Source organism: Chlamydotis macqueenii, chromosome 6 (genome assembly GCF_036417535.1).
Source record: "Chlamydotis macqueenii isolate bChlMac1 chromosome 6, bChlMac1.mat, whole genome shotgun sequence".
NCBI classification, from domain to species: Eukaryota; Metazoa; Chordata; class Aves; order Otidiformes; family Otididae; genus Chlamydotis; species Chlamydotis macqueenii.
This window is the reverse complement of record NC_141561.1, coordinates 30,586,695-30,851,153: the sequence shown is the minus strand read 5'-3', so window position 1 is coordinate 30,851,153 and position 264,459 is coordinate 30,586,695. Positions and strand designations below refer to the sequence as shown.

At 43.0% G+C, this 264,459-nt stretch overlaps 1 protein-coding gene across 2 annotated transcripts; it reads right to left on the bottom strand.

Annotated features, from left to right (window-relative positions):
- Positions 1 to 65,860: 65,860 nt before the first annotated feature.
- SATB2 (SATB homeobox 2) lies at positions 65,861 to 193,644 on the bottom strand. Of its 2 annotated transcripts, none has more exons than XM_086750980.1 (11): positions 193,559 to 193,644; positions 192,871 to 193,089; positions 173,190 to 173,366; positions 136,583 to 136,709; positions 134,308 to 134,431; positions 129,405 to 129,507; positions 116,248 to 116,720; positions 104,682 to 104,894; positions 99,748 to 99,903; positions 88,425 to 88,622; positions 65,861 to 66,316 (listed from the first exon to the last, which is right to left on the bottom strand). In XM_086750980.1, exons 2-11 carry the CDS (start codon positions 193,037 to 193,039, stop codon positions 65,861 to 65,863), a joined length of 2,196 nt encoding a protein of 731 aa, XP_086607106.1. In that variant the 5' UTR covers positions 193,040 to 193,089; positions 193,559 to 193,644. The 2 variants fall into 2 exon arrangements, with proteins under 2 accessions (XP_086607106.1, XP_086607105.1); XM_086750979.1 differs by lacking the exon at positions 193,559 to 193,644 and adding an exon at positions 193,285 to 193,327.
- Positions 193,645 to 264,459: the final 70,815 nt, after the last annotated feature.

Below are 264,459 nucleotides of genomic sequence, written 5' to 3'. Positions count from 1 at the left end.
TTCACTGAAATCGAAATCTATTACTTCTCCTGCAAACCTTGTAGCAAGGCACTCCGGGGAGTGTTTATACACATCAGTGTTGGCTGTCCTTTACCACCAGTGATAATCCTTGAGCTCTGCTTATATGAAACGCTATAAAGGCACAGCAAAGGTACGTAGCCTCTGTCTCTGCTGACCTCACCACCTGTACAAAAAAAGGCAGTGTCTCAGTGAACATAACAGCAAACAAAAGAAACATATAAAGCTGACTGAACAGCTCAGCAGGAAAAAAAGAAAAAAAAAAAGAAAAAAGAAAAAAAAGTTATTTTGTAACCCTTAACAAGCTCATAGCAACCAGATGACATACTAATTTACTGGCTGCTGTACACTGTGCAGTCCCTGAAACTAGAGTAAACAGTGTATCGCAGGAACGATATTTGGCCATTCATTTTCTCACCAAACAATTCTGAGTTACAAATGTAGAGGCTGTTCTGTTTTTTCAAACTATATTCCCCAAGAAATACCAGCAATAATAAAAGAAAAGAAAACAAAAAACTCCAATATTGCTAGTTCCCAACTTTTCGTATGCTCAAAGGTTTGATTTGGCACTTATGCTCCCAGTGCCAGCTGATTGGTTAAGTTTGTCCCCCTGTCCCTGATTTTCTTTGTATCTTTTCAATCATGCAGCATCTTCCTCTTGGAAGCTGGGGACCCCATGAAGCCAGAACTGTTGCCACTAACATCCACTCCCTATTCAAAGACACTTCCAGCTTGAAGGAGCTTATTTGTTAATGCTACATTTATTTTATGCTAAATATCCTTCTTCCAGAGTCCCTGTCACTTACTTATTAGTATTTGGGAAAAGTGTAACAGACAGTCAGTGTCACTTCGTTTAAAACTTAGAGATATCATACATTGCACAGGCTTTGCTACTTCTCAGTTCAAGAGATAGAAGTTTCCCAATTAACACACTTTTCTGAAAGTAAAATACTTGGGGCTTTAAAGTACTGAATTCTCCTCAAATTTCCATAAAAATTAAATACATATTTCCCACCTTACACTTTCTTGCCTTCACACAGATGCATGGATCACTTTCCCCCTCTATCTGCTTAATAACTCCATACAAAGCCAGCTTTCAACCTTCTGGAGAGATTTCTCCTCCAAACATCACTGCAGTTCTCACCATACAGAGAAGCAACAGATTCACATCCATCATCTTAGACACATTCACTGTAGTGCTGGATAGAGCAGTGCTGTCACCTCATAGAGACTTGCACTAGCTACTTCTCATGCCCATGTCCACTACACAGCCTCCTCAAGTTCTCTTTCAGCATTTAATAATCATCAGCTTCTTCCATCATCTGAACAGCTGCCCCAAAATGCTTCAAGCTTTCCTGTTTCCAAGCTGACAATTTTTTACCCTCTTGTCCTCCTCACTCAGCTCTTCACAGTAGGCCCCCCCTTTGCCATCAGCAGAACTCCAGATCACACACACAGACCCTTCTCCAGGCACCAGTGTGAGCCATAGGAGGACTTCAGATCTGTTTTCGAGAGAGCATTTAGGAGCTTGTCTTTTGCAATCAAAAGCCAGCCTCCTGATAAAAAAAGAGAGCTTGGATTAGACAGGAGTAAGAATATCCGTTTAAAAAGCCTTGGTTTTGTCTCATCTTGCTATAGCCCTCATCATCAATACATCTCTCAGGCTTCTCAAAACACAGCTCTGGGCCACCTTGAGACAAGAAATAAGTACATCCTTGTTTTCACACAGCTGTTAACAAGCCCACAACAACCACATACTAACAGCAGCGATGCCCAGGAGCTCTGCAGACCTGCTGGCAAAAAGCAGGAAGCCAGCTCTGCCTCTACCAGATCTCTCCATACTAGAGACCACCTTATTTAAAGATCAAAGAAATTTTAAGGTTAAAACAGCCAGGTTTTGTTGAGCAATTTCTTGGTTTTGAGAAGAAGTGGCAAAGAATAAACTTATTTACAGTAGTTTGTTGAGGAATTTAAATTACATCTGGCCCTTAGCCAAGTTCAATAATTAGAGAGCACTACATTTCCTTGTCCTTGTCTGTACGTTACAGCGAGAAGAAAGCCAACAGGACAGGCACCATGTAGAAACTCCCTGAACCCATATTCTCCTTGTGAGCCTCAAAAGAGTTCCCCCATCCCAGCAGGGCATCTGCCCCTGGCAAGTTTGTGCTAAATAGCTTGAAAATAAAGAGAGTAACACCTTCACTTGCTCTGCCCAGTGCACAAAAGCTTTTTTATGCTTCACTTGCCTGGAGCACCCAGACAGAAGAAGCAGGTCTGACTCAAGCAGAGAGCAAACCAGACACCTCGTGCACAGCTTCTCTGGTTCATAGAGGTTTTCATCTCTTCTGCAAACTCACAGAAGAAAGGCTGCAAAGAGACAGTACAAAAATCAGCTTGTGTCTGCTTCACAGAGGACTCAAGCCTCTTGCTACATGCAATGAAGCACTTCTATGCCCAAATGACTACCTCTATTTTTCTGCAAAAGTACTCCTTTTCATATTACACGTGTAAAACTACAGCATAGTTTCTCCTTTAATGCAGTACAGCCTTCCAGGTTCTCCAGCCTCATCCAGAGCACAAAAAACCCAAGCCTTCTTCTTTCCCAATGGAGCACTACTGAGATCCAGAACATACAATGAATAAATAAACAAACAAACACACTTATAGCAAAACTACTTGCTCCCTCAGACATCTCTACTTCTGTACCCATTTTGTTTAGATCTTGGTGTCAACAGACTTTGGGTTTAGTCAGATTCTGACTGCTGCTTTCAGTTTCCAGTCTGCTGCTTCAGTTCAGAAAAATAACTTGTCACAGAGGGTAAAAAGGCCAGAACCTCATTTTCCCTTCATAGCATCATGTTTGGCCACACAATACTCATGAGATCTGAACTGAATTACATTACACCCTGAGTCCATTTTCATCAGATAGTAGTGTGGCATACCCCTTGATGCTGGGTGGTTATTATTTGAATATATACCAAAGAGACATAATTTGAAAAGTATAATGTGAAATAATTCTTATAAGTCATCTGCTAAAAAAAAAAAAATGGATGACTAAAAGTGCCTGAGAATTTAGTCAATTTAAGCAACTTTGTCAATTTGTCAAAAAAGGAGAAAATTGCTGGAAATACCAAAATTTTTCAGTTTTCAGTTTCGAAGCAGCATTTTCCTTTGAGATAGACCTTTGAAAGAAACTATCTGGGCTTGATCTGAGGAACTGGAGTCCCAAAAAAAAAAAAAAATCCACTATGAGCCTCCCAGGATAGTTAGCAGTCCACCCAGTACAACAAGCTTGTGGAGTCAGGCTCACATGCTGTTGAGTTGTTCTCCACTGCACACAGAGGATAGGTCCTCCTCTCCCCAGGGGTGACAGCTGCCCCAGCTCCCTGCAGGTGTGCTGGTGGCATAGAGCAGAAGTAACATTTGCCTTGAAGGAAAAGGCACCAGAAGGGGCCAGGTGAGTCCATCTCAGAGGCAGGCAGTTTCTTTTGTGAGAAGAAACATACCTGCTTTTTTCTTTGCCAGACTGGCCATTTCCTGAAATGGTTTAAGACCTTTTTATTTGCCTTTGTGGCAAAAGGACACAAATGCAGGTCTGAGAAGGAAACCTGAAAAGCTGTTAGATTCCTCAGTGCACTTGCTCCCCTGGCCCCTTGCGCTTTGCTCACAAACCCAGTTGAGCACGGAGAGCCCCTGCTCTGGGCCAGGCTGGGGACAGATAAAGCAACTTGACTTTCTGTCCAGGCGCTTGAACAGCAAGAGACAAATGTGAGCAGGAAACCAAATTTTTATCTGGTAAAAAATATTTTAAAACCTTCCTCAAAATAAAAACAAGAACTGTTAGAAGATTATTCCCCCCATCCTCCAGGAGGGGAAATATGGGAAAAAAGGCTGAAATGAGTTTAATTTTAAGAGATCCCAAATTAATTTTTCAGTTTGTCGCACAGGCTGCCAGTCAGTCCAGGCTGACAGTGTCCTCAAGCCAGGGTGAACAGACTGCCAGGGGCCAGGGACAGAGGTAGGGAAAAAGCTACTTGCAAACCACATTCCCCAGCACCTTGCCAAAAATTGCATGGGTCTCAAGAGGAGGGCAGTCACACAGGTTGCCAAGAACAGATTTGTCTAGCAGTGTGGTTGGTTCATTTCAAGAATCAGCAGAAATGATGAAGTCCTACAAACTGTCAAATCAGCTTTTACCCCCGAAAAAAAGATGTGCTGGTTTTTCACCAGCTCTAGTTGTATGATAGAACTGATCAGATGGTGGAGTGGTCATTGTTACCATGGGCACTTACTTCTGCGATATTACTCAGGAAACACAGTACAGACTAGTGGGACGAGCGCTGGAGACTTTGTCCCATATACTGTTATACACCTAGAGTGCTAACACATGAATACTTCAGGAGCAGGATAACACCAGTTCCTGCAGAGAGAATGTGGGCAGAGATCCCACAAGTCATGCCTAAAGAAGAGCTGATTAGGGATGCCAAGTTTTGTCCATGTGTAAATTTACAGTTGGTGGCATTTCCACTGTAAGTGCCATTGTCAAGATTTTAGGATTGGATTGAAGAAAAAAAAAAAAGCATTTGACTGAAACTTGCCATTCAACTTATCATCATCAGAGTAAAATACCATACTGTACCAAGAATGAAAAGAGAGAGAGAGAGAGAAAACAACAACATTTAGCAGGTTTTAAAATTATGCAGATATTTTTAATGGCTTTGGAGTATTCAGACACTCACTCATATGTCAGAAAACAGATTTGATTTATAGGAATGACATTTGGCAGAGCAATTAATCCATACTATGTTCTAATCATATTTGGTACTACGAGAGGAAAAAAAAGTCAAACTTAGGTTTAAAGCTGACTATGCCAGGAATTATTTTCAAAGAAGGCTCAGAAGGGTTTTTGGTAAGCTCAAGGACAAAAATCTGGTCTTTTATTCCATCTCCACTCTACCACCCAACATGAGACCGAAGACTATGTCCCATTTTCCAGTTGAAAATCAACAATTTTTGCCTCCACTGGAAATGAAATGGGAGTCTGGACTGCTGCAGTTGCTAAGCAGATAAACTCTCCCCCCCACATTATTCCTCAGCCCCAGTGAGATTGTCTAAAGGAAATCTTGAGAAGGAAACAATGGACAGTTCATAAAAAAACCTCAAGGTTTCATCAGGCAGAGCAGCGATTTGTCTTTGCATGAATGCCCTTTGGTCTGATTTGTTTTTCCTGGAATGAAACTTCCATTGGTGTCCATTTTGTCCATCTCAGAAACATTTATTGGGAGAGAAATGTTCAGCTCCCCATCTGGCTCTGCTTAGATCTCCACTGCCAGAGAATTTACACTTGGCTATGGGGGCTCTTATGCCACAGAGAGCAGTGCTGCTGCTGCTCAGGCACCTGCGGCAGCTTCCACTACAGCAGAGGCCCAGGCCCAAGGGGTCCCACTCTGCAGCTTCCCTCCTGGGTGCAGAGTGAGATCCTCCTGTCTGAGGCTCTGGGACCCTGTGCCCTCAAAAGGGGTGTCCTGCTGAGACCTGATCAGCTCACCTGGGAAGGCATGGCCAGATTGCTCACTTGCCCAGCAGCTGTCCTTGCTCCTCTAGGTATACCCATGCCTGCTGACACCTTCCATGTGCTGTGCTGGTTTTGTATAAGCATAAGCCTCTATTTCTTTTATTCCCATTTGAATCCCTGATGTTGAATTCTGCAGAGAAGAAAAACAACCCTGTGTTTCTCATCCAGTGTGACAGACACGACTATTAAGAAAAGCTTCTCTGACAAATCCATTATAGAATACAAGAGCGAGCACTACATAGTAGTTTTCACTTACAGACTTTGCAGAAGCTGTGAGTTAGCTGACGTAGTAACTGCACCATGTCTAACAGAGCACTAGTGCCAGTTTGCTAGGAGAAATCTCTCTTAAAGCCTATTTTGTCTCAAATCTCTCAAAATTAAATCTGACAGCTGTTCCACAACATACCGATGTTAGATCTGTACTTGAGATTGTACCATGGACTACTCTCCACTTGTGATTGGGCATTCATCACCAAATTAAAAAAAAAAATCTAACAATTTGATTTTCCTGTTGTTGCTTTTTTTAAAAAAATATATATATATAATTTTTAAAACAAGACCTCCTACCTCCACTAACTCTTCTTCACACTCTATCTCCAGAAACTCCTGATTAATTTATTCACAGATGAAAACATATTCATCTACACTCCTTCTAGGGTAGCTTTAAAAATCCAAGGTTATACTTTAAGAGAAATAAATAATTATTTTAGCAGATTGGTTTTAACACCTGCTATGAAGATTGCAAAACCATTCACATTCTACCTATAACTCAATTTTCTCACACCCATAACTCAGAAAATATTTGCCTCTGGGTTTAATAGCTTCCATGTTCTTTTCTGTCTGAAGATGTATCGTTAAACATTATTACTACTGGAGGTATGGTTGGGCAATGTCTTTCAGCCATATTTGAATTAAAAGGAGAAGAAAAATTCTGACCAGATGCACTATTTTTGGAAAATGAATACAAAAAAAACACCTGGCCTGAGCTAGCCTCTACTGAAAATTATACCCCTAGGAAAGAGTAAGGTAGGACAGAAAAGTTCAAAGACATTTTGGGCCTGGTACAGGGGCCACTAACTCTTTTTCTCGCAGCCAAACAAGACCTCAGCCCTTTGCAGGTTTGTGCCAGCTCCACCACTTAGCTGTACTGGCCCAGCAGGCCAAAGAGTGCTTGGAGCAGTCTGATTAGTGGGTCTGTAGCTCTTTCGGGGAAAGCAGTATAGCTCAGCATCCATCAAAAATAATTCACACACAAAACCATTAATCTTGTGTCTTGTCATTCCTGCCACAAACATGACAGCACTGTGCAACGATTTTTCCTTGCTGGCACATACAGATCTCTGCCACAAATGCTGCTTTTGCAGCATGAGCTGCTGGGCTGGGTGAAGCCGAATGGAGGGGTGATAACGGAACCTCTCCACCCTTTAAACTCAGTACAGCCCTCTCTCTCAAATGAGCTCTATGCAGGCAGAACGTCCTACCTACAGGGATTCCCATGGATGTTAATGGGGAGTTTCTCTCAGACACACACATATGAGGTTTCTCACTGCCATACCTGAGCAACTTGTACATTTTGCTTTGGTAAATCTACCCTCAAAACTCTCCTGTGCTGTCTCCTGCCTGCTAGAGAAGGAAGAAGGGGTACTCCTCAGGCCTCCCAGGCTCTGTCTCATGCCAGCTGGGGGGCAAGAGCACCCATGCAAGCACCCCAAGGCTGCCACCTTTGGGAGGCTGGTCCAGCCTGAAGCAGTGCTGCTGTCTTCATGGTGCACAGACTGATGGTTGTATGTCCAGTCTTCTATTGTCTTTCCGCTGGAAAAATTCCTGCCTCTCCAGATGTTGCTCTCCCAGTGTCAAGGGCAGTCCTGCATTCGCTTTGTCCCTTTGCCGGCAGCCAGCCTTTATTTAAGCACTGACTTTGATCTCAGCGCGGTGCTGTGAGCCACTCCACTTTCACTGCGTGAAGCCAGCTGGAGGATGGGCTACCCAAGGCATGAATTCACAGATTACTTTTAGCTCAAATAGTCTGACACAAAAAAACCCCACAAAATAAAATTATGGAATAATAACCAAATGTGGCATTTGAAGTCCCCTGCCTTTTCCAGAGGAGCATCTCAGGCTGTTGCACTCCCACAGAAGTTACTCAGATAAAATTGGAACAGATAAAGATCCCAGACGTAGCAATATTTAATGTGCAAGCATGAGGCCTGATCCAGTGCTCAGCTAAGAGAAAGATACCTGTTTGCTTCCCTAGGCCATAGTAGCATGCTTTTGCCAGAACATGAAGTCTGATTTACACATTATCACATATAACATGATATTTTCCTATGAAAACTTTCCATTATACCTGCCTGAAGCCTTATCTTCTAGATTTACTACTAATCAGTGCTTTTTCCTCTGCACTGACAGAGACAGTCAGTGTCTGAGGAGTCGTTATTTCTCATACAACTACATAAAACTGTTAAGTGTTTCAGGTTTGATGTTACAACTGCTCGCTGTCACCTTGGTATCTGCTGCTGCCAGTTATTTCCTCCACAAACTCTCTGTCAGAGCACTTACGTTTTTGCTGGAAGGCTTTCAAGTTCTCTTTGCAAGTTGAAATCCACATCACACACAGGCATGCACACTCTGCTTTAAATATCATAAACAAATGATACCAGAAGCCTTTTCAAAGTATTTTAAAGAGCACTTCTCTTTCACAGGGTAATGTATATGGATTTTTCTGAGGATGTTTTATGCATTGTTTTTGGTTGGCTTTTTACTTTTTTTAATAATAGGAAATAGGTGTTTCCTCAGTGCCTGAATTTTGAAATCTGGAGTGTGGGCTCTTCAGTAGATGTGGCAGCATGTGGGTATTCTCTCTTGTTTTTAGAACTCAAGTTGCTATAACAACCCATGGCACCTGTTCAACCCACTACCTAAGCCGCCTTTTTTTTTTTTTTCTTTTTTTTCTTTCTTTCCTTTTGGGTCTCCTATTCTTCAGAAGTCAAGTGCTTTGCTTTTTATTTTTATTTAAGGAGCTAGCTTATACTCCTATGTCTATATGCAGAATGAGCTGAAAGAAGACAAAATCTGTACTGAAAAGATTACAGCTTTTGGAGACTATCTGGCTGAGTGGGACGGGTTCAGGGCTGGGCCTTGTTCCTGCCGAAGTGAAGATTCACTGGTTCCTGCTGTGAGCCTGAAATTCACTGCCCCTGCTCGTGAAAGTGGGGGTTTCTCTGTTGAATGACAGACAAGTGATGGACACTACCAAGGAGCCACTGACAGAGCAAGAGTCAATAGACGGACAATTGTATAACTGGCTCTGTATAAATATTATGTTTCCTCCTTATCAACTGCTTTTTTTTTTTCTCTTCTGGAGAAAATTTTGATTTTTATTGAAATGGATTTTTTCCAGCTTGGAGGAATAAAAGAGAGATTTTTTTTCATTCATACCGGAGCAGCAGTGCCACATAGGCACTGGGGTTTGGATATCACACCCTCCTGTGTGGGTTAGCTTCATCATACAGCACTGCCTGTAAAAAAGAGGAGCTTGTCACTGGTAGGGTCCCTGGCTGCAGTGCCTCATGGAAGGTCTAGACCAGCTACCAAGTCCTACGCACAGAAGAGAACAGGAATATATCTACAGTTCCCATGAAGTAGACAGGACACTGGCTTCAATGGGAATATTTCTGGTTTAGGATGAAATGTTTTACCTGTGAGTTTGTAAAAACACTTAGGATTTTCTATCCATATAAATAACATTCATCAAAACATCAGTTTTCCACCAAAAAAAAAATTGCTTTTCATAAAAACTTTTGCATTTTCTCATCAGCCCAGCTCCGATACGCTGGTACTGTCACTGTCAATCAGCAGATAGCAGCACTGGGCATACGCCGGCCTGTCCAGCCCTCATAGTAATGGCTCATCAGAAACCGGGAAAGGAGATGACATTTCTTAAGCAACCTCAGTCCAAGCGTGTTGAGTGTCTCAGAAGTGATGGAGCACTGTTCACAATAATCTGCAGAACAACTGACTCTCCCATACGTAATTCTGCACACAGATAACTTGTAAATGAAATGAGGACAGCTGCTCTGTCCTGACCCAAATACACCTCTGAATTCACATCTCCAAACCAAGGCACTGCTGAGGAATGCTCTCAGAGCCACAGAAGAGGAAACAAGGCTCATTGTAGGTAGGATTTGCAGGCTTTTATCTGCCACATGAGCTCTGCAGGAAGCTGACACTGGGAAGCCAGGCTCCTTGTTGTCTCGTGCAGCTGCCCTTGCCTGCAAAGAAGCTCTCCAGCAAAGACAGCTCATACAGCTAGCAAGAGCCCGGTGTGCTAGAGTGATGTAGCACGTGCTTTAACCTTGGCCACTCCCTGCCCCTTGTACACCAGATACTGAAGGCAAGAGCTCACAGGGAATAGCTAGCAGGCTCAGCAGTGAGCAGTGCTAAGCCATGCAGGTGGAAGACAGTGGCTGGATCAGAAGGAGCAGTCCTGAGGGACAGGAGATGTCTCAGAGCCATCCCAGGGACCGGGAGCATGGAAAGCCTCTAGAGAGGTCTGTCTTCCCGCAGTCTTTCCTTTCTCCTGTGCCACTACTAAACCTAATCTTTATCTTCACTTGCACCTAGACACAGAGCAATATCCATACCTACTAAGGAGAGCCAGATGTAGGCAAGGTGTCCTTCACCTCACATAAGGACTTTCAGGGCTAATCATAAGTAATCCAGTGCCATGAAGTCTCCCATGAGGGGCAAGCAACCTGGTTTCCCATTTGTCTCGGGAAGCACAAGATAATTTTGTCTGAAATCACACCTTTCTCCTTCAAAGCTTCTGTGTATATTTGGTAACTTTTACATATGTCATTTCTGTATGACAGCCACAGCTCCCACCTGGAGTTTTGCAACATTGTCCACATGTTACCTTTCCTGCAGGATATAAATGTGTTACTGATACTATTTTTGCACTACAGAGAGAAAACGAGAGGAAAAGAAAGCAGAAGGAATGAAGTTACATGCCAGCTGCCAAACTGGGTCTCACCTTGAGCTGTAGAAAAGAGAATGCAGAAGAGCCAACCTTTCCCCTTTACCTTGCAAATGCACAGAGACAGGGTCTCTCTCTCTGAGCACAGGGATGAACACCATCCTGCACTGCCAGCAATCCTGTTGCTGGTCAGGCTCCTGAGGAGATATGTCTGAATTGTCCCACCTCACCTCCAGAACGCTAACACTGGCTTCTGAGACTGAGCAACTACGGTCCAGTGACACTTGTGCGGTGCTGAGGAACATGGCAGGTCTCAAACTGGTGCAGGAGAAACTAGGACCAGGCCACCTTGCCATCAAAGAACTAGTCACATTCAGCATCTTCACCACTTGGGCTGCTGTGATCCTCCTACGCTCTGCCATGAGAGATAGATAGACAGGCAGACAGACAGACTGCATTTCCTCGTGAGAAATTACGTGGGTTGTTTTTAATTTCTCCCAAACACTTTCTGATGAGAGCTGTCAACACAGCTACCCCTCAGATAGCCTCTGGTTCCCCAGGACAAGCGCCCTGCAAGAGGAAGTTTTGCTGTGGAGCTCGGGCAGCTCAGGGAGAGGTGCCCTACGAGGCTGAGGGCACTGCCAAGGTGGGAGCATGAAAATCAGTGTGAGACAGGCAGCAGCACTGAGAGTGGACCTTCATTCATCAACAGTCATCAACAGCCTTGGCACTAGCAGAGCCTCCTGCTTCTTTCCTGTAGGCAAAAAAATATGTGGGCACCCTCACTTTGATTCCAGCAGGATCTCTGTAGAAGTGGTGGGAAAGAAGTGGAGAAGCACAGAAGCAATTGTAGCTATTGTAGAGATCATGTAATCCAAAGTAAAAGTGGGAAGGGTGACCCCAGGGAATACTGTGGGCAGGAGCCACATTTAAGAACCTATACAATGTGCCAGCTCCAGATCAAGCGCCAAAGAGTGACTGCAGATGGATTTATCCCACAAATATTTCCTAGTGACTCTAGGTATCACAGTGCAGCACACGAATCCTGACCTTTGGAGATGGCCAGTACTTCCGAGTAGAACAAAACTGGGTTAAGAACGGAAACAATTTCCAACATGCATATGTTTGGTTCTACTCTATAGGATGATGACTCCCTTTTAATCTCCTTCAGTCTTACCATGGATTGAGGTAATCAGCATAAATTAGCCTCGCTGTACTAGATTAAATCAACTGAGGATCTGGTGTTCAGTATAAAGAACGTGTGATAAACCATTACGATACTCCCAAAGACTGGTTATTGGAAAGGCAGGAATCTCAAGATTAATGTAATGAAAAACACAGACACACATATATTTTTTCCTGCATTTATGTGACTTGCACTCTGAGAAATGCTAGTGTGACCAAAAGATAACATCTGAATATTTTAAATTGACAAATTATTTCTACTCTACTTTACCAAGAGCTTTTCTTACTGATTTGGGCAGGAAAGAGGCCATGCAGGCATGTCTTCATTCAGCAACTTTCTCTAAATTCCAGGATTAATACTATGAATGAAGCCTGAGCAGGAGATAATATAGCTAGAGTCAGACTTTATTGTAACTTAACGATCTGATCACAGTAACATGATCTGACACAGATCCTTCATTCCTGAGTGTACGTTATAAACAAATGAAATAAAGACTTCTTTCATTATAGACGTGGCAGTTTTGATCACAGATGACTTAAGTTCCTTATGAGAAGTCCAGTAAACAATGTTTTGACATCTACATTTTTAAGCTTTACTTCAAACTTTAATACTAGATTTTCATCCCTATTCTGCCAGAGTTGCAATCCAAACAAGTCTACCAATCTTCTGGTCATATCTCCCCATTGATACTTAGAAATCATAGATCTAAAATGACAGCTCTCCATCTTTTATTATGCTGAACTAAAATCCTTTTGACAAACATCCTGATCAGTACGGCTCTTCTTTAAATTAGGATCCAGAACTGGAGCTCAAATCCACTGGGTATCTCAGGAGGTCACAGTACTGTTTTGAGTGCTTTAGAGTAGGGTTCAGTGGCATTAAAACGTGGACTTTTCCATATGTGTAATCAGCATTGACAGCTTGTTAAGTAATTTTCCTGCAACCCAGCAAGGTGAACATAAGAGATTGCCTGTGTTCCTTGGGCAGGTTGGGACCAAACGCAGACCAAGAGATGTTTAAAAATATTTTCATTAGGCAGCATTTCCAGCTGTACCACTAAACACTGTTCAAAACGGAAAGTAATTCTCTTCCTGGCACCATTTCAGAAGATTTAAAATGCATCATTCTAATTACTGCCTGACAAATAATCCTGGAATGCTAGCTGGGAAGTTTGCAGTGCAGACAACAGATATATTATCATCACACTGGTATATAGAAGCTTTAATGATGTCTAATATCTCTAGGTTATAAATGACTGAAAGCATCCTTTGCCACTGGCAGAGCACAGCCCTCTAGCACACAAACTGAAGGTTCAAATGTTAGTGTGACACAGCTAGAAGCCCAAGGTCATTTTGTGGTAAAACAGTCTAGAAGAGTTGCCAAATCTGCCTTCAGACAACTCTAGATCACTTTGGATAGTGATTTTCTTTGGTCCTTTCATAAATTCATAGAATACCTCCACATTAAATTAACTCTTTGCAGTTCTGTTTTTGTTGCAGAGGACAGCCTAATCTCAGGAAGATGGGAGTTTCCTTTGTCAAGCCCACACATAGATCTGTATCTGTTTCTAGCAGTAGAGCTCAATTCAAACTTCTTCAGAGGCCTAAATACTTAATTATATTCCCTCTCCCCAGGTTCCTGGCAGCGACTGGGATCTTCATGTTCCAAAATACCAACAGGAACTTTGTCCTCCTCATACACACAGCCCTGCTGTGGCAGTTCGGGGGATGCAGAGACTTCACTGGGCTGTGGATGTGCCTGCTTTGGCTGTTGTTTGAGGAAGCTCCCATGACAACTTTTCTAAGCATTGCCTGTCATTTGTATGAGGTGCACTGAACATGCAGAGTTGTTCTAAAGCCAAAGCCTAAGTGAGTGATTCACATGATTCACATGTTAAGAGATCAAAAAAAGTTTAGGGCGGGAAGAGCAGCCATTAGGAGAGGTAAAAAAGTAAAGACAGATTAAAGTTCCCCACACCCGTGCAATGCCTATACAATCACAAACTGAACTGAATAATGTAACTGAAAATTTTACTAGCTGCCATTTGTAAACACCTCTGGCAGTAACTTCTTATCACCCAAGCTAGCAATGTGGACTGATTTCATGGTATTCCATTAATTTAAGCCTCCCCCTTCTCCTTCTTTTTTTTTTCCTTCTAAGAAATAGCGATTTGACATAAACATCTTTGTTTGGCATATCACTAGGAGATCTGCTGCTAATTATACTGCTGAACCCAGATGCTGGTGGAGGAAATTAATCTACGTCCTGTGTAGTTTGTTGGGCTTGTTTTAGTAGGTTTGCCAAATATTTAGTGAAACCCTCATATGACTTTTATTATCTGGAGATAGATATTAAAGGGCCAAATACTGTTCTTATTCTCACTGGTGTAAATCTAGACAGTTCCATGGAGGGAATTAAATATAGTTACATGACTGTGGATTTACATGACGTTAGTCTAGATTTACAGTACTGTAAATCCTCACCAGTGGAACCAGGAAGCTAAACCCAAATACTCCATGATGTAAACCTGGGCTCTTCTTTTAGCTGAAAAGCACAGTTTTGATTCTGCACAAAATGCCAGTATTCAACATGTATTTTGCTACATTGGCATACAGAAATCACTTTTATTTTGCAAGTCTGCCTACAGAAAACACCTATGGAATAATTGGCATCAAAACTATTCTCTTCAGAAAAGCCAAAATGTTTCATTACAAATCAATTCAAGCTATGAGCTGCACCAGGGGCCAAAAAGCCTCATTTGTCTGCTTGGCTCACCTGAATTTCCCACAACACTCCATAACATATCACCAGCCAAGGAAGGCTGCTGGTGGCAGAAGCTGTCTGTGCGGGCAGGGCACCCCAGGGCGAATGCCAGCCTTGGACATACAGACTGCGGACCCAAAGTCCCAGGAGGCACTAAGAGCTCACTTGGGCCTGAGGGAAGCTCACACTCTCCCAAAGCAAAGCATTTCAGTTCCACTAGGAAATATGGTCCAAACAAACAAAAAAGAAAATACATGTTTCAGCTGCAGAAAAATTGACTATTTCTCTGTAGAAAACATTGGGTTTTGCTAATTTCCCTTTTCCCCACCCATTTTTACAACATAATATTTTCCTGTTGCAAAACTGGGAGGTGGGGAGCCATCAAAATAACTGGTATTTCCCACACAGAAAACAAATGTAAGCTTTCGGCTCTAAGCTTTAAACTAACTAAAAACCAACTAAACAAAAAAAACCCCAACAACCTTTAAACCAAAAATCCCCAAAGTCAGTGTTCCCCAAATAGAAGCAAATCTATGTCGTGAAAAGTCTATTTTCTATGAGAAACAAAACTGACAGAAAATTTCCCACCCTGCCCACAGACAAAACTGAGTAAGCCAGAAGAGCATCCCTGTGTGCCAGCTGACATTAAAGGCAGTAGTACCATTTAAGCAGTACAGACCTAAAGACAGGAAATTTCCTAGGGAAAAAAATAAAAACCCCGCTGAGAGACGATAACCTCTGGTACAATGAATGGCTGTTAACCCCGGCTGGTCACCATTTGCAGGAAATGCCATAGCCCTCAACGAGGGTGATGATTTTAGAAAGAAAACAGATATTTATAAAGTAATAATATAAATTTTTAATTTACCTAGATTATGTAGTTTCATCTATGGCATTTACAGTGCATCATTAATTGTAGTTACCCTGTTGGAAAGCCACTTTTCAGAGAAGCACCAGGTCCTATAATTACGAGCATGAAACAGGCTGCTGCTACCAGAAGGGGTGGAGGGAAGGAAGCTTTGCAGCAAGACCCCTGTCAGTAAGACACAATTTCCCATTCGTGGAACAGGCTGCGGAGCCCAACTCACAAGTTAAGAGATCCTCGGGGATCCATGTAGATCAAAGTAATTTACAGGAGCCTGAGGCTAGCTGTACAAACTGAGCAAAGTCCACTTCTCAGCCTGACAGTAATTGGGTGGGACAGATTTTAGGCAAAACAAGTTCCTGCTTTGTGCAGTACTTGGAAGGCCTCCACGGTTTGTTTCTACCCAGGTACAGTAAGCACCAGCAGAGCAAGTTCTCTGTTGAGGAGATCTTCTTTTACTGCAGATTTGAAGACACTGCCATCAAATAAGTCACTTCAGAACACTTATTGTCTCTCTTACATCCTTTTGCTCCGATATGCTCCGTGGAGCTGTTTGCCACCTCAGTTTGCTCTGCATTTTGCCCAGATTACACAAGTTTGATTTTCAAGTATCTTTTCCAAGCCAAGAGGGGCAGAAATAATATGCTACATTAGCAGACAGGTGAAGTATCTTCCCATGAGCAGCAAATGCTTATCCTTTTTGACAGATGTGTCTGGAGCAGCAGAGGGTACATTCACCTTTAGTGTGGGTTTGGAGAGCTCCAGAGCTTTGTGTACTTTTTTGGGCTAAGGCAAACACAACATAATTTGCCCTTCTGCAGCATGGTTCCAACTCAAGAATTTGCAAAGCAAAACAATGCTAACAAAGAAAGTGTGAAGGAAATTTGAGTATTCATTATTTGCATGGCAATATTTTCTACATGCTTTTTGGACACTAGAGTAAAAATGGGACCTTAGACTTGCATTGTTCTGCTAGAAGCTCAGCTACACATCACAGCTCCCCAGTCAGCACTACCCAGAAACTGGAGTTCAACCTTGCTTTCCTGAGGAAGGCTTTCAACTAACACCTCGGGCTGCAGCTGCTCACAAGATAAACCCTTCTCCCCACACAGGGATCTGAGGGACAGAGGTTTCGACCATAACACCTCCAAAGACAGTGGTAAGAGCACAGAAAGCCCAGGCTATTCTAATATATACCCCATACATTCACCAATGGAGTCAGGGTATGGAGGATGCAGTTTACAAACCAGTCCAGTTACCAGTCTAAAGGGAAAGAAGGAACTGGAGACAGCACAACCTCTCCCTTCTAAACTGCAACAGGGTTTCCAGAATCACAGAAATCACAGCAGAAATGTGGTTGCCATACATTTAAGAAACTTACTTCAGGTGGGCAACCTGCTCTGACAGATTTTGCCTTAACATGCCAAACTGTACTTGCTAACACTTCACATCAAAAAGCAGGTGCACACATACATGCGCAAGCAGCAAACCAGGACTCCAAGCTCTGATCCAGTTGGAGCTCGATCCAAGGAAGCATGGGACACTGCCAGGGTTCGAACATGAGGCTTGGCTCCGGAAAGGATGGGAACCACTAGACGACACACTTCTTTGGCACAGGTGGAGCCCAACCCCAGAGATCTGGAAGACAACCAAGTACAGCCGACATTCAACGCAGCTTCACACAAGCGTCCTCCTGTAACCTTCTAGCTTTACAACCATTTGCACAGTGAAACGGCAGTAGCAAACTGCAAAATGAAGAAGAGTAATACTTTCAGAAATCAGTGTGATATATGGCCCTGTAGAATAATTCTTCATACAGGTAAATGTTGTCCAATTATTCTTGTGGTATACTTCTGATTGTCATTCAGTCCACAATGAATGCTATCAGTGTAGTAAGCTAATAGAATTTAAATGTTAACTAAGATTATTGATAATGCTCTGTATCTACTCCACTATAATCTCTGCCTAGAGATTGTGGCATTCATAATAGCTAGCAATAAAATATTTTTGTCCATAAAGAAGGAAGATAACCACTGCATGTATACTTTCCTTAAAAGTACTCAATGACTTAAAATTTCTAAATATACAATGCTTGTTCCAACTAATATGGCATTATTGTTTCATAAAGAGTTCATTGCACTGTCCTTTTAGTTACAAATTCTGTTTTTTCAAGGACAACCTAATACAGAGTCATTTAAATTGCTGGCATTTATATCTCTAATAAACTGTAACCCGATAATCAGGGTCTATAAAGGATTATTTTTTCTCTTACATTATCACGGAGTAGCCGTAAAAGTACAAAATCCACAGAACCATGTGTACATAGTCCTAATGACAAACGCAGGGCTTCATCCTTCTGGCCTCTGCAAAACCCAACAGGCTGGGCCTCCGAACAAAAAGACTAAAACAGTTGTTCCCCTCAAATATTTACTCATACTTCCTCCTTTCTCAAACCAGATGCCAAGCTCCTGCTGCCTCTTCACTTTCAAGAGTATTTGTCTCTTTGCTTTAATTCTCATGCTCTGTATGGGCAGAAGTGCCTGGTGCAGATCGCACCCGCTGCCACATTTACACCAGGAAAGGACTGGGAGAAGAACTGCTGCTTCTGTTTTACGAGTGCTTTGGGCGTTGGCATTTACCTATGCAAAGCAGCTCTTCTACTTCCTCCTCAAGACATATTTTATTTACTAATTTATTATGCCTTTGTTTTACTTAGGGTGGACAGAAACACCCTGTTTAGATTCACTTTTATACAGAAATTCAGCAGTAGCAGGGGAACTACAGTTCCCTGTGCTAATACTACGAGAACATAAGAATGGCCTCACCGAGTCTAACCTGTGCCTCTGCCAGACCAGGAATCCTTCTGCAAACACAAATTTAAATGCCATAATTTCTACATCAGGCAGATGAAAACCTGCTTGTACAATTTGGTGTGTCTACCTCATTTCCACTTAGCCTGAGTGTCAGCCATCAACCCCATTTTCCCCACACCTCTATAAGCTTCTCCTTTCTTCGATGCTTCCCTTTCTGTTGGCTCAATTCAAGCTATAAGATTAATTTATAACAGGAGGAAGATATTGGGAGGATAATAGATTGCCACCTCTGCAAGGTGGCAGCTGCATCAAAGATTTCAGGGAGAGGCTGGACCTGGTCAAGGCACATTGTGGGCACTGGGGACAGCTGCAGTCCTGGGTACCTTTGCTACAAAACATTCTCCAGACTCAAGGGCTCTGGGATCCACAGCCATCGAGACAGCCAACAGCTAAAGCCTCTTTCATTACCATTTTTGTTAACAATGGTTTTCTCATTTTTCCACAGCAATGCCAACAAGCATTAATTCTGTTTCCTCTTTGTATCATTTGATGCCGATATATCTCTACTCAGTCGTGATTTTCTCTGGCACCCAGAAAGGTATGGCAAACTCAGCTCCATGGACTACATGCAGTCATTTATACCAGTGCAAAGCAGGTGGAAATTGCTTCAGGATCAGGATGGCATTCACTACCTGCTTGCTGCACAGCAGGCAAGCACAGCCTTCAGCCAGATGCAGTGCAATGGGATTCCAGTCTCAGGCCTTTAAAGGCTGCAGCTCTGCTCTGTCCCGTTCCCTTGCCAGTGGGGCTGTGTATAAACTTTTCAGCAAGGCACATTTATTGAAACTCTGAAAGAATCAAGGATTCATTAAATGCCCTATCAGATGTAAAATACATTTTGCATGGTCCTGCAAAGGAAATTTCTGCAATAAGGTTAAAAGAAGTCACTGCCAAATATTTCAGAGGAATAATGTTTATAGATTGAGACTGTTTCCCTTCTCCCTGTTGGAGCTACAGCCATACAGTCAGTGTAAGCAAGCAGAATCAGGTTCTGGCTAATTTTAAACTACTGCATTGCTGAACCACTAACGAGGTGCGGCAAGTGGATGGAAAAGCTATTAGTAGCAAACAAATAATTTTGGCTACCTGGGAGTTAGGAACTCAGGAAGGAGACAAAAATGGAGAAAAGACATCAAGCACAACCAATCACATTAAATGGATCAGAGTTCAGGAATGCAAAAGCTTGTCATATCCTTTTAATTATAAGGGTAAGTTTAGGAATAAAAGACAGAATTACAGCTGAAAAAACACCTCACTTAAAGACCAAGTAAATAGTTATACATCCTGCATCCTTCCAAAAGAAACATTTCTAAAGTGGAATATATACATAAAATACCATCAGAAACTCAGTAACAATTTTTTTTCAACTTCTGACCCACAGAGAATTCCCTTTCTAAGAATATTCTCCAGGTGTGAAGAGTTGCTTTGTAAACACATTATGATTTTACAAAGGCTGTGTGTTCTGTGTGTTGGAGCAGAAGCGTTCTCTAGTCAAGCAAAAAAGCAAGACCAAACTCCCCAGGTACAGTCATCCTGTCCCCAAGCACAGCATCTCTCCGTGGGCCTTCAGAGATGGACTAAGCAACATGGCACATCATACATCCTCCAGTAATATCAGGCCTGTTATTTAGCCTTCACCTTTCCAAGTTCTGGGTCGCATTTCTGCTCATGCTGTTATCAACAGACACTAGTGAAAAGCCCTCTTCTCCACAACTTGACTCCCTCATTTCCTGGGCTGCCCAGGCAGCCATAATGTAAAGGTTACCCAGCTAACACCCGAGTCACAAGCCCTTCTACTGCAGCTTTGGATCTTCAGTGCTATTCTGAAGTTTCTTTCGATCCTCAGAGTTTTGTAATTTTAAAGTCTGGCCTCAAGGGGGAGATGCCAGAGTTAAGGATCTTCATTGCATGTGCACATTGTAATAGTCTTAAAATTCTGGTAGTCCCAAATTGCATTGCCAAGATAATCCTTCTCCTACAATTTCCCTTAGCCTTTAAGCTGTGCTTTCAGTGACAACTCAGTGACCTTCTGCCAGCTGGAACCTGACCATTGCTCCTGAAATAAAATTTGCATCAGTGAGTTTGTCCCAGTCAATTCCACAAGCCAAATCTGAAACTCATCCTTTTCAATGGAAACTCAGAACTGATCCTGTTGGCTGTATCAGATCTTTGCATCAAGCACACACAGATTACAGGAATGCCAAATGCTTTGCAGGACTGTATTCTTGGTTTCCAAACATTTGCAGTGCATCTTTACAGACACAGCTAAAGTAGTAATCTTCTGCACAATTTTCCTGTTTGGATAAAAGTACAGCTATTTGGTATCCTGCTTTCAGCAGCACGGACAACAATCCCAACTGGTCTCAGCTAAATTGACCTAAACTCTCTGCTTCTTGTGGCTGGTTCCCCATGGCACATTTGGCTTTCTCATCAGGATAAGCTTGGTGCCATGCACTTCATGCCATCTATCCCACAGGGCAACACATTTACAAACCAGAAAATATTTGCAGCATTCATTTCATCAGGGTGCGTTGACATACTCCACATCTCTAATGACAGATCGTGCACCACCAGGCTCCTGTGATGAGCCTGAGATAATATAGAAGAGCCTTGGCTCAAGCTAAGGTCAAAAGCCTACAGTTTTCAGATAAATCCACCAAAGTGGGACACATTAGGTCAGCAATGCTTTGAGAATATTGCTGCACCTAATTTTGTTACTGAATATGAGAAGGAGTACAGACACTTGTAGTTTCTGGGCATGCAGGAAGGCAGGTGTGCAGGTGATGGACCAAGGTGGACCAGTGCATAACAAAGCCTTACACATATTCAGGAGCTCTGGTTCAAGCACAACATCCCCACACCATGAGAATACATTCAAGACACAAGGTGGACACTGCTGGGTCAGCCATCAGCCTATCTCAGACCTCATGGCACTTAGGTGGGATTCAGTGACAGAAAATTCTGACAGTTGAGGCCGAGTTTGGTTGAAGCCTGATCTCATCCTTTAACAGAATCTGGACTTTATCTTGTCCATTTACTATGGCAAAGACGTACTCCTTCCCTTCAAGCTATGGCCACATGGAAAGACCAGCTGTCAAACATCCTTTCCAAGGGAAAAGGGGGTTCTTCTCAAGTGTCTTAAAGTTATGGGTAAACCTGTTTCCTCCTGCACATTCATCTAAAGTTCCTTTCCCTTAAATGTAAATCTGTGCTGTAACTATGGCTCGTATTCTTATGCAACTTTTCTCAGGTATCCATAAGCAAATACTTGAAGCACTTGCATGTTTGTGCTCTAAACTCAGTCTGGCTTGCCTAGGTTTCACATTTTATAAAAAGCTGAGCATTGTATCTAGCCCTGGGATAACACACAAATTTGGTGGAGATTGGCAGGTAAATCAGAGGGGTAATATTTGGTGCTTTTCCACAGCTCCCTACAGAACAGACAGGTTTTCTCTAAATAAAACAAAAAGTGAAACGGTCCATGCTGCTGGCAGCAGCAGACACCACTGGAGATGCCCTCCCTTTCCCCCTCAGACAGCAGTGGTGGGGAGCTGCGCCGCAGTAGGGTAAGGCCAGCACTGGTAGGAAGGCAGCCTCTGCCCAGCAGGTCTCATGCTGCTCCCAGCCCATGTGTATGTGTATGTGCATGCTCGCTGCACGCGTGACACGCTGCTGCGTGTGCTGCATCTCTTGGTGCCCAATACACATGGTGAGGACTGGTAAAGCAGCTGAGCAAAGGGAAGTCTCAGTACAGTATCACTTGTCCATTCAAGCTCCCCACAGATATTAATGGGATAGATGAAATAAGTGATCCGGCTTTTACTGGCTCGAAGTGGAGCTTGAAGGTAATATATATGGACAATAAAATCTCTAACTCTAAAGTAGACTTACAAAGCAACAGATAATTTGGTCGAACAACGCCAAGTTATCAGACATTTGCAAACCATAAGCTCACCTAAAGGCACAAAGAACTCAAGAAAGTATCAAAAAAGTTAAACAGGGAAAGAGGGAGAATAAAATAAATTCCCCTAATGTACCACAAATATCAACCAGCACACACTACCTACAAACCATATGTTTTTCCCATCTGTTCTGTTATCTTCAACTAAATTTATAGTATTTGGGCTATCAGAAGAATTGTCAAGCCTGAGCTGGGCAGGATTATAAAACCTAGGTGTTATTACACTTTAAAAGGCATTTTCCCCTCCCCCTACCACACCAGGCACAAGATTATACATTTCTCTTGCTGCCTCCTGGCTCTGCTACTATAGAAGATGCTATGCTTGCTCTCAGCCACAGTAAGTTGTAGGACATCCCCAGCCCCCCAGCAAAAGAATAGTTCCTCTGGTTTTCCCCTCTTTTCCCCATCCTTCTTTCTAAGTAGGTCAAAGAGAGGTGTTGAAGCTGCAGGGCAGCTTCCTGCAGTGCTGTGAACCAGTGAAGCCCATGTAAGTCAGCAGGGAGCTGCTAGTTCTGCCTCAGTGATGGCCAGCTCTCCTGGACATGGCTCCAAGAGCTTGACTTCACCAGCTCCTGGGCCAGAGTTTCAAATTGGAACCAGCTGGGGTTGTAGATCAATGCTCTGTTCATGTAATAGTAATGCAGGAAAAGGACCAGGCCAGGAGAATAATGGTGTGCCTCAAAACATGCAAGAACTAGAAGTCTCCTTGTGAAGGAAGCAATGAGGAACTATAAGTGATCACTAGCACCATAAAATGAAAAAGGTGTCTTCCATTCCTGCTGTCCAGCTGCATAAGCTAGAGACCACCTGGGCTGCATGGAACCTCCTTCCACAGACTGTATGCCACCACCACAGAGGAATCCAAGAGCTTTTAGGTGGTCTGAGAAAAAGCACTTTTAAACACAGCCTAGATGACTCAGTCTACTCCTTCACTGCTAATCCTACAACCAGTCTTTTAGGAAGAGCTTAGCAGGCTGGGTATATAAGTTCCTTAAAAATATAGCCCTAGTTTTGGGGGCCACATTTCTAAGAGATGTTTCTCCATTGTGTGCTTCCACCCATGGCATGCTAGCTCTCTCCTGCCTGTGCAGCAACAGTGCTTTTAAGAGTGTGCACACACAGAGGGAAACTGCTTGGAAAAACCCAACCCTGATTGTCAAGTCAAATAACAGCCCTTCACACTGAACTCTACCCCCTTTGTGCACAACTCTTTAGTTTGTGCATTGCTTGCAGTAGCTGTCTACCTCTCAGCACCTCCATCCAGTAAGCAAAGTGACTCATTCAGCTCCAAAAGCCTCCTAGGAAGTCCACAAATAAGTACAGCGGGGAAGATTCCTGTTTGGTTTTTCACTTGCAAAGGATTACAGTAAACATAACAATTTTCCGCACAGAAGGTCTTTAAACAGTGTGCAGAATTCCAATAGGTGTCTCATTAATGCCAAGTCATAGACCAAATGGTGCCGCACTCCTGCTGTCTGGTCCACCTGCCTGTTGCCAAGTGGTTCTCTCCAGCGTTGCCTCAACCTGCTGACTGCCAGGTGATGGTCTCCTGCTACCCCCACCCCTGCTGCGGAATCGGTGCTGCCTCCAGGATGTTCTCTCATTTACTTAAAGACCTGATTTCTGAAACGTGCTAAAGCTCAGTGTCAATCCCTGGGAGAGTCCAGCTCCCCCTTTGCCCTTAAACAGTGCATACAGAGGACATGCTGGCACAGCACCATCTCCCTTCTGCTTTCCAGGGCGGATGGCAGATTGCAATGCAATTTTCCTCCCAGTCCCTCTGTTTTCATGACTTTCTCCTGCCATAATCAGCAGTCATTCCTAAGCCTGACACTTTCACAGAAGAGGCAGATGAGTTCAGAAAAGAGTGAGAAGTGCTATTTCACGCTTATAAATGTGGATGCACAGGACAGGATTGTAGGTACCAATTCAAACTGGGCAATTATTTTTTTTCCCCCCCAAGATTTTTTCAGTAAAGGGAAGGACTTGCATCAGGGACTCCCATGTACAGGAAAGTAGGAGCAGGCTAGAATCAGTCCTCTCCCTGTCCTTCTCATAATATTCAAGCAAGTCCAGGCCAAGTGGAACACCAAAGACCGTAGAGTGCCCTGGAGAGTGGTAATTAGGGCAGGCAGCCACCGTGGGTACAAATCCCAGTCCAAGGCAGTAATTTCCCTGGCTTTACTACAAATAAAATTGTGTTAACAATGGAGTTTGGGGTTCAGTGATCGAGCAAAAATATTAAAAAAAAAAATTTTACAATAAACAGAGGCAGACCTTCTTAAGAGTCCTCTTGGTGAAAAAATGTTTATCATTAACTCTTTCAGAAAAATCATCTAAGTTTAAAAAAAAATAAAGGAAACCACTCTTCCAAAACATTAAATCCTTCCTTTTTTCTTTTTCTATACAGAATATAAAAAACCCCACATCAATTAATAAATTTAAGTTTGTAAGCTTGAGTCCTCACTGCAGAAAAAGCATTCATTTCTACATTACAAATGCCCCAAATCAAAATGCTTTCTGAAGTGCAAAGCAGGTTTTTTTTTTGGATACAGGTATAGCTACATGGATATAATACAAAATATTTCAACCCTTATAGCCAAAACTATTCATCAAATTTGATCCAAATTAATAGTTGGCTTTGATTGCTCCAAAATTGCATTTGGGGCAAATGTAACCCATCAAGTAAATATAATTAATCCATTTTTTAAGGCAAATTGTTTGTCTTTCAATAGTTTTATATTGAAGACTGCATTCAATGCTGTGTAACAAACATATTAAGTTTACAAAAACTGTTCCATTCTTCAAATCTTCCTAAAAATCTCGTTAGCAAGGTTGGGTCCTTTGTCCCTAGACTTATCCCCTGTAATAACTCCAAATACAAGTCCAAACTCCATTCTTTGTAATGTCTATGTAGGGCTGATGACAGGCAGTCACACAGCTGAGAGAAGATTTGCCTAAGAAAGGAAGAACTCTGCTCATCTTGATCCAAGGAAGAGTGCAGAGGGTTACCAAATACACCTTCACTTTTGTAAATCAAAGAAATCCAATCTGGAACTGAAAATATTAATTCGGGAGCCCTACAATACCATTTGGAGAAAGTCACTTCTAGAGTACAGCAGGCTATGGAAGCCACCCGTGTTTGCAGCAAATCAAAAAAACTTTTATTCCAAAGTTAATCCAGGATTTCAGAAGTTCTTTTGTATATAAGACATGAAAGAGATCATTGTACAGGATAAGAGAAGATACAATTTTGCGTAAGGGAAAAAAAAAGCAGGCTTGCCACACCAGGATTTAGGAGCAGGTCCACTGCTCATTTGTTCATCTACATGTTCAGGAATGTGCATACATACACGTGCAATGCACACATGCAGATGTACTAACTCACTCTCTTCATCTGAAATCTGCTTCATCTCACAATTACTGTCCCTCAGTAAAGCAACGTGCTGCTGATGTCACAAGGCAGGACAGTTGGTCTGTGATCAACCAACCAGCCAGAAAGAACAACACCACTGGGGATGCAGAGTTTTGCCTTTTCCCACATTGAATGGGGCATTAACTTCAAAGTCTATGATCCCTTAAATCTTTAACAATAATTAATAGGAGAAAGATGACTAATATTTGTGTTTGCCCTTAAACCTGCTCTTGGGGGAGAGAATAGAAGCTCAAAGAAAGTGACATTTTGTGCAAGAAAAGTCAACAATATTAGTTATTCTTGAATTGGTTTGTCTTAACTCCGGTGTTAATGCTTTACTTAGCCTTGTGCTCCCAAGTGGATTGCATTTAGCACTTCAGTTCCTAGAGCATGAAATACTTTACTGCATAGGTCTCCCTGTGCTAACTAGAGCAACCTCAGGGCTGCAGCAACGTCTGCCATTTGCCATGGGCTACTGTAGCCCTGAGGAACTGTCACAGACTAAAGAAAATCAGCTCTTATCATCCAGTCCTGGATCCCAGGCCTTGAACTTGTGGCCTCCAGAATACCTCCAGAGCCAGGGTATGGGACTCCGCAGGGAACCAACACATCAGGTGGGTTGACTCTTTCCTAGCCGAAGGGAAGACTCAATTATATAATCTCTAGGTGTTAGCTTCAACATTGACCTCCGTGAGTCAATATTTCACTTCAGAAGGTGTTTTCTTCAGACACAATTAGTGTGACCGATTTTTTTTTTTTCTCCAGTCATGTGTCCTTCTATTCTGACAAGCAAATTTGCAATATGATTTTAAGAGGACTCCATGTCCACATCATTTCCAATGTGCCACCTCAGGGAAAACTGTTAAAAATTAGAAAGCTGTTCTTTCACACCAGCCAGAGGCCTAATGGGCAAAGCCAGGTTTCTTCCATCCTGCATGTAATAGCCATATCAAGAGAGGCTGCACAAACAGAGAGAGAATTTAGAGAGATGAAACTAGTAGAAAAGATAAACTCTTCAGCTGTAATGCGTCGGCTTTAAACAACTCATGGAAAGAAAACTGGTAAAGTTGACAATTTTTTTCATAAGCTTTCACTGCAGATGCACACAAGGCCATTTTAAGATGCCTCCATGTTCACCAGATACTGGCACTGCTTTGTGCATGCCAGTACGCTAAGCCAGGTCAGCAGACCCCAAGCATTGCTCACTCCTGAGCCAGGTACAGCAGGCAGTGAGAATTTGTTCAAGTCCTCTGCAGAAACCATGGGGAAGATGGGCAATACAAGAACACCCTGCAGTAAGAAGATTTTCCTGTATCCAGCTCTGCTGAGTGCTCTGCACCAACAGCACAATCCACCCCAAAACAAAGCCACTGCAAAAAAGGAGAGCCTGGGCCAAAAAGTATGGAGCTAGTCCTGGCAAACTTGCTACCACATTCAAGAACAGAATGAGCCTCAGGACCCAGAAAATGGCCAGATCAGTAAACTATCCCTGAATCCAGCCCAGATTTTAAGTATCTGCATTTCCTTTGGAATTCTGAAGCCTACAAATTTATTGTTATTCTTGCCTTGGTTTAGATGTCACTTTATACCAGGCTGCCATTCAAAAACTATTTAAGTGAATGTAGGAAAAGAAAAATTTGATTAGATTTTGTCTGATCACTTCAGATTCCTACCAATCAACAATGGAGCAAAACAGAGACAGAAAACGAATGTCCCTTATTTCAGGAGAGCTCACTGCAAGGGCTTGATCCAAATGCCACTAAGCTAAATGGGGGTCCTTGGATTAGGTTCTTAACAAGTTTCAGATGCTCAGTCATTTCCATCAGTCATTTGCAGAGATGGGAATGAACTTCAAAGGGTTTGATGTAGAACTGAACTTCCAAGACTTTGGATCTGAACATCCTGGGACTCGTAGGTATGTTTCCAATCATCTGCAGATGCAGCCTGCAATGAAAGGAAAAAGACCCATAAAGGTTCTGTATTTTGCAGACAGAAAGGTCAAAAAGTGTTTTGTTTGCAGGAGATGGTCAGTTCATTCTCCCACTGATTCTTATCAAACTCTCTCACAAGCCAGCTGTGAACCACAAAAACGGGAGCCAAACTACTGGAATTTAATGGCTCATTCTCCAAAATGTATTGGCTCATAAACATATACTGTGTTCTCATTCAGTACTAATTTCCTTCAACAATAAACTTATTGTGACTTGTATTCCCACTTCAAAGAGAGTTTTTATGTGGCAAATGGGAGGGGCATAAGTGGGAGTTTTCCTCTGGTGAATGAAACAAAGATACAGTAAGGTGAAGAAAAAAGCTCAGTAATTATCTTCCATAGGGTGTAAGGCCATAAAATAGCAGTGCCTCAAATTATTTGCAGACATGTCCACATTTGAGAGAAATAAAATCTTTCAGAGGATAACACACCTGTGCCATGGGTAATTGACCTCACTTGCAAATTAGAACTGGCCCAACAGATGTTTATTCCACCACACACAGACAGCAAAAGCAGTAGGAAAGGCTTTGCTTCTTTGCAGAAGAGGGAAATGATTAAACCCACCATAAACCTGTACAAATCAGCTTTGCCTGTACCTCTTCCTACAGTGGCTGCTTCAGCACAGAGAGCTGATCATCCCTTGGCAGGATAAGCACAGATGTGAGCCAGCCCAGAGGCTGCCTGGGGGGTAGGCAAGGCTCAGAAAGCACAAGAAAGTAAACCTGCATCTATGGGAAGGTGCCAAAGGCCAGGGCCATGCAGGGAGAGCAGCTTTGAGGTGTACAGGGAAGAGACAGGTATGTGGAAGAGGGCTCCAGCATACCTGAGAGACCCCATCAAGCCTCAGCACAGAGCCCTGGCAGCAAAGCTGCTACAGTGAGTGCTGAAGGAGGACCAGCCCACCCCAGAATCAGAACAACTTGGACCCAGCAGCCTGAGCTTAAGGCAAACTAGAACTCGGGCATTTTTGAACCAGTGTCCAGGGTTTTCCAGTAGGGTTTACAACCCCATCTCAGCATGCCTGGCTGGACTAGCCCTGCCATAGCCCCACAAGACTGCAAGACACTTTAGGATGGATTCCTAAAGGCGCCTGGGGCCTCACTCCCATTGATTTAGCTCAAAAAAACCCAACATGAGTGTCTGTGAGGAGCTGGCTCTAGCATCTCCCCTTTCTCTTGTTCTTCTGTCCTTAGCAAAAGCATTTTGCTTTCCTTTCTCTTCCTAAGCAGACCCAGATTCCTTCCATGGCACCACTTGGTTCAATGCAACTACCCCGGAGTACAATGTCTCCCCAACATTACCAAAGACTGTACTCTGGAAGAGCAAGCCAACAGAAGAGCTGTTTGTGGGATCCTGGAAGGGACAAGGTCAACCTGACTTCCACCCTGTGTGTCACAGCTGCCTGGAAAAATGCTGACTAAAACAGTTTTTCTTGAAAAAGATCAATATAATTTTGTTCAAACCAAAATGTTTGGGGAAACATGTCGATTATGATAAAACTGTAATGGTGAAAAATAGTTCAAACATTCCATTGCAATCATATCACGTAGTTAATGCCACAGTAAATATTTACATTGACCCTTCATAGCCATGCATTTCATATTTAATATGACTATTACATTTAACATTAAATCTAACAGAACAATTTCTAGGGTAATAATCAAAATTTCTCTGAATTTGCTTCACATAAGATGATGGTATTTTCATTTTTCATTTAAATTACAAATGAATTTTAATTTTTAAACACTTAGACTTCCTGCCAGCCAGGAACTTTGGCTCCTTACCGCCAACAGGCCAAGGTCAGAGTAGTTCACTGGAATTGCTGGTACACCTCCAGCCTCTTGAGCCTGTGAGAGTAACTAGGAGATAGTCCACCAAACAAATTATCATGGAGCAAAGCTGACTGCTTCAGCACGGAGCAAACATGCTCAGCACACCAGAAGTGAAGAGTCAAAGACAGCACTACCGGCCAGAGCCTGCTCCTAATACACCTCTCCATCTGCCAAATGGCCTCTCATCACGTGTAGGCAATTGGAGACTTGTGTTTGACCATAGCAATTTTTTCATATTTTTTTGCAGTTTGTCAGTCAGTCCCTTAAGATACTACTGTTCCCTTCTACCTGCAGAACACTCAGTAATCTCCACCTTGCATGTGTCACATACATTTACACGTTTTTAATAACAACCCCTTTTTACCCAAGTGCACTGGTACACATCACGTCAAGCACCATGTTAAGTCACCGCCTCAACAGCATGGCCCAGGGGCCAGGAGTGTGGTGGCAGCTAGAAAGACACCATCTCTGAAGTGTGTTAGATCTACCATGTACAATGCACGTTTAATCTGAATTCATTTGTTGTGCTTGCTCTGCAGCTGAAGTGCCTACTTACAACCTTGAACTCTTGAGGTAGGGAGCTTCTTGCTGTGCCCCACAGCTACATAAATGTGTCATTTGAGATGTCTGCCTAAAGAAAAGGTTTCAAATTTTTTTTTTTTGCACAGCTGCCATCTACCTTTCTTAAGCATGGCATTCATTTAAGTATCAATCTATCTAAAGTATATATGTATCTCTATATCTATCTATATATAAAGTACATATATCCATTATCATCATTTATCCCAGCAAAATACTTCCAGAATTTTGCATCTGTTTCCAGCCTTAATGGTGGACACACATGTAAAGATGTTTGATCAGAGGCACTAAAAGCATGTTTATATACTTCAAGAGTAGTCACTGAAACCAGCCACATTCTCTTTCCTAAGAACCCATCACACTTTCTTCCTCTTCCTTGCCTTCTAGTTGACTTCAAGCAATTAATTTTCTGAAATGCTAAGTGCATTTTCCTCCACCATTCAAATCCACATGTGGTACCTGGTGTTACCAGCCTCATTTTCCTACCAGAGATGCTCTAACTGACCCTGCTTTGCACAAGAAGGTTGGACTAGATGGTCTCAAGAGGTTCCTTCCAGCCTCAACTGTTTCCCATCACAACAAAACCAAACCAGTGTGGGAGAAAAATCCAAACAATAAAAATAGTTCCTTCCAAAAGAACAAACTGTTCTTCCTACTTCATTCACACCCTGCTACTGCACTCTTTTCCAGAATACCCTTCAATATTTCATACAGTCAAAACTTGATGCATATCTATCAGCTGGATGCAACTGGGAGTCTTGCCAAAATATTTAGCAGGAATCTTGCAATATTTGTCAAACACCTTACAGCACCAATTGTGAGTCAGATGAAGGCAGGAGAATTTTAACTTGCATTTGTTTAAAACACACACTGGTAAGCTGTCCCAGTTAATGGAGGAGGGGAGTGCTTAAAATGGAAGCCCAGTGCACCTGAAAAACCAGAAATCAGGGAAGCATTTGAGGGGCTTTTACTCTAAAGTCTCATAAATGTTAAGACCCTGTTCTGGTGCACCTGAACTTTAGTTTACCAATAGCTGGTCTTGAGAATATTGATATTATCAACTGAGAATGTTTTTTTAACATTATAATGTAAAACAAATAGCTTTGCCTTATAGCTGTAATTTTTGTGTATTGCACACAAGTATGTATTATAAAATATTTCCTCTGGATTAGGAAACCTAAGACAAAGTAGGTTGAAAAAAGATGTAGTTATTTTCCTGTATTTGCAGAGTAATCTAAGCAGCTTCTTTTCTCCTCTTGCTTCACCAAAGGACTGTGACTATGCTGTGATCCCACAAATCTGGTATCCTAGAGGAGATTCCTGACCAAATCACATATACACAATGGTTTGGAGAAATCACAAATCTGCTTTGGTCACACTGAAGGCTGTCAACTGCCTTCCAGATTTTTCCAAATCCTACTTTCATTGTCTGTAGTGACATTTTATTCAGAAGAGGAATGAAAAGCATACTTTTCGGTTTACCTGTTTTACTGCACAAACACCTCTATGCTGCCTTAGACACTTTTTAAAACAAGAAGTCACCCACAAGCAGTAGGGATGCAGAGGAAGGTATCCGTACTGCTTGTGGATGCAGTTAGGATGTCAGTTTATCAAGGGAATTTGTCTGCAATAGTCTTCACTGACCATGAAATACTGTACTATTTTGCTTTCTATCTGCACTTCCTACGAATCATGACGATCTACAAGGAACTGAGGCATAATGCTTATAATGTTATTATCCCAAGTTTTATATTTTCTTAGAAAGTTAGAAATAAGCAAATTGAAAGCCTCGAAACAACTGGTATTTGAACTAGTTCCTCAGTCCAAAAAACACATATGGCCCATTTTCTCCATTAGCAATAATGGGAGAACTGAGTTAACTTAGAATCATCATTCTAATCAAGAATTTCCCTATAAGTGTTCACAATCTTTTGCTGCTGAGAACAGAGCATCTGTTTTCAGCACAAATGGGTTAATAGCACTACCCAGCTGACCTGCAGTCCACACTACAGAATTTCTATGGTTTCTATTCCTCCTTGCTGGTCTCAAAAGCTGACATACCAATGCTATGAGAGCTGCAGGGACTGTCCTCTTCTATGCTCATTCCCTCTGCATGCAGTTGGCAAAATGGATGCTACTGCATATTTAATGGAGTCACATAGCCCACGGATTATCTTCTAGCATCACACCCCAGGTACATCACAGGAATTGGCAACTATTAGCAGCAGGGGTGGAGCAGCTCCTAACTGAAATGGCTCCCTCCAGAACAAGGGTACTGAGCCAGGGAATGGATCTAGCCTGTTTTCTCCCTGAATTACTGTAGTCCTTAGGGGGTAAATGCCACTCCCTACCAACTCAACTCACTGCATCTTTGCCCGACAACTCTGCTACACCTGTACTTCCCACATGATTGTGGCCACCCACTCTCCCTGCTGGCATACAGCTGCTCATACCCCCCTGCCAGCACCCACAGGCATTTGTGACCACAGCCCTGAGGCACAATAGCAGCGATCTGGGACAGTGCATTAACACAGATGGCAGAAGGAGAACCTTAGGGTGCAGCTGATGTGGCTTCATCCAGCATTCCCTTGGTGAATGGAGCTGCTCTGTGCTGGGCTTTTTCTTGCTCTCACTCACCTTGTACAACAATGTTCATGTTTTGCTTTCCCCTAGGAAGGTGCATGTCACCATTTGTGTAAGTTGGAACAAAGGCTTTTGCACCCCTGTTCTGGCAGCCCACCCTAGCCTGACATGGTTATGCACTCCACACTTCTCTTGTTGCTGGTCCCCTATGGCTTTGACCTTACGGTTATTCCTGTGCCATTGAGATGGGTTGGCTTGAGCAGAGCAGCAGCAAGAGTTCCTAAATCTGGCAAAGGAAAAGGGGAAGACTTAAAGGAGATGCTACCAATACTTTTACCAGCCCTCTGGACTGAAGACAGTAAAGCATGCAATCAGGGCACTTCGCAAGGTAAGCAACAGCTTACCCTCATCAGCTCCAGTGCAGGGGGCACAGCCTTCCACCAGCAGCAATGGCTGTATTCAACTTACCCTGCTGCTGCTGTCTGTGCTCCCATGTGCTACCACTGTGTTAAGAAGCTGTAGCTAATGGGGGCAGGTACATCCATGCTCTTTCCTTCAGTTGCAGCACAGAAATATCCTGAGGTGCCCCGTGCCTCAGTTTCTCTGTAAATACAGCCCATCTGTAATAGTTCTTACATATACCATACTTACAGCTGAAAGGTGTTGAGATAGCAGGAAACGGGAGGTGTAGTACAGCAGTGACATGTTCTATAGCGGACCCAGGAGCTCCAGGGTAAAGGTACGAACTACCGCTGACTGACAGAACTAGCTTATATCTTCAGTCCTAATGATTAAGATTACTGAAAAAAGGTGTGGTAGTAATAGAACAACTTCACTTTCTAACACACTTGCTGCTTCTGCAGAAAGCTTTATCTAGCATTAATGTCAACAATATGAGAAATAAGTGTTCTTTCTGGGAAAAGTCAAGGAGCAAAAGCAACTTGTGTCTCTGCCACTTAAGAAAAGACATGCTGTCTGTAGGAGAGAGGAGAGCTTGTTGTACCATTAAGTGAACATTTATTTTCTACATCTTTAAACTCTGGCACACTATATCAGAAGACACCCCAGCCTACCTGGGTCTCTCATGTCAAGTACGCAGCTTCCTAGTTAATGAGTTACTTAATAGCTCATAAAGTGTCCCCTAAGCTCTCCTCAAACTATAACCAATCTCAAGCAGCAAACCAAGCATTGATCACATTTACAGATGCTTTTCATATCAAATGTCAGAAAGCAGAAGAAAGACTGTGCTAAGATCCAATAAATAAATTCTTGATACTGTTTGTTAGGAAGTGGGGAAGATGGGCATCCTGTCTGCATGTTAGGGGACAGGTCCTTCTAGATTACTCTTTCATTTGGTCACTAAAACGTGGAGAAACAGTAAAACTGTGTAACCATCCCATAACACTTCAGCTCAAGCTTTACATCAGGATCCTTCTACTGAGCCAAACTAAAACACAGTTCCTATTTTCCTGGACATTAGGCACAGGCATTGGCAGCTGACACAGACCGCAGCAGGAGATGAGCATGGCAGAAGCAAAGCTTAGTTTCCTCCAGATCAAAGGGCACAATCCATTGGCACCATAACCCCAGCTAAAGTGTCTGGATGGACTTTGAAATACACCAGAAAACATGAAAGCTTGCAAATTAACTTTTATGTTACATCTCACTCAGCTGGTGTAGAGTGCATTAAATGCTACCATGGAGTGTGTCATAGAGCATACTCAATGGAGGACATTTAATGTTAACATTTGTACTTACAGGGTCACTGGCAATAGCAAGTGGTTATTTAAGTGACTGGTGACTGAAGCCTCTAGCACAAAGGTTACTATTTCCTTTTGTATTTGTGGTTACATCCTACTACTAATACATTTTTTTTCTTCAAACAAAAATCCTCACTAAGAAATCTATTAAGACTAGATTTTTCTGATCAATAGTAGAATATAGTGCAGTAACAAACTACTAAAAATGAATTAATAAAAATTTGAAACTATCTAGCATATACTCTAGGGGGTTACCATTCTATCCTAAAGAGTTTTATTCCAGGAGAGATTTGGTGTAAATTAGTATTTTGCATGTAGTGAGTTATTGATATGCAATGTATGCCTAAGCTAGTATACCCAGTAATGAATTAAATCTTAGCAGGGAGTATAGCACACTTATTGAAAGAAGGTTTTCCAGACAACTATGATCTCAATGGTTACATTAGATTTATAAAACACTTAACGAGTCAACATTTCCTCATGGTGCATCCTTGCTATATTTCATAGATTTAGCACCACATACAAAGCATATATTACAAGTGATGCGTGCTCATGTGCAAGTAGCTTATATGTAAACATACGCACTATACCTGTGCTTGCATGCACACACTTTGCAGTATTCACTGTTCCTTAACTTTCTGAAGATCTATGAGCTGTTTTAAAAAGATAACTAAATAACTTTTTCAGGAATAATCTCTCCTTCACCCCAGCTTTCTGGAGAATTTGTTGATATTTTTTGATAATTTTTCCTGCCAAGCCATAAGATGCACACCTTTAAGGTAGTATTAAGGTAGCTTTTGTCATCTTCCTTTTTTTCCACAAGAACAAGCTTCATTGACCCAAGAACCTTCAAAGCAGTATCACTTCACCCACGTTAGTACGCATGGCTGCGCTGCTTGTGCTGCAGAGATGGCCTCCAGGGCTAGGCATTTCAGCATAGTGCCAGCGATGACATCACCCCCCAGTGATCCTTCACAAGAACCTCATAGGTTTGGATTGGGCTGACCAGATCTGGATGAGTGCTGGTGTGTGGTCAGGCAGTGCTTTCCAAGACCAAGGCAGAATACTGTCCCACTGCAGGCTCACGGGAGAACAGCATCCTGTGTCTCTGCAAATGGGGCCCTGGAGCCTGAGTGCACCCACTTGAAGAAACACGTGCCTCTGGTACAGCTCCCAGGAGCCACTTTTTGCTGCTTCTGCATGGGACTGTTTTAAACACTCACACCTTTAAGTTCCTTTTACCCTTGTGGCAACGTGGATTGTCTAGAGGGAACTAGCTACTTCTTGACCTCTGATCCTGCATCTGTAACTGCCTGTGCTTTATACCCACACCAACCCAGGCCAAGCTGTGGCTGTGCAGGCCCCTGGGAGGCTTTACTCCCAGTCCCACATGGCTGAAGAGTGGAAGGGGTAACTGAGCTGGAGGAGGTCTACAGAACTTCACCATGCAGGGTGGCATTTGCCAAGGAAAGAAGCAGGTTGACTTCAAAAGCATCACGATGCATTTAACCAAGCTGACAGAATGGGAAGAAGGAATAAGAAAACAAACTCAAGGGAAATTGCATTTGATCTGGAAATTATTAATATTTGAAACAATAAAGACAGATCCCCTGAATACTATTTGCATAGAATCCCTCCTCAGAGCCAAACCACACTTTAAAGGACTTCATCTCAAAAGAGCACTGCCGAATTGAAACAGAACTACTACCATGACTAGAGGGTTGTGGTGCCAAAAGACGTCAGATTGAACACAAAACAGAATTTTCATTCTTTTGTGTACTCCATAAATATTAACAACTTGACACCCCATAATGAAGGCAAAATGCACTTAAGCACGGGCAGAAAAACCAAACTAGCCAACCATTCTTCTTTTAGGATTACAATTGGAAATTAGTTGTTGAGGTCAGAGTTTTCCAGCATCACTGTAGGTTGGGATTAACTCCATGGACATTGTGAGTGCACAAGAGGAGAATCTGGCCTTGCCTGGTCCAAGAGGATTGCAAATACCATGAAACAGCCACCGCATCCTTCCAGCCCTTTGCTGGATGGAAGCAGCTGTCAAATCCTTAAGTCAGCCAGCCGGCCTCAGCCAGCACTCAAGGCCAACAAGAAGAGGAGAGAGGTGCAGGGCACAGCTACAGCACATAGCAGGCCTGCTGAGGACCCATCCTGAAGCAACCTAACACCTGCTCTGGCCAAGAGGCACAGCATCACCCCCTCACATCCACTGGATGTACTAACAGTTCGCAAGTCACACAACAGAGAAGAAACTTCAGTGGCTGGGCAAGAAGTGATAGGAAGACCATAGCGGCCAGGATTGCTGCAATGCATTGCTTTGATTTATCTCAGTTGAGCATTTGCCTACCAATTCTCACGATTTTGACTTATCTGATAGAAGGATCTGTATGCCTTTAGGAAAAAAGAAGTGATTGCACCCAATCTCATAATTTAAATCAGAACAAAAGGTTTTTGTGTTGTTCCCTGTGCCCATCAACAAAGGTAGAGCATTATCCTCTAGGTAAAAGCTGAACTTCCACATCCTAAGCAGGGGTAAGCATGAAGGTAGACTCCAGTCACTCTGTTTCAGTTTGACTTGGAATATCCACAAAGTGCGGGATGTTCTAAATTCTGGGTTTTGCTCCAAGCATCTCTCACCAAAACTCTTCTATATATCCCAGGGAGAGAGCTGAGGAGGGCAGGAAATTGCCTCTCTGTGTGAAAAGTGGCGGGAAATAAAAATAGGGAAAGATTTGTTTTAATTATTGCCCCCCCCCTATCCCTAGACCAGCAAAGGCTTTTGCAAATGCTATCAGGAAAGACATATTTATAAATATTTAGGTTATTGCCCAACAGAATGGAAGTCAGCTCTAGCACTGAGAAGGGCACAAGTCACTAAAATACAGCTCTTGCTGCTCCTCTTAAAAATAAAACAAATTTTTAAAAGTAGAAGATTGCTACCATCACATGTACCAGTGCCTTCATGTATTTTCTTTCACCATTTTTAAAGATAAATTCAGGAACTGAAATGAGAATTAAAGGGGTAATGGGGCATCTGGCAATAAGAGTATTCCCCAATCAATCACAAATATTTCAACTTTTGACTCCTTCAGGCTTTGCAAGTCCCCAGAGAGTCTTTTGAATGCCTGTCCTTTGCTTACCACAGAGTTTCGCTTGCTGTTGTCTGAGGCAGGAGCAAACGAACCTCGCTGAAGGCTCTAGACACCAAGATAAATAATAGCTTGACTCAAGGAAAGCTCCTTTTTGATAGTCAGGGTATGCCTGAATGCTTTCTCTGCAAGCTTCTGTTGCAGGGATCGGGGCCTGCCTGAGCTCAGGGTTGTTACACTTCCACATCTTCCTCCAGCAAAGGGGGAAGGCACTGAGAAGTCTGTTACTTAAACAGCTTCTTTACGATTTATTATTGTATTGGAACAGGGAAGTCTTAGGTACATTTCTGAACCTCAAACTATGTGTTAGAAACACTCAGGAGAGACAGTCCCAACCTCAAAGAAACACAGAAGACAAAGAACCCTGTTGTTTCTAGCATTAGATCAAGTCTGTTTAAAGTCTAGGGAATGCAGCAAGTAGCTCTGTGGGGAGATATTTCAGCAACGAGTCCCTAGAAATTACTTGGGGCACGAGTTACTGCCATTGTTCTGGTTCTTTCTTTAGCATAACCTTGGAAACACTGACTTTACCCATACCAACAAACAAAGCCCACAGGAGCATGTTCTGTACAAGTCTCAGACCCTCCTGAAAGGAACTCAGCACTGCCTGGAAAGTCCTACCATCTTCTACTGAGACAAGTTGTATTTTCGTGCTCTGGTAAATACAAATTGTGGGTGTACCTCCCTCAAGGAAGGCTTAGAGCTCTCCAATGCTCCTAATCTCTAAATCGTTTAGGTAATTTCATTTGCCTTTGTTGATAAATCAGGAATGTATTTTGCAGAATCATTTACTGATTGCCCATTTCATTCCTTTTGAAGTATTCCCAGAAAGGTGAGGAAAGGACAGGGATGTTTTGTTCTATATTGTCTTTCCTCCACCTGCAACCATTAAGATATTGGCTTTAGGTGTTGTTCAAGTTTCCTCTTCCATTGAAAAAGGGTAATTACCCTCTCTCTGCCTCTGGCTGCCCACCACAATCCTTCCTACTCCCCTAACAGCTGCTTTCAGGAGGATGTGCAGGAGCAGCTGCAGTAGGAGCATACAGGGGACCAGTGACCCTGACAGGGGTAACTCACACCAGTACATCTAGAAGAGGCACACAAACAACCTCTTGCACCATCACCCTTTTAGAAGTCCTGCCATAACAACACTCTGAGCTCCCGCTCCCCCAGTTGCCTACACAACAGTCTTTGATCAATTGTGTAAAGTGCTTCACCAGGCCAACGTACATTTAAAACAGACATCCCCCTGCAAAAAAAAAAACACCCCCAAACCACATATAAAAAAAATAGTAGAGGATTTTGCCAAGGTTGCACAGCTACTTTTCTGCCCAGCCAGCAACACGTTCAGGTTAGTAGCTTTTATCGTAATCCCAGTCACTGGAGTCCAGCAGCCTGTCCTACCAAGCAGGTGCTAGTGCCCTTCCCAGGGGTCAGAATTACTCGATCTAACTTTTATGTAAAGTACATAAGAACAATATAAACACATTTATATAAAAGACAAATGCATGTTTTTAAATTAGCTCGTTCCACAAACATAGGCTATTGAACAGTCCCATCTGCACATGGGGAAGGCAGCAATGGCAAGGTGTGTGCGTAGGAGAGGGAAAGGATGAAGCAAGGAGGAAAAAACAGGAACAACTAGCTGAGTGCAATGTGAGGATGCAGGAAGGAGGAAAGAGGACAGACCCTCTTGACAAGGCTGATCAACAGATAGGGCTGACCTGTATCACTGCTGCTGAAGCTAGTGTGAAACAGAAAGGCAATTCCAGCGCTGTAGGCAAGATCCTGCAATCCCACTACCAAGCTTCACTCCTCAGGGGCTTTCTGCAAACTACTGGGCCTAGGCAAGCCTAGCATTCACATGGGAGTGTCTAGCAGCACTGTGACTGCCACAGTAGCATTTCACCGGGAACGAATGGAGGCCTGAAAAAGTGGAAAAAGAAAAAGCAGCCTGTTATTCTTGGGAAGGAAAAAAAAAAACAAAAACAAACAAACAAACAAAAAAAACCCCAACCAAAACCAACAAATCAGCAATCTTGGTCCACCTCACTGCCATCTGCTGACATGCAAGTGGCCTGGCTGGAGAAGGGCAAAGATTTACGGTAGCACTTAGAGTGGCCAGACCCCAAACTTGTTGGGCAGCACTAGCTAGGGGCAGAGTCCCCAGCACCACTTCATGAGTTTAACTCACACATCTCATTTGAAAGAGGCTTTTTGAAACATGCTAAAGCCCAGGCTGAAAGTTTAGAGCTCCCAAGGCGACACCCTTGACTCTGACCAACCAAGATGGCAGGTGCTCAAGGGCAGCAGGCCTATGCCAGCACAGGAAATGCCTTCTCAGAAAGGAAAGCTGCATCAAGAGGGAATCCGTAAGTACTCAGTGCCTGGTTTTGGTCAGGAGCAAAAGCCACCGGGGGATCTCCTCGGGTCTGTGTGCAATGCTCTATAGTTTAATGATATATATCCTTGTATCATTAAACCTGAGACACCTCTGCTGCCTGCTTAGTTGCAGGCACTATCTGAGCACTTCCTTGGCAAACCTATGGTGTTACGTACCCAGATATTGGAAATTCAATGGACATTGGTCACTTAAGTCCCATAGCACCCAGCTCACTAGCACATTCTCAATTTCTATGCATGTGCTTATGATGACTGAATACCACTGTTTTGCATTATGAGTGTCCCTGAAAAGGATGTGTTAAATATGCTTCCCTTGAACCGGCCTTAGACAACCCCAGCTTTTTACCAAAGGAAATTGGAGTAAATAATTTTTTTTTTTAAATTACAAAATCTTGTATACAGACATATTGTCAAATTATTCTGTTAAGCCTTTTGATATGTACTAAAACCAACACTTTTTTAATAAATACAATTTTGCTAGCTTAATTTAAACCAGCGATGAAAACAAAGAATTTAATTGCAGTGCAGTTAATGATTCCAATAAAAAACCTAGCTGTTTACATGTTTGAGACAGACTTTTCCTGGCCCCTTTCAGCTGTCCATACAATACATTGTTAAGTTAACACTTAATAACACCAGATTAATGTGTAACAGAGAGAGGGTGTATTGCAGCCTCTTTTGCTCTATTTAGCAAGTTCGATTAAATTCTGGTTTTCTCCCTTAGAAGATCATAAATATACCAGTGTTCACCTTTGAGAATGAAAGTCTAAAGTGCAACTTTATATAAGCAATCCCTTGGCAAGTAATTTGTGACCCTCAATTTGAAATCACATTAAAAGTACCTGTTCTGCTAAATAGGGGATCTGAGGTCAAATGGAGCACGAAGCAAAAGAGCACATTAGTTGCCCACTTCTCCCCCTCCCCAAGCCTGTGAACTTAACCAAGAGCCAGGCTGGTCCCACGCAAATACTGCTGACTATGAACTGAAGAAATGCTACCTGCAAGCCTTGGTTTTCTGCTGAGTATTGCTGTACAGACAGGCAATTTGGGGAATCTGTCTCTCGCCAGCTTGTGGAGATGTCCAGTTGTTGTGGTTTTGTTTAGTATGGGGGGGCCTAAGGTGGCAGCTTCTGTAGGAAACTGCTAGAAGTTGCTTCCCTTTGTTCAGTGGACTCAGCTGGGCCTACAGCAGACCCGCTGCTGGCCAAGGCCGAGCCGATTGGTAGCAGAATGTTCCACGATAACGCCTCCGCGATAATGTAATAATGTATTTAAGAAGGGGGGAAACAGTAAAAAAAAAAAAAAAAAAAAAAAAAAAGACGAGAGAAGAGAAGACGTGAAGGAGCTGAGCAGGGGCAGAGAGGAGGCAGGCCTCGCCCTCTGGCGTCCCACTGGACCCGACTTGGCCCAGCCTGGCTGCAAGAAGTGGAGAGGAGATGAGATGTGAAAATATCCTGAGAGGCGTCTGCCAGCCTGTTATGAAGAACTTTTCTTGTGAGAGGAACAGCTACAGACGCCAAGGTCAGTGAAGAAGGAGGGGGAGGAGTAATGCAGCTCCTGGCCAAGATTCCCCTGCAGCCTGTGGTGATGACCATGGTGAAGCAGGTTGTCCCCCTGCAGCCCACGGAGGCCCACAGAGGAGCAGAGATTCACCTGCAGCCTGGGGAGGACCCCACGCCGGAGCAGGTGGAGGCCTGAAGGAGGCTGTGGTCTGTGGAGGGCCCGCTGGGACAGCTGTTCTGGAGGGACTGCACCCCATGGAAGAGATGACCCACGCCAGAGCAGTTTCATGAGGGACTGTGGCCCGTGGGAGGGACCCCACAAAGGAGCAGGGGAGGAATGTGAGGAGTTCTTCCCCCAACAATGAAGCAGTGGTGTAAAACAACACGTGATGGACTGACTGTAACCCCCATTCCCTCTTTCCCACTGTGCTGCTTGCGGGGGTGGGGGGTGTGTGTGTAGTAGAGATAATGTTAAGCTTGGGAAGAGGGAGGGGTGGGAGGAGGCTATCTTGTTCTCGGTCTCATTCTCCTGCTAGTTTTAGTAATAAATGAATAGTTTTCCCCAAGTCAAGTCTGTTTTGCCTGTAACAGTGACTTTAATGATTTCTTCCCGTCCTTATCTCAGACCTTGAGCCGTTTTTCTTATATGGTCTCCCCCTATTCTCTTGGAGGGTGGGGGGAGTGAGAGAGAGACTGCGTAACCTGGTCCCGATCGGGGCTGAACTATGACACCAGTGACTTTATGAAATTCTTATACTACAAGAACACTCAGATGTAGTGAAACTGCTACGAGTTGCTAAGGGCTACAGCACACACACACATGCCAGTCAATGGGCAACTCTAACATGGAGTAACATACTAACAACCTCCCCCTTCTCCACATAGGAAGGGCGCAGCAGAAAACTCCAAAACAGAGTTTGAAGCAATGATTTTGTAAAACATCTGCAAAGGAGACCACAACTCAGGCTTCTGGGGACGTACAAGGACTCTTAACACAGGAAGGAAGGTCTTGCCTTTGTGACAGAACTATCTTTGTTGAACAGCAGCCCAAGGGCCTGCACAGGGAGCCAGGTGCCCATTGAGAAGACGAACAGAGCAACCCAGGACTATCTGTGCTGGACGGAATGCAGGGGCACATCCATCAATTACACACAGAGCTAGACCATATCAGCAAGTCAGATACAGGGTTGTAGGTGGGACCTCACCAAATTCTCCGGTATTTGTCACTGTCCTTTTAACCATCTCCTCAGGCTGTGTTGTTCCCGCAACTCCTTCCCAAACCAGAAAAGCTGTAAGAGCTGAATACTGCCACATCTGCACTAAGGGCTACTGCACTGCAGGTGTGTCCCCCAGCCACTGTGCTCACCCAGAAATCACACTGCAGCCTATTAGGACCACTCTGCTCTGAGCAAGTGAAGGTGCCTCCCTGGTTCAGTGGAAGCTTTTTACTAAAGTAATCTGGGACCAGCTATGACTTCAGGTTCCCAGCTTTATATGAGTCTGCAGGGATAAGAACAGTTTACATTTTAGTACAATCTAAACATGACTTCTCCTGGTGACTTGTTGATGTGCTCAGTCCCAAAGATTTAAAGCCTGTGTTACATGAACAGGAAAATCAAGTCTCCAAATAAGCAAATGTAGGAGGAGAAAATACATTCTGGCTAGGACTTCAGCAGGAATATGGTTCTCTTGTTAATAGCTAGTGAAACACCTTCAAATATATTACAGAACTATGAACAAATCCACAAATACGTCTAGGTTTGAGTGTCTGGGGGTGTGTGTGGGTTTGTGCGCATCTTAACTCCTGCACTGGGGTCCAAACTCTTTCAAAGGACTTCTTGTTGCAAAGCACTTAGTGCCTCAAATTCTTACCTGAACTCCCACAGGACACAGGCACCTTCAGATATGAACTTCAGTTCAGGTCCAGCTCTAACATGTATACATTTTTACCAGTTGTTCAAGGTATAATGTAATAAATTATAGCAATTCAGCAGCAATTGAGCATGTACTTTTACACAATATTCTAATACACACAAATGAAGAGATAATTTCTAGCTACATCTTTTCTTTCTAAATCACAAACATTTGTGATATGCTCTGAGTCAGGTGAATTGATACAGCTGCAACATTACCAGAGCCTTCCTGCTCGTACTAAGGCTGGGCCAGAGGAACCTGAAACTTCCCTATCTTAGGAAGAGCATGGAAAGCCTCTCTGCACTTTACTTCCAATTGGCTGTACTATAAATGCCAAGTACAACTGAGCATCCACTGATGTACAGCTACCCCAAAGCACAGGAATATATAACAGTTCTAGGCCCGATTCTCTACCATCAAGTTACACTTAGCAAAGATAGGGAATGTCTGCAATTCAGTTCAGGGCAGATAGCTACCCAAGATCGCTGGGGACCTGAAGCAGTGCTGCCACACCAGCAGGGAGTTCTGCTCAGGCTAATTAGTTGGTCTACAAAGAACTAAGACAGCTCAGCTGCTCCCAGGGTGAGCACCCTCTTGTAGCTAGCTCCAGCTAGCTGCTCTGTGCATCTGTTCAAACGCCAGGCTCCCAGCTTGACTGCAGGTCATCTGGACTGTAACTAGCATGCACAAAGCAAAAACATGGAGAAGGCAAGCTTTTCATGACAACCATGTGTTCTCCCTTCAGAGGGCTTTACCAGCTATACTGGTTTTGGCTGGTATATTTTCTTCATAGCAGCTTATATCATGCTGTGCTTTTGGATTTGTGATGAAAACAGTGTTTACACTGCATGCATGATGGCCCTGGTTACTCAGCCTTCCTGAATACAGGCCTGCTGCAGCTAACCTGTCCCAGCTAGAGCATCTCAAAGGATTTGTTTGCCTGAGAGATTTCCTGGTGTCCTCAAGATGACATTTAAGCTTTCCTCCCCTTTGCATGTGCTACCAGTAAAAGTCATCTCCACTTTCCTATACATGCAGCACTTAGACTGAGATCCAGCTCTCTACAAACTAGTGTACACAGCACAATTTCACAGGGATGCTGTAGATTTAATAAGACACTGATTATACCCAATTGCAGAAGACATCCAGCAACAATACTGATATGGGGTGGATCACAGGGCTGCAAAGTTGCAGACACATTCCATAATCAATTGGCACTTAACATTACAGCTTGCTGGCACACAGGATCTCTCAAATGCATAACTGGGAGCTTTAATTAAAGGACTACCCACAGCTTTGTAACGAGCTAAAGACCCAGGGCCTGCAACAACTGAAAAGAGATGAGGTTTGTCACGTTCTTATTACCCTCAGATACACTACGAGCAATGATCACATGCTAATTATAGGTCTCTTGCAACAATACACTGGGCAGTTTTCCAGACTAATATCTCCAACTGCAATCAGAGCAGCTTATCAGACTCTGTTAACTTTGTCCCTGATGCAGATGTTTCCACACCTTGCCTTCTTGGCAAGGTCTTGGGAACTACAATATAAAATATTTCAGGCACCTAATAAGTCCTATAATGGGATACACTGATGAAGCTGTTGTTCCTCCTAGATGTCCATGTCAAGGCACCACACCCAGAGCAAATTTCATCTTGTGTAGGCAAAATGAGCAGCTGTACCCATCTTAGTAGTGCAAATAGACAACAGCTAATCACATTGGCCAGAGCACCTGCATTTGGGGTGAGGAGAGCTTAAATCCAGATGGGTCATGTTCCCAGCTGCAAGGACACTCATAAAACTTGTGGCTGCCAACTTTTGACAATTGCATGGAAAGGACTTGTGGAGAAGGGACTGAAAGGCAGTGGAAGCTGTAACAGCTGCAGAGGCTGGTGACTGGAGCATTCCCTGATGTACGTGGAAAACATAAGAATCACTTCTTTTGGCCTGAGCTCTGGCCCCTTCCTAGTTGATAGTCTCATGAAAGAGGTCATTGTCAACAACAGCATTAGCCACTTGAAATACACACCTTGCATGTATGTTGTTTTTCCCAACTCATTTGTTCTTCTCCAGCTATTTTTGGTTCCACTGCCTACGTACCCAGTAAGGTCATATAAGAGCAGGAAGGTAGAGATTCATCCTTTAAGAGATTAGTGCATTTTTCCCTATCTCTGTACTCACTCTCCTCCCAATATTTTTCCAAGGCTGGAAATGCACCATGCAAAGTACTCAATAGCAGCAGAAAAACATTGGACAATCACACTATTTGAGCTGAGCTCTGCTTGCGGAAAACCAAATCATGCTTCTTGCCATGGCATCTTCAGGAAGGTGGCAAGATGGGGCAATGCCAGGCTGGTGGCCAATTGCAACAGCCCTGAGTCGTCTTTTCTTTTCCTCAGTTCTAACATGGCAGCATTGCTGGCACTAGGCATGAAAGAGCTTTGTGTGAGGTCAGAAAGCTTTCTGTGTTTTGTAAGTTAGCTTGATTTCTCACAAGGGAATGTGCAAAAGTCCCTTCTAATGGCTGTTGAGCATCCAGAGCTAACAAAGTAATGGCTTTCAGACTGTTTATTGCTCTCTGCCACCCCAAAACATAGACATGTTTTGCTAACAATAATAGTTTATCATGTTTAGAGGTGTGTTTGCAGTTCATTGTATTATCTCATATAAGCTAAAAGGTGCTATTTGCTGTGGACCTGGAAGGTGTCTCTGAAAGCATTTTTGTTCAGTTCCCTTTCCAGATAGTAGAAATCCTAAATTCTTTAACGTGTCAGAGGAAGAGAGACTAAATCCTAATATATAAAAAAGTCTATACATGTATTTACCAATGGAAATTATATATTAACAGCTGCTAATTACACAAATATAGCTGAATAGATAATTCTGAGGCTTTTCTCTCTTTTCTTGGTTTTCAGCTTAGTCCATACAACCCTAAGCACTTGTCTGCTGTTTCTAAAAGGACCCACAAAAGATCCTCTCAGAAAAGCAAAATGTGTCAAATTTCAGTCAGGATCCACAGCTCTCCAGAAAAGGAGAAAAGCCCCTGCTCTGCATTAATAAAGAAGAGAGATGAGTCTATGTAATCAGGGCTCATATCACATATTACTATGTATGCTAAAACTACTGTTTATATTATAGTTGTACCAAGAGCCTGTAGCTCTGGCCACTGCACATTTGGAGGTATGTGGGTTTAGATTTTAAGCAGTTGTAGAACAAAGTTAATCTCACTCTGGAGCTAAAAAATTAATATAAGCAAGACTCTTTCATATCAGAAATCCTTCACATGTTTGTTATTACATGAATCCTCTAGAATATTTTTAGGAGAAATACTTGGCACAATAAAAAAGTTCCAATGTATTTTCTTCAGTTTTAAAAAAAAAGCAAGTTACAATCGCAAGGCTAGTGATGCAGTCATATCCCTGAATATAACCCGAGACTCAGACAAACTAGTAGTGGGAGGACCATTTATACTTAGTGACTAGATTGTTAGCGTGAAAACCTCAAGTGGGTTTTAAGTGTAGGGTTGACTGTCTTTGGTTTTTTATATCTGCTGATTCAGTTCTGACAATCAAAGGATGTTTTGTTCAATTTGACTAAGCAGGCTAAAATTTTTTGCGTATTTATTTCAGTTTTGTTTGCCTTATCTCAATCCATTTAGCTGATAACTAGGCCTGGCAAGAAGTACTGTCACTTTCTTTAACAATCATATTCTCCAACTATGATCTCGCTCATTTTAGACACCCTTGAAACCAGACATGCACAAAACCAGATATACACAAAAAAAAGACCACAACTCTGTCCACTAAAAGGTAAAAATCCCCTGTGTGCCATGCAAAGCCAGCACTAAAGGCACTTGGTCCACGGGAGAGATTTTTATGCTTGTGTCAATTGCCAAATGCACTGCCAAACAGATAAATAATTTTGGAGTTTGTTTTGGAAGGGTTTGTTTGAGTGTCCATTAAATGACAAAACACTTCATACCATGTTTTCCTTCAAGCCTGGCTGTACGCCACATGTTGACCTTGCCCACAGTTATTGGTCACTATTAATCAGAAACAGCTCCTCTTCATTTTCCCCTTCCTTCAGAAAACCTTGCCCTTAACTGTTTTTGGTGCTGTTGTCAGAGGGCTAGTTAAAGAAATTAAGGACTAGGAGTTTTATCAAGTTTTTAAAGGTCTAACACTATTTTGAAAGTTCATAAGCAGTAAGAAGTTACATCATTTTTCTAACATAGTTCCTAACCATAAGTAGTGGAAATTTCAAAACACACTCAGCATTGGTCTTCTTTCTTTTCCCGCTGAATCAATAGTCAGACTTCTATTGACTAATGGGAACTGGATCTGGTTCAGTACTGTGCAAGCCTCACTCAAAGTAGAGGAATTAAGGCGCTGGATGAAACCGCGCTGGATGAAACCAGCAGCCTCTCCTGGATTTCAGAATTAAAAGCAACACAGGACTCCTCACCTTGCTCTTCTTTCCCCATTTATGATCAGCATTGCCTGGCCTTCTCAGATAGATCCACCTCTGCACAGCAAACAGACACAGTCAGGGGCTACAGAAGTCAGATTGTCTGCCAGAGCCCTCCTTCTCTCCAAAGGCTCTCTCACCTTCCTACACAGTATGAAAAAATAATAATAATAAGGCATTGTTTTGATAGAGACAAAATGGTTGTTCAAATAGTTCTGCTAATTTCACAAAGATGCATGATAATGTTTCACATATGGCTCTGTGCCTTTTAATAAAAGAAATTGAACACACATTTCAAGACACAAGTTTTGTTGATATGCTGCTGATAGTCCAGAGTAACCGTTTGCCTTGTGGTTTTAATTATTCTAAAGACAGCCCAGGGATCATTTACCCAGAGCTAATGGGTTTATGGGCTCCTTAAGAAGCATGGTAAGCCCACAGATGTGGCAGTGAATGGCATGGAGGTCAGAGCTACCACGGGGGCCTATGCTCTGGAGGATGAGAAGGTGGTAGGGAAGGGTTTATCCTGAAGCCTTGGACCTCTTAATTATTACATGGCTCTTAGGATAGCTGTGCTCTGTGTAAACATCCCTGTTTTCTCTGGAGGGGACTCTGATCTTGAGAGCACAGTCCGTAGACCCAAGAGCCAGTTCCTGGCTTCACAGCAGCATACACAGGATAAGGCTGGACCACTTGTGCCAGAAAGCAGACCCCGAGAGTCAAACTCCCTGTTCCTGCATTGAGGGACACTCCAAAGGGCCTGGTGCTTGTCCACAGCAGCCATCCTCACCTCTGCTAGCCAGTCTGCCATACAGTTAAAATACATCAGATCATCACAGTTGTTCTGCTGTCCTCGTGCAAGTGCCTACCTTGCCAACACCTCATGCCAGCCCTGGGTCTCTTTGAGCTACAATGGAAGCTGGGCAGCTGGAAAAGGACAGGCTGCAACTAGTTACACCAGCTAAAGTGTTAACACTTTGGCTGTGAAAATAGGTTTTGGTTGCCATTAAGTCCTGTGCCAGAACTAGACCAAGATGCTGACAATGCCATACCATCAACTGCATTAGGGAGTGTGGGGTAAAGGGCCTGTCACTCACATGTTTATTAACAGGGAACATGCCTGGGCCTCTCCAGAGCAAGGGGGACCACCCCTCCCCACGGCTGCAACTTCACAGTTGCAGTGCTTTTACCTCGATAGCAAGTTTGGAAGGTTTTAAACTACAGTAGGATATTTTAGGCCCAGCTCTGACTTAACACTCATCTAGCACAGAGTCACTGGTACTATTCCTTGATCACACCAGTAAAAGTTGGATAGAAATCTGAGCCCTTCTATACACAACATTAAGCATCCTTTCTTTTAGAACACTACCTGTTAATCATTCTAGACAACAACTCATATTTTAGGGATTAAACATAACCAACTTAGTCTATAAACCCTGAAAAAATATTGAAGAAAGATTATTTTATCCAGAACATGAGAAGTACAGGCAGAGAACGCAGGAAGCCCTAGGAGACAGAAGCCAACAGTATCTTAGGTTTCAGAGTTAACTACAGATTTAAAGTGCCTGAAAATGCAAAAGTTGATTCCTCCTGCACTGGGAGAGAGTAGGAGGCCAGTAGCTTTGCAGACATCAATACAACCACCCCTCTTGTCAGGGACAGAAGAACGACCCACCCTCCCAGTTGCAAAGAAATATTTGCATTTCACATGGACCTTAAGAAGGGATCAGGCCTGCCATATTAGAAGTTCCTCCTTCTTTGCAAGAGACCCTATCAATTTTGCAGAGGTTTTCAGCCCATTATCACATTACAGGTAGACAGGTGTCATAAAGCATTAGATCTAAGCAAGGCTGACAGCATAACTGCAGGCTAGCTCCAGGCTTGGCAGTCTGTGCAGCACCTGCAGGCGCAGGACCTGATTGTGCTCCATCAAGAGACAGGCTGGTGTAATCTGCTGTGAATCACTTTGAATTGCTGCCCTTAATTGACAGTGAACTCAAGAGCTGGTCTGCTATGTAGACAAAAGCCTCACAGTATCAGCACACATACATTCCTGCCAGGAACCTGCTTCCCCTCAGATGAGCAACATCTTGAGACCCACCTTTTTTTTTTTTCTTTTTTCTTTTTTTTTTTTAACCAGAGTAAGAGCTCTGTATTTTACTCTGCTCTTTCATTACTGCAGGCTCACCATCATCAAAAGAACGATATTTCTCCCGAGAATTGTTTCAGAGGTGGGGAGGGAGGGCAGTCAACATGCTGCTACCCTGGGGAAAGGGAGAGGGCACACACACTTCAGATAGGGTCATGAAAGCCTAGACCCCTGGAGAAGTGCACAACCAGCATCAAAGCGCTACCAGACAGCAACTCACTCCCACAAGGCTCTAGGGGTGAGATGGCAACTGTTACTCTCACTGGGGATATCAGCATCCTGACACATCATTCAGGTTTCACAGGAGTACATGGGGGAAAACACATCCGGACAATACAGACAGCAGAGGATAGAAGTCATGATTGTCATCCTTGCGCTCCACCATGAGCCTAATCCTGCTCCCTCCAAGCCTGCAAGTATTTGCTAGAGATTTAAATAGGCAGGTGTTGAAACTTCCTTGGCTAGGTGAGGAGGTACTGCTGTCTGAAGCCACCTCCTAAGCAAGCAAACTCTCACCTTCTTGTCTCCCAAGCTAAGCTGTAAGCTGGGCACCTCCTTTGGCTTCAAGGTTTGTTGTTCTCATTGATGTCAGAATTTTAACAGACTTATAAACCCAAAAATCTTATTTATGCTGTGCTGGAAGCATCAAGAAACCGAAACTGAAAGTGCTTAGACACCTAGCCCCTCTGCTGCCAACAGAGTATCTAGAGAGGACAGAAAAACAAAGGGGATTCAGACCTGAGACCCCCCCCTTAGAAGTCTCAGTTTTTAAATTAAAGTTCCAAAAATGTTTGCCAAAAGGATTAGGGGGCTACATTGAGACCACACTGGGGGAAGGGGATGCATTCTGGCTTGTTGAGCCAAGTCCCTTCTCTGCCACAGATGCAGTTGTTTACCTCCTGGTGAGAAGCCAGCTGAAAGAAAAGCCATAAAGAGATCACATGGCTGAAGGAGCAGTTTCCATGACCAGACAAACCGTTTTCTTTATTCTTTTAAAGTCCGCAGGGCCCAGACTACAGTACCTGACCAGACCGACAGCAGCTTGCTCAGAGCCACAGGATCTACCCAGTGCTGCATCCTGCACTGGCTTGGCCTCCCTCAGCATCCCCAGGGACCAGCCTAACCTCTTCAGCATTTGTTTAGCCCCGCATGCTTATTTCAAGGGCCGATTTGTAAGAGGGACCACCAGCAAACGTCAGATCTGGTTTAGGACTTGGTTTGAAGGCATTCAGATAGAAGAATAATTGCACAGGGATGTGGTTTACTCTGGAGAAATAAAGGCTGTGTTTAAATGTCTGAGATTCCTGGTGACTCTAATAATTGTAACCTCTGCCTCAATAAAATGCACAAATAATGTTATTGAAACATTTCCAATCAAAAGGTATTATTTTTGGTTTAAAACAGATGCAGTAATCAGTATTTAAAAGGAAGACGTCTGGGCGGGCTCACCTCTATTTCAAGAGAAGAGAAAACTACTGGAACATTGGTTTAGTCTCTCTTTCTCTCTTTTTTTTTTTTTAATAGCCTTCTTATTACAACATTATAACCTTCACACAGTTCCTCTGTTGCTTTTTCTAACTACCTGGAGAGTAGCTCTCCAATCACGCACTGAAGAGGTTTTATTACATTAAGGTGTGTTTAAGAGCTTGACCTGGTAAGCCACCACATCCCTAGAGAAGCACTATCTCTACCGTAGCTGAGCATCCCCAGTACCATACTGAGTCCACCCAACAGGCACCAGCATTGCTCCAAAGCATGGCTATTATACTAGTCTAGCAGGCAGCAAGTGAATTTAGGAACTGAAGAGCCCCATGCCCATTTGAAGTTGGAGGATCACAGGGCTATATGACACTGGCTTGTAGGTTCGAGACTGTATTTTCAGTGGCACCTTGGCACTTCCAAGGCACCTACTAGTAAGTCTCAGAAGGTATAAGTGCCCACCTGCAGCTTTAAGTGCTTAAAAATCAAGTGCCTGTAAATCTTCTGAAAAGAGAGCTCAAGAACCCCAGCACGCTTGGAATTTTGCCTTGAGCTCTCTGCTGACCTGCATTGCTTATATGAGCAAAGTCAGATGCATCTCACAGAAGTTGGCAGAAATTGGGACAGTGTTTCATGATTCATGTGCCTATAGGATTAGCTATAATTAGCGTCTTCAAGTAAGACAATAACTGTATCATACTATTGCACTCCATGGATGCAGTATCAGCACATATGGAAGACATTTATTACTATAAATATTCGGGCACTTGACGGTTATCCAAAAATATAAAATCAGGTTAACCATTCTATCCTACAATCCCTGGCAAGAGATTTGAACTCAGGTTTTTCTGGCTCAGCTTACAGTTTTGCATATATGATCACTTCTGCCAGCTGGCAGCACTAAAACCTTAGGCTGAAGTAGTTCTCCAGCAGCCAAATCTATCTGCGCAGTAACGTTACAGAGCTTAGCTTCTTGCAAGCCATATACTGCCTAAAGATATCTTCTGTGATATCTTTGAAAGTTAGTGTAGGACAGCTAGAAGAATCACTTTTCTTTTCCGAGTTAATCATCAACATCTTCCAGGGAAATAAACAACTGAGGCTACTGTCTTATTTCCAAAGGTTGCCTCATAATACAAGGGCAGCTATACTGTCCTCGCATGTATATGTGTAAAATTGTTTCCAAAAATATGCTGGAAGTATCTAAAAAATGTGTAGCTACCCATCAGTGCAAAGGCATGGGAGAAAAAACACTTAGCAACATCAGTACCAGTGGTTATTCCATTTCCAGTAACACAGCACACCATCCTTGGACTCATCAAGTCTCCCATAAATGCAATAAAATTCAATGGCCATTTTACAATCTCCTATTAGGTGCCACAAAAGCCACAAGACCCGTGTATTCCTCCCCAGCCCTGCTCTTCAAGGGAAGAACTACTGAGGTTTCAGGGCACACAAGTCCACAGTTTGCAAAGTTACAACAAATACAGGCCCACTCTCAATTCCTAGACTTTTCTCAGCCCACCTGCACCATCACCTGTGTTTATAAGATGAAGACACTTCTCAGACATCAAATATTCAGAGGCCTGACCATGCCTCAAGAGCCCAGTCTCAGCTCTGCATAACACACAGGTCTGGGGACAGGTCAGCTACTTTCACAGGACACAGTGCCAAAGCTAAAAAAAACCACAAAACAAAACAAAACCCTGATGGATCAGTGCCAGCCCAGTAAGGAGGCAGCCTGGGCAGCCCTGCAGTGAGCTTCTGCAACTGGGAGGCTGGCCCAGAGCCAGCCCAGGGCTCTGCAGGACCCACATGTAGCTAAAGCCTACAGCAGGAGCCAAGCTGGCTCTTTGCAGAGGCTCTGTGACACATCTGTGTCCCAGCCTTCAGTGCATCCCAGAGTGGACCTACTACCCAGGTTATTGCATCACCCATCAGCTTACAGGCAACTGACAGGAACCAGAAAAGCTGGTAGAATCTTGTTACAAAAGAAGATTACAAAAGAGGACAGCAACCAGTAGCTGAACACAGTGATACTAGTGCCTCTCTGGGATGGGAAAATCTCCCAGTCACATATAGCTGCTCAAGTGTTTGCCTTTATTTTATTTTATTTTTTTTTTCCCTGAGTAATGTCAAGCTGACATTCCTGAGGAACAAAACTTCCCCACACCACCACGATGCAGGTGCCAAGTAAATAAAATGCCCCATCTTTGGGCCACAATGCAAGAAGGTTTACATGTACAAGGTTTCTGCAGTACCTAACATAGGGCCTCATATTCTTTCACTTCAGTAGGGAATCTCAAGTAACTCAAACAACCTGTTCAAGGATGTTTCCCCTTCCTAGCCTTCATCTACTCCACAGCTTACAGACTCACTACCACCACCTCACACATTTGCTCAGGAAGCACCTAGGCAGCTCCTCCTCCTTACCCTGGCCACTTCCAGGATGAAACCACCAGTATGCTCCTCTTCTACAGCCATCCCTGCTCCTCCATCAGAAGGCTGTAGATAGCCCCCTCTCCCCTGCTTGCTGTGCCAGGTCAGCACATACCCATAGGCTGCAAAACTTCTTGCCCAGGAGACCACCTCTTTCTCTTACCTTGTGTGACACTGTCCTCCAGAATCCTTTAGCACCTGTTAATTAAAAGAAAGCCCTCTTAAGCCCTGGCAGCAAGGCAGTGGGCTGGGCTAGCCAAGTCCCCCTCATAAACACACCTTGAGGCATTTAAGCAAATGGCCCCATTCCACACACCCACCTGGGTCAGGTCCCAGGGCTGAGTGAACCTCTCTGGGCTGGTATCTGCTGCCTTAAAACACCTCTGCCTCACAGTTAAAGCAATGTGCCTTAAAACACCTCTGCCTCACACTTCAAGCAATGTGCCTTTTCCTGCACATCTTACCACTGTGTTTTGGGCAGCAGGGCCAAAATAACTGTGGCAATACATTGCAAGTTCCTTAGCTCAGTTTGGAAGGATGCATCACCAGCTGGATGTTGCAGTGGTTGGTATATCCATTTACGTGGCCATATGTGCAGTATACACTGTATTTCACCCCAAAGATGCATTTGCAAGACAATATGCTCTGTTTATCCATAGAACCTTAACTAACATTGCATCAGAAAAAAAGAAACAATTTGCAGAGGGTGAGTGCCTGTTAATCATAAGCTAAAGGGGAAAGGAAAAATTTTAAGTGAGATATAAAGGGAGGAAGTGACTCAGTGGGTGGGAGGGAGGAGACAAGCGTTCCAGACAGATGGGACATGAATAACTTTTCCATCTCCCTCTCTCTCTTCTCTCCCAAGTCTTGCAGGAACTGCTGTGTTGAAATAGTCAGTCATTAACTATTTGATGAGGTTTTAAAATCTGAACTGAATTCTCTGAATGTAACCAACTATTATTACAGAGTCTGCATCACAGCAATGCAAATGTTGGAGCCCTTTGGCAAGCCATAGTGGTGAAGGCAGGACAGAGCACTCTGTAGGAAAAGCCACTAAATGGCGTCAGCTGTTTAGCTCTGCACAGCCCTGGTAATGCTGAAGGAATCAGAGCAGTAGTGATTAGTGAGTCTGCAGACCAACTGTGACCAAGCAACAGGGCATCCATCCGCGCAGCTGGCAAAAAAAGCTGATGTTCAGATGCTGGTGGTGTTGCTCAGCCTGCTGGAGAAGCAGGCCCCAGTATGCTGTGGGCAAAGGTCACACTGGAGGAAACGACTGTGATCTTTCAAAAACCCTCATGCATTGGCTCTCCTCCTGCAGTGCAGTCACTGGGGCAGATTCTGCCACTTAACAGCACCTACCTTTTCAGAGGGCTGGGGCATAGGCCTTTGGTGCCAGTTCAAGGGCAGGATTCAGACAGTGAGTGCTAATAAGTTCCCCTGCTGCCTGTGGGGAACCTCTCCTGCTCAGTCCACCTTATGCTACACAAACAGGCTCTGAGAAAACCTGAATGAAGCATTTCCCTTCCTGGATGCCAAAGGCTAATTGACCAGCATGAGACCTGCTGAACTTGGTGGAACCAGGGTGGATATAATCACTCAAGAGAGCCAATAACCAATTAACTGAATGGCTTCAGCAGTTTCGAGGTCTGCCTCTTTATTCAAGAGCAAAACAAAGATCAATTTCTTAATAAGCTTTGTAATATCTGCTATTCCTTCCCTCTCATTATTATTATTAGCATTGCAGCAATGTTTTCTGCATGTGATGAAAGAGTAAGACAAGGGCTGGAATGGCCTGAGTGGTCGAGAAGGAGTGGGCAAAGTCTCAAGACAAAGAAACATATATTCATACATATACATATATAAAACAGGAAGGCTGTACAAGTCCTCCACAGCACAGGCCTAGCAAGTCATGAGGGGATTCTTATCACAAAGGGCCTACCCCTGCGGATCACTGTTACTTGTTTATCAGAGTTTATCTGACAGAGAGCAGGGACAGGTAATGCCTTCATCTGCCACTGCCACATCCACCAGAGCCTCGAGAGGTGTTCTCCTCAAATCCCATCATTGCATTGCCCTGCAGTTCCCCTATGTGTTTTGCTTTTGAAATTGCAGGTTCCTACTCTCTCTGCAGCTACATCACCAACTGAAATAATGTTCCCTTTGTCAGAAAGCCTCCAGCACTCCTTGTAGTTTTCTCTCCTGCAGTAAGGCAAGAAACAGCAGAGAAATATACAAATTCCCCTGTCTCCCAATTCCTCCTTTTCTCCTCCTCTGAAATCAGGGCCACTTGGAGATAATGATCTCATCCGTGAAGATACAAACAGCATCGTCTACATTTTTCAGCATCTCCCACATATACCATCACATGTTATCAGGCAGCCTTCTGGTGAAAACGCAGGTTTCCCTTTTGGATGCATGACTCCGCATGGCCCTGAGAAAGCCCCCTCCACAACAGCAAAATTGCCTTCAATTCTCTCCCGCGCATTTTAGCTGAGTGTTTTACCAGAGTGCACAACAGACAAAACGTTGCAGAAGACTTATCTGAAACAGAGACTGAGAGCTCAGAGGAAGGGGATGATGCTGGAAGCCTTTTTTTTAAGGAGCTGTAGCTGGATAATTGTCCAAGACAGACTGGCTTGTTGACTTTCTCACGGCAAAAGGCAGAGGGCTGTTTAATTGATTTTAGCCTGTAACTAAACATATACTTCTTTCAATATAATGAACAGCAATGCTACAATACTGCTCTCCTAATGTAAATTGATCCATTACAGATGAGTGTTTAGATCAATGTGTGATGTCCTGATTGGAAATAAAACTGTTTGCTCAAGATTGCTATGAAGACAATGGGCACTGATAGATGATATTTATGCGACAAGGAATAGCTCTTAAAAAGGAGATTGCCAAGACCATGTCCATCAATTATGAAACCAACATTCACCCAGCAGCCACACATGCATTTTTAAAGACAACAAGAAAGAGGAAAAGATCCCAAGGCCTTTGAGATAAAACACACAAGGCACTAGAACAGCAGAGGATTTCATCAAAGGCCAAGAGAGCTTCATGGCCATACACAGTACTGCACAGACAGAGGAGCAAAACCACCCACTAAAATGTCATGGGCCAAATCCTCCATGGTTTTAAATGGATCCAAGGCCTGAAGAAGCCCCTCCTTGCGAGTTTATAGCAGCAGACACTTTGCAGGTCTTTCACTTCTAGTGCTCCCTTGAGGGAGCACCACATGGCCCAGTTCAGCATGGAGGGCAAAGGACCATAAAACGTAAAACCCTTAATGGCACAGGCCTACTTACAGCGATTCTCTCTTTTCAGTGGGGACGGTCCCCAGCCAGGGCAAAGCTGAGGTCTCGGCAGGCTGACGCAGGTGGGCTTACCTGTCTCAGCTCCACAGTCCTGCTCGGTTTCCAACGTGGAAACTTAACTGTCAGATCCAGGCATGCTGGCAGGGGGTCCATGGCCACCTGGGCAGGGTAGCCAGCGCCTGTGGTCATGTAGGACTGAATACTGCTGTTATCCGACCACGTTACGCTGGGTTTAGTTTCCTGCTGATAGCGTTGGCTACTTCTTTGTTTCACTGCAGAAGGCAGCCGGCCTCGTCCAATAATTACACCATGGTTTGTGTCCTGTATGCTCGCAACCCATGTTTTGTCATCTCTGTGCGTTTAAAGCTAATGACTCCAGCTACCTTCCAAGTCAGTTGTGATTTATACATGTGTTTCTCTTGCTGGTAGCTATTCGTTGTGGCTTTCATTACCTCACTTGCATGGCGCATTTTGTCTTCTTCCTTGTGTGCTGAGGAAGTTTTCTAAGAGCTGGAGTACAGGCTTGCCTTTGCGCTGGATTGCATCCCAGCCATTCATTACTGGGGCAGCTGCAAGCACTTCTCTTTCTTCTAGGGACGAGCTTCGCCTTTGAAGCATGCTGCCAGGGCTCATCGGGGCTCTTGCTGGGACAGGGCTGCGCCTGCACCACCATGCAGTGCCTGGTGGCCTCATGCTAGGGGGATCCCCAAAACTTGGGCAGAGTGGACTCATATCTGCCCCAGGCACTTCCTCCGACGGCTGGGAGGGCCCAGCTACGCGGCCTCCACGGGTGAGTGACACAACTAAGATGGCCTCCAGGGGTGCTAAAATGGCCGCCACAAGCGACCGCCACAGCACCCCAGCAGTGCACTCACCCCACCCACCCTGGCTCCTCCCCATCATATTGGCTGGGACACCAGCAGCGCTGCTCCCGATTGGTTGAGCCTGCTGTCCATCTCAGCAGCACAGTGGCGGCATCTGCGGGCGCGGGTTGGTGTGAGGGGCTGCAGACACCCACGGGCCGGTTTGGGATTGTGGGAGCAGGGGGCTGAAGGCGGCTCGCACCTTGCTGTCAGTCCGGGCTCTAGAAGGCCTTACGTTGTCCTTAAATGATACTGGTGCAAGAGCAGGAGCATGTGGGCAGCTTTGGTGGCTCCAGAGCCAGGCAGACCCACCGAGACATGAGGTGCCACCAGAGGCGTCTGGTGACAAGGGTGAGACAGCGCAGCTTAGAGCTCGGGCCTGCAGCCCTGCACCGGACAGGCAAGCACTGGAAACAACAGGCTTGTCTGTCATTTCAGTACCAGCCAGCCACAGATGTCCGTGATGGGGCAGGGCCAAGCTGGCTTGGTGCACTGACACTGGGCTTGCAGGAGGCGTGGTTGCTGTCTATGAATATATTGGGTGATGGGTGGCCAGAGGTCAGGAGGGGACGCTGGGTGGGGGAAACTAAATGAAAGGACAATGTTGACACAGAACAAATGATGCTAAATGGCTTGTGAAAATAGATCCATTAAGGGAATGATGTTCTGCAACAGCTTTTAAATACAAGCAGAGGAGACTTGGTTGGTTAGTGAAACCAATGACTGGACCCTGTGGTGAAGGACTGTATTTGCTGGTCATGTCCTACTCCACTTGCCTTGCAAGAGTCCTCTTTGTGTCCGTGAGACTAATCTGCTGCATCTTGTCCTCCCCTGAGGGGTAGCACGTGCCAACTGTTTCTTCTGGTCATCTGTGATCATAAATAGCTGAGACTGATGAGTATAGTACACGGTAGAGATGGACCAAGGCTATGTGAGCAAGGAACAGTCTGTTAAGGCACGAAGGAACTGGTTCCTCTCCTCTCGAAGCCAAGGGCATGTGCTCCTACTGACCTGTTCAGATCTGGGACATGGAGAGGTCACCTCTCAAGTTTATTTGTAAGGAAGGTGTCTGGGGACGTTGTGGTGATTGCTGCTCTCAGGCACTGCCACTCACACTCAGGTTGCTCAGTAATTTCAACCCAGGAGTGGATGTCCCACGGCAGTGACAGTGCAGCTCTGTTGCTCTCAGCATCATGCTGGCTTATGCAACCTTGGATGATGTCCCTCCAGCAGCCTCTTTCTCACGCTTTCCATCCTGAAGGAAATCAATCCTTCAGAAAGCTGCAGATTGAAAGTTGTGCCCAGAGTTACTCAGAGACGAGATGCTGGCCAGTGGCACATTTAGTGTGGTGCTGTAACGGGAGCAGGTCTGGAAATCTCCCCACACCTACAGCATGGGGCCCTCAGAGCCACCGCTGTGGTCCTCCACAGGGCACACTGAGCCTTGGTCTCACTTTGGTAGCTGAGATCTGGCTCATTCTCACTGGCTGTTGCTTTCTTCAACACAGCTCTTGCCAGCAAAGGAGCTGACCTGGGTCTCAGCCAGGTAAACTCCTAGAAGGGGGATGCATGCCAGGCCCTGTCAGTGCCAGAGGCATGAATTACTTTCAAACATTGCCCCAGAACTACAAAATCCCCTTCTGTTACTCTTGCTCAAGTGTGAAAACACTGCATGAGACAAAGGAGAAATTATCTTCTCTGATCTTCCTTTGCCAATATCTTTCCTGTGTCTGGATCTCTGAGCTACCTTATGGAGCAAAAATGTCTGGTTTACTGCAATAGGGCTCTGGTTTTTTTTTTCTGAAGGCACCTGACCCCACCTCTTAAGCTGCAGCAGCCCTGTGTATACTGACCCAGATACCTTGCTATTCATGCTAGTTCCCATAATCCCTGCTCTTACAGCAGCCCTACAGTTCTCTTGGGCTTGGGAGGACCACTTAACCCACCATGGGCTTCTCCTGTACCTCATCTAATAAGAATTTGCTAGTGAATGCTACCTGCATTTCTGCTCTTGCAAATTACACTATTTATTAAGATTGGTTAAGAAAATAGTATCTCTTTTCTGAGAACATTTCACAGGAGATCTTCACCCCATGCCAAGGTATGCCATTTCTCATGGTTAAGAAGATGAGATTAAAAGCTACAATTATGTAGCATCTATGCAGAATAAAACTATGTAACTTAAACAGTGACAGGTAGTGTCTGTGAACATTCAAGGTTCACAAGCAGCAAATAGCCTTTTTATTAAAAAGCCTCTCTTCCTGTCATTATCTTGATGCACTCTCAAAAGGAGTACAAGGGGAAACTCCATCCTAGCCAAAGCAGATTTTTCCTTGAAATAGCCACAACCAGCCTCAGTGGAACACTAAGGCCTCAATTCAAGAAAATTCATTTGATCAGAACAGCTATTTAGAGGCGAACAAAATGTCCTTCAGTACCTGGGAAGAAGGCCTCTCACCCAGAAGAGAAAAGCCTAAAAAAAAATAACAAAACCAGGATGGAAAGGCCAAACAAATTCCCATCAGAATATGGTACAGATTTAGCAGGGAGAGAAACCACCATTCAGACAAACTACTGAGGGCAACATTCGATTTCCCAGCTCCTAAGGTCTTCAAATCAAGACCAGACTCCTTCTGAAGGATAAGTTACAGCACTCCTCTTGGGAGGAACTGGCTGTAGCTCCCGAAATGGTAACACAGGACAGAGAGGATCACTCTTGCTGTGAGCACGCGCTGCCTTGCAGGCAGAGGTGGCGGTTGCAGGGCCGGAGGGCGGTGTGCCTGGAGCGTGTGTAGGACCCCCGGCAGAGGTGAGCAGCAGCCACAGCTCTCCAAGCTCAGCATGTGAGCCTTGCCTTGCCTCCCGCCACATTTTTGCCCCGCTGGCTCCAGTGAACCACACCCACCAGTTGAGCAAGACCAGCATTTGGCCATCAGCAGCCAACAATTTTGGAAGGAGGGGAAAGCCTGCAGAAATCTGCACTTGAACACCTGCTGTCTCTCCCTCACCCATATCGTCTTTTTGACCGAGGTAGGGCTGACTCACTCACGGCAGGCTCTCTGGTTGGCAAGCTCTCTGCCATCTGCACCACAGCCAAGGAGCGGGCACACAGGTTTCCTGCCATGGCAGGGAGATGGGGCTTGCACACTCCTGACCTGACTGTGTGTGAGCAAAAAGATGTTGGCAGGGCCACTTCTTTCCATCCTTGCTTCTGTGAACTTTTCCAAAGGTTTCAAGGGTGGCCTGCATTTGCTGATCCCTGTTGGCTTTGTCACATTGCCTGCTGCCCAAGTCTCAGGCTGCCAGCATCTCTCCCCTGGATGACTTGGCTTGTGTTATTTTGTGTTAAAACCGGTATGTTTTTTTAATGGCTATAAATAAGTTAAAACTGCATCTTTAATTAATCACTGCACTTTATATTGTAAGCGGAGATTTTTTGTAATGACTAGTTTATGATTTTAAGATGCCATTTGCTCACTGTCAAATCTATCTAGCTTTTATCCCTCAATGTTTAACAGATTCAGGATAAAACCAAAATTTCATCAATGAAGGAGTCTAATCCATTTAGTCTAGAGCAAATAATTGGTTACTAAGTAAGTGGGAAGAGATTGAGTGGATACTTTTATCTAAGCAACAGTGAACTTCAGGCAATAAGACAGTATGTTCCTAATCTTAAAAACATTTTAAACTAATCTCAAAATGTTTATTTTTCACTCAGACAGGCTTGAAATTGGAAATACATATGTCTGGATGACTAACGCATGAACAACAAATAGGAACAGCAGCAGGTAAGGTATAGAGAAGTAGAAGCATTAATAGAAATATTTCTGCTATAGCAGCTATGAAACCATTTCCTTTATGGTTTGGAAGAAGAATCCATATGTTTATAAGATTTCCCCCCCCCCAATTAAAATACGCATGTGTATATGAGTGTGTCTCTCTCTAAATATTTAGTCACACTCACACAGAATGCAGGTATAAAATTGTCAGTGAAGTGAGAGCTGCTTCTCCTTTTGTTTTGTGTCCCACTGGCAGGCAGAGAAGGACACCCAACCCAACACTATCAGCACCTTCACAGCATCTACCCGGGGTGTGGGTGCAGTTTTGGAGGCCAGTTCATGCTCTCTGTCGCCTCTCGCGCCCAGGAAGACCAGTGGAACGCCAGCCTGGCCTGCTTGGTGCATCGGGACTGTGCCCGCGGTTCAGAGCAGAAGCAGCTCGCCAGCGCCAGGCTCCAGGTACTCTGAGTTACAGCCCTTTCCTTGTACAAACAGGAAACTCAAGTGACGAGCAGGTGGCTGGGTATCAAAATATGTGGTTATTTCCCCACTTCCCTCATCTTTTTTCTCAAAGAAGAGCATAGATATTTTATATAGAATGTGAATAAGCCATGAAAAGAGGAACTATTGCATTGGAACTACCAAAAATAAAAACCCAACCACTTTTTAAAAGCGCTCTACCTCAATTCCTAGACAACCCAAGTCTGACGTGCAGTATAGGATCTGTCTGCTAGGACTGAATCCAGGCACTCACCACTTTGTTAGCTTAAGAATTTTGAGCAATTTTTTCCATTTATCTGTATTTTCCCCAAAATCATTTCACACATTTCTCAGATACATCAATCCTTCCGGCATTCCTCTAGACACTCAGTAGGATGCCCTGCTATAAATATAATACAGCCTTTTATTATGTCCATTAACCATGGACATGTGTGCTCCAAAAGTTTCCTGACACGCAGTCATTTGTGGCTTTTTAATTATAAACAGAAAGTATCTAGCAGCAAAAGAAGACAGCAGACTGGAAGCGGATCTTTTTTGTGTGTGTTTTGAGTATGTTCTCCAACGGGCTGATGGTACACACACCCTCCTCCTGCTCCCGTGGGAGACTCTGCGTGCGCACATACGTGTACACAGCAGATCAGTCCCTGGTGATACAGATTTGGCAGCTGTGCCAACCGCAGGGGGCTTATGCAGGTTTTCAAACGCCAGTAACACTGATCAGCTCTTTTTTCAATATGCAAATATGCCCCCCTCCATTTCGCAGACCTTGTTTCACTTCAACTCAGCAGAAAAAAGGCCCAGTAAATTACTTGACAAATTAAGTCATATTTATTGAATGCGTTTTATTTCAACAACCAAAAAATTCTAACAGCCTAACAATGCACATAAGTTAAAAATTAATTATCACTTAGTGATAACAAAGATAAAGTTGATTTACATGGAAAAAAAGAACATTTACAATATGTTAATCCTTATTCACATTGTTGATACCGCAATAAAACACAATTTGTTTTTTTTATTTTTTATTTCACAAAAAAGGCGGAAAATTGTGCTTTGTTAAGAGGCACTACAAGAAAAGTTTCTTTCTCCAAATAGATATTATATGATGGATATTGAATAAATAGACATATATGCATTGTAATTCGCAAAGTTCTGGCAAGACCACAGGCTAAAATGCCCACAGATTCACTTAGAACCACTGCAAAATTGGCAGTGAAATTAAAAATAAAAAGGCAAGACTCAGCATTGAAAAAATACCTAATAAAATTTTTGGTTGAAGTGTAAAAGATACCAAATGTTGATGCCATCATCAGATGAACAACCTTACGTAGCTTGGCAGAACTCAGCTTCCTTTCAAATGTATGGAGTGATTTCAGCTACAGGATAAGAAGACAGTTTTGAAAGAGTAGCTCCGAGAAAAACATAAAGCAGCAACCACTGAAATGCTGATTAAAGCTGCAGCATACTACAGAAATAAAGGATGAAGAGCAAAAGGGGCATTAAGTAAGCAACCCACCATCATTTTGCAAAGGTATATGAAATTTATGCAGAGATACTCTTATGTTTCAAACATTACTTTTGAAAAAATCCCTTAAAAACTTCAGAGGTTACTGAGCAGCTAGAATTAGCTTGTATTGCAACGTCTTCTCCCTGTATATTGTCTGTTCTGAGTAAATATCTACACTTAGAGGTTTGTTTTTCAGTTTTAACTCCTACCTTTTATACCTTTCAAATATATAAATAGTATTAACAGTTATATTACATTGCCTGGTGTAGTAAACAGAAAATAACTTTCAAAGTGATATTGCATGAGGTTTTTGTCAAGGTTACATGAAAAAGCCCATGTGAAAAAAGAAAAAAGAAACCAGAAGCCCTGTTGGTACGGTTATGGTTGCGGTTTGAACAGGCGTCTGAAATGAATCCAGCTACAAGAGTAGCAAAGGTGAGGTCTTGTCTCAGAAATCATTGCACGGAAGTGAAAAGTAAATGCTACTCGGTGTCTTTTTTGTCACGATGCCTCAGAACGGGTGGATGCTATAGTAGATTGCAGCTCATGCCATTGAAGACTCAGTCAGTATTGGCTCTGCTTTATGTAACGTAGCTGCTAGCTCGGTCGCTGTGAAACCCTTCGACAAGGAGGCGGATGGGTGTGAAGGGCCTTGCGCGTCTGCAGCCCTCTGCAGCAGGGAGGCTGGAAAGCACCCAGGCCTCTGACGCTGTGCGCCGGAGGTGGGCTGCAGCCTGGGGGATCTGCGGCTGAAAACACTTCATTTCACTGGCACAACACGCGTGACACGGAGGAAGCCCAGCAAAAACAGAAACACGGGGGAGGCTGGCGAGAAGGGCGAACGGGAAGTCAGCAACGCAAACCCTCAGTCTGTCACCAATTTACCTGGACAGGATTGTTGGGCTGTGGCATTTTGTGTCCCAATGTAACTTTACACTTGTGTGTGTGTGTGTGTGTGTGTGTGTGTGTGTTTCACCTCAGTATAAACAAAAAGCAACAACAAGAAGCTTATAAATTTTAAGATCTGAAACAGAGAACAGGTAAATAAAATCCACAGTAAAATGTGGTTCATAGTATGAATTCCATACATCAAATCTCAACACATTATCCTCCTTCTCCTTCTACAAAGACCTCGTTAACAGACAAGTCTTCTATGCACTGAATTTCAGTTTTAGTCATTCTGAATCCCATGAAAATTCATCTGTTCACTATGGAAAGGACTGTCTGGAGAGTGGAACATGCTGCATCCTTTTAAGTGTGCATTGTGTTTAAAGTATTTTAACTTACTAGTTTTCTTTTTAAGGTGCCCTGATTTGTTTTTCCATTTTCTCTCTTTTTTTCCCCTTTTCTTTTTTTTGGCAGTGTTGATTTACGACTTTAAATACATACCTCAAAAATTACCCATCAAGTTGCCAGATAGGAAGCCATATACTAATAAAAAAAAAAATCAGGGATAAACATAGAAAATAAATAGGAATTCAAAAATAGTCACCACACCCTGAGAGCAGGCGGCAGTTTATCAAAAAGCCAAAGCAACTCATTGTGAAGTGGTTTTAATACATAAACAAGTCTCATCTTTAAAGAACTCATTTCACAGTCTATACTTTCAGGTTGTAAAGTTCCGTCCCATGCAATTTTAATATATATATATTTTATGTAAATATATATATATACACACAAAGTTGTGAATTTTCCTTCATTGATTTCATAGGACTTTCTCTTCCCATTTACTTGCTAGATGTCCCTTTCATAAGTGCAAGATTAATGAAGGCATAATCCTATGTGATTACAATGATTACTTCAGTCAAATGTAGGAAGTGTAACACCCGAGTGTCTGTGTCAAGGCGATGTCTGATCGGGCGATGCTGAATTCAATCGGTTTGCACATGGATCATGCGCAACAACAAACCAAAAGTAAAAAGAGGAAAAAATTAAAAATAAAAACAGAAAATCCTTGGATCAATGTATTGCTTTCTGCACTCCTATCTCACATTATCTCTGGTCGACGTCCGCTGGAGCCGCCTTGCTTTTATCGGGGTTCTCCTCCTCAGGCTCCACTTTGTACATTTCCTCAGAGCCCTCCTCGCTGTCGTTCTCCTCTGACTCTGTCAGCAGCTCCTCATCCTTGTACTCTGCCACGTCAACCACCGTTCCCAAATGCTCTTTTAGCTTCCCGTGGTGCTTTACGTGGTAACGTTGGTTCTGGAAGAATTTGATGATGGTGTGTTTGGGGAGATCCAGCTGAGCAGAGAGGGTGTGGATGGCTTCCTGATCAGGGTAGAGACCCACGTCGTGGATAAAGCTCTGAAGGATACCTAGAGCTTCCAAGGAGATCTTGGTACGGGATCTTGGCTTTTTGGCACAACTGTCCTCAGCGGGTGGAGGAGGAGCCTCCTCCCTCGGTGGGGAATTCTCCTTCGCAGGCTGGGACTGCTGTCTGTGCAGCACCTACGAGATCAAACAGACACAGACTTCATGTACACACTGACCCCCTTGGTGCTTGAGATAAGGGCACTTGTACAGGTCTTTACACAGGGTCTACTTGGGTTTTGGTGAAGAAAAGTACTAATTAATACTTATTTTCCACTACCTTTCTTACCTGTAAGACAGCTGCACCAGAAACTACAGACTGAAAGGAGAAAGCGATATAAGAGGCAAATGATATAAAATAAATATAAAACCACAAAATAAATAAGACATATACAAAATGTAGGCAATAAAAAGAAATATGAAATAGCCAAAATAAAAATGAAGTCAAAAGGCACTGTAGTCTCGTGGTCATGATGACTGGCCAGGTGTCCCGTCTCAGACAAGTCTTTCTCCCTCTTTGCTCCTCTTCTCCCCACTCCTCGTTTCCTCTTGTCTTTTAGGCTAGAGACTCTCGCTGTTTCTACAAGATGCCAAGTACCACAAAGGCCTAGTCATGTGTGGGATTGTCAGGTGCTACTTTATAATGAATAATGATTTGGCACTAAAATCCATCACAGCTGCTTTATGTAAAAAAAAAAAAAAAAGAAGTCCAGACATTTGTTACGATTTCCCTTCTAAGAAGAGTGATATTGTAGTCAGTTCAGTTGCTTTGCAGAGCTGGCTTTAATGTATCTCTTGAACAGATTTCTCTGTATTACATCTGTATTAATTTCACTAGTTGAGGAGTTCTGAGTTCAAATAATGATACCCTTCTATTCTGAGAAATCCTCTGGGCAAACACGGTTTTCAGTCTCGTAACAGATTTTCACCAGCAGTGTCTCCTTTTCAGCAAGTTTAAAGAAAGCATATGTAGCTCTTAATATTCCTAGCAGCCACTTAAAATGACTAAGGAAAGGCCTTGTGCAGCCCTTATTCCAGGGAAAAAATACCTGCTCTGAATTGTTAGCAATACAGAGGAGGTCCCTATGCTTTCTTCAAAACCAAATCTATACAGGAGAGATTACAGGCAAAAATCCCCTACAGGATTGAGGGCTCTATTTGCCCAGAGGTTTCTTCAGATGCAGAGAAATAATTATTAGAACTCAACGCTACAGAGCGAACAAAATCAATACGGATAAATATTTCCTTCCACAAATAGGAGGGAATTCTGGCTCTTCACCCGAAGAAGAAAACAGCTTTGCTGCAAACTGTAACATCCAGAAAACGAACCCTACATTAAAGCTCTCTGAAGGGAAAAAAAAATAAGGATAAAAAATGGAAATGTGTTGAGGACTTGCGTTGAATTTTACATGCGTGCGGAGCCCCCAGTAAAACGCTACACTACTCAAGTTACTACTGCAAGAGGGAAGTCCACTGTGGAATATCAGCCTGTCAATACATGCAAATAAATAAAAAGGCTCTGTGCCGAAGAGCCCTTTATTCATTCCCTTCATGTTGCTGTCATAGTAATTTGTAACATCAGTGATCTCCAAGCACATGAAAGTCCCCAGCTGCTGCCCATCGCAAATGTGTGGCTGAGGGGCCAAACCTGGAGGAGATGCTATGAAAACGAGCTGACCTGCAGCCTGGCCAAGGGATCCAAGGGATCGCCTTGCAGCCCCGCGGGATTTTGCTGCACCTGATACCAGGAGGTGGCACTCGGCCGGCCGAGAGGGGCTGCGCCTCCAGCTGCTCAGCACCAGTCCCAGAGGCAGGACCAGCGCCATGTCCCCAGCGCCTTGATAAGCAGCAGGCGCGTGCGAGGGCATGCACATGTGACATACAGCTGCACATCCCGCCGAGTGCAGCACAAGTCACTGCTGCTGCAGCCACGAAGCGAGGCTGGTGACAGTGACGGAAAGCACCTGAATAAGGAGGCAGCTCCACAATGTCAGCTAAAAGCAGGCGTCACCACTGGTGACAGGTAGGGCTCGTACACTCCTGGCAAGAGCCGCTGGTGGGCAGAAAGCACTGCAAATGTTTTTTGGTGCCAATAGATTCATTTTCCTCTCATGTAAATACTCAGGGTGTCACAGAAATGGAGCTAACCAAGGAGCTGGGGGAAAGAAGAAACTCAAATGGAAATGACAGATATTCTGGTTTATGTTTTATTACATCTCTTGCAATAAAAGAGCACAACGTTCCAATGAATTGAATTGCTCAGCTGCTCTTCGAGGATTTCTTTTTTGTCCATGGATTGTTTTCAAACAGAAGGACTGACATTTCCAAACAGAGGGGTTACAAACGCGGGTCGCATCCATGCCCACATCAGCAGGGACACTCAAAGCAGCAGAGCCGTGGTCACTGACATCAGCCGAGGACCCAGCCCCATAAACTTGTCACACAGCCCGCACCTACATTATCTCCCCTGTCGTACCCTCTGGTCCTTATCCCCTGACATTGTAAGGCCCAGAGATGCCAAGAAGAAAAGGATTTAACACTACACATAAACTGCCAGGGCATTTATGGACAGCATCATATGAAAACCCTCAAGTAGCATTGGTAATCAGAAGCTGAATTCAAGTAGCAGCTAACAGAGACAGAAACACATCCAGAAAGAGTGCAAATTGCTCAGTTCATTCTTAGAGTTGGAAGTGGGCTTTTTTTTCCCTTTTCAGTTGACAAATAGCATGAGAAATGATCCAGCCTGAAAAATGTTACAAGACTTCCAATCAAATATAATGACGAAAAAAATCCAACAATATAGGATCAGCAGCAGTAAAATGTTTAATTTGAAGGAGATGAAGAGATGCCTACAGCATCTATAAAGCAATCAACCAAAGAGAGGGCTGAGAGCGGGAGGGAAAGAATGATTTTACTTAACCCTTCCTTTTCTGGAGTGACCCCTCCATCCTCTCCGCAAGAGAAAACACATAACCCAGGGGTCATCAGTGTAAAATATTAGAAAAGGGTTGTATTTTATTTCACTTACCATTTTCCTAAGTAATACAAAAACCTAAGGCTACTCTTAAAACAGATAAACCTCATTATTTCACTAACTTCTGGGGACTTGCTCTGGATTTCCAGTGGCATTAACAAAGGATTTCAGTGACACAACATTGCCCATATGCAGAGAGATGGATAAGTGCACAGAATTTCCTTTAAGTTAAGGCTGTGATCAGTTTTAGATTTCCTTCCTGTGATATGAGCTATTTAGTACAAAGGAGCATGCTCTTCTATGGGAAACTGGTCAACTGTTGAGGCACATGATACAATACGAAATCTAAATTACCTTTTTGTTAAATATTTGCTTTGAACTACGTTTGTAAAACACGCTGGTTGATTTGGGCAATTTGCTTACTTCATGTCTGGCTCTGCACGCCACAGCCTCATACAGGAAACTGTCCATTTTTGGCAGTTCCAGATTTTCAGACTTTGGGTCGTTATTATACTCTTAAATCCAAGGTAAAATTTCCACAGGCTTCACGCACTGCTGTGGACACCCTGCCGTAACACTTTGGCTTTTGGGTCAGTGCTGCTCTGCTTCTGTACTGCAAAGAAGGAATCCCCATTGATCTTCTGTGATTGAAGTACAGGCTGCAGTGAGTTTTCCAGTGCAGGTAACTCCCACAAATGATGATGAGACCCACAGAACACCACACGTGTGGTGGGCTTCAGTGAGAAGGGATAAAAACAATGGCCACACTCAGCTTTCCTTCTCCCAAGAAAGCTGATGCTGGGCTCAGAAGGGTGCACATCCTGGCATAGGTGCACCATTCCCCTCTTTCCCATTCCCCTCTCCTCCCTCCGTGCCCTTCCCCACCCTCCCGGCCACGGGTGGGGCAGCCTCCTCCTCCTCCTCAGCCACCACCATCTGGAGCTGACTTCCCTTCCCCTCCCTCCCTCCTCACCGGCTCCCCATCTACTTTCAAATCAAATGTGAAGATATAGATTTCCTTCCATGCCCACAGGACTTATTTTTTCCATCCCTTCAAGAGATTTCATTTTTAAACTCTACAGGCATGGCTGCCTTCTTAGCGTTTCAGAACCGTACAGGTACAGAAGATGCTACTTTCTGAAGGTTCATTCAGGTAGACTGTAACCTCACAAACTTATTTTTTCAAACAAATTCACCAGCCCTGGTAGAAAACTTGCAAAACGACTATGATGGAAGTTGACTTTAACAGATAAAATGACTGGTCTTAAATGGCACTGTGCTGAAATATGATTTGAAGGCCACAATGAAAACCAGCTGGAAGCCATGTGTAAAATATAATAGTACATGCCTACAGGGAAGGAAGTGAGATATTGAATGATTACGTTTAGGAGGGTATAATGGAGTGTATCATTACGGAGCGATCAGGATTACTTGTAATAAGCTAAGGGTTTGTGGTCTTTCTAAAATCCAAAGCCAAGAATTATTGGGGGGAAGGGATCATTGCACTGTTTTACATGTATCCACTCCCCACATCTCAGGACGCTCCACCGGGAGAAACCTGACTTCAGCAGACTGGGACAGCTATGTTCCTACAGAAAAGAGAGGTGAGCGAACCCAATCTGAATGACAAACGTCATGCAATTGCTGTGTCTGCACTGTATTTAATTTTGGCTGGATTCACTATCCCACTGATGTTTGTTTCCATTTCCACCCCCTTTCTAGCTAGAACTAGACACGTGAAAACGGTGAGTTGCTAAGGGGAACCAAGCAGGATGCTTCAGCAGAGTATGCAACATGCACTCGGGCACCAACTGCAGTGAGGCACTGGCTGACAACGCTTGCTCCGTGAAATGCCACCCTTTGTTGCCTGAACAGCCATTGCAGCGTTTTAGAAACAGGAACTGCATTTCTACGTGAAAACCCCGAGCTCTTTTGTTTTCTAGTGTGGCCTCTGCTCTTCCCTTAGGATCAGTCATGTGAGCTGCCTTCTGATGGGTTTTGTTGAGATGATGAGGTGCCCCTTAATATGAGAAACACCAAAAATATTACATATTACAAGGGCAACAATGACTGCCCTTGTCGAATGGACATTCCTTTCCTTTGTGCACACAGAGCGAGCACTGACAGGTACCTCAAATGGCGTGCGTTAGCCAGTACCAGTTCTCATAACCCAAACCCACAAGACGCAAAGTTGAATGGACTGGCCTTCTCTCCTCCACAGTCAGAAGGGATTGCACTTTCTAGCTTTCCTTCACATTTACATTGCTCTTGTAGCCAGCCGTGACACTGTATCACATCAAGGACTTTTATGTCAAAGAAAGTAAATTTTCAGCCTGCCCAAGGAGCCCAAAATAAAAGCCAGAGAGAACGCCTGCACTTTGCAAGAAGTGGGTTCATTCCTGTGTTTGGTCCTTCTAACACCGATCATCTACTACAGCCCTTACAAGCACTCAAGCCTCGTCAGCAGGATTTACCACCAGTTTGACTCAATGCAAAAGCGGATTCACTACGTACCTCACGCAAGCAAGCCGGCTGGAAAAGCTCCTTCCCAATGACCAGCTAAAGTCAAAGGGAGGGCAGAGGACAAGCCAGAACAAGGTGTTCAGCTGCATTTTACTGAGACCTGTAGCTGGAATTTGCAATGCTCTGAAAGCTTAGAGCTCCCAGGCAGTGCCTAGCTATCATGTTAAGAGTTTACGTAAGAGACAACCTCCATCACCTTGCAAAGAAACCTTATACCTAGAAGGAAGCACTGTCTGTTCCTCTTAGGAGATCTTACAGGAATAATCTGCAGGAGATTATCTATTCAAACAAACAGCCTTACACTCGCTACCCCCAGTCTCTCACAGCTTAGCTTCCTATACAGAAATGTGCAAGGGGAGAACAGAGCAAGCTGCTGCCATAAACAGGCTTGCACCCAGACAGCCTCCCAGTCCGGGGCTCGCAGGGGTAAGAATATTAATTAGACGCAATCACTGTGCCAAGACACTTTACAGGTTTCCTAGGAATGTCTGTACAAGAAACTGAAGCAGAAGTTACAATTTGCACCTGTGTTCATTTCTTTCCTCTTAAAAATGTGGTTGTTAGACTACTTTTTTTTTTTTTTTTCCTTGCAAAAATATATTCATTTGGGTAAACACTGCAGCACCGGTCACGGCTCCAAATGAAGTATTTTCTTTGGGCTCATTCTCACAGTGGTGATTTCACACCTTGACACCGTAAAGCTGTGTTAAAGACTGTGGTTCAGTTTCCTTGCTTTTCTTGGATTATACAGTATCCTAAGGTCAAAACTCAGGAAAATCCAAACCTGTTATTAAAAAAGAAAAAGTATCTATGAAGTGATGACAAATTGCAGACTACAGGTGTTAGATTACATTTTGACTCCAGGCAGGTTTAATATACTTTAGTTTCCTTTTACAATTGCCCTTAGCAGGTACTGTTATCGGTAAGGGATTTAAAAAAATATATGGTACTCAATAAAAGAAGACCGTGTCAAAAGAAATCAATATGAGCGTGCAAAATGGTAGGAAGTCTGACATGGATAAATATGTTCACTTTCATCTAACTTCAGTCTGAGCTTCTTTTAATTTTGTAGCTCCAAAGCCAGCCGCACATCCCGTGCATTTTCCAATGCAGCTCAGTAATTGCTTCACAACAGCAACCACCATGATTAGAGATAACTGTAATACACGTTTGTGATACGATGTGCCTCGTCTCATGCAAGCCAGACCAAATTAGCCAACAGAGCTGGTGGCTACAGCAACTCGTAACCCAGCAGCTCTGGGTTACAGTCACACAGTAAAAAAGTCCCACGAATATTCAGGCCTTTCCTATCACCCTTCATCTGCTACTGACCACTACTGGAGCCAGACTAGTGGATCAGATAAACTCTGTGTCCTAAATCTCTCAGCTCTGAGGTACGAGTCATTCTCCCCATGCAAAAGGGGCGTCAGAGAGGAGTGAGGAGAGAAATGAGTTCCACGGGGAACCCAAAGCCAAAGGCAAGTTTGGTTTCCAGGACGGAATGTGAGCTGGTTGTAGTGATTCATGTCAACATCTTTGGAGCACACTCACCACATGCTTCCCTTTGCTTTAGGGCGGTCGCCTCGCTTACAGGCAGGAAATAGGCACTGATCTGAAAACATGGAAAGACACTGAACAAACACCCAGTATCTGAAATACTGGCCCCATCCTGCAATCCTTCTCCAGGAACAAACTGTCAAACATGGTCAAAAAGGTGACAAAAAAGACAATAGGAAAGAAGGAAAAAAAATCAAACCCAAAACTTGCAGTTGCACATCGCTTTTGCTACTCCATGCAAAGTGATAAGCAGAAGCATTAGCAAAACGCAATTAATCTTGACCTGAAGGCGGGGGAAGGTGTCTCCCGCCCCCACCCCAGCACACACTGCTCCCATTAATGCTAACAGGAGCTTAGCATGCATCAAAGAGCAAATACACCACAAAACATTTTTAAGAGCTATCATCACTGGAGATAAAATAAAAATTACAGCCTGATTACACCGCGCTGCTAAGAGGCTACATGTGCAGCGTAGCTCGCCGTGACAAGTGGAGATGACCAGATAACTTCTGGACAGGTCTGAGGTTACTGTAAAACATCCGTGTGGAGGACTCCTTCCTTGTCTTTGCTTTCCTTTCAAGAAGCTGTGGCACTGCTGTCTGCACAGTTGTTTGAAGAATGTTTACAAATCAGCTTGACAAAGAGAAAAAAAAATTCTGCCATCACTTGACCACAATCATGATCTTATTCTTCAGTAATGCGTGGTTTATTTCCCTTTCCTGATCTCTGTTAATAGACAGCACGTGCCTACACAATAGCCACTATTTTGTCTGTATAATGTTAAAAAAATAAATCACAAAACTGTGACAATGCAGAGCAGTGTCCCGGTGTTTCCTGGGGTAACGGCTCTCCCTTGAACGCTAACTCAAGTCTTCCCACAAAAGCGCAGGCACAACTTTCATTGCTGTGCAAGCGCCTGAGAACTGGCTGATTTTATGGGGTAGCATAAATGAGCTCACGCTGACGAACATTAGTGGATCAGCTCTGAATTTCCCATCTCCGGCTGGTTTAAGCCAGACCCTTAGGTTTACTGCATAGCAGCTGCGGCCAGCAGTGGATATCCCTTTCTCAAATACCTAGCTGCAGCCTGGGAGGCAACAACTCCTACTCAGCCCGCAGGTGGAGCTGGCACCTACCTACCCTATACATACGCAACAGGGCAGATTCGTTCCGGCTTCTGCTGGCACGAACCAGGGTGCTGGTGACAGAGAGGCCGATGCAGCCAGGAAGTGTTGCACAATGCCGCTGCAGACTCTCTCCTGAAGGCATTGGTGATGGATGGCTCCATTGTCTGAGGATGGGGCATGGCCAGCACAGCTGGCACGGGGGCTGGCGTGCTGCATCCCCTGGCAGGCAGGCAGGACTCTGCCGGCCTCGAAGAAGCCTCTATTGCCTGTAACCTGTGGTAGCAAGACAGCCTCCCCTGACAAGGGAAAAACCAACAGCCTCGTAAAGCTTCGCTCTGCCCTTCTGCATGGTGATGCTAACTGGAATCCCACTCAAGTGGAGTTTTCAACATCTATGTGCACATTGAGGGCCACAAGACCTTCCAGTTAACACATACCTCCTTCAAAAGAAGACCATGAGCTTTGTGGGCCTCTCACTTGCCTCTTTGGTGCTTTCTCCTGCAGCCCTACCAAGGCTCTCTGGGGTGCTATGGCATGCAGAACCCTGCTCAGCAGCTTCCAAACAGAGCCTGAGCTTGGTTGTGGCTGGAGGGAGGGTCTGTCAAAGATTTCGGATCGATTCTGAGCTTCCCTGTCCCAACCCTGCTAATCCTAATGAGGAGCTGGCTGAATGCCACAGGAACTAAGGAAGCAACAAAAGGCTTTTTGGTTTGCTTTTCTGCAGACAAAATACTTGTTTAATTAACACTACACATGTTCTCCTTTTCTTTTGAAAATCAGAAGAGTATTTGTGGGCAGTGTGAGCAAGATCTTCCCCGACAAGCCCCAACCTAGAGCCATGCTTAAGGTCAAGCTCTAAACCCCTAACTATGGTGGCACGAATGGCGCCACTATAATCATGTTGTTTTCCAGTTACTCAGATCAGGAGTAGGCACTGCATTATTTCAGGAAGGATATGTTTGGATTAGACACTGGATTTGGGGCGGGTGTGGGGGAGGGTAATTATTTGTCCCATCAAACTGTTTTAGGTCCTTACAGATGGCTATTTGGGGTTCCAGGAATACCCAACTGTACTGCTAATTTCTACAATGGGGGCAGTTAGAAGTCAGGAGAACCTGACTGTTATGGTTAGTGAAAATAGTAGATTTGTGCTGATAAAACACTACTCAGCATGTTTTTTTGCTTTCTAGACGTAACCACCAATGCACTTAATAACAGGACTTGAGCAAACTATACTGTGTGAATCAAACACATAAAAGTATAAATATTCCTTTTTTTAGAAAGCAAGTTTTAAAAAGTGCATTATAATCAACTACCATGGTAAAAAGCAAAATATCCAGCATTACCACACATGCAACTGGCATAATGTGCTTTATTATACCCTTAGCTTGAAGCTGGGTAAATAAAAATCAAATGACCAAAGTACAATCTCCTGCACAGATCAGGGCCCTGAGGACAGGAGGCCTCCGAGAATTAGAACTGAAATCCTTTGTCTTCCTGATTACCCTCTGGAAAAGGTGGGCATGTCCAGAAGACTGAGGAAGCTACGCTGGTGTTACCACTCTCCATGTCTCACTATGCTGACCTGTACATATTTCACAGATTCTGGATGCTAGAAGAAAAAGACTTTACAGAAAGTAAACAGCACCTGCAGTTTATATTCACAGTACTAGAAAGTATGCAGTTGGGGAAAAAAAGGGTATTTTGTTCATTTTTACTAAAATGGTTTAGTATACGGCCAGTGAGGCAGTGTTAGGACAAAGCAGAGGATGACGCTGTCACGGCCCTGGGCTCTGCCGCTGCCTGCTGTGGGGAGCTCTGGGGACCATTCAGCCCGTGGCTGGTTCCACACGTGTCATCGCAGGGATAAGCTCACACAAAACAAACCTGCAGCTCGCGTAGATCTGTGCACAAGGAGCCCCATGCTTCTGCTAGAAATTAAAAACGCCACTCTTTGCTTCATTAAGATTAGAATAGAGTGGCATCAAAGTATTGCCTAAATAAAGTCTACTTTGCCAAGCTGTTTGCCTGCGGCGGCTGGGGGGTGGATCTTCTGACATAGGCATTTTTTATTAAACAGCATATTCTGGTTGCTTTTATTCAGAACAACTTTTGCTCTTCAAATTCTTCCTATTTTCCTTTAAAGCATTATGTTGCTCTAAACTGCCACAACCCTTTTTTATTATTTTAACTGAAAATAATAATTTAAAAAGCACCAACATATTTTTTATTTCAGTATTTCAGAAATGTCAGCAACCCCTTAAACTCAGCTCAAGCACTCTATAGCCCTAGGCTGTACCACCCAAGGAACAGAAGCTCATAGCCATCTATCTACCCACTTACCTCCTTCACCAGTATATTTACAGAGGGTTATACTGATGGGAGCTCTGAAAGAATGAAATATAACACAGTTGATAAAAGGAGCTGGATGTGAATCTTTCCTATCTCAAAATCCAATAAAGCTTATGATTTTTATTGCATGTGGGAGTCCTTTAGTCTATGTAATGCTGATTAGCAGCTTGGCCAGTTAGTCTGATAAAATAGAAAGTACTTTGAATACAGTCTGGCCAGAGACACCTGGAGTGAAGTGTGCGTGTTGCAGCTCACGGCCCCAGGGGCATGCGTGTACCTTGGGATCTCCTCCTTGGTTCTGTCCATCTCATTCTGGTTTTGTTCCATTCTGTCCAGAAGGAGCAACTCTGAGCCTCTCTTATCCTTGAATCTTCCCAGAAAGGAGGCATCATCTCAAAACCATCCCCCCTCACCTTTCCTACAAGCACAAACCCAAAATATTCACACTCTGCTTCCGTCAGGGCTCTAGAATGGATTTAATGGGTCCCCAGCACAGCAACGCAGCATCCTTACTCCTGATCTCATTTAAACAAGGGAACACCAGGAATAACATTACTTCCAGTCAGCAATGCTTCCCTGGTGCTAATCAGGCCATTAAAAAGGCATAAGCAGTTTGTTTGACACAGAGAGACAAAGACAACCACAGAAATAAATCAAAACCGGGAAAAATTAGAGATTAAAAGTAATAATACTCCCTTCAGCAAACCACAGTCTGAATGCATGATAAGTGGCTAAAAGACACAATCACTGCAAGATCTAGAGACAAAAAAATGTCTCCTGACTGAATGAAATGTAAATTACACTCGCTCTGCTACAGAAGCATTTCCCTCACAGGGCAGTACTCGCTGCCATCGGGAAATCCAGACCCGTTTGCTGCAAACAAGAGCTGCCGCAGCTGACCCTCCCTGATCTCGCTTAAGGAAAACACACATGCTCAAAGTCAACAGTTGGAGGGAAAGGAAGAAAAACCCCAAACGCGGCAGACTTGCTGGAAGAGATTTCCATGCAGGTTCCCTCCCAAAATAAGCAGATGGTTTCCAGTTAGTCAGGGTCAGAAACTGCCCGTGTGGTTTCCTGCCTGCTTGCCTTTGTAGCTTATCTAGATCTCATCAAGATATGCAGTTGAAAAAAATTAGAATGGCTAAGTACAGAAATTAGGGAAACGAAATACAAACGAGCCTTGGTTTGCACTTGTGCAGATGAGCAGGGGAATCTGTGCCTGCGGGTGGGATGAACGGAGCGGTGCCAACCCCTCTGCCAGGGCTGCCGCGTCGGGCTGTGGCACATCCCATCTTAAGAGGCCGTCAGGTCTCGTTTGTGTCGCAGTGCCTGCCCGGGCACCAAAACCGTGCCTAACTCCATCCAAAACACCCCAGGAAACAGCTCAGCTGCTTCGAAAACACCGCTGACATCAGCTTACAGCCCTGCCTGCTTTAACTGCAGTGCTGGTGCTCGCCGGCTGGCCTGCTCCACGGCGCATCCCCGTCCACGCTCGCAGCCCTTGGAGGGGTGGCACGCACGCAGCGCATGTCTACGTGTTTTGCAAAGCTCCGGGCAGACAGTGGCTCTTGCAACGCTGCGCATGGGAGCAAAGCAAAAATCCAACCAGGAACGTATGCAAAAGCTACCAAATGGAAAGGGCATTCTCAAATTAAACCCTGAAACCCAGATGAGATCTGAGCAAAGGACAGTTTCACTTAAAGGAAATTCTCTGAGGTCAACCAGCAATTAACTGAAAGGTTCTGATTGAATACGCTATTGACTGCGCTCACATCAGACAGCTTCCTGTTTATTATACCTTATGGGCTGTCTAGGTGCCAAGACATTAAACTGTCAATAATCTATTAATACTAAACAGCTCCTCCCTCCTTACTCCCCCGTGCAAATACTCGTAGGCTAAGAAACTGCACCGAAAAGACGGAAATTTTTGAAGTGAGATGGAAATGAACTTTTTAGGGTATTTCTTTGCTTGGTTCCAGCTGAAAGCACAGCAACATTCATAAACAATATAACACGCAGTCTATAACTACATGGAAAAAATTGTGTTAAAAAAAATCAGACATGATTGAGACCATATCCTGAAATCTGGCTTTCTTTTCCAAGCCATCTTTAAACAGTCTAAGTTAAATTTAATTAACAATTTACAACAAGGAGAGAGAAGTTATTTAAAGAGAGGCCTACAGGTCCTTAACATTCAGCGTCTGGGAAACAGTTGTATATAAAAAAAAGTTTTAATGAATTTAATAGAGAAAAGCACTTTAATTAAATGCTGTCAAAGAGGATTGTATTAATGACTGCACACAAAGGAATTTAAAGCAAGCCAAGTATATTTAGCAAATAGGAAGTAGGCTTTCAGAGGCTGCAACTATTTATGTTTCTGCCATTGCAATGCATCTAGGAGATCGCGTTGCCAATTGAAAGCAGTTATGTTATTAGATATGATTTTATTTATTATGGATTATTAAAATTTCAAATGCTGCAGGGAATACATTTATTTCACTTCTAAAATGAAAGAACAAAGATATTTCCTGCTTGTTCAGTAAGTGGAAAAATAGAAGAGGAAATAAATAATAAATAATAATAATAACTTAGCACTTAACCAGTGAAGTGCTGTCCAGACAGATCTTTTTATGGGGCTTGTTGAGTCCTGGAATTTTAGCGTGTCTCTTTGTTCCTGCTACAACTGGATGGATACGCAGTTGCTACCACAGCGTCCCTCAACGCAGCACAGAAAGAGGAGCCAGCTCTTACTCCTCATGGGTAGAACACAACTGCTTGTTGTATCCTGCAGCAGCACAACCACTTCTGCGATGCTTTGCACGTTTCAAATCTAAAAATTACCAAAATCCCAAGAAGCAAAAAGAAATCTAGGTTGCCAAGCTTTTTGCAAGCAAGATTGAGAAGACCCAGGTTTTCCAGACCTAACCAAGAGACTTAGCCACACAATTCTCATAAAAGCCCCTGAGAACCACGGGGCTGCATTAAGCCTTTCTACAGAATGCGCTCGCCTTCCTCAACATCCATGGGATGGGACTTGTGGCAGGAAGGAAGGGGGCTCCTCACAATCCTTCCTGCCCACGTGCCTTGGATTAAAATGCAGCACATCAAATGGGCATGGCCTAATAAGAGCATAATGTAGAGGTCTGAACCATAAATTTGAGAACAAGGAACTATAAAATTCAAGGATGTCAACATTATTTTGTACTATGATGGTACAAACAGCATAAAACTAAATTTAATCCAAACTGGAAACCGAGGAATGTTTTTTGACACAAAGTTAATGAGATGGCTGGGTCTGCAATATCCAGGATACGTTCTGTGATTTACCACATCCTTTTTGCCATATGTAATGCTAAGAGTTTTGTAATAATTTTAGAGGTTTCAAACTTTTCAGTGCTCCACCAGAGGCACCTTACATGTGCTTGTATGCCTTGGTTTCTGAACACCAACTCCATTTTAAGTTAGGCATCACGATGTGAGTTAGTCCCAAATTACAGGGTTTAAAATGTATTTATTTGTACCTAAATATAAGATTTTTACCTTCTAATTTGAAGCATGAAGAATTGAGTAGAACCGGGGCGAAAGACATTGGAAAGGAGGCACAAGGGGACACCTACTTATTTTCACAATGTGAGTAGCATCATAAATGGTGAAGTTCAATTTTCTAAACATATTATCTGATTTTCGTTTAAGACTTTTATTAAAGTCATGTGTTATGTGTGTTGAGAATGTAGCCTTTGTTGTTCCACAGCTAGGGATCTTGCAAACAGCTTCGCTTTGTCTGTGCCAAGATATTTTGGAATATTCTTTGAAACACTGTAAGCATAGATGACTGTGAGAAAAAATATGTGCTACTGTACTTCTGGATACTTGGTGTGTGAGAATAGTGCTTACACACAAAAATATTTCCTGCTTGAATCTACAACTCCTGTAGAAGTCCATACAAACATGGAACAACATACACAGCATGCTAACCCTGAAAAATAGATATCCCTGCACAGATTACAGTCTCTGGGTATTTCCAATCATTCAGAAAAAAAAATAAGAAAAAACTAAAAGTCCACACCAATGAATTTCCAAAAAGACTGGCCTGGGGCAAGGAGACCGAGCTCCTGCTCTTTCAGAGCCTAACTCCCAGCACTGCCCAGAAGCCGCACGATTTCCTTGCAGGATGCAGTGCAACCCGGGAGGAAGAGCAGCTCGTTTGCTCGCACAAGCAGTGCAATGTGCTCTGGTAGCACAATACAATCTTGTTTTCCTCCCCATGTAATTTTTACAATTGCCTATCTGCACAGAAAGGCCAGCTGCAACGATCCAGGGCTCTAACTTTATCCTAAGGTTTCTGTAAGGAGCCTGAGAATGAAATGTCGCATACGGTCAGTAGCCTGTAAACATTCACGCATCTCTAGAGCCTGGTATTATCATTTATGTACAAATGCGAGGGACAGGGAGTACCAAGGGAGCATTAAAATGAAATATAAAAGAGCAATATTTTTAACTGCAAAAATTCTCAAACGTAAATAGAACAGAGGCTCATCTAGTGACTTTTCAGACTTCAAGATTTGCCTGCTGCCAGCCAGCAAGCTTCACAGGTTACGTGAATTTAAAGAGCTTTATTTAGTAATCTTGCTCTAGAAGTTTGCTCATCCTCAACCTACTACAACTCTTTACAATGCTAGCAAGCTTAGCATTTATGAGAGGGCCAGGACTGGAAGAAATAAGAGCTAAATCTGGTCAAATTGTGTGTGAAAGGTAAAAGGGTGAAATGACAGGCCAGAGCTACAGTGATGTCATTTGCTAAAAAGATGACCTGTCAGAGCAACATCAATGCGAACCACCACCCCACTGATTCCTGTCAAGTCTCCGCAGTGCTAAATCTGCACATTCAGATTTTAAGCGAAGTTTCTGCCTGGAGCATCCCCCCACGGGAGCCCGGGTAGCCTGAGCAGAGCTGCTGAGTAGAACTACCTCTGCCTCGAACAGGGCAGCACATCCTGCATGGCTCCAAGGACTGCCTTTACCTGTGCTGTGGGGTCAGCACCCTCACAGTCGTCTTTGTTATAAGAAGCTGGTGAAGAAAAACACCAGCCATGCTCTCAGGGATCCCTTGCTTAAGAGTCCAACCTCATTCCTGCCCTGTCCTCGATTGATACTAGATCAAATGAAAGCTGTCCCTGAGCAGGTGGCACTGAGGTGGTCTCACGGTTCCAGGAGTCGGAACAAATACGGAAAGGACATAGTACTTCGACAAGACTGAACTTGCCACCTCAGAAAAAACCCCACAAACTATCCACTTTACTTGATCTCCCATTTCCAAGGTTAAATGGAATAATACTAAACCTAAACTAATTTCAGAAGAGAAGCAGTTTTGCTTTAATTGCAAGTATGCTCCTCACTATCATTTCAAGGGGAATCGCAGGCTTGAAGTTAATAAAAATCAGCAGCACTTTTCAGCCACATTAGATACCCACACTAAACAGAAACAGCTGAGAAGGCGCAGTAGGCAGGTTTGGCTACAGCAGTCAAAGCTCAGCGGCTTTCCACTAAAATTGTGATAACTATCAATCACAAGAAGCTCTATCAGACACTTCAGAGTTGAATGTAAGGGGCTCGTTATCTGATACGTGCTCCTGTTGCCTTCGTCAAACCTCATGCAAGGCTCCTGAGCTACTGCGGCCCATCAGGAGAATGGTGTGCACCAAAAGGATGGAAAACCAAAGCAGACAGCCACAGCTTTTGTTCCAAAATGCAGTATGTCTGGCTGTAGGGCATGGGTACAGGAGCAGAATGAGAAAGCAGGTTAGAGGTGGAAGCCTTCTGAGAGTTTTGCACGTACTGCTTTCTTTGAAGAAAGAGAGTCCTTACCCCCACCCAAAAGCAGACACACACATCATAGAGATAAATGCAGAGTAAGTGGCATTTGCAATATGTATTGCCTTCAGCTTTAATACTGCACAGAAATAGAAGTTACATAGTTTGAGATTTTTTCAGTTGGTTTTGAATGATTCAGATAGAAAGGAGACACTGAAATTTACTGTTATTGTCTAATTTTTATAGGAGAAAGAATGGAACTTCAGATAACGTAACAACTGAGGAAGACAGATATTCTCCACTCACAAAATTCACAGATCTCATTCTGACATGCATTTCCCCTGTAGTTCTAAATCAAAGACAAAATAAACACTCTGGCTGCAACTCACACAAACCAAAGCTCTGAGCTTTTGGACTGGAATGAATAACCTGGGATATAAGTATCTCTATCCATCTGAGCTTGTTGAGTACAAGTTGTCTGACCAGTCTGGACCACCCCTGTCTGAGCAGACATCGCATCCAGTCACAGAATAAGGAGCTGGGGAAATAAAAAAGCAGTGGGTATCCATCTATGGTCTGTCTTCTGAGTGCAGAGAAATGGTTAAACTGCAGAACTATCAAGGTGCAACCACTAAGAATGAATCACAGAGCACATCAGCCCCACAAAAAACAATGTCTAGATAAAACAGTAAGGACCAAAGTCAGAGAGCTGGCGTGGTTTGGTAAAGTAGTTTTTGTCCAAGTCTCCCGGACAACTCAGTCCTGATATCCAGTATGCGAAAGCCCCTGCTGTAGCCCACACAAACATGGCAAAAACGCCCTGTGCACATCATCCTATAGATCACTAAGCACACTGTGTTCCCCTACGGAATAACGCAGTTCTGCTTCATTCATCATCTATGATTGCCTAAGCATTATTAATTAATATTTTTTTTTTAAGAAAAGAAATTTTAAATCTCACTGTTTTTTCCATCGGTATGCTATGCATTGTGTGACCCATGAACTCTAAGACATTGTTTAGAATCAGATATTTCATTAGGAAGCACTATTGTGGTGTTCATTCCCCCTTTTATTGCTTCTAGAAAGAGAATATGCAATTAGTTTCACTGGACTGCAATTGCCACTTGCCTTGACCCATTTTTACGAGGGCTCCATGTTCTGCTGTTTTGTATTTCATTGTCATTTCTAAAATATTTGTTCCCTTCCATCCCTCACAAAATGACAAAATTAGTATTTCATTTACTTCAGTGGTATGTTATTTTCTGCATATTTAAAGTGAGACCACAATGTTTGCAGTGAACACACAATACAAAAGAGCTTTCCTACAGCTTTCTGCTATGCCTTCTTTTATTTACTAATGTTCCTCCCTGATTTATGATCTGAACTATTACAAATTGCCAGTTTTGTCTAAATCAAAGCTTCTGAGAAAAAAAAAGGGTAGAGGGATGTCATTTTTAAAAACTGACAAAAGTAGCAGTGCATCAGAAAGCATGTGAAAACCATTCCTGTTTCTTGAACGTCAACATTTGACTGCTCTTAAATCAATATGTACCTACCAGCTTCAGCAGATCTATCTGTCAGCTTATGCAGAAAATGAAAGGCAGGGTTTCCCTGCTCTCTGAATAGCAGGTACTTTGCTGCAGTGGTGGCTCATTACCCCAGAGCTTATCCACCCCAACACTCCAGAGACAACAGCTTGATTCATCGTTCTCCCAACTGAGTCAGGTTCCTCTGCCCCAGCAATTAACAATGAATTAGCACTATATTAAAGTGCCAGGCAAGATGGTTATTCTCTGGAGTGATCACCTTGGACACAGCAGACGAATAGTGGGAGAAGGGAGAGAAATTAGATTACTGTGTCCCACCATGTCTGTAACAAACACGAAATCCCTGGCTGGCAACGGGAAGCATCTGTAGGCGCTTCTCAGCATTAACACTCCAGAAAGGTCCAATGCCAGCAAACAGCCCGGGAATGGTGTGATTTAGTGAGGGATGGAAAGTAAGGCAAGGTTCCTGAAGAGCAGGAAGCTAAAGACAGAAGCATGAGGACTGCTTGCTGCAAAGGAACTACTCTGCATGCAGTCTGTCCAACGTAAGAAGAGCCAGGCCAGGCCAGATCAAAGGTCCAGCCAGGACCCCACATGTGATGGTGGTGGCAGAGGATCAGACCAGGGCAAAAATACAATAATGCTTTTTGGCATACCCTCCCACCTTCTGGGGACCTGTGGCTCAGGCACCCCATCAATCAGAGGAGGTGTCCTTGTGGTACCCAGCTAGCAACAACCTCACAGGTCTTTTTCTTAGTCCTACAGCAGCACTTTGTGATGACACCACATTCACAGAAGGGGAGGGAGAAAGAGCCGCTTAGTGCACTCCTGAATTTCCTTAAAAAACAAGTGAGAGGCTGCGGTGAGCTCAGCCTGCATGCACAAACAACATGTAGGTGTAGCATGGATGCTCTGGAATCAGCATGTGAAGGAAAATCCGCACTCTGGCACGTCCATATGGTCACACGCGATGCTGCCAGAGAACACAGCCATGTCACACAGCTCCACAGGGCTCACATTTTATGACTCCTCAGCACAATAACAAATAAATCAAGTGTGCAGGGAGGAATTTCTTGTGCACTGAGCTTCCACTATAGACATTTTTCATTTCAGAAACAGGAAAATATTTGATTAAATGGATTAATATATGGCTGACAGGAAAAATCCAATGGAAGAGATTAAAAATGAAAATACTTCTTTTTAAAGCCCTGAACCTAAACAGTGAGGTACAGGCTAGTAATACTGAACAGAGAGCAAGAATCTGCCACAAAAGAAACAACAATCCCTTAAACATCAAAAGCCAAGTTCTGTCCTGATGTCTACAGCACTGTAACAACTGCCCCACTGCACACACCCTGCCATTACAGGACAGAAACCACAGCCAGCCTTGGGGAGATCCCTTCCTTGGGGAGATCCCCTCACTGAAGGTGTGCCCAACCCTGTAATCGACAAGTGAACTACATAAAACCCATCACAATGAAATCGTTGCCAGTTCCAAGAAGTCATACTGGGCAAAAGGCTGAAATTTATCTATCATCTGTTATCTTCTGACTGGTTATGCCTCTTGTGACAAGAGCCAGGATTTTCTTCCAAGTCCTTCAGTCTGACAGAGGGGTGTCCCCAACCCGGAGAGGCCTCAATCGTGGTGGCAGGGAGGTCTGGCTGCAGCGTGGGGCACCCTGTTTTCAGCCTCCCCCAGTCTCAAAGCTAGAGAAGCAGGAGTCTCAAGCATCAGATACAAGTTCCTGTACACATCAAATCCATCAAAGCAGAGAGAAAGATGGGGTGCGTGGAGAGAGAAAGCAGAGGTGTCTCCTGGCTGCTCTGGTGTTACAGTACTGCACCTGCTGTTATTCACAGTGCTGCTACTTGTACCTTCTTCAAAGGACTGTCATCTTGACATCAAGGCTGCAGGTAAGGGCTCGACTTACAGTGCACTTTTCACTAGCACAGCCCGCAAAGCAAAGTAGGTCCGTGACTGCAGCTCTTGGATGTTTCCACCCCCTGCTAAAATGCAGCCAGGCACCGCGGCAGACGTTCGGCACCCGCCACCACTTTGAGAAGCAAATGAGAGTTGCTTTCCCCCTTGACACTACAGAGGGAATTTCAGATAGGCAGAATGTAATTACTTGGCCTGGAGTTCAGCCAGGAGCGGGGCCCAGGACCCCTACCCTTATGTAAAGTGTCGCAAAATCTCCAATGACTGCAAGTGTGAGGACCTCAGCTTTATGTCTCTGGCTGCTGTCATTGATTCTTCATGGCTAATTACCTAATAGTGACCCTTGCAGCAAAGCCAAAAAACAAACCTTGCTGCTTGAAACGATTCAAGTCCCAGAGACCAAAAACTACACAAAAATTGCTCGGTGCAGGGTATCTTTTGACAGTAGGGAGCAGGTGGACAGCAAGCCTCCTCTGTCTTGCGCTGGTAGCGTGCCACTCAGAAACCTACTGGGGTTTTTGGATGGGCAAACATAGCTTTAAAACGCAGCACCCCCAAAACACAAGCCTACTGTATCAACTGTATACCAGGGTCTCCAGAGTTTTGCTGTATGTAGTTGCCAGCTGGTTCCATTTATTTTTCTTCATTTTTCATATTTTGACTGTAATAAATAATTAATTCATGGCTTTGTAACTTGCTGACAAATACAAATGCATCGCATTCCAATGCAGTGTAACGTGTCACTCACAGCAGCCAACCTGCACAATGTAGAAAAGTGACGTGCAGAAGGCTCTGGAAAGTAGGCTAATCATCAAGGTCACCCACAAGAGCTCAGGGAAACTTTTTCTCCAAACTGTCCCTTAGAGGATATTCCTACTTGCTGTGGGCACCAGAACCGGGTTAATACATTGTCATTTGAACACAGGTCTAGTTGTCTTCCCACATGTAAGCTCGGCCTTTTACCCTTTTGTAGCTCCTTGCCTCCAAGATCTCACAAACTTTTGGGAACCCAGAAGAGAAAACTTAGCAACATTAATTACTTAAAGCACTTCCCCTACTTCATAGCTCTGAGAACATGAACCCCAGGAAAAGTAATTTTTCTTCCAGGCAAAGACTGAATGGAAAGCAACAAGGAAGTTGGTAGCAGAAGAGACAAAGGAGACTGAACTAGGCAACAATTAATCTGGACGAGAGCAATGTCTTTCAGAAGGGGCAAGACTACAAGACAGAAAAACCTCCCACCTTTGGAAAAAAGGTGACCAGATAGTTGGCAGCAGTGCTAGCAACAGCAGAAGAAGAGCAGAGACAAAGAATAGAGGCTGAATGCCAAGGCTCACAGCAAGAGCAGCAAAGCAGTGCAAGCCACCATCAAACAACAACAGAGAGAGCAAAGGTGGGAGAAGAAACTGAGAGATTATCAGAGAGAAACGCAGTGCAGACGACTCTCTGAGAACAGTCATGCAACAGGATCAGGGGAATGGCACCAACTGCCAGTGGCAATCCAGAAGGATGGTCTGGTGTGGAAGGCGTTGCCTCCACTTTTTAGATGTAAAAAAAACATCTTCTGAGTCTCCCATGACCATCAGCAGATGTCTGGGTTTGTGACATGCATCATTAGTTATCAGGAAAACACATAAGGCTGATTTTCTGTTCCGACTGAAGCTGAAACTGCAAAGATGAAAACTTTTGTAGTATTTTAACTTCATTTTCCCTATGCATATTTGTATCTATTTACTTCTCATTCTATTAAGACCTGAGTCAAGGATAGAACAAAGGTGCACGAACAAAAAATTAATACTCATCACAAAGGTTGCAGAGAGGAGCAAAACAATTCTGAGGAGCCTGTGAAATGGAGGCCTGTTCTCCGCAAAATACTCACCATGGTCATTTTAGAAGTACTTCTAAGTTTCAGTGAATATATAAATACCACTTCTCCGTTTTACACTCTTCAAAATCCCTGTTACCCATGCATGGACAAACTTCCTCTCCTACCCTCCTACTTTTCCTGAAGTGTTATCTGGCTCCTTTGAACAAGCTGTAGTTGCCTGTTGGCCACCATTTGAGAGTGGGTATCAGGGGTGCTCAGGTGCTGTCAGGAGTGAGTGACCAAGTCCCCAGTCCTGCTCTGCTTCCTAAATAACTGCACACTTCTTGCTGTTGCGGAGGAACACATTTGTACTCCTCTAAATGTCAGCAGCTTTAGACAGCTGAATTGTGTTTCAGCCATAAAACAACTACTGACACCAAGGGAGCTCCATAAGGGAGCTGTGGCTTGCATGCAGCCCTATGGACAGACAAAAACTGGTGTGTCTCAACCTGCAAAGCAGAAGGAAGCTGGAACCAGTTCCTCCTCTCTACCTCTGACAGCTGTTCCCCCTCCCCGACACCCTGAGGAGGAAGTTAGCGCTCTGACCTGCACGGGCTCAGGAGTGAGCTGGACAACGTGCTGCATACGCTCACTGTGGTGATGTCTGGATTCTTCCTCATAGATCACGTCCCTCTCATGCTGGGGAAGGTTCAGGAAGCGGCGAATGGTGCAGAGGTTCTCCCAAAGGGTGCGGTTTTCCGGACTTGGGTTTTCTTTCCAGCGAAGCAGCTCACACAGCCAGCCCTGAAATGGTAGGGTCAGCAAATTAATTCACTGAGCAGCGAGGAACCAGATGTGAGTGGAAGGTCAGCCACACTTAAAGCTCTATGCTGCAAGTTTTGCTGGTCTCAACTCTGCAGAACCCCCCATACCCTCCGCTGCCCTTTGGTCTCAACGAATCCTTGATATATTTTATTTCCTGCAAGTTGGAGAAACAGAAACAACCAGCAGTGCTTAACAGTAACCAGAAACCACAGCATCTTGCCCTCTGTCATAATCATACCATGTTTAAAATGCTCAGATACAAATAATTTTCCTATAGAAAACCAGAGTTGAAATAAAGGTGCATCTCCACTTCCATTTCAGAGCCCCTTTAATTCTTCATCCAAGCAAGAGAAAAGGAGACACAACCCGTGAGACTAACAACCCTTATGCTAAGGGTTGCAGCTGCAGGACCAGAAATTCAACCACTACTGAAAACGTTTAGAAGAAGATACCATCAAGTAACGACCTCTAATCTGCTGTCAGTCTGTTGCATTGACTCCCCCAGCTCTTAACTCCACTACAATCTGACACCTTTAAATAATCAATTAGCCACTTAGAAGATGCAACCTGACAGAAGGGTTTATCATTTAGCAGGAAAGCAGCAAACAGGGTCCTGCAGAAGTTACTAGAGAAATCAAGACACTAGGTGGAGGTAATTCTAAACCCAACTACAGATGATAATAACAGTAGATTTTATTCCTGCTATGTTAAGGTTAGTTTGAAATGCCTTCAAAAAGTTACCACTGTGTGAAATCCTGTAGGACCCCTCCACAGGGGCTGAGAGCTCAGACCTCTGGCGGAAGAAGCACCAGTGCTTCAGGAAGAGGAAACCACTGTAAAACACAAGGCCAACCAGAGAGCACAATGGCAACAGATGTAAGGTGTGGACAGCCCTGCGTGTGTTGAGCACGTGTGGCGGCGACCCGGCATTCCCAGCGGGTTAACCAGGGACAGCGGCTCTTACTGCACCTGCCCGGGTCGGGGGGACACGACCAGCCCTGTCCTGCCTGCCAGCAGCCAGCCCTGCTCGGGGCTGGGGACAGCAACTCCCCTCCTGTGCCTGCACGCAGGAGACACAATGCAAATGACAGAATATGAGAAGATAATGCTGAGGATGCTGTCAACGCGCCTTACTGACTCCTGTCAAAATATTTTACCTAGCAGCTCTATAATCCATCATCTTTGAGCTACAACTCAGCATTCTGACACCATTTTGACAGGCACCTTACAATACCTAAAAGATAGCTTGATCAATGCTAAAAACGTTCAGTGCAGGAAGTAGCCCAAACTGTATTTTTCCGAACAGCAACCAGAGCAAGCTGAACAGCCAGGTTCATTACTGGCCCATGTGGGGTTTTTTTGGTGTTGCTTTTTTGTGTAACGACTTGTAAGCCATTGACAACTTCTACCGTGCACTCTAAACCCCGTATATAATATCATAAGCCGTTGTTTGTTTTACTCTCCGCTGTGTCTTCTGCCTTCACCCCCCCAAAAAAGGCAAGATTTGATTATCTCCGCTGCATCAGCCAAGACAGCAACACCAGCTGTTCTCATTGTGCAGCCTCTTCCTCACGGCCTACATGTTAATAACCTGATCATTCCATTTTCTCCTTCAACTGCCGGCTGCAGCACAGCGAAGAGACAAAAACCCAGGCCCATCTGCAGCAGCTGTAGGCACTGAACTGTGAAGCCACCAGGGATTTATAAACTAATCTGTAACACAACACTGCCTTGTTTTTACAAGTGAGAGGCCACATTTGTGCAGACCTGATCTTTTCTTGCAATAAACTAGGAGGGCTGGGGGGGTGTGCAAGGATGAAAACGAGATATCTAATCATCTACTTACAGAAAAAAAAATCTGTGTTATATTTTCAAAGTATTCTGACAGTTTTTCAGGTGATCTCTCAGCCAGGTGATGTCTGCATTTTAATGTGGTCTGGCCACATCCCTTGCCTTCAGTTCTCCTCTTTGCCTTTCATCTGCCCAGAAAGCCCCTAAAACTTTCACTCTTTTAGAGAAAAGAGAGGAATAAAATCTCGCAGCTCCATGGTGTTTTCTCAGGGGTTCCTCCATACAAAGGAAATAATTTTTGAAACGGAAAATAAACCATCTGCGGAAAAAATAAGCTCCCGTTTCTCCCTCTTTTCAGTGATCTGAGTAAGTCTCCAACTGAACTCTTTCAGATGTTTCAAGCAGGTATGTTTAACACCTCCCAAAGGATGCTGCAGCACGAAGCCAATCGTTTAACAGAAAATACCCACAAAACCCTGCATCTGGTGGAGCCGGAGCCCCGCGCGGGGCAGGCCCAGGGGAGGCCGGCTCCTGGGGCTCTCCCGAGGGCCGTGGGGCTCTGCGTGGTGCCTGGCTCCGAGGCAGCCCGGGGATGGCTTGGCAGGGCCACCTCCTCTTCCCAAAGTTGGACCTGCTAGCCCAATGGTGACTGCTGCACTTTGATTTATCTGTCCTGTTATAATCAGCGCTCATTACAATCACTTAGAGCAACACTACAGGCCTCATTATGGACTAGGCACTCGCTGCCATTAGTCTTTAAGAAGGATAGCGCTCAATTTGCCTGGCAACATGCGAGGTCTTGACCTTGGAGCTATTAGGGAAAAGATTAGACTGCAGTGTGACCATGTGTGCAGACATGAGCAAACCAAATTAATTTCTGGCAAAGGGAGGCAGCACCAAAGACCCCGCCATCCTGAGGACACCTGAGAACTTCTCCATTCCCCAAAGGAGATAAGCTAATGGCACGTTTAAAGGAGCCTGGTTCTGAAGGTGAAGCACATCCGTGGTATTTAGAGGGATATTAATCCAGTTTCCCCACAAAGTATTTGCTTGGCTGATCAGATTAAGGGATCTAGCCTTCAACAGCACACCCCCTCCACAGCAGGCCCCAAGAAATCTGTGATACTTCACAGCCTCAGACATATTGCACCATGTGTACCCAGCTGCTACAATAATTAGCTTATGAATGTATCAGCTGGTTCTGTGATTTTTATAAATAATAACTAACCTACAGAGCAGAAAGATTTTCATGAGCCTAATATTAGCAAGAAATTGCAAGGTGTGCCTAACTCTGAATTGTCATTGTGCTAAATGCCCTGTCTTCTCTCACGTTGCGCGGGACTGGATCTCCCCCAACGCCATTTATAAATATTTATTTTTGCAATGGCAATGGCAATGTATTTGCGGCAGCTTTCTTCACAACAGCCATCATTCGCTCACCCCCACACATACACAGGCGTACCCACTGTGTGCATGTGTACACTTATCTGCATCAAAGCTGTCCTTTCATTGCTCTTTTCCTATCCTCCCCTTTATTTATTCAAGCATTCATTCTCTCGCCCATCCGTTCAAGACCCTATCTATCCGTCTATAGGGCTGCTTATTAGGCGATAGCTTCGGCTAATACGTGAGAAAACACAGGGCTGCAGCTTACTCACACATTCTTTATGATGGCAAGTGACTGCCTTTCCCATGCACAGATGAAAAGCCTGCATTGGATTTTAAAAATTATTTATTTAAATAATCTTAGCACGCCATCCAAGAAAGTTTTGCAGTACCAGGCAAAAAAAAGAAAAAAAAAGTGTAAATGTCAAATAAAACAGTGACAGATGACAGTATTCTCTATTGAATAGCACCGTTTCTTCGTGCATGTTCAATGAGAACTCATGAATTATTAATAGGCAAAATCTCCTTTTTCTGTTAAAAATCTCAACTTCGGGGTTTTTGGTTGTAATTTTTTAAATTTTCTTTTATTTATTTCTTTGGGTCTGTGTATGTTACACAGAGCTTTCCGGGAGAATTACTTCACTTAAGAAATGTTAACATACAGAAATCTTGGAGCTACAGCCATTCACAGTGAATTTTCATCTCCAGCTACATTTATTGGCACGAAGAAGGAAAAGCGAAGGAGACGCTATCTCACCACCTTTTCCCCCACTCATCCACATCTGAGCTCACTGCATTACAAGTAAATCCAACTTCTGTGAATGTATCTGAAAATCTAACAAATAGCACATCCTTCCCCGGATCTGTGATACGCTGTGTTTCTGATCCTGCCTCCTCTGCACATCGCAAGTCTCGCTCCACCGCACAAACAGCCCCCTTGACGGCCACAGAGGTACCAGGAGAGTCTGACATGTGCCAGTCTCAGTATGGGTGGCAGAATCCGGCCCTTAATGTCAGCTTCTAAGGTTTTAAATGGGAATGTCTTCCATTAAAAATAAAGAGGAGGAAAACCAGCACAATTAAAGGATGCTTTTGGCTCTGCAGTCAGGCACACCCAGTGCTTGTGGTTACAAGGAATTCTGCTCAGAAGTTCCTTTATTTCACCCCAAAACTTCTAGAGGCATCGAGAACGCAGCCCAATTTAGCTCATTAGAGAGAGCTGCAGAGAAGTGCTGGCCTCTATTTTTGTTGTTCTCATGAGACAAGATAAACATTTTCTAAGCATTTTATTTGATAAAACAAATAATATCATATTAATGTCCTATTTTTAACCTCTCTCTCAGTCTCCTAATCAAATACATTTCCACATAGCTAAGCAAACAACAACAAAAATCTGCAGGAAGCCAGCCATTCCCATTGTGCTTTTATGCTGTTAAAGAAACAGCATACTTACTCCACCAAAGCATCAGCCTTGGTGCACTCAAACCCCCTTGAGGGACAGTTAGCTGGTGCAGCAAGCGCAAGCCGTATTCTCTGCCGCTTATCCCTGAGCCCTTTTTAGCAGCTCGACCCTTTCACTTTTGCTAGGCCTACCCTTGAGCAGGGGAGGCTGCTCTGGTAGCCAGAGGTACCTGACTGAAACACAGTCAGGTTTTCCAGAGCTCAACAAAGGTATGCACAAATATCCTGGTCCCCAAAACTGCTTCCTGCAGATCCGCTGACTTGCAGTTAGCCAAGGACCAAATTTCTGATTAAAGGACAAGTGGGCATCTGGGAAGAGTTCAGGCTCAGTTACGCTGGGGCTACAGGACAGCGCTTACACTTCCAGCAGCATCTTTACTGAGAGCCATCGCAGGAGGTGGCAGCTGGGTGTCCGTGGTGACTCAGTGACAGGCAGCCTGTCTGCTCAGGCTGGACCACGAGGCACTTCCAGCCTGGATAAAACTGCAATCAAACTGACCTTGTGCTTCCCTGTAGTTACACTGAAATTATTAATAATAATACAGTTAGTTTTCTACGCTGACATTTTCTGGGGTCTCCAGTGAAAGCATGAGTAGGCAAATGAAGAGTTTTCAGTAAGAGTGATTCAGGAATAAATTTCAAAAATAAATGTAAAAGGCCATTTCCTCACCCACATCATCAGTGCAGAAAATGTCAACATATGTGACAAAAGGAAAAAAAAAAACCAGCAATGATCGATGCAAGTCTTGAAAGATTAGGAAAGAAATGGTGCATTCCCCAGAGAAAGCTCCCTTTCTACACAGGATCACAGGAGTCCTCGGGACACACTTCCTCAGCCTCCCTTTCCTCCACTCAGTTTGGGACTCTGCAGTGTGAAATGAGCCAGAAAATATTCAGCTCTTGTTCCTTAGTCGCCAAACTCTCTTTCCATGAATCCAATAAGTGTCTATTAAAATAAATAAACCCCCTAATGGTTCAAGATAACCTAATCAAGAAAGCTGAAATGGATAAAAGACTAACTGTAACGGAGAGTTCTGTCATGGCTTCAATGAATTCTTGATGAGGGCCGGGGGAGTGGGACTGAACCTGAGAAGCTTTACTTGGAGCGTTTTGATACAGTTCAAGGTTAATCACCCAACAGACTGGATTTTCCCAAATGCTTGGTACTTTTCCTTCTCCAAAAATTAGAGGCAAAACTCAAGGCACTTTCATGAGGGCCAGTTTCTCACCACCCTTATAAAACACAAAACAAGACAAAAAAATCATTGAGGTACATGAGCCCTGACATGTCTTAGATTCATGGGAACACCACATCTGCTTACAGCTCTTGGCCTCAGAGGAAAGGAGGCTGTGCACTGAGGATATTTCCAGCATGCCAAGTTCCAACTAGCTTCTCCCCACACTGGAGACAAAGTGTGGGCTTGTGGTTAGGGCAAGCAGCCTGCCATCAGCTCCCAGGTCTGCCAAGGACTTCCTGAGCAAAGCCCCAGCTCCACAACTGTCCCTGCTTTGCTCAGCTGCCGAGAGCCTAACAGATGCTGCAGATGCTGTCCTGGATGGGGGTCACACTGTGACTGCATACAGAAGTGTATAAAAAAGAAGCTAACATCCAAAGGTATTTCAAAGAAACTTTAAGTTCGGACAAGGAGAGAAATGACTTTCTGTATTTCCTCCATATGTAACAAGAACACCAAAATATGCCTCAGCTGTAGGGCTTCACAGCATCATAAAGGCACTGAGATGCTAGAGCAGTAAGAAGCGCCCGATACACATACACTATATAGACTAGGCATCTTCACCACAAGCTCTTTTTTCTAGCTGTTGTTCATCATCACTGGAAGCTATTTAGTTTAAAGGCACAGAAAATACCTATTATAAGCTAAAAGGGGGAGAGAAGGCCTCTCCTCATCATATCAATGGAATACAAGGGCATATAAGTTGGGAAGAAAAGAGAAGGAATGAGAAAATAAGGGGTTTCTAGAGCTAACGCTGCCTCAGAGTGATGCTGCTCATCCCTCTCGCAGTAGCTCTATTTTCTTCTCTGCACATGGGTGGGAGGTGAGGGCCTGGGCAGGTGGCCATGGTGCTGAGACCCATCTAGCACAGGCTCCTACTGGGGGGCTAACACTCCCCTTGGCCAGTGAACAGGCTGCCAGACATCCTGGCAACGAGGCAGGGATCTCAGCGTGAAAAGGAAAAGTCAGAGGAAAGGCGAAGAACTGTCGTTGTGATTTCTGTTCACAGCCCTGCATTTCTCTTAACCTGAAGGGCCTCAACTGAAGGGGCTTTCTGTCCCTAGCCTCCACCCCCCACACCCCGGGTCAAATTTATTTTTTGTTTGTTCATTTTTAAATAGGGCAAAGATACGAACCAGAGACAGAGACAGACCAGAGCTTTGCCAACTTAACTTTTTTTTCAAATGTTGCTCTGTGGGGTCTCTCTTGCTTTACTGTGGTGCAACTGGAACAAGTTCCAGGCCCTTGAGGAAGAGTTTCAGTTTCCAGGGTTTACTTTTTGTTTTCACTGGACTGGTGAAGGTCAAACCCTTCCACTTGCCCTACCCGGGGCAGATCCCCAGCAGCACGTGCCCCACTTCCCCATGCTGCCTCAGCCTGATTAAGGAGAGTCTCTTGCCCTGGGAGACCTGTGGGAGTTCAGTCTACACGTTCATACAAATATTGCCATCCCTCAGACTGTCAACAAGGGCTCCAGCCAGCTATGCCCACTGTTTATTTTGATAGTGACTGTTTATTATGAACAGAACTACATTCCTAAACTCATTTTGCACAGACTAAGAAAAAAACTGAGCCCAGCACAGCCTGTGCTAGGACTCTCATTAGCAGAGGTCAGAGAGGCGATGCTGCTGCACAGTATTACAGAAGCGCTGGCATGTGGTCACAGGGGAAATGGTTTTCCTGAAGGTGGACTGCAGAGCAGTTGCAGAACTGGATGTAGAAGCCAGTTTTCACAACTGACAGTCCAAACCCGAAGTGACCCAAGGTCAAAGTTTCTGTCTGTCCCACTGCCCAGCTCTGGAGACACCCAGGCCACCCAAACCCCTCTGAAATGGCACACTGGAAACCCATCTCCTTGTGAATTAAATACAACCAGGAGAGCCCAAAGTGCAGGCTGGAAACCAAATCTTGGTGTTCTGGCCGCACTCAGAAACACTCCCAGTGTGATAATACAGGTCCCAGGTTCAGCCATTTCAAGGACAAAGGGCACTAGCAGGCAGGATCCCCAGAGAAGCGTGAGGTCCAGTGGGTGCATCGCTAACAGCTGGCAACTAAAATAGGATGACAGCTTTGGAGGCTGTGTTTGGAGGACACTGAGGCCCTCAGCTCCTGCTGCCTTCAAAAATACAAAGGGATGCACAGCACTTCACAAACCAGACTAAAAACGTCTAGATACAAGTTGCAAGGAATAAAATGCATATTAAGATAAGTAAGTGATTAACAAGTCAATGTCTAAAATGAATGGCTTGAGATCTTTATGAAGATGGATTCCCTTAAAGAAGTCTCACCACACTACGCTGGTACCTCTGTGAGGCCCTGTTCCTTGCATTTATGTTGACTTGTGAGCTCTGTGATTTGTAACCTCAGTTTCTAGCAATTGCCCTTCCCTTTAGTTGCTGAATTGAGACTCTGCCATGACTGAAGTATAAAGATGGCTACTTGTTAAATTAGAGGTCAATTAATTCCATCAGTAGATGATGCCACTTGCAATAACTGCTCTCAGTGGGTACCACTCTTCCTGTACGAAGACAGAAGATGAAATGAGGCCTCCATTGGCTCTGGATGCTCTCTTGGGTACATGACATACAGCCCTGTGTATAAAATGTCAAAACAGCCCTGTCGGAGATTCACTGGCTGCTAAAACTGTGAAGATCTCACAGCACCGTGGATTGCTGTTGACAGAACCACAGCGCCCAACATAACACATGCCTTGTTAGCAAACTGGAAGCCTCTCAGTAGTCTGGGGTGAGGGAATAATAGAGGAAGCCAATGCAACGCAAGCCAGGCCTGTGGAGAACAACAAGTGAACGAACCTTGGCGGAGAGTCCAAGCAAACCCTCAGACTAGCTCTTTCTTCCCCTCTTTCAAACTCTCTCTTCCGCAAACATGGGTGGTTTTCAATGAGTGCTTCCCACCATGAAACTCAGTTGCTGAAATCAGCAGCATCTTCACCAGAAGTACCCGCGACTGGCACAACTGACCTGGGAAAGCCCCACTACTGGTTTTCAGGCAAGCTAGACCTAAGGCAACACGCCGACCATCCCACCATGCCAGTGGCTCTCCCTTACACAAGCAGCTGTGTCCTTGCTTTTGGCACTCCTCCTGGAGTGCCACAGGGCACCCCAGCCAGCGGCGGGACCCCACAGGCATGCCAAGCCAGGCCAGGGGGCAGGCACACAGGTGGGCTTTGGGGCAAGGGGAAGCCCCGTACCGCTATGGCGCTTGGCTGCGGCTTCTCTGTCCCTGCTGTCCAGTGCCCCCATAAAGCACTTTCATGCTCCAGCAGAGCACTATGACATCTCAGCATGGCGAATGCTGGGTCATCCCAGGGAGCCAGTATTGCCTTGGCAGGGCTGTGAAACAAAAGAAACATCAGCCTTAGAAACGCTTCTTTATTCGCTGCTGCTGAAGAAACAAAACCTTTATGTGCAATAACTTTGCTTTAAACAATAACATTTGTGGATCCTGTTCTTAACACTTTGCATCTGGCTTTCAAAATTTGCCCTGTTCCTTTTCCACGTGAAAGACGACGGGGCTTATTTTTGTTTTGGTGCTGGTGTGCAATGCTGCCAGAGAAGCGCACTCAAGCTGGCACAGACCGAAGCTGGTGAGCCACCCAAATTATTGTTGGGTGGTTCAGTCCCTCTCTATTTCAAGAAGCCTCTGGGTATAATGACAGGAAGCTTGCAGGCAATTTTAAGCCAAACCTCAGAGAGGCTGGCATTCAGTCTGTGTTAAACACTCCTTATTAAAAGCTGTCCACTCTGGATTCTGGGTGGAACTTTGATATCTGCATGGAGTAAAGAACAAGGGGCACGTTTGCAAAATCAATTGTGCAGTTTTTATATTTACTGCACGTTTACCACATATGTCATTTATTACACAGTGGAAAACCGTTAAATGCACAGTAGTTGTGCCAAGTGGCATTATGCTTTTAACAGCTTTATTCGTTTAACAGCTCCAGTTCTCATTATATTTTGCCATGTGGTACATGAGATTTTTATGCATTTAACAGTTTAAGAGGGTTCCATGGTATTTTCCTTTTATGTATTTCATACTGTGCCTGGGATTTTGTTGGGGGGTAGAGGGGACTGTAACCCCGATACTCTGACAAGAGAAAGTAAAAGGCAGAGAAAATTAATGATTAAATGACGAAGGAGAAATGAATCAGACTTCCATGTGTCAGGGCACAAATACCTGTAACAAGGACAAGGCTCTCCCATGTGCTTTCATAGTCTTTGATGCTTCATTTATACACCTTTCAGCCTCTTATTTTGCATCTGCTTTAATGACTATGATGTTGTTTCTCTGCACAGAGGAAAAGAAAGCATGTATTTTGCAGAGTGCATGCATCTAGGTACTTCTGTCGCACTCTCTCATTGTCACAGACACATTTGTCCACTTCTGTGTGCGTATTGATGCCCTTTCCTCGCACAACCGAGTAATTTAATCCAGGATCAGAAGCAGCCTTTCTCACTGAGTAAACAACTCCTTCCAATGGTCTCCAATCCACTTGCTGCCCTTCCTACAAAAAATTCTGTCTGTCCTCCTTTTCACAAAATCCCTTCTGGTGCATTATATTTTTTTAAAGAGTTGGATGAAATTTTTAAATTAATGGATTCTCTTCAAGAATTTCACCCTGACCTAGGTTTGCCCACATGTATTTTTTACACCCAAGGTGGAAATTAATCCAGGAGAACTCACTGCAGTGTTCTCTCATGCCTTTCTGTAAAAATGATTGGATCTGATGTGAATTATTCACATGGCAATACCGTATGCAGCATATACAACACGCAAAAAAAAAGAAAACACCTGCCTAATATGTGGTTTCCCATTGCCTTCCCTAAGTTAATGACTTAAGAAAATAGTTTCTTTACCTGTCAAATGAGAAAGATATCATCATTTTGAAAGGTCCTTGACCCACTAGCATAGGTGTAAGTTATATACCACAAGCGGGAAAAGACATGCGTGTTTGTACAAAAGGGGAGAAAAAGCTTGGCTGTGAGCTGATCCTTTCCTCAGCCTGTTTTAAAAGGGAAAAGGAAACCACTTAAACAGCCAAAAGCCAAAAACACGACAGGTTCCCCAGAGATGAAGATTATTACTATTGTAGGAACAGATGTATTTTTATTGGTGGGAGGAGGAGATGGGTCTAGTTCCAAACCCAGAATTTGCTTTAAAAACAAAATCCCAAAAAGCCCCGCAACAATGAAATCCCCTCTGCCACTCACCTGACTTTTATTGGCAGCCACTTTGGCAAACAGAGCTTGAGATACCTTGGCCCTTTTCATCTCCTGTTGGATCTCGTCATAAATGGCAGCTGTGATGTTGACGTTGGCGCCGTCCGCCTTAATGGGGAGGTCTGTTGTTGGTGTCGAGGTTTTGGCCTACCAAGAGACCATGAAAATAATAATTAAAAAAGTGCTGCTTTCAGCCCAGCCATCTGTGCAGAAATTATCAAAGGATTTCAGTCAGCTGATGCCAAACTGCATTAGCTACAGAGGGACACTTCCTGTCCATTATTCTAATCAGGTTAATTGTGATTGGAAATAATTGCAGTGCATTCCTATAGGACCTGCGAGGCCCTGTCAACTCTCCCCCTCTCCCTCTCCCAGCATGTTTATTGAGCAGCTCAACAACACGACAGGTAGCCGGGGCACGCGGCTGCAGGCAGTTGCTGAAGTTGGCTTTGCCAGCCAGCTACTGCGGCAGAGGCACCAGCCTCTACCTTCTCCCCCCTCTCTAAAAGTGGCCTACACCTTGGAGGAAGAGGCAATTCTCCCAGAAAAAATGAGTAAATGGGTAGAGGTCTCTAAATAATAAATTATTACTCAATTTAATGCACTCCCTCAAGTCTCCCTCATCCTTTATTAAAACTATACGTATGTCATTTGAGTATGTATGGTTTCCCAGCCTTATCATCATTATGCTAGCCAGACAGTCACCTAATTTCACCTAGGAAATCAGTGGAAACGAAAAAAAAAAATCATTTCATAAAGCCGGGCTTTGGCATGCCTTTGATGTGCTGCCCTCATTCTCCTAAACTCATATTGAGATTCTGTGTATTCCACTGCACTCCTTTTAATTGAATGATTTCCCATCAGCTTCTGTGACAAATGAAGGACAATAACAGACGCTGCCAGTACTTTCCTGGGGCTGGACTACCCCTACAAGGCTTCTATCAATACAGTTCAGCAGGCTGCTACAAGACACTTATTTTAAAGCCCTCGGCCGTGGCGGTCCCCAGAACGCCCTGGCAGGTGAGGGAGCAAGGGAGGTGCGATGCTCACTGACCGCTCCTGGCACCAGCAGCCCCTTGGAGAGACAGAGCTCATCTGTTTTCCTCAGCTCAAAGAGCAGAGATACCAGGGCTGATCACTCTACCCCTTATACCTTTTAAGGGAAATATGTAGGTTACTGATATAAAAATCTGTTTTCTCTTGAGATGTAAAGGTCTTCGGAAACAAAGTGACCTAGGTGGCAAAGCTCACACTTCCCGATAGATCCAAACCTCCCGTAAACCCTGGTGACATTCAGGTATTTGGCCCAATTATAGAACTTTTCAACTGGCCCCTGGTTTTGTGCCAGAGTTGAAGCCTGCCAGAGTACATCTGATGTTAATTTTTAACCAGGCAGACATGCCCAAGTGCCTATTTGTTAATGGGAAGGTTAACTAGGCAAGACCAAACCTTCTGAACTTCTTCTGTTTTGCTGCCATCCAAACCTTCCTCTCTCTAACGTCTTTTTTGTACCAAAGACCACGTTTATAATGGAGCCAAAATCCTATCAAGACAACAATCTAGACTAATCGCTCTTCCTACCACTTCCAAAGCAAGCTTTAACCAACCTGTACCCTCCCCCTTCCCCCTCCCCAAGCTCAGCCGGCACTCCTTTGGGCTTGTTCTCTGCCTGTCATAGGCAAGACCCACGTAGAAAGGGCCTGAAATTTTCCTGCTCATACTAAGGCCGGCCCACTGCGTTGAGGCAGGGGCAACTGGACGGCAGCTGGGGCAGACTGCAGCCACCTGTGCCCTGAGAGGCCAGTGCTCAACCCACCACCATCCATAGGCCATGAACGCACGCAGGGTACAGCCCAACGGATGGACCAACAGGGACACCATGCTCGGAAATTCAGTGTTGACAGATGAGAGATTGGGCGATTGTGGTAAGAAAACAAGAGAGAGATCATGGGAAGGAAGAAGACTGTCCAAGTCTGTCAGGACTCATTTAATGAAGCTTAATTTTACCAAAGGCCCTGCAGTACTTTGATGGGTATAAAAAAAAGCCTTCCCAGTCGCTGGAGCTGTTGACTAGCGCAGCAGCCGAGGTCACCACGGCCTCAAAGGCTGTTACAGAGGCCTGAGACCCTGAGAACAAGAAAATTAGCACATAAAAGAAAGATTTAAAAATACAGCTCCATCTTGCATGGGTCACCTACACTGCTAGCTCCACAACCACATGTCAGAAAAAGGCCAGCCTTACACACCCTGAAAGCTGGGACATTTTTAATCATCGAAACAGGCAGGGCAACCAAAATATCACAGTCACTAAAATAAAGTACTTATTTTGTGTTACAGGCCTAGATTAAAAACTAGTCTTCACATTAAGGAGTTGGCCTTTATTGAAATGTCTTGTTGCAAACAGAGGGGAAAAAAGCAAAAGGAGTGTTTGCACCCACAGTGCCAGAGCGCTGCAACTCAGCAGCTACTGCTGGTCTTCCACGTGCACGTAATAACCCCAACAGCCCAGAGCCTCTGCCCCACAGCACTTGCACCCGTCTGCTGGATCAATCTGCTCAGGGAAGGTCCAGAGCAGGGGACACCCCGTGAGGGGGGCCCGAGACTGGCTCAGAGTTAGGGAGAGCTGAGCTGGGTTACTCTGTGTGCCCGCACACCTGCCTGCACCACTGCCCCAGAACCAGCACATCCACAGGTATCTGCCAGTTCTGCCCTCCTACCCAGTGCACTCAAGCATCATTCCCAGAAGTACTGCTGCAGGAGATCAGTATCTATGGAAACCACGTTTCCAAATGCCATTCCACCAACTTTTTCGGCACCCTAACGTAATTCCTGAAAGGACAGTACAGCTCCTACCACTCCTGCCCCAAAGCACCCTGCTCCAGTGTAGGTAATACACTTGCCTGGGGAGATGATGCTGCTGGGAATCGCCGCGCTGCATGCGAGGACGGCATTTGTCTCGTCAGAACTAATTCCGGGCATATGGGGAAGCACAGTAGCCGTGCTGCCTGCCTGGGAGCTGGGAAGCAGCCTCATTTGCAGAGGTGTCCAAGTTGTCAAAACAGCACCTGTGCTGACTGGTGCTGGCCCTCTGAGGGCTGGGGAAATGTTATCCAGCGGGCATGAGGCGAGCACTGGGTACACAAACCTTTGTGTGTTGCTTTTGCTGATTAAAAACCTCACAATATTCTAGTGGATTCTTCAAGCCAAAATAAGGCAAGAATGGGCTGCTTTATACTTCTAGAGTATGGTTTTCTAGAAATGCTGAGCTCTTAAAAAGGCAGGCAATATTTCCATTATTTTTATTATGTTCTAGCTGTGGTTAGAACATGGGAAAATATCATATTTTGACAGAGGAATGAGATGGGACAACAGATTCAATTTTTATTCTCACCGATTGCATCTAAACTCTCCATTTCCTTCTGTTATTTGATTCTAGTTGCAAAAACTATTGCAATAAATATGAGTAGGAATAAGCTAATTCTTTCATGAATAAATATAAATGCAGAAAGTGGATACACTACTTAAACATTGAAATAGTTCCCTTTACAATTTTATTTTTAGTGAAAGGTAACTAGAGATAAGAGGTATACGATGAGTTTCCCATGTAATAAAAATTCAGCATCAAATTTAGGTTGGCAGAATACACTTCCTTTCAGTGAAAACAGTTCTTGACATAGAATCATAGAATGGTTTGGGTTGGAAGGGACCTTTAAACGCCATCTAGTCCAACCCTTCTGCAAGGAGCAGGGACACCTTCAACTAGATCAGGTTGCTCAGAGCCCCACATCAAGTGTTGTGGTGAGGAACACCCAAACGCCCAGGTTAAACTGAACAAGCTCAAGAGTTTCTACAAAATCAACACCCTTTTCTTAAGAATGATCAGTCTGCATGTAAAATTACGCTCCCCTCAATGCTTACTTGTTTTTAGCAGCTGCGGCTACAGAATTCAATACGAGAAGCGCTCAGTATAAGCACGGCTAACACAGCCCGAGACTTTGCAGACTACGTGACTGTGAAAGAACCAAAGCAGGAGGGTTATAGAGGCCTGTTTACTAAAGATCAAGAGAAGTCCTACAACTGACCTGTCATGTCTGCACAGTCAGAAATTTCAAACTCAAGTTAAGCAAATGTCATGACAGGAGTTAATCATCATCTCTGTGCAAGCACCCTCGCTTTTTCAGAGTGTAGGTCTGGGACTGCAAGCAGCCTGGGAAAAGGGGGGACGACTATTACAGTGTAGAATGTGGATGCTCTTTCTTAGCGCAAAGGAACAACTTACCCAGGGAAGTGGGTGGCAACAGCACATTAATAAACATGTGCAGTTAAGTCAAATGAGATGACAGGTGGTTTGGAGTTACAAAGCATCATCTTCCTTTCCAGCACCCTGCCCATCTCTATGTTCTGCACTTCAAATAACTATTGTGTAAATCTCTAACTCAAGGACTGTGATTTCCTATACAGATTAAGAAGTGCACTGATTTCTAGCAATGTCTATGTAATTCACTGTCAACATCTGTTCACTACGTACTTTTTATTGCAACATATATGAAGCTCTCCACAAGCCCAGAAATTTCTTCTGTGTTCTGCAGAACATAATGAATGGATACAGATAAAATTTATGTACACTGTCTTTCTAGAATATATTCTGTAATAGCCATTTAGTGGACATATATCAACAGCCTGTAACGTAACGCCCACATGCACTCTTTCAGGCACTAATGTTACATACTTTTTTTCATTTATGGCATTGATTAAAACCAGAGTCAACATCACAATATCTTGCTGAAATCCACTAAATGTCTCTTAACAGCCAATATAAAACCTCACAAAACGATTTCCACAGCTCATCAGGCAAGGGGAAGGGTGGAGAGGAACTCCTTCTCTGGATTAATCCATACAACAGGTAACAAGGGATCGCATCTTACCTGTGGGGTTCTGGAAGAGCTTGGGCTGCTGGCAGCTGAAGACACCATGCTCACGTTGGGGTTCATACTTCTCTCTCTCTCATCCTGATAGATACGATCCCGCTCCGAGTCAGGCAAGTTGAGGAAATTCTGCATTGCCCTTAAGTTTACCAGGAGGGACTGGGAAGCTGTCCTAGGGTCTTCTTCTTTACGCAGGATCTCTGACAACAAGCCCTGGTTCAAAAAATTAAGAAGCCCAGTCATTAAATTTGTTTAGTGCTACCATTTGGGTTGCAATACTGAGAACCTCTCATGGGCTCTCCCAGAGGGGATATTTTGTAGAAAAGTGTTTGTCTTCAGGGGGCTGGAGTTTATTCTGGGACTGTCCTATTCTGGCACTGTAATAAGCTTCTGAGTATGCTGGATAGGAAGGTAGGTGCACGGAGTAGAAGAAATTGCAGTTACCACCAGGTGCTTGCTGCAAATATTTTAGGAGCTGTTAGATCTCTCCCTCTCTCTCTCTCTCTTTACTCGAAGCTGGGAACACTTGGCAATCCTATTCATCTTTGACAAATCTGCCAAGGTTGGTAAATTTAGTTTCGACATTTAAACAGTGCAGGAGGTTTATAAAGAAAAATGTTTGGCTGGTTTTTGATGCTACAGTCCGTTCATTTTGGTTTGGACTGTCATTTCTGAGAAGAGAAAAATGAAGCAATAATAAAGCCTTAGAAACTAGCTTTAGGGATTTAACCCATTCTTTCATGCCTCATCTTAAAATACCACAAGCTTCATATCGCAAGCATGAATTAACACCATCATAATCTAGTTTTTACAAAAGCCATTATTCCAGGAGGTAACCAGCACAGCACTTCCAAAAAAAAAAAAAAAAGGAGAAAAAGAGTTGGAGAGATGAGAATATCATTAAGAGGCTTAAACCTAATGATGGGATTAAATTTATGCATAACTGTACGCACTCAATAGTTCCACAGATTATCTAAAAGCTAAAGGCACAACACACAAACGTGGATCAGGGCCTACAGAAACTACCGGCACACGGCACGTGCCACCAGCTTCCTCCAGGCAGCCCCTTGCTCCCGACATGGCACAAACACGTACTTCACTCCAAAAAGCAGTAACAGCCATTTCCTGAACTATAGATGTTTAAATGTAGTAGTCTGCAAAGCAGCAGAGATGGGTCATTTCTGCCTATCGAGACGACTTATAACAGATCATACGAAACAGAAGTTGGAAGCTTGTTATTTTAAAAGGCTATCGTGCCAGTAATTTCCCTGAGCACTCCAATACCCCTCCCGCCTGCCATGACCCAGAGGCTCTCTGCACCGCCGCTCCCAGGAACGCTGGCCACCAAAGCCGTGTGAAATCCCAGTTGGAGCTCGGAGGGCTCACCTCAGCCTACTGCTGGGAGAGGAGGAACATTCAGCAACCACGTGCAAAGGGACACTGCAGTGCCCTGGACACGATTTAGCTGTCGCTGTTGACGCGAGCGTTTTGCAGCCACTTTACAGCCACGACCGAGGCAAGCTGTCTCATGAGCACAGACAAGGCTTACCCTTTCTTGTAAGAAAAATGTTACTAGAAAACAACCACACAGTCAAAACCCTGTAATATTCAGTCTTAGTTTATTCTCTTTTGTATCAGAGAGTCTCCTCCAAAAAGTTTTGCTAAAACACTGCCACTGTAGTTGGCCAATTAACCAAATGCCAACGTTTTTAGTATATATTGATCTTATTTACCAGAGTTCCTGGCAAAACCAACAGACCAGCAAACAACATATCGGTATCTGCTATTAAACATCTACATTAAAACACATACATGGAAGCTCTACTTCAGCAACATTTACACCAGATGTGCTCACAACAAGCTCCACACACAACCTGAAGGTGTGCTGTACACAGCTCCATCTTTTCAGCTCCTCATCTACACAGTCAAGCTAGGAGATTCCCAATTACATTTTCCTGCAATTATCAGAATAGTTATAAGAAGGACTGGAGCTGGGAATGGAGGCATGGCGGGACCCTTCAGCCAGAAATAGGATCAGAGAGAGAAGGCAACTGGTGAAAAAGATCTACACTGGGGAAAAGTTTGAAGAAGGTGCAGTGCTGGACTGACCCTGGGCTGGCCTCTGGTATTCTCTGCGATCTCAACACAACTGCATGCTCACACTTAGCTTACTCCTCAGGGTTTACAACCCCTCAGGGAAGCTAGGGACATTTTGAAAAGCTTTCCAAAGTTTGCAAGGCTCACAGGCTGAGGGAGATTAACCAAAAAGGGACATTACAGAAGCTTGAAGCCATGACGTGAATGATTCCAAGATCGATATATCAAGTCTCTATTATAATTTTCCCTTAAAGTCAGCAGAAAATTCTCCAAATGCAGTAAATAAATGAAATTTATTTACAGTTCCACACATTCTCTAAATTCTTAATTTCCTGGGTCTTTTAAAGGATAACTTTTTTTTTTTTTTTAAGAAAAGATCAGATTCAAAAATTAACAGGTTTATTTCAAAAGAAAGGTACTTGAAAGCCACTGGAGCTGACTCTAAGACAGCTTTTTCTCCCCCCATCTTAGCCTGGCTAAATTTATGGTCCAATTTCAAAAATGGAGAGCAGAAACATATGTGAAAGCACGCCAGCAATTACTTCGCAGTGCAGTCATTGACTCCCTATGTAAATCAGAGGCTTACAGGTAGCAGTGGCTTGGCCATGGCACTAGGAGCTATCTCACTGCTGGAGGTACTGACTCTTGTTCTTCGAGGCTCTGATTCATCACCAGAAACAGCTTATCATGGGGTAGATTCAGGGGTTTTGAATCCTGGCCTGCGCCTCTTGCCTCTATGAAAGTCTCATCTCTGCTGTCTGGACGTAGCACTATGCTGCACGGCTGCTCAATCACCAGGGTGGGCAGCCGCCGGGAGCATCGCCTGCTCTGGGGAGGGGGCTGTGCTCCTGTCCCCAGCGCCGTGACAGAGGCAGGGCCGAGCCCTGACCCCCCGTGCCCCACTCCAAGCTCACAGGTGGAAAACCTGGTTGCAAAGAGGGTTTTCCTGCAGCTCCTCCAAGCGCTTTGGCAGCATAGGAACCATGTAAACAGCAGGACAGATAATAAGAAAACTGACTCAGAGGGAAAAATCTCATGTCCTCCCGCAAGTGAAGATAAACAACGCTGGTACACACAGTGGCTAGACAGCTGAGTGATAGGGTAGGACAATAAAATAAAGTATCTTGAGAGCAATAATGTTTACAATAATATAATTCTGAGCTACTGAAGTATACACAACTAACCAGTGAGCAATATTATAAAAAATAAAGTGATATTAAATAATCTCTTCAGCATTTTTGTCACCTGCAACAAATTAGGCTTCCAATATGCAAAACATCTTCCTTCCAGAAAAACAAATGATCATGATTTCATTTAATTGTAATTTAATCAGGCATAATGTATTTTTTAAAGTGATATACACCAGGTGTGTGGTGAGGAAACTGGCCCAGCCAGACAAACCCTACTCTTTCTATTTTTGAGAAAACCCTAAAGCTAGCCAAGGACTGTTTTATTTCTGCAAATTATGTTTCTGCTGGAGGGGGTGAGAGAGGGAAACCCACAGCATTCGTATATTTGTTATAAAATTCCATTGGCTAAATTAGCTCATTCCGACTTACTTACATCTCACATATTTAGGAAAAAAAAAAGTAAAAAATTGGCAGTTTGCAGAGTAACCAACTCTGCAAACCTAAAAGATGATCTTCAGGGACTAGAAAGTCTCAGACTGATTTTAAGCAGCCAAATAGATCTCCTACACTGAACACAGCTCGCAGGATGCATTTTAGCACATGCAGCTCAACAATATCTTTGCTTTTCCACTCCTGTGCATCATTTTTAAACCAGGTGCTGAAGAGGCAACTGATTAAAAGTGTAACATTCCCACAGGCCATGCTTGCAGAAGAGGAATGTGTTCACCCCAAGACAAGGACTCTGCGCAGGCACAGTTTGGTTTGCCCTTGGAACTTGCACCATTTTTAAAATTACACACTGGATCCATAATTGACTTTAAAAAAAAAATAATAACCAGCAGTGGAGAAAGCAGCACATGTCCAATCAAAATAAAAAAGTCACTGGATCTATTTAAGGTAGGAGTAATTTTGAGAGTGTTTTTTCAAACTAGGGGAAATGTAGTCCTTCGAGCCAGCAAAGTCACTGTCGTGGGCCCTGCTTTGCACTCATTCTATGAAACCCTGCTTGTGAACTCATTTCTTTTATTTTTATTAACTATAGGACTTCCAGGACAAACAACCCAAGCCTCAGGCAAGAAATCTTTTTTTAAGCAACTTCTGAAAGACGAGGCAGTACAACGTAGAGGGAATGTTATTCAGACTGACTGCTGCATCCACAGGACCGGCCATCGAGGCCAACATGAAGGCCTGACCAAAGCCCACAGAAGGCGAGCAAAGCCGTTCTGCTTTCTTCCCAAAGGGCTTTGGCTCAGGCCTGGACAGGCTGCAAACCAGACCTCCATGGGACAGCAAACTGCACTACCAGTGACTGAACACAGGAATGTTTTGCAACCAGAGCTTTTCAAAAGCAATCTGGACGGGGGTAAGGAGGTCATGCTGGAGTGCGGCCCAGACACCAACGTCCTGGGGACAGAGGAGGACAACGTCCATCAGGCAGCAGGAGACTCGCGAGCACTGACCAGGACCCCACACGGGCCAGGTCCGATGACTCAGATGGGAGCTGTGCTCCCCCGCGTACAGACCTAAGCAATGCATCTACGGGAGCAGGCACTAAGGTTAAAAAGGTTCAAAACAGGCGTTGGACAATCAAAACACTGGCCAAGGCAAAAACTTAAACTCAACTAACGTGCTAAACCTCAGTTTTTATGTTCTTTATAAGGAGATTATATATACGAAGGACTAAAAAAGCATAATCGCTTTTTTTCTGACTTTTGGTGTATTTATGCCTCTCCATGCTTCAGCTATTGCCAAAAGCAATAGACAAAATGCTGAAATACTAGAAAAATATTGCTCCTGTAGTACTTAAAGCTCCAACTACTCTAAGCCCAGTACTTGTAACTGACAGTCTCAACAGAAAAGCTATTCTGCTTCCCATCAAGTATAGATGTGACTCCGATCAATAAATCCCTACATTTTCTGATTCTGAAATTCAACATCCGAATCTTAAAGATCAGTGATGTAAACCTGTCCCCACTCAGTATCCCAGTTCAGCGTGCGAGGCCAATTTCCAACACGGAGGGAGGCAGCACTCAGGGAACCCCTGGTTAGCTCCTTATTACCACTGAATACACTGGAATCTTACCTTCAGCTTACAACAACAGACTTGATTTTTCCAGGCTAAAATGACTGTTTGTATTTAAAATTGTCTGTTACTTGCAGTTGAAAGCTAGAGGAGGCAGGTCAGCCTGAGGAGCTCTGCAGCAGAAGCACTACCTTCTCATAACCCTTCAAGGGAATAAAGTGCCTCCACCTGCTATGCTTTTCTCACATCAAGGCAGGCTTTCACCATGACATCTCTCTGCCCTTCTGCACTGTCTCCAGGTCCCACCTTCAATATTGTCTTCCGAGCTGAATAAGATACATTCAACAATTCTAAAACTACTTCTCTTTGCCTCTAAGTATATAGCACTCAACAAGAACCTCTATATGAAGTACCTGTAGGCTTCTTAGGACTTAAGCTCATTTTCAAACGCTCACGGCTTTGTTTCCATTTTCTTGCATCTCTTCCTAATTCCAGCTAGGATATGAAGCAGAAGTGCTGGAAGTCTCTTAAAAATGCTTATCCTGGCAACACGTCCACTCCAATTTTGCTGAGTAAAATTGCTTTAGATAATCAGTGGAAATTTTTGAGTGGTGAGCCAAACCAAGCACCTTCATATCCATCCTCACAGCTTCCATAAGGCAAAATTGGTTTTGCACCCTGTTCCCTGACCAACTCTTCAGTCTCAGTGGGCAAAATGTGCAGTGCCATGTTCATGTCAGTTCATATGAGCTTCAGAACTTAAAGGACTTTGACTGGTTTTCCATCAGTGTGAACGAGAGACTAGCTGTCTCCCAGTACCCCTTAGTGTAGCTGAATGCATCACATCAGTCCCTCATTTAAGAGAAATCTCCTGATCTCTAGATTCACTGCCTACAGCCAGAGTACGAGCCTCTTTCTTACACTCGTTTAACTAATGCTAAAATACACACATCTCAGGAGAGAGCTGCTTAGGCACAAAGCATTTATAGGCTGATTTGAATAAAACTTATACAGGGTGCAACAATGACAATTTGATTTTTATTATTAAAAATGAAGTGTTTAAATCCTCAAAGAAAATGCCTTTATTACATTAGTTTAATAAAGCCTCTTTTTTATTATGGTATCTCTCTTTATGAGGGAAGACAGGACGTGCATGTGGAGCTGAATGTGGACGCATGGGGAAAAGAAGGGAGAGAAGGGAGAGAAATACCGACCACCTGCAGCCACAAAGTGCCACCATTTATATGACATACATGTCAAACCTTTATGCTGAAATATGCCGGAAAATGAGCAAGACGCACAGCTCGTGCACGCTCCGTATACCCACACATTTGCTCCCAAGGCTCAGGACTCCTGTGCATCAGCTGAGCAGGCAGCAGCCGCCTCCTACAAGCACACATTCTGAAAGCCTGACTCACATGCTACTTAAGATCTTTTCATTCAGCCTATTGAATACAATTAAGTTAATTGAAACTGAAATTTTGGGCAGTGCAAAACCCACTGTTGGAACAAATATCCCATGTACCAAAAATCTGCAATTTATTAAATTAAGCACTTCCCTTACAGACTGCCTTCTTTCCTGTGAGTACAACAGAACGCTGCTTGTGCCACATTACACACAAGAATAAAACAAGCAGGCAGCATGAAAGGGTTTCACGCAATAAGAGAGAGTTTTCTATGCGGAAAAAAAAAAAAACAAACCAACAAAAAATCCTCCCCACAACCAAAACCAGAACCCTTGCTAATTGAAAGTCTGTGCACAATGGGGCAGACACCATAGCAATGAATGCAGCATGACTGCCTCACTAGGTATCAGGCAGAGTTAGATCTGCTTGTCTTCCTCTCACTGAAGTTAAAGGGAATGCTATTTGCAAAAGGAATTCTGCCCAGGATTTGGCTCACAAGCAAGTAGAGGTGGAAGAGTTAGTTATTTCAACAAACCGTATTTCTAATCTTAAAGCCTCTTAAGAGGACTCTTTTTTGATCCCAGTTCAGTTTGGTGGAATTTTGCCGAAGAAAGCAGAATTAGACATAACTGTAAGGAATCACCACTCACCTCCCTCCTTGCCTGCCTACAAAGCCTTTCTTTGGAGCTTCTGCTCTCAGAGCCCCCAACCCTCTATAACCGACTGGCAACACCTTTGCATGCCGCAGAAGCATTATCTCCCCGTTCTTCTTTGCATGAGCCTGGACTTGCCCACGGTCGCACCAGAGGCTGGGGCACCACCCAGCATCGATCCTGCGTGTCCCTCTGCCGCAACCCACTGCTGCAGCCACGGTGTGACCGAATCCCTCAAACAAGGGGGACCAGTTTAGCTTATTTCATCATAAATTGCACTACATCTGAGACTGGCAGAGTTTCCTCCTCTCTGTGCTGTTACTTCCTTTAGTCCAAAGAGCCACAGTTAGGCACCAGCTAAGCGGGCAGCAGCTGAGCGGAGTAAGCGCTGCCTTCCTCTCCGCAGGCTGGAAAGCCAACGCTCTCACTCCGAGCCACTCAGGGCGGGAGGGAGGGAGCAGCACTCTTTGGGAAGAGAGTTAGAAGCAGCCTGAACATGCTTGGTGTTTTTACCCAGCTCTCTTTGTATCTGGCACCACAACTGTTTAATTCAAAAAGCCTCAGGTTCACGGATATTTCCAGTTTCTGAGGCTGTTCAGTAAAACAAGCACTGGCCACTCGCCCAAACATTTTACTAGTTTTGGCTATTGTGTCAAAACATTGGCAAAAAAAAAAAAAGATGCTTTAAAAAAAAAAAAGAAAGATATAAACAGAAACACTTATGCAGTCTATAGACTTAGCAGTCCACTGGGCACTCCTGAGAAAGAGAGCAGCAGTTCACTTGACTCGGTGCTTTCGACTGTCTGGACTCTTACAAACAGCCTGACCTATCGTCCTGATCGCAGCTCCATGAAGGGACACTCAGCAAGCAGGTAGAGGAGCAAGAGTACGTTCATTTTCCTTATGCAAAGCAGGATTCAAATTACCTGTTTTCCAGATAGGATTTTGAAGAGCACAGATCACTTCAGCACCTCCAGATTTGCTAAAAAACTTTACAGAGGAGGACTAGGTAAACGTTCACTTTGGAATCTTCTGTTTGAAAGAAATCCTCTTCACGGCTAACACAGCCTGGGCCAGCTCCTAGCCGCATATCTCGTGCAGCTCTCCCATGTGCACAGCAGGTATGAAGCTGCCTGATGTGTGGGAGTGGGACCTCAGTGGGAGTACTGTGCCCCAGGAAAGGCACAGGATTTGTCACAGAGCCTGAAGTTTTCATGTGTGCAGACAACAAGGCTACAGGTATAAGCAAATATTGCTGTCTTAAGCTATGCATTTCTAACTTTAAGAGGAAGATTTAGATGTTTCAGAAACCACGTAATTGCACCTCTCCTTCTTCTGACCCTCCTCATGTCCCCCTTCCCACACACACATGCATGCATACATGTGTCAGCCACTTATTCCGATGGATTTAGCCTAGTTTGGATCAAAGCCTCCTCTACTTCATTTAACAGATTTGCTCAGATGGAAGGTCTCAGGGGAGAAATAATGTTAGTAAGATGGGGTTTTTCAGCATTGAGTATGTAGGTCATTGGACTTTAAAATAAATTAGAGAATAGTTTATCTATTAAACAAGCCTCACAGTACATATTTCATGAAGTTATACTTAATTATAGGCTAATGTGCACCATGGAGCTACCACAAAGAAAGACTAAGCAGTGGTCCATAATCCAGCGATTAATACAATTATTAGCTGGCTGGCAGCTAATTATTTGCTACCATCATGACAAACAACAGACCCCCAGTTTCTAAGGCTGGCCCTTCCTGTGAAATGCAACAAACTCAAACATTTCCAGAGAGAAACGCACAACCCTCTGCACCTCCTGAGGAAAGTGTCCTTGGAGGCACTAGGGGGAATGCAAGGAGGTGAGAGTAGACTGGAACTTCCACTTCAAGTGCCTTTTACAGAGTTTGCTTCTTCACCAGGGGTGTGTGGGAACATCCCACATCTTCTACTGTGCAGCACAAGGCTGACTGTCTGAGCACCTCTTCTTAATACCTCAAACAGCCTCTGACGCGAGGGGAGCTTGATTGGAGTTGGAATTAAGAGCTGAGGACAGGGAAGCATAAATATGTACCTACAGTCTTTTGGTACAGTGATGGCTCCCAGGGACATGATGCACTATATGTAAGATCCCCTGCTCCTCTGTATTAAGGCTATGTAGACTAACGAAACACAGCTGTGAGATGAGCAAATCTTTTATGGATGTTTAAGACTTGTCTGTTCTGGAATCAGCATCATAGACTGTACAGTATATTGTATTACTTACAACGGAGGGCTAAGCAGTAGGTAATTTCTTTCCTTTTATAAAAAATTATGTCTGATATCTTGTAATGAAGCAATAAAAAAAAAAAAACAACATGAACTGGTTGGAGGACAGAGCATCACATCCCATTTCCCAGTGCAGCCCTGCCCAGGAAAGGTGGTTGGCATCTTCTCAAAGGACATCACCTCGGCACATCCACTCAGTGCTGCCCAGGTCTGTGTTCCCCATGAGCGAGCCCAGTCTGAATGGTTACACACCTAGTGTCCTCCGTCACACAGGGCATTTCAAAATGCTGTCAGGTGTGACTGCCCCGCAGTCACACTACCAGGAGCCACTGAAGTTGGGAAGAAACCACATTTTACCCAAAGACTTGTTTAGTGTCCTAAAACCACTAGATCTATGCCAGAACACCATGCAGGTGTAAAAAGAGAAAAAAAATCCCCACCTGCACCCTAGAACCCCAAACCGTAATGCAGCTGATTTGGTCCAGATTTCAGATTATCTATCAGGAGCGTCGTGCCACCTCTACCGCAGCTGCTATTAAACGCACGGGCAGACAAAATGCTGTGCCACTGCTAGGCAGAGGCCACAGTGGTCTCTCTCATGTGCCTGCCTTTTCCCTGCTGTCCTGGAAAGTCAAATACTATGTTTGGTCAGTAACATGCAAGGCTTGGGGTTTCCTAGATGCACAGAATCAAAACCTTGCCTCCTTTTAAATACTACAGCAGAACTGTTAACTTAACACACAAGTAGTATGACAGCTTTCTTGCTGGGGAATTAGTTTTTTGGTTTAATGGCAGACTTGGGCATTACCTACCCAGCTCTCCCAGTGTGGCTAAAGCAGAGCTTCACGTTCAGGGACAGTGGCAAAGCCCTCACCGGCAACGTTACGGCTGACCTCTCGCTCAAGTTCAGAATATGTCATTCTGTCAATACCATCTACCTTGATTATACCAGGCTTTATATACAACGGGTTACGATCCCAGAGGGATGAAAAGCTTTTCCAAATTAAAAGCAGCATTTTAAAGAGGAAATACTCATACATTCCTATGTAGTTTTCATTTGATATCCTCAAGGCTAACCCCAGAACACAAAGTCACGTTGATTGGAAGTGAATGTTTTTTCTGAGTGCAACCATCTTATGAATTTAATGGAAGGAGGGAAGTAATAAAAATGTGCTCCATACTTTAATTAGTTCCCTCATAACATGGCATTTCCAAAATGGCAGTGCCAAAGAAAATCATTAATCTAGGAGAACAGACAAAGGCACTGTATGGGGCAAGGGACAGACCTCCAGGAGACACGCATACACTCTTTTGCTGGTAAAGCTTACCTCAAAGACCAATTCCAATTGCACAAAAAAAAATTTGCACCAATAGTAAATATTAAGCCACTTTCCATTTCTTTAGTATCACAATTCAGAGACGATACTTTGTATGCCTTGTATGGCAGCAGGATAGACATAAATGGTCCGTCTTTCTGAACCCACATTCACCCTGGGTACTCCAGGTCCCAGACTTAAGCTGACACTACCATGCGATCATTTCAACACCTACATTTCACTAGGCCAGTGAGAAAACCTGTGTCAGATGTATGAAAGCAAACATGATCTGCTGCAAACGGCAGACATCTTTCCAGCAGTCAGTCTTTAGGCCTACGCACACTTGTCTTACACATTTCTTGTGGCAGTAACCTCCGGCACTAGCTGTGGCATCAGCTGTACCACGGGAAGGAAGTGACAGAAGCCCAAAGACACCTCTGACTCTCACTCTCTTGTTACCTCTTCCCGACCATGAGGCAGGGGCAGATGTGGAAGTTTATAACCACAGAGAGAAACTCAGGGAAGAACTCTCACAAGCAGAATTACTGCTAGAGTAGTTTGACCTCTTTCTATGGCACACCTCCTGCCTTGATCTGCAACAACCACATAGCCCCATGAGAGCCACAACTTTGCCCCCTCAGCACTTTTTGGTTATAGAATAGAAATTGATACCTGGGTGCGGTTGAATGCTACTCTTGCAAAGACAGCTTGAGACACACTGGCTCTCTTCAGCTCGTCTCTGACTTGCTGGTAAATATCTGGAGAGACTTCCACCGATGAATTTGATGGCTCTGGTTTAACAGCTCTAGGGATAGGTGGATGATTCAGGAACTGCTGGTTGATAGCTTGTGGGTGCTGGTGAGCCAAGAGCCGGCTGACAGCAATCTGTTGGTTTATCAGGTGGGCCATTGCTATCTGCTGCCTCACCAGTTGTGGACTGAGCTGAGGAGACAGGAGCCCAGGGTTTATCATTGTCTGCATCGTTGGCACTTGGTTTCGGATTGGAGTACTGTGATGAATTTGGCCATGAGGAGACTGTTCATTAGTTTTTCCCAAGGTTGCCAGCTGGTTGATATTTGGTAAGTGCATGGGACGTTGACCAAGAACACAATAGTCTGAAAGGTTTTCTCTTTCCACTCTTTCCACTGTTAAAAGAGAAAAATTAGTTTGCTGTCATTTCACTTTGCACTTACAAGAGGACTGTTAGGGTAAGAGTTACTGCAAGTGACTGTACACAACAGCATCTGCACTTGCATAAAAGCTTCACAGAAACATAAGCAAAAGCAGCACAAACTAAAAGCAACAATGATAATTAACATTCTTTTGGACTCTTCAGGCATCACCCACTGCTCAAGAAGCCTCCTTATCAAATTGGTAGCAGGTTCCTCTCCAGTCCCACTTCCTAAAGAAATGAGCTTGGATATTTCCACTCCCACTGTCACTAACTTTTGAATCTGTCACAGCAAATTGAGTAACTTTTAAAAGGGGTGAATGTTTCAGAACCACTGGCATCTAGGTGAAGGAAAGAAACGCAAATTAGTGTCCCCTCATACAAACTCAACGGAAACCAGAGCATTCCCTGTGCAGCTCAGGGAACAGCTTCTCATCACAAACTCAGCAACTATTAAATTATCCGACATAAACTCTACTGTGCGTTGTGTGTGGATAAAGTTAGCTGGTAACGTCAATTCACCTAGGTGCACTACAGCAGAATCATCCTGCTTGTGTGCAAGGATGCTACAAAACCATGCAATTCACACATAAGGAAATGTTAAAGCAATAGTTCCTATACACAAAGCCTCACCGCTATGAATCTGTCCAGAAACCTTAAAGCACCTCTGCGTGAATGCCCACTTCAAAGGAAGTGGCTTCACTCTCTTCAAAAAACCCCTTTGCTTAGCACAACAAAGACTCATGATCCCTAAGTGACATGATGCTACAAAAAATGAAACACTATGCACAAAATGCACATCTGTAATTTTATATACCGATACATATTGTCCCTTTAAAATACATTATGTCAGCAACATCACAGTATCTTTTAATGTAACTAAATGCACATATTACAAAACTAAACTTCCTCTGAAAGTAGTATTTGAAATAGGAAATGAACTTTCAGAAAGTTCAGAAATACAACTTACTTTGATAACTTTGAGTAATGAGAAGTCATTTTACAGTAGGTTGCTGATTCCACGAGCCTCACTACATGCAATTGGACAGGCATTTATATATCGATCTGACAGAAAAGTGCTCAGGGACACATACCATACAACTAGAAAACTACTACCTCATCCCTCTTGCTCTCAGCAAATAACAGGATTTATTTCATAAATGTCATACTACTATTATAACTTGTGTAACGACTAACAACTGTACAAGGCTTTGAACTCTTTTTTAAAACAAAATCTGTATAAAGCTTTGAAGCTCTACATGGTTCATACTCAGGATGACAGTTTACTGATGACTTTCTCTGTTTCCTCCTAAATAGGAAGACAGCTCTTTAGCTCTTTTCAGCTTCCAGAGTTCATCTCAGATGGAGAGGGTTGAATTCTCACTAGGGAGGAGGTCAGGCCCTGAACACACACACACACACACACACACACACACACACTTACTATCTTTAGAGTTGTTATTCTGGAACATCACAAGTACTGAATTTTACAACTAGGTGAATTAGCACTCAGGATTTTTTGTAAGAAATTTTAACTCACTTTTCCCATTCTTTTAAAGGAAACTTCTATAAAGTAACTGTTAAAAACACTTTTTAAAATAAAAATTAAGCATCTATAATTTTCCACAAAAGCCAATGTTTCAACTCAACTGATTTTCTAAATAAGTGCGTATTTGTGCAATATATTTCAACTATGCAATGCAATGCAACACGTGCAATACACAAACACTGCTGTCAGCAAACGACCACTTTGCTATGTTACTCACAGTCTGCTAGAGACACAACGCAGTATTTCAGTTTGCTAAAAATACTGAAAATTCCTATTCAAGTGTTGCTGCTCATCATGTCAGAAGGCCTCCCTGAAAATCAGATACAGAAGGCTCTATATCGCTATCCTCTAGGTTTAGCAACAGATATTTACTCTACGTGAACTACGAAATAGGAGCCGTGTTAACATCAGGGACGGATCCAGCATTGATACAGAGCTGTCACGTGTGGGCAGGGGAGCGGGGAAGGGGGCTGCTTTATCACAGCCCCAGGCCACCTTCTGCGACGCAGACGATTCAGAGCCCACGTGGCCATGCTAACTATTGCCTCCTCAGCCTCTCTGTGCTAAGCCTGCACCTGAGTAACTCCACTAAAGACATACAGCTGCCAGCAAAACCAAAGCAGTTATTCCAAAGGTGCAGCAGCTACTTGGCAATCAGGAATTAATCTGATGTAAATACAGCAAAGATGTGGGCTCAGTGTACACAAAATACTCGGAGCATCCTCCTAAAACAACATACAGTAAGAACTACTTTCGGTCTTCATTTACACCCCTGGAAATCTAGAGTCCTTCCACAGAAGCTTCAGAAGAGCTGAAATGAGTTCTGAACTATTTTGTAGTTCAATACACAGAGACTAAGTCACTGAAACCAACAAATTACTACTTGTTAGAACACAAAAACAGTAACAAAGTGTTTTTCAAAACTTGGTGAGAAATAAATATAAATAACATTCACTTTCTGGGCTGAACCACATTTGCCAAGTTTCCACCCACTCCTGACTTCAGTGCCAAGTTATAAACCCCTATAAAAATAAAGCTTAAGATGAAAAGGTTGCCAGGCTGTTAATCTCTGCAGCACTACTTGGAATTACAATTACACAGAGACATCACCTGACCTGCTTCCATAGGTGTATTTTTCCCTTATTATCAGTTTCCTTTTTCGATCGCGTTGAAGTATTCAGCCATGCATATACTCCCAATAAACAAACCAGATCCTAGTCACTTCAACCACTTCAATAATAAAAGGTTACCATTAACAGTTACGCTGGATGGAAAAAATGTGCATTACTCAACTCCTCAAGACTCTTTCCTTCTCTAACACATTGCCCATATCAGATTCACTGTTGTTCTTCGGTAACTATGGATTGGTAGGGCTCTGCAGTGCTGGACAGGAGCGAGCCTGAGACAACCCTGAGATGGAGACTGGCACTGTCCTGGGAGACAGGCCAGCTTGCCCAGAATGCTCTAAGAAAAAAGGTACACAGGAGTCACAAAGCTGCTGTGATACCAATGTTCTGCCTCAGATCTTGAAACAGGCTTTTTCCATCTGCATCCCCCATTTTTTCATGTTCCTACCCCATTACCATCTTTCCCTTATCCTTCCCTTATTTTCTATCACTCCACTCAAACTGGGGTTACATTTACAGCTCTTGTAGTCCTGTATGAACTATCTGGTACTTGAATATATTGGGCTACAAAGCAGTGAAGACAGAGCAGCAGGACCTTAAAAACTGGGAAGGAAGGGGCTCCATGGGTGTGTGCTGTCTACGGTCAAGTACTGCTGACAAACTTCCTCTGCTAGCGATGCCTGTGCTAGTTAAAAAAAAAAGCTGGTCCATGAGGCTGCTACCCACCTCCATCTGCAGTGTGACCACAGCAAAAGAAAGTGTTTCCCTTTTCTCCCTGCATTGTACTGCCTGGCATGTGATTCTGCAGTTCTTTGCTTGAAGAGCTTCTATAAACCAAGTGCAACGCTACTGCCGTGTTTCAGAGCCACCCACCCTTCTGAAGCCATACACTACGTAGGCAGACACAAGGTGTCTGGACAACAGGTACTATGCTAAGCTCAGCAAGCAGCTCTCACAGCACTCCAGCACAGCGTTGGCCCTTCATTTTCCTATACCCCACTACAACATGTCACTACCTCTCCAAGACAGTCAGAAACCAACACAGTCCTCAGAATGGGAGCAGCAAATTGTCATATTTCAATGTTCCTTTCTCTTCTTGTAATGATTACCACGTGTGTCAATGTATTTCAACTCCATACTGAGTCAGAAACTTCCTGGATACAGCACAAAAGGAATGTAGTGCACCCTTCCCCTGTGCGATGCTCTTAACATCTACCCCAATCTTCCTCGCACAGTCAAGCAGCTGACACAGTCCACAGCACAATAGCTTGGGGTGGTCCGCATGCAACTTTCCATTTGAAATAAAACCAGCTCAAAAGATTTAAAATAAGATTTATTTCTCCACCTTCCCTTCCCCTCACCCTTTATTTTCACTGAGTTGTTAATAGGAACATTCTGACAAACAGCCTGTGGGGCATTTAGGGCTTATGAGCAGCACTGAATTGACTGACGGCACCAGAAACCAAATCCCTGTGCACAATAACGGATGCGGCAGGCAGAGCAAAGCGTAACACATCTCCCAGCACTGCACTGCAGTGGGGACACAGAGGACGCGCCAGCACCCATGACCCAGCGAGTCCTGAACTGTTCAGTCCCACGGGCATCCAGGCACTTTGCCCCAGAGTAGGAAGAGGCTGCTAAGAATCGTTTTGTAATAAGTTACTAGCCGGCAGAATTGCCATGCTTCAATTGTGACAGGATGTCACCACCCAGGGCTGTTCTCCAGTGCTTCAGAATTTGCTTCTTTGTTTTATTTATTATTTAAAACCTGGTGATCACAAAAGCCATGACCAGCAGTGGTCATGGCCAGGCAGGGAGAGCTCTGTGAACTCTAGAGTGCCCTGCACTCAGTTTGAGATAGAAAGGTTCCCACAATTTCTCCTGGCTTCGCACCATCCTACTCACTGGAGCAAGACCTGAACTTTGGAGCTGTGCTTGGGGGACAAAGCTCTCTCCAGCACAGTACCACCCTACCCTCCGCCGCAGACAGGGCTGCTGCACTACACCGAAAGGGTGCCCTCTTGCTTATGCTACATAATTAGGAACTACCACTTTGTAAGTAACAGAACCACTCCAGAGCACAGAGGTGCTTTTAAAGTGGTAATTCTGTATCTTTTCATCTATAATTAGGATAATTACTTATTTCTTTTAATCACAGCCCACTTAACCACTTCAGTGCAAAGGGCTGGTCTGAGGAGTCTCATTTTCGTTCAACATCTAATCTTTGTATTTACCCAAAGTCTTTCACTGACTTCATTTGCTGTCTGATCTCTGCCTGGCCCATTTGTTCCAGCAGTCAGGACTGGAGAAAAAGCAGGCTGACTGGAGAGGCAGCCTTGATAAGAAGTTGTAACTTTTAAACCTTTCCCTTCCTCTACTCCTGCAGGATAGCTAATAACCTCAAAATAGCTATAGAGCACATACAGCAACTGTTTGGCTGCTGGCTGTGGGTAGCAAAGGCCTTTATCCAAGTCTAATGGAAAACAGACAGGAAAGGCCATTGTTTGTTCTTTGTTATGCTGCAAATTGTTCGGTTCCCACCAAAGTACAAATCACTATTTTTGCATTTAGAAGAACCATCATTAAAAGTGGGCCTTTGATCAGCATCAGTTTCAGGTGAGCTGAGCAGAGCGTGCTAGCATTGCTGACTCTCTCTGTGCAGGTGACGTTCTACTTCCCTGGTACTAAAGCCTAGATTCAAGTCAACCCTTGGGACACAGAGATGCTAACACGTTTTCTGTCAGTTCTGCTTAAACATTGCCAGTCATATTCTTCCGATGGGCTGTCCCTGGACTGCATTGCTTCCAAAGATCCTTGTCAGAAGAGAAGAATTTAACCCATGAACTTATTTTTGGGTTACTGTACAGGTTCAAGAGGGCACATAGAAGTACAAACTCAGTTCTTCATAATGATGATAACATCATTTGTAGACAGGACGTGCCAGATCCATGTGGCAGAGAAAAGCATTACATTGAAGGTGCTTTAGTGGCCACATGGTGTAATGCATGAATACTGGTCAGGTGAAATGGAAAAGGAGAAGCAAGGCAAACATCACCCAGAACTGTCTGACAGAAACACAGAGAGTACTGGTTTAGGCAGACTGATGGTCTCATTCAATACAAAAATGCCTCCCTTCCTGTCAAACTACTGTGGCAGAAGTTTGTCCTGCTATTTCTGTACTAACCTTCTGTGGGCACCTCAAGAGGGAGGTGCAAACCTCCCGGAATATCCAGTCAATTGTGCAATCCCTCCAGGAGATATGTACGCGTCTCTCCCTGACTCATAACATCATAACGGTGAAAGGAATGAGACAGAACACAAACATCATTAAGGCAGACATATAAACTCTTCAGATACTTCTGAGTGCACAGAATTCAGCTCTGCTCTCTATGTGTTCCATGAAATCTATATGATCACAGGCAGCCACATTGCAGCTTTCACACCAGCACAGCTCATGCCTGTACCTAAGCTTCAGATTTTCCTCTCCTTCCAATCTAATCCTTACTTTCTAAAAATGCCTTTCTTTTTGAGCTAACATGTTGTTGTTTTGCAGCACATAAAAATACTTTTTAAATATGAAGGAAAACTCATTCTGAGATTCTGTAGACTAAAAAAAAAAATAGCGCTCTCTTTCAAGAAAATAAGTAAGACTCAAAAGTGGCTGGACACTCAATCCCAGGCTCAGTGCACAACTGGTTCTCACTGAGAAAAGCACTGTGCTTGCAACAGGAGACAGTTTAAAACCGTAAAGTTGAGTGACATTATTTGAAAAGATTTGGTCAGCATCTCTTAGTTTAAAAAGGTATAAAGTTCCTTAATGGCAGGGGCAAGACACAGGAGAAGTGGCTAGGCAGTTTCTCTACAGAAAGATTTCCAGCCTCTATTGTACTGATACACGTTCCCTAAAGCAGCAATGGCTGCAGCTCCAGCCACATGCGCGTCCAAGAGATGGCATCCAGCTAAGTGGACATATCCTTCTGCCACAACACATGTTCTATTAAGAGTGAGAATCATTGCTCCAAAATAGCCATAACACATGAAAGACATTCTGCAAAGCTATATGCATTTACTTTAGACAAAAGTTAAGCTTCAGTAAAAAAAAAAAAAAGAGGGTTTTAATTCTCTTTGCAGAGAGGAATAGCCAAGAGGACCACAACTCATAAAGCTCCTGGAACACACTGCAGTGCATAAATTGTTTCTTAACAATATACAAACACAAATCCCCCACATGGCACTTAACATCAGGGACAATGCTGAAATACAAAATACTAACGTGGGTGTGAAAAACAGCAGTCAAAGAGTCTATAACTCTTGCTGAATCTTGACAACTTTAAATCTATATTTAAAGAGAGACGGCACTTATTCCTCATCACTAACGCAGACCAATGAACTACCCTCCTCATAAAATAGCAGTGTAGGCCACAGACCAAGAGGACATCTCTGAGTCAGAGATAATCTTCAGGTCATGCATGTCATCTAGATGCTGAGAAGCTTGCCTGTGAATTATGTTATTTTCTTTCCTTTTTCCTTAAGGAAGTGAGGAAAGTCCTATTTTTAGTGAAATAAATAGAGTCAGGAGTGTAAAAGTAAGCAAGGGAAAAATTACAGTAATGTTAAGAGCCACAGAGCTGACCTGAATGACCCTAACTGGTTTACTGCCAGAGCCGCAACTAATATCCAAACAAGACACAAAATGATCTCTTCTTTAAAAACTTAACATTTCTGCCTCAATCTGTTAGTTAAAAAGGCAAAGGGTCAAAATCTATACACGCATAAAACACATACATACATATAAATCCCTCTGTTTACCTAGAGAGAGGGAGAGAGAGAGATACACCCATATATGTATCGATAAATGGGATATTTTTCAAAGTCAAAAACATTGCTTGGGAAAGATCTGGTATACCTTTTCATGAGGCTTTCACAGCATCTGCTTCAGAGGAACAATTAAAAACTATTCCTCAAAGCACATAATGACCAATTTCCCCAGCCTTGCACTGGCATTATCACGGTGCTGCAACCCTAGGTTCCTTAAGCCTGGAAATAAGAAAGTTGGGAGCCCTTCTGAGTCCTGTTTCTAACCTCTTTCAACCTACAACAGCCTCCAGAACACATTGTAAGAAAAACAGATTGCCCTGTCTATCTCTTATGGGAAGTAAGCAAACATACTTTCAAGAATAAAACAGCACACAAACAACAAATCAGTAGTACTGGAAAAACCAAAGAGCAGCCAAAGCAGATTCTCAATTTAAGGACGCTAAGAAAGCTTTTTCTTACATTCCTGATCTGTTGAAATAGAAATAACTGAGCCCTCCTCCTTTAAACTGAAAAGCTTCATCATCCCACAAAAACTTCGAAATAGCCACAATCTCAAAATTCACATCCTCAGAAAGCTATATTTTGACAGCCACTGATGGCAGGAGCTAAGATTAAATGTTCTTAATACACAGACAAAGAAAATATGTCTTTTTAAGTTCACAATGTATTTATTTCTCCCCTCTGCCTTCCTAACTTCCTCCCACCAAGCTAAGTAGTGTCAACAGGCCAAAAGAAAAAATTCACACCAGTTAAGTGTTTCAGTTGTGAAAGAGTTTTGATACAGTGATAGTCCTCCTGACAAAAATAGAAAGCATGGCACTTGGAAGTGAAACATCTATTGAGAAACAGAGCTAAAAAATATTCAAAATGCTACGAACCCAAACCACTGGGCAATGCGTAGTTAACTGGTACAAGCTTTATCCCTTGGCACTGATCTGAGTTGCATGGCAAAGTTCTGAAATACTTCTCTCCATATAGATATAGGTTTTATATATATATATATTTACTTATATGTATAAGTAGTACATATACATAGTTACTTTAAAAGTCTTATTTTTATTTGTGTGTCTATTTGGTACCCCAGTTAAGAACCAATGCAAGTCTTTTAAATATTTACTCAAATCCTGAATTTTAACAACATTGAATACCTTCTCCCAGCTTCAGTAAGTTCAGCATCTAGAGAAGCCAGATGAGTGGTTCTCAGATTGAGAGGAGTAACCCCACAGGATGGGGCAGGAGAAGGACAGTTTGAGAACCACTGGACTAAGCCATTGCTGTATAGTTATCATCAATTAGTATGTGACCTATATTAAAAAGGGAGAACTCTGATTCTTCATTCAAATAGTTTTAAACACACTTAAAACTCGTCAAGTATGTGCAACTGTGTACTAAAACACCTTGGATCCCTCAGAAAGAAGAAAAACAAAAAGTAAATAAAAAGAGTTTTTAAAAGGCTTCACACAGTAATATTCATTCATTCATGGTGCCTATTCTGGACAAAATTACCGTACAAACTAGATAGCTTAATTACTGCCCCAAATAATTACAGACGTCCACGAGGGGAAGAGAAAGTTCACAGCAAGCTTTTTGTTTCCCAACTGCTGCACATTTTCCATTAGAACTGTTAAGGTAAGCTCTCCTTCAAATATATGCGTGTCTTCCAGGGAGATTGGGAAGAGTGGACATCCTGTTACAAACTCACTCATGTCTCCCATGTATCCCAAGCGGTAGGCTCAGAGCCAACTGGAGACAAAAAGGCTCCATCCTCACACCAGCCAGTTCCTGTGTCTGCCTGGATACGACCTCTCATGCCGCTGAGTAAACTGTGAATGTCTTAAAACCTTAAGGGGCTGGGGCGGGGTGGGAGAAAAAATTCAAGCAGAATTTTATTCTTGGTCGTCTTGACACAAGACAAAATTACCATGCTGAGCTGAACTGACTGAAAACTTTTTTTAAGTTACAAGCAAAAACAGTTTAGCTGTCTTTTCAGTGAGTTGGACAGAATGCACACTGAGAATGTTTACTTGAGATTTGATACAATCCCATTTGTGTACAGCTTTTACATCTGTTGCTAATGATACCAAATTATTGATTGTTCACTTTCTTATATTTATTTAAACATTAACTATATACTGGGCAACCTGATGCTTTTCTTTTCTTTTTTTCCAGAGAACTTTTTATTTTTGCCTGGCTTCAGTTGTAGTTACTTTGATCTTCCAGAGTGTACAATTATTTTACTGTTTATTTATTTCTATGAGAAAGGAAAAACGTTTGACCTAGGAGATCTATATGTGGCAATTTGTAACAGAATCACACAGCTTATGTTTAGGAAATCATGGTTTTGATTAAGAAGCAACCATTTAGTTCCCACTGTTTTATTAAAACAGACATTAGCAGATAATAGGAAACATATTTAACACTGTAGGCTGCATTTAGTTTGCAATGTCAATAAAGTTATTTTGAAGCCCCTTCCTATTTTGTGTTTACCACAGCTCATGTGAATTGTTTTTTGCTTTTACTTTCTAATAACCAACTTCAGTGCTGCCCACGGATATGGATGCTGGTCCCAAAGACTCTAAATTGTCATTTTACCCAGTCTATCCAGATTGCAACCCCCAAAAAAATGAATTGCTGCATTATCCATCCACCATCATTGAAAATCTAAGTCCTTTTTTAAAATTATTATTAAAGGAGTATGTGATGACTGAAGCATATAACTCAAGTCACTCATTTCACATACTGAGCTATCCTGTAGGAATATCTGGCTACAGAAAAGAAACAAAATGTCATGAAAACAGAGATCATGAGAAACTGAAACCACCCAAAGAAGTGCAGAAGTCTGTCTGTTTCCAGGGGGTTTAGATTACTGCCCTGAAGTTGTACAGCTGTTTATTCTCCATGCACCACTGTACCTGCCATAGACTCTTTGTTTTCTCTCCCACTCACACAGTTGATGAATCAATACTACTTGAACTGCTTTATAGCAGCTTGTGTTTACTTCACACATACCTTAACCTTCCTTTTTCTCCTCCTACTAACACACACACACACACACTTCCAAACAGCAATGACTGGCTATGCCTCTTTGAATAGCACAGAGTTATCTGGCAAACTCTTCAGGTTTGGATCCTTGACCTCGAGATTGAGGTCTCATTCTGCTTTTACTGCACTTAACAATTTAACTGTGCACTTACTAAGTAAAAAAAGTAGGAGCTTAAAGAATTCATTACTCTAAGAATGGTAGAAAGTGGAAGACAGCAGTGTGCTAGAAACACTCAGAAGCTGTAGTGGCATCTCTACAGCTAAGAACACTACAGTTAAGGGCTTCCAGTGCCTCTGCAATCGGCACCCTTGCCCAGTTTGGAAAAAAGAAGAAGAAAAAAAAAAGCCCGTCTGTGTTCTCCTAGAACAGCCAGTAAAAGTGAATGGTGATGACCTTGAAGCTGTTCGGTTCCTTTGATTGTTTTTTAACTGACAGGATATGTTAGAGCACTTTGAATAAAATTATTTTATTAAGAGACACCACTCAGAAGAAACACTTCTGAGTTACACAATGGCAATTCAGAGAGAGAAGAAACTATCGTTTATTTGGCATGAGGGTAACCACGTACTAAAATGTCCAATCAATATTTTTACTTCAAGCCTAAATCATCTTAGTAGGTGAAAAGCAACACCTCCATTTCCTCATCTGCATTGTTACCCCACTTCTGCCTGAACAGTCTTCCTTCTAGACACAAATAATTTTACCATAAAACATTCTTCTTTTTTTTTTTTTCCCCATAGTGAAAATTTAATCACCACACAGCCCAGGCCTGAGTATCTTGCAGGTATGCTCCACACAAGCCAGACATGCAGAGGAAAACCAGATGCCTCAGAGCTTGTTCTGATATTTTACGCAATTTTTTTCAGCAGATTCTTTACGGCATTATTATGCAGATTTCTAGTCTGTCCTGTGTAAACTAAACAAGCAACCTTTCATAGCTGGTGTATGCCAGCCTTTAAAGAGAAAAAGACAGCAGACTCTTTTTGAAAGATGCTAATCTTCATGTGACTAAAAATACAATGGCTTCTCGAGAAGGACAGGACATTGCCCTGTTTCTTCATAATGCTTGTGAATCCTGTTATGATTTTCCTGGCCACTGAAAGGATCACAGACAGAAACAACAAAAATAGCTTATGTCTTCTTTCAAACAATGAAGCTTCCCTTCAGTGATGTAACAGAGAGAAAAACTATGAAAAAACCTATCACAGGGTAAAGCTAATCTCCACGGCTGATGGATACTGGGGGAAAGAGGAGCCAATTGGTATTGTGGAAAAGCTTTTGACTACCCCCAAACTGCTGCTCAAAGCACGTGTGTGTTTTAAAACAACAAAAAAAAAAAACCAACAACCTACCAAAACAAATGGTCCAGTACACAGGCAAGTCCAAAGGAAAGATGAGTAAAAGAAGAAACTATACATGATGGATGACCACTTCGCGTACTATCAGAAGGTGATCAGACATTTCAGTGGTGAGAGTGGCATGAACTTAAGTAGAATAATTTTACTGCCTCAGGCACTCACTGCTAACCAACTAATACAATTTCATTGTAGAAAAAAATACAATTACTTATTTTCAACTTAACTTCAATGGGTGCACGACCTTGTTATTTAGCAACATCTCCTAACATCTCCTGATAATACCTAATCAGGTATTAAATCCTCTACTGGTATCCAGATTCCACACGATAAAACATGGCAGGAACATCAGTACATTTTGTGGTACTGAAAAAAGACAGCAAGGGCACACCTAACTTACAAAGACAGTTTTTTAGCTTTCATGAATAAAATGCAACTAAGGTAATTTACACAGCAATTTAACTTTTAAATCCTGAGATACTAGAACATTTAAAAAAAAAAAAGTTTTAGTTTAATTCAAAACACAGTTGATCTTTCAGCACAGCTAAATGGGATACTTTAAGCATGTTTTAAGTGGCCAGTGTTTTCATGCCAGTCTTGTTTGTAAAGTATCAGATTTAATTTCAAATGTGCTGTGACAGTGCCCTCTTTGTAGACAAATTCGCTAATATTATTATAGCTTATTATCTCTTTTACTTAAAGCAAATAATCTCAAACTGTCAGTAGAAGTTCAAGAACTTGGAAAGTCACAAAGAAATAAATTTACCTTTAATCTTCTTGTACTTTTTGTACCATCTCCCAAACTCCTGGCACTTGGTTGCTGACACATTGGCATAGTATGTGCTATTTACAATGGATGAAATCATACTCTGGAAGTACAGAAAGAAAGACAAAAAGTGTTTTAAAATATCTTGCACAATTAGAAATCTTTTCCAGGGAAAGTGAATGACATGCGAGTGCACAATGATCACCCATTTGTGACTTTAAAACCAAAAGAAGTATCTGTTGAGTACAACAATTTGGTTTTATTCTCCATTCTATATTCTCAGTCATAATTAAAAGTACAAAATAACAATTATTACTTTGCATAATAATGCAAAAAAGATGTAGTAAAAACCTAGACTGAGACCTGAAGCTCAGACTGGGGGGGCGGGGGCAGTTCGACTTTAATTCATACTTGCGATATCACAATATCTAAACTTTAGCTGCATGACAACAGGCAGTGCCATGCTGGGGAACACATGCTCACTGCACTGGGGTGAGAATAAGCGTGGTTTAGGAACTGGACCCTAAAGGTAAGATTAGATGCTCCAGCATGCATGATCCAAATAATGCTTTTCAGATGTCTCTGTTCTGCTTCCAAATGCAGCAAGACCACACAGCCAAGAACCGGAGAACATCCGTGCTACTTGCTGCAGAACAACAGTTAGGCAAATCAGTTAAATTAATATAATTTATAGAAACATGCGATTAGCCCTTGTGTGAAAAATCACCCAAAAGAGAAATTAACAGTGCCATTCAGAGTGAAGGGAACTACGCATATTACAACACAGAACAGCCAAAACCCACAAAAAAGCTCAACAAAACTGAAATATCACTTGCTTAACCACCATCTCTCTACTCTTTGTGAATTCCCTCTAAGCAACTCTTAGCATAAGTCAACTGAAGCAGAGAAGTGCAGAGGTGTTTCACAGCACCTGATACTCATGATAGTTTCTATCTGGGATGCTTCTGCCCACAGGGTTGGAAAGAGCCTGGTTTTTGCTAGTTCTTCCCTTCTATTTTTTTCCTCTCCTTTCATTCATTCTGCAGAGGCGGCTTTTTAACAACATTTTGCATTCCTTTTTACCCCTCTGAACTCCTCCACGGTCAAATCATTCCCAGCACATGTACATTTCCAGCAAGGTGATGCAATCTAAGACCACTAGCAGATGGGAGCCAATGCACCTTCTCCAGAAACCAGATTTTCCTTATGCCCTCCTTCTTCACCTACATCAAATCTCAGAAACAGCCCTGACACATTGTATGACCTTTCTGCACAGAGATGAGAAAGTGAGGATGATCTCCCCGCTCGAACAAGCTCTTTACCATAGGTTCAAGCTCTGGCCCACTGGCTCCTGCAGGCTCTCGTGCAAAACGGGATCTTGGCCATCTCTGGAAAGCGACAAAGCTTACACATTGGCTCACTCGATTTTAACAATGCTTTAAAAACAAAAACATCCCCTCACTCTTCCAGATTTATCCAGCCGTCTACCCAATTCACTGCACCATCACAAGACTCCAGTCGTTACTGAACTTTTGAGTTTTGGGAACTTAAAAAATGTGAGCAAAACCGAGAGACTAGAGATAACTGGGTGGTGCAGATTAGTTTCAATCTTCAACAGGTAACTTCACTTTCAGTAAAGAGGCTTTTCTGCCTTTTCATTTCAACTTTTCCACTCAAAGGTTGCCACGGTGCACTGCAGTACAGTCGGAGGAAGGCTATGAAGTAAGAGCCCTTTTAAGTGGCAGCTTCAATTTCTAAAACTGAGATTCAATTTTCTAATTAAAATCAATATTTTGAGATATAAACCTAGCATCGTGGCAGTCAGCAGCAATTCCCTTCCCATAAATCCTCGCTTGCTCTAAGTCATTTTAACAAGCAACAGCATTCGGAAAGCCTGACATGGAGACAGCCTCTGCTAAGGAAGGATTTTGACAAAGTTGAGCTGAGATAACCTGCTTTATTTTAAAAGTCACTTTAGTTAAATTTCCAGTCACTAAGGAAGGGTGGGCCAACTGTTCAGCTCTGTCTACGTAACAATTTGGTTTCCCCTCCCCCTCTTTTTTTTCTCCCAAATCCTCTAGTTCCACAATAAATCATAATTACTGAAATTGTAGGGCTATTAAATATCACAAAATATATTGACCCATTAACCTTTATTTGAGAAAGTAAAGCTTAAACTAAATAGTAAAATCAAACAGTAAATTTACCATTGGTGAAAAATCCCAGGAGAGATTCTCTTCAATTGCTCGACAGTTCAGCAGGGGAAGGAACCGTAACAACTTTCAAACTACATATCCTCACTATTAAATGGAAAGGAACCTTAGGGGTATTTCTGATAGGAATCTTCCTAAGTCTGCAGAAAGGACATATCCTTTCAGAAGAGAGTGGCAAAAAAGCCCTGACTAACTGCAAATTTCTAAATAATGTATATTATTCCTGAGAAAACCCTTAAAGAGGGAATGGCTTGTATGAAGTAGCAGATATGTTTGGTATGTGTGTGGCCATGACAGCCACGTGGAATGAAAACTACTTAAACCAGGAGCTAAGAGACGTCCACACAAAGAAAATCAGAAAATCTGGTGCAGTAAGTTCAAGGAGAAAAATATGGGACATGCCGACATCCCAAGAAATCTTGCTCCAGCAAAGAGAGAAAACTCATGGTCAGTGCTGAAATGAATTACACAATACACGGGAAAGACAGAGGTCTCTCTGCAAAGATGGAAATGATGAAATAATTGGATTTCTTTCTGCCACACACACACTCCCCCCACCTACCCTTCTTCCCCCCTGCTCGGTTAACTGGGATTTATTTGTTTGAAAAGGAGCTAAGGGTAGCTAAGCCGCAGCCACATAATACACCTAGCAGAAAAAAAACAGAACAATTTTAAATCAAAGTGAATGATTACATTTCCCATTAGTGTCAATCAGAATCCCCATCTGGGCTGCATGGAGAGCTTGGGCACTGAGAACCAGAGATGGAGCAGCGTTGCTGGTGGGAGCGAGAGCTCCCCGCTCTGCCCCTCTCCACTTCTGTACTTGAGGCACTGTGAACACATTAATAAACAGCAGCATTTACTCTGCAGTTTGACTCCTAAGAGACCACTCTGCAATTTGCTGCTGTCAATAATATATTAACCACAAGGGGGTTGTAATGACATTTCACATTTGGCACGATATTTTTTTAAAACTGATTTGGGAGAAGGAATTGTATTAGAGGCATATTCAGATGATGGTAATAGACAGTTCCTATACAACCTTCCATTGTATCTTCTGCATTTTGTGAGCCAAAATAAAAAAGACTGAAACTTCTAATGGCAATAATAACAATAATAATACAAGCTGCATTCTTGCAGTCCCAGTTCAAGGGTTAGTCACTACTCAAGGCCACTTACACCTGTGTTCAAAAGTAAGCAAGTTCAATTTTTTGAAGAAGGATCTCCTTTTAGCTTTGTCCACTAAATAATTACTATGGCAAGGATTTTGCTGCTACAGTCCTGCCATCAGTAATTTTGTAAATATATTTCAGACTGAGGCTATACAAGAAGTAAACCAACTGCAGCATTTCCACCTGGTATGCTTTGAAACTGATGTGGGAGGAAAAAGACCCAGACAACAAACGAATTCTGCATATGAAATGATTCATAGTTTAGTTATACTGGATATTGAAGAAGACTGGGCAGAGACAACCATATGCTGCAATCATCATTAGCTGACCAGATTCCACAGATAATTCTATTTAAAGAAATTACACTTAAACTGTGAAAAGAAAAATAATTTCATATTCAACGCACTTACACTCTGTGCATATCTAGAGTCACTGCTACTCCTTTAGTAAATAGGGCAAGTTACATGGTTTTTCCTTACACAGCCTTTCCATTCCTGGTGATTCTGCAGACCCAACACGGCTAAGGAAGATGAGGAATGTGATTCCTACCAATTGCAAAGACCTGAATTCTGTTCTGTATCTCACCTCTGTGCTTTCCCTGGAGTTATAACCCAAACACAGTGAGGCAAACTTGTGCTGGTTATACATGGAAAGAATTTTCTTGGTTCCTGGAGGCTTTGGATCACGAATTGCAGGACGAGCATACAGTGCAATGCAGGACAGGCAATCACGGGAGAAAAAACGTTGGATACAGGCTAGCAAAGCAACAGATTTGTAGCAAGCAGGAATTACTGATGTTTTGACTCTATGATTCTAATAAAGTTTTTAGGAGGCAATGTATTTGTGACTCCTGGCAAATTTACTTGTTCTGGGTGCTGAACTGTTTTTCTGTTTTTTTTCCTGAGAGGCAAGGAGAACTCAGTTATTAAAACTGTATTAATCTCTTGTTATGACAATCTGAAGTACAAATAGAACTCATGATATCTGTAGGAACCTGTCTTAGTGCCTTAGACAAGACGTCACTGCTGTTTATAAAGCAGTCATGGAGAATGAGACTGAGGTTTTGTTCTTTTTTTAACATAATTACATACACATTTTTTTCTTGCTGTTTCATAGAAATTGGGGCACAACTGTTAAAAGAGCACACTTTTTATCATAGCTGGAGGCTGATGAGAGCTACCTACAGGTCAGTGAGGGAGGCAGGCCTCTGCTAGCAGGAAGAAGCAACTCTAATCTTGCATTTGAGGATCATTAGTCCTATTGCAAAACATTCAGAATGCAGAATTTGCATCTCTCTGAACCACAGGATAAAAATCAACCAATTCATTCATAACTTCCGCTTGGCAACTCGCTAAGAAAACATGGTGTAAAGATAGTCTTTTTTGTATTAGAATTTCTCCTTTCTAAAGAAAACAACAAATTTATTTTACATTTACGGAATTGTTTAGTCTAAGCGGAAAAATATAAGCTTTAGATAATGTAAATCTGGCTTTCCCTAAGCCTGTTAAAAACACTGACCTGTGAGAGAGGGCATTCTTTGGCTAATGTGCTCTGATTCATCTCTTTGAGCAGTTCCTTTAAGGCATTGCGAACTGTGGCGTGGTTCCACTGCTCTGCTGGCAAGTCTTCCAACTTTGAACAACTGTTAAAACAGAAAGCAAAAAGTAGATAGAATCACCACCTTCATAATGCTTACTCTTTGCATACAAGTGCTGTAGACCTTTAAGCAGGGAGCACGACCTTGGAGTTCCCAATCAAGGTGTTTCTCCTCTCTTTCCCCTCCCCACCAAGTCCGACTCTCAAAAGAGTTGTAGTTTAACTAAAAGAGTGACAGTACATGGCAGGAATAGCAGCTAATCCTACTATGATATTACATGCATGCATAACCATTCCCTCTGGGGCCTGGTGGAGAGCAAAGAAACTGCGTAAAGCAACTCCCAGAAATGGCTGGATAAAGCCATCCTCTCCAGACAAAGATGCTCCTGCTGGGATAGAAAAATAAACATATATGCCACATGGTCACTAAGAAAGTCACTAAACAGTAAGGGCCCACATTGTGTGGAGGCAAGGCTTTGAGCAGTGAGTCTGAAAAATTAATTTTATTTTATTTTATACCAGTTCTTATACTGCCCTCATCACTGAAGTATCCAAGAGCCTTTCGGAAACACATTAAGCCATATGCCCAACATCTGTCACATGTAGTTCATCCTCACTTTCATTCTACAAGAACTGCGTATGTAGTGAAGCTTTTGTCGTCACGCGACTTGTGCCTCTCTTAATTTAACAAGCTTATGGTCTGTGTCTACGTACATGGGGACAGATCCGAGAAGGATATCAGAAAGCTGGGAGAAGCTTGTCATTGCTATTCATGCCTGAGAAACTTAATGCATGCTCGCCGATCAGCTTCTGAGGTGATTCTGCCTTCTGCCTATACAGCCCAGCTTTACCCTCTGAGTTGAAAGTTCAGCTGTGCTTGGGAAGTTCAAGTAGTCAATGACCATCTTTATCTCAAAGTCACGGGCTATCTTTTATTTACATGGCATCCAGGAATTCAACTACTTTGAAGATAAAGAATGAGACCTTGATCTTGGGTTGATACCCTCTGGTAACGCAGACGTGACAACAGGCTAGATGCACTCCTGGTAGCTCATACTTCTGGGGAAATGAGTTACTGCACTCCAATTTTATAGCAGCTACAAGTTCTAGATGCTCTTTTACAACCATGCTGCAGAGATGAAGCCTAGCTGAGAAATGGTAATAGTATATAAAACCAAGGAAATGCTTGTTAGTGGGAACTGGAAACCCCAAGCATGATCAGAGATATAATCTCCCTGCTGTTTGGGAGGTTATTGTCAGCAAGGCATGAATTACTTCCAAATTCCAAACGGAACTGCCCAGTTGGAGGGTATGTACCTGCCACTAAAGGACAAAGGCACACATCCCAATGGACCCTTCTTCTCTTCAAGTCAAGCTTCAAAGAACTGTGGGGAAATTATTCCAGGCTGCCTTGTTATTTTTGCCTCTTTCTCTGACATGTCCTGGCCATAGAGCTACAACAGACTGTGCAATGTAGGCTTACCAGCAGGTCCAGGGTACACCATGCACTGCCAGGGATCTGCCACAACTCCCTATGCAGACATCAGTAACTATTTGAGGACTCTTTTGAAGGCCAACAGATAGAAAGTGGGAGAAAAAGTGGGAGAGAAGGAAGGGGGGGCAAGTAAGTGTACAAGTGTCAGGAGCTTTTGTTTTCTAATCATAACTAGCATTCAGGGAAGGAAAATATTTTCCAAATGCCAAATGGAGCTGCAGTAACACATCCCTTGCTTGTATTCTTGCCTTTTCACTGGGAAGACCACTGGAGAAAAAAAGGGAAGTCAACAAGCTTCCCTCCTCCCCCATCTCAGCAACTATCAGTAGAAGACCTGGATTCTCACAATGCAGCCCCTGGAAAAAGTCAAGGAGTTTATTTTTTTGATACAGTAAGGCCTCAAGCATCCATTAAACCAGAGATCATGGTAAGGTCTGCCTTTAAAGGTCCCATATCTTCACTTGATTGAGTTTCTGCCCCTCCACTCTCTGCCACCATACTGCTACTTCAAAAAACATACAAAATCAGTTGGAATGTGCACCAAAAAGCTGCCAGGTGACCCACTCTTCTCTTCGTTTTTATTTTCATTTCATCAAAAGACCAGAAATTAATGAAGACAGGATGTGCTAATCTCTGTAGTAACGCTGTAATCGACAGAGCAGCCCAGAGAATAGAGACAGACAGATGTTCAGAAACACCCACCTTTGTAATTGGATTTTCAATGTCACAACATGATAGACATCTTGTAGCATGTCGGCTACTGTCGCATCTGGTGCATCAGTCACATAGCTGAGAGGGAGGGGATTCCACCTCCCAAGCTTGATTATTCCTGAAAAGAAAACAAAAAATTCATACTTTATATTTTATCGGCCATTCACTAAACCCTTGATAAGCTTGTTTATTCACGAGATAGAAGATCTGCCCTGAGGTTTATGGCAGTCTTGCTCAAAAAGATATACTGTACTGACTCCTGAAACAAGCAATGGAGAAGAGTAGGAATAGATTTTAAATTCTTAGTACAGAATTGCTGACGTGTTCCTGGCTCTTAAATTACTTCAAGGAAGCAGTGAAAGCTTCCTCCCTTCACATCTTTCATCATCCCACTAAAGCCTAGTTCTCTAAGTTACAATAAGCTTTAAATACTCTACAGCCCTGATTTTTCAGTTTACAAAACCCTTCAGTAAATAAATGCATTGGTTTTGATTTGAACAGGAAAATTCCTATGTGTGGGCTTTCAGCACACAAGTTACAAGCTAAGCATGCTAGAATTCTCAGTGTGGATGGATGGCACTGGAAATCCAAGAAGTAGGAAGAATTCACTCCCAGCTACAAGTTGCACTATGCAGACAGTTGCTTTTCTTTGTGAAAAAAAAAACCAAAAAAAAAAAAAAACAACTGCAAGCTGCTGACCACAGATCCAAAATAGCATTTTGGGGGTGGAGTGGAATGCTGTAAGTCCTATTTCTACTTCTGTTCATTCTTTAATAGGGATCATCACCTCTTCTGAATAAGCTTGTCACAAAGACTGTAAACTTGGATGGTAAACCATTGGTGCAGAGGTATTATTTCTGTTTAGACAATTGCAGAGGGCCCACCCACACCAAAAACAATGACTAATACCCAGGAATTACTTCCAGGAAGACACCAAACAAAGAAAGCCATAGTGCCATCTTACATGAGAGAAAAGCAGTTCAGCCTTGTTCTGCACTATTGCAACTACTGCTTTTATGTCCTCCTCCACCATGTTCCCGTTACTCCACTATTCTACTCACATAACTTTTCTCAGCACAGCCCTAGAAGACACCAATCTCCTTTTCTCCCACCTAAACTTAGGCCTTTTGAGGTCTGCTTATATATTTTTTGATTTTCAAAAAGACCATCTGTAAACTCTACTGCCAGAAATACACTAAAAGATGAGAAAACTGCTTCCTTAACAGGAGCTCCAAGAACGCTCTTTGAGTATCTGGAAGGATGCTGTGATGCCAAGAAACTTCAGCTCTCTCCTCCTCACTTTCTGCTCCCAGTTCTTCACCAGCTCTGGAAGTAATCAAACTGATATAAACGGCAAAGGCCTTTTATCCTGATCTCCCCAGTATGACCATAAAAGAAAGAGCAAAACAAAGCTTCTTGCGCAGAGACAATGACAGAACACAATTCTTATAAGCCTATGAAATACCTGCTATGGAATATTTTTTTTCCCCATTCCTACACAGGTTGAAGAGGAAATAATTTTAGTACAACTCTTTTTCTGTAGCACTTAAATTTGCATTTACTAATGACATACTGCTTTGCAAGGTATTCTATCGCCACATACTGAAAGAAGCTCAAAGACACCTAGTTCATCCTCAGTGGCACAAAATTTCACTGTAACATGCTGGTACAGACAGGCTAATATTTCAAGAGCGGATTAGAAAGCTTTCGGCAAGGGAGATCTGGTCCAAATGAAACAAAAAGTTAGTAAATGTTGCCTGATATCCAATGCTTGAAAATGGGACATAAACAGAACAAAAACATTTAAATGATGCACTGTTTCAGTATTAAGATTTAACAATCTGGTGCTGAATATGCTGCAGTATAAATAGTGCCTGGACTCAGATCCAGTAGAGTAACACACAGCACTCATTCACAGCACCGTATGTCTCCAGTGCTGGCTCCTTGAGTCATATTCCACTTGCCAAGAAAAGCTGTTTTTCTTAAGGGGATAGTTTACTTAATGTTATCTCTGATGACAACAAGAAATACATATAGTACAGCATATATTAGTCATGAAATGAGCATCAAGGGTCCACTGAGTGAAATACATGCTGGGAAAACACAGTTTAGCTGCTGACTTCCTTCACTCCCGTCTGCTATATAATAATTTAAAGCAAAATCACCTAAAAATCCAGAAATCTATACCAGCTTCACAGAACACTTGGCTTCCTATGTTTAACCATGCCAAGTTTTCATGTAATTGAAAAAATAAGCATCATATGTGCCCCATAAGTCACATCTAAATTGGTAATATTTTACAAGAGGTTTTATTTTTCATTCAATTAAGGAAAGCACTCTGAGAGCACACCATCTGCAACTGCTCAGACCTGGCAATGCCGGCGAGAGACAAAGAAATGGTTGAGGGTCACTGACGTTACCAAAGGTGTCCCCAAACGAAGAAAGTTTAAAAGAGAAAAACCACCGCAGAGCCACAGTGCACCATGGGAAACGCTATGCAAATTGCTGTACAGGAAATGTCTGCTACTACTGGAAGTTAGGAAGATTTTATTTTTTTTAATCCTTCTCTACAACTGGAGAGGAAATTGTTTTGGCTGGATTTAGACAAACACAGGTGTTACCATAATTCTGGGTGCCTCTGCACGTTAACACCTGCTGCGAGTCCTTTACTCTCTGTTACAGCACTGCTGATGTACACCCTATTTTTTCAGCCGGTGTGATACGATGTGTGAATTTTTTTTTTTCCAGAGCACATTAAACTGGTCCAAACGATAGCCAGAAGCCACGGTTTCCATCCAGCTCCTCAGCAGACTTCACAGGTGGTTTATTTCATGGCACCGACACTGTACTTCAGGCAACTCTTGGGCCACATTTGGGAAAATGATGCCAGCTTGTTGAGAAAACTTATTCTTTGCATGCTAGAAGACATCCTGGGTGACTGCTCAGTAAAATCTGAGTGGACCAAAATTTTCCTCCTAAACAGGTCCCTTCTCATCCAGGACTGGGTGTCTCTAGTGTAAGAGCAACCCTAGGATGAGAATCGCCTGGTAGTAAGGAATCACTTCCACATACACGTTTTCTATGGTTCCTCCCATTGACTCCAAATGGTACAGCTCAGGCCTTTAACAAAATCACTTTCACTGGCCTTACTGAGCTTTCGTCCTACCACAACTGAGACTTCGGAGCGGGGACAAGAATGAGCGAATGTCACTGTGTTATTAATGAATATACTACTGCTCCAAGCATATCGCTTCTCTGTCAGCTCCAGACCTTCTCAAAATTATGTGTGGATAATGTGCAGCAGATCGGACTGCTCATGAAATCCAAAAGCACATCTTTCATGAATTCACAGAACTCTTTCGTTAACAACTCTGGTTCTCTTTCCTGGATCAACAATCCTTTGAGACTCTCTTCCTGTTAGAGTTTTTTGAAAGGAGAGTTCAACAGATTTTAAAGCTTGTGCACACTCAAGAAATAGCTGTACACTAGAACAGCTCTCAAGAACTCATCTAGAAATAGCTGAATGCAGCGCAGGCCAGTTAGTCAATTAAAGATAATAAACAGACCAAAAAATTTTCTCAAAAGATGTTTTTTTCCAAACATATTTCAGGAGAGATTCTCTATCCATGCTATGTGTTGGTTCTTGAATGGCATGCCCTTCCACAGACAGGTCTTTTATTAAGTTTAAGCTTCAACTTCATCAAAATGCAGATACGGAAAACAGACAGAGCAACGTAGTAAAAAATTTCGTAACTCTCTTTACCCACAAGAACACCAGAACACATTAGCGGCAAACTTGTGTGAGCTGGAGTGTTGGGTGCATACGCAACAACCCCTGCAAGTCACTGGTGTTGCTCCACTTAGGCCAACGACGTGCCACCCTGCCAGAGGGCTTTCTATCTAGCTTCATTTAAAATGCAGCTCCTTTGGAGAAGAAAGTGGTAACTACACAAGTCAGAGCAGAACAACACGCTGAACAGACAACTCGTGGTTGACCCCTACACCTAGCAGAACCTGTCACAGGATTTTTATGCCCTTTATTTTACAGTATCACCTGAAAGAGCGACGCATCCAAAGCACTGGGATTATTCCTGGGACTTCACCTTAGCGAGACACGAGCTGAATGGATGCAAGCTTGAGGCTAAAGCAGACTTCTAGAATATCTATGTTAATCAGGAGCATAACAACAACAAAAGGCAAAAAGCTGCTTTCCTAGAGAAATACAGCTAAGCTGGCAAACTGTCTTCATTATTATGTAACTTATGCTGTCCCGGAAGATTATTTACCTACATGGGCTAGAAACCTCATTTGTCTTTGCAAGCTGAAAGACAGCCATACCGTATACTCATTCTAAGAATGTCACATCTGGGGTTTAGAAAATACATATATATATATATACATACACACATCACAGTCTAGCTTTGACTTGGTCATGAACAGAATGAGGTCTGGGTCCTGCATCTCCTAGTCACCTGCACAGTTAACTTTTTATCTGCGTAGTCCCACAGGAATTCCTAGGCCATCTCACGGACACTTCAGTACATCACTATTTTAAAACCAAACTTTTAAAGTGCAGCATTTTCCAGATTCCTTTTTGCAACTAAACAGAACAAAGGACCAGAACATGCCTCGCACCATCACTGGCTCCCTTCACGAACTATCCCCTGCTCCTACCATGGTCAAAGTCCCAATTTCACCTTCCACAAATTATGAGCAAACCCAAGTTACATCTCAAATGCATACCTGTAGGTAGGTCACACAGGATTAATGTAACTTATTTAAAATGCTAGTCTGCTAGGGTTAAAATTAAGTCACATTTTGAAGGACATTTTGGAAGTTCCTATGAGCACCACCACCCCTACCTCAAGATTTTTCTGGAGACAGCTACAAAATGAATAATGAGTAATAATTGCCAAAATATGGATAGAGAGGGAAAGAGAAGGAATTTTGTGTTCTTTGGCTAAAGAGGAAAAGAAGAATAGTAGAGAATACTGATTCCTTACCAAACATTGTTAGGAAAAGCACTTGTCAACACTAAAGAGACAAACCATTTGAATCTCTGATGCACAACACCAAAATCTCTCATTTTCTACAGCATAAGCAAATGTAACCTGCTGAGACTCAAACAGAGGGAGGTGTTAAAGCAGGCAATTGCTCTCCTTGTGGAATAACAGACACAGTCAGGCTAGGAACTGGAGAACTGCAAAGCTTGCTTCTCACGCTACAGCTCCGTGTCCAGTAATGCCGGGCCAGCCTGTTGCAGGCTGTGGCAGTAAAAGTTACATCCGGCGCGGGCAAGAACATGTGCCTGTACAGCCAGAGACAGCAAACACCAGGGCGTTTACATGGGTGGCAGAAAGGCTGAGGGAATAGGTAGTGCCCAACCCAGCATGAGATGTATCGGGCTTTATTTACCCCTTTCAAAGATTTTGAGCAAATCTGATTCTGCAGAGTAATACTGGGCCAGAGCCATGCCTCAGGGGGCTGTGGCCGTTCAGAGCTGTAGTAGCAGGCCTGGCGCTCACCTCCCTGCCTCACAGGATCACAGCCGGGGAGTGTCCCACCGCAAACACAAGGCCGGGCCAAGAACGCAACTGTCGTGTGTGCTGTGAGCCCAATCAAACAGCTTTGTTTAAACATCTTCCTTTTTAACAGCAGCTCTTACCATCACAAGAAGAACCTGGGAGAAACTGCAGATTGGCTTTAGCACCCAAACGCTTCTGATTCCTTTTACAACACCAAATGAAAGACCCCAATGACACACTCAGTAAAACCCCTGCTCCGGGCCCACCAAGGCAGTTCTCTATCAGCCACGACTGGCAGGGCGCCTACAAGATGGGCAGGCTCTTCTGACCTTGATTGCGTCTGTTTATCCTCTTCAGAGGCATCTTGTTCCTATGCTATAGCATGTAATTTTCCTTTGTTCAGCTGTGCTTTGTTACAGAAATTTTAAACTGCCTGTCCCATGTAATAAGTACATAGAATTATTTGCCCATAAATCCATTTGCAGGAAATCACTACCCTGCAGTACATAATAACTCAGCCTGTGTTTCTAACCTGTGCCCTGGCTGCAGTATATCATCAAACTGTAACAACATAAAGGCATAATTTGTAGTTATTATTGTTAATCCAGCAAAGGAAATGACTTTTCAAGCAGAAAGGAGAAAAAAATACAACGGGGACAATTAAAAAAAAAACCTGATTATATTAATTTTTTAATTATATTATTGAGCTGCCTTTTCTCGCTCTTATGGCAATTTAAAAAAATTACTGCCTTTGCCCATCACTATAAGGGTGCCCACATTATTCTACTGAATTTCAATCAGTGACATATTAGGGTAATAGATGGGAAAGATAATCAGCATAATCCTCCCCTGCACTTCTAAAGCACCTTTCACCAGAGGATCCCAAAGCACTTTAAAAACATTAATTAATTAAGCTTCGTAACATCCCTGTGAGGTAGATTGTATTATGCCAATTGACATATCGGTAATTTAGTGACTGAAAGCACACGATGAACGTAATCCTATGTTTATGCCAATACAAAAGAATCCCCCTCCTTCCTCATTTCGGTCTATAATAAATAATTCAGTGAGAGAACAGGAATAAACCATGTGATTACACTGTGATGTACACACCCACAAACCAACAGGAACACCCAGACTCCCTGAACAGGCGCTGCACCCCAGCTCAGGAGACTTGTGCAACTTCAGGGCTGTGCACAAAAGGGTGACCTTCACCCACCGGCAAAGCACAGCCGGCCACCCGAAACCCTGGCACCCGTGTACTGCTGTTGCTGGAAGTCTTTGCTATCGCTGTTTTAAAATGCTGTCATAAACTACGTGCACCACCGGTGATTTACAGAATGAAATTCTGCAGGGCAGCAACGCACCTGTGAGCTGGTCAGTTTAAACACCCATCTCCAGCCTTTCTGGCTTGCACATCTGTATCAATGCTCACACTTTAATACAGATTATGCATTTATATTATATTATATATGTTATTTATATTATTATATATTAAAATGTTGATAAAAATATGGATGTAACTGTCAATAGAAAGACTGTTAGTGCTACAGGGTTTAATTGCTGAACTTCAGTGTACTTTCACAGATGAAAAATGGCTTTGATATATTAAACTGGGTTTGAGTTTTTAATTTATTGAACGATAGCATTGCCCACTCCTTCCTTCCAGCATGACTGTACTCAAGTATTTCACGTAAACAACATACAACAAACAGTTTGATGCCTTGTAATTCTACATATCGGGTTTACATTGTACTGTAGAAAGATTGTGCCTCACGTAATAGATGCTGCTTCACATTTGGGAAACGTTATGTGAGGACCCTGACCTTTATTAGATTAATTTAATATGGGCACTAAGTTACTAGACTAAATTAATAAAGATCTTCTTAAGAAAAAAAAAAAAAAAAAAAGAGGGGGAGAGAGAGAGAGAACAGAATGAACCCACAAATTAAATAAAATTTTCTGAAGCTTGTTATTTTGGAAGTCTTTATTTAATTTTCCAACCCCCTATTCTGTTTGAAAACACAGCCAATAACTGGTAAGGAAACAGGAAAAAAAAATGTTGATGTTATTTACTTCAGGGGATTATTTTTAAAACTGTTATATGATAGAACATGAATACTACAAATAAATACAAGGGTGAGGAAGCAAAAGAGCTACAAAATATTTTTTTTTAAGTATTTTTTACCTTTTTCTATATTACTTTAAAAACTATTACCCTCATTGAGGAAAACCACATTTAGCCCTACATAACATCTCTGTTTTGGCATTTTTGGGATAAGTCTGCACTGATCTTGGACAGCAAGGAGTAACACAGGAATAAAGAAAGATAAGTCCTCTTCTTCTCTCTTTTGTCTGAAAAGGAGAACCACTTCTATAAGCATCATTTCCATGGCGTGAAAATGAAGTCTTTCCAGTCATGGAAACTCATGACAGAAAGGCTCCTGCATCCAGGACATCAGGCAGCTCTCAGCAGCTGCCCCTTCATAACCCCGCCAGACTGGAGCCCGGTGTCAGGCTCCACCAGGCTGTCCTCTCCTCACAGACCATCACACCAGGCGGTGTTATTCTATAGCCCCAATGCCCATAGGGTTGCAGCATCTTCTCCATCACTATCATCATCTCACATAAAGCCCAAAGCATGGCACTCTCCCCATTTTTGCATGAAATTCCTGTCTTCTGGGCAACCTCTGCTCTTACGGCAAGATCGTTCCCAGCCCAATCCTGGGAATGCCTGAGCTTGGCTCAGCTGCACAGGAGCAAAGGCTGTGCCTCCTCCCAGGGACCAGTGGCTGCTGAACGCCAGACCAGGCGTGTCACAACTCAGCCTATTCCCTCATCAAAAAGCTTCCTTAGCTGGTCCAATGCCTGGAGGTTTGCTTTGCCATCTTAAAAGCATGGCTGTCATTTTGCTTTGGACAGCAGTTGCCTCTCTTTGAGACCCAGGCTCCCTGGCAAGACTGGCTGCTTCTCTGCCATTCCCCCGCCTGGCGCTGGGACCACAGCTCCTCTATCTATAACTTAGTGCCTTCCGGAGAGCCAACATAGGCAGATACTGCTTGTGGGGACCTGTAACGTGCTTCCACCTCAGCCTTATAGGCTGAAAATTAAGGTTTTAGTGTATTTGCCTCATTTGCTAAGAAACATGAACGAAAGTGTACTCAACAGGTGGTGCTTTTCTCCACTGCACCCTTCCTGAACAGCCACAAACGACGCCTGGATCATCTCATCCCAAATTCTGGGCTTGGTGACTGTATTTTCACCTCATGACCTACAAAGGGCTGCACATGAGTAAAAGGACCAGAACGTTACACAAACATTTACTTTCCAATCTCCTTTGTCAGCTTCCTGCCAGCCCAACACCACTGACACAACCCACCTCATGACACCTCCAGCAAGGAGAACAAGGCATCCGAGAGGACAGCCTTTGGTCCCCACCCTCCAGAAGCCTTTCGTAGATTTTATATTGTGACATTTTTGAATGGAGAAGAGCCTAAGAGGCAGAAGATGTTTTCCTTCTTTGGGGAAAAACCCATATGTGTTTTTAAAAAGATGTCAGTGCCCCAAACTCCTTCAATTCACCCACCTTCAATGCTTGCCTATAAGCTTCACATAGAAAGACAGCCCACTGAGCAGGAAAAAAGCACGATAACATGGCATTGCAACTGAATACGTAAAATGCATTTGAAAGGTTATAAAAGCGCACTGCTAATAGGACATTGTAGAGGCTAATAGGCTTAGAATTAAGCCTACAGACATTGTTTAGCCTTGTACGAATCTGAATATCCTGCCCACTCGCTACAGAGAGCGCAGAAAGCCTGGCTCAGACTGCAGACATACAGTAGCCAACTATCGTTGTGTTGAGTCAAGTACAAGTAGATTTGACAATTCACGGGTCCCAAGTTCAAAGAAAAATAAGGACACATAGCACACCGTGCTGCACAAATCAACCCCTAAACTGAATGCAGATTCATATTTTGGCCTATGTAGTTTAACAGCCTAATCTCTTTAGTTTAAGATATGTGTCTTTTGGCGTTTTCCTCACACTATATAAAGACTAGCAGAACATTTTTTTCACTAAATTACTACTTTTGGCTTGCCTTCTGTCATTTCTTTCCTCCCACCAGACATTCAGTTCTTGACTTCCATGAAAAAAACCAACATGAACAACTGAAGAACTAATAGCACAGCATCTAACTAGCAGGACAGAAAAGCATGTTATTGCTGAGGAAAGAGAGGGGCTGAGGACTTAGCTGAAAACCCCCAATGACGACTGCTTCCACTAATTCAACATGAACACAGTATGTGAAGAGATGGCTGCTGTTCCCCGTGCAATTTGACTCAGAAGTCCTTTGCTCTCTGCAGCTGCATTATTGTAAGGGCATACCCAGATCCATATAAGACAAACAATGTCCATAGGTCTGACCCTAGTATCTTTAACGACATTCAGTTAACAACTAGATTGACAACACAGCAGTTATCAAAGGAGGTAAAACTTGTATTCTAGCATTTTTATATTAAAAAACTATAAGGAAGCAAACTTATCCATATGTAAATGTGCACGCACACATATATTTAAGAACATGCACTAGACTAAAGACTGAAGGTTTGTTGATCTTTAGGCTCGGGTCTCCCTCGTAGCTCACAGACAGGTAACGGGCAAAGGATCAAACCTTACCCTTTCCTTACAAATTGATCTACTAGAGAGAGAGAATAGTATCTTTAAGGTTGCAATGCTTATTTTCAAAATATATTTTAATAATTGCAGTCTCTAATTTGGGCACTATCGTAAATCCAGATACATTTGACTAAATTCAATACAAATTTTTCCTTCATTGACACTCATTTCAGTTGATAACCCGATTCTCAGGTTCCTCATCTCCCTCTTTTCTTCCAAGGAAAAGCAAAACTATTCTGCATTTCTGACAAGTCTAAATAAAGCTTTGCTGGTTACTGAACTATGCTATATTTCCTATCAACAGAAAACAAAGGAGAAAAAAAATAGATTGTAGTTCACCACTAGAGATGATGACTCAGAGCAAGCAGGAACTGTTACCACTCATGTACCGTTGAGGAGCCCACATTATGCTGAGATGAACCCAGATTTGTTTTCCTAGCCTACATCTTCCTAGAACTGAACCTATTTCCTTACAAAGTCACCAGATCCTTTTTGGATTCTGTTAGCATTTTCATCTTCACGTTAGTCAGTTTGTGAACGAAAGACTGAAAAGACAGAAAGAACTTTTTTTTTTTTTAATTTGAATAATAATTTTCTATGCACATGACAAAGACTGGAAAGAGTTAATCACCTTTTGAATCTGGAGGTTTGCTGAACACACATGTCATGCTTTGAAGCATTTCCAGAAGTTTACTGCTTCATAGCAGCCGTAGAGCTGCTATGAAGAAAATTGACTATATCCCAGCCAAAACCAGTGCAGGAGTGTAATGGACACCATTAGACATGGCAAGACTCAATAAAGTCTCGAGCACTGGTGGCACTGCAAACACCCTCACGAGATGGTGGAAGCTTCAGTACCTCCTGAGACTCATCCTCCAGTAAGTAGCTCACAGTGCTTCACAACCCACTACAATCCAGCTGGAAGGCAACACACCTGCACTCTCAAGCCTCTTTTTCTTTGTGTTATTGCAGACACCTTAAGAGATAGGTTATCACAACAGTCCCAGCGATGTCTCTTCTGGTGAAATAAACTTGTTTTATACCAACACTCCTGTACTGAAACACTTTCCGTACCAGAAGCCTATTCCTCCAGACCTGAGTGCTCTCACCACTTCTGTCTCTCTCTTGAACTATGTCTGATGTTCAAACTTAAAGAGCTAAAAAATCCCCCATGTTGATATTTTAAGAAACAAGGGAGAAAAGACTGTAATTTCTAATCATCTCCCAAAGCCGCAGGTGTCTTGGCCCACATATGCATGGCTTCTACACGACTGTAAGCAGAAAGGGAATCCAGAGGCCCGATCACAGTTCTGGGGAATAGTGTTAAATACTGGCAAATCTCTGGAAGCTACCAAAGATGCATTTCACCACAAGGGACAATCTACACTGCTGTACATTCTCCTCTGTACCACAAATACACAGCAATTGACTGGGGATTTCAACTAACGACATCATAGTGAAGGAGATAATAAGATATAAATAATGGCACTTCCCAAAGTCTTATGTAGAAGGATGAAGACCCAGCATGTACATGCATTCCCTATAGAACAGGCAGAACGACTCTCCAATAATCCAGATGTATCCTCCTCTCCTTACTCACACAGGGAACCTCAGCACTGAGAAAGCACTACCAGCACAGCAATCCCAACACAAAGTGGCGGCTTTGTAGGGTTCATCGTTTTCACAATCTGATTGATTACAAAGGTCACCGTGGAGGAAAAGCCTCAACTGGGTTTCTGCCAATGCAGTCATTTCCCACAGCTGATAACTATTCCCTGCTCTTGGCACTCACGCAGGTAGTGGGACATGAGACACAGATACAGTGGGTATCTGTGTCTTAATGAAAGTCTATTTTACTGCCCCAAAGTCTGTTGTTCATTTGGAAACATGGAGTATTGGTTGTTTCATACTGCTGGTCTTAAGATGGGTATAAACTGCAAAGAAATAAAAACTTTCTGAGTAAGTAGGAACTTTACTACTGAAGAATTACCCCAAGAGTCCAAGATGCCCAAAATACTAAAATAATTCAGACTTCAAAACCACTTGAAATTTCTTCTTTTTCTAAGCAGTTAAAAAAAAAAAAAGAAGGAAACGAAAAAGAGTACATAGAGTAAAGAGGTGACGCAGCACACCCACTACATGGGATGCTCCAGCACTTCTTCAGGTCTGTGGCTCTCTACTTTAGTAGAGGCAGTTCACCTTTTCTGCCTTGTTGATCAGGAGCACTTTAGGTGAGGACCAAACACCCATCCTAATGCATGGCCACGTGGAAAAATCCACTGCCTCAGAAATTCCTTTCTTTTTCCACACCACGTTTGAATTTGTGGTGGGTGAAAATCCAGTCAGAGGAGCCTATCAGCATTGAAACAGCTCTCTCGTTCCCCAGCTGATAACCCTGGTCTACAGTTTATCACAGAATAACTCACTTGAAGAGCTCATGCTCATGCTCACGGTCCCAGTCAGTGTGACCAAGCACCACTGTGGTGTAGTTGTAAAAGGTCAAAGCCTATCATTAAAATTGTAATCTAGGATAATAGTCTTAAATATTAGATAAAATGGATAAATTATGGATTACTCTCTAAGACTTCGTAAGGAATTGCTTCCTTTACATACATTGTTCTAGACTAAACATGTTGTGCTCCTGAAATTAGAGTTCTTCAATCAAGTCATGCTGAAAATGAAATTCTACCTAATCTTCAAAATCAGAAGTAATTTTATTCCTAGTGGCCCAAAACACCGGCCTTTCTGTTACTTCCTTTACCTACTCTGAGGTGAAATGCTTTTCGTTGCATGCCCAAAGAAAGGAATTGAAAATCTGGAGGCTCCTCATCTGGAAATGTCTGAAGAACACCGGTAACTTATAGATACTAAGATAACAGTTTATGATGGAAATACCCTGTCTTTAGGCTGTGCTAACATAAGCTCTCTCAAACAGTAATGAAACAGAGGTACCAGTTTCAAGACATTAAAGACTTAAGCCAGCTTTTATCCAGGTATGTAGTGTACGAAAGGCTTCATATTCCATTAGCTGTGTCATGTGCCTGCGTGTGCCCTGTTTAAATAAGAGGAATGTCCCCTCTGAAGCATCTTTTAGTAACTTTCATATAGAACGAAGAAATTAGCAAATATAACAAAATGTCACAACTAAAATTTTAGAGCGATCTCGGTAGAACTCCAAAATTATGCTATCATGTGTGAGGTGTTTTCTGACAGTGCAGGAAAGGGAATCTGCAGCACCTTATCTCCTGAGAGACAGGTAGACTTGACAGGCTGATGTGCAAGAACGATGCACACTCTCCCTCAGCCTCAGTGAGACAGCAGAACCCCACACCAGCAACTGCCCCAGCCAGAAAATGGTCTCGACCTTGTGGCCAGTCCTTTAGTCTCCTTCTGTACAAAGAAGATAGTTTTAATTTTTACAAATAGATGAATAGGTTTTTTCTTTCAGACTCATCACACTCCATAAGATGCTTTCAGCCTTGTCTGAGAATCCCTCATGGCAAGTGGCTCTGCTGGCTAGTGCCTGCTCACCCACCCACTCAGGGCCACATCACTGTCACCTTCCTCCTCCTGCCCACGCCACGCTGCTCTCCTCTCTGAATGATGGCCAGTCTCCTCCTAGCTCTACAGGAATCAATCTCCAGACCACAAACCTCTAATATCCCCTCCTCCTATCCCGCAAGGCAACGACTTACACTCTGTTTAGCTTGAGTCATGACTCTTCTTCCCATCTTCTTCCCATGCGTGTCACACAAATTTAGAAAGAAGAGGAAGAGGAGATCACTAGAAGCTGTCATGGGTCTAGTCTACTGGGACAAGCAAGGGATGACTGCTCCACAACAGCGGTGCCTAAGGGTGCCCGGCACCAGGCACACTTACTCAGCCTTTACAGAGCAGAGCAGCCTGGAGAAGACAAAGACGCCAGTGAAGCTACCCTTGTAGACGAGAAAGGAACACGGCAGGCAGGCATGGGGATCTCTGCCCAGTCACATTCGCACCTCAGCATTAGCTTTCTCCACTGCGCACATATGGGCTACAGATTTAACTGGCCGGCTGCACAGACCCACCTCTCCCTGCAGCCAAGGAGAAAAAAAGATTTCATTTTTCCACTAAAACAACCCACTTCACTGCCAGAGCAAATCTTTTTTCATATATTCTCTTCTGGATCAGTTTTCATGTATACATTATTAAATATTCAATGGAATAACTATTTCTAAATTACACGTATAATACCTTTTAAGTGGCTGCAAATATTACATGCATAGCCACATACCGGGAGAGAACAGAGCAGTCAGTTTAAATCATGCTCCCCTTACTGATTTTCACAGCAAAAGTAGTAAAGTATTTGTAGGGAGCTGATACAATAAAACACAAAGTGACTTTCAATTAAAAGGAAAAAATAAACCACTTACTTTAAGGGACTACCCCTTTCCCCCCTTCCTGCATATAAAGATAGGAGTATCTGCATTAACTCCAGACACCGTACAGTTCACATAAATGTTTGTATGTAAATTCAGACACAGGTTGGTATACCAACACAGCATGTTGGTGTAACTAAGAAATGAAAAAGACAAAAAAAGATTTTGAAAAATCAGGGTTTCTTTCAGTTCTTTCTCCTAGTAATACCAGAAAATTCTTTGTATTTCATCCTGAGGTTTGACCATTAGCAGTCATTCTTGACAATATTTAGATGAGAAGCCTTCAACTATACAAAGCTGGTAAAATCATTATTTCTATTACAGAAAATTATCTTCAATTCTTTTGTTCATCAAATCACCACCAAAAGATGACATTAATTCTGAATATTCCCTGTGCCACACAGATCAGCAGATTGTGGAAGTAACAGATATTTTGCTTCAGAGAATAAAAATCAGGGGAGAAAAAGAGGGGAAATCAGTTCATAAAACCACAACCTGCGTAACTGGTTTTGCTTAAATGAAAAACAAATCAACTGATCACTCCCTGGCAGATGAAATATTACATTCAAACAGAATGTAAGAATTTTTTTCTTTAATTATTTAGCCCTATCCTTACTCTCTCTCTATTCCTTTTTTTTATTTAAAAACTTGTTTTTTAAAGCAGATAAATTTTGAAGGAGAAATTCTGTCTCAAACTAGAAGAAGCTGAAAAAGTAGAATATGAAAACCAGATTATCTCGAAACGACATTTTTAAATCTCACGCCCATGCCTTCTCTGCTGTTTAACTTTCTCTCCCAGCAAAACTATTCAATGAATTCCACAAGACTACTAATACGTTTGTTTAATCCCCCAGCCCCAGCCCTGCACCGACAGCTTTTACGTGGATTTGTTAATTGTCGGAGCAGCAGCGCAGCCCTGGTGGGTGAGTTTCCCAGGTGAGAGCTGAGCCCTCCTGAATTCAAGTTCATCACTCACCACATTGCTAATGAGACAAGTGCAGCCCAACATGAGGTTAATTGTCAGAAGCAATAATCTAAATTAAACTGGCCAACATTCAAGTAAAAGGTACCATTTAAAATATCCTTTTCAAATGAAAGCAATCTCAGGAGTTTATTTGCCTACTCAGTACAGAATTCCAAGTTTTAAAAAAACCTTTCCTCCTCCCCTCTAAGGAATCAAAGTAATTATTTTTAATACAGTGACATATGTTAGACAAAAGTATTAAGGAGGGGGCTTCATTCCACTCCAAGTCTCCACGGAATTTTCCCTTATGTGATCACACATCTGAGCTCAGATTTTAACCCAACCAATGAAGATTTTTAAAATAATGGCTATTAGTTGATGAGAAATCCTTTCACGAATAATCCTGAAACACGGAAGATGTGGTGTGATGTTCCCAGCACTGAGACGTGTAATTAAAACAATACGGGGAATTAAAAAAAAAAAAAAAAAAAGCGAGAGTTCACAAAAACATTTGAGAAATGGCTCAAGTCAGCTCTAAGCTCACTTAGTTTTGGCTGGGACTCCATGCTCACGACAGCTTCAGCCTGCCAAAACAAATACAACCACCCGCCTCTTCCCGATGCTTTCACCCAGGGAGGGACCTGCTCCTTTGCCTTCCCCCGCGACGATAATGACATGCCTGCTAGGATTTGATTGGGGTTCACATCCCTGCCTGCTTCTGAAACAATTATTATTTTGTTAATTGTGAGAAGAAAAGGACTTAAGTGGCATCTCGGACTGACATAATAACCAATAGCTTCCAGATAATTATTACGTGCTGTAATTAAAATAATGCACATCATTTAGGTGAAAAGTTTAAAAATACCTTGGGGGAAAGTAGTTCAGGATATAATTCCACATAGGGAATCTGTATAATTTTGGTTGTAACCGCAGAGGAAAAATGTAGAAGTTAAGATAGAAATTATTCACTTACCATGCCGAGTTAGTATAAAAAAGTGTGTTCATCTAATAAGAATGAATGCTGTGGGTGTAGTTACAACGTTTTATGCATATGTCCACCCATAAGGAATGACTGCAACATGCATGGAAAAGCAGTTTTCAATTAATCTTTTTTATATTTTAAAAATTATTTTATTCTTTGTCATTTTTATGAAGGTAAGAAAAGCTGGTAAGTGGATACAAAGCTCCCTTTCAAAGCAGTCAGTCATCTATACCTAATCTCTGCACTAGTGACAATCAGAACACCCGGGTTTTCAAAAGCCTTTGCCTTGAACATGAGATCATTTTAACTCAGGTAATGCAGTGAAAAACCTCGCAACTGAATAATGATAAACCGAACAAGAAAGAGTAATGCTCCACAAAACACTAGGAAAGACAGTGGATTCAAGTAAGTAATATTAAATTAGAAAAAACTTGGCTCAGCTTTTAATGATATTCCACAAGAAGTGCCTTTCTTTTTCTAACACAGAGTTGATCTCTTGAATCACTACAAATGCCTTAGTCCAAGAGGTGGCTGGCAAACACAGTGGCATGAAAAGCATCTTGAATTAGACTTGACCAGTTCCAGAGGAGAATGCTGACTTAAGCTAGTTATAAACATTTTTACATTTTTCTTTTCTTTTTTTTTTTTTTTTTTAAATTCCCATTTGGGAAGCTGCTGGTCCCTCTCCCAAGCATATCAAATTCAATCCGCAACGCAGAAGCTTTGTTACATTCCATTCCATTCCTTGGATGCATTGGACAGTATACTGCCTACTCAAGAACCCAAGGGGAACGTACAAAACGACACTCTGAATGCACTAAAATGAACTCTGGAAGTTCAACAGAGGCACATATTTACCTTCGTTCACCAGCACAACAAACTGCAGCAAGCTGTACTAGTAGACACCCAAAGATGACTTCTTGAAGACAAATATGCAGTGGTAAAACTGAGAAGACTCAAGAGTTCCTGAACTCTGATGTACGTATTATTCCTCAGCTACTGCTGTGCTCTTGCTGCTCGATTATTAACGTGGACACAAAAGCAAAACAGCAGATGGTCAATTCGTAGACTGGCAATGTTGGCATAATCAATGCAGAGTCATTGATCTGTGCCCAATTCAGCCAACCAGAGGCTGACTGATCAAAACTGAGGTCAACTGAGTAAAGACCAAAGGTGCTTGGAGAACACCTAAAGAAAGGACTTCACTCACTGGGTCAACTGAGTAAGGCTCTTCATGGTCCAAGCTAATGTATTTACAAAAAACATTTTTCATTTCTCTTCATTTGTAGTGGTTTGATCTCTTCTTCCTTTTAAATCTGAATTTCTCTTTCAGATGTGGGAAGAGGGCATGTTAGTCTTCACTTCTCCCCAAACATTATCAAAGGGCCATAACATAGTCCCACTTAAAAACTGTAAGGAAATACTCTAATGAATAACTATTATAGATGTAAAGATATAAACCGCCTGTTTTCAGCATTAAAAGCAAAAAAAATATTTCCAAGTAGCTTTTCTAATTCGACTAAAACTACGCTAGGCAGCATCTGGTTTATCAGTAGTTTCTGAAATGTACTCTTCATCCTTCCATTGGAGATTTGAAGAACAGAGGCGTTAAGTAGTCAGGACACAGGGAAAAAAATAAAGCAAGCAACATAAAACAGCCTTGGGTTTTTTCTTTTTTTTTGCAAATGAAGAAACGTACCATAGAAGTCTCCTACCTGCCTGACACTCTGCACGTCCAGAAGGCAAGGAGCAAAAGGCCCATTAGACAGCTGCAGGACTCCCATCTGGAAGAATCCTCATGTTTCCTGTCCCACTCCAAAGGCACTGATCCCAGCACGGCAAGCTATCAAGCAGCTACTTGAGCCAGAGTGGTCAGGCTAAAGTTACGTATTTCTGTCAATTCAAGCCCAAACTGTACATGCTTATTCAGTCTTCTTACAGCGTTAACAACCCAGGCATGCAGGACGATGACCACCTTTGCAGGGCTAAGCTGCCATTTACCACTGGTTAGAATTAAATCAAAGCAGAAAGACAGATTTGGAAAACCTAGAGCACTTTCAAAAATTACGCTCTGCTCCAAGACCTAACACAGTAATAGACTCTCACAGGAATAGCTATTTCCCTGGCAAGATAGTGCAATAGTGCAATTACTGCCATTTAATTAATTTATATTCTCAAAATCTGTCTCCTTACAATTTCTACGTATTTCGCTTTAACATGGAGATAGGATTTTCTGCCCCGGTTTGCCATAGCAACCCCTGCAACAAATGGCAGTTGTCTATACAAAGAGGGGGCTCTTTGAGCACGCAAGCACGGTTTGGTATGGTTTGTTTTAAAGCAGGTCAGAGTACAATGGTCTTTTTCTACCGTGCGGGATTGAACACCAAGAAATCTCACTTCAAGGGCTGCCACGCTCCTCTGCAAAATGAAATGACTCTGCTGCAAAGTCTGGATGTAATTACAGATATGAAAGGATGGCTGTGAAAGTTTGCTTGCATCTTCCTCTCCCTCCTATACCATAGATGTATTTGCCATACAGCTGTTAACATCCCGAACAAGTAACATGCAGACTTAACATTTCCTTTCATTTTATTTTAAGTGTTAGTATACAGTGGTGGCTGTTAAAGCACGTTTACCAGTAAAGAACGAGACCTTTGTCTGTTTCTATTGCAGGCAGAGCTCTCCCCTGCCTGCCTATGCAGCCCTGGGGAAAAGCTATCCCAGGAAGCCTTGACCTCCGGCCCAACAAGGACACTTAGTAGGACTAAGGGTAATCCCAACTCCTCCTTGCTCATTCAGTTTCTTGAGCTGTTTGAAGCAATCATTACCAACTCAGCTATATTTTGTGGTCATATTATAAAATGAATCATTGTTCAAGAGTCCAAGATTGCCAAACTCATTTTATGTGTGGTTTAGAGTAGAGTCACTGGTTGCTCAGACCCCTCAGAGTTGTACTCCCTCCAGCCTAGTCGCAGCAGGGAAAGCACTCGTCCTTGGCACTACTCCAAATGTAGGATGGTGTAATAGAGCAGAATTTGGCCTCTAGTACTCGTTCTCACAAGCTCCCCAAGAGCTAGCCAAGACTGTTTCAGCCACTTCCTTCTGAGGAGCTTTTACCTCAGAGAGTTTGTAGCTTTTGTGCAGTCTTAACACGAAGACTTCTGGGAATTGAAATATCTACCACTCCTTTTGAAGTACCTCGGTTACACCCTCCCAAGCGTAGCTTCTCACTGCATGTTCTATAGGCACAGCTTCTGTTCTAAGAGAGTCTGTGGAATATTTGATGTTGGGATTTGGTAGAAGTGAATGAATGCTCCATTATTCACCCTGGTGGTACAGCAGTGGTTGCTCTGAAGTTTTACAATGCGGTGTATTGCTGTAATGACATCACATGACATCATAAATCTCCCACGATTTCTAAAGCTTGTGATGAATGTTCCTACATAATCACCTCGTTAATAAATTTTTTTAAAAGTTAATCAAAGAGCAATCTTGTGCACTCGCGCACTACTTAAAAGTCTACAGACAAGCACTAACCACCTTATGCTTTAAAAACAACACTCTACCTTAAGTTCCAAAGAAAAGGCGGCACCACCCTGATTTACGGATGCAGTTAGACAGGGAACCCTGCTTTTACATTAAAACCTCACAAAGAAAGCTCCTCTGCAAAAATACATGAATCTTGATTTCAAGTAATATTTCTAACAAGTTCTCTGAAAACAAAAAGTTACTGTATTTCTCATATTACATCCAAGTGTTTATGATATTTCAACCACAAATAGCTCAAATTAACAAATATTTTCCCCTTCTTTTAAAACCTTCCTACATAAACATACGTACTAGTCAAGCTAAAGACTAGTCAGCCCTTGTCAAAAAGGTGGATATTTGCCATCCCCACCTTCAGTCAAACACAGACACACACGACAAAAGCAACAACACAGCCTACTGTAAGGCTCTTCATCTCAGGCTTCTCATGCCTTCCTACTCTCTGCAGCTTTCTCCTTCCGCTGGAGAAAAGTACTGGAAACCAGGTCAAATCTTACATATATTAAAACAAACATTCCTGCCCACTTTCAGACTCAGAGCTGCCATGCTTCTATCCTCTGAGGACACAAGTCATCTTTCTCCATGAGTCTGCAAGAGGCAGGAGGATTCCTGTGGGTAATTTCTATTTTGTTGTCCCAGTCTAAGTCACTATGTCTCAGGTATTCACGTAAGCAAGCAAGAACCTAAGCCCAAGCTTCTACAATGTATGATAAAAAATAATTAAGTTACTCTGAAGATCATTAAACAAAAAATATCGCGCAAATGGATGGCTTTCATATAAGGAAAAATGTTCTGTAGTAATATGGCTTTGGCCTATCCCTCCTGTAGCTACATAACTCACTACAGAATAGCTGTATTTAGTTTGTTCTCCTGTATCAGGACACAGCTGAAAAATGATGTGGATGGAAAACCCCAAACAAGCTCTCTGCAAACGATCAACACTAGTTACCAATCCTACAGCAAAACGTATCTGAAGCTGTGTTACTTATGCTCCCAACCTGCCTCCCAACAGATTATTTACTTCTTCACATAAAACAAGTTTGAAATGTAGCTTGAGATATGACTGGAAATAAAAATCATGTTTCAACCTCTGTCCTCAATTGCACCAGTGGAAATTTAAAACTCCACTGACTTCAGAAGCATTTGACTTTATTTTCACTGCTGTAACTTAAAACATGGCTTGTAAAGAATCCCTTATTGAAGCTACAGCACCAACAATTGTGAACACTAAGAGCATTGTGTATGTTGATTTTGGACTCTACATCACACAGCCTGTTTAACTTTAGCATTTCACTTAGCCTTTACACTGAGACAAACCTTCCTCATTCCATTTTTGCCCTTACTACAGTAGTGCTAGATCACTGCATTTCAGTTCCCATCATTGCAAGGAATATTTGACTTTGAGATACGCACCTTACTCTTAAGAGGTCAGGAAATTATCTCTACTACTACTAGCTTTTTCAGCTGTGTTCTTAACTCTTCCTGCTGAGGAAGCAAAGCCCCAAATGAAATTGTCAGCCCAGGCTCCTCCCAGCCCATAAAGCCACATTCAGTGTGTAGTTCCCGCTTTGGCAGCTCTCTTCCTTTCCCATGTCTCTCTTCGTAGGACACCTGATGGAAAGCACTGCTTTTCCATAACCTTTGCTGAACTCCGTTAGCTCCCTTCAGTCACTTTCAGCCCCAGTTTCTGTCAATCCCTACACTGTTCTGCCAGAACAGCAGTAAGATGCTAAATAGTATATGTAGTTCAGGGAAATATCTAATTTGCTATTTTTGCAAGTTCAAATTGCTGTGCTGCTGATAGTAGGAATGGGTAACAAGATATTACTCAGTACTGAAATCCTCTTTTTCCTGGGAAGAATTAGAAAACATATGAACTGTCCTATAATATTCAGTGGTTTGCTGAGCATGACTATGGTCCAGCCACATGCCATAGTGTATATATAGCCTTACAAGTTTATAACATACTGAGGTTTCTGCTTAATTTAAATCTGCTACTGAACTCTAATATCTAGTTCTCTCATTTCCCCATCTCCACACATCCCCAGCCGGCACTCACTGCCAAAGGCTCAGAAGTAACGAAAGGGCCACAGGAGGCTCGGGGCGTGTTTGAAAGCGATACAGACCCACGTACCATCACACTGCCACATGCCTGCACACCCGCAAAGCAATGTGCTTCAGAGAGCAGTATCGTATCCCAAAGTTACTGATCAGCTGCTTTTTGTTCCCAGCAAGTTAAAAATGCCTGGATTCTTTTCTATTCCATGTTCTCATGTCAAAGAAAGGATCATCCTCACAACCTTCTGATGGAATCCTCTAAGACTTTCTTTTTTATCTCTACAAATTATATTTTTAAAGAGAAGCTGAAACTTCTGTCATCAAGAGCCCCAGAAGTACAGGGAAGAAAATGAAAATGTCAAGAATTAACAATGCTAGGTATTATACTCCCACACAGGGTTAATTTTGTTCTAGAATAGCAGAAGTCTGCCCTACCCATCACATGAGCTACTATACTTCTATTAGCGTTCTGGCACCTCCTTCTGTACAAGCATAGCCCTTTTTCTATAAAGCACATCATATAAAAGACTTAATCCAGCAAGCACGGAAATAAGGGGCTTTTTTTGCTTCCAGATTTAAACTTGTCACTCCTTCGATCAGGCAGCAGCATGTTCCGCTTAAATACTACATCACACAACTAGGTGGATGTAAAAAGACATTCAGTAGGTGTATGAGATCAGGGGAGGCCAGGACCAGCCTTCCTCTACAAAGAAGTTGCTACAACACAAGATCTGGCTCAACGGATCCACCCCAAAATTAGAACATATTCCGTCTTTCCTCCTGTGAAGCTACAAACTGCACCTCGCAGCTGCTCTGCGAAAATAACTGCAGGTTTTGTAAAAGACAAATGCTATGTTGATATAAGAAGTTATTTTGTCATAAACCAATTACATTTTGTATCTAAAACTATGTGGACTAGGAACTGCCTATCTACTACCCAACATGCATGCCACAGCTACAGCTGCATTGCCCCAAATGCAAATGTAGCTCTGCATCTTGCTGTCCAGCACGTAGGATGGTTTTAATAGTCCCAAATACGGTTCAATTAACAGCAGCTTGCACCCATACCCAGTTCCTGGATACATAGCCAGATAAAATCTAGACAAAACGCTAACCACTCAAAAGAAAACAAAGTACACACTGTCTATTAATTGCATGGGAGTTAGCACTGCCATCATGTAATCCTTGGTGAAAATATGATTTTTTTTTTTTTAATTTATTGCGATCTGTTAAAAGTCATTCCATTTAAACAGCATTGCACAATTTCCAGACAACTGAATCTGTGAAAAAAGCCTTATGGCTTTGTGTCAGGTCTTTCCACATTATTATGGCGCAAAGGCTACATAAATTTATCTCTTTCTAATTCTGGATTTTTTAAAATATCAAGACACTGTTTGTTTTTTTTTCTATCTGCACCTAAGATTTCTCCATCTCCCTCATATTTACATGCAAAACTAGAGTTTATGTAGAAGAGACACAGATAAAAAAGAGAATAACTCAGTAGAACTGAAGATGTTTGATGCTAATTTTGTTTTGTAACAGCCCCTGCTTCAACAAAATCCACATCGCAACCCCAGGGCACCACAGTGCCACATCAGTACTACAGCTGTACCTGCAAATTCATCCCAACGTCGCTTCAGCAAAAAGGGGAAGAAGAGTGGGACAGGGGAGTTGCTGTACCTCAGCGAGGCTGAGTGGTGCTTACTACACTACCAAAAAAAACCCAAACCCAACCCCACACTGCTGTCCCTCACAGAGACAAGACATCACTGTTACCAACAGTGTAGAAACACTGGGTCTCTTGGCTGTCTCACTTCTTTTTTGCTTTCTCCCTCCCCACACACTCAAAATTGTAAAGTACAAAAGTCCTTACAAAATGAAAATTTACTAATGCAGAGCTACAGAAAGATAAAGGGAGAAACCCTCACATTTTTAAGATAATAAAAGTATTTCTTAACCTTGTTATTAAAATAACTTTTGGTTATTAGCCATAAATAGGGGTTTTTTAAAATATAATGCACATTTCACCATAAATGCTGCACTCAAACAAGACCATGAAAATTCTTTACCTAAAAATTATTACTCTTCTATTTGCTTTTATGAAGTCACATACTACTCTTTTGGCCCCATTCTAAAAAGAATCATAAATGCATACATACACGGGGATTTAGACAATTTGGCACTGCTCTTTCAGTAGCTAGGAATAACAATCAGCTTAACAGAAGCAGCTTTGTATCAGTAAACTTCATAATAAAAGTACTTCTGGATAAATAAAGAACGTCTCTATTATACAATACCAAACTAATCCTTGTGATAAATTTATTAATTAAACCCGCAAAAGGTCAGTAGGCTATTAATTTGTTCCTTTATGAACAATATACTTGCACTAAATAATGTACTAGGGTTGAATCTAATCTGCTTAAATAGACATTCAGTAACGTTTGAACAGCCTTGGCACCAGCAATGACACCGTTCAGTACCAAGTGGTGAATTTCCTATAAACCATTTCAAACTTTCAGTGACAGAATAAAATTCCATGAGGAGTAGTTACAAAAGACAAATCTTTAATAATTACCAGTTTCTACTAAATTCTACCATAAGGGTAATATTAAATTCTTAAAGTAATACATCGCTTTCTACTGGTAAAGACCCAGCTGGAGAATACCTTTGTGTTGTGCCGTATGGGCGGAAGGGGGATTTGTTCCAGATTCCTCCAGAAGTCCCCAGGAGGGATGGAAACCCTAACTCTGCAGCACCACGGCATCACCTCAGGTTATAGTCACTAATGGGGCCAAGGCAGAACCCACATTTCCCTTCACACCAGGGAAGTGCCCACCTCCAGTACACTGTCCTAGACATCAATCGTACTTCCTCACTGGAAACCAGACTTGTAATCCTCCACCTGTGCACTCTAGTCTAGACTGGGGCATCTCTTACATAGCTGGAAGCTACCAGTTTACATAGAACAAGTCACCTTTTCCTGAGATAAAACATGCTTTTGAAATCAACAAGTGTTTCCTCTGTGAACAAAAGAGAAGTTATATGTTTGATCCCAGAGGCAGATCCCACGGCTTCTACAAATGCATATAAAACCTATTTCCTTTGGAACAGATTCATTCTGTTCTGCACAGAGTTTTATTTTATTGGTGGGGCTGTTTTTTGTTGATTTGGGTTTCTTCGTTTCATGGCAATTAGTTGTAAAACACCTTAAGATGCATTGCTAGAACGACCGCTCGACAAAGAGCACTTTGTTTCTTATTCTAAAATATTCAGACACTCAACACAAACAAATGGTGTCTGTAATAAAAATACTGCCATATATCTTCATTTGTACTAGAACAAATCAGTTTTATTTGTTCATTCTGCATTTTAGTGTCATAGGTCTCTTAGAAAAGATAATTTATAATTCCTTATGCAATTAGATATGAAATTAAGTCATCTTACTCTGCAGAAGAATTTATAATAAAGAGACCAGGTTCAACCAGTTCCACTGAAAATATTTTGATAGCATCAAAAAAGACAGCATAAAAAACTTTAGTGTTTTAACAAATTAACACATGCCTTTTGGGCAAAGTACTGTACATGCTGTTAATCTTTTAATTAGGTTCTCAATTTCACATACACTGTTATGGTAGGGGAGATTTTTAGTGATCGGAAAATGCAAATGCATGGTGTTGCTATGCTCTTTTAGCAGAGATATCAGAAAAAATATAAAGAACCAGCATCTGTAGCCCTCTATTTAAAAGTTCCACAATAAAATACTAATAAATCTTTGTGAATACTACCAAGAAAATACCTTTATTTTAAGCAAATACAGCTTTCAGATTGAGAAGAAAAAAAAAGACCTATTCTCCATGCTCAAGCCACAGAACAAGAAAGTTTTATGTTCATAATGCATGTAGTTTTTAGATCCATCATCAACATTTAAAAATATGTAATTGATGCTATCTATGGATGCATAAATAGTAATGTTTGAAACATATTCTACGGTAGCATTTCACAAAATGCCAATTTTCTCATGCTGACTGTTGCACAATTCTGCCTAAACATCTCCTTCCAGGATCTTGAAAAGATTTAGTATTATCTATATAGCTCGTTAAATGATACATTCTTTTCCTCAAGCATTTGGTCCATTCTCAGTTTCAACACAAGATAAACACTCTTCCCCCCATAGACTATTTCACAGGTTCTATAGCTGGTGCCGAAAAAAAAACCTACTCAGAAAGGCAGACAAATTGCCATCAGTTAACGATCCCTATGCCAGGGGACATTTTTAGCATGGACTTGTCGCTGCGAAAGAAGGAACTATCTACTAGCTATCCCACATAATGATTTCTGTTAGAAAAAGGAAAAAGGCCAAAATGTGGCTAAGCAGCAAATATATTATAAAAACAAAGTATGAAAGCAATTTAGCTAAGAATCCTGACTGGCATACGCATTCTCCTCCTAGCTTGCTTGTTTGAATTTAACTCTTTATTGGTAACTGTGGGAACAGTCAGGTGAAGTCAAAGATGCTGCACACAGAAAACTGGGGAGTGAAAACAGAATAAAATACAGACCCCAGATTCCAGGTTTACTATAGCTTTATTGTTTAATTGAGAGCTCCTTCATCCTAGAAGAATTATTTTTCTTTTGAAATAAAGTTGAAAGCAGAATTGCCCATAAATACCCAGTGGAAAGTACCGCAGCCTCATCTCATCCAGCTTGATGCAATGCCTCTTTTGATCATACCTGTATAAACATATTTTTTTAATGCTGTTTGGATAAATCAAAGGTATTTACTGGCCAAAAGGAAGACAGAGTATGAGCGATTCTCCATAAGCCCTGCACCAGTAGAGAGATGAAGAGACACCCACGCCAAATAACCAAGTAGCTCAGTGGACAGGAGGAGAACGTACACAACCACTTCTCTCAACCACAGCTTGAACTTGACCCTTCATTAATACTTCCCGAGTTTCCAGTGAGCAGGACGGTAGCCAAAGGGAGGTCACAAATGGCATTGTCTTTTTCTCACCCTTTTCCATTCTGTAAACATAGCCATTCAATCTGCAGACCCCCGATGACAAACAGTGCAGGAGGGCAGATTGTCCTTGTAAAATTCAACCAGTATGAAAAGGCACAAACATCAAACACAGTTGCTGATTGGCAGGTTCATTTATATTCCAGGAAAGGCCAGGAGGATTAAAGCTGGGTCCTTTCTACGATGCTCACGCACTGCAGTGAGAAACCCTCCAAACTAACCCTTTGCTGTCAATGCCACAAGGATCTTTCCTAAAGAGACAACCAGACACAGAACAGGGGTCAGTGTCAGCGTGTTTGCCCTCTCCCTTTTTTTTTTTTTTTCAAACCAGTAAATGCTTTCCATTTATGCTCTTTACATTTTCTCCCCTGACTTTGTTAGGCTTTCAGTTTCAAAACAAACTACTTTTCATGCTTAGCTTGTCGATGCGGTTAAAGGGGACTGAGAAGTACAGCCTTACACCACAAGCTTGCAAGGGACCCTGCAGTCACCACCGTCGCTCTCCACATGCTCAAACCAATTCCCCTTCACACGCAACAGCGAGATCCAGACCTGGGCACTGATGATAAGGGAACTTCAGACAGACCAGCCAGCAGAAAAAGCTCTGCTTTCTTTCCAGCAGCACATCCATTACAAATGCTGCACAGGGGAACCCCCGCCCAAGGCAAACCCTAGAAGTTGAGACGTTGCTTCCCAATAAGCAGAAGCCAATCTGGGGGGATGAGCCCTGCCTCTGCTAGGTTACAGGAAAGAAGCGGCTGGAGGTGGGGAGGGCAGATGGAGCAAGGCAATCTGCAGCAGGGGCAAAAGGCATCTCATCATGCCACAGGGTGAAAATGCTGCTTCCCTTATCTAGAGCAGGGACTGGAAAAATCTCAGCAGACAAGAATGTCTAAAAAGAAAAAAAAAAAAAAAAAAAAAAGAAAAAAAGGCAAGAAAGCTACCCTAACTTGCGTTAACCACCACCAGGCTTTGTTCTCCTCACACACTACTGAATGTTTAAATATTTAGCTTGTTAGCTAACAGGCTGCTAACTGCACCTCATTTTCCTTCTCTGGACAGGGGAAGACCTAGTCTAACCTAATTTATTTCCATTTTTAAATAGAGCACTGTTTCGTTATCAGATTTATGCAAGAAAAATACAACAAAATTTTATTTTGAAGTAAAATTAATAAAGACCATTTCGCAATTTTCCCCCAAAATACCAGTGGTTCATGGGCTTGTGGGCTTAGCTGAGAGATTGGGAAGGGGGCCAAGAAAAATCAGAATTTATTATACCATGGTCTAAGTTTTTAATTGAGTACACACAGGCCTTTTGGAGTGAACTTGATTTTTATTTTACCCTAAACTACTATGAGGGTGCTGTGACACAAAAAAGCCTGTGGCTCAATTTCCCCAGCATTTCTTCATTGGTTTATAAAACTGGCAGAATACACTTATTTCCTTGAAGAGCGTGAAGGCTGAAGGAACTTCTGTCCCAGTGTTACCTTTTTACACACAGCCTGCAGCACAAAGTGAATGGAAAGCGCTGAACAACACAGCCCTCATCAAAAAGAAGCACCCCTTGCTGTTATGGCCTTAGCTATATTTCTCAGAAACAAAGCAGGAGAGGGAGGAACAAAAGGTTTAATGATTTCTACCCATAGCACAGCCCGAGTTTGATCCATCATGACTGTGGAACAAACGACACACGTCGCTGCAACAAGTCCACTAGAGCCCCGAGCCCTCACCAAAACATGATGTGTTTCAAAGCCTCAAACTCCCATCGCAGGTCCCTTGCGTCTCAGAGACAGGCAGGGAAGGAAGAGAAGGGGTTTCACCGGGACAGCTGAAGCCCGCTCTGTCCAGTCTGCTCCCTCCCTTCACCCCTGCCTCTACTCCTGCTTACAAGCAGTGCTGTGCCCAGTCACACACCACAGAGGAGACAGAAAGCGGCTCAGAAGTGCTGAGCTGTTCAGGGCTACCTTTGGTTACCCTCCTTTAAGCTGTTCAAACACTAATAAATTACCCATTTACTTATACTACCCACCTGTTTGCCATCTAGAAAAATAGATTATTATTTGTAGAAGGTTTTGTTCCATCACAAGAATCCTGTAAATAATATATTGGGATCAGAAAGCCAACACCACATGGCAACTTTTACACACACCAGCACAGGGTGGGGGCCTGGGGGGAAGAAAAGGAGAGAGAGACGCTTCCTGACCGGTGGTTAGATGTTAAGAACTTTCACAGCAAGCTTATCAAAGAATCAAGTATTCACTAGAGTTCATGCTGTTGGGATAATGAGATTACTTAAAATACTACTATAGAGGAAGAATGGGGGTGAAAAGTAACCTGAAAGGTTGGTTTATTAATTTAATTTTGACCTTTTGTTTCCATATATATTATACTTTTATATAAAATATATATATTTGTATGTATGTATATGTATAAAATATGTGTGTCTATATTTTAGATTAAACTATAAATACCTCTGCATTTATATATTAAAAATATATATTCCATTTTATATATATATATAAATATGACATCCTAACGTTTTTTTGTATGTCACATTTTCCACAAAACAACCTCCACACACTAATGTTGGTAAACTCTATAAACATAAGCAGCCTCAATCCCTACCTCTTCTTTTATTTTTTACATAAGATTTCTTAAGAATCCCAAGCAACGTTTAAAGAGAAATCTGGGGCTTTAATTGAAACAGCATGAGACACCAAATCTTTAACAACAGTGTCTTTCAAACCTGGTGTCCATTATGCACTGAAATGCCTATCAAAAAAAAACAAAGAAGGAAGAGGTTTTCAGCGTTCTCATTAAGCTCTGACTTTCTCTCGTGGTTCCTGTAATTGAGTTTCACTTACATTTGTCATGAAGTTTTGTGGGGTAGACAAAACAGTGATTTACTGGTAAATGTCTGTACACAGGGAGGGAAATAAATATTTGAGAAGTACTCAGCCCACTTTCTTCAAACATTAGGGAGAAAGACAAAGAATACAACTCAAGCAATGTACAATTCAAGAAGGAGCAGCTTTTACAAGGAAAACTTTGATCTGGACGGCTGAGTATCGCTGCAAGAAATCCAGTCTGCTTAGCAATCCCAGACAAGTTGTCATGAGATTTGTCATTTGAGTTGTATCCCTCCCATGTTATTACTGTTAAATGGTTTGATTTGGGCCTTTTACAATTTCACCTGCAAAACTGGAGACAAGAAAGAAGAGTTTACCCATAAAAAGTGTCTCCAACAGAAGCAAGGGGGGCAAAAGGGGATTACTAAAAGTAAGGAGCTGTTAATCATAGATGGAGTAAGACCAAACTGCTGAAAAGAGCTCCGAAGAGGGCCGGGATGGTTTATTTTGTTTGTTTTGTGGTGGGGTTTTGTTTGTCTGAAGACACATTGGTTTAGCAAGGTGATCATACTCTGTAGCAAAAGAGTTTGAGCTGAAAGAAACAGAGCAACTCTACAGGGACTGGCAACTGTGTTAGGTAAGACCACTCCGTACAAACAAAAAAGCGGCAGCAAACAGTGACAGAGCCAGGAAATGACCCAGCATTTATTTTGTGGATTCCTATATTGCCTTGTTATTTAAGTCATTATATCACCTGTGTCTCTCCTATTCATTAAAGCCAGTATAACACTGACTAGAAAGTCTTTAATCAGATAACAGGGAGCCATGGCTCAGACATAAAACTGACGCTGGGCACTTGGCTAAGGAGTCAGAAGATCTCAGATTATAGCACCCTTGTAATTTATTGCACATTATTCACAGGAGAAATCTGAACCCAGGGTTCCTCTCATTTTTCCCATCCTGCTACCTTGCACTTGTGTTAAAAATAGCATACCTGGTCTTCCCAGCTGCAGCAAACTTAGCCGTATACATCAAGCACGGTTTAGCAGGGTTTCACTACATTTTTATTGTACCTTTTTTGATACAGAAATATAAACCAGCTTGTGTGTGTTCAACACAGCCCCCAGCTGGTATGTTCTGCCTTTACCTGACATTCAATTGGAAGATATCGTGGTCCTGGAGACAGCACAGACAGGAATATTTCACCGGATCTTTCCCTACTAATCACCCACTCAGGTCCTTTTCAGTTGCCCCAGAGCTCTACCCTCTTGGACCAGCTTAGGCAAATCCATTTTGTCATCACTATTTACACCTTTCAAATGTTTGTACATATGGTTATAATCCCATAAGCAGCAAGATGGTCATACCGGCCTCACAAAGGCTAGCCGGAGTGAAAGAGCCCAGCATTCAGGCTGACACATTCTGAAACACAACAGCCTGGGGTTTGGACTGATAAGCTAAACGTCACCATATCAAACAGATTGGTCTTTGCTTTGAAATACTACTTAAATTCAGGCTACAAGAGTAAGAGGCCTCCAATTAACAGCAGAGAGCAAGGCTGAGCTCACATATTTAGACCCCTGAGGGAAATGAGCACACTTGCAGTCTGGATTCCCTCCTGCCCTGGCCACATGCACTATGGATCCAGAGGAGAACCCTTACCTGTCTGTGCCTTCGTTTCCTTGCTATACAGTCTGGAGAGCCACCTTTACTGCTGCAGCTCACTGCAGGGACAGTTCCACTAGTGCCCTAGAGCGCCATGCTCTGCAGAAGCACCAAGGCCAAGCCAAGCCTGTCTTAGAACTTCCCATAGCTGCAAGCAACATCAGAACCTCAGAACCTCACAGGCAAGGCAGCTGGAGGACAGCTGGTCCTGAGATACACCTCTGGGTGTCATGCCATTAGGGCAGAGGTACCCCATTCAGCTCCTCTGATACACTGTCAGCAACAAAATTCTCCTCTTCCCAAAACACTCCAGTCGTGCAAAGCTGACAGGGCCAACGCTGCCTGACCTCAGCTCACTAAGTCATGATCCCCACAAAGCATCACTCCCCTCCATGCCCGGCTACTACAGTTCCACATGGCAAGGCAAGATACTTAAATCTTTCCTACTTTCCTCATTCTTGTCTTACAACTTCCTCACTGAGCACTGCCAGCCTCTCCTTCCAGCCTTCCACTCCAAGCAGGCACATCCAGCTTTCTGCAGTCAGCACACAGCACCAGAAGAAACCAGGCAGCATGAAGAGGGGCCTCCAAGCATTAACACAGGCACTGTCTCTTGCAATGGCTCTGCTCCTGGCAATACATTGCTTAAGAAGCAGGGCTTGGCAATCTCTACAGTGACAGGGATGGGAAAGATCTAATGTTTCTCTCGCTCTGTGTTAACTTCCCTCCACTGTTTTCTCACCCCTCCTTCTGCTCCACTTGGCATCTCAGCACCATTTCACTCTTCTGTACACCCCTTTCCTTGTGGTGGCCACACACAGCAGCTAACCCAAGCAACTACTTCACCAGCGCCCAGCTAAAGCTGCCTACAAACAGCAGTCAGGACAGGCACTCCACACCACCCTGCCAACACACCGAGCAGAAGCACCTGGGAGGAGAAGGTAAACTCCATTTTGATGGCACATTCAGCTTTCCAAGCTTTTGCAGACAATGTACAAGAGTTCTGTGTATGCGCTCACAACAGCTAACAAGGAACTGGTCAAAAGAAAAAAAAAACTATACATATATCCACAAGAAATCATACTATTTTCTTTTCCATATGGATTCTAAGAAAGTAGTAGTTGCTAAAAGCATCTAACTAGCACTGCTCTTCCTCCACTCCACACTAGAGGAGGGAATCAGCTTTCCCAGCAGGTCCTGAAGCTGCAGGACTGCACACAGGGTACTCCACACTGCAGCTACCTTCATACTACTTTGGCCCCAGCACCCAGCACTATATACTGTATGTAACCCCTACCCATTCCCTTCTCTTGCATAGCCCAGTTAGAATACTCCACCCACAGGAAAAAAAAAAAAAAATTGCATCAGGGCATGTAAATTTTATCGAACTACACATAAAACAGGTGCTCCTTTAAAGCTTGACTCTTTTCCTCTCCGGAAGGCACATGTAGCAGGTTCCCTAGTGTCAGGTGCAGACTCAAGTGATGAAAGAAAAATACATAAATGTTTATTAAACCTTTGTTGCCATTCACACCACCAACTTTCACACCTCAGTGCCAAGCTGTTAACGAATTCCTATGCTGTTCCAGAAAACTTTTCACAGCTCCTGTCAGAAAAAGGAAGTTTCACGAGGGCAGCACTCGCTGGAAAAGTCTCTGCTCTCGCCACCATCAACAAAAAATGTTCACAACCAGCTGTCTGTGGAATAAATGTGTCCTGCCTAAACTGTGTGGGAATACAGAGCTTCTTCCAGTGAGACATGGGGCCACCTTCATGTATACCTCCTGATACACAGTTCTCTCAAGATTATTTATGCTAAGACTTTACCTAACGACCAGGACTGAAAATTAGCCATGATAAGACCATGAGCTGGTACGTGAGGCTCCAGGCCAGGTGGCAGCTGCGTCTGCAGGCTACAGCTCATATGTTCGGACACAGCGTCACCTCCTTAGGAAGCCCTGCAGCTCTAGGCTGCTGCCCAGGCAGGCAGCCCCACGACGGGGCCCCTTTGGGCACACAGATCCCTTGAGGAGGCAATGTGCCACCTTCCCCTCTGTGCCACGTTTCCTTTCTGACACCCAGACTCTTCCACGCTGCCGTACAGCTGGCAAGCGTGAGGCCAGGCTCTACATGCAGGGCACACACCACCTGCTCGAGCCTCAGCAGGTCTGTGGAAATGGCGTGGTGATCTGCAGCGAAGGCGATGTGAAACTGCACAGCAATCCTCTCTGCTGCCACAACTCCTCTTTTCCCCCACAACCAGCTCTTTTATCTGCCACTGGAGACCCTGTTCTAAAAGGAACAGGCAAAGGCAAGAGGTTTCCCACAAGACAAAGTGAACGGTGCTGCTCCTCTCAGAGTCATACAAAAGAAGAAGTGGGGGGGCAAATTGAAACACCTTCCCAACTCAAAAGGTGACAATTATTACACGATACATTACAGCTTAAACAGCCTTTACAAACACAAAGGCTTTGAAAAGCTCACATTTACTTTGTCCCTGGAGGACATGGGGACACCTACTCATGTCAGTGTCGTGCACAGCATGTTGCTCAAAGCTTTACCATTTTGAAAAATGCACCTGAGGATCTTCAACTTCTCATGCAGATCCTGTAATTCAGCTGATCATAAAGCATAAAGAAGAACTAAGTGACTATTTATCAATGTATATTGCTAAATGAAATCAATCTCAAGCACTAGAACAGAATCAGACCTTTGCTACAATTGGAATGAATAAAGCAAATAGCTTTATTTGTTGTCCTCTTTTTAATATCAGAAAATTGTGTTCCCAAATAAATCCTTATGTCAGCAATTTAGCAGCATGCTTCTGTCAACCCCAGTTGACAGATTATAGTCCAATATTCTATAAATTTTCTCATTAAACTAAACAATCTCAGAGATCTATTAGTACCCTGTCTCTGCCTGTACCTCATCTCTCAGCTTGCAGACAGCTAGCACAGAAGCAAGATACTACAGAACATGCTGCGTACTTCAGCTTCGTATCTTAAAACCAGCATGACCTGCAGTATTTGCCCAGGATGTGTAAAAGACTGGAGAACTGGTCCTTCAGTATGACGCTAAATAAACTGACCAAGTAAGAGATTTCTTAGCTGACAGATCTTTAAGGTAGTTTCTGTTGTTTCTAAATATCATACCATCTGACATTTTTCTAGTGGAAGGTAATTGCTGCCTTAAAGAGAAAAATGCCAAAGTCCTTTCTTTTAGACTAATTACAACAATTAACTTTTATTTTCAAGAGGAGTTATTCAAGCAACACATCAAGCGACAGATTAGTATCTGAACCTGCTCGTTGTCAAAGCCTGGAGTTTAAAAATGCAGTGGCCGTTTCCTCCCTGCACAGTGACTAATTTCCTTTGTGAGTCAATCTGCCTCTCCTTCTATTCTCACAACAGAGAGATGCTGCAAAAGCAAGGTTCCCCCCAGTGAGATGCTCAGGCAGTGTGGATCACTGCACTGAATGGCATGCCTCCTTGGAGCAGGTTTCTTGCAAACCCCACTCCCTGTTGTAAGTGCCAAGAATCAAATCTTGGCCACCCAATGCAGCATGTTCCACATGTTAGCTCGCAACACGTTGAGCAACTGTGTTAACTGAGATGGATAGCGCTGTCAAACAGGAAGCTGGCTCACCAGGATGGAAACAGTGGGACATGCTGACCTTTTACATTCAGAAAAAAAAGCATCCCTAAAATGACATGAAATGTTTCATATTAAAAAACAAAATCACTACCTTCTCGCGGAGCTTTTATTATCATATTGTGTAAATAAACACATGTGCATGAGCTCTGCCTGTATGCAGAACCCGAGCCTCTCTCACAGAGCAGAGGCTGACAGAGGAAATGAATCATTATCACTCTGTTTGGAAAGAAGTTTGTACAAGGAATGCTGTGTTATTAACCACTGCCTGGAACTCCTGGATTCAACACCACCACTGCTCCCTCTGTTCGCACATTCAAATACCTAGCTGTACAAAATAACTAAAACCAACAGACAAAATAAAAATCCTCAGGCAAAGCTTCTATTAAACTACTTCAAATGTGCACAGATTTATTGATGACATGGAGACAGAACTGAAACTTACAGGCTTCTCATTCAAAAAAATAAGGACTGAAATAATCTGCTTAGTATAAAAAAGCCTCTTGAAATGCAAAGTTCATTTTGGAAAGATTCTTCCCAACCCACCACCTCCTGCCCATCTCCCTCAAGATTAGGATTGTAGGTTTGGTTTTTTGAAGCTGATATTTTGGGTAGAGAGGGGAAAGCTTTGTTTATTTTAAGATTTCAGTGCTACTGGAGAATTATCTGTAAGTGGAAGGGACTGTAAAGCTTTACAAAGGGCTTTGCAGCAATATAATAGGTAAGTGAAAACAGAGAAATCAGCCTGCACATTTAGCACTATAACTATTGGTCATAAAGAGAGCCTGTGTGTGTATGTATATATATATATATATACAAAAAACCATTACATACAATGTATAATTTTAAAAATTAAAGACTGTAATATGCTGTTCAAAATGGCCCTGATACAAAGAGGAATACTAGATACCATCTAGCTCTACACCTAGAGGTTCTATCCAGCTCTTCCAAGCCGAATTCCTCAAAGCAGCAACCTGGCTCGTGGTACAGAACAAATGTGATCAGTATGCTGACTGATCATTATCACCGTATTTCACACTTCAGTAAGATCCAGCTAATGCTTTCTAGGCAGGCTAACAAGGTAGGGCTTGTTGTACACCTAGTTTAAGATTAAGCAATCAACACAACGGATATAACCACTTCCAAGATTTGCCACCAACTTTGCTTTCCCCTTACATCGAACAACCTCAGGTGCTGTCTTCTGCCAGAGCAGAGAAGGGGGAAAATAACTTTATTGAATACCTTGTGCCTGAGCTGCAGAACTGTGGGAATACCCCAGAGCCAGGAGCGCTGTCTCCACCAGCTGGCTAAAGAGCACATCTTTGCGAACCAGAACGAACTCAGCATGCTCTTCTCGATTATCGTATTCAAGAGAGGCGTCCGACTGCTCCACCACACAAAAGACTGGAATCATCAAACCTAGATGAAAAAAACAACAAAAAAAACCAACAAAGCATCAGTAAGAGAGGAACAAGAAGTGTGTCATACATCTCTGATTAAAGTTGTAAATTAAAACACCTCCTAGAAGGCTCATCTTAAGTGGAAATCTGCCCTTCTTCCCCGTGGGATAGCTTTTGTTTTCTTTCCAAGGGAAATACTGAAGTCTCATCACTTTACTCATTTAAAAACCACACTAAAAGCTCTAGAGAATACAATTCAGGAACAGAATCACAGTCAGCATGAGGATGAACAAGATTTCCTAATAAGACCTTTTCAACATTCCAGAAGTTTTCTACATTTCAATTAATGTTCCTGTTCTTTCAGGTCAGAGCTTCTCCACATTCAGCCATATGAAAACCTGACACGCAAATGCCGTTTCTGCTTCTCTCCACACAGTGAATGTATGGATAAATCAGCAGAAGCTAGTTCCATAGGCAGTTCTTGTCTGGGATAGGCTTATTTGCACATTTTCTGACCATGGTCAGTCTTCTCACTGCGCAAGGAAAATACCCTTGCATTGCCTTTGCTGAAAATGATAACCTTGCGTTGGCAGCTGATGGTCGCGCAGACCCAGAGAGACCAGTGACTGTTCTCCCACTGCATGTATGAAGAGAGTGAGAACAGCTCTCTTCGAAAGAGGATCAAGGATGAGGAGGAATCACAGAAGTGGAAAACTCAGGGGGTGGTCTGGATTCAATTTTGTTCTGCTTTATTGTAAATTTGCTTTTGTGGTTACAGGATCAAGTAATCTATGGCAATAAATTGTAGTGCGTGAACTTAAAGGGATTCAGTACTACAGACAGTAAAGAAAGAAGCCAATTTGCAGAAGATGGCCCTGTAGCACTCAAAGCATGTGCACAGAGGGACGATGGGACCGATGGAAAACCCACGGAACTGCACGGCCATTTCCATCACCTGCTACAGGCCAGGCTGCAGCCAGGGGGTGGCAAAGGAAAAACCATTACAGAAATTTCCCAGTCACAGAAATTTATTAATTGGTTGCATACAATTTGTTTGCCCCTAGATAAACGAGGAAATATTGGGGTAGAGACAAATCTCAGCCCAAAGCCGCTCAAATAGTGCCAGAAAGTTCACCTCTGACTCCTGTTCTTCAGAATGCAATATAACCATTTCCCGTAGATAACAACTATGAAAAAGAAGTGAGTATATGTATGAAAGACCAGACACAAATCACTGTATTCCTGAACGGGGCACTTCACTAAGGGAAAAAGAGAAGAAAGCCACATTTCAGTTCTTCTTCCATACAAAGTCAGTTAAATATCTTCAAGATCTTCTACTATCAGTAGCTTCAGTACCTACAAACCAATAGTTACATATCCCTTCAGAGGAGTCACCCTGCCCTGAAATAGATACAGTCACACCAGTAACAACTGCTAAGGGACTTAAATTCTCCTTGTCTTGAATTTGCAGACTTAATTTACTTTAAAACACATTTTAGACACGCAATTCTCACTCAGTGACCTATCTGGCATGGAGTGGCTCCTAACCTGACATATTAACTGCAGGCCAGCTGCAGCAGCTACAAACCACAATATCTAGTTGATGTCTCATAGTTCTTTGTTTCAAAATACATCCTGAAGTAATGTCTAAGTAGGTTACAGCAGCACATTGATGCTGCTCCCTTTTCAGTGCTTGATTCTGGGTTAAACTGATGCATTTTGCAAGTTCAAGCAGCCAAATTCTAACACACAGTGTTAAAAAAAAAAACAAACCCACAACAATCCTCAGTAAAAAAAGAATCTCTAGGTGATTTCCTGAAAAGATAGTGCAAGGCTGATCCTGTTCCTCTGAAATCAAAGACAAAATTTCTATACCTATCAAAGTTAAAAATTGAATTCTATTTGTTTGTCAATCATTTAACTAGTTAAAATCATAAGTGACAAACCTCCCCTCCTGTGGAACATACAGTCCATCATAGCACTTTTGATGGCTGTTAATGTCTTAACAGAAGATTTAGATACTTGGCCAAATGCCGAGGCTGTGGTATCAGTTGTGTAAATTACATTTTAGCAAGACAGAAGAAGTAGGTGAACACAAACTGATCGAGGGGTGCCACAGCATCTTTTATCCTCCTGCTGGATGCTTTCCTTGTCACAGAACAGTCCTTCTACCTTTTCAGCACAGAACTTGCAGCTATTCTCCACACTCATTGTTTACTGTCTCAGTGCAAACAGGATCTCAAATGCTAGAGCTGATGCTGTACATGACATCACTTTATGGATGGCACAAAGAACCCACAGGACTCTCGCCCACAATGACCTTCTTGCCTCTTCCTGCCATCCATGTTTATAGGGATCCTGCTGCAGAAAAGGCTTTTGCAAAAACACCTCTAAACTCAGTGACCCAGCGTAACTGATGATAAGCTGCTATTAGTACCTTAAAAACAGAGAGCAAAGGGCAGGTTACCACATCTGCCATTGCTAACCCATTCTCATGCTTCTCGCTGTAGTGTCTGGCATCTTTAATACCAATCCTGTTCTACTAAAAAACAACAGTAATCCAACTTATTTCCAAGTAAATCTAACTCCAAAGAAGTTCCATCTGCTTTGCCCTCTATTTTGCACTGAAGAACTAAGCTATAATGTCACCAATGGATTTATTGCCTCAAACTTCTCTGTTTCCTGATGTTACCTGAAAATAAATTAATATACTTTCAGTATGTCGGAATCAGAAGAAAAAACATCTGCAGCCAAAAGTCACCCTGCTCTTTACACATTGACATACACCATGCCTTGCTCCTAGATGCATATATTACACCTTCAACTCACTACAGGGTCCTTACAGAAGAACAATGCTAGCTAGTCACTGCTCATTGTCATTCCAGTTGAAGAACTTAGAGCGAGACTCGGAGAGCAGGAGACCAAGCATCCATAATGAAGTCTTGCATGCAGCGCTATAGGAGCGCAAGACAGCCTTACTCACAAATCCCGGAACTCCTCAGCCTTTCCCTAACGCTCTATCAGCCAGAACTACTGTCACCCTCCCTCTCCCATGCATGTGCACAAAAACAGCTTAGATCCCTTCTGCACTGAACTTCTGCGCATTCGCTCTCCCAGCTTTAGAGAGACTCCGCAGTGAATGGTGCCATACAGCTCAGGGCAGATGCCATACGGCACTGATTTTCACACACGGAGAAAACAAGGGGTAATCTGAGGGCTAAAAAGGAAACAGTTTGTTTCCTTAAAGGATGAACACAACACTGGAATGTACACAAAAAAAAATTAAGAGTGATCACAAATTATACAAAATACTTTCTCCTTGATATTAATTCACTTAACTGACTTATAAGCAGCTCTTCTGTGTTTCTCACACAGCTTTGACCCCATATAGATAGCATCTGCATAAAATGCTAGGGAAGCATAAAACAAGACCTGCGTGAAGGCTTTTGTAAGGACATCCATACACAGCAAGAATTCCTTCTAATCCACAGAAGAGAACAGGGGAAAACTGTTCCCACTGTCACCCAGAACAGAATGGTTAGCAGTGACTGGTACTTTTGTGTAACCTATATTTTTAAAATGAATCAGAGATGGGATTTAAGCTCTGCTGTTGCTTTCACAGAAAAGTTGCCATGGACAGAGAAGACTTTGTAAACATAGCTGCATTTTTTGCTGAGACTCTTCTAAGGAGGAGAGAAATTAAGAAGAAATTAAATATCTACTGAAGAGACCTGTGTCCAAACGCACATTTTCTCCTCCTTGCCCATTTCCATCTATTGTTTGATTTCCCTGGGGAGCGATCCATTCTTGAAAATGAAGCAAAGAGAAACAGGTATTTCATTCAAGAAGTGAAAACTCTGGACACTCTACTGCATAAAACATATGTCTTTACAAAAAAAAAACCCTGAGGCCAGTCAAAAGTATTATCAAACTGCTGCCTGGAAAATGTTTTCAGTTGTAAGACTTGCAAGTAAAAGCTGTAAATTTCTGATTACCCACTAGAAGGACAAGATAGAGGAAATATTAAGAACTTCGGCACCGTTTCTTTTGTTCACTTGCAAATGACACTTTGTCCAGTGCATGTCTTAAAGCAAGTAATAAATGTGATACTACCAGCACTGAACTTCTGTGCATTGTCCACTGCCACATAACTGTCACAGGCTTGGCACCTAAAGCAAAAAAGAGAAGGATACAGAAAGCTGAGGAGGAGGAGGTTAAACCATTTCAGCCACTCACCTCTCCAGCCAGTAAACAGGGAGCAGCACTTGCATGTCCTAATAAGCATCATATGAAGATCAACCAATAAGAAGAGGCACCAATAAAATTCGTGTCTTTTTAAATTAAAATCTGTTTCCATCAGCACAAGTTTCGAGCCTCCGTCTAGGTGTTATTTAATTTAATCTAATTTGAACAATTTCCAAACATCAGCTTGATTAATTTCAAGCACGGTGTTACGGAAAGATTTACTGTACAGGGGTTGTCTAGCAGGGAATTAATAAAGAAGGCAGTTCTTAGCCCTGAGTAACATGAGGTTTTAAGACTTCCCAGATTTCTAGTGGGAATACTTCACAGCACAAGCATGTTTTCTTCTGGGAGTGAAACCCACCAAAATTATTAAAAACTGAGATCAAATGGTGGTGTCAAACCCAAAGGAAATCATTCTACAGTGGAGAGATTTTTATCAAATGAAGAAAGTGGAAAATAAAGTTTTTGTTGTTGCTGCTGTGCTTTGGGTTTTTAGGTTTTGTTTGTTGGTTGTTTTTTGGGGTTTTTTTGTTTCGTTTTTTAAACAGCACACAGACACACATGCAGAGTGATCTCCCTCAAAGACAAAGCAAATATCTATGATTGGGAGTTCAGAAACCAGAACATTTATTTGAAAATTCATGAAGTACTGAAAACTCTTCATTTACTGTATGCAGAAAACGTTTTCCCTAATAGAGACTGTAAGGGGGGGTCCCTCTCTAAGCTCGTCTTTCTAATACAGCGGAAGGAGGCGGGAAATCTAGTAATGGCAAGAGCAGAATCCACAAATGTTTATTCCCACACACACCTCAGAACACTGAATTACAAGCAACTTCAGTTGGACTTTTATGTGTCTCCTTACCCTGTGACGGAGACTAGGAAGCTCAATTAGCAAAGCATGGGTCTTGAGAAAATTATCTAGATTAATATTCTATATATTTAACAATAAAGTATGCTTCCATAACTGGCAATAACTACAGGAAACAACCAAACTACAAGCATTTCCTAAACTTAATCTGCTGTTTTTTCTTTAGGTTAGAGCCCTTCACCCAGCAAAGGCAGTAAATGGAAAGCACTCCATTTATTTATTTCTCTTTGCGCTGCAATAGAGCTGACCTTACATACACCGATTTGGTATTTAACTCTCTTTCCCTTTCTTTTAAACAAATTTGAAAAATCAACCTAAATTGAGAAAACTGTTTTAAAAGGCAGAAATCAGCATCCATGTGGCACAGGAGAGATTTGCCAGTTCTCCTCCTCACATCCTGCAGCTCTAATTGAAAAGGCAGAAACCAATTAAGTTTGACAGCTTTCAGTTGTTCAGAAATACCTGAATTTCTGCATCAAAGATGGTCATCCCACATCATAGTGCAACATAAATCCGTAATTTCTATTCTGAAAAACTTAACGCCATCACCAAGAAAAAAAAAAGAAGGGGGGGGGAGTGAAGCTTCAAAGCTTCAGTGTGCCACTTCATTAAAATGGTGTAAACTGCAAATCTTAAAGTCATTGGAAATGAAAACCCAGTGCGTACGCTAATAATCAGGTTTCCATCCACGACTCAACTAGCTGAACAAACACAGAATCACAGAATCATTTAGTTTGGAAAAGACCTTTAAGATCACATACGAGAGCAGATCAATTCTTAACAAGAAAAGATAAACTGCATTCCAAACCTTTTTTTTCTAAGAGGAAGGACACTACATAGTATTTGAGAAAAGAGGGGGTTTGTTCTGTTCTCAACATCATTTTTATTTAATTCACAGAGCAGCTGTAGGTGGTGGTGACGCGAGATCTTCCCCCAAAAATCCTGCCGAGTCCAACTGAGGGCTGCAGATACGATACGCAACAACACGCATACATGACTACTCACACTCAAGAAGGATCAGGCTTGAAGCAGATCCCAGGTTCAGCCCATGCCTGCGCAATTCAGTGATAAGGTGGAAGAGACAGAGCTGAACATTTCAGCCAGGGTTAGTCATGTCCATTAAGGCTCACTTTCAAGCTACCCCATAAATTAAAAATATAATTAAATCAGACAGAATATAAGCTGTTGGCACTTAACTTATTTACTATAAATGCTCGGTTTGGGTAAATGGACTGTGTTTCAGCCTTTTACGTATCGAGCACCAGCTTACAACAGTCTCATTATGAGGCGGAGAATTCTTCCACTGTAAATCTTTTTTAATGGGGACTGGAGGAATGACTTTGCAGTTGTTTGTCACTAACCACTCGGAACCACGTGAAGAAAGCTGTGCATGCACAGTGACAGGCGGCCAGCGGGAAAGCTCCATGTCAAATACGGGAGACCGTATCAGCATCTTTGCAACTGTACAATCCTATGCAAAACAAAAGTGCCAAGCACCTCACTGCCACAAAAGGTTTTGTTTAAAAACAGGGACCTTACTTTCTGCTAATTCTCTGCTCTCCAATGTGTTCTAGACAAAACATGAGATATCTAACCTTGCATACAACCCGTAATGCGATGCTGTTAAACTCCTACTCTTTGTGGGTTTATAAGCCTGTCACAAATTGGTAAAGAAGAGCCCAGTCCACAGATTATTTTAATACAACGTTTGCCAAAGAAACAAAATCATATTAAATAACATTATATTGTAGAATTTTTCTTCTTAGGAGGGCCAGAGGAAGTAAAAGTAAGGACAATATATTTGTCCTCCTCCTCCTCAGTTATTTTTTCTGGCTTTACATATCCAATAAATCTGTAGGCAGGAAATGCATTTTTGCATATTATATTTTAGCCAACAGTGAATGCAAACCACAAGATATTATTTACATCCATCTTCAGCTTCCAGTCCTTTCTGTGGCTTCAGTCTCCCAAGCACCACAACTATCCCAGATCTCAGGAAATCTTATAAAGAAGTCACTAACGTCTCTGTAGACGTCCCCTGCTTCTGACAGCTTAAGTAGCCAAAGAATCCTTCTAGCTGAAATAACAGCTTTACTGTTTAACACGAAATATGCCAGGCCACTATCCCACCACAGAAACATATTATGAAACTCGTAAGTTGATTTGATAATGCTTAAGTTTCTCGAAAAAAGGGTCTAAAAGAAAAGTCGTATTCAGAGCTTGTGCTGAGATGAACAAGAAACAAGAAACAGAGAGGAAACGAAGTATTTACCTCTAGCGCAGCCTCTCCTGCTGCATGTCTGGGACAGAAGCGTTACTCACGGCAGATGAAGCCTTTTATTAGTCAAAGTGGATCAGCTGCTTCTGGTAACTAAACCCCTTTGCTAAACTAGTTGCACTAACTCAACCCAGACTTGGAATCTGTCACACTGGCTGGGTTCAGAGGGCAAGAGAGGGAGCAGCCACGGGGGCTCTGTGCCACCAGGTTAGCCACACACAGCCACGTGCAAGGGCAGCCAGGAGGCAGAAGCAATTAATCAGGAGAATAAAGCACTTTCAACTCTCCACCTAAACGAGTGATAAGGGAGAGCAACGACAACCCAGACCTCAAAATACAGTTCTGAGGGAGCCTGACTCAGAAGGCAGCACAAACAGCTCTCCCTGTTGCTCTAGCAGAAAGCTCAGCATCACCTGCCAGCCAGACCCCTAGACGTGCAGAGTGCCTGCGGCGGTACCAGCGCCACGCACTCAGCCAGAACCACACGCAGGCTTTCCAGTTCATAGAATAGGCTCACAGAACCACTTAGGTTGGAAAAGACCCTTAAGATCATGGAGTCCAAACATTCATATCAAAAGGCAAAGGTGAAGACACTATGGCCACATTTTTCCTAAACAGAACAGCTCAGCTGTTTCAACTTGTTTCCCAGTTAAAAAAGAAGAAAAAATACCCCCCGGCAGTACTTTATAATATGAACTAATGGAAAATAGACTAATTTCACTCAAAACCAGTGAAGGAAACGCTTTTAAATTAAACTGACGTTTTTTAAAAAAATCATCTTAAGCCATTAATTTCCTATAAGTTTTAGGTTTTGGTTTCTATTACTTTAAAACAAGTATAGGGTTCGGGAGGGGATTTTGGTTTGGGGGACTGCTTTCTGTTGTTTTTCTCTCAACCACGTATACAAAACTCGCCTAAGGGGCTAAGACTTTCTATGCCAAGTTCCACCCAGAATTAATTTTAATGACCAACATTTTTAAACCCTGAAAACTGGAACCACTAATAAGCCCTTAACTTTGGTGGTGCTAGCAGATGCCACCATATTATGTAATTTTTAAAGCAAAAAACCATCTTCCAGCAAAAGCATTTTAACGAAGGTCTATTAACTAGTCTCCTGGTACTGGGATAAGCCGCCTGGAATGTAACAGAAAAGCTTTTGTAGCTGGTTTGAGGTTTTATTTCTGGAGAAGAGCTGCATACTATGCTCAGGCCTGTTTTGGGATCTCCACTGGGACCCACCAGCAAGCTCTTTTCTCCTTCGTGTCCCTTCCTCTGTGAACCACCCCCTGGCAAGAAAAAGAAGAAATCATATCACCCCTCCTTCATGTTACCAGTGAAATAGCTAACAGAGAACCTAATGTAACTACTGCACTTACATCTCTGTCTTCAAGCTCAACTGCAGGCTCCAGCTGTAAGATAAGCTGAATGGATCCATAATTGTTTATCGTTGCCACCTTCCCTCTTGTCTTTTAGATACCGGCAGCACTAGAAAACCTCATTTCTAAGTGACAATGTCAACAGATATGGCAGAACTGGTTATGGGCAAAAGTTACAAGTACACACGCAATAGGATAAGTCACATCAAACACTGTCGGAGAATAAATGTCATCAAACTCAATGGTTACCGACCCAGTCCTTCATCCTGCTACACTTTCAGCAAGGGGTCCACTACCGCTACGGCAACATCATTACTAGATGGTATTTTTCTGGTATAAGGAGACCACAGAAATCTCCATCAGATCTCCACTGGGAAAACGAACGGAGAAGAGAACCACAACTCAAAAAGCGTAGCAGCCACTCTGTCATTCCATCCTCCAGAAAGAAGCTAACTTCCTCTTCTGTCTCCCTTTTCACCAGTCAATATGCAGAGAGTTTTCAGACAGCCTGCACCCACAGCCCATTACAGGTCAGGAACTGGCATCTGGGGTTTGGCCTTTACTTCCACACCCCACGCCCCTGCAGAGACAGAGGAACTTCTGAGTGGCATTCTCTCGTATCCCTTCTTTTTCGATGACAGAAGATCAAGAGCTGTGGGGGAAGCACTCCACATTTTCACAAAAACGAGATCACACATTTGATGATGACTATCCATTCAAATATTACTCTTTCAGGAACATTCACTTCTATCAGACAGCAGGTCACATTAATCTAACAGTTTTTAATAACTACTACATCTTCATCAAACAAGTCATGAGGTCGAGGAAGAACAGGTAGCAGGTCACCCTCTTTCTCAGGTATACACAGTACACTTACTTTGTTCATCCAGTTAGTGATATTCTGGGGAGAGCGTGGAAAGGACTACCTACAGGCTGACCTGTTAAGAGTCAGCGATCCATGCTTTTGAGGCTCAACAGGCTGAATTGCTACAACATGACATACACGGAGCTACACTGAGGAATCAGATACTTCTGCTAGTGCAAATGCATGTGCTCACCGAGAGGTGTTAGCCAAAGAAAGCAGATTACATCTGCTCTCCAAAGGCTGAACTGGCTGCCGGTTCACTTTCGGATGCCATTCCAAATGTTGATTTATAAAGCTGTATGGTATACAACCAGAGTCAAAGCTACCGTAGAGAGGATCTCTCTTTCCACGTACGGTACTTCTGCTTACAGCTGTAGGACTCAGCTTCTGACAAAATAGAGAGCCAGGTTCCCCTTGGCCTCAGGCCTTCAACTATAGTGAGGTCCCTTTTCAAGAGGAGCACAGCTGCAGCGCTGCCCAGCACAGGGCCTTTCTGTCTGTAGAGTTTTAATCAGAAGACTGAGATGGTGAGGTAGCTAAAGGGCCATGGATGAGTCGGTCCCAGGTAGCAATGGCTTAAGAGACAGAGTACTCTTACCGGCATACAAATCCACAGATTTGAAGAGAAAAAAAAACTGGAAAAAAAAAACATAAAGTAGCACACCTTTTTATTTTGAAGGAGAAAAAAGGTTTTTTTAACTACTTTCTACCTGTCCAAGGCATTCTCTGAGCTCATCTATTTGGCAGGTCAGTATGACATTGTGATCCTATTAATATAATCAGGAAGGCTCGAACCAATGACAGAAACATTACATTCATTATTACGCCAAACCCAGACACTCAGATAATGCCTAACTTGAGCTTTACTGTCAAGCAGTACGCCTACTTACTGCATACTTGCTCACAGGAGCCTATATGAAGTCTACCATCCAGACTTCTAGCTTGAGCAACATACTCGACTTAAAAAAAGGAAAAAAAAAAAAAAAAAAAAGCCCACACTTCTGTTACCCTGCGTTTTCTCTAAGTCTAAAAATTGGTAGAGTGTATGACAGGTCCACCTCATTTTTCTTAATGATGTTTTTATTATTCTTTCACTCAATTAAAACAGAAATGGATATTGCATCTTCTGACTGTATAATTGTTATTGTAATCTGTTTTCGATCACTGCTCGGGAAATGGGTCCAAAACAACATAAACTATCCACAGCCTCAGAATACAAGTCATTTTCTTTTACTACGATACTTAAAGAGACATCTATCATGTTGCTCTGCTAGTATGTTTGTATTATGGCAAAAAAGTTATTTGTAAGTTGGGAAAAGACATTATGAAAATCACCTTTTACTCCAAAGTACTGTATAACTCATAATTTATAACTACATTTCTTAATAACCATTCAAAATAATAAGGCTGGAAATTGTGCACATCTAATTTTAATATATAAATAATGGAAATGCATATAAACCAAAATATGCTCAAAATATGAATTTATATTACTCTCAAAAAATAGTCTGGTTATAGTTTTGAAAATTACATGCTTCATTTCCAATATATGCCTGTCAGCTAAATTTATGACAAAACACTCTCTGTGAGTTTAGATTACCAGGTTGGTAAATACTTCTATGTGAGTCTCCTCACTTATCTGAAGTTTTTGTCCAAATGCAGACAAAGGCAGCAACTTCTAGAGAGTGAAGTGTCGGCAATGCACAAGCAAAGACAGAGTAATCTGCCGTTTCTCAACATTATACAAATAGAACAGAACATCGGGGAGAGAGAGAGAGAGAAAGTAACCTTGTGGCTGCATGCAGCAATACAAATCATGGGGTCTGATGCAAGAAACTCCCCTTGTGACATTTCTTGCCAGATTTTGTACTTTTGAAAAGATCTGCTGTCAATAGAGTGTCTTCATCTCCGCGCGTGTCTTTGGGGAACAAATATGGAGGGAGCATATTTAAGCAGGTGACATTTCTACTGCACTCTGAAAATGCAGTGGGCGTATGGTTACCTCAAGAGATGCCACAGCTTCGTATAAAATACAGTCTGACAGGTTATTTTTATTAGTCTTTTTCTAAGCTTTTTTACCTTGCTGACTTTGCTACTAACAAGGTGCACTTGTGCTCAGACTGTTTAATACTGCACATCTGTCTGACACAAGGACATCAGTCAGAGGAAAATGACTGACAGTTTTTACTATTAGCTAGGTAATTTGCTACTTAGTAAGCAAGTCACATGCTTAAACTCTTATCTAGAGCTATCTGTCTCTTTGCTTCAAGTTCCTTCTGTTCCCTTCATACAGCCTCTACAAATAAGGACAACCTTCTCTTTTTCCTAACATCGCTGCATGTAACATCAATAATTATTCAGCATTTGCCAGGAAATTTAAAATACATCTAGTGTTCAAACATGAGATCTCTGCCGTAGCATCCAGCTTACCACACGAGCAACGCAGGGCTCACACTTCATCTTTTAAGCAATCCTTTAAACTCTTTGTGTAGCCTTATTCCAAGTAGAAATGCCCCCCGAAAGGAGGTTTTACGTAAGTCCTCAGATAGCGGCAACATCAATCTTCACATCTTTAAAAATCAGAGTAAGAACTACGCTTTTTAAACAAACAAACAAACCCTTTCAAACATTGTCTACAAGGGTTTCACAATGTCAGCAGCCTTAAATTGCTAACAGACAAATGCTGACATCTTGGTGTATTTGTAAATCTTCAGGGGATACCAGCAGAGCAAGTACAGGTATTCAGAAAGAAAAAACAACTTAAAATACTAGTTTATGCTTTTAAAAGAGTCCTCTAAAATAAAGGAAATAAAATTGGAAATATGAAATATTTTGCCCTTACTTATATTTGGATCAATGCAAATGAAGTCAGGGACAGAGTACACACAACTGCTGCCGTACGTGCTTTTTCTATAAAGTGCAGGAACTCTGGAAAAAAAAAATCCCAACTATAGAACTGCAACAATATGGACAACATGACTTGCTGGCTGAGAACATATCACACATTAAAGCAGTCAACACTTGTGAACGGCCACAAGAACCTCAGCTAGAGGAGCTAACAATTCCCCTTGAACTAAACGGCAAAGCGTATCTTCCGTCTTTCATACCACCGATCGATGTAAACTGATTTGTATGTAACCCCACGGCAGAAACGTCGCTGATGAGTGTTCTGCAACAAGTGCAAAGCTTGTTGGAGGGCAATTTTTTTTAGTATGGCTAGAGGCTAGAAAACATTTCTCAAAAGCCATCAAATACTCAGCTGCCTTTTGTCGGTTGTGACGATTTCCTACATCTGCATTAGTGACACATGCCATCACGGGGACCAACGCACCTGACCCGGGACGTTTCATACAGTACGAACCAATTACTACACGACAATTTTTTCAGCGCTCGAAAGGGCATCAGTTCCTCGTTCAACACAGCAGGCTGGTTTCAAAACCCCTCTGAGTTTCAAAAGGAGAGCACACTTGTTCAGTAGTTACAGAGTCTGAATCAGGCACAGGTTATCTTGAACAAACCCCCATCATATCAATTCAAAGGGACTTCGTAATACTTTACACCTTGAAAAACTGGGCCTTTAATCCTAAAACAGAGCAGTAGTTACTAATTTAACTAAATTATGAGGGATGGTAATTAAAGGCCTGACTTATCTATGCCTTGCAATTTGGGATTCGAAATAAAATCTTCCTAAGTTTTACAGATTTTCAGTTATTTTAGGAAGGTTAAAAATAAGATTTAAAAGCAGGTTGGGGACTGCTCAATCATAAAAATAAGAATTTTCCTAAACAGGTCACACAGCTGTTTGGCGAATATAAATACACGCCTGCAGTAAAACTGTCTTCCTTTTACAACATCATAGATGCTATATCGTCTTCTGTGTCAATGCAACTGACAAAAATCTTACTGGTCCAAGTATTTTACTTAAGCTCCAAATCACCATTCTGGCCCTTTTCCTGCCCATTCCACACAGACAGCTTGAAGGAGAACAGCAATAACAGAAACTGTAAAAATAAATATTCAGACTAGCATCTCCAGGAAGAGTAGTAAACTCAAACACTTTTAAAGGTATTTTAAAGTAAGTGATACCACCTGAAAGTCCGTGCTACAAATGAGAAACATTAAATATGACATAGCTGTCTGTTGAAATAACGACTTGATTACAATTACATTACACCACTTTTTTTTCTACTTTTAAAGCAAGATAAAATATTCAGTACAGTAAAATAATTTAAACACAATATAAACAGTCCCAAAAATTAAGTATTTAGGAAAGGAATCTTTAAACCACACCTTTAAATGTTTATTCATAACAATAAACGTTTAATACTGTTTTTCCTCCTTCGATGTCCAAATCCTTTATCTAAATTCTGAGTGAAAAATATGTTGCCGTTTTATTTCTTGAAAATATGTTTCCTCACTAGAATCTTTACGGTTTTTAATATGACTTTGCCATTTTCTTCAGGCATAAAAACAATTCTGGGGAGTCACTGACAGCATCACCTTAACAGGAGTTTTCAAACAATCACCTTATAAATAATTGACGGTTAATATATTCTGTTCTATCCCAGTGAAACTAAGAAAAGGCAGCACCCAATCTATAAAGGGGGCGGGGGGCAGAATTAACACTGACTTTTTCCAAAGATGTTGGTTTCTCTTTCCTTCCTTTGTTTCATTATGAGAATAATAGCATCTAGTTAACTAATGCGGCCATGGGTATTGGGTGGGGAGGATGCAGGGAGACGACTTCCAAACACTCAAAAATTGCTGGGGGGGGGGGGGGCGGAATCTTACTACAGCTAACCTTAAATCTTGAATTCAAAATTGTTGGTGGCTTTCTGCAGATGCAACTTAAAGAGTCCCAAAATTACTCTAAACATGAAATTATGCCTAGGTCTCAGAATGGGTGGATACCTTATTTTCTGTTTAATGTGTATGTTCAATTGCACGGATATTTTAACCAACTGTGTCTTTATTTTAATAACAGACCAAGTACTGAAAACACATAAAGACAGACTATTTTTCTACCTCAGCAAAAATGTGGCTGATACACTACATGACCCTCCAGGAGTGACTGCTCTGTTTATTCTACGTACATGACATAACCTGATTGGAAAAGGGGGGTGGGGAGTGGAAATCAGCAAAAAGACCAGAAACTCATTTTTAACCATTGATCGTGAATAAGAAATCACTGTCTTGCTTTTCTTACTGTTCCTGTTAAATTAGAGGTCTCTTCCTCATTACCTATCAGAAATGTGTAAAATCCAAGAATTTCCATTTCCTCATACACACTACTGAATTATATCAAAGTACAAGGCAACATTTCCCAAGTATTCTGCAACAGAAAACCCATAAAATATATTCACATACTGCTGGTTCCTGAACTAACAGGAATGAACGGCTTTCATGCTTCTGCATCTCTATGTGTTTAATTCTTTCAAAGAGCTGCATACCTCTTTGAGGCAGCAGGAAGATATTCTTCATCTAATACTATCTAAAACTTAACCTTTCACTCACTCAGTTCACATGGACAAGTGAAACATGCTTCCTTACTCGAGTCAGGATGCCATTTAGAGCTTAACGTTAACTAACTGTTTAGAACAGAGGAGCAAATTTGATCACGCTCTACTCCTCTGTCTGCATAGAAGTGGGTTTTCTCTCCAGTAAAGCACTTTAAACCCTTGTAAAAGACGTAAGAGGCAGCACAAAGTCTATGACATTTTTGTGGAAATATTTAGAACGGATTTTGACAAGCATTTCTTCAACCGTCCTCGGTCAGCATTTCTGTCAACCCTCCGATATATTAAAACAGATTTTGAACTACATCTAAGCAGACAGGATTGTGATACATCAGAACTTTACGGGGCTTACAGCAATTAGCAGCAGAGCTCCGAAGAGTCATTGCATCCACATTTCTGGTACATCCAACTCTGTATGAGCACGGTAACCACAGCTACTGATTAACATCCCCATCATATAGTTTAGTTTGAGCTGTGTGAAAGTTTTCTCCTCCATTAATATTCTATAAATTGTAACAGTTAAATTAATAAGAATGTATTACTATCAGACTGCATCAAACTAATCTAACCAGCAAATTTTTTCCAATCGTTTCCTGCTCCAAATTTGACCATGTTCCCTTGGCCATATTTTGGTTCTATGTTTCCATTTCAGCAAAACCAAACTTCAAAACAGCTCATTCTGCATATTGGCATTTTAAGTTGCATTCAGAGGCTTTTGATGCTTATTTTCTATGCTCTTCAAAATCAATATATACATATATATATGCATATCTACTCATACACAAACAGGTTCACGAATTGCAATCAACAATTTTGTAAATATAAGTTTCCTAGTCATTAATCATCCCTTTTTTTTTTTATCCTTATGGAGTGAATTACTAACTGAGAGGAGACGCCAATTCTCGTAAGTGAATGTTACCCAACAGGGATATAAAGCTGTCAACACCACAGTGCTCTTGCTTGCTCTAAACTCTCTCCCAGGCTTCATATGTTTTTTAAAGCAATATTAGCCTTTTTTTTTTCCCCAGGGACCTTTACAAAACCTGCCTCTCCTGAACATCCGAGTACTTAGGCTTTATTACATACAAGTTTTAAAACATCCCAGTTTGATAACTGATGAAACATTTTAGAAAGCCCCGGGTTAGTCAGGCAAACCAAAATTGGACTCTAACACATTGGACTGATGCTAACAACATTGTAAACAGTACCGAAACTTTTAAATCCCCTATTAAACACAACCTTTAAGACCCCGTTTATCTTTTTAGTGGCCTTCACTACTTTATTATAGCTGTTATAGTGGCCCTTTGAATTAAGTACGTTCAGGTTAGGAATTAAAAAAAGGGGAGTCATAAGGCAAAATTGCTCATGAGAACAAGTGATTTTCTGTCTTCACTACAAAAGCTTATTTTAAAACATTTTTTCACTCGTAAACCTAGAGAGAAAGATAAAAACGCCCACAGTAGTAAAATATTTCTCTATTTCTCAGGGAAGTCGCTGGAAAAACAATTGTAGCCAACACTACGACTATAAAACTAGTTACCAAAGGTCATCAGTCTCATCATAGCACCAGTTAGTTGAGAGCTTATTGCTCTGTTAGCAGGGATTAAGTTCAGAAACAGATATTATTACATCAAAAAGCCACTTGACAAGTAGGAAGGAATTTCAACATTTACATATCTAAGGCCCAAAATGAGATTAAAAAAAAGAATTGCTAGCATTTGTCCTTGCTTTCAAAACCTTTAGATAGCCTTTATAGAATAAAAATTAAAATGAAAACAAAACTAAAATGGTCTCTAGTTTCCAATAAAGTGTTCCAAGTTTTTTTCCCCAGATGTTGATATTCAATAAACATTAGCACTTTTTAAAGCTTGAAAAATAAGTATAAACTGAAAGACTGAATACTGAAGCCATAGATGTAATTTCACCACGACTTTAAAAGTGTTCTTTTTATCAAACACTAGGAACAATACTAAAAGAGTCTTTATTATAATTTATTTGCAGAGAAGTTTTATACTAATTTTCCAGTATATTAAAAGTAAGCCTTTCCGCAAACGTCTACAGCTGCATTTCACAACTCAAGTGAAAAAACGTCTAACACCGCAGCGATCAGTGCAAAGACACAGACTTCCAGAAATACGCGAAACAGTGCAATCTGCATTCAGAAAAAAATCACTTGGTCACAGAGGTTCTAAAAGATCAAACTTGAAAAAGAGCAGAGGAAAAAATATCTGGAAATTGGCTACGTTGATTTATCGTGAGAGCATTTCCAGGAGGAAAAAAAAAAATGAAATCAATTTTAAGCAGCACCATTATCTTATTAAAAAAATCTGCCTTAACTAATTTAGTATTGAGTATTACAGAACCTAGGTAAGTATTCAGACAAGAATAATTCTCTTCTTGCTTTCAGTATCAATAAGGAGTAATGAACAAACTTTATTATGTCTAGCAGTCTAAAACCAAAGAGACTGAGCCTGCTTAAAGAACACAAGCTAAGGAAAAAAAATATTACTCCTGCATTTCCTATTCCCCCACACTTTTACACTCCAGTCTACACCAACTTTATAAATGAGCTGAAGAGTAATGAATGAAAATGTAAGCTCTTAAAAGTTTGCTTTCAGAAATGCGAGTCTTCGTCTCCAGGGGAAGAAATCTTCCATAACTTAACAGGCCAGATTCAAGCTGAACCACCGACAGAACGATAAAAGCCGCTGAATTTCTCTTGGCTAGCCCAGCTGCTTATTAAAAAGCAACATATATATTCCAAAACATTTTAAAACATCCATTTAAAGTATATTTCTATAAATGCCCCGAGGAAAAAGATTTTAGCTGTAGCATTTTAGTTCTAGCACGCTCTTTAAAATCAAGCAGCTCTAATGCCTCCGCCTCGAGAAAGGCATCCAGAACTACGTATGTTACTTTTTATATGATTAACAAGTTAATTTTTACAATTATTCAACAAATTATTTCTCAAAAAAATTTGGAAGTGGAATAGTACTATAAGTCTTTCACTGCAAAGCTGTTTCTTCTTTTTCCATACATTAGAAGAACACGGAGAAGAGCTTTAAAAAACAGACATACAGTCATCCAAGAAACATAACTGGTGAGATCTCTTACCCTTCATTAGGTATATAAATGAATCCTACGTTTTTAAAATAAAATAAAATCTGCAGCCTCTTAGCAAACTTCAGCAATTAGGAAGCCTTTTGAGCCAAAGAGGTCTAAAACAAGCATCTAATGGCAAAATCGCTAAATAAACCTCATGCAATAGAGTCATGTGATGACCATATCAAAGTATCTATTGAAATGTCATTTCCACAAACTCTTTGTGTATAAACAACTACATTTGTGTACCACTCTGCACATTTTAAGACACAAATACAGAAATATTTACAAAAATAAAACAAAACCTGGGGCCTGCCCTGCATTATTTTGTTCACAATATCTGGCTAATTCCAAGATTTTAAAACTTATTTTTCCTAACGCGAGGCTGCACTGTGTTAAACACGACAGCATCAGGGTTGAGATGAAAAAACCAAGAGTGTTTAGGAGAAGTGACTGGAAAGTTTAGCTGCTTCGAAGAAAAGGAAAAAAAAAGAAAGCAGCCACACGTGCCACTTAAACAGCCTCTAAAAACAAAATTGACCAGCAACTAGACAGCGAAGTAAGTAAGTATGACCGTTAAAGTTTCCGGGAGAATTGCAGGAATGCTGCAAAACTAACGCTCAACAACTGCGCTCAAAGAGCTGAACCTTCCACGCGTTTTGCCCTGTCCTCTTTTACAACAACTCCTACAAAATGGTATTTACAGAAAGAAAAAAAAAAAAAAAGAAAAGAAAAAGGAATCCCTAAATGCAAACAGAAACGTTACCATTTTTTCCACCCCTGAAACCCCGTTCTCTGAGGGTGACTGTCATACACCTAACCCGTGTCGCCCGCACCCACCCCGCCGGCCATGCCCGCTTCTGCTGGCGCTGTCCCGGCCCCCGCCGTGCCCTCCGCGACCACCGGCCGTGCAGGGGGCCGGATGCCTGCGGGCTGTCGGGCGCTGGTCCCGGCTCTGCCCGCTACCCCTCCGGCAGGATGAGGCCTGGCCTTTCGTGAGGCGCCCAGCCGGGCCTAGGGGTGGCCTGCCCACGAGCGGGCTCTGCGCGCCGCTGACACGGCCCGCTGGCACCGCGGCGGGGCCAGGCAGCTGAACGCTTTCCAGGAAAGCGGGCAGGAGCCCGCCGGCTGCCACCCGAACCTGCCCGCACCTCCGCGCACGCTGCCCGCCCGCCCGCCAAACTCCAGCCCGGGCCCGCCGCTCTGCGCGCCCCGACCAGCGGGGCCGCCGAGCCGGGCCGAGCCGAACCGGGCCCGCCGGCCGCACGGTTACCTCCCACGGGCTTGGTGACAGCGCCGTTGGGCCTCCCGCGGGTGCCCATGGGGCTGCCGTTCTGCTCCAGCCTGGCCACCTTCCCGGGGGGGGGGCCTTTGACATCGGGGCTGCCGCTGCCTCGGTCGGGGCTGTCCCGCAGGCAGGGGCTCTCACTCCTCCGCTCCATGCTCGGAGAGGCGGCTCCCGCTGGCAGGTCGCAGTAGAAGGAGCACGGACCTAGGGCGAGAGAAACAAGGGGCGCTTCAGCCACCGCCCGGCACGGGCCCCGATCGCTCGCCCACCCGCGCCCGCGCCGCGCGTCCCCCCGGCGGCTCATCCCGGCGAGCGCCGGCTGGGCGAGACGCCTGCCCCGCTCCCGCCACCGGAACCGGCCCCGCTAAAGGCGAGCGGCTCGACCCTGACGGCCCCGGCCCCGAGTTGCCGTGGGCGGGCAGCGCTGCGCCCCGGTCCCCATCGGGCCGGGCGGGCCGGCACCAGCCAGCCCGCCCGCCGCAGCCAGGTGCTGCGCCCCGGGTCCGGCCCCAGCCCGACCCGCCCCCGGGGGACGCCGGGCAGAGGCTGCCGATACGGGCGGCCCCGCTGGCACGGCCCCCCCGCGCCGGCCACAGCTGTGCAGCCGCGGAGCAGCCGGCTGCCGGCGGGAAAGCCTCTAGCGAGCGGCTCCCGGAGCTGCCGCCGTACTTACTGCTTACGGCCTGTCTGTAAGTTGGCTGAGTTGGGCTCTGTCCATGGATCAGAAGTAGAGAATCCAGGGTGGAAAGTTTTCTTGTTTCCTCCTCTCACGCCGCTTTCTTTCCTTCTACTCTGTCCCCCCACCCCCAGCCCCCTCCTCGCCCTCCTCTGGGGGTGCCGGGGCGGCTGCCCGGGGCGGCAGGGGCCAGAACCCCTTTCCCGGACGGTCCCGGGTGGCGAGCAGAGCGGGGAGGTCGGGGCGAGGGGGCGGGGAGCCGCGGGGCCGCCGGCTGCGGCGCGGAGGAGAGGGGAGAGGGAGCCGGCTTCTCACACCCTCCGCCGAGAAAATCAATACCGGGGGAGACGGGGGGAGGAGGAGAGGAGGGAGCGCGGCTCTCCCGGGCGCGGCGGCGGGTGCCCGGCGGCGCGGGGAAGCGGCGGCGGCGGCCCCCGGTGTGTCACTTTCGATCGCTCCCTCCGCTGCCGGCGACAGCGGCGGCGAGAGGGACGCGCCACAGAGAGCGGAGAAACGGTTATGAGTTGCGTTGAGTCATCGAGGCAGAGTGAGTCCTTTTTGGGGTTGTCCTTGGTTTCGGGTTCGATGTGTGTGCGCGCCCGTGTGTGTGCGTTTGCGTGTGTCTGCCTGTTTGTCTGCGCGGCGTTCCCGTCCCAGGGCTGTGCATCCCAAACATCGCCACCCCTCCTCGCCTCCGACACCCCTCCCCCTCCCCGCCCCCCCGCAAAAATCAAGTCTCGGTGCTATGTGGGGATCGGGCGCTGACGGGCGTGCAGCAGCCGCCCACCGCCTCCCGGCCCCGGCCCGGCCCGGCTAGCCCCGCTGCGCGCTGGAGGTGGGGGTGCAGAGACCCACCTGGCAGGAAATTAAACACCGATAAATAATTAATACATCTCGCACACGCAAAGCGAGCGCGGTGCCGCACGGAGGGAGGGATGGAGGGCGGGGGGGGGGGCTGGGTGGGGGGGGAGGACGAGGCGGTGGCGACCCAAGGGGGACTCAGGGCAGAAGGGCGCAAGGACGGGGGCGGCGGGGCCGGGGGAGGGCCGAGGGGGAAGGGGAGGAGGAGGAGCCGGAGCCGGGAGAAGGCGGGGGGGGATAGAGGGGAAGCCGAAGTTGGGGAGACCGGACCGACCGGGAAGGAGCAAAGCTGCCACTGGCATCTAGTCCAGGCGCCCGAGCCGGTCCGACGCAGCCGGTGTGGTCTCGCCGCCTCCTGCAACCCAGGACTCCCCGGGGAGCCGAGAGACGGCAGGGACCCTCCCGCAGCCTCTCCCCGCCGGGGCCAGGCGGCAGTAACTTTTCGCGGTGCGGCGGAGATTGCCGCCCCGTTGGGGCCGGTCGAGATTCCTCCGGGGCTCCCAGTGCGGGAGGGCGGCCCAGCCCCAGGTAGGGCCCCGCCGCCGCCACCCTCCCCTCCACGCCGGGCTCCAGGCAGTTACCGGGCTGTCCCTGAATAATTTATGGCGGGGGCCGGGAGGAGGTGACAAGCGGCCAGGAAAGCGCTGCTGCTGCCGCCGTTGAATTATTTAATAGCGGAGCCGCGGGTAGGGCACGACAGCGCTGGCGGAGCGCAAACCCAGCGGGGAGGGGAAAGCTCCGGTGGGGCGGGATCGGGCCCCTCGCCGGTCTCCCGGCCCTCGGTCCCCCCGTCCCTGGGGTGCAAGGTGCACCGGTGCCTGGCGGCGGAACGGGCAGGTTTCCCGCCCCGAGGGCTCGCAGCGCCCCCTGCCCGGCCCGGGGGGCGCAGGGGAATGAGCCGCCGACCCCGCGCTACCGAGCCCTCCCCGCCCGCTCGGCGGCGGAACGAGCCCCGCGTTAAGGTGGACCGGGGAAATTCCCCTCCGGGGCGGGTGGGCGGGCGGCTGGGGAGGAGGAGGGAGGGCGGCGGGCACCGGAGGTGCCCGTCGTGCCCCCTCCTCCTCCCCGCCGCCCGTCCGCCGCTATCTCCCTGTAGGGCGCCGCCCTCCTCGCCGTGCCCCCTTAAGAGCGCTGCCTTTTACGGTGGCGCCGGAGGGTCAAAAAAAAAAAAAAAGAAAAAAAGGGGGCTACGGGGGGGTGGGGAGCGGAGAGCCCCCCCCGGCCGGGGCACAGCGGGAGCATCACCGGCACCGGGCGGCAGGCTTCTGTCTGCCTCGTAAACGCCCGGGACGGGAAGGGTGGGTAGCCCCGAACCCGCAACATGCAGCCGTCCCTATTTGCGGCAAGCCCCGGCGGGGCTGCCCCGGGATTTGGAAGAAGGGAAGGGCAGGTCCCCCCGCGGGAGCTCGGCCACCGCTGTCCCTCTCCGAGCGGCAGTGACAGCCCGCTCGCCGAGCGCTGGGCTCTGCCGGCGGGCTCCGGTGCCGGGAGAAGCAGCGGATCCCTGGGCAGGGTAAGAGAAATAATCGCATCGCTCCACATCCGAACCTCCCCCGCCCGGACCAGGCCCCGAAAAGCAGCGCCGAGTGGGGCTCCCCCCGCCCCCGGGACCCGTGTCGCTCCCCTCCTCGGCAGGGCCGGGGGACCCGCCGCCACAACCGGGACGCGAGTGCCAGCCTTCCCCCGGGACAGCAAGCCGTCAGTGGGGCTGGGAGCCGGGTCCCCTCGGACCCGAAGTTTGGTGGGAGCCAGAAACGACGCGGGGGCCAGCAGAAGGGCCGGGGGCGCGGGAGCTACCGGAGGGGCGAGCGCCGGTGCCGGGAACGCGCGGGCTGCGGAGGAGGAGAGAGCGCGGCGGCCGCCGCCAGCCGGGTTCCCTGCCCTCCCTTCCCGAAAGAAGCCTGAAAGTTTGGAGAACTCGCGTTTTTCTTTTAAAATAACCCGATCTAACTTTTGTCCCCTTTCCCCCCTAAATCTGATAAAGCTCAGCAGCAGCTCTTACGTGAAAGTTAACGTTTACCACCAGCTATCGAATAATTGAATAATGTTTTGTTCTTACCTTTGATGTTGAACTACGAATTCCCGCGGATCAATGGCCAGAAAGTTAGAAGAATTGGTGATTTAGGACTTCAGTACTTCTGGAAAAAAAAATGCCAATGGTTTAGCCAGGATCTTCCCTGTCTGATTCGTTACTATTATTATATCTGATGATGTGGATGGATGGAGAGATTCAATCCAAGCCCATTAATGAGCTATTTTATAAACACCACCGTCTGAAGATCTTCATTTACATTTTGTCAGTGATCCTTTCCTTAACAGCAGAAACGTGCGGCGACAGCGCGATTACAGGACTTTAGTAACGCTCCTATAAGAGTACGACTGGCTTGTTAATCGATTAATATTTTATTAAGTGTAAATATTTTATAAAGTTTTTAGGAAAACTATCGATTCTAAATTATTAAAGTAGTCAGAAGGGCATTTGAATAATGCATACAATTAAATACATTTAAATATATATGTAGCGATTGCTTTATTTGCAATGAATCCCCTGCACCTTTCTCGCGCGTTGTGTTTCCCCCCCGCCAGCCGCTGGTTTCTCCTTCGCGCGTTCACTGGAATATCGGGATCGCCAGATACGCGTTTGGTCCTGTGTTTATAAACTGAGCGTTTACAGAAAATACTCTCTTAACTTTGCAATCGGGAGCGGTAATCGTTTGAAAATTTCGAAGGCGGAAGCAAAGGGGTTCGGTAGTGAAACTAAGGGGAAACCACACCGAGCGCGTGTAAATTTTCCTGGTTGGTAACTTCTGTTTTGTAAATATTATTTAATTTAGACAGTTTTTATGATACACGATGCTTATTTTTCTTTTACATATTTTTCACAATAAAAGCCTTTTCTTTCTGTTTCACATTACAAATGCTTTTTTTTTCTTTTCCTTGTGCATGATTTTCACATGTTGTCCTTATTTCCACTGGAAAAAAAAAGGGCGATTATTTCCCATCGCTTTCCCCCATCTGTCCTCAATTTCAGTACAAAAATAACTGATTTTATTATTATTATTAGTGTTATTAATAACCTCTTTTTCTTTTTCTAACACGAACTCCAGTACGAGAATTTTCTGCTCTCTCTGGAGAGTGGCACTGGGTGCGCTCCGAGTCCCCAGCGCTCCCCGTGACTGGAGTTTCTGGACGCCTCGAGTGGTTGATTGCCAAAAAATTCTGAACCAAACGCACGCCCAAAAACACCTCTTTTGGAAAGGTTTGGTTTTCATTAACTACCGCTTCTACAGCCAAAGCCCATGGAAGCGATCGCGGCTCCCTGCCCGCCGCAGGCTGCGGAGGCGGCTGGGGCTGGGGCTGCCGTGGGCTCCCGCGGGCCCGCCGCTGACCCCGCGCCGGGGCCGGCCTGGCCCCGCGTACCTGCGCCCGAAAGCCGCCCGCCGTGCCCGACGGGACCCGCCGGGCTGTCCTCGCCTCCTCCGTTCTCCCCTTCCGCCCAGGCCGAGGCGGCAGCTCCGGCCGCCGCACAGCCGGGTCCCGAGGAGTGCCAGCCCCCCGCCCGCCGACACCACCTCGAAGCGCGGAGGCCCAGGGCCGGAGGAACGGGAGCGGGGCGGCCCGGCGGGGCAGCGCCGGGTCCCCGCGGCGGCAGTGGGGCGGACGGGCTTGGGAAGGGCAGGGCGGCTCCCGCAAGCGAGGGCTCCCGCCTCCCCGCTCGGCCCGGGCCGCCTTCCCTGCGGCCGCCATGGCGGCGGGACCCGAGCCCGGGGCCGGACCCCCCGCCCGTCCCGTCCCGGCGCCGGGGCCGGACCCCCGCCCGTCCCGTCCCGTCCCGGCGCCTTCCCCTTCGCATAGCGCCATCGCGCGGGCACCGGCGCCGGAGCAGCCCCAGGCGGCCGTGGATCCCGGCGGTGCGGTGCGGTGCGGACCGAACAGCACCTGCCGCGGGGGCCTGCCGGGCCCCTCCTGCGCCGACCCCGCAGCTCCGCCCTGCCGCCTCGTCCGCCGCCCCACATGCCGTCGAGGCTGCCGCCGCGCTCCTCGGTGAAGGTGAAACGAAAGGAGAGGAAGATGTCCCTGATCCCGGCGGCAGGAGAAGTCCTGCCCTGCCCGCGGGAACTCCCAGGGGACGCTGCCGGCGGGAGCACGGGTCGCGCCATCGCCGTTTTCCCGCCGCACGCCCAAGCCCACGCTGCGGGGCGCCCGGCCAGTCCCGGCCCGTCCCGGCTCGTCCCCCGGCTGCACCGCAGAGCAGGAACCGCGGAGGCGGCTGTGCCCTGCTGCGCACCGCCGTCTGCCTCCTGCCCCCTCGGGGTCCAGACGGCTGGTTCTCACTGTGCCCATTGGGAAAACAAAACAAACCAAACCAACCAAACAAACAAACAAAACAAAACAGAACCAAAAGCGACTTTACGGCGTCCGAACTCCGACCAAACGGTTTCGGGGCGGCGGTACCTCTGCTGACCATGCCCCCGCCTTCATCCTTCCCCTCACCGGTTTTATTAAGTCATCTTTCGCGTTAGCTACGCGAAGAAGGAGCTGTAGAGAGGAAATTTCTACGGCCAGCCGCGGACGGGGCAGGGAAGGACACCGGCAAGACACCGCGCGGCATTTCTGTGCCCAGAAGGCAGCGCAGCCCCGGCCGGGGCGGGCGCAGGGAGAGCGGCTCGGCGGGCCGGGCCGGCTCAGCGTGGAGGGGCCGTCGGGGCGGCCTGTGCGGGGCTGCCGGGGTCCTGCCAGGCGCCCTCCCGCCCTCCACTGCGACCTGCAGCTTCCCCGTGTTCCTCACACTCGTCTCCAGCTCTTGGCTGTCCCGCAATTGCGTTTTCCCGCACTCACGCCCTGCGGTGCAAGCCGCAAGGGATTTCCTCCGTAAGATTTCACACACATCGACCCCGCCTCACCTTAACAGATTTGCGAGGCTCTTTGTTTTTGTATGGCTTTATCTAAAATAGATCTGCTCAGATTTGTAAACTCTCAGGAGCAGAGAGCACAGACCGAGCCGCCTGTGCCCCGCGGCTCCTCTCCTTCAAATCAGCAGCTCATAGCTGGAAACGCTGGACGAGTTTCGCCACCCTCGATGCGATTAAGGAAAATTATCTAGATCCTAGAGAGAAGGGACTAACAAGCGCTGAGACAACCCCCGCTACCCAAGCACCAGCCCAAGGCCAGCCCCAGCGCGTTTGCCCCCTCACCCTGGGGCGGCCGTGCCGAGCGGGGACACCGGCGTCCCGCCGGTCGCGCACTGCCCGAGTTGCGGCACGAACGAATGCGGGAGGGGGCTGCGGCGGGGAGCCCCCCGCCTGCGGCCAGGGGCCAGCCCGGCGCCTGCCCTTTCGCCCCAAAGGTGTTCGTGGGGTGCCGGGGTGCTCCGGCTCGGGGTGGGAGCGAGGGCCGGCGGAGGCGGCGGGCTGAAGACTCGTACCCCGAGGCACGAATCGTTTTAATTGCAATGATTTAGGTAAATTAGCCCCTCTCCACTCCCTCCCCCCCGGCTCCGACCTGGACGCACAGCATCACCCGCCCACGTTGGACACCACCGCCTCCCAAACTCTCTCCGACTTCCTGCGGCCGGCGGAGCCTAACCGGGAGCGGGGAGCCCGGGGCAGCCGCTTCCCCGCGCCCTCCCCTCCCCGGGCCGGCAGCTCAGCCCCAGCCCCGCCGCAGCTCATCAGCGACCGGCTCCTGTGCAGAGCGAGGTGCCGTCTTCCTCCCAAAGCCAAACTTTGCCTCTCAAGAGACGCTCTGATCTTTGTGCGCAAACCGCCCGTGTAAATCAAACCACCGGCACACGCGTGCGGAGAACCCTCGGCTCTGCGGCACACGGCAGCGGCTCCCGCCGGCTGCTTCCAAGGGAAAAACGGTGCTGAGGAAGCGGAGCCGTGCCGGGACCGCGCTGGGGATTTATAGTTTTCTGTGCAAATAACGGAAGGCTGCGAATCTGCCCCAGAGATTCGGGGCAGACGGCGCGGGGGATTTCGAGCGAAGATAAACACCAGAGGTTTTATTGAACCGTAAAGGCTTGAAAACGCCGTTGAACAGATCGAGGAAACGCACCCTGATGCACCCGGGCAGCAAACGGCCCACAGTCCGGCTCCAGCTCCGAGCCCCCCTGCCGCCCCACCAACCGGGCTTCTCTTGTCCCTGTCCCCGTCGAGCCCCCCGCGGTCGGAAAGCTGCGAGCGGCTGAGTGGGCAGCGCCCAGCGTTTCGGGGCCGTCGCAAGCCCCGTACTGCTACCGACGGGGCTCGGTAGGGCGCTTTCTGCAGGGGGAACACGCGTGGGGCACCGGGGCAGGTAGAAGCCAAATCCTCGCGCTTTTTCTCCCGCAAACAACCCCATCATCTTTTCCCGCGGCCTCAAAACTTTGCCTGCCTGTACGCACAAGCACAAAGAGCCTCCGGGGCCAGGATTGGCGATCGGCCTGCGAAGGGACACCCCCGCGCTCCCCACTCCCCCGGCCCGCTGCCCGCCCGCTCCCAGCAGGTTCACGGGTGGCCGAAAGCCGCCGGGGCAGCCCCAGTAGTCCCGCAGAGGCGGCGCCCTCCGACCTGGACGTGGCTTCCCGGCGCGGGGGCCTGGGGAGGGGACACATCCCGGAGCCTGCCCGCCGCGCTCCGTGGAGCCGGCCTCCCTCTGCCCCCGCAGCCTCCACGGAGCTGGCCCCGTGCCCCCCCTTCCAGGCGGAGCGGGCCCGTTCCCCCTAAAGTCTCGTCTGCTACCAGCCCAAGCGTTCCCCTTGGCCAACCTAGCCGATCCGAGGGCACCGTGACAAATTTCAGGTTTGTAATGGGACGGGTTAGCGGCACACGCCGTCTGAAACCCCGCCACAGAACGAGGGATTCGCAGGGCTCGCCTGCTTCCCGTCCCGACATCGCTCCAGCCTCTCGCAAGCCCGTTTGTCCCCAGCGGGGACGGCAGCTCCCGCTCTCTCTGGTCCGCAAACCGCCGCGCTCCTGCCCGGAGGTGCGGGTCGGCCGCGCCGCCCCCGCGGGGTGACATGGCTGTGTCCCCCCTGCCGGCCCTTCCCCGGGAGCCCCCGGCCGAACCCCCCCCCCACGCAGGGGTCCCACGCCGCCGCAGCCCCCCACCCTCCGAAAGACGAAACGCTCCGAGATCTCTGCGCTTTGTCAACGCGCCTGAGTATTTGACAGTCACAATTACCTGTAAATATTCTGCCCGCGTTGTATACGAGACACTTTTTTTTTTTTTTTTTTCTCTTTTAGCCTTAAGCCTGGCAAGTCTCACCCGAGCGGGACTGTAACACCACCGCAGCTTGCCCGCGGCAGGCGGCAAAACCCCGCGTTCCGTTCTCGGAAGCGAGCGGCGATCCCCGCACCGCAGAGCCCGGGAGCGGGACGGACGGCTGGCACGGCCCTCTCCCGCACCCCGAAATGCAACAGCTCAGCGCTTAATTACAAATGCTAACACTAAGGCGAAAATTCGAATTACTGACAGAAAAAAAAAAAAAAAAGAGGTGCCTACTATCAAATCGTCCTTTCGGACAGAACGAATCTGTTCACTCACGGGCAGATCAGGTGCCAGGTTTTCTAACATATTTGCAACCGCAGTTAAGAAATAAAAAATAATCACGAGAGCTGAGCTGGTCACTACTACCTAGACTCCAAGATTTCATAATCGGTCTTCCCGGTTTTCACTTCAACCTCTCCCTTCCCTACCCATCACATCATAAAAATTAGCAGCGTGGAATTACCTGTCTGCTTCTTTGTGCCTCCTTCAAGTAAAGAAGGTAAAAGTCACTTCACCTATTAGCTTGTATAAGTAATAAAGAGGTGGTAACTTGGAGCTACCACATTTTGAAGATTGTGTCACATGCTTTAGCATAAATAAGGGTGTTATAGCCCTAGCGATTACTAGATCAATTCATCTGTGCAATAACTTGCGGCGCCTTCGGTTCTTAGCAGGTATTTGTTCCATCCCTGGGAGCAGCTCTGCGCACCCCGCCTCGCCCGGACAGAAACAGCAGCAGCCCCTCGGTGCCTGGGGGGCCTCTGCGCGCTTTTACCGGGGGGAAAGGCGGTTTGGCAGCACCTTGCCTCTTTATCAATCTGTTTGGAACCAGAACCGCCGGGATTTCTCGGGCCAGCTCCGGGGGCTTTTCACAGAACCGCCTCGGCCCGACTGAGGGGTCGCGAGTGGGCGCCCAGTCGCGAGAGGGGCAAGCACCCCGTACCCCGGCGGCTCCAGCCTCCGCCCGCTCGGCTCCCGCGGCCCCGGGGAGTTTCGGCACCGCTCGGGCCAGTGCGAAGCCGAGCCGGCTCCTGGCCAGCGGACACTGCTGCTTGCCTGAGTGGGAGCCCCGCCGCAGTGCGAGCCGGGCTCCGGCTGCACTGGGATGAGGAGAGGACGGCCCTGCTCCTGCCGCCCCCTCCCCCCCATCTCCCCGGGAGGAAAGTGTTAGCGGCAGCCGGGCTTTGAGATTTCAGCCTCGGCGACTCTCCGCGCCGCGGGCGCAGCGCGATGCGGGGCGGCAGGTGCTGCGGGGCCGGGTGGGCCCTGCGGTCAGCGGGGCGGGAGGCGACCTCCATCCCCTCGCAGTCGGAGGCGACCCTCTGCCCCTTTGAGGCATCTCTCGGGCAAGACGAGAGCGTCGGGCGCGGGCCAAATGTGCGGGACGGGATGCAGGCAGCAGGCCCCCCCCCCCCCACCCCCCTCGCCTGTGGCTGGCAGAGGCCGCCGGGCCGGAGGCAGCCGGGGCCGAGGCAGCCCCCCGCCCCCGGCACTCGGTCAGCAGGACCGAGCTGAAGCACCACCAGGCCGGCGGCCTGACCCTGCCAAGTGCCCAGGGCCTTCCCAGTCCCCCGGCGTGCCCTTTTCTTGGGTGGATGCTTCCCGGCCACCCCACTTTGTGTTCGCGAAATGCTGCCACCGCTACCACGGCGTGTCCACGCGCCCTGCAAAGACTGGTCCTGGCAGCGGGAGGGGAGGGTGCAAGCAGCATCCCTAACCCACTCCCTATGCTCGAGCGTCGGCCTCCTCGCCCCGCTGAGGGTCCCTCTGGCAGGTGGGGAACGAGCCGGGGTGGGAGGTGCAGGGGGAGCGCACGGACAGTCCGGCTTTAGGAAAGATGGAGACACTGGTATCTCCGCCCGGGCCCACCGTTTCCCGTCCCTGCTGCCTTCGTGCTCTCCCTCCCCACGCCACAGCTCGCCGGGCCCCGGCCGTGCCCGTGGCAGGGCCTGTCAGCAGCCAGGCGCTGCCCGAGGGCTGGCACCTGGGCGGCCGTGTCCCCTATCCCCGCTGCCCCTCGCCTGGCAACCGGCAGCCCCGAAGGGGCGGCGACCACCAGTGCACTCAGCCGCCGACCCCCGGGCCCCGTCCCGGTGCCCGTGCGGGGACCCCGCGCTGCGAGCTCTCCCGCTCGCAGCCCCTCCCGGCGCATCCACCCCTGGGGCGAGCACAGACACGCAAATATTTGCGGACTAGCCGCAAACCGAGGAACTGGCCCAGCCCCGCAGCTCTCCCCGCGGGCCCGGCTCCCCGCCGGGTCTCAGCCCCGTTACCGCCGGGAGAAGCCGAGAGGGGGGCGGGAGGGGAGGGTGTGCTGACGAGGAAGAGAACCAAATAAATCACTTTCTCAATTTCCACCTTGGTTATATACTCCTGCTTTTATGGGCCTGCCCAGCAGCCTGTGCACACAGATTTACGCCGCTGCCGAACGCTTCGACAGTAAAATCCCAACGAACTCCGAGCGCCCGCCCGCTCCCACAAAGCAAACAGCCCGGGCCCCGGCTGCCGCCCCTGTGGGCCGCCCCTCGCCACCCACCGGCCCGCGGGTCTGTGACGGCCTCGGATGCCTTTCAGCTTGGAAAAAGAAAGAGGAGAGAGGAAGTCTGAGGTCTATTTATATTCATATATTTTCGATTAAGACAATTAAGTAACCCGCACAATGTAGCAGCCCCTCCTTCTTAACAGTTTCCTCATTTCTGCCAAGACAGTTTACTCTGCGGCTAAAGCAAGCTTCCGGATCCCTTCACGAAAATTAGAAACAACAGCTAATAAAGAAGCAAAATAGGAGGTAGGCTTCATGGGAAACCAGGCATGGAAAGTAACTGTGCAACTGCCAGGCTGGATTTCTCTTTCATGTATTCCTGATGGACAGAGAACGCACAATTCATTTCCCCTCAGTTCTTAATGCCCAGGCCTACGCTGCAGCTGGCCGTCCTCAGACAGATACACATGGACATGACACTGGGGTAAGGCCCTCAGCCAGCAGTGAAGTGACTTTTCTCTTGCAGATGGCAGTGGGGGCTGCTGGTAGCTCACAAGTCAGCCCCCCGGCCCCCCAATTTTGTACAATCAAGGATTTCCCAGCAAGACAGTGGAGGGCCTGAGGAGATCTGGGCTGTGTCCTCCCAGAGGCCTCCTTGGGCAGGGCTCCTACAGGTTTTGAATCTCCAGCTCTAAAAAGGGTACAACATAAAATGGCATATATTTGTTTTGAATCCTTTTGGTGATTCACATTGCAACCAAGAAAAACTATGCTAGTGCCCACAAATTAACACGTTCCCTTTTGAGATAATTTCCACCAATGCATGCAAATAGCACCAGTGATTGATTTGTTTCTTTGGATTTTTCTTCCGGCTTCCTCTAAATCAATTCATAAACAGTCATTATACATCCACAACTTCCCCTAAAAACTTGTAGCTGATGGTTAAAACAAGCTATGGATTAAAAGTTAATAGGGAGACCTGAAGAACTGTGACAGAGGTGAGAGGTCAGTAAGTTCCTGTCAGTAGTGAGCAACCAGGAGATGGGTAGAGGAGAGCTGTCCTGTCAGTCGTCCCCTGGTGTGACCTGCCTTAAGAAAAGCTGCGAGACAAACCATCTTGTTAGACAGGAGAGAAGTGACTGAGGAGGAGAGCCTATATAAACACTCCACCCCCAGCAAAGAAACTCCTTATCATAGCTCCGAGCCAGCTGCCAGACACAAGGCCACAAGAAGCCACATGTCACTATTCCTGGTGTTCACAAACTTCAGCGTTCAAGATGCGAAAAGGAGGAGGTGATTATAAGAGACACCGGGGATACCTGAGATACCCTAGATGTAACTGGATTCAGGACCCTATCTCAATGCTACTGACCTATGTCCTCCATAATTCAATTCCCAACACAATTTTAATTGCAAAAAGGTTTGTTTGCTCTTTTGGTTTTTGTTTTGTGGTTTTTTTTCCATTTCTTGCCTGAAGCAACAGCTAATAAAGACAATATTAGGCAGTTTGCTCCCTTTCCTTTCTGCCTTTCCTTTTCCTTTTTTTCCTTTCTCCTGTTCAGCACAAGTTGAAGTGACCACTGTGAATAATTTGTCTGTGGGTTGAGGTCGCGCTCCTGTGTCAGCCTGACCGCAGCATTGCCTTTGAAGCCAATGGGAGTCTTAAACAGGGACAGCTAAGGAATCACACCACTAGTTTGTAGTGCAATCTGGAATGGCTTAAAATGAGAAATCATTACAAGATCTGAAGTTATTGTCCTGATACAGCCTCTTTATAATAGTAAAAAAAAAATAATATTGGTACCATGGCATACTGTTCTCTCTATATTCTCATGAGATCTCTGCTCTAGAAATAGCGACAGCATTTCCTAAAAGTTCTTGGGTAACAACTGCTTTTATGCAGCCTCTATTGTGCTCGCTATTGCTCCTAGAAGAGTGGAGTTATTGGAAGATGCATTTGGTTTTCCTTATTGCTTAGTAAAAGGTTTTGTACTTTTTATAAACAATTAAGAATAGCTTGTCCTCTAAAAATATGTCTTTTCAAAGCACTAGAATGAATACAAGCAGGGGAAACAGCCTTTGAAAGAAAAATGACTTTGGACAAGTTTTTAATTTCAAACATAGTCTTTGTTTATATTTGACTGACAAAATGCCTTTCAGATATTCTTTGAAAGGTGATTACATTAGGCAGGGGCTATTTTAGCAATTTCACATCTCATAGCACTATTGTATACAAGGACCTGTCCACCCACTTCCCTCACTAGTCACAGCTCCTGGAGCCTTTATGCAGCTATCTTTCACCAATTCTAAAGTCATACAAACTTTTTCCTTTCCTGCAACTTTTTCTGCACCACCAGGTCTTTTCTAGGACTTCTGGTGGGCTGTGGAGTCACTTTTGGCCTGTTGGTGGTGATGTGTTTGGAGGTTTGTTACAATACTTTGCTTAGAGCTGGGCAGAAAATGTGTTCCTGGTTCAACAAAGTTTTCAGGATAACAAAAATGAGTTCTCGTTTCCAATCACAACAGAAACTTGAAATTTTGAATGTTTCATACTTTTGGGGGAAGGGAGAGGGAATCAACTTGCACTGCAAGTCCTTTCTGAATTCCATATTCTTCCTTCTCCGTTCTATTTTTCCTGTCATTTAGGAAAAGACCACAAAGCGCCTCCCACAAAGGCACCGCACAGCCATGAGAAGGCAGCACATTTAGTGACTCCTATCATCAGCTCAGGTGGTAAGTGCTTCAATACCCATTTGAATTCTGGAGTGCCAGGAAAGCTCTCACTGTTTTTACTTTCTGCATAGTCTCAACACTACCATATTTTGATGTTCCCGCCACACTTGTGCATCTCCACTGCAATGAAAGCTACATTCGTTGACACATTTCAAAGTTTTAAAATCCTCTTTAAATATTTTTAATATACTTTTACCAAGGCAAATTCTCTACCAGCTCAGGATCCATCCTAGTACTAGTAAATACCTCACCATTTCAGAAATGTTCCTGGGCCCCAGAACACAACGGCCTGTGCCACCAGAGACTGAGACCAATTCTTGGCACAGTTTTGGCCTAAGCCCACTAACACTATCTGAAACAGCTCTTGGGCATATCTCAAGAGTTAGCCCAGGCCAGACTTCAACACCAAAAGGCAATTCACATTAGGCCACCTTGTGTTGGTGGGCAAGACAGTAGAACAGTATCAATGGAGACTGCTGTGGGCAAGCTAGCCTCAGTGACAGAACCCTCCTGAAACACAGGCACAGACATTGCTTCCATCAGTCCTGCGTAAGAAAGATGGAGTAGCACGAGCACGAGCTCTGGCTTTTGAACTCCAGGCTCCTGCACAGTGCTGTAAAAATAAATGCACAGTACAGTGCAATGCATATAAACCAGGAGAAAATGAACAAAACCAGCTACTCAGTGCTGCTGCAATGTGCTTCTGTACAGTTCTACCAGAGCAGAGGAAATCAGAATTTTGTTTTGTGTTATGCTATCAATATTTAATTCTCTGTGCCATTACAACATCTGTCCTTGCCACTCTGCTATTCCTGAGAAATATATGGTGTAACATTTTAGTGAAGACATATCTACCAACATACCCACTTCTAGTAGTTTTGTGAACAAAGGTAGAACCCCCAAAACTTCTCTTGTCCATCAAACAGACAAGAAAAAGGCCTCATTGGTCTTCAATCAATGCTCAATGCTCTCACCATTCAGATAAACGTTGGCAACCACATGATCAGATCAGTTTCATAAACTGATCCATTCTAAAATTGACTCAGATTTTTGACCTATTATTTCTCCTGCATATCACTCAAAAAATCTCACTATTCTAAGGGCAAACTCCTAGTTGGAATCCTAGTCCAACTCAAATCAGTGGCAAAAACTTCCATTTGTCTTCAACAGCATCAGGATTTCGTCTTAAGTATTAAGGCACAGCTTCTCTGATAGTAGAAGTCAGCACAGTTCCATTAAAATAAAGTGAATAATGCTTAGGATTTGAGGTTACATGCTTCACACATTTCGCCAGTGAGTATAAAGAGAATCTTCACATGAAGCTAGCTCAGTTACAGTGCTGCCAGCGGAACTTAGTTGAAAAAAAAAAATTATAAGGCAAAAAGCCATAAGTATTAAGTGATGTATTCAGACTCAGAAAGACACTCAATACCTGCTTTTGAACCTGTAGCTGTTTAGACAAACCAGAGAGAAGACAGGCTTCTGTCCATGCCTTAGGCTTTTCCTCTTCATTTTTTTTTTAGGGGTGACAGCAAATCAGTGCTTATATAGACAACAGAAAGGTAAATAAACCTTCAGTAGAAAGAGAAACTGCACTGACTTAGACAACATAGCAGATCAGAGACAGAAAGTTATTCATGACTTACAGCATCTGAGCAGTGATGCAGGCACAGTTTCCCAGCTGCACTTTCAGTGGCCAAAAGCAAAGGCTGATAGAACAGAAGAGACAGGTTTGTGTGCCTTTTCAGGGCCTGATTGCAAGTGCTGGAGAAACTTTGCTGAGGGTCCTCATCACATTCAATGAGCCTAGATTAGTAACTGGCAGTCTAACTTGTTCTCCATTCTGTTTTATGGTCCACTGGAAGGATTCCAGCATTTGATAGAAGAGGACGGGGCTGGAAACAGGAGGTGCTAACAGATAACTCTCAGATACTCAAAAGCACACAGATTCTCAGTAAAGAAAGAGTATTTGCTAAGAACTAGGAACAGTACATAAGACACATTTTTCCTTCCAATGTTATAAAAGCAGATGAAATGCATTCTGCACACACAAGGCTGGACCTGTTATTCCTCGCTCTCCAGCACAGGCCACTGAAGATAGCAAGCCCACACCAGCTGAAACCTGGCCTTAAGATATTAAGAATGACCCAGACTCTGCAGTGGTATGAAGGGTTACATCTGCCCCACACAAGAGCCCGAGTGGGCCGGGAACAGTTTTGCTGGATATGGGTTAAGGCTTAGTAGGGCTGAAGCTACAGCCCTATTTGACAACTTCCACATGAGCACTTACTTATTCTTATTAATGTCCGGTGGAGCTCAAGCCTCATTAGCTCCTGTTTTGAAGATACAGTATACCAGTTAGTGCACAGCCTGGCTACTCAGAGGCTTGGGCTACAGACTTCGTTTTGCTCCAGTTCTCTGTCTGCAGAGATCCCTTGGGTGAGGTTTTCAGGAGCACATTAATGACATGGAGAACAAGTCTGACTAATCTTCTGCCAGACACATTCTCCTAAGTCACAACTGAGAACCTCTCAAGTCACCTCTTATTTTCTACATCTGTATGAGGAAACAAACCTGACCCACTTAGCAATCTCAGAGACATCTGTAAGCATCTGTTTTGCTGACAACTGTAAAGTCTTAACACTGAACTTGCCAAGGCAGCTCTTGCCCTTTCCCCGAGTAAGGAGGAGCCAAGTGCCTGCAGAACAGTCACATTTCTGTTCTGCATGAAGGCAGGCTTGAGAAAGACAAGAAGGATCCTGCCCTGCTGCTCCCCAGCTTCTCACCCTCTGCATGCACTGAGCCTCGTTTTGTGTGAGGGGGAAGTGAGGCAAGGACCTGAACAACTGCCCAAGGCTACGCAGCTGGTCACTGGCAGGTTCCCCAGTCATTCCTGATCCCCTGTGCTGTGCATTCTTCCAGATCAGGCTGCTTCCCAATCTGGGAAAACATTTCCAAAATGCAAGGCAGAATCCAGACTCTCAGATTTTCATTTGATTTTGGATGATCTGCAAACTTTCCATATTTAGAACCATTTTGAACTGTCTGTTGGGACACAAATATTTGGATTACACATTTTGTCAGTCTCTTTTAATAGTAACATCTAGAAATTCCCTAGGAAAAATAGTACGTGCTTATTATATCTTCTTTCACACATTTCAAATATTTTAAAACTTCACTTGGCTCATCACCTGGTCTGAATCAATAATCAACTCAATGTAGGAAAGAAGCTTCAGAAACAGGGTTGAATCTTACACATATCAATGGCAAAAGTCCCATTTCTACAGTTGCATCAGGAGTAAGTTTCTGTGTCATTATACAAGTAACTAAGCTAACATGTGCTAACCCTTTGCCATTCAATCATCTTAAGGACCAATTTTACTGAAGGTTTATCCACAATAAATACAGTTACAATTATTTCCTTTTCTATATTGACAATTGTTGCTGTAGAGAATGTTCAGATATTGAATAAGCCTTCAGATGCTTCCCTTCTCATCTATTATGTTTCTGAAGTCTGGGATTTGTGCAGCCTGATATAAATTAAAACAACCTTGCTGATAAAGTCAACTAGAATTTGGAATAAGCAACACTAAAATAAGTTTTGCCCAATCTTTGTCTTTTGTTGTTTTTTGAGTTACTCCATCAGGCCTCCTTAACTCATGCTAAGTAATTTCTGTCTCATAGGAAACTACTTGTGCTGTTACTAAATCAAAGGAGTTTACAGAGCTGTCAGTATCACCATATCAACAAAACAATGCAGCTCCTTCTGCACAGGTAAAGTCAGTACCTAATATCAAAGAGGAAAGGCTTTAAGCAAGCCTTCCTAGGCATGCACATCTACTGCTGGGTTCCTACCTTTGTTCCTTCAGGTCATAAACTCCAAAAATACCAAACAAAGATTATCAGTGCAATAAAAATGAAAAATCAGATAACCTTGACTAGATACAAGGAACCTGATAAAAAACAAGCAAGAGACCTTACACACAGTGAAGAAGCTCCAACTTGTTTACCAGTACCTACAGTGGGATGAATAACGTTCAGGTACGAATAAAATCAGAAAGCCTGGAAGAATATAGGAGCCAAGCCTGGGAACCAAGACTTCCAAAGGGTGACTCTTCGGTAGACCTGCAGAGTTTTATTCCCCTGTGGTACTCAGCAGGGTAATAAATGAAGCCACTCAGCTACCGTACAGACAGCGCTGCCTCACTGAGGTACCTGCCTTGAAGACATCATCAGTTTACATGTTTGTGCCACTGGCCAAGCTACAATTCTCAGATAAACTCATCAGCATTTGCTGGTTTCCAGCTGAGGTTCACCTTGACTTTAGATGGATGCTATTGTTTTCGGTGAGTTATTCTCTTGCAGCTCCTGCTGCCTTAGGGTTTAGAGACATCCAGTTTAAACAGGTGGCTATAATTAATTATTCAAAATGATTTTTAGGAATTTGGATTTTTTCTACTGACAGTGCATTAGTAATAAGCATTGTACAAAAATAAGGCAATTGCATGCTGTTTGGGGTATTTGTGATTAAAAAAACATGCTCTAGCTCATTGTAATGTTTCTGTAGGCTGGCATTCTTTGTGAGAAATTTATTTCTTGTAACTGCTTTGGTTTTATGCTAGTTGTATATTTTAAGAACAACATCCGCTAAAGCAGTTTCATGTGAAAAATTGAAATCTACTTACCTCAAGAAAGTGAAACCATAAATGCATTTAATTTCTAATTTCATACAAACTGCATTTCTAATCTCATTTCCCTCTCATTCTCAGTGGGTCTTTAGCAAATACTTGGTTGCTAGTAGAAAAAGTTCAGAACGGTCAACTAGAAAGATTAGTAAAGAACAGTTAGGGACAGCCAGCAGATGAGGATGCTACAAAGTACTGTTCTGACAAGTAACAATGTGAAGAAGTTGTAAGAGTACCAGGAGGTAAAATGCACATACAGAATCCATTATTCAGCATGTATAACATACTAAAAAAGTGGGCTGAGTCTAGCATTCAGTTAAAGAATTTCTTGAAAAGAGAAGATAGTGAGCTGCAGTGTGAGGGTCAGAAGCCATCATGTTTCCCTGCAGCTCCTGCTGTAGATAGAAACAATGGGGAAGGTAAAGAGATCTTTGGACAACCTGTTTTTTCCCCATTTCCCCCAACAGATGAGGTATGTGGGGACAAATACCATTCTAGACACAATTGTTTCTTCACAACATTTCCCAGACAACACTTTTCATTCTGATTTTTTTCTTAAACGTAACCAAATTAAAAACTAAATGGTTTAAAAATGAGACAAATAGCTCCAAATTAAAAAAAAAAAAAACCAACCAACAAACAATCCAAACAAAAACCCCAACCCTTTGATTTCAATATATGTATTTGGAATACATTAGGTTAGGTTAACCCTCTCCAAAATGTTTGTTTGGGTTTTTTGTTTGTTTGTTTTTTTAAATCACCACAAAAAAATCTTTTAGTCGACCCTGAAGTACTTCTCTTCCTGGGCATATTGTTTGTTTGTTTCCTGATTCACAAAATTCATTATTTTCCAGAAGCAGCACAGGCTAGTCTGCACTGAGCTTAAATAGTCTGTGGTCCCAGAGGCAGAAGGTGTAAAGGGAAGCCCCAGGTGAGCCTGACTGGGGCCATTAAGGCTTCTTAGTGCACTCAGGGCCCTGATAATTATTCATCTAGCTCTAAACTGTGGAAATAAATTAAAGAGTAAAATAAAAAATGATGTTTTGGTGTTCCAGAAGCAATGTGTACTTTCCTACTCATCCAGTGCCTTAGACCAGGTGAGCTGTGGAGTACTCGTGCATATGCATATTTTGCTAGGGTGGAAAGGCATCACACGATCTGTCTCTAGCCTCAATGATAATAATTCTAATCAGAAGGATCTTCTTTGGTAATGTGAGCACTGGAACTTCATCCTAATAGATAACAGTTGTAAATGCTATGGAGACTGAGCCAGCCTTTGGTCAATGGTGTGTGATGCCCACTACAACACTGAAAATCTGAGAAGAAATCCTGTGTCACTAAACTCATGCAAGATTTGCCGCTGCTTTGCATGGAGCCAGGACCTTGCTGCAGGCAAAAGCAAAACTGCAGAAGTTACAATATATGCTCTTCCCCTCCACCTCCCAGGAACAAGACCTGAATGGCAGATGTATTATTATTTATTGATACGCAAACTTGCACAAACCTTATAATCTCAAATGATAGCTGAGTGCTTTCCTAGCTGACAAACCATATTTAAGCAGCTTCTTCAAAGAGGGCTGAAACTATTTTTTTTCCCTGTGTAAAATGTGGTGTTAAAGTATGAACTCTGAACAGTGAGACTGTTTTCTTCAGATACAGTGGACATATGCAAGCTTCAGTTGGCAAAATCTTGTCACTGTTACAAAGCAAACTTTACAAAGCAAACTTTACCTGAACTTATAAAATGAGTTTGCTTTTTTCACTCTCAAATATGTGTTTATTGCTTTCCTTAAACGGAAAAAAAAAAGTATTTCTGAAAAATTACCTAAAAGCGCATATTTGAAGTCTGTTCTGTCACAGGAGACAGGGTTACATAACATAAGGACTGTGTGATAGTTAGAAGAAAAATCAAATATATCAGTAGAAACAGATTTAATTCACTGCTGAAACTGCTGTAAAACATAATTCTACCTTTCATTCTTCTCTTCTGAAAGATGGAAAATCAACTAACACATTTTGTTAGTTAGCACCTGACAACAGTTTTACTAAGGGGAAGATGAGGCTTTGTCCTCTCTGAGGACCGGCTAGCCTGGGACATGTCTGTGTCACGCAACACAGAAAGGACAGTCTTGTCCTGCTCCCCCTGCCTGCATTTGGACTGATTCGCATTCATCCTAGAACAGCTGGTGAATTGTTAACTGTAATGCTGCCTCTTGCTGCCTTTGAAAGACCATCACGAACCCTGACAGTTGGCTCTTGTGCACTTACCTTTTCAAGAAAACAAAAGCTAGGTCTTGCTAGTGCTCTGAGAAAACAATATTCCTCTGTTGCAAACAGGAACTGGGGGAACAGAGTCAACTAACAATTTTAAGAAGTAGAAAAACGTTCTTATCTCATGGCCATACACCCCCTTCAGTTCAGAGATGTAAATGCCATCGACACCGATGTCCTCTGGAGTACCAGTACGGCAGAATTAGAAGGTCACTGAAACAGATGACTTTTCCAATCCTTTTTCACAGTTTTGTTTTTTTTTTTTTAACTTGGCATCTGTTCTCCCACATGTACATACATATAAAGGCCGCTAATTCTAACAGTCTCTCTTGGCACACTGCTACGATGAGGATGGAGGAGACCCTTTCTTTGGAGAAAAGGACATAAAGATCTACACCACCAAACCTTCTCTTGCTTTCAAATGCCTTGAATTGCTGCAGTTATGTGCCACAGCCTGACAGCTGGCTTAGCTGGCTCGTCACACTCCTTCACAGCTGAAAAGGTAACAGCTTAGAAGAGAGAATCAAGTCCACAATTTGCAAAGCACCTCTGGGTCCTTTCAATATACTGTGTACATCATTTGTACACATATGTTTGTGAGATGGGGGAGGCAGGCCTGGGAGAAGCATAGAACAAGTAGGAATATAATTAAACCTAAAAACTAATAAGAAGAAAGATCTATAGGAAGTTAATATCACCTTGTGGTTTTGCAAGTTATTTTTAAGTACTGCATAAAATCAGTGAGAATTTGATTGTGGTATTTGTGGGTTGTGATTCTAATCACTGGGCTCAGTTACAAAACAAATCTGGCCTCAGGTTTATATTGATTGAACATCTATTCGATCAATAAAAAACCATAACCCATTCCTTTATTTCGTTTAGTCTGAGCCTGTCGTCCCATACATTACATCTGAACTAAAGTCAAGCACTTCAGTTCCTCCTGTTTGCTGTAGGAATGGCTCCACACACAAAGAATAAGGGAGCTCTGCTGCCTTTTTCACTCGATGAGCTGAGCCCACCGATGCTGCTGTGCTACCCAGCATGGACAGATGCCGCATCAGAAATCCTTCTGACAGAGCTCATCACAGCATTTTGCTCCTGCTCAAAACTTGCAATGAACGGGGGCAGAGGGAAACAGGGGATCAAGGAGGAATATTTGCATGGCAGCAAGGACTCACAGCCTGTGGCTTTTGGGCCTTGGGACCAGGAATTTTCCAGCTGGTCTGGTCTGGGATTGGATGATGAGGCCCTGAGTTTAGACTCAGTCCCAACAGACAAATCAGACATGGATGATAATCCCAACAGATACGGAAAAAAGGCTTCATTGAATTAGGTGAACAGAGTATTCGTTTTCAACCTTCACTCCAACTCACAGAAGTGGCCAAAGAGCTTGGTTTTTTATAAAACAAACACAAAAAAAGCAGATAATGTTTTTACAAAAAATACTTGATCTGATCAAAAGGAAAGAAGATACAAAAGAAAAGAAGATACAAAAGACCAAGAGAAATAGAATACAGGCTGCTATTCCTCTTTCTCTTTTGCGAATGTAGCTTATAGTTCATTATCTGCATGTCAGGGTCTTGTGCACCTCATGAAATTAAATTAAAATTGGCAGAATACCATGAATGAAGAACATAACAGCCTCACTTCCATGGGGAGGTGTATGCATGCACAAGCACACGAACCCTCAGAGTGAAGGAGCAGAAGCAAGAGCTGGGAGCAGAACTGCTGCTGGGCAAGGCTTGTCTTTGTCCTTCTTCCTCTTAACAAAATTCCAGGTTTTATTCACAACCTGATTCTTTGAGACACCCCTCTTTAATCTTACAACAGAAATCACAAGTTTGAAGTTCTGATACCCAAAGAAATGACAGAAACGGAACAGGGGTAGGTTTTGACGGAAAGATCAGGTTCAATCAGAAGGCAGACCTGTCCTTTTCTAACTGCCAGGAGTTTTGGCAGTTTAGCAAACATTTTAAGGAGAGATTACTAAAAGCAAGTGAAAAGTAAAAGGTAAATTACATCTTTAGAAACATTAGTATGACACCTGCCAGGCAGTACACATCTACTTTATCAACAAAAATTTTGGTGCAAAATTTTCATCAGTTTAAAATCTGTTTCCCCCAGCCTGACTTTGACAGATAAAACTATTTCTTAAGAAAAAAAAAAAGCCCAAATAATATAATGCAGGGTATGTTTCAGAGGTTAATTCCACTTTGGCTTCAGCGTATTTTCTTTTGTAGGTTTTACCTGTGTCTCAAATTCCACTGACTGTACTTCCAATTCTGGAAAATACAATAGCGCAAACAAGGCAGACAAGTAGCATCTGGGTTTCCTGGGTGTCTGGGTTTTCTGGGGTATCTCGCTACAGAAACAAACAATGGAGCACTACATACATATTTTTTTTTATGGGAGCACTGCCTATATAGCACTGATGAAGCCTGACATTTTACATCCCAATAACAAGGGTGTATTCTGGAGGAAGGTATTTTAGAGACTGCTGTTGACTCTTCCCTGGAATGTCTGTGTGTAGCAAAGCAAATGATTGCCCTGAGGGGATTTTCCCACTGCTCATAAAAAATGTCACATCCTAGCCTTGTCCCATCTGTACTGTGCTTTCTCAGGGCAACATAAGTGCAACCCATTTGGAGAAGCCTATGCTGTAAATAGTGATCTTTCAAACATTACACAGAAACAGTGGCAATTTTTTTCCATTTAAAATGTTAAGAAATGAATATATTAAAAGCAGAGCACAAAATGGTGCTTTACCTGCAAAAAGTAGCAGGGTCAGATCTGTGAAACAGCAGATTCAGATCCTGTCTTCATTTGAAGCGAAAGGTTGAAGAAAACAGAGAATGAACAGGAGGAATGGTGTGTGTGTGTGTCTGTTTGCTCATACACACAGCCCATACAATGGCATTGCGCGCTTGCGGCCCAGAAAGCCAAGCACATCCTGGGCTGCATCAAAAGAAGCATGGCCAGCAGGTCGAGGGAGGGGATCCTCCCCCTCTACTGCACTCTGGTGAGACCCCACCTGCAGTACTGCATCCAGCTCTGGAGCCTCCAACATCAGAAGGACACAGACCTGTTGGAGCGAGCCCAGAGGAGGCCACAAAGATGATCAGAGAACAGGAGCACCTCTCCTATGAGGACAGGATGAGAGAGTTGGGGCTGTTCAGCCTGGAGAAGAGGAGGCTCTAGAGAGACCTTATAGCAGCCTCCCAGTACCTAAAGGGGGCTTATAGGAAAGACAGTGAGAAACTCTTTAGCAGGGCCTGTTGTCATAGGACAAGGGGTAATGGTTTTAAACTAGAAGAGGGTAGATTCAGACTAGATATAATGAAGAAATTTTTTACAATGAGGGTGGTGGAACACTGGCACAGGTTGCCCAGAGAGGTGGTGGATGCCCCATCCCTGGAAACATTCAAGGCCAGGTTGGACGGGGCTCTGAGCAACCTGATCTGGTTGGAGATGTCCCTGCTCCTTGCAGGGGGGTTGGACTAAATGGTCCATACCAAATAATCCTGTCCATGAATCTCCCCATAGTCAAACCTTCAGAGATTTCCGCTGTGCTTCTCTGAATGTCTCTTCATTGTTGTGTCCATTTAGATACAAGATAGGTTAAGCGGAACATGACATACAAAATGAGCTTGTGCTTTTGACAAACTAGAGATAAGCCTGCAGCTTTTGCCCTGATTCCCTCTTTCAACACACTTCTTGTTAGTAGGCAAATCAGTCCAGATTTGACGTGGGTTTGTGCAGATGTGAATCTCCAAGATAAAACTTTTCAGCAATCTAAAACCTCGGGGAATACAGAGACCATTATACACACTCTAATTCTTGGGGCCCTTTTTGCCTGTTCTGAAATACCTATTTGTCTCTCACTTTCTGCACAAGAGGATGGTATTCCCTGTAGAAACAGAAAATGGGCAGAACTGGAAACAATGGATGCTGACAAGCACACTGTCATTATAGGTATTTATGCGCTGAGTATCAAATTGATAGTACCTTCATTTGTAAGTTTTGCTCATCTGCTCACTATTATTAAACGAGCTCGGAAATCAGAGGAGGTTTGAGAGTGACAGAGGCTAATTACACACTTTAGGAGATTTTTTTTTCATCGTGGGTTTAGAACATAACAACCTATTAAAAAAAAAAACCAGCAGAAAGAATGTGGGTATTTCAATTCAACTACATCGCTGTCCTCAGAGAGCAGGCTCATTAAAAAATGTACTTCTCATTTTGATTCTAACTAAATGTACAAACATTGCAAAGGCTACAGAAAGTTCTTCCCTTAAATACTTAACTCTGCTTAATGCAGATTTTTTTAAAATCCTGTATTTAAATAATGAATTTGTGTAGTTGATCAACAATCTTAAGACTCTAAATTTTGTTGAGTGATTTATCTATTTGCTTTTACAACATCCATCTGTACAGGAATTTGTCTAGTCTAACTGTGAAGTGGCTCTGGGTGTTTTATTTGATCTAGCACCAAAAAGCTAAATATTTTATAACACTGAAGTCAGCACTGGAAAACGGGTATATTGAGGACAAGGATCGGCAACAATGGATAAGAAAAGGTGTGGGGAAAAACTAGCAAGCTGTCCTATCCATATTACTACCTGAAATTACTAGGTCCAGCTTAAAGTGGAAGGTGTTAGAAACTGCTCCTTTAGGAAAAACGTAGCATATTGTTATTCCTGGTCCTGTAGAGTGAGGTCCTCCAGTGGCAACTCACCTTCAGTTCAAAGTTGCCATTTCACATGCTGAGCAAGGTTTTACTCTTCAAAGGGTTCCTGCAGTTCCATAGCACCACAGAGCGCTAGCATCATCTGGCTATCGCTTTTTCATATACAGGTTCAAGTTATTTGCCTATTCCGCCACACACCACACCTGTAGTCTGCCAGAACTCATGGGAAAATATGTTTCATTCTGCCTGAAAAAGCTACTCAGAAAGCACAGAAGTCCCTGACCAAGGGTAAATTCACTTTATGTTTTTTGCTACCCTGCTCAAAAGCCTATTACTTTTGTCTCCGTGTAGAATGTGTCTGCAAAAGCAACATACTACAGAACTACAGCCTGAAAAATACCAACATTTGGAAAAAAGAGCAGGCTTAACAGCAACATCAGCTTCCTAAACGATTCAACCGGCACATAACCACCCCCAGGTGTTGTAACCCTCCGATTACCACAGACTTTCTCATCTCTGCAGACCTCCACTACCTCCATTTCATAGCAAGCAGGACTGTGTTGCTAAAACTCCACCATAAGCAGCAGTCTTGACATGGTACCAACGACCACAAGAAGATGGTATCTGTTTGCCTGGCAAAGACGTTTAGCACCTGTCATTTGGAATACTTTCTCAATTTGTGCAGAGTCTAACGAGCTAATGCCATGGTTTGAATTCAAGGAATAATCAGAACCATGTTTCAGATAATCACTTTTTTCAGCTATGAAACCTTTCTCCAACTGTTTCTGAAGCAGACATGAAAAACTGAGTATTTCCAAAAGGGAAGGGACTTCCGGGAGGACTTCTCATCAGTCTGTGTATGGGTACTGGTACACAAGTCAACTGAGTGGTCCCATTTCACAGTGAGGCCAGAAGGACCATGTTTTCGGTTTTTTCCTGGTTACTCCTAATCCATTGTAAATTGAATAGTCCGTCTTTTTCTATCTCCTCATCTTCAGAACTCTCTAACCCAACCTGATACTGGTGGCAAACTAACTTAATAAGATGGTGTATATGTATTTTTGGATCAAGATAAAGTAAAACGTTAAAAGCATTTATTGTGTTGAAATTTTCTATGCCAATTTTCTGCTAAGAAGGAGAGATTCAAAAGGTCAGGGCTTTGCAGAACAGAGTTAGTGGTATATTAGTTACAGTAATTCAGCCTGAAAATTCCAGGAGAAAGAAACACAATGGAATGCCATGAATTACAGGAGCAGACCACAGCTTTAATCAGCTCTTGGGAAAGGAGAAACATGCATTTGGTTATTGACAGTCAATAAACTGAATTATGACGTTTGAAGAAACTGGGACAAAGAAGGAGTTCTAGGATTTTTTTTCTTTAAGCAAATAAGCTTTTTGTTTTCTTACTTTTTTCCCTGATTACAGAGACTTTTTTTTTCCCTGTTTATTATACTGATAGACTTTCAAAACTGTTACCACTGTTCTTGGCATTTAGGTTTTTCAGACTGTCACTGGACTGTCACTGGACTGTAAAGGCTGGGAAGAGTATGTCTCAGAAAGCAGAGCTGATTCTGGGAGGAGTGTGATTGATTCTGTACAGTGAAACTGTACCAGGTATACAAAGCTCTTAAAATCTTAAAATCTGGCTGAAGCTTTTAAAAGACAACACAGTCAAGGCTTCTAAATCAGCTTACTGTGTCTGTCTTCAGGAGCCATCAATTTTCAGAGTTCCATCATTGCCACTGAATTTTCCTCTTTGTACAAAATCTGCTTCAAAATGTAAGTATTTCTTCAAAAATGAAGATCAGCCATGACAGTGGACGCCCATTTCTCCTCTTTCTCCACATCATCATTATTATAATCATATTAAGCAAACAAAGTAACCACCGAAAACACAAGCAATGCATTAATTGATGTAGTATTTGAGCCTTCATACAGCCTGAAATATGAGCTTGGAGAGGTATAAAGTGCCCCATTCATTTCCAAAGTTTGATTACTCTACAACTCTAAAGCTAACATGTTGATGTTACATTAAATTGCTGCTGATTGTATCAGAGAATTTCACAAGGTTGAACAACCTCCTAGGACTGTCCAGGATGAAATATGACAGAGAAAGAGCAAGCAAACCCAATTTTATTTATAGGTATTTTAAAAAAATATATCTCGCTATTTTCAAGCCAATCTAGTGATTTTTTTTTTTTTTCTTTTTGAGTTTGGCCAGTACTTCCAAATGTTTCAACAACATTTTCTGCCTTGGCCAGAGGCATTAGAACTTTCTAATACACACAATACAGAAGACAAGTATGTGAACGCCAGAAAATGAAACAAATAAGAAACTATGGCCAAATTCAGAAACAGCACAAATACATTAAATGAGGAAAACAAGTCAATCTGACCATCTTTTGCTGGTACTATCTTATAGCAATTAATACCATGGGACAGACATTTTCGTTTTGAATAAGATTTCTTTTCTTGACATTGCCTTGCAAAATACCAGTGCATGACGGCTGTCAGGTTTTCTCCTGTTTAAGTAATGCTGCCACCATTTCCTATCAAGTAATTGCCCTCACAAGCAGGTACCAGAATAACATGGGACAAAGAGTTTTGCCGTGTTCCCTTCTAAGACGTTTGAGTCAGAGGTTAAAGAAATCACTGCTCCAGAGGCTCTTAAACATGTCATTGTCATAATATAAAAACTGACTTACTAACTTAGATTATTTGGAGAGTTAAGTGCTTGTGTTATTGCAAATTAAACTAATTAGTATCATTTCCTGACAGCTGCAGTGAGCGATAGCAATTCCATGATTTTTTCTTCAGCCGCTCATGTGGGATGAAGAGAAGAGTGAAGACAGCTTTGTGATTTAATGGAATGGGATCAGTTTATCATCATAAGGGCACATCGTTCCATTCTTAGCACAGCTCTGCTGCTTCCTCTGCTCCCTCCCAGTTCATCAGCTATTATTGCACTATTAACTTCTTACATGGAACCTGGGGTAGACAGATGGAAGTTGCTGGGAACTTTGCAAATAGCCAGGCAAAAAACTGCGCTGGAATTTGCTTCCAGTACCTCCCCCTTTTGGAACTGTTGTAGATTATATTCACCACCCTTTTAACCCAAATTGTAGCTGCCAGTAGAAGACACAAGAACTCATTTCAATACCACGACTGGTTTAATTGTTATAAAGGCAGATTTGTGAAGTAACACTGATTGGAGTCTCTAGCTTATATGAATAATTGCAGAAAAGGGAAAGTTACAGTATGTAACTGGCAGGCATTTAGCAAATCACTCACATCTATCATGGGTGGAAAATGCGTACCAACCGTGGTGGTAAAACCATTGTGCTTACTTCTACCCAGAATTTCCATAAGATTATGTGAGGAACAATAGCAAACAGTCCCAACAAACTCTTACAAAATGTCATTTTGAAAACTAAAGGTAATCTGATCAGTAAGGAAAAGTCTAAGATTTCTTTAGATGAGCCAGAATGAAATAAAACTCTTGTCCATCTCCCACTTCACAGAAGCCCACACAAATGGATGAAATTACTCTGAATTCAATTATTCTGGAATTCTAACTTTCTAGAGACCAGTGGGTCGTGCTTGAACTTTTTCATTAGATCGCTTTGGTCAGATTTGCGCTCTACTTATATTACTAAACTGGCTCCAAAGGTTTGCTCTATCTTGGAGTCTTTGGAATAGACTGTAGCTTTGTGGTTCACAGACTGGATTAATGTTTTCAGCTACTAATTAATTGCTGATCACCAGCATGGAAATTGAATTATCTATAATCATATTAAAATATGGGGTTTTGTTGCCCTCCTCCATGAATCACTTAGCTTAGAAAGTCTTGATGGAAAGAAATGCATATTTTCGAGACAATACAATACTTTAGTAAAAAGCTGAAAGGGTTGGAGAAATGAATCCTCTTCGTCAATGTTGAGCAGAAATTAATGCATAATGCCATCTATCTAATATCTCAGTATGGTCTCTGTTAGCATAGGATCTGAGTATCTTCCATTTTTTTGTGCATTTATTTTCAGAACACTGCACAGAATGGGGAATTTCTATGGTTTCTAATGATCATTTGGCAAAAGAAGAAGTATAGAACAAAAAGACTGAGAATTCCTCAAGGCAGCACTGGGAATGTGTGACAAAAGAGGGAATTAAAACTTCTTCCTCCATGTGCCAGATTTGTATCTATAACCACATCATTTTTCATATCTATAATCAAGATGGCAGTAACGGACAAAGTCTATCAAAGGAGAACTCGCTGTGGATCCAGTTTTCATTCCCTGGTTTCTGGTTTCAGGGACCTTACACATTCTAGCAAATATTCTAGCAACTAGCAAGTATTCTCCATGACCATGTAGAAAACACCTCTTTCTGAGCATTGTAACCCTTCCAGTCATTATTTTTCAACTAGGATTGATTCCTCTCACCCATTTTTTTCCTTATGTTTTACCAAGGTAAAGGTCTACATTAAAGCCGAGCCAATCTAGCTGCTCTCCACTGCTGAAAAGGAAAGATGCTGCTGACTATACAGCCTTCTCGCCTTCTGGGCCAAGGACCCTTTCCTGGACTCCTCGGTGAGCTAATTCACCTTGCTGATTTGGCAGAAAACTATTTGCCTTTCTACCCCTCTTCCCCCTTCACAAAATGCAGTCCCAATTACTCTGTCACACAATCCAACCCTTCACCTGAGACAATATGTTCATTGCCATGAGATCTGATGCCTTGAGGTCTCCAAGAAGTTGAACAGTTGGTGAATACCTTTGAGCTACTCTGGAAACTCTGTTTCAAGTCCTGCTCTGCTGACCTCCAAAATGGTCCCAGTGCAATTTGGAGAGCAGATTTAGCAGTACTGGTCAGCAAGAAATAAACCACAAAGGAAGCAAAGTCACTTACAACTCTTCCTAGCAGAGTGTCAGGGGAGTCAGCCAATTCTTTCTTGATTCAATTTTTTTTTTTTTTTCTCTAAGTGGAAATTCTCCCCACAGCACGCAAAACAGATCACATATTTTAGAAACACCTTGCATGGCTCTGTTTACTTTCAAACTGTCAGTCTTAAGCTTATCACAGGCCATTTGGAAATGGATCAGTTGGGGTCCAAAAAACGTGAACATGCCCAGGATAGCTCTAGGTTTAACAAACGCCTATGTGACATAAAATTTAAAAAACATGCTCAAAAGCCAAACTCCCATTACTGTTGTCTAACTGCCCAGATCTAAACAAAAACTTGGGGCAGCAGAGGGAAAGGAAAGAGCTAATCTTTCAGCATTTACATTTTGTCCTGTCCAGGTCCTAGACATAATTTCCAGAATGGTGCCGCCACTTTTTCCATACTGCCAGCATAAAAATAATCTTCTTTCCTTAATTGTAGTGTTAGAATCAATTTAATTTACTTTCCAAATATATTAGAGCTGCATTAATCACACAGCAATGTTGAGTTGCTTCATACTGGTCTTTCCCTTCCTTCATATGGACTCTACACAAAAGCTGTGGATTTCAGCTTCCATGCCCTGCCGCTCCTCACTTTTCCAGTTCCACCAGCAGCCAGGTTTGTGGAGAGGCACAACTGGAAGGAATGATGCAGGTTCTGGGGTAACTCCTGCAAGAGCTCTGGCTGTTTCTGCACCTTTGATGCTTCTCTGCAACTCCAAATGTAACTGAATTTCCAGAACTTGATGCTGATCATTCCTAGCAGTCTCTCTCAGTTTAGATTCCTCTGACTATTCAGGAGGTAACTCCTCCTCAGTCTCTGATACCCCTGAGTAATTCAAGCAGCTATCTGGATCCAAAATACACACAAAGAGCTTGTACTAAAATATCAAATCAGAACCTTTTTTTCTGAAGTCAGATTTCACAGTATCATCAACTAGGCTACTCTACTGTGTGAGGGAAACCCCCCACTCTCATTCCTTTTCTTAGTTGTTCATTAGAGGGTATGACTTAAAAAAAAAACAACCAAACAAATAGGTCTCGCAGGGAAATTCCCCTTGAAAGACAAGAAACTTGTGCTGTTACACTGGATCTTAATAGATAGATACACTAAAAACTGTTTCTTGTGTAACAAACCTTTGTGTAGCCTTAATGATAGGACTGATTAAAAATATCAGTTATTTTCATCTGAAGAGTTTAATTAGGATTAAATAAAACAATAAACAGTAACAGTAAATTTTTCTAAGATACCACAGTTCTCTCTGCATAAACTGCTACAGGGTAGCTTGAAAAACACCTGCTTCTTTCCTTCAAGAGTTAAGGGATTGGTTCACTTATGGCAAAAGCATTTTTGATAAAACAGCTACACCTACCATGGAGGCCTTCAGGATGAGTCTCAAAAATGAGTGGACATACTCAGAATGTTTCTTAATGCAGCTCTGATGCTATTTCATAATCTCTGTTGCTTTATAAGAGGCATTTGGTCAGAGGCACATGGAAAGTAAAGGCAAGTAAACAGGCCGTAGGTACTGCTAGTAGGGCCGATATGCACATTTCTCAGGTACATCAAGTGGGAGAGGTTATGTACTTAAAAATTTACATGTGTTTAACTGAGTGTGCCAGCTATGAACAGCAGAAGTAATCAGCGCATTCTACGCATATTTTAAGTTAATTATTTTAACTGAATATTCAAAGTCTTAAGGCAACTCCTTCTTAAGAAAAATAGTATGTCTCAAACAGACATTATATAAAACATGCAGTGTTAGAATGGATTGTATGTTGTCATCTAACAAAGCTCTTTCACCATGAAGCCCTTGTTCGTGCTGAACAACGAGAAACAATACTCAGCCTTGGACAAACCAGAGGTTTAATATCAGAGATGGGTGAACCTCTCTAATTTTTTATTTTGGGAAATTCTTAAGAGATTTCTGCAGGGCTGACCCAACTAAATGCTAGTGTGATTTTCTTTTCCTGTGTTTTAAAAGCCATGCACTGCGGATTTTTTTCCTCCTTAAAAAAAGTATTTAAATACCTACATCAAAACTTTCCTCTATTAGAGACATACTGAAGCAGAAATTAGAGTATCTTATATCCTCTATGACAATATTGGGGACTGCCCCTCACGCTTGCTCCTTTTCCCACACCAGTTTTCCTGTTCTGGCTCGTCTCTGCCCCTTTATCTCCACACTGTTACCTTCTCACTAGGTTCTCCTTATTCCATTCTCTACTTCACTGTTCTTAATGGACCATTTTCCATTTTTCCCCAATAAAGGTGTCTTAAAAAGTAAACTCAAAGGTATATAAGAACAAACCAGTTTTAGAATAAGCCATGTGCAAGGAACTCAGTATTTTAACTGAAGGAGTTTGCCTTCAGCAATGAGATTCTATTTTAACTTTCTTATCATCAAACTTCACTCAAGGTGAAGCAACGCATCCCTGCAAAAATTATTAAGGCACTATCAGTAACAGGAACTTCGCCCCACAAGCTTTCTCATGAATGGAACAGTGACAACAGCTGTGAAGTTTGAGCAAGACCCTCTGGCTGCAGGCAAAGCCTATACAACTTTGGCATTTTGCTTTCTGTCTCCTCACAGGTCCTCAGAAGTGTACCTGCATGTCCAACTCATTTTAACACTCTACTAACTTGTGAGAAGTTTGCTACTGAGGCCAAACAAGGTGTCTTTTAACGTGAGTAGTAAACACACCTCAGTGTTTCCAGACAGTGGATAGGAAGTTAACATCAACTGAGTCACTGCTGATACAAACCTGGTACAATACTTTAAAAATGTATCGCAGAAGCAGAGGGAGTCTCATTTTAATGTCAACCCAACTTTAAAAAATACATTTTTAATGAACTATAGCTCATATAATTCTAGATGTCTTAAATTATTATGAGCTCCAGAAAACAAGTAATATTTCAACATGATACCTCATGGAAAAACAGTGAGGGTATCTGGTTTTCAAAACTGACTAGTGATTTTGAGTATCTGATCTGATATGTCTGAAAGGAGACTGATTTTAGTAAGTTCTAGTATCCACCACCAGAGAGGCAAGCTTGCTTAAGACGTCTCAAGACAGTCTTTTGCAATCTGCTTTCCAAAAGTAATGGAGATTAGTGACTCGACATCCTAGATGGAGACAGACACTAAAAACATACAATAATTACCTTGAGATCACCAGTTCCCAAGAATACTTAGACAGAGCAATCCTTCATAGGCTTTTTGAGGGTCATAATCTCAAGACTGTAGTCTCAAAATTATTGAAGCAGCAAGACCTGGTGAACACAATGTTTCTTTATGTATTGGAAAAAATAAACAGAATTGGGTTTCCTTACCAGAAGCACATTGCCATTTCTGTATTACAAGATAAATTAAACTAAAGAAGTCAGCTATTGACTTCTCAGGTTACAAGGGTTACCACAATAACAAAACAAAGCTCACACTGCTGATCTATTCCAGGGGTTATGGCCAGTCCTGTCTGGAACGATAGCCGCAGCAGAACCCACACGGCGCAGGAGGGATGTGCTTCTTAAAAAATATTGCTCTGTGGAACTTGTCATGATCCAGTGGCAGACACCCCTGAGACATATAGTTCCCTCATGACAAATATTGTCTGTTACTCAATTAACACATCTTTAAACTGAGAAGACAGTTAAACTGAGAAGACAGGCTCTTGGCAAGAGGGATTTGCATTGTGTAGTTAAACAGATAAAATAGTTGCTTGCCTTGTTACAGAAAAATACTCAGAAGTGTGTGCCCCTCCCAGATGATAGGTTATCTACACCAGGATGCTCCTCAAGCATCTACAGCACTGAATGCTCCACACTGATATGGAACAGGACTTGCAATGACCTGACATAATTGTGTACAAGTTTGCAATGCTGCATTAGTGGACACCAAGAACCATAAGGCTGCATGCTGTCAGCTGTAGAAAACACCATCTGCTTTTCCCCACCTTTCCTACCAGCAGCCAACACCGCGCCTTTGGAGTTATACAGGACTCTGCCACAGACCCTTCCTCTGACCTGAGTGAAGAGCCTATGCCAAAAGCTCATCCGACACAGCTAGCCTGGTACTCCTCACTTTTACTTTCAACATCAGAACTCCATGTTGTTTCAACAGCTTAAAGCAGGACTGTGAGCACACACTAAGAATGCATGTCTACGTTCAAGAAAAGGAAGAAAGGAAGAAAAGAGAAAAAGAAAGTCACAATAGTGAAGCTCCTGCCTGTTAGTCATCCCAGTCAGTAATTTCGAAACAATAAGAAATCACTTGACCAAAGAATTATACTGTGGTTGTCTGATCCTCAGAGAATCAAAAATCCTCATGTTCCAACAAACACAGTAAAACAAAATAATTTTAAATTGTATTCTAACTCTAAAAAATTCTCTAACCAAGCTTCAATCCGGAGAAAAGACAAACTTCTACCAATATCTTTCTTCTAAGGATGTATAACCTTAAATATTGGAGTTGAAAGAATCCAAAAAGAACAGATTTCTTCTAGATTTCTATGACTGATTCTTTACCTGCTAGCTACTGAATTTCCTAATTTATAGAGTTGATCTCAGATCAACTTCAGATCAAGTGGCTACTTTGCTTCCCTCCTTTCAGTGCTCTAATACATACCATTCTACTATTTTAAAAGAGAATGAGAGAAAGTGGTGAAAAAGGCAGATACCTGGGTTCATGAGTTGTTCACTCAACTTGTGCATTATTTACATTCTGCTTATGGGACCTCAATTTGCTACTTTGATGATTTAAATAAGAGTAAATGCTACCAGAAGAGGAAGGGGCTAGAAAGATACTGGTAGGGGCATTTTCTGATTCTATTCCTAGTGCTGATCAGGCAAGATTCTCATAGGGTCTCCAGACAGCAGAAATAGAAGTGGGAGCTAATACAGGAGAAATTCAATGTATTCTGAAAGTGCTGGCTCTAAGATAGCATGTCTCATCACCCTACACACCTCACTAATGTTCAGACAGCCAACTTGGGAAATGCCTGGCTATTTTTAGAACAACAACAACAACAATAATAACTATTCACAGCATGCAGTCATGCAAACTGAATGAGGTGATGCTAGTCCCAGATTAGTGAGACTTGACTCCTGTTAAGATTGCTCTTTGCTGTGGCAGAAAGCACTTCTTTTTGTATCTTACTGCTTCAGTATGGCACTGTGCGTTAGACAGATACAGCCCAGGTCAGCAAGGAGGGTTTTCTGCTGCTGCAGTACATTGCAGTTTGGGAGTGCGGAAGCGTGATGCATTGTAAGGCAGATTACTGTGATTTGCCACTGTGTGATTCACAGATATGATTGCATCTCATTTCAGAACTAAGTGGAATCGTCTGCCCCTTTGTATTCATTCCAAAGCCATGCAGCGACTCTCAAATCACAGCTGCCTTTACCACCTAAAATATGAAAGGGAGCCAGCAGTAACTTTGCTCTTTGTGCACCAAATTCAGTAACCCACCTGCTCTGGTGTGCACAGCAGTTCCCACCTTCTCCCACAGACAAGATGAGCACTGATGGGATCTGTTTCAATACAAGAGCCCATTCTCCCTCTTTCCCTGTTGGGCAGTTCCTGATTCTCAGCCTCTGCCTCCAGCAGTTCTGTAACAATACAGGTTTCTAGAAGGTGTAAGAAATCCCCTGACAACATGAAAAGCCTTGAAGTCGGTATATAACTTTTTCCTTTAATCTTAAACTTAAATAATAGGACAGTTGTATTTCTCAGGTACTGTTATTAGCTGTGTAACAACAAAAGATGACTGTAAGGCTCAACTGAAATGAGGGTCCCTCCTACTGAATACCTTGTATCCCCATAGGAAGAGGCAATCCCTGCTGTTAAATCTCACAATTTAAAAACTTTAAATAAATAAGAAGAGTCTTATCACTGTGCCTTTTTAGATGGGAACAGAGATTAAAGAAATTGTCCAGGTCACCTAGGAATTCTGCAGCGGAGCAAAATGAACACAGGTTTTCTGAGCTCAGGAACTTAACTGCAAAGCTTTTATTCTGTTTAAGTGATCGGATGCAGTTAAGCCAGCATGACTTGTTATCTTTATTCAAACTAACTAAAGTGCTTATTTAAGACCACATATTTTCTAGTGGCTGAATACCATTTCTGGGTATTTCAGCCATGTTATTTTGTACAGTTTTAATCAGTCTGATGCCAGCAGTGACGGGATTGACCCCTCTCCAGAACAGCACAGGGCTCAATCCCAAGAATCCACGGTTTGGTGACTGATGTTTGAAAGACTGTGTGCAGGATCCTCTGTTCCAAGCGCCATCAACCAGAGCCCTGCAGGAGACTGTGGCTTTCCTGGATTGACAGCAGGCTGCTGTCAAGGGGAACAAACACTGTGTATAGATTTGCCTACTTCCTCATGCAAGCCTTCCACAAAGAGAAGGCTCGTTAGGAGGTGGGAGGCAGGAGAGGTTGCTGCAGAAGATAAAAAGAGCAGCACAATCCCACTAATGATGTATCTAAGGATAGCATTGTTTCAAACAATGAAAACAGACAGGCTAACAACCACCACTACTCATTTCCCTTTCCCAGAACATCTTTCCCTGGGAATACAAGTCACCTGGAATAAGTGTCAGGTCTGCATTGCTGTTACAGGTAGTGTTGGAACACATACAGTAGTAGTTATTAGGAAATATAATTTCTTAATAGTTTACAATTAATAAGAAGCACTCATTTTAAAACTGAACCAAAATTTCCAAGACCAGAGTTTCTTGTGCCACTGCCAGGGTAGCTTCAAGCCTCCCTGGTGACACTAAGAATCCTCATGGCTTAGCATACTGGAAAAGACCTGCATGCTGCTTATTGAAAACCTCCAGGCTAGCCAACGTAATCGTGGAACTGGCAAGTACTGCAGTTAGCCCCAGCTTCCACCTACCAGAGGACAGCCGTGCAGACATGGGAGTGTGTGAGTCATACAGCGCACACTCAATAACAAGCAATGTGGTATCTACAGCTCAAAGCTGTCCATGCTCATTTGCGAACTGTGTCTGAGACCTCCATCCCAGCAGTTTTGATTGCTACAGCTTTTGTTACTTTTTGCTCATTATCATGAAGCAACAATCTATACTGTTTCAGCCCAAGAAATAGTGCAGTTTCCTCTCCACATCAAAGAGTTCCCTAATATTAGCGCCTTGCAAAACAGGACATCAACTACTATCCCAGAACTACTTAAAAAGCAAACCAAAAACAAAAGCCAAAGCCTCCTCATCATTACACAACTGCAAACATTTTGGTCCCGCATGTCAAACAAGCTTAGTTTTGACACAGACTTCTAAAGTTTCCGCTGACTTGGCAATCGACACCCCTGTCTCACAAAGTTCTTAATATCCTAAAATTCCACAGCTGAGCAGAGAGAAATTATTTGATGAGGGAGGATGGATTAATTCATCTCACATATCTGTTTAAAGGAATGACAGGAATGAAATTATTTAAAGCTAAAGGTCTTCGCATCTCTTTCTTCTGAAAGACTCTTTGTATCAAACACTATGAATTCATGTTACTCTGCCACCATAAGGCTTTTGCAATGCGGCAGTGGCAGCAAATAACATATAATAACTTGTGGTGAACTGGCAGGAACATTTAATTTGATGCTAAACACATTTCCAGCAAGGGACAGACAGAGAAGTTTTCTAGGTGTTAAAGCACTTTTGTATCACTGAATTGATACCACAAGTGTCCCATGCCCTCCAGCAGGAGGCTGCAGTATCTCCAGCAAATGGATTTTTTTTTATAGAATGTTTTTTGGCACTTTCTAGAGGCCATATATTCAACTAACAGCTTTCGCAAAAGTTACAAACCCGGAGGCTGACTGGATGCTAGGAGAACATTGCCATTCCTCCCAGGGAGTGATTGGAGGTCTGTCAGACCAGCCAGAGGCAACGCAGAAAACTTTCCAGGAACCCACAGAAGTTTTTATTTTTCTCTAGCCTTTTAACTGTCTGGCAGGGATTGGAAACTCCTGCTTGCATCAGTCCTGAAGAGGGCTGGCCCATGCTAGTGCCCTGTGGAGAATGCTCTGAGATCCTGAGAAGACCACAGCTTCACATTCAGGCCATGTGCCCTGGCAGCAGCAGTCTCCACTCCATGCAGATGTTTTAATTTGCCACTCTGAAAGCAGATGTGTCAGAACTAGTGAACTTGGGAGGTGACCACACTTATCTCCCTGAGGGACCAACTGCAGAAGGAATTTGATGAGCAAACTCGTGCTTCTGCTATTGCAGCAGAAAACATGGCAGAGAGGCTTCGTCACCTCTTTACAGCTGCTGCAACCATCACCCTTTAGGTGACGAGGCAGCTCCACAGTACTTTCTCCTGCTCATCTTTGCAATGTGATTAGAAACGCAAGGATTTTGTCTTAACACAGTAAGGAAATCACATACAAAGGCTCTACATCCAGGCATTTCAGGAGTACGTTCATTACATATGATATAATAAGATAAACCATCCTCTTCTGAAATGTTGGTTTCTATGTACAATAACACTGATGTTACACTTCTCAAAAGAACGGTTCTTACAGCACTTCGGAAAAAGTGCAGTGAACAAGCCAAGTGCTGTATATTTGCATTCACATATTGTGCTGAGATCCCTGGGTACTAAAAATACTATGACCTCTTTTTCCAAATATCAGCTATTGCATCGTTGAAATACAGTCAACCTTGTCTGGAGACTTAGGCAGAAACACAGCAAGCATGAGGTATGTCCGACAGAAATTTATATTCTCATTTCTATGTAGAAGTACAATTTTCCAGGTAATTAAAAACAGTATTTACCATACTTTCACATGTATATCTGCACCTCAAATAATCTACAATCTAAAGTCAGAGAGTAAATGGGACTCTGATGAGACTTCTGTAAGTGTGGAGGCCACATGAGCATTGAGAATATACTGCATTGTTCTGGGAAAGAGAGGAGACCTAGAAATGCATCTCATTTTAGGATCATGATCTGCTTGAAAGTGCTATCATCCCTGAATATCAAATGTATGAAAAGCAGGAATTTGAGTTGATACTGATGCAGTGACCAGCATACATCCATTCACAGGACAGTTCTCTCCACGTTCAGGACTTCTGGAAAGGGATCACCACTGTGAAAGCTAGCAAACCCCTCATCACTGATGGAATACACACAAGGAATAACATTTAGATACATACATACATACATACATACAGTTCTTAACATGTCTGTGTGTTTTGGGCTCACTCCTCTCTTTAACTGTCCCTGTTTCAACTATGATTATCCTGAGCAATAGTTTATTTCTGTTTGGAATGTGCACTTTGGCTGTCACACTACTTACTGCATTGGGTAATAAGCACAGCTCTTACCTTTATGTTCCAGTTGGACTTCTCAAAGGTGAGTCATAGTAGATCAAGGCAACATTTTACATGGAAAGGTATAAAGTGATTTTAGTGTTTCAATTTTGTGGTGACCTGAAACATTGTAAATTTCTTCAAGCACTTCAAATTGGGCATGAATCTTGTGACACTCAGAACCACACCATAAATATCATACTGTGAACCCATCTATTTCAGATATCTAAATTCCAACTTGGAAAACCAAGGAAATTATTTCAAATATTCAAATTTTTAAAAGCAATGTTCACACTATATATATAACAAACTGAAGAGGCAGTCATAGAAGACAACCTGTGACAATAGAAGAGTAGGAAAACCCCAGCCATGTACGTGACTGCAGCCAGACATCCTAAACACAGATTTGGGTGGCAGTCTGGACAAGGCTAGGTTTAAATGTCAGTATTCGCACTTGGCACTACACTAAATGCATAAATCCTTTAACATGACATTTCATTTCAGTCAGAATTCTCTGTCCATAAATATATTAACACTAAATCACAAATGTCCCAGCAGTTTAAGAAATGGAAATTGAATTACTGATGTGTTACTGGGGTTTTATGGAAATAGGTACATTATGGGAAAGTGTTCAATTAAAATTTTATTTTTAAAATGCTGTTTTGTGAATGAGATATCATCCAGACGTATAAACTATTATTTGCTTGTAAGGCACTTTGATTATCATACATGTGGCTGTTGATTATATTTATGATGAAATCAAGACTTGCTCTCAGCACACAGTAACAGGACATGGAAGCTCAAATATAGAAAATATCTTTCATGTCACTTAAATTAGTTTTCTCATTATTTTCACTGCTTTTTTTAGGGGAAACCAAAGCCCCCAATTTATTTCCCTTTTTTTGCTGTGAAAAGGTTTTGATATTACGTACTCACTTGTTGCTTTTGGAAAACATAGATTCTTTTTTTTTTTTTCCTAAAAACCACATCTCTTTGGTAAAAAATAGAGACATTTAACAGAAACTAAAAATTCTCACTAAGAAAAAATAAACCATGCTAGGTTTAAAAATCCTTTGACAGGAAACTGTTGGCCAGCTCTACTCTTAGAAGCTTCTTGGCCCTTTACTAGTGAAGAATTTGATGTCTGAGAGTTGTCAGTGGTTTGTGCTGTGCTTTATGGCATAAAGAGTGTCTCAGGACATTTCAGCAGTAATTTCCACATCAAGTTGAGTGTTTCAGCAGTGAGAGATTGTTTCAATACTTCTGACATATTTTTCCTCTTTGCATCCCAAGAGCAGTGGAACAAGAGGAGCTCTGGAATAAACAGATAAGACTATCTACCTGCAGAACTGAAGCAGATTTCTAATTCTTCTTTAGAAAGAAGGTGAATTCTTTTCTTACACAGGACAGTGCCATGTCCTGTTGAGCTGATTACTGCATCTGACACATTAGTTTATGTAAGAAAGAAGAGGTATTAGACAGTACTAGCAAATACACTTTGAGTAGAGAGTCTGATGTTTGGCTCCAACCTCAGACATCAGATAGCTTTGCAGCCCCCCTCCTGCTTCATGACACTATGTGCAACACACATGGGATGGTGGTGGGTTCCAGCGATCTGTGGACTAACTGTGCTTTGCCCATGGGTATAAACCTTAGAAAAGGCTGTGGCTCTGCACTGCATCCCTGCGAGAAAAAAACCATCCTAACGACACGAAAATGGGAGGTGGGAGTCAATCTGTTAATCTGCCTCTTGATATGTGACTTACCATGTGTGCTAATGCACCTCCATGGAGGAGGTGCAGGGTAAAAAAGTTGCACTGGAGACAGATTACAGCAACCAATGCCACAATCAGGCCAGCTCTGATTTTCCTCATCTATTGATAATGACTGCAGTGAAGATGCAATAGGAGAGGCTCCAGTAACTAATCCGTGGAAAAATGTCCGTTTCCCCAGAGCATTTTGACATGTTATGCATGTTCTACTCCCACATGCAGACAATGATTTTCTCTTTTCTATACCTAATTTTTGTAATCAAATAACATACTTCACTCCAGTGCTGAACAACTATGTGTTGCCTTTGTTCCCCTTGCAAGCAACATGAACCTGAAAAAGCAAGATTCTGATTGTTGACAGCTGATTTTACCTTCCATCCGAACAAGGAGACCCCTGCAAGAGAGAGTCCATGCTTCTGCAAATGAAAATAAGCTTACCGCATAAGGGGTGTAGGGTACAGAAAAAGAATGGCTGTCTATTATTTTTGTCTGAATATTTCCACTACCCCATGACTCTATGCCAAACTGAGTCTCTTTCTCCCTAAAACCAAATTAAAGTATCCTTGCTGGATGGCATGATTTCTTGGTGGTTTTTATAGCCAGCCACAGGAAAATTAAGTTATGTGCGTTTTAGTCAGAAAGTCTTGTTTCAGGTTCAAGAAAACTGGGAAGTGATTAATCCTCTTCTAAAATATTCCAGATGAGAGCTGACACATAAAAAACGCCCCAACCCTCAAATGGTTACTCACCAGCAAGGCAGTTCATTGTATAACTGGCTGAAACTGCACACGGGTCAGTAAATACAGCAGCTAGATTTTTCAACTCCAGTAGAACAGTATACTAATAAAACACAAAGAAAAGAGGAATAAACTTATGTGTTTCCTAAAGATAAGACAGAAGCAGACGCTGTTTGAAACACATCATATTTTACTGAACTTTGCAGTTGACTTAAGAGGTAATGAAACACCCATTGGCAGGCCAGTTCCTAGAGGCCAGAGCTATACACAGTAACCTTGAGGAACGTGGGCCATGAACCCAGAGAATCCTTCTCCTGAGCACTATGCCATATAGCATTTTCTAAGAACACTTTCCAGCACATCCCCTGCATTAGGGTTTACATTTAGCGTGGAAAGAACACGTGTATCTGCCATTTTCTCTGACTGCAAACAATGAAGTAAATAGTGCAGGTCAACAGAGTAGAAGGGAGGTGATGGCTACAGAGACCTCTCAGTATGCCTGTGGCTACCGTGCCACCAGCCTGCATTCCTGAGCTTCCTCTGTCGCCTAACACCAGGGGTGTATTTACAGCTCCCAAGGCTATACTTCTGGTCCTCACAGCTACTTCTGCTATAGCTACACAACCCTGCATTGTGCCATGTAAACTTGACTCACATTTCTTGTAAGGCAATCTCAGTCCTAGATGGAGTTGTGATGATTACATTTAATCAACCATGCTGCTCACAACAATCTAACTATGAAGAAGAAACTTAACATGGCTTCAAAATCGCAAAGACTGAAACACACCTCAGATGTACAGTTGTAATACTTGTTCTCATTCAACTACCACTGCTTCAGCACCGTACATGAGTATGCTTCATGCACGATCCAGTCACTACTGGTCAGTAAGAAAGTCAGCCAGGTCAGAGAGGGAAAGTGGAATTAGAGAGCAGACTGCCATCTGTATGCTGAAATATTCTTCACCTTTCTGAAGGTCTCATATACACATTCCACAGGAAAGAACAGATCTTTTAAAAAGATCTTATTGAAAGAAATTCTCGGCATCTTCATTTTTATACGCATGTAGAATAGATTATTTTGTAATCTGAATCTGTTAAAAATGCATAATTGAAATAAACCTCTCATTTTTTTTCTGAAGGAAGAAAGAAAGAAAACACTAATAGTTTGCATTCAGAGCTTCGATATTCACTTGGCATTCTGCTGTACTTAATGATAGCTCTACAAAGAAACACAGTTACTGTCTTATGTGGGAAAGCATATTTGTGGCTGAGAAAGTGCTGCAAATATTGCAAAGAGAGCTTTGATAATTTTATACCACATTTTCACCCCAGTTTTTACAGCCAATTCATTTAGTCAAAAGTCATGTTTTCTGCTTTTTATTCTTCATTTCAAATGCCCTGAATTAATGTTTTAGTTCTGGGCTGAATATGACTTTGTGTGATGAAAGCTACCAAGACACAACTAATACTGTAACGCTTTGTGAAGTTTAATTACTTCAGCTTATTCCATGAGAAGGTTTTCGAATTAAAACACAGGTTACATTGCAACACTTTCATATTCTCAGCTCTCTTCTAACCCAGTCAGGCCTCCTTCACTATTTAGGTGCCTTTATCACAGGCACACTTTCTAACAAATCATGTTTCTACCAGCACATCAAAGTTCCCTTGGGATTCAGACTTCTGCAGTGTAAGAAATATGTTTAGCAGCTCACAGAAATGTTGTTCCTTCACTGAATAGCCTCTCAAGCTCCTCAAGTGGAACTCTCACTTCTTGCACTGCAACCAAACTATTTGTTACCACTGGAAAGTCTGCTTTTGTTTGTACTATCTCTTCTTCATTTACAGCCTCCTTCCTACCTGTCCAAAGGAGGGTGTATTGTTCGGCTGAAGTTCAGACACAGTTGGTTCTATTGAGTTTTATTCCACTTCAGTGCAGACTTTTTACTCGCAGGAGCTAACAAAAAGGCAAGGTTCTAGCTCCTCAGTTTTGGGCAGAAACACCCCAAGTGATTTTGCATCTGATTCAAGCTACTGCAGTCTCTGGAAATTTTTTCTCTTGATCTCAGTAGGTTTCTCACTGAGGTCTCAGTCTACTTCTAGATAAAGCCAATGGGTTGTGAATCGTATTACCCTCTGTTGCCTCAGCATTTGTGACTTACTGATAGAAAACAGACAGTGAGGCCAAACCCTTCAATCATAACACACCTTTCAAGAGGGAGAGCTAAAATCTGGTCACGAGTTTCCTGATTTTTGTTGTGTTTCAAATGTCGTTGTGTTGTTGCTGTGGCTATTGTGTTTCCTATCAGAATGGCTTTTAATTTTAAACATGCTATGGTAATCTAACTTCTTTGTTTCCTGGGATTTCCTCAGACCATGTAGAATGAGTGCTTTTACAACTTAACTCAACAGACATGGTTCTCCACTCTCTAACAAGGGCTTCTTTCCTCCACTGTGTTAGCTACTGAAGTTAAATAAATATTAAAAAAACCAAACAAAACATTTAAACAGCTACATTTTTTTTCTCTTAGATTATATGCAATTATTTTATTCATTTCACAATGATAGCCTTGCCCTTCATGTTGGCTAAGACTTTAAAAAAAAATATAAGGAACAAACAAAATCCTTCTGCTTCCTTTAAAGTCTTGCCTTTCCACATGCCAAACAATCTGTAAGGGAGAATAAAGCAGGACAAGAATTTATTGCCTGGGATATAAGGATGGGGAAACTGGAGCTTGCTCTCTCTTCTGTTACATGCAGAGACCTGTTAAAAGTTGTCTGTTTACATTTTTTGGCCTAACCCCTAACCACATTTCTTGCCTCAGTTTAGTAGAAACTTATGCAAGAGAAATCTAGTTGGACGAGTCCACCATAACCCTCCAGTTGTGTACCCCTTTTGCCTAGGTTAGCGCGAAGGGCATGACCCCCTGTCCAGCAAGGGGAGCTGTGAGCTTAGCACTGAGCACTGCTGCTGTTCAAGTGACTTTCTTCTTTGGGGTAACAGCAATCAGATCCCCCATCCCCTTTCATGTCCATCAGGAGCTGCTATTGAGTTCCAGACTTCTAAACATAAAGTACCTATGATCAAACACTATTGTTTATTTTCTGGGGGAGGAGTTGCCCAACTCGCTTTCTTTGAGCAAAAAGAAGTGAAAAGCCAAATGTGACCATTAGTAATCATCAGGATGCTGTATTTCACTTCTGTACTCCACTACAATTATTTCCTGGAAAAATTAATTGGAAAGGAAATCCCTGCATCAGCTCTACACAGCCTCCAAACTAAGGAGCCCACAAACTGCATCTTCAGGCAATCTGTCATGCACTCCAGCTGCCATTTGTGACAGCATAAGTTGTGAGAAAAAATACAGCCAAGGCACCCGAGTCAGCTCCTTAACCTAGTACCTGCTTGCAGGGAAGAGCCCCACATACAGGCTTAACTAGCAAAGCACACGTTGTCTTGCCTTAACTCTCCACATCACATCTCCAGGAGATTACCTCCAGAGGCTGGGATTGCGATACGACATATTTTACTGCAAAATCACTGCAGTACGATCCCTCAACGTGATTAGCACAGCTCAGCCTTAGTTGGGATATTATGGCTTAGATTATTCCTATTAGTTTCCAACTGATCTTGGAATGCAAGTATTGCATCTGATTTTAATGAAACTTTAGACTTTGTTGTTTTCAGTCAGCTAATGAAATAGTTGAACCTTCCCATGACTTGCTATAATTATAACAAAGGCTGTGCATTATCATGAACAATGCTAACCTCTTTACAAGATGTAAAATTAATCCTCCAGTACTTGTGTACTGATACGTTTGGAAATGTAAACTGAGGAGTGAAAATAAATTAATGCTACCCTGGTGAAACATGAGCCCACCTGGCACAGAGGCTTTCACACAGTATGCTCTGGCACAGCCTCTTGCTTACATGTAACTTCATGTTAACAGGAAAAGTCACTTTAAAATCTGTTTTGTTCATGAAAGCCTCAAGCACATATGCAATTTAATCACATTGAGAAGATCATTTTAAAGAACTCGTGAAAAAAACAGAAGTGTATTATAAGAATAAAAAAAATTCAAAGTGGAGACATCACCAAGACCTTGGAAGAAATTTCTTCGTTTCAATACGCAAAGAAAGTTTACATTTGCAAGAGCTTTTCCAAAGACTCTGGAAAGATGCTCTACTTTCAAGACTGAAAATTATTTCCAGTGGGTGGCTTGTTTGCTGGCTTCTGTAAAACAGCTTGGTGGTCCCAGGGCACCTCATACTGGACTAAAGTTCTTCACACAAAAGCTACGACTGTAATTGGCATCAACTGTAATTGGCATTAACTGTTCCCTGCTTTGAGAAACCTCATTTGAAAAATCAAAAATCAAATACACAATGTGGACTGAATTGCCCTTAATGGCCCCTCCACATCAGGGCTAAGGGCATACTGAGGGTAAGGAGTTGCATTTGTTTGTGGAGACAGGCAGAGAACTGCAATTTCTTCCACTGTCCAGTCTGTGGAGAGATTGAAGGGCTACTGAGTGATCAATCAAGAGACAGAGAACTATGAGATCCTCTTTGGAGAAATGGGGCAAGCACCATCTCAGCCTCTGAGATGCAAAGTGGTCTTGCTCACATCAACATCCTGGCATAGGTACATCTGTTTTAAAATATCATCTCTCTGGCAAAGCATCCCCAGCTGGCAAATATTAGCAAACTCTAGTACAGGGTTTCTCAAAATTTTAATATATTTTTAACTCCTGGGGCAGGGGTGTAGAAAGAATAGGCATCATCCTGTGTAAAGTTACCCTGTTTACAAACCAATACAAATTTGAAAGGGTTCACTTCTTTACCTCTCTTTTCCAGTGTTCTGTTTCTTTGCTTGTGGGCTTTTTCACACTTTTAAAGACCACCAAGGGTCTATAGATCAAAGGCTGACAAGCATAAGCAGTGACCTGTAATAAAATCCTTCCTGACAGAAAGAACCAGGAGAGAATGACGCTGAACCAGGTTGGTCCTTGCCAAAGCCTGCAGCTGCGTTGATTGTAGCTGCACCAGTGGCTGATACCCGCTGCTCCCAATGGCTTGCTTTATTCAGTAAGCAAACTCTAACCACAGAAAAGCAAGTTAATTTGCCTTAAAGTATTTCAAAACCACAGTGATTTTCTCCTTCCTAGTAAGCAGAGATACGGAGCAACTACACAGGTCCAGTGACACCAAAGAAGAAATACAAAACCATTCTGTGAAAAAGCATTGTCCCCAGGGACTGCTGCTGCACACGGGTGTTCACAGGCAGACCTCCACGTTAGCACATGTCCCTTTGTTGCACACAGGCCTGAGGAGATGACATTTTGACCCCGGATTTCTGAGAGATTCAGTGAGAACAAACAGGCTGTACTCTCAGTTCTCTTTCCACCCAGATAAACTAGTATTTAGTAAGATTTTAACCGCAGCCTTATAACTATATCCTTTCCTTAAAAAAATCCCCACAGTTTTCAACAACAGCATAGTTAAGGACTACTCCTTCGAATGAATTATGAACATTTGCAGATGGAAAATCCAAATTACAATACAGGCAAGGCTCATGCATCCTTGCATCAGGAATTTGAACATATGCCTTTGCTCAGTCTGCTTATGCCTTCAAACCCAAGATCATTCAAACCCTATTTGTAAATGCAGTATGAACATCTTTCTGTCTTGCCTGCCCTGTATTTTCACACAGACACACATACACACTAACATCCCAGGCACTCAGTCTGACTTACTAATTTCAAATGCAAGCAAACCAGCTGTTGTCAACCATACATTTGTATGGCCACGTCACCCAGGATTCCCAAGTATGGGATCACTGTTGTGCTAGGCTTTGCACAGGTATGTAAGGAAACAGTAAGCTGCTTCAAGGAATTTTGAGGACTTAGCTATACACTTTTTAAACCTAATAAGCTCCCAGGCTCACAAGAAACAGAAACAATTACTGATAAGCCAACAGTGGTTACTAATATTTAAGGCTGACTCCCTAGACTTCCATAGATGTGAACTTGTGTCTGTTTTCTACAGCCAGTTAACCAACTCCTATTTAAATCAAAATCCCCAGCACAACTCTATATGCCAAGCTGGATAACCCTTCCTATGTCATTCCATTTGTAAACATGAAGAGAAGTTGATCTGGAATATATCATGTTCCTCTAGTATTAAAATCTTATTGATGGAAGTATGGAAATTGTCCTCTCTTATGAGGACAGGCTGAGAGAGTTGGGGCTGTTCAGCCTGGAGAAGAGGAGGCTCTGGGGAGACCTGATAGCGGTCTTCCAGTACCTCAAGGGGGCCTACAAGAAAGATGGGGAAAGGCTGTTTAGTAGGGCCTGTTGCGATAGGACGAGAGGTAATGGTTTTAAAATAGAGGGGGGTAGATTTAGATTAGAAATTAGGAAAAAATTTTTTACAATGCGAGTTATAGAACACTGGAACAGGTTGCCCAGAAAGGTGGTGGAGGCCCCATCTCTGGAAACGTTCAAGGCCAGGCTGGATGAGGCTCTGAGCAACCTGACCTAGTCAGGGATGTCCCTGCTCCTTGCAGGGGGGTTGGACTAGATGACCTTTGAAGGTCCCTTCCAACCCTAACCATTCTATGATTCTATGATTCTAAGTGTTTGGAGGTGAAACAGACAGCTTCACTTTCCTATATAAGAAGCAGAAGACTACATACAGAAGGAAACTTGTAAATATTGTTGATCTATCAGCACTTAGGATTGCCCTTATTACCATCAAGTTCACATTTCCCCTTCCCTGGAATTGAGGATATTAATCCTGTAAATTAAAGTCTTCCAGTCATTTCTGTCAATATATTCATTCTCTCTCTCCACAAATGTGATGGAAGTATTTTTGTTCAAATTTTCCATATGGTCACCTTTGTGCTGAGGTCTGCTATGGAAAGACATAAAATTTCCAAGGTAGAAGTCTCTCAAACTTTGAAGCCCCTAAAAAATGAGATTCATAATTAGAAGACTTGGGTGACTTCACTACAGTTATTGCAACAGTTCCAGCTGTAATACCACTTCAGTTCAGCAATGAACCTGTCCTTTAGTCTTAGGAAGCTCCCAGATGGTGTCACGGAAAAGCTTCCCAGTCTGCTGCATAATGGCTAATCTACCTACCAAATTAAATGAGCTCCAGACTTAAACTAAAGCAGAGTTCCTCCAATCTTAATATTTAGGGCAATAGTCTTACTCTTCAAACCAATGGGGTACACCTAACATGTATAAAGGGTGCCACAGAATAACAACTTCATGCCCATATTAACAGAAAAATACAAATAACAGGCTTACGGCCTGGTCTTTCATAAACAAAAATGATTTTCCTTTTAAGATTAAGAACTTCCCTTCTTTTTCCTCCTCTAACCTATTTCACAGTACTTTTTCTGATAAATAAACTGTAGAAATAAAACCACTGATTTCTAATAAAAGGAATTAAATTTATTTCATAAAACTAGTTTAAAAGGGCAAGTCTGCAGACACTGGTCTCCATAATTACGGACATTTAGATGGACCTTTCTGAGGCAGTGAATGTCAAGCACAAAAGGGGCTTGCTCGCCGTTGCTACGTAGCTTCTACCATACAAGGCACCATAAATAATAATGGCTGATGCTTCCTGTCAGTGATGGCAGCCGAGAGTTTCTGCTTTTGACTTCTAGTGCTCATGTGACCATGAAGTTCAACTTTTGCAAGGGTTATCTTTCCATACACAAAACAAACCAACATAAGATTGCTAATCCTTTGGGCTTACTTTTCTCTAGCCAGCTAGATATAGGCCACATCAAATTTAATTAAAACATCTTAAATGAGCTCCTGCCACTTTGAAGTATAAACTGAATTAAAACAGTTTAGGAAACCTTGCACAGGAAAACTGGTAACTCAATGAGTGGAAGAGCAGTAGCATTTCTGTGTGAAGAAAGGTTTCCAGTTGCATAACTGGTACTGAGGTACTGAGTGCTGCAGGTGGTAAACTGGTTTCTTTGACTGTATTTCTCAAGAGCCTGATGAGTGCTTGTTCAAAGAAGTTCGTGTTCTTGACTGATCAGTCCTGTTGCTTGGTAAGGAATAACAGAATGCAACCAATAACAGGTTGGAAGCACCTCTGGATACCACCTAGTCCAACACTGCTCCTCAAAGCAAGGCCAACAGAGCAGGTTGCCTAACCCGTTTCCTTGAGATGGAAATACCACCTCTTCTTCTGTCGCTAGTACAAAAGCCACCGGGATTCCAGAACAAAGGAAGAAAGACTTTCAGAGTCTTTCCTTAGCCTAAGCTCTCTTTATGAATCTGTAAGGTGGAGAAGTGAGGGGCTATGCTTTTCCATTCAATCTGCTGTAGACAAATACTTCGATGTCCACTCCAAACATAACAAGCACTACTGATAACACAAACTGTGTCAAAGCTGTTAGCAAGAAATCAACAAACCTCCTTCTGCCTAAGACCATGAGAGATACAAGAGTCAAGTGGATAAAGCTGAGCACTCAAAAGCCTGTTGATTAGTATTCTGTTCCCAGTTCGTATCAAGTTACTTTAAAAAATGTGCAGTACTGTAGAGTGTTTTGAGATCCCATGGATACAACAGTCCCCAGTCCCATTCAGACACACACTAATTCACACAGCAGGTCATGAAGTGCTGTTAAAACTACATTGCACCCCTGAAAACATGATGCATGTGCCAACTTTTTTTAACTGGGCTTATTATCAGATTATATGAAATTACATGCAGAGAAAATTATACTTCATTAGTTAATTCAGTCTAAATGATGCAAAACTGCTCAGAAAGATAATTCCTAAACAATGCTACAGTTGTTATAGTCCGAAAAGCCAATTCAGCCTATCTCAAGCATATATTAAAATAAACCTAGAAAAGTTCTGTTTTCACAAATGTTGCTTTTTATATCCAATTTATTTGCTTGTATCTTATTTATTAGGATGTTTCACCAAAGACTGATTACAGTATCAAAGCACTAAAATTTAATGATCCCTAAGAGAACCATAACTGACAGGTGACACCGTCACGTGGCATCTGCTGATTAGACCATCTACATGAATAGATGGTCTACTTTAAAATAAATGTTGTAGCCAAAATATAGTACCATCAACACAGAAGTTACCATCAAGAAGATAAGCAGTTTAGGAAATTAACTTAAAAATGAGTGGAGACATTTATAATGTCTATACTAACTTTCCATCAAACAATACTGGCTTTATAAAAACAATTTGTAAGGAACCCGTAAAGCAGACTAGCTAGAGATTGGCTAGCAAGAGATTTTTTTTCCTCTAGTTTTTAGGCATTTCCTTGAGTACTATGAAAGCACAGCAGCTACTCTTGATTGAGAGGCCCTATACTTGTATGTGGATTTTCAAGAGACAGAGAGGTTTGCCTTTTTTTTGAGTTCACAAGAAGAGAAGAGGCTGATTTTAGAACTAAAGTAAGCAGCCCACAAAAATATGTAGTAATAGGTACTGAACAGTAACATGATGATATTTCACAAGCTGCAAAATGCTTCTGTGTGTATTTCTCCTGTTTTCTTGTGAAATGGAGAGAGATGGAAAGCTACTTCTAACTTTCATCTAACCTACCAGTTGTTCTGAACATGCTTCTGCACAGCCTCAAACTGGAGCTTATTACTGTTGTGAAAATTATTTAAACTTTGCCTCCTAATAAAATTATAGCAGGTCCCTCAGTGTCATTTCTTCTGACAGGCACATCCAAATTGTGATACCAATATGATCCTCATGCTGAGAGAGAACAGGAGGCCATAATATTGTGTATTTGGCAAGAAAGCAGAGGATGAAATCTTTACCTATATTATGTGTAAGCTTTAAATGTAAATAAATATGCCAATTGTGAAACAAAAGTGCATGAGACAAGTTTCCAGGGTTCTCTGACTGATTAGGAATTAATCTATACTGAAATCAAAGCAGACAATCTTTTTTTCAGTAGTTTATGTAGATTCACTGACATGGCCTTCATTACACCATCCACTATGTATACTAGGAATGATACACCACATTATAGTTTTAGCCAAGAAATATTAGTGGCTGCACTTTTAATAGATTAATAGGTTAAGGGAGCAGCGCATTATACCATCTCCAGGGTTCATCACACAAGTTCCTCATGCTAGGAAGTGTTTTAATACCCACGTTTAATAAATGTTCATCATGGCTGGCAAAGATGGAGCATGGATCATAAAGCTCGTTTGGGAGGTGGATACAATAGGTCAGGATATGCTTTAGGATCTTACTTAACTGACTGTTTAAAGTAGTGTGCCTAGAAACGGGCTAGGTTAATTTATTTAAAAGTTTGAATAAGAAATCTCAGGTGACTGAGGTCTGATCCTGAAATGAGGTTGGTATCAGCACAGTGAGTACCCTTTCTTCAAGACAGTGGGTTTGCAGCAAATTTTCTAAGGACTGCAACACAGAAAGAAACACAGCAGGAATGCAATGACCGAACTAGAAAGAAGCAGAGGGAGCTAACTACTAATCAAGACTTAGCAGATGAAGAATTTTCTCTCTTTTTCTATGGGAGAGAATATAAAATATGAGTGGCATGAATCCACTGTGATGATTTTAAAATTGAGGCATTCTCTAAGGAAGAATGAAAGTTTTTTCAAAAGAGCAGAGGAAGCTTTTAACAAAGGGGAAATGACAAAAAAGAGGCTGTTTTGATTTGGCTCTGGGGATTTAACATATCTTTCGTAAAAATCTCATCAGCTATTACTATCCTCTGAGCAAGAGAGTTTATTGTACTTTAATAATGACACAAATAGTGTGTCTGAATACTGTGTGTTTCTGTAATTGATTGCTGACAACATGTTATTGAATTCTGTAGCTGCAAAGGGTTGCTCTGGATTACTGCTTATAAAAACGGTACAGTGTGTGAAGCAAGATAGAATGACAACATTGCAACCACAAGGACATCACATGTTGAAGGCCAAATCGTACAGATGCTCACTGCTGTGAAGATGTCACTCACTGCAATGCCCAATGACAAGCAGTCACAGGATTAAGTCAGTGAATGGAATGACCAGTGATGATGGGCAACAAAAGCAAGTGTAAAAAAAAGCGCTGTTAAATGGCATATAATTAATCAAGTCATAGTCAGCTTTTCTGAGCTTCAAAGGGAGAGAAAAAAACACCTGTCGCAACCATAAGACCACACAGAAACACCTACTGTTTCCAAATAAGAAGTGAGCTCACAGACAAACGTTATCCCAGCAGTACATGGGAAGGGGAACAAATTATCTAATACCTTGCCAGATCTTCTCGGAGTGATGTAAGGTAAACTAGCCAAATGGCTATCACTAGAAGATCTCATTAGAGCTTTTCATCGAGTATCACTTGTAAAAACATAACAGTTCAGGCCTAACAGAACAGCAGGTATGACGCTAAAAGCAGAGTTGCTTTTCACTCCAGCAGTACACATTTGAGGGGGGAAAAAGAAAGATAAATGGCCTTTGCACTTTGCTGCAGCCTTAAAAATGCCAAGCACTAGTGGTCTAAGTTGAGGGAGTAAATTCTGAATCAGGAAATACCTCAAGTAGCTTACCTAATAGAAATTTTCTGTTAACTACTCCTTTTTGCTTACAACAAGTAGACTACAGCTGATGTGTTTTGGGAGATTTCAGTTACAGCACACCAAAAGCCTCAAATAGTGGGCTGCAGGTCCTTCCATTAACAGCCTCCTGCACTTTCTTTTATTGTGTACTATCAGGATGGTGCTCCCAACAGGACAAAACAAAGGCTGATTTTTAAAATTTAATCCCTTACTTTTAATGATACTACTTTCTGATATTACTCTGTCTCCTTTCTGATAGCACCTTTAAGAGATTCGTAGACTTGTCTCCCCAACATACTTAATTCTTCCTTAGAAAGTTCTTTACATAGTTGTTAACTTCCAATAAGATTCTAGTAGTCAGTTGGAATTTAATTATAGTAACTATCCAAATAAATCTGACTCTATAGATTAAATAACGGCTACTCTTAAGTACCTAACATTTGAATATTCTCTCCCTTTCTCTGTCATACACAGATATTACTTGGAATACTAACAACCTTGCAAACACACCATCTCCTAGCTGTTTGGTCTCATTAGATACTGTTCTAGCAGCCATTTGTTTTAGTAGAACCCCAGGATCATTTGGGTGGGAAGGGACCTTGGGAGGTCTCTAGTCCAACCCCCTGCTCAAAGCAAACCCAGATATGATGAAATCAGATGTAGTTGGGACAGATACACAATCATCCCCTTTTTAAATCATGGAGCTTGGAGCCTTGGTACGGTACAGGCACAGGGTGACTAATGGCTGGTTGTAGTAAGCATTGTGCCTTTAAGCAGAGTGGGTGTTCTCATTCTGACCACCGCGGACTAAGGAAACTGGTGTTACAGAATGATCATTTGGGGTTAATGTATGATATTTGGAACATCTGAAACCTGTTATTTTTCCTAGCTGAGGTTTATCCTGAAGCTTCATAAACTTTCCATTTTAAATTACAGAGCTTCCTTTTTTAACTATAATAAACTTTTATCTTAAAATGGTGTGTGCCTTTTAATCATTCCACAGTATTTACTTTAATTAGGTTTTAAAAACCCTGCAGAAGACAGCACTGTTCTTAATTTTGGCTGTGAGAGTTTGTTCTGCATTCAGCTAGCAGCAGTTCCTAATACCCCTGCTGAACTTCAGCCAAATGGAGCATTTGAGGCAAAGCAAGATGGCGTGAATTCAAAAAAGACGACTTGTTTTCATGAAAACATTGGTCCAGTTTCATGGCATTATCTGTAATCCACTGGTTTAGTAGAAGAAAAGACTTTTCATCTTTCCTTCTCTACAGACATGCAGCATGTGGCATTCTTGGAGTGTCAATATTTTCTTGGTTTTCACAAGCATCATTAAAGATTTGAAGTTCAGAAGCCCTGAGCATCTCCAATTCAGCAAAATCCCTTGGGAGCTGCAAACACTTACCCCTTAGGAAATCAGGTTTAAATGATGTGTCCAACCAGAGGAAAAAAAAAAAGAAATAGAAAAAAAGAAAAAGTTCTTATCTTAGGTTGCTGGAACATCGTGCCTAAGACTATAAGAGCAGCAAAACCAAGACAACTAAGATTTTAACTGAGGTTCTCAGTTAAAGTAACAGATAATTAAGGAACTTGGAGTTCATAGCAAGTACTATCCCAAGTTAAAACCCAAGATGCCTTTTTTCTCTGGCATTTTAAATCAAGGTAGTTAACTTGGCTTAGCCAGTCTGAGTTAACACACTCTATGGCAAATTTTCCAGAGTGTAAGACTTCTCTAACTGATCAATCCAAATAGTTCTGGCCCTTTTCTGTTGTGGGGTCATGCAAACTATGGGTTGAGCTAATTTCTGCATCACTTCCTTACTTAGCCCACCTGAGGTTTTCCCATACCAGACTAACTGCTGGCCACAGCCAGAGGTACTGGGATTGGCATCAAGAAGTGTGGGATTAATGTTCTCGTCTTTATTCCGAACAGACATTCTAGCAAAGAAAAGCTATTACTGCTTTTTACTTGGATACCTTTCAGTGGGCCAAGGTCACTGGAAAGCATTAACTCCTGCACAACCACTTTGTAAGGACTTCCTATCGCCCCAGCTGTACCAGCAGGAAGAGTCGCTCCAGCTACATATGTCTCTGAGATGAAAAAAAAAAAAAAGAGGAGGTTGTCTTCTCCAGTTCTTTCTGTGAGTATTGTAGAAAAGAATGCCAGGCCTTTTGGCTCTTACTCCTCTCTCACTCAATGAATTTGAAACCTCATAGGCTTTGAAAACAGATTTCTTGTAAACTGGACCGGGGAACAGGGCTATCAGAGCTCACACACATGGAGGAGTGAATGGTTGCTTTGGCTTGGGTTATAGTCCTTGGCCCTCAAACAGAGAAAATAGGAACCAAAATACCTTAATTTAAGGATCAACTAATAAGCGTCACAGAGTAATTGCATTTCTCTGGAGTACTAGAGCTTGAAAAACGAAGATGCTTGTAATATAGATTCCTGGGTTTTAGGATGCCCTATATTCAGTGGTATGTAGGTTTTCTGCATTAGCATTAGGCTCTTTTTCAGTTAATCTTTGTTCCTGTTTGTGCTCTTAGATGTCAGTTCTGCATAGGAATAATGAGGCTAATAAACCTCATAGATGTATACTTGCCTACTGACATTTAAGAATTCTGGAAAGTGAATCATATTATTTATTAATCTGGCCTCCAGTCCTAATTTAGTCTCAGAACAATAGACTCTGGTTTCCTACCTAAAAAGAGCTAATGTAGCCCTTAGACGATATGACTTAAAGTAGACTTGTAAGTGAAGGGTAAGAAACATCCAAGTAAATCACACATTCTGAAAATGCCAACCTGACTTTTTTCAAATTTTGCTGAGCTGACGACATTGGGGCTGAACATGCTCTCGCTTCCACTAGTGCAAAGCCCCAGTTTGCACTAGCCTCAGCAATATAAGGACACATTGAGTTTTAAACACATCACTCTCCTTAGCACGTCAGCATGGAATTACTGAAATACGTAACACTTGCTATGTACTTAAGTATCTTGCCAGTGTCAGACCCAAAATAAAGCTGCACGCCACTATAGGCTCTCAAATAGATTAAAACAGATAAGTTGCAAAGTCAAGCCATGGGTTCTGATCACTTTGTATACTATGTGAATATGTGTTTCTCTGGCAGTGTGCAAAGACCTGAAGCTAAATGTCTTTCTGATAATACTATTCGTAATGATTCCTTTACAAACTGGTGCAGCACATCACTTTTGTTGACATGGAAAGCACAGATTAGAAAGACTTTTTATGCCAATGACCACTATTTTCTAACTAATTCATGTCAACCATGCAAAGCTTGAGACAATCATTGAAAGAATACTGCCATCATTTTTTCTTTCCTGGTCTTTTTTTTTTAATGCAAAATTTAGGGCAGCCTTGAGTTATTCAACAGAAGGAAAACAAAGAGGAGACGCTGACAACAGAGTGGAAAGAGGCTGAGAGCAGAGTACTTTGGTTTTGCTCAATGTCTCTGAGCATTTTCAACAGAAAATTCTCATCTGCAGAAATTAATTTATTTTTCCTCTTTATTATGTAAATTATCTTGGATACTGTTTCATTTTCTACTAATCTTTCCTGGGGGAGGCAACTGAAATCAGAATTGGGTACTCTACCCTACAAAAAGAATTAACAGATTTTTGCATTAAAAAAGTGATGGTTTAGTGGTATTACAACATCTTTCACTTTCACTTTCTCCTTGCAAACATTTATAAGAGTAAAACTGTGTTCATAAGAACATTGATAGAAAGGAGCAGGACTGAGAACGCTCAGAGTATGGAAATGCCGTAGGTTCAGCAGGTACACAGTCAGGAAGAGGAAACCTTGCCACATGACTTAAGTGTGAGGTACAGTATGGAAATCAATTACTTTCAGCAGTAGTCATCACAAAGAATTCACAAGTGATCCACAGGCTGAAACAATTGAAAAAAATCAATCATCAGAGAAGTTCAAGTAATTAAAAGAGTAAAAGCTGCTTTTGGAAACTTAATGGCTGAACTTTCATCGACTGCTGCTTCATTTGCTCCAACTGAAGCTGGAAAACTAAAGGGGTGAAATGTCATTTGCAGAGTCCTTGGGCTGGATCCTTAACAAGTACAATTTTTCACAGCCCCAGTGACTTCAGGGAACTCACAGACTTGTCTTGGCTTCCACAGCACCATGCCAATTCAGACCAGCTAATCACCTGGTCTTACGCAATGGTTGATTCACTGCCAATTTTTGTGCTTTTATGAATAATATATAAGCATCTTGAGTTGTGAGTAGGCACTATTTGTTAGAGTGAAATAAATAAAAATAATAAGAGCAATTTGGCACTTGTTCTTTTACTACCAAGTACTATATAATTATAAGTCATTGGGAAATTCTAAGAGAAGCAATTTGGAACAAATGTTGCTTATACTAATGTTTAATATTTAGACTGCTGGGTCAACAGAAAGAGTTAAAAGAGTCATTTATGGTGGCCTAATGGAAGCCTATGAAAAATATATTTATACTCAGTGGTGCTCCCCTTTTTAATCTAATGGGCCTACTGATCTATAGATTCACTATTTGATCAGTGCATCTGGCCCCACAGGCTTCATGGTTTGCAAACCACAACCTACTAATAAGCACCCTGCTGCCTGTTTGTTAAACAGATCAGTGCTGGCAGGCACCCAAAGCTCCAGCCTTTGAAACTCAGAGCTTTTTTAACTTGCCCAGCCTATTGTGTGGCAAGAAAGACAATAAACTATGAACCTCATAAATGCTGAGCAATTAAACATAAGTTAGTAATATAGCTGTGGTAATAGAGACTGCTTACCTCAATCCAATATATGTCTCATTTCTTCTTTGTGTCATCTCTGCTAAAAGCCAACCAGCCAACCATAAGCAGTTCGCATACACACTAATGGTTGAGATTTCCTTGTAAACAAGATGGTGGCTGCCTACTAAGGGAAATCCATCAGCTAAGTACCAATATGATGTTTCTTTCATGCTCAGAAACAAAAGCATCCACTCAAGCTCACAGCCTCTAAGTTTTAGCACACTGAGACAATTTCTACTGTAGATGGAAGTTCAGCTCTGTGATCTGAACACTTCTCTTTGCTTCTCTAGAGAAAAAGTTATTTACTTTTGGAAATACATTTTCAGAAGCAGCAGCTTTCCTTTAAAACTGAGGAGCATAAAATCAGCTTGGTTAACGACCCATTCCGAGCTTGTATTTTGAAAAAGTTGTGTTCTGCCTATGTCTGCATTATGTTCCTAGGTTCTCTAAACTAGGTGGCTCCTGTAGCATATGAAATACAATAGGACTTCAGTAGGTAGGTCCCATAGCCTGGGAAAGAACTTGAAGAAGGCTAGGTACCCATGAGACTAAGTCGTCAGGAAGAGCCATAGAATTGTAGAATGGTTTGGGTTGGAAGGAACCTTGAAAAGTCATCTGGTCCAACCCCCCTGCAAGGAGCAGGGACATCTCCAACCACATCAGGTTGCTCAGTGCCCCGTCCAACCTGGCCTTGAATGTTTCCAGGGATGGGGCATCTATCACCTCTCTGGGCAACCTGTTCCAGTGTTTCACCACCCTCATTGTTAAAATTTTTTTCTTTGTATCAAGTCTGAATCTACCTCCCTCTATGTTAAAACCATTACCTCTTGTTCTCCCCATCTTTCTTATGAGCCCCCTTAGGTACTGGAAGGCTGCTATAAGGTCTCCCTGGAGCCTTCTCTTCTTCAGAAGTTTGGGAAAACAAATAATGTTTCTCTGAATGAATCTAAAAGTGTGAATGATCAGAAGAAGATTGTTTTAGAGGAAGAAAAACTGATACAGAAAGGAGAGGATATGAGGGGCACAATATTTGCCCTTCATCTGCAGAACATCATACATCCATCCATCACAGAGGGCCCTTTCAGTCATTTACAGCAGGTGGATATACCTGATGCCTATTTGAGAACTGATCAGACACACATCTGATCTAAACTCTGGAAAAAAAAAAATCTGTCTTCACAACTAGGTACTGCCCTAGCACATAGGAACGAACTATTTATTTCTGCATGAATCAGCTCTGCCCTGGACTGGCCATTGTATAGCACAGTGAAGAAATAACGCAAAAAAAATAGCCACAGATGCTCTAGGGACTGCAAAGGTGCTTAGGGAAAAGCACTCATGGCAAAGGTTAACTCATTCTTCATACTGCCCAGGATTCCCAATTCAGCAATAATTGTGACCCATAAAGTTAATTCAGCCAGGTATTTTGGAGGAACTGCTATAGAACAGAAAAAGGTATGTAACAAGTGTCCTTCTAAATACACCTTGTACTTGATAAAAAAAAGAAAATGGAGAAACGGAATACACAGGACAAAGGAAAGTCTCCCATACCTAACAGCTCCATTTCTAAGCGCTGAAGTGATTATTCTCAGCTGAATATCGGCTCACACACTTTTCCGTGTATCTAAGAACTAAGTTTGGTGGTCAGGAAAGATCTTTGGAGGGAGAACGGAGATGCAGTATATGCTAGCCTTACTATTTTAAACATAACCATATTCATAACGAGTCGAAAATTCTGCTTTCTTCAGACAGCGTCAATACAACAAGCTCTTTGTAAAAAAGCAATCGTTCTTCATCCAGTCCAAAGTCTTCCTTTGGTGCTAAACAACTACATTTGCAAAGTACAAAGGCAATCTAAATTCTTATTCATAGCCACAGGAACTACCAGGTTGATTTGGCTAAATAAATCATTAAAATATTTTCAGCATCTGTTTACAGAGTGTGCCTACAAAAGAGAGAGCGCTATCACAAGAGATCTTTCTTTAATATATTTGTTCTCTGCCGTGTGTTTGTAGGTCTTTGTACACATGCCTGCTACTGTACATAGTAAACCTGTCACTCTAGGATAAGTGGCCATTTTGTTTCAGTAGTGTCCCTCTATGGGGAAGTAAGGGGTACAAACATTAGGTCACTCATATGTTCTGCTAGCTTAAACTGAAAATCCTATTATCTGAAAAGTTAAAATGAGTTGATCATTTATATACATCCTCAAAGTACACATCATCTGGGGAGCTCCTGGACAGAAATAGAAAGGATGATCCTGTCTGTGGGTGCTGGTGGAACAACAGCTTATCACACAAGTTTACAGCTCCATAGAAATAACTCATTTCATGATTTTGTATCAAATGCTAACCCGGAGAGGCCCCTGCAGGGACGGGGAGGGTGGTGCACATCCAGGATCGCTCCACTTCAATGTCTCAGTTAGCAAGAACAACAGTGCCATTTGTAGAGAAGGCTTTAGAGGTATATGCATTATCCACTAAAAAACGGACAGAAGCTATCCAACAACAAGTAACTACCAACCAGTAGTAGTTAGCACTAACCTTGGTTGGATCCAAACCTGTAACACAGAGGGGAAAGTCACACTACTCAATATTGATCCCCTGAGACCTCAGACTCTCCCTGAAGTCTCTGAGGTTGGATGTTGCTGATCTAACTTTTCTTCACAGTACTAGCATCCTTATTTCTACAGAAAACAAAATTATCTGTACTGCTTTAATATATCACACAGTGATTTATCCATAATGTTAATTGCTTGGATTTTACTATGCCAGTAGTCCAGTCACAAGAGAAAAACAAGTAATCCATTTCCTTATTTGAAAGCCAGAAGCACATAATGTTTATTAATAAAGAGTACAGTTAACATAGATTTTACTGTTATTGACCATAAAATGGTACATACTATAAGCAAGGGTGAAATTTCTAACTAATCAGCCTGTGAAGATCATATTTAATGGAGCATATAAAGTTAAGTTCTTTACAAACCTTTAAGGTCTTATTCATTAAGCGTATACATATGCAGTCTTTATGCTGAAACAGGATTTTGACACACAATTCAAGGTTAAATAACCCACCTTGAGATTCACAAAATAGAACAGCTTACACGTTCCAGTTCTTTTAGCTTTTAAGAAAGGAATCAAGTGAAATATGATGCACCTTTCTCAGCCAAAGAACTCTAAATATATCCAGGAAAAAAAGCTGTAGTTACCCAGAGACTTAAAAAATGCAGTCAGCAGGAGTACAATAGTGTTTGCAATGTAAATTTTTATCTTCTCATGTCCTGATTCAGAATACAGTTAGTAAATTCTCATAAGAAAAGCTTCTACACTTGTTTTTCCTGGATCACCTATTACCACCATGCAGGCTGACAGTCTTGTTATACTGATGACCTAAGGATTTGGACTTTCTTTTGCAGTTCTCAGCAAAACACTTCAGCATCTATGTAAGCATCACTGACATCAGTGGGACTTGTGCATATTTGCAAGTGCTGTGTTAAAATAAAATCCTGTGGTAGAAATGAGTAAAATCTCACACGGGTTCAGTCTATGGGAACAGAATTTAACTCATCCCATGGAGTGTTTTTAGTCAGGGGCAGCTAGATGAGGAATGGAAAACCCAGTAACACTGGACTCAATCCAGTCCTTCTTCAGTCAAAACTTCTAGAAAATTCACTTAAGCCTAAGACCATCATGTAATTACACGAGTATTTACCTGTTTCAGTCCAAATCTTGCATCTGACTCAACCCCTGATCCAAAGCGTAACTATGTCCTTCAGAGCTTTCCTACCAACTGAGGTGCTCAGGTCCAGCATAAGTCTCACCGCCTGTACTGATACCTAGTTTGCATTAGGTGTGGCTATGACTTCAGCAGCTTTTCAGTCACAGAATGTGCAGAATTTTGGTTCTTTTTTTTCATTTTGTTTTCATTTTTGTTTCAGAAGATCTGTAATTAGAGGGCTGTAGGGTGTCATAATCATAATTAAGGCATAGTAACCACTACAGAATGTGTTACTTATTGGAAGACAACAAAACAAATATTATCATGTCATGGCAGTGACACTAGAATGCTCCTGTATTTCTGAATTATGGACTTGCTTTGTCTTGATGTCAGAATATAAACTAGATTATGGTTTTAACAAACTTAATAATTGTATTTGTGTTACCTTTTGAAGTCTGCCCCGTTTAGATTAAAATCCTTAAATGAAATGTGCTCCCTACTTGTTGTTTAGGTTGATGCTGCCCTCTTCTGAATATACTGGATTATGACATTCACTCCCCAGGAATTTCAGGACACTCGGAAAGCAAGCAATTAAGTTACACAGCAATCACCAAATAAGAAAAAAAGATTTAAAAACAAATCTCACATAGCTCTTCAACTTTTATTGGCTTTTATTAGAAAGGACTTGGGTAAGACACTATCTTTATTCCAAGGCCTTCAAGGACAAGTCTTACTCTACTTTTATCATCTCACATGCTTCTGTGATGACAACAGCTTTCTGCCCCCCATTTTGCAATGCAAGCATTCATCACGCACTTGTTATGCTTTCATATGCTTTCCCCCCTCATGTTTTATCCTACACGGCATTTCATGTCTGACAGGAGGTAACTGCAAAACTATTTCACTGTTCTCTTCCACATCACTCCATATACTCTGCTGTAACGCCTATAAGATATCTATGTTCAGTACTGTCTTTATTGTCTTTTCCTACCCGTGCACTGCAGTTTCTACACTGACTATAAGCGTTTTGGGGCAGGGACTACCCTTTTGTTTCTGATTGTGGTCAGCACTTGTACTGTATAATCTTTGCTGGAGCTCTTTTCTGTTCCCACAATGCAATTATTAAACTTGTCTCAGAAAGAAACAAAACCAGTCACTGATGAATAATATTTTTCACAATTAAATCACTATGGGCATATTAGTCAATCTTGTGCTCTGGCTGATGAACCCACATGAGTGAGCTTATTGATTCCTCATACAACTAGTTTACATCCATCTCCACTGGAGTTTGCAATCTAGTCCTAAATATGGTTGAATATTTGATAAATGTAAATTATTAATGAATAAGGGAGATAAGTGAAAAACAGAAGACTATAACATTCCCTTCTTTACAAAAAAAAAAAAGAAAAGAAACTGAGGCTGTTCAATGGAAACAGACTCTTACTTTGTTAATTGAGGGACCTACAGTGGAATAGGGAATCCAGTTTCTGGCTATAATGTCAACTTTGAAACATCCAGAGCTTGAGTTTCTCATTCACTCCATGCAAGAAATCAAACTGCAGCAGTCTAGTACGAATCTGAATCACAATACGAGTATGCCTCACTCAAAACGGTGGAGGCTTCCTCCCTGCCCCCAAGCTTGACTCTGTTGCTTCCTTAGTGGTCCTGCTGACCACTCAAAGCAGATGGTTACATTTTTAGAAGTAATCTATAATGCCTGTATCATTCTTCACTAAGATGATACAATGAAGGTTTTATTTCTTGATGCATTTCACTTTCACACAAAAACAGCATTAAAAAGTTATCTTCGGTTCTCATGTGGTTGTACAAACTTTTCTTGTGGTTTTGGTAGTTCTAGTTCACATCTGTACTCACACCCTTCAAGATTTGCTTTGAGTTTCACATTCAAACAAACTGATAATAAGCCAAACTCACCAAGTTTGTTACACCCTGGGCCATGTTAGCACAGGTGCTAGTCATAAAGCACACAAAGGTTCTCCTTTTCACAGGCTCAGCCTCACCAATCCAACACAATCCCAATGCTTACTAATTTCTTCGGAGCAAACAGTTTCTTCACAGCAAGCACTTGAAGGAGCAGACCTCTAGACTGCCAGCATTAGAGGACTGTATTTTTAGGGCAGTAAAAATACAGCTAAGTGCAGTTCACATCACCAAACACCTGCCCAGACCAGTTAGAACTTGCACCTGTGGCAACACCAGTTATTTCAAAGTTCACTCCTGGTAATCAAAGTAAAATGACAATGTAAAACTATAAAATGTGTTATTTAAATAAACTAATAATGATGATCATCTGGAATCAAGCTATTGTGCTGACAAGATACTAATGCCTTTTAATACACAGCCCAGATTATCTTTGAAGCTGTGTATCATCCACAGCACTGCACTTTGAGGTTATTTGTAACAAAGAGTGTTTAGATCAATATAGAGGTGCAAACCTTACACCATCCCCCAAAGGGCACTTCTGCGTGTGCATTTGAAGTGAAGCTCGAAGAGCTGAGGCAAGTAGGTGCTCCAAATGTAGTTTCTGTGTAAAGAAATATAACTGCAGAGTGAGCAGGGCAGTTTAGAGGCACCTTTCATGCTGAATTCCCTGGCACCTTCTAGCACTGCCATGCAAAATTGGAGCAGATGCAAGGAGTCAGTTGAAGAAACAGGTAAAGAAGAAACTTAAATTAACCCAGCACTTACCCTGCCTGTTGAAAAGGAAATTGCTACAGTGGCTAGCACTTAACACTCCAGGGAACATGAAACGTTCCTCAGAATGTTAATTTTTTTTTTCTCCCCTCAATCTAGACAACTAAAGTCAACATTTTAAAGTTTGAAATTTGTTAGCTAGGCACCTGTTTAAGTATTTAAAGAAATGAGCCTGGGTTTTGAGAGTCACTGTCATGCCAATTCACACCAAAGCCAGTTGAAGTCACCAGAAAGCTCAGCACCTCTATCAACAAGGTTATAAACACATGGAAGATTAAGTTCTTATTCTTTCAAACATGTTTTTAGAGCTGTAAATACCTCCCTGTGTTTAAAAAAAAAATCTTGATATTCTTTTTAAGCTAAGATATATTTTGAAGGACCTCATTATGTCACACAGAAGGGAAAAAACAAGCCCAGGGAGAAGAAAAGCAAACCTACCAGAAACCTGAATACGAGATAAGGGACAGGAAGGAAAAGTTGACCTGCTGCTAAGAAACAAGAACCTTGGGCTTGGGAGAGCTGAAATTCTGCTCTTCTGAGCATCAACACTTCAGCAAATCATTTTGTTTCTCTCAGTCTTCTACCTATGAATGAGCTAATCTTTTTTTTTCCAGGGTTTGTGTGAATAAACAGTGCATGTACAGCTCAAGAAAGATATAATGCACCAGGGAGTACTGTACTGCCTATACCAAAAATTAAAAGATCGTGAACCAGGCCACCCAAATCAAGAGAATCGTAAAAATAATAAATATAGGTTTCCTTTTATTGGTCTTCCTGCTGTTTTGCTCCTTCTATGTGCATTTTCAAGATTAATGCCATTTACTTGGAGAACTAGACTCTTCTTTTAAGGAAAAATGAGATTCTCATGCAAGTCTATAGGCAAAGATAAAAAGGGAAAATAGTCCTGTTAAAAAAATGCTTATTTTACTAGTACTAAATACCATGATGTTAAATGTTTTAATGTCCCCTGTTTGCCCCACATCAGCAACTGGCTCTTGAGCAATATAGTCAAATAGGCCAGCATTTTCTGCTGTTCTGCATTATTTTAAAAATGAAACATTACTTCTAATTTTCTTTTCTGTATTTCCTAATGAAATATTATTTTAAGATGAGGCATTATCTGCTTCCTTCAAGATATAAATTAATCACGACATACGTAGTACTAATTGATGTAATGCTTGAAGTCCATTCCAGTGCTAACAGGCACTACAATCAATCAGTGCCGAGTTGCTTGTGGGGGGGTTATTACACCAATTAAAAAATTTAAAATAAAGATAGAATGATCAGAATTGCTTTGATGCTAACAGGATTGTCCATATGGAAATAGTTAACCATGTCTGGCCAGAAATCCCTTTCTTATTTGTTGAAATAATGCAGAAGAGAACTGCTTAGCAAAAGAGATGGGCCAGAGATTTTAAAGATGTTTGTTCAGCTATCTGATATGAAAAATAAATTAAGGTGCCAGTGGTTTCTCCACTTCTGTATCCATGGAGTTAAATGTGGGACCACACAGACTGCCATAATAAAAGCCACCTGATACCTGGCCTAAGGCACTGATTATTAATATATTAAAGCTCCTTCCCCAATCAGTAATTTTGTAATAAAGACAGTACATCACTGGAAGTCAAATAGGCTGACCCATTAGGCAGAGTATGTGGATGTGCCTGCAATTTTGCATGTGTTCTGGCATAATCTGTTTTTACAAAGATGGTCGGAGCCCCTGTTTACTTCCTTTATACCTCCTGTTATAAGTCTCATTAGAACCGAAAGATCACTGCTAAAATTCAAGACTGATTTGCAAGCCACCTACAGTGTTTGATGCCGAGTTTCTAGTCATCTCAGTAGGATCTGAATTCCCAAATACTTTAAATAGCATTGGAAATCTCAGCCCAAATCTCTAGCCTCATTTTGGGCGCATCTGAAACTTGCTTTGTCTCCAAAGGGAGCTTGATTGGGATTTATAATTAATCCTACTATACGGGTAAAATTACACTGGCAATATCTCAACCAATTCCCTGTAGCTGCTCAAGTCTGTCAAATCAGCTCTTTAATCTGATGGTGAATTATTTAACCACCATACCAGAGCCAGCATATCACAGGGGCTTCAATAACTTCTATTTATGTTCTGAATATGTCCATAGCAGCTGTTAGAGTGTGAATAATGATTTCCATAGAGACCTTCCTTGCATTCCTGTACTAAGCAAAGACTGGAAGAATTCAAACAAACTGGGTGATTTACACATCTCAACCTTAAGAGCAATCACAACCATCACCAGAATAATTGCTTCACCAGGGAAAGCCATGGTCTTAAAAGTCCCTATTAGGAACTACGCTGACCTCCTGAAAAGGAGTCAGGGCCAGGTAACCATTTTGGCACAGTACAGTGAACAGGATTTTCCATTAAAATAGCAACAATGGTCAGCATTTTCAAAATATGTTTTTGCCCAACATATTTCAGCATCATAAAAATTACTTCATTCAGAAGTGTTATTTTTCACTTACTACATTTGTCCAAAAATGTTCATTCACTGCTAACAGAATTGAAGAGAACTGGAAAGCAGTTTTAAATAAATTTAAAATATATTTTAAAATCCTACCATAATTAAGAAGTAATATATAAAAGCAATAAACTTTAAAGTAATAAAAATACAAAATGAAAACAGTGCAAAATTGTGGCAAACTTGTTTAGAAGATGTGAAGTCAACTTTGAAATACTTTAAAGACACATATATTAACAGCTTGGTGTCATTTTTGCAATATACTCTGATGAACAGAGTGACTGAGGAAAAAAGTAGGTAATACTGAGCAGCTTTAGAATTCACAGATTTGATTAATGGTCCATTTGACACCTGGAAAAAACTCCCCAATGTAAACAATATAGCATCTTCAACCTATTGATTGCAGAAAACGTTGGAAGCACAACTAGTTTTTGGGAACTACATAAATATTGTTCCCTTTTGCAGGTGATGCCGGTAGAGATTAAGCAAGTTGACGAAAGGTACAAACACTGCATGAACTAGAGGTGAAGCCTTGGCCCTACAGAGATGAAGAGCCAGTTTCATCAATGGCTGTACTAAAGCAAAGATTTCCTCAAGTTTATATATTGATTTCATTATCATCTTTGTCCCTATTGCCATACAGACCTAGATCCAAAAGTGAGCAGTGGAAAATAATATATGCTTTCTCCCCCTTGCCCGTGTGAAAATAACTTTTACAAAGTCATAAAAAGGAAGCCTCCTGAGACCCCAAAAGCTATTCCCCACTCCACTAGTGTCTGTCAGTTCTTCCCTCTACCTCCTTGTTTTAGGAATGCAGACCAGCAGTGGGAGTCAATGGGAATTTACCACTTCCTTTCATGGAAACAGTTCTGTCTCCAATCTCCACATTGCCTGTCAGCTTTTGCTCTAAAGAAGTGTTGCTAGAGGCAGGAATACTTAAAAAAAAGCCCAGCAGACCTCTCAAGTCTGCTTTAAAAGTGTCCTTTAAGAGTTTCCCTGAGGTGTTTATGGCTTATATTGCTCAATTAGCTACTTTATATTGCAGTACTTTCTTCAAAAACAATCTTTGACTAATTGTAAATTCTTAGAAATATGCTCCGTATTTTAAAAGTCCTATTTTACAGCTGCAATAAAGTCTTCCAGGTTGCATATTACAGTCCATAATGGCACATTTTGGCCATCAAAATCCATTACTGGACTTCAACACCCACCCCATTATCATGATGGGTGTCTCCAACTCACTAGCTTTACCTAGTAACAAGCCGATGTTAGCACCTGTTCTCACAAAATGCATTTTAATAGAAATGAGGCCAAGCTGAATGCATCTGGGGAAGTTCAATTCTGAGGGCTGGCTGAGTCCATCATAAACATGTGGAGGTTTTATAAAATCTGCTTGCACAGATCCCAGGGTTTAGTAGTTTTGACGCTAGACATCAGAAAAACTATTTGGATGATCAGTCCAAAGCACATTTCATTCACCATATACATTAGACAGCTAAACACAAAAGCCATTAAACTGGGGGTAGCTGAAGTTCTGCATCTTTAAAAGCAGCCAGCTCTAGCACCTAGGACTTGGAATAATACTTCCAGGTCAAGTTGAGTTTTGAAAGAATTCTGCTAATTTTCTATATGATGTTTTTACTTGACTCAAAATAATTATAATAGAAGAACCAAAATTTTATGATGTCTTAATTAGAAAGTAACACTCTTTCCAGAGTCACTTATGTTACAATGGTGGGTAAATATAATAAGCATTGCAGGAGACTTATGCTAGTCTGAAACTGTATAATTTCCTTTGTATAAAGAAAACTTTTCACCTTCCTTTTTTTTCTACTCACATAAAGAAGCATTGAACCTATGCTCACAGTGGACTAAAGATTTGCTTTCACTGAAATGATTTTAAATGCTTGGGTCATCACTAAGAATTTTAGCAGCTTGAGCTGATTCATTAACTGTTAGAATTCTCTTGTCTTCAGGAATGTTTTTTTTAAAAGCAACTTGAAATAATTATTCATCATTCTTTAAGAAAAAGATGAATGGCACTAGAAAACTCTACATTACACAGTTTGTCTAAATCTGTTCCCAAAGTAATGACAGTACAGCTCCAAAGACACCTGGAAAAAAGCTCCCAGTGGGAACATGCAGATGAACACAAGCAGAGGCTGACAATCTCTAAAAACAAGGTAATCTTTAATAGCTCTTTCTTTCAGACTGAATATGGAATCTATCATCACAGCATTTTTTTTAGTGAATCTGACAAGCCAGGGAACAGATCATGCTTACAAAGGCTGCCCCAAAACACAACCTTGAATGCATTTGGACCTCAGAAGGGAACTAGCAAGGAAGTGTCAGACGTGAAGATGTTCCAAAATCTGGTAAGCCTTTGCACTGGCTTCTAGCTCGGACTGCCTCATAGTTCTTCTATTCCTAAACCTTCCAGTATGTCTCTTCAGAATAGGACATTCTGAGTACAGCAGACTAACCCCAGAAATGCTAACTTAGGCGCTGGGGAAAGGCAAGTGTCATTGCTGTGCTGACTGGGTTTGCAGAAATGCCTAGGGGGCTAAACTCTTTTTTTTTTTTTTTTTTAATCCTTCTCTTCACTAGGAGAGGTCATAAATTTGGAACAACATTAGCATTTCTTTGTTCTGTTTTAAGATGAAGGATTCAACTCCTGCTATAAGAGTTCTATAAAAATTAATAAAAACAGATTATATGGCAAATATCCTGTATAAAACTGAAAATCAATGGATTAAAAGTTTACACAATGAAATATTAACAACTTTCCAAAGCAAAGTGAAAATGTGGAAATTAGGCAAGCCACGAACATGAAGTAACAATTGGTATTTCCTGAAGTCTAAGATTCAGGGTAGCCCCCACATCCAGCATATGAAAAGCCAGACCACTGCAGCAGAGATGAATACAAAACCTGAAGTGTCCAGAGCTCCATGTTAGCCTAGCCTAGTCTCCTTCATAATAAACCCCTTTTTATGAAAGTTACCTGTTTTATGAAGTGTAACTGACATTAAGAAAAATGCTGAATCACTCACCAGTAACATAGCAACCTTCCAGAATCAGGACTTTTTTAAAAGTTTATTGCTGAAGATACTAGTTCTGCATTTCATACCTAAGTATATACATTTATGCATGTCTCCCCACTGAAGTACTATGATGCTGTTTTCTGTAGCAGAGAAGACCAATTCCCATCAGACCATGCATTGTGATCTGAAAGATGACAGAATAAATAATCAAGATGCTTGCTCCTCCTGCTCTTGAAAACTCCTAAGTGCAGTGCTAGGGTTGCTGAATAACATGAACAGAGCAGCACATAATCACCCACACACACACCAAGACAACAAAGTAATGCCTGGCTTCTCAGCTTATGTTAACCTGCATAGATCCAATGCAGTCAAAAAGCGGACACTGATTTTTGCCAGCTGAAAATTTGCTCTGAACCTTAAAGCAGCTGGAGAACATGGCTGAGTATCAGATGCCTTCAATTTAAGATAACTACCTTTGTCCAGCCGAACTCTTTATTAGAAAGCTACATTCCTTTTGTAACTAGCATTGCTTTATATATTTAACACATACAGTGAGTGCCCAAAGCATAGGCTTTGTGTTTGGGAGATCTAAATATATTAGCCAGTTTAATAAATATCAATAGCCAAAAAGCATGGATCGCTCCCTGAAGGTAAAGAACACCCTCTTAATGAAAAAAAAAAAACAAAAAAAAAAAACAAACTCGCAATAATCTTGGATTCATCTCCAATTTAGACCTTGTATTTTCCCTTGTCATCAGAGTTTCAATTGCCTTTGCTATGAGCTCTTGGTTTCAAT

Coding starts and splice junctions, on each gene's coding strand:
- SATB2 (XM_086750979.1), bottom strand. CDS start 193,327: ATGGGGACCGGGGCGCAGCGCTGCCCGCCCACGGCAACTCGGG. Junction 173,367..192,870: donor TGTCACCAAGCCCGTGGGAG/GTAACCGTGCGG, acceptor TTTTTCATCTAG/GTTTGATGATTCCAGTCTTT. Junction 116,721..129,404: donor AAAGTACAAGAAGATTAAAG/GTAAATTTATTT, acceptor CTCTTTTAACAG/TGGAAAGAGTGGAAAGAGAA.